This window comes from Danio rerio, chromosome 7 (assembly GCF_049306965.1).
Source record: "Danio rerio strain Tuebingen ecotype United States chromosome 7, GRCz12tu, whole genome shotgun sequence".
Classification (NCBI taxonomy): Eukaryota; Metazoa; Chordata; class Actinopteri; order Cypriniformes; family Danionidae; genus Danio; species Danio rerio.
In genome coordinates, this window is record NC_133182.1 from 60372043 (window position 1) to 60660400 (window position 288358).

General features: G+C 35.8%; 4 protein-coding genes and 1 long non-coding RNA gene across 26 annotated transcripts in view; 2 read left to right on the forward strand and 3 right to left on the reverse strand.

The window, feature by feature from the left end:
* Positions 1-26209, reverse strand: part of m1ap (meiosis 1 associated protein) — a 63834-nt gene extending 37625 nt beyond the window's left edge. For 2 of the 12 annotated variants that reach the window (XM_073905935.1, XM_073905932.1), the window contains exons 1-4: positions 26043-26172; positions 23546-23804; positions 23011-23193; positions 18310-18493 (exon numbers count right to left, since the gene is read on the reverse strand). In XM_073905935.1, the coding sequence (XP_073762036.1) occupies positions 18310-18493; positions 23011-23193; positions 23546-23797 (619 nt within the window). In that variant the 5' untranslated portion in view covers positions 23798-23804; positions 26043-26172. Of the gene's footprint in view, positions 1-18309; positions 18494-23010; positions 23194-23545; positions 23805-25725 lie in introns of all 12 variants that reach the window. The other 10 variants (XM_073905939.1, XM_073905937.1, XM_073905936.1 and 7 more) reach the window with 8 other exon arrangements.
* The window catches only part of LOC141375156 (uncharacterized), a 53171-nt gene extending 23311 nt beyond the window's left edge, over positions 1-29860 (forward strand). For 2 of the 7 annotated variants that reach the window (XR_012382757.1, XM_073907391.1), the window contains exons 2-3: positions 27257-27316; positions 27389-29860. Coding sequence is in view for 1 of the 7 variants with exons in the window: in XM_073907391.1 (XP_073763492.1) it covers positions 27257-27268 (12 nt within the window). In the remaining 6 variants the exon portion in view is untranslated. Of the gene's footprint in view, positions 1-25499; positions 26148-27256; positions 27317-27388 lie in introns of those variants that run through there. The other 5 variants (XR_012382756.1, XR_012382758.1, XR_012382759.1 and 2 more) reach the window with 5 other exon arrangements.
* Positions 29861-49557: 19697 nt separating this feature from the next.
* Positions 49558-186846, forward strand: sema4f (sema domain, immunoglobulin domain (Ig), transmembrane domain (TM) and short cytoplasmic domain, (semaphorin) 4F). Of its 2 annotated transcripts, none has more exons than XM_005166554.6 (14): positions 49558-50241; positions 133518-133648; positions 157149-157208; positions 157891-157989; positions 159061-159172; positions 159469-159588; positions 168112-168266; positions 168701-168882; positions 168992-169133; positions 172033-172255; positions 172375-172484; positions 172621-172766; positions 172856-172911; positions 184270-186846. In XM_005166554.6, the coding sequence occupies exons 1-14, from the start codon at positions 50154-50156 to the stop codon at positions 185037-185039; spliced, it is 2394 nt and encodes a 797-aa protein (XP_005166611.1). In that variant the 5' UTR covers positions 49558-50153; the 3' UTR covers positions 185040-186846. The 2 variants fall into 2 exon arrangements, with proteins under 2 accessions (XP_005166611.1, XP_683785.5); XM_678693.10 differs by having other exon boundaries at positions 133521-133648.
* Positions 126459-130641, reverse strand: LOC141375157 (uncharacterized). The gene is made up of 2 exons (XR_012382761.1): positions 126953-130641; positions 126459-126608 (listed from the first exon to the last, which is right to left on the reverse strand). It is a non-coding gene; the product is annotated as an uncharacterized lncRNA (long non-coding RNA).
* A 33686-nt stretch (positions 186847-220532) lies between the features above and the next one.
* Positions 220533-231123, reverse strand: slx1b (SLX1 homolog B, structure-specific endonuclease subunit). Of its 4 annotated transcripts, XM_073905916.1 has the most exons (6): positions 231064-231123; positions 230775-230847; positions 230183-230234; positions 229679-229999; positions 229362-229568; positions 220533-220839 (listed from the first exon to the last, which is right to left on the reverse strand). In XM_073905916.1, exons 3-6 carry the CDS (start codon positions 230228-230230, stop codon positions 220810-220812), a joined length of 606 nt encoding a protein of 201 aa, XP_073762017.1. In that variant the 5' UTR covers positions 230231-230234; positions 230775-230847; positions 231064-231123; the 3' UTR covers positions 220533-220809. The 4 variants fall into 4 exon arrangements, with proteins under 4 accessions (XP_073762017.1, XP_073762019.1, NP_001314786.1 ...); XM_073905918.1 differs by lacking the exon at positions 229362-229568; NM_001327857.1 differs by having other exon boundaries at positions 230775-231110.
* Between the last annotated feature and the right edge of the window lie 57235 nt (positions 231124-288358).

A 288358-nucleotide genomic window follows, 5' to 3' on the forward strand; every position in this document is an offset into this window, starting at 1 on the left:
ACACTAACCCCCTGAGTGGTTTAAAAAAATAAACATGTTATAAAACAAATAAATTGTGGATAAGATAAACTTGTTCTAATAATTACCAACAATTAACTTTACAATAAATAAAATAATATGGCAGTTATATATATATAATAAACAAACAATGTTTGTTTAGCAACATTGCCAAAGAAACAACCTAATAAATAAAGATTAAACACTTCAATAACTCTATAAAAAATAAATTTGGTTTCTTTCTCACAACTGGTGCATAATCTAAATTTAAATATTCAGATACACCTATTTGGTGCTTTTTCTCTATGCATTAATTTGCACAGAGTTTAGAGGTTTTTAGCTAAGAACACCAGTCTATCCACCATTGCAGGCTTGAGACTTGAACGTTGGCAGGTGATTATGTTGCCACTTGCACTGAAAACCCGTTTGGATGGGGAACTTGTTTGCTGGAATACAGAGATATTTGCGGGCAAGCTTGGCGAGGTGTGGGAAGCTTACTTTGTGTGTTTTCCACCATGCAAGTGGATCCTCCTCTTTGTCTATAGAAGGTGTCAGTAAGTAGCTGTTTAATTCTGCTTCCACAGCATCCTTAATGGCTACAGAGAAAACACTCTTTGCTGTTGCTCCACTCTGTTTAAAGAAACTTCCCAAGGACTTCTTGGCTTTTTTTGCCTGGGATGTTTCAGCAACTTTGTGCTGTACTTCAGTGCTGCAGCTTCCAATCTCTTCCTGGCATTCCATCATCTCTGATGCAATTCTGGTTTTTACTTTGGGCTTGTTGTCTGCATTAATGTAGTCCATCTTGAATCGGGGGTCCAAACAAGATGCCACATCTAGCAGCTCCTGAGTAGCATCATCTTTATATTTCTCGTTTAAGTAGTACAACATCTCATTCTTCAAGGTCTTAGTCAGGTCAGTGTCTTCATCATGCGTTAATAGCATTGAAGTGTTGAAGAGGTGAAGAACTGGCTTCACATAGGAGACACTAACATAATCTTCTCCTGAGAGTGCATCTGTGAAATCCAGTAGTGGGCCCAGTGTCTTGCTGACAGATTCCAAGACATCTATATCTTGCCAGGTTTGAATCAGATGCCTTGCCTTCTTGTCCTCAGAAAGAACCCGAGTTAAAGCCTTCTGCTGCTCTAAAATCCTGCTGATCATCATCTGTCTGGAACCCCATCTTGTTTGGCATTCTGATATGAGGGAATGTACTGGTAAATTTAGGGCCTTCTGTGCTTTTTCTAGGGCACTTCTGGCCTTCCAGCTGTGAGAAAAGTGACTCACCAGCTTTTTACAGATACCTGTAGTACGATCAATGCGCCCATCCCTTTTCACTGCATTTTCTGGAAACATAAAAACAAAATTAAGAAACTGCATATTAATAATTCTAATAAATATGATAAAAAATTAATTTCTCATTAAATATCATACATAAATATTCACAAATATATACTTTCCACATGCTTTCTCTTTATATCATATTATTTTCTATAATATTATTAAATTTTTTTACAATATTATTATTTATTATTTACTTCTTTACCTTATCAAAACCCAAATATAGGGACATTAGTAAGTTTTGAGTCTTGTAAACAAATGGAGAATACAATTTATTTTATAAATAAATATTTGGGAAAAGTAGTTTCCAGAGAATTAAATTTGCCTTAGATTACAGAACAAAAAATATAATAAATAACCGAACTTAGAATTTTTTTATTATTTTAAGTCAAATCCGGCATAGCAAAAGCAACAGTAGTAAAATGCATGGGTATAATTTACCAATTGCAAGATGCAGCCGGTGGCCAAAGCACTGCAACCTGGTCCACTTGTTGAGGGCGGCTGCCTTTACCATGTTAGCAGCGTTGTCTGTTGTTATAGTGACGAGACGTTTCTCATCCAGGCCCCAAGCAGCCAATGCTTCTCTCATCCCCATTGCGATGTTCTCGCCTGTATGGTCATTGGGGAAAAGTGCTGTTTGCAAACAGCGACTTCTCAGCTGCAAGCCCTCATCCACAAAGTTTACAGTCAGACTTATGTAGGGCTCGGTTGTTCGGCTGGACCACAAATCTGTTGTTGCTGCGTAAAATTTTACTTGTGACAAAAGCTCAGTTTCCACTTGTGCCTTGCATTTGTCGTACAGCTCTGGTATGGCAATTTGAGAAAAATAAGTGCGTGACGGCATAACATATCGTTGGTCAAGCGACCGGATCATGTTTGCAAAGCCGTGTTTGGTAACCGTGTTTATTGTTACCATGTCTTTTGCGAGGTGAAATGTAATGGCATCAGTGATATCTTTCTGCCGTTTGGATCCCTTCTCATACGGCGTCACACTGGCAAAGGCATCCGAAATAGTTTTTTGCTTTGGACGACAATCTGACCTGGCTCTGCATTCGTCATACAGTGCTTTGTGATGCCGACTTAAATGGTCAAACGAATTAGTGGTGTTTCCGCGAGTTGTGGCCACAACTGCGAGGCATTCCCGACAAAGTACCTGTTTTTGGTCAGCATCATCCTTTTTGTATCCAAAATACTTCCATATAACCGATGTTGCGTTTCTTTTTCCAACCAAATCTTCCATTTTGGCGCCTTTCTCCCGTTCCGCGCTCATTTCGTCACGGTCACGCGGAGACTGCATGCATGAAGCATGTTACGCAATGTGTGCTGATCAATTCGTTTTAAATTCATTTATATCAGATAAATATAGAACCGTAGACAGTTTAGAAATCATATATTTTTTCTTTAATTATATTAATTTGTTTTTTCGCTCAGCCGAGCCTTCTTCGTTGCTGTGTGGAGGGAGCAGCAGCCTGTGTCAGTCACCTTTTACCTACACCCCGCCTCCTGAACGTCTCTCTCACTCACTCACGCGGGCATGCACTGCGGTCTCGTGAGGAAACGCAGCTTTTTGATCCAATGTTTTTCTTGTTCCCGAATACAAATAATTTTTCAAGTATTTGTTCAAAATAAGTATTGGTAAAAACACGCTATTCATGCCTTTTCGAATACCGTATTCGGGTTCGGCTCCGCCCATAATAAATATATATATATATATTTTTTTTTTGCTTTGCATCGCACCTCCTGCGATGTGAATATTGCGGATGCGCACATCGCGATTTCGATGCTGAAACGATGTATCGTGCAGCCCTAATCCTTATCCTTGGCTGCACTAACAGTTTAGCTTTCATGTTTTCTTCACATTAATGTTATAGTCTCTGCTCCTGCTGAAAGATGAATGCCACAGGATTGTTACAATTTTATTGTTAAAGGTTTGCTGCCTTTTTCTACTGTGGAGAAAGATTAGATTTACTGGATATGCATTTTTCAATGCCCATTGAAGGAACCAAAAACAGTTAAAATGAGTCCATGTGATATAAGTGGTTCAATCATAATTATATGAAGCTGCGAGAATACTCTTGTGTGCAAAGTAAACAAAAATAACTTTATACATTGATTTATCTATGGGAGGATCAGAAAGCTCTTGGATTAAATCCAAAATATCTTCATTTAAAGATAATTAATGACAGAATAAAAATTTTTGGGTGAACTAAACCTTCAAGCAGCATTAAGCCACACAAATACTTAAAATTGATCGACTTAAAACTGTTTGAACTTTATAAAAACTGTTTGCACTAATATATTGTGTTAACTACACTTTGTTCATTTTGTGCTTTTGCTCCTTTGTTTATTGGTCTTAGAGATAAGCCTGCTGTAAAAAGTGTCCTGAAAAAATAAATAAAACCAAAGTTTCTCAGAGATTATGAATTATTTAATCTTGTTAAAATATATTTCTTAAAATAAAAGTATCGAAAAAAGTATCGTTCGGAACCGGTATCGAATTCAGGGTATCGGTATCGGTATAGAAAATTTTGGAACAATACCCAGCCCTAACCCTAAATCGATCGCTCCACGGAAAATAGGCCTATGTGTTTAATTAATGCTTCATTCTAATTTTTATATCACAAGCCTGTCAACAATTTTAATATATGTCCTTAAAGATTAAATATGATGTCTTGAGTATCTGATTTTACCTTATGCTTGTGTGCTTTTATTTCCTCTCATTCGCGGTTCATGTGTGCGCGCTGCATAGGTTACTAAAGCATATAAAAAATTTGTTTACACATGATATTGCATTTATTTGCATACATGTTACATAAGCTATAAAATTAGAGACAATTATAGCTTATAAAACATGCAGTTATGATTATGCAAAAATCAAGAAAATCTTTAGATTTGTTTGATTCGTAGATTATGTAGGCTATTTTAAAAACTGATATTTTATAAAAACTATTAATAACTGTAATTTTCCCAATGGAAAAATTAACCAAGCTTGCAGTATTTCTTTTAGACATGTATGATTTAAAACTATTTTAGTCACATAATGCTTATGTAGATTGTTTTCTTTTTAATGAATGGGCTATTTGCACAGATGTGTTTTTCATCCACTAAAAAAGTCTTGCAAAATATTGACTATTTTTAAGTTTATGGGGTACCTTTTGCAGCATTGATAATATAGTCGGTTAAATAGACCAAAGCATTCATTTAATTTTTCAAGTGTAAAAATAGATAAAAATAAGCGACGTACATGAAGATCAGCAAGCACAGTTGAAAATGAAATGTAAATCAATTATTTTCTTGGTAACGTAAGTGTAATGTAAAAAGATGACAGGATATTTCTGTTTACATCATTGCTTTTTTTAATTATTATTTAGTTAAATAACAAAATATACTGTATGTAAATAGTGCTCTTCTGCCTAACCAGCTATACAGAGGTGAAGTTTGATTTATATTTGCACATTCATTTATTTTTTAACAGTGACAACCTGTTAAACGCTCCCACTCTAATAACATTACTTTGAATATTTGGTCTGAAATAGCATGTAGGAATAACTTCAAAACAACATTAGCAATTTTTAATTGATTGTGAACAAAGTTGTATTTTACAGTCATTGAGTGATTATATTATTTCACTATTGAGAACTTGCAAACAATACTTTTCTGAAATTGTATTACTAAGGAGAAAGTGGCATTATGCAAATATAAAACCAACTTTATATAATTATATATATTTAAAAAATATATAATTCCTGCACCCTGTTGACCTGTCAACAACTATGCTGGACAAAATGTGTGACTCCATAAAAATGGCACCAGTGACCAGCATGTATGAAATTTTGCACATTATGAGGATATTATGACAAGTTTTTCTAAAAACGCTGGATATAATACCATTTTAAAAAAAAAAAATTTTTTAATTTAGATAATTATTTTTAGGGGTTTTCATTTTTAATGACCGGACAGTGAAGATTTACAGACAGGAAAGTACAGGGAAACTCTGGTCGCCACGAGCACCTGGGTGCTATATGTCGACGCACAAACAACTCGGCTATAAGTGCCGACTCAAAGCGTTTTTAAGTTTGTAATTGTGGTATTATAAACATTAAGCTCATGCAGTTTTGAGGGCACTTTTTCTACTCGATTTGCATGCGCTTTCATCCTCACCATCCTTGGAGGGTGGGCTGTCAATGTCTGATGAGGATTTGAACCCGCTTCTCCCTCCAGGTTGATGAGTGTGGCGTCAAATCTACAAGCAGACTTTTTGCCGTGCTTCCCCAGGCTACTTCGGCCGTGACTCTGGAGATGGCTTATCCCCCAGTCTCATGGCCGAACCGACTAGAGGGGTGTGAAAACCTTTCTTCCTGGATGTGCAAAGTAGGCTTTCGCAGTGTGCTGCGTGCGCCTCCGCCCTCACCCTGCATGCCATGGCCACCTACCAGTGCTACCAAGCGCAGGTGCTGGCACAGAATTCGCCCCGGAATTAACGCCAGTGAGGGAGCAGTCAGAGCCAATGGGTGATGTAATCTATTGACAGGATCGGAAGACCGCTCCCTCCCACAGAGCCATCCACAACTCACCCCACCCCCGCCCCAGGGCGCAGCTAAGTTCGGTAAACGTATTGCGAAGCGTACCTGAGACAGGCCATCTGGAGAAGAGGGATCTTGCTCTTTCCCCGCTGAAGAGCGGGGCTCTTCATTTAACGGCGTGAAAAAAAACCCAATCAAAATTTTTCCCCTTCCCCTGATGTGACAGCCCGAACACTGCCAGTCTGGAACGCTATGTCTTCCAGTTGGCAGGTTCGGTGCATTTCGCCAAATACTCTCAGAGCGCGAGAGAACGATATCCCACTTTCAGTGCGAGATGAGAGCCCCGCACTCCCCCGGTGAGCCTAGTTACTCCATGCTGCCCCACCACTGGCAAGTCAGTGATCGTGGGGGTGGGACCAATTACAAGGGCTCTGCCTGCCTGGTTAGCGCGGGCCAGCCCGTTGCAATGGCTCATCTGTACGATCAGACTTGGCTATGCAATACAGTTTGCGAAACAGCCTCCCAGGTTCACCCCTGTGTTCGCCCCTGTCTTGCGAGAGCGGTCGATGAAACATGAAGTGTCCCGAATCCTGACTGGGCGCCGCGGACAGCCGCCGACTTGAAGCGAAGTTGTGTGTACCCTGATAGAAACTTACGTTTAGAATTCTAAAATGCATGGCGCTACGTGGCGCTTCTGGTGTGCGATCGCAGGCAACGTGAGGCAAAAGCGCTCGCACTTTCAGCTGCACCTAGTTAAGATCACATTCACAGGGAGCTTCTAAGACCTCAAGAAATACAAACGGCTGAAGTTTAGGGTAGACGCAATGAAAAGTAAACTAGTTTGGAAACCTACCTACAAACAAACTAAGTTACAAACAATAATTCCGACTAAAGCGATCATGTGGTAAATGCTGATTTTGTGTTGACCCTAATGAGCCTTGCATCTAAAAATAGAGCAAGGGTGTTCCTCTACTGACATCGCTTTGACTCACACGCTGAAAATGGCGGACGTGAAACGACAAACTGAGGATTCGGTGTTAGCCTGTCAATCAATATTGGTGGGCGGGGAGACCGCACTCTTACGTCAAGTTGCAGTCGGTCTAAAAAACTTTCCAATCGGTCCACCGTTTTTTTTTTTTTGTTAAATTGAAAAAAAAAGTACTGTGTGTGTTAATATCACCCCTATATGACGGCCTATAAACTATACTTACACACATATCTGTCCAAACAGCTTTAAAAGTAGATTTTTTTCCATAGGTGCCCTTTAAGGATCAGGTAGTGAGCCTGAAAGCGCTGCCTGCGGAGAAGGCAGACCCAGCCCTTTCATTATTGTGTCTTGTTCACGCTTTGCGAATTTATTTGGACTGCACTCAGAGCTTTAGATCCTCTGATCAGCTCTTTGTCTGTTATGGTGGTCGGCAGAAGGGAAGTGCGGTATCTAAACAGAGGTTGGCCCACTGGATAGTGGATGCCATCTCGCTTGCTTATCAGAGCCAGGGCAAGCCTTGTCTCCCGGGGGTGAGAGCGCACTCCACACGGAGCATCATATGCTCTTGGATGTTAGCAGGCAGCGCCTCTCTGGTACACATTTGCAGAGCTGCGGGCTGGGCAACACCAAATACATTTGCAAGGATTTACAATCTGCAACTGGAGCTGGTTTCCTTAAGGGTATTAGATAACCCTTGGTGATTGAGGAAACAATTCGATTAGCGTGTTGAAACACGCTTGCTGCGACAATCTCCCTAACATGGAGATCTGTGTGCTTTTTCAGCTTTGTCAGTTGAGTTCCCCGTTTGGCGAACCCTGCAGAGTACCTCCCAGGCCCCCAGCATCTGACTCAGTTGAGGAGTCAGGTGTTGACCTGTTACTTTGTTGGCATGCCCGCTGGTCAGCCTGCGTTCTGGGTATAGGTGCATGCTATGTGAGATCCCCTGTTGGCGATCCTGTAAGCTCACTCAACCAAGGTTTAGTGCCCCCTTTTTTAGGGCGGCCTCGTGTCTTCCCTCAGTGTCCTCCCTATCGGGACTGAATGCTTTCCCAACGTACTGTCATATCAAAAACCCTATTTTACTGGGTCATTGCGACACCCCCGAAAAATACAGCTATATCTGAACAGGTAAGTAAGGTGAGTAAGGGCCAGGGGACATGTTGGGAGACTGCGTCTCGGGGTGTTGTAGGTGCGCTCGTTCACCCTTCGCCAGGGACGCGATAAGGTTCTTTGGTTGTGGCGTTTTCCATAGATTACCCCATAGTGGAAGTTTCCACATAGCATTGGAGTTTCCCATCCGAAGGGAAATGCTGGGGTTACTAAAGTACTCTTTCAGATGATTGGTTTCTGACCAATTGGTCCCCCCCCACCCCCAACACCCTTAAGCAACAGTTGTGTACTAGAGCTGCACAATTAATCGTTAAAAGATCGTTAAAAGCAGAGAAGAAAAGGCGGCCGGTCGAGTCTTTTCATTGTTTCACATACGTTGATCAGTGACATTGACACCTCCAAATGATGTTGAATAAAGTAAAGAGTAAAGAAGCAAAGAACTTTTATTGTCATTGTAGTTGTACAACGAAATTTGTTTGGTAACTCACAGAGACCAGCAGCAATATAAAAAGAGAGAAAACAAACAATAGACATAATACTAAAATATAAGATGCAAGATAAAATATACTAAATGTAATAAGTCACATAAAACCAACAATAGACATAATACTAAAAATATAAGATGTAAGATAAAATATACTAAATGTAATAAGTCACAGTATTTACATTATGGTATGGCAAATGAGTGCAAACATGAATATCCATAAAGTGTCTTTGTGCATTAGCAGCAGAACATCAGGAAGGTAGGGATTGAGGGAGGGGGGATGACTGTTAATGTGTACAAAGAGGAGGGGTGGCACAGGCTACAGCTCTGGGGAAGAAGCTGCTCTTTAGCCTGTTTGTGCGGGTCTTAATTGAATGAGTCACATACTGTATTTATAAGGTACAGTTCACCTAAAAATGTCATTTTTGTCTTCATATAATGATGTTTTCGCGGCCGGGAAATCACACGTGACGTGAGCTGCTGACTGTGAGCAGAATAGGCGCGCACACGCGCGCTCTACTAAATGATAGACGCGCACGCGTGTACTTTAGGGAACAGAACCTGCACATGTTGCGAGTAACAGGTAATACAGTTGTAAATAATATTCAGTTTGTGACACAGAGTAATCGTTTGGGAGCCGTGCGGGAAGTATTAACAGTAGGCCTACTTACTGTAGCAGTCAAAATGAAACCGAAAGGTTGCACACCATTTAAATGGTCATATCGCATTTCTGAGTTATGATTACGACAAGCATTTGATATGTTTTTTCTTTCATAGCGAACTCACAGTTGTGCATAAAAATAAATGTTTACAATGTCAGTATTAATAAAATTGTGAATAAAATTTTACCAGTGAATAAAATTGTCTAATATGACAGATTGCAAGCATATATCTCAAACAAAAAAATTAAACATCAGAACTATTATAAGTAGAATAGAATTATTTATAGAAACCAGTAGACCTACACATAATATTATTATCGATGTTGTGCCATATGTTTGTTTTTACCATACCTTTATTTTACATATACAGAATCGTGAGAGAATCATGATCTTTATTTTAAGCAAAAAAATCGTGATTCTCATTTTAGCCTGAATCGTGCAGCTCTATTGTGTACCTTTGTAAAAGTGTAAAGATGTTGTGTAATGATACTGTTCTATGCCTTTTGTGGTACAATTAAAATGAAGGTACACCATTGTTCTCATAAAAAAGTACATAAGGGTTGGACAACTAATTTATTGCAATATCTATGAAAATAAAAATTACTGGAAAGGCAAATACATTTTATGAATAATTTCCATATTAAAACATAATTCATCATTTAAAAGCAAATGTTTAAAAAACTCAAAAGCATTCATTATTACATTGTTCATATCTCATTACAATACTTTTGCATAATTCTATTTCTATTTTAAAATTTAGTCAATTAAATTAACCTTTAAATTATTTTAAAGGTATTGTGTGAGAATTGAGGAAAAAATGTTTTATATTGTACACGGGACAATGTATTTCTGTAACATTTTTCTGAAAAGTTTTGTGAAATATTTAGCAACAATAGAGCTTTTGATTGATTTTAAAGTATTTTTTATTTTTTCTTGTAAATGGAAAAAAGCATTTGCACAACAAAAACTTTTTTTAAACATTGTTTAAAAATGCATATATATATATATATATATATATATATATATATATTAACACATTTTGGATATACAGTAGCAAAATGCCTTTAAATAGTTCTTGAAGGAACACTGTTAAGGTACAAAGTGTCTTGTCACTGTAATGGTACCTTCAGAGATCAGATTTGTACCTTTGATGAAAGTACAATTTGGTATCTGCAGGTTTTAAAAAACAAAGGTACATTTTGGTTTCCCATTGTAAAAATCATGTCCTTAAAGGTACAAACTGCCATGGTACAAATTTGTTTCTTTGTTTTAAGGTACAATTCTGTCCCATAAAAAGGTACTACCCCAGTGACAAGGGTTTGTACCTTCTTTGGTACAACATTGTACCATTTTTTCTGAGAGTGTACTGCATCTTTAACAAGTACACTCAATACCCTTCAATGCTGCAACCCATCACTGGGAAACATTTATACACATTCATTTACACTGATAAACTATGGACAATTTATTTTATTTTATTCACCTATAGTGCATGTCTTTGGACTGTGGGGGAAACCGGAGCACCTGAAAGAAACTCAAGCCAACACAGGGACAACATGCAAACTCCACACAGAAACGTGAACTGACCCAGTTGGGACTCAAACTAGCGACCTTCTTGCTGTGAGGTGACAGTTAAAACCACTGAACCACTGTAATGTGCATTTTACTTATAATAAACAAAAAAACTGCTAAAAAACTCTTAGAAGATTATTGGCCAGAAATTATCATGCCTCCTAATCCTTTTTTGAAACTTGGGTTATGATTAGCATGAGAATCTAGAAGTCTTTAAAAGTGTAAATAATTAAATAATTCTGAAAGCATGAAATAGCTTTAGATCCCCCCCAACCCCTAACCCCCATCCCCCGCCTGTCCACCACCTGGGAGCAGACAAACTGGCTTAACTGACCGTTTGCTAGCTTCCACAGTTTACCAAACTCAGATAATCTGCAGTACATAGAGCCACCTAGAAATTATAACATAGAGACTGTGTTTGTTCCCTGTAACAATAAAAATAAAAAACTCCCAAACCCTTTTAAATGTAACAAAGTAATTGATGTGCATCAAATAAAAATAAAGATAATCAAAAGATGAAACTCGGATTATTGAACATTAAAACACTCTCCTCTAAATCTCTTTTGGTAATGATTTGATAACAGATCTAAAGTTGTAAATCTAACTGAACCCAGCCATTACATGACCTAAAAAAAGATTCTGTTCCTTGGTAAGCGATTAAAGAGCAAAATCCCCACAAACTCTTCTTACGTAAGCAAAATCCCAGTGAGCGTGTACCTAATTGAGTCACTCCTACTACAAACTGTAAAAAAGGCTACAAATGGACATTGGTTCTGTTTTGCATGATGATAGGCAAAGAGATTTAAGCAGTTTTCAAAATGAAAACAAAATCCTCTATACATGGTCAGTTCGACTGCATTTTTAAGACCTCTGAAAAACAAATTTGAAATAGTTTAATACAAATTAGGGTTAGGTACCGAAACTCAGGGCCATTTTAGCACCGGTACCTTTGTATGTACCAGATCAAATCAGTATTTGAATTTCGGTGCCTAATTTCGGTGCCACTGGTGCTTCGACAAGCATCAAAGTGTGCATCAAAGGCACACATAGGTACGTGTTCTCACACCATCTCTAAACACTTAATTGTAAACAACTTTGAGGAATACAGACAGGCAATGTCAGGCATTTGTTCTTATTGCTTAGGGAACGGACGCACACAACGCACGCAGTACAGCGCATTCGGTGAGCGAGAGCGACTATCTTCAGATCAAAACGCATGATTGCGTTCATCAAATTTGCTTAAACAAAGCGCTCTAAAGCTTATTTTACAAGCAAGGATTCAGACACAGCGAATTGAAGCAGATGCTTTACAAAACTTGTGTGTAAGGGGAAACACGTCAAACTTAATGACACACTTGAGGGCTCAAAGGCAGAGGAATGCACTGTCTCTGACATAATCTGGCACTTTCAATACACGTACATGGACACCAATGCTCCAATTTAATGTGATTAAGACAATAATCTGATTTAGAGTCTAGACTGTAAACAGGGATTTTTGATAACCTTAAAAGGACCACAGACACCTGCGTAGTGAAATGCAGAGTTTTTTTTCTTTCCATTTAACCTGCTGTATCAAATTCCATTAAGAGAGCACATATTTTTGTGTCAAAAAAGCGAGATCTCAACTCATGTAGTTTTGCCCACATTCATTTTTGATTTCTATCTTCAACACATGATTTATTTACAACACATTTTAAACATAATAGTTTAACTAATTTGGCCAAATTTCTAATATCTACTTTTTTATCTTCCCCATAGTGACTGTCAGTGTATAACATTTTACTAGTTATTTTGCAAGACAGTTGTATTCAGAGAAAGTCCTTTTAAGTATTTTATAGTCTTTTATTCAGATTAAAGTGTCATTTAAAGACTTAATCAGTTAACTACGAAAGTTAAAAAATTAGTCAAATTATTTTGTAACTGATTTGTTGTGTATATCAAAAATATACAGTAAATATTTCTTAAGAAGGCTAATAATACTGACCTTAATTATTTAAAAAAAAAGGAGGCCAAAATAAATTGACTTCACCTGTAGGCCTATCTGTTAAAGTTTACAGGAGCAACAATGTGCCTCAATGTACTTGAATGATAGAAATGCGTTAGCCTACACCAGTACAAAGTTACTTGTCAAATAAATAAACAAGGAAGATTATTTTGAGTTTAAGTTATTTAATTATCTTGTTCTACAAAGTGATGCATGAAAAAAATGACTTTGAACAATTTTTTAAAGTATTTTGTGATATATGGTAAAATGTGCCCCCTAAAAGTACAAGTGGCAGTTGAACTGAAGAGGAGTTCAGTATTTTAATGAAAGCCTTTCCACAGGTTAGTAGTAAGCTAATATAATTTCATAATTCACATCTTAAATTCATGCTAACCAACAAATGATCAAAGGAAATTTATTAATGTAATTGAAATATATAGAATATGAATAGATGTTTACTTTAAACTTAAATTATATTGTTCTAATAAAATTATTTTTTAAAAGATTTTGTCAAATAAAAGATTTTTCTAGAGTCATCCACCATAAATTTGTGGCTAAAAAGTATTGGTTTTGGCACCGGTATCATTTAAAAAGCATCGATTTAGCACCGGTATCGAAATAATCCCGAACGATACCCAACCCTAATACTAATTAAGGCCTTATTTTTATATTATTGAATTAAAGATTTTTAAGGATCCGTGGACACCCTATGAAGTGAAACAACCCATCTCAGGACCTAATCACTGTTGTAATCATACTTTATATCTAATATTTTCATATGGTATTGGTATTGATAATGTTGAAGTTGTGCAACAGAGTGATGTTCAGAATTCAGATAGGGAATAGGGAAAATAGGGCAAAAAATGGTCTAGGGAAGAACTGTCTAAACTGGTTAAAATCCTCCAAATCAACAACGTCTATGCTGGTTCCTTTACTGACCAAACTCATTTATTTATTCATTATCCATCAGCTTAGTCTCTGTTTCAGAGGTCACCACAGCGGAATGAACTGCCAATTAATTCAGCATATGTCTTACACAGCGGATGCCCTTCTACCCACAGCCCATTAATTTATTTTCTTTTTGGCTTAGCCCCTTTATTTATCTGGAGTCGCCACAGCGGAATGACCTGCTAACTTATCCAGCATATGTTTTAAGCAACGGATGCCATTCCAGCTGCAACCCATCTCTGGGAAACACCCATACACACTCATTCACACACAGTCATACACCACAGCCACTTTAGTTTATTCAAATTGCCTATAGTGCATGTCTTTGGACTGTTGGGACAACCGGAGCACACAGAGGAAACCCATGCGAACAGTAAACACATGCAAACTCCTCACAGACGTGCCAACTGGCCCAGCCAAGAACCAACAACCTTCTTGCTGTGGGGGACAGTGCTAACACTGAGCCACAGTGCCGGCCCATTGACCAAATTATTAAAACAATTTTGAATTCATCCCTAATTTTAGTACCTTTCAAGGTAGGTTTTGTGCCTGAAACCTTTAAACTAGCTTCCATTAGGCCTCATAAAAAACACACCTTAATCCCAAAGAATTAGTAAATTATAGACCCATTTCAATGCTGCCTTTTTATCAAAGATACAAGGAAAAAAATCATATCCACTCAATTATATTCCTTTACATACAGAGAAACAATACTTGTGTGTAATTCCAATCTGGATTTAGAGCATTTTAGAACCGAAACAGCACTCCTAAGAGTTACATATATGACTTGATAAAACTTGATGCTTGTCGTCAACTTTGCATTATTTAAGATTATTCAACATTATGACATTATTTGGATCTGTTGTTGTAAAGCTTGTTTCCTCTTTAATATTAAGATATTTCCATTTGAAATCTAAATACCACTATCGCCCCTCATTGCTGGTAAAATATCCTTCCTTTCAGTAAAGCCTGATATTGCTGTGCCAGTTTAAAGCAAAAGCTAAACTAAACTGTGACTAATTTAACACTCCCTCACCTAAGCTGGCTGAGAGTGAGATAAAGAAAATGAAAGCACGCTGGCTGAGGAAAAATCACATGCTCAAGGCATAATCTTTAAAGTAAAGGCTTGTGTTAAAATGTATTTTAAATTGATATATATTTATTTATATTTATTATATTTTTATACAACAATTGACCCTTAAATTGTATGTATATATATATATATATTGTATGTATATGTATATATATATATATAGAAGTCTAAATTATTACCCCCCTCCTGTTTATTTTCCCCAACTTCTGTTTATTGAACTATTGAACAGTAGATTTTTTTCAACACATTTCTAAACAGAATAGTTTTAATAACTTATCTCTAATAACTGATTTATTTTATATTTGCCATGATGACAGAAAATAATATTTCACTAGATATTTTTCAAGACACTTCTATACAGCTTAAAGTGACATTTAAAGACTTAACTAGGTTAACTGGGTTAACTAGACAGGTTAGGGTAATTAGACAAGTTATTGTATAACGATGGTTTGTTCTGTAGACCATCGAAAAAATATACAGCTTAAGGAGGCTTATAATTTTGTCCTTAAAATGGCTTTTTAAAAATTTAAAACGGCTTTTATTTTAGCCGAAATAAAACAAATAAGACTTTCCCCAGAATTAAAACTATTATCAGACATAATGTGAAAATTTCCTTGCTGTCTGTTAAACATTACTTGGGAAATATTTGAAAAATCAAGGGGGGCTAATAATTCTGACTTCAACTGTATATATATTTTATATAATAATATAATTTTTTTTTTTTTTACTTTTAGCAATTGCACCTCACTCGCAAGTGAATCTTAAGTTATTTTATGTAATAGCTAAGTATGTTCTCAATAGGCTAAAAACTGAAAATACTCTCCCCTCATTCACATACCTACCTGGGTGGCCCTAATGCACCCCATGATGCAGGCATTTGTCTTCTCAGGTGTGGATCCCTGCATTAGAAATGATAGAGATTCTCCCATATTTTTTATTCTATCCTGCCTTCATCTGGTTAAACTATTTCATCGTATTTCTCTTGGAAGCTGAAGTGTATCCCTAATTTTCACTTCCCATTGTTGACAGGTATGATTCCGTGAGCGTTTTTTCAGTTATTTCAGTGACCTCCCAATTTTACATTTTCACAAACAATGCATAAATGTTTTTTTTATTTTTTATTTTTTAATCAAAAACACAATCAAAATAAATGTTTCTAACATATTATTGTAGCCCAGTTTAGGATGGTTAAAGTGTTATTAGATTTTAGCCTTAAATACATACACACTTAATTGTTTATACTCAACTGAAAACAGCACAAATGTCAGGGATGTGCCTGGGAACTTCTCCAGGCCCCCAAAACACCCCCAGAGGCTTAAAAAGGAGGGGAGTGGTTTCCTAATTTTAGGCAAAGATTTAATTTCATGGTATTTATAAATATGCAGACATAAACTTGCCCCATCTTTCCCTACATTTGAATCATCTTCCCCAGTGCTCCCTTGATTTCTAAATTACTACCTATCAGATCACACTGAGATTTGAATATGTGGCTCTGTTTTTGAATTGATGTCTGGTTTGCTCTTTCACTCTGGGAATCTAATTTCACTCAGTCTGTGGTATGAAATCCTAAGACTGTAGCCCACAAAACCTTAATTAAAGTAATTATGCAGCAAACATAACAGGGCTCAGAGTTTTGGCAAAAACATGAACACAGTCTCAGTATTTCTTTCATTTCTAATACTAACAGTCCACATGAAGCGGAAGCTGTGACTGTTTTTTCACCATAATGTGTAGCAGTTCCTAGAGGAATGGAATATTAAATGAGAAAACAGTGGGCCTAGCTTGCCTGTCTACTGCGAGCTGATTGGATGTAGTAAAGTGGGCATTTCATTCGTAAAGATCAGGAAATGGTTTAAAAAGAGTTATTACAACCAAACGGCTCCCTCCTCACAATTTCTGTTTGCTTTCATAACTGATAACCACACTCAACACCTAAAACATACGTAATCTGACAAGTTAACTGAAAAAAGGAAGTGCATTTTCAGATTAAAAAAAAAAATTACAAGGGCAAACTTAAACTTTTTTATTCTCTTAATGACATGCAAAGATAAATTGTTCACCACAAAATAGCAATGTGAGCTAACAAAATCAAATGGTTAGTTTTATTTTCAGTAATACAAATTAGAGCTGTAACAATGAATCGATTAAATCGATACAAATCGATTACTAAAAGCGGTGGCAATGAATTTCATAATGAATTTGTTGTGTCGCGCAACACAGGGATGTTTGATTAATAAAAAAAAATACTTTAGTTCAGTGCTGAGCAGAGTGAACTCGGTCTCTCTCGTGCACTGATACAGCACCTCAGGTACAGGGATGAAGAGTAAGGGAATTCAACAGCAGGGTAAATCACTAAAGAATCCATTCCCTTATGAAGTGAGGAATCTGTTTACTCGTTATCCAGCTTGACAAGAAGGACAAGTTAGCGTTAGCTCGTTTACCCTTAGAGCGGCAACTGAAATATTCAAACTGAGCTTTGGCGTGTTGGCTGGCACTGAGAAAGATGTGTCATATTTATGTCACAGTTTTGCAGCGTTTTAACCGCCTAATGCTTATTTGATATTTTAGACATGTAAATACACACAAGTTCTAGTAAAAAAAAACATTTAGAGTTTGTAAAATACACAAGGAAGTCTAACAATTCATTCCTATATAATTTATAGATGTGTTCTGCTTTTATGAATGAGGCAAACATGCGGCCTGAGTAAAGAATGGCGACGCCCATTTGATGTTATAGATCACGATCACTTACAAGTTTATGTGAAATGGAATATCAGGTAGTTGATGACATGATGGACAAGCGTGTGAATATTTTGTATTAAAATGGAAAAGCATAACAAAAAAAGGAATTCATCTGTCATACAGTGCTATTATGTCTGCAGTGTGTCACGTGACAAATATGACATGTCGCCATGGACAAATTAAGTATGAATGTTCTAAAATAATGGTCGCCTAAAAGAACTGCTGGTTCTAGATAGAATCTTTTAAACTCACCGGTGAAAGGGTTAATAACAGTAGTAAAGCAGCGGTGGTAGTTACTTTGCACTGCAAGACTAAAGACGTTTTATTTACTCACTTTTTTGTATCATTCATTTTTCCATCTGTTGTCATATATAGCTACACTGCAAAAAGCTTTTCTTACTTAGTAATTTCATTTCGTTTCCAGTCCAAATATCTAAAAAATCTTAAATCCAGACTAGACAAGAAAAATGGCATGAGAAAACTAAGTGATGCTTAAAACTTCAGTTTGAGATCTTATTAAGATTATTTTTTTACCCCATTGGCAAATAATTTTGCTTGTTTTAAGCAAACAATTACTTAATGTTGAGGTGTTTTTTAACAGCTCAGGCATGAGCTTTTTTGAATAAAGCGTTGGAAATGAATGCTTTTCTTGCTTTTTATTTTTATCTGATTTATTATATGACAGATGAATCGATTATTAAAACAATTGTTAGTTGCAGCCCTATTACAAATGTCTGTTGCTTTAAAAGTATATCTCTATAAACTGGAAGACGTTGGAAAAATAATGACCATATCTGATCTGTATAAAGTTCAAAGTTCACCTACTTTTTTTAGTGACTAGAAATATATTTGTTTTTAATAAACTTACCTTCCTGGTTATCTTCAGAAGATGGTGTCTCAAGGCTACAAGCTGGAGATCTGTCACAGAGACTCTGCTGTAATGCAATTTGAATCACAAGAAGCCTACGCAGGCTCATCAGATCTGAGTTTTCCAGGCCTTGCTCCAGCTGTCTGATGACTGTCTTTCCTGACTGACAGGTTAATACAGTCACCTAAAAAAGTAAATTGATCAAGTTAAAGTTCAATTCTAAACTGCATTCAGGCTTGTCTACATTTGTTTCTCTGTGTATCACAATTCATGCCAAAAATTTGGTGACTTTTCCAAAGAATGCTGACACACAATTATTAATTCTATAGAAAATGAGACCGTTGAACAATATTAAAGATGCAAATGAAATCAGTCATCAAATCTGTGCCATGGAAACAAATTGTACAAATCATTGCTACTATTGAATATTTAAACAGAGAGAGACACAAAGCGTGTGCTACATTCAACCACATGAAAGCTGCGTTATCTTTGTGATCTTATGACAGACATCTGTGACATGAGTACACTAGCTCTGTTGTAACTATGTTACTGCTAAGTGAGACCAAACCCCATATATACCACAAAATCCCATTTACGGCACAAAAAATATTCTGTATAATCTGATTAAATGCACTTGTCCTCTGCTCTGCTTCCTGTGGGGGGGCATTAGTGCTGGGTTTTAATGGAGACTGCTGAGAAGAGAGTTGCTGCTGAGGGTCATGTGGTCTGTGTTAGTTCAATAGCACAATGCTGGCAGTGCAGGGAAAATGAGCTTTGGATTCATTCGTACTCCAAGATAATCTGAATGTGAATGCCTGTTCTTTGTAAAGGACCAATACAGCTAAGACAATATCTTTGCTTGTAATGTGAGGTTTAAACCAAGCAATGGGTTGAAGTACTCTAAAATAAAGTCAGAGGCAGAAGCATAGATTGAAAGACAGTGATCTAAAGGCTGAGTAAGCACAGCAATTGTTCACAGAGTTACATGAAATTAAGATATATCTTAATTATATATATTTTAATATATATTAAAATAAATACGCTCAACATCATAACATTATTTCAAGAAGATTATTTACTAGTGTCATATGGTTATTTGTAGTTTTTCACAAATAAAGTTTTCGATTTTTTTTCTATTACATAAAAATATTTCAAACTATATTTTTTTCATAAAACTCTTTAATAATTAAGTACATTTGACCAAAAACACAACTTTCTGAAATGTGCTTTATTTTTCAGAAATTTTGTGTTTTATGGTTTAAAAATAATTAACTTTTTATGAAAATATATCACAATAATACACAACGTTTCTGTGGGGTTCCTATGTTAACTTGATGACAGTTTTATTAAATTGAAATGGGAAAGTGATCATGACTCTTACTGCAGCTCTGGAGATCTGAAGAAGTTCACGTAAAGTGTCTTATTTCCACCCTATTCTGTAAAAATTTGAGACTTCTGATTCATTAGACATGTAAATAACTAGAAATATTGTTAAAATAATATAATACTAAATTCTAGCTTACAAAATAGGGCTGAGGCAGCATTGTTTTTTATAAAAATAACTGGAAGTCTGAAAGCCTTTAACATCTAAATTACCTAAAAGGCGCATGCTCTTACAATAAAACAGTACTAATGGAAAGTTCAGATTCTTTTTCTGACTTAGACTTGATGAAAGAGATAAACAAATCTTTTTTTTCCCACTAGTTTCGTTCTATTTGCAAAAATTAAAAAATTTTTTTCCAAAACAACATCGATCACTTTACAAAGAAGCCATAACTAGAATGCTACAAGAAAGAGAAAATAATCATACAATGTTTACAAGGGTCTTTGTCTATGATTAGCTCAGCTCACCTCTTCTTACATGTCTTCAAGTTAAAGTCATTTGTTCACGTGATACAGAGTGTCCCATATACAACACAGGCTCATTCTGAAAACGTACCGCAATATACTTTTCTGGAGAGTCCTAAACACATCCCAGGAGGTACATTTTTTGCAGTTTTGTATTACACCAGGCATGTCCAAACTTGCGACATGCAAATTCCACACAGAAATGCCAACGGACCCAGGCGAGGCTCGAACCAGCGACCTTCTTGCTGTAAGGCGACAGCACTAACTACTGCGCCATTGTGTCGCCCCTACCTTTCAAGTCTTCAAGTCTTATTATTTTATAGATAAACATAAAAACCACTGCCTCCATGCCTTTTTTGTGCCTTTTTTTCACAAGGTACATATATGCAGGAATCCTAAAGGTAAAGCCCAAACTAATTGCGTGGATCATGCACGCCTTTGTTAATATTACAAAGAGAATAAATATATTTACCTGATTCAAACACTTTGGACAATGTTTGAACAAAATTTAAAAACTCGTAAAAACGTGATTAAGACTTTTTAATACCTTTTAAGGGCCTTCATATTTCATAATTGCTTTATCAACTTTTAATACTTTTTTAAGACCCTGTGGACACCCTGTTTCAGTTCATTCATGGCAATTTGCATTTGTATGTTATTACTATTAGCAGTATTATTTAGTATATGCATATTTATGTTTGTTTTAATAAAAACAAGTTTAGATGTGCCCACCTGTCGGGTTTTGGAGATGTGCATCACAATATGGGGCATAAGAATAGGATGTGTGTCTGGATATGTCTACGTTTTTGGACCATACTTTGTTATTATTGTTTATTTATTCATTTGCTAAAAATTAGAAGTGAATTTAGAAATAGTTTTGAAACAAAACTTTGCGCTTAACAAACTAAATTAAATATGTAGGCTAATAAAAGTAAAGGAATAAAGAGTAAAAGTAAAAAGAAATTAAAGAGGCCGAATGGAGGAGGTTCGTTATTTATCCCTGTAATGCAGATGCTCTGTTTAACTGTTTTCTTGCTATTGAAGCATTCAGTTTTTCCACTTACAAAGTCTGCCATGTAAATAGTGAATGCTCCATGGTGCAACGCAACTGACTCTTAAAGAGAATGGGAGATGAGACAGATTGCTTTAATGCACATTATGCGCAAAACACTGGGTACTTTAACTCAACTCATGAAGGCCCTGTTCACACTGTCAGGTCTTGATGCCTAATTCTGATTTGGTGCTTATATATAAAACATCGCGCATGCGTAAAATTGGGTTCTAGCGCCACGCCACGCTAGCCACGAATAGTCTTGCCTTTAGCTCTGCAAAATATATGAAGTTCGCCCAACTTTAAAATGATTTTAGGGCGGAGGGAAAGAGCCGTCATCACAGCTTGCGCCTATGGTTTATATATGGTGTTTTCCACCATTCAGAGGAATTTGTGGGTATGAGAGAGATCTCAGGTCTAATGGGTGCAAATTGTGGCGACTGACCCCTTTGCTCCTCCATGTTTCCTCTGTTGTTGTTGTTTACCACTTCAGTGTCTCAACATATGCTCTTTCTTCCACGTCATTAAACCACGGAGAAGTACCATGCAAGTTTATCAACGTACAAAACCGAATGCCTCAATAAATCTGGTCTGCATGTTTACATGATAGTCTCATTGTCACATATCCGATTTATATATCTGATTTATTTCTACATATGAAGGAGCCCTGAAACCAATCTCTGAATATCAGAATGCATGAATTTTTTTTCGTGTTTACACGGTCATAGAACAAATCCGATCTGTGTTACATATGATCAAAATATCGGGTTTGGGTCACATTTAACTGGCAGTGTAAACAGGGGCTTAGAGAATAAGCACAACATATAAATGCCCTTTATGCTCTTGCTCCATGTGCTTTAGACTTTTCGCCTTGATTATTGAAATGACTCATCATTCTCGAGTCAATCAAAATGAAACAGTTATTTAAGAACAACCTATTACTAAAAGAGGTGGTTAGTGAGTGGTTAGGCAGTTAATGTAGAAGATGAACACTAATTCACATAAACAATGCATATTTAAACAAACTTGTTTGCAATATAACTTTTACATTACTCTGTATCTAAAATTTCATTTAAACAAAATTCAGTGACACACCACATAGTACAGTGTCTTAATTTATGACTTGATTGAATGATGTCTTTGTTATCACTTTACAAAAACCATCCGCTGGTTTTGTAAAAGTGCGTCATGCTTTCGGGTACAATTGTTCTATCATGCTGTATGGCGAGACTCAACAAATGGTAATAATAATGGTTTACAAAGTAATGTAATACTTTTGAAAATCACTATTGCAATATCATCATGCCTAATATCAGATACCAGAAAGCAATTCATTTTTGATCAATCAAATATTGGTTGTCTGGGATGCAGCAAGTCCAGAGACTTGATGTACATCATCCTTTTTTATAGAAAATTCACTTTAATATGTGAAATGAATATAAAGTGATAATAAACAAGTGTTTTCTCTATTTGAATAAGCAGAAGCTTGGACCCGGAAATAGTATTCCATACATTATGACATAACGAACGGATAGAGCACTAAATAAGTCAGGTTTTCTATGCATTTATGTATTGAATAGCTTTGCTATTTTTGTACAATGGGTGGTAGAATGAAATAAGTATTTGAACATATCTAATACTTTACAATTTATAATCAAAAAATTGATCCAAAATATTATTGGGGTAAAATGTGACCAAATGTTGTGACCCATATATATTACAAATTGAAAAGTCTTTTACATTATTTCCTTCACAAATAAAGGATCGAAAGCTGTTTTAATTGTAGTACTAGAAGTTCTCACCTCCACACAGTTGCTGTTGATGTCCCTATGAGATGTATGGCACATGTATTGTTTAAGCTGCTGCAAGCTGTCCAGCACTGCCTGTGTAAGCAGTGTGCCCCGTTGCCGAACACAGCCTTCCTGAGGCAGAGAACGAAGCTCCTCCACACAGGACAGCAGACGTGTCAAATTCCCTTTAACTTGCTGGTGAAGACAATGGGAAAAAAGGTTAATTTGGAACATTAAAAAACAGATACAGTTGAAGTTAAAATTATTAGCCCTCCTGTTAATTTTTATTTTAAATCATAATTTTTCAAATTAAATATTACAAAGCAATGATTTTCACAGTATTCCAATAGTTTTTTTTAGAAGTTATTATAAATTAATTGATATTATTAAAATTAACCATAATGTTTAGAAATATATATAAAAAAAATCATCTTTACATTAAACAGAAATAAAATATTCAGGGGGGCTAATAATTCTGACTTCGACTGTAAATTTGTATTTGTCATGTATAATGCATGAATATAAATACACATATACTCTTCCTCACCACAAAAGGTAGGAGGCACTCCAGTTGTACACTTATAGCAAAAACACTCAGTAGTGGTAGACGAACAGGCCCTGCCAGACTGCTGGTCAAAAAAAAGAAATTTTCCAGGGCCTGACACAGAACAGTGCACGTCTCTGACCACCAGGGTGGGGATGCATCTACAATCAACACACGAGAAGGTTGTCTGGTAAAGGATGATGAACTGCATGCTTGGAGAATTGAGGAGGAGCAGGATCTATTTCTGGCACTCATGATTCTCCTATAAATTGGAACATGAATAAAGACAAAATTGTAAACTAACTAAAATCTCATTTAAAAATATTACTGAAAAAACACAACAGGCATTTGATATTTATTTACTTAATTCACAATTTCTTTAAATTTCTTTCTTTTTTTTTTGAGGAAAAATAATTTCACACCACATGCTTTTTTAGTAACCTAAATTAAAACTAACATGTACATAAAACAATATGGATGTGGGTGGAGTGGTTGATGCCAGTAATACAATGTCTAATGTAATACTTGAACTATAACGTGAATACTTAAACAGGGATACATTTCCCAAAACCATCGTTAGCCTACTAGGGTCGCAAGTTCTGTTGTTACAAACATAGTTTGTTGATTTGGCATTCCCCAAATCTATTGTTCCAACAAACATTCTCAAACTGCGTCACAAACTTTTACACTTGCAACCTCTAGAGCAGTAATTAGAAACAGTTCCTGGCTGTGTTCTATTCTGTTATCCGCCTATATGCCCTATTCCTTTCGAACGTTCCAACATTTAAACTTGAAATGATAAAAAAAAAAGTCATCTCTCTTAGTTGTAATTTGCTTTTAAAGTATTTTTTTACAGGTCAGTTTTATCGATCTTCATGTTTACAATTGCACTCCCTTCACAGAGCACTTTGAAAACATTTATGTCATTTTGAAAAGCAGCCGTGGCTCATGACGAAAGCTAAAGATGACCTATTATTTAAAAGCAGAATTTACATTACGTCTCCAAAGCTTGTGAAAACAAAACATATACATAAATTAAAACTATAAACGTATGCTATATATATATTTATATACATATATTTATATATATATATATATATATATATATATATATATATATATATATAGCATACGTTAATGGTTTTGATTTATGGTAGGTTATTTATTAAGAAATGTGTCTGTAGCCTACTATTTATGACATGGGCCTAGTGGTTAGAACATTTAATAACAATAAAATAATAATAATCATAATAATTATTGTTATTATTACTTTTCTTAATAAATAGCCTACTACTGTATATTACAACTATTAACAATTTATATGATTTATATGAGATCAGAATACGTGCATAGAACATGGAATATTCTCAATAATATTTGTACAGGAAACATAGGACCTATATGTGCCGTTTACATATACTTTAGTTAAAATAGAAAACAAGTGCATATTTTTATCAAAACTAATATTGGATTTTTTTATGCATATTTGTGTAAAACAATATAATTGTATACAAAAAAATAATGGGCATCTTCTTTAAAGAAGAAGATACTTCGCCCCGTTTAGAGCGTCATTATGGAGGTTTTACCTTAAAACTAACTTAGTTCAAACGATGGATTTGTGAAAGAGAAACTATGGGTTTGGAGAAACACTAGTCACTATGATAGTTCAGCTATGAGTTATGTCGTTGTTTGGGAAACACACCCCAGGACAGAATGTATTGTAATATTACCACAATAATGGAACATTATAGAGTTAATCACAGTCAATATGAACAAAATGTTCCTCTGAGGAAAAAAAAGAAGAAGACTGAAAAATAGACTCCATTCCTTTTTTCAAAAGCAATGAAACAAAGAGCGATATTGTTGGCTATATCAGGGCAGATGGGGCAAATTGGTTAAATAAGGCACCAGCTCTTTGCAATCTAAGGACTCATCAATGGGATCCCACTTGAAAAGAGAGCTCTTTGAGAGCTCTAATGTTGAGCCTCGGGCCGTTCTCGGCGCTTAAGCACGACACATGCGACAAAAGAGACTTTGTCCGCTCTAAAAACAGCTCCATAGACTCGCTACCCCGAGATGAGCCGTAGATAGTGCTGATGAGAAAGCTAAAGGATGAAGACGGAAAAAAGGAGCAGGTGTTTTTTTAGTTTTCCGTACAGTTCAGTGTTGACAAAGGTACTCACGAGCTGTCAGTCGACAAACTTCAGAAGGGGTTTCGTTTGTTTTCAATCCCAGTGCGGAAGTACAATAAAAATAACTATAGGGATATTATTTGAGAAATATGTATATTTATTTTTTAACTTCATGTATATTTAGATAATGCGACCTAAATTTTGCGCGAGCATGATTACCGCGAAATTCCAGATGGATCACGTCAGTTACAACAGTTACGTTATTACATAATTTTCTATAACGTTACATAAAGTGGTTAATTATCCTCAAATGAATAACATTATATACCTTCAGTTTTCTACAGTCAATGAAGGAACTAACGTTACACCTGAAATATTTCCTCCGATGACTTTCAAACCCGGACACCCTTCCAAACTCTGGCTCCTTTGTAAACAAATCATTTGAGTCGAATCTTGGGCATGATATGAATCAGGTATGAATCGATTCTCGAATGAATCGTTGTTTTTAAACGTGTCGTTGAATTCAGTAGTGAGTGAAGGTTTATAATATAATATAATATAATATAATATAATATAATATAATATAATATAATATAATATAATATAATATAATATAATATAATATAATATAATATAATATAATATAATATAATATAATATAATACATTCTAATGTAATGTAATATAAAATAAAATACAATAAAATAATATAATATAATATAATATAATACAATATAATATAATGCAATATAATATAATATAATATAATATAATATAATATAATATAATATAATATAATATAATATAATATAATATAATATAATACAAATATAATATAATATAATATAATATAATATAATATAATGTAATATAATATAATATAATATAATATAATATAATATAATATAATATAATATAATATAATATAATATAATATAATAATATAATATAATGGCGACGTGGTGGTGCAGTAGGTAGGGCTGTGACCCCACAGCAAGAAGGTCGCTGGTTTGAGCCTCGGCTGGGTCAGTTGGCGTTTCTGTGTGGAGTTTGCATGTTTTCTCTGCGTTCGGGTGCTCTGGTTTTCCCTACAGTCCAAAGACATGCGGTACAGGTAAATTGGGTAAGCTAAATTGTCCAAAGTGTATGAGTGTGAAGGGGAGTGTTTGGATGTTTCCCAGAGAAGGGTTGCGCCTGGAAGGGCATCCCTTGGGTAAAAACATGTGCTGGATAGGTTGGCAGATCATTCCGATGTGGCAACCCAGGATTGATAAAGGGACTAATCCGAAAAGAAAATAAATGAATATATAAAATAATATAATATAATATAATATAATATAATATAATATAATATAATATAATATAATATAATATAATATAATATAATATAATATAATATAATATAATATAATACAATATAATATAATGTAATGCAATATAATATAATATAATATAATATAATATAATATAATATAATATAATATAATATAATATAATATAATATAATATAATATAATATAATATACAACTATAAAGCATAGAGTGTGTACATTAACAAATTTTAATTCTTTTTTTTTTTACAGAATACAATTTAAAAATTCTTCAACTCTCCAGGTGCAGTTTCACAACTATCATGTAATGGGGTAAGTAAAATTATGAAATCTAATCTGTGCTATTCACTTTCCTGCATGGATAAAATTTGTGATTTTGCACAGGTTGCAGACTCACTTACTGGAGCCTGAAGAGGCTTTAGCTGAAGGCTGTGTTGTGAAATCAGTACTGACACATGAAGACGAATCATCTCTGCATTATAGGCAGAAGTCAGCGTGAAGCTCCCACATCTGTTCATTGGAGATAACGGAAAGCAAGCAGAGGCTTCAATCCCTTCAGTGACGTTGTTGCCAAAATTGCCAAAATGGAAATTCAAGCTTTGGAATGCTTGGGGGGAATTCATCTCAAAATAGTGTGTCTGTTATGAAGGAAATGGGAAGTGAAGACAGGCCATTTAAACAAGAAGTTTAAGATGTTTTGCATTGTGAAACTTAATTTGACACTATAATACCAGAAACAATTTAACGTCTCAGTAAGCATTCCAGCTGAACACCACTAAAGTCAAACTTAAGATTCCCATGGCTTTAAGGTTTTAATGGTTGCAGCTGGAAGCATATCTGTCAGTAAAACCATATAACTGCTAGTTCAGTCCACTGTGGCAACCCCTGATAAAGAAGGGAATAATAAGCCGAAAAAAACTGAGTGGGTGTGTTTAATGTTTAGAGATGATATTACCAACACTGTCAATCATAAATGTGAATATGTTTCATATTAAAAGTAAATTCATACAATGAAAATCTATCACATTTAAAAGTAAATGGGGTCGGATCCAAACGCAGCATGTATTAGGATGGTTAGACAGGCAAGGTACAAAAAAGGGACAGATGGTTCCATGAGGGTAATTAGTAAACAGGCAAAGAGTCAAGGCATGCATAACAAACAAACATATAAAACAAACTAGGGTCAAAACACAGTATGACAATCCAGGAAATGCACTGAAATGTTTACTACAGGGAAACAAGACAGCATGGAAATCAGTGTATGTGGTGTATAAATAGTTCACGAATTGGTCCTGATGAGTGTGTAATTTAGGAGGAGACCTGAAACTGGTGTGTTACTGTGGGGCATGATAAGATATGTTGTTCCGGAGAATGGCCAATATTATCTGGATGCAGCCTTTATGATGCAAGCTAGGCTTGCATCACTCAGTGATGCAATGTCAGACACAATGCACTTAATGGAGTAAGTGACGTCACTGTGACAGGTAGGGTTAGGGGTGGAATTAGGTGAGTGCATTAAAAAGCATTGGATGCAGCTCAGATTGCACTCCACCAGGTCTGCATCCAGACCCCTCTCAGAATGGCAGGGAGTGTTCTCTAATGATCTGCAAGGGCTACATCACTACTGATCATAGCAGCATGAAATTAATCTTATTGTTTTATTTAATTTTTTTAAAGGGTGATCCCAATTGCCACTGGCTTAAATTCCTTTTTTTAATTATCTGTTATAAAGTTTATATCTTTTAATATGTTCATGTGGTAACACTTTATCATGGTTCAAGAAGGTCTAAATCAGGGGTGGACAAACTCGGTCCTGGAGGGCCGGTGTCCTGCACAGTTTAGCTCCAACTCAAATCAAACACACCTGGTTAGATTTCTGGTGATCTTAAAGACACTGATTAGCATGTTCAGGTGTGTTTGACTAGTGTTGGAACAAAACTCTGCAGGGACACTGGCCCTCGAGGATCAGGTTTGCCCATCCCTAGTCTAAATAATTGAAATCACTTCAATTTCACTTTATTAGTAAAAAAAAAAAAATTTTGGGTCACAGTACTTAAGTGAAAGTCTTGTGCCTCGGCTTACTACCTACATTTGTTCACAAGTAAAGCATTCATCATATATTGCTGTTTGACAAAATGATAAAATGAATTAGATAAGATTTATGTAAGCCATAAAAGCCATATGACAAATCGTATTTTGTGGGAGACATGAAAACGACATTTCAAATACAACTTTTTTCATAATCTTCTGAACATATTGAGAATTAGACCACCACTTGCTTCCTTGTCCTGTGTGTTTGTTCTCAGAATACATACTGTTTCATTCTCACTGCTTCAGGCAAGTTGATTTCTATTTCAGTTGCAGCTGGGATCAGAACATGAATGTCGCATTTATGAGTGCAAAGTGTTTCATTTATTCATCTCTTTTGTTGCCATTATTTGTAGCACATGGCTGTACTTGCAGCAACATGCTGTTGTTTTATGTGAACACACACTTAATAAGTGCTCTCATTGGTCAATATTTTCTTCATCTAATAAATCCCTTGCGCCTCAGAAAGCAATGGCGTTTGAAGGTGTCAGACGAGGAGTACAGACACTCTTGATTCTGGAGGTCATTAATAATATAATAACACTAATACTTAAACAGTAAGGCATTTTATAATGACCAAAACAGCATATTAGATTTTTTACAGTGTGCTCAGCCTGACGGTTTATCCATTCATACACATTTTCATCATCACATGATCTATTTTAACAAAATCACATGACCTTTTTAATGCGCATGCTGGATCGTTAAAAGTGTTTCCATCGCAGTTTATGCGCATCTTTTCTTATCGAATAAAAGTTTATCCTACTCAGTTATGGGTTTTTAGGTTTTTTATGCGCATTTTCAAAATGTATGCGCATCATGCCTATTCCATCAATCGTTTTTTTATGCGCATATGCAAAATGCGCATAAAAATAGGTGGATGGAAACATAGCTACTGTGGTCACACTGCACTTTTTGCCCCATAGACTTCCATGTATACACATTTGAATGCGTCAGACCGGAAATGCAAGCTCGTGCGACAAGTTTCTTAGTTCACTGTGTTCAAGTTCAAGTTTGGTAAACTTTGACCTGTGAAATTGCATCACATGGCTGCATATGACCTATCGAAGATTAAAACATGATCTCTCATGTTGACATTCGCTCGACATTCGCTCGCTTTTGTAATGTTCAATCATCTTGTTTAATCTTGCCCCTTTTCGCTGTTTTATTCAACAGCATTTTGTATACTTAAACTCTAGTGTGACCACGGCATTAGTTTGTTTGTGCCATGTCCTCTCGTTGATTGTCTAATCCCACCCACCTTGTTATTCCATTTTTAGCTTATTCTGTTTTCCTGTTTGTCTTCATTTGTTCTTGATTAACGTTTCCTTAAGTCTGCTACCCTGTGCCAGGGTAAAGTGTAGATTGGATACAGCTGCGGATATGCACATCAATATAGCATCATTTTATTAACACTTTATAACAATAATTACTATTCTAACATTACTGTGATGATTGGGTTTGGGGTTGGGGTTAATGAAATACAATTTATTGGGTAATTTAATAAATGACAAATAATACTCAGTACAACTAATATTTTACATTACTGTGACAGCTGGGTTTAGGGGTGGAGAAGGGGTAGACATTAATAAAAATACAATAAATGGGAAATTTATTTAATTATATGAATAATTTTAGTTAATTTCTGGCCACAACCTTATCTGATCTAGCAACAACCCTGTGCCAGTTCATTGTCAATGCTCTAGGGTTCTTTTTCCTGTCATGTCCTTTAAGTCCTGTACTGCCAACCTAGTTTTTCTTTTTGTTATGTTTTTCTCCTGAGGGTTTTTATTGCTTTTTAATTTTTTGATTTTTAATAAAGACGGCCTAAAAAATATCATCTGAGCACAGGTGTCCAGAATAAAATAAATAAATAAAAAAGAGGCAAAATATTTTTCATCTTAAAAGGTAGATTATATAGTGTCCTTATGTTAATTTGGGTTAATTCTATGTTAATATAGTGTGCAAGAGTTCATTCTGTAAAATATATATATATATATATATATATATATATATATATATATATATATATATATATATATATATATATATATATATATATATATATATATATATATATATATATATATATATATATATATATATATTGTTTTGTTTCAATTTGTTTTGTAAATTGGCCTACTCATCTGCACATGGGCTTAAAATGTATATACTTAGGGGTACCACAAAAAAATGTTAGGCCCTATGAAAAATTTTAGGTTGGAGTGTGAATGAGAATAGCAGTGGTGTGTAGTAGTGGTGATGGTTTCCCCTTATTATCCTATTCATGAGTCTACCATGCGGCCTAATTAAGTCTTTAGAAAATGGAGGTAGTAATGGGTAAAATGGAAAAAGGAAAACCTTCAACAGCTTTTCCTTTAAAAAAGTTGTTCTTTTTGATTAAAGCTTTTGGGACATGTCTTAAATACACAGTCTAAATGAAAAAGCAGCTAAAAAGCCATACTGCATTTATATTTTATCCAAAAAAATTAGAAGGCTACAGTTTTCTGTGTGTTTCTTTTTCAGTCACCCCTTGTTCATACCCCTCAAAAATCATCAAGTGCTATTGAGAATCAAGGCTCTTCTATTGCAATTGGTGCAAGAATTTTTAAAATCCTAATCCATTCCTGTTGTCATGGAAATAGTCCTCTCAGAGCTTTTGAAAATTCTTGCATGAAAGATGATTATGAGGGGGTTGGATTGGAGTCATAGTCTTGCAGAAGAAGAAAAAAAAGTGGTGAAAAAAAATCAGATGATTGAAGCTTTATTTCTAAAATGCTGAATTAGCATGTTTGCATTTAGAATATAAAAGCCCATTTCTTAAACATTTTGAATATATTTAGCTGGATGGCACTTTTTAAGTAGATTTGAAAGGCGAAGAGTTTAAATAAAAAATATTATAATTATATTATATTATAATGTGCTTGCTGGGTTTTATTTACAAAGCAATTATTTTGTTTGTTTATTTATTTGTTTTATTTAATTTTTACTATTAATTATTTATTCAGTGATACCTTTTTATCCATACAGTAAATTCCAGTTGGGTCCAGTGTGGATTGTCATAATACATTTTACTGTCCAGCAAAATAAAGTCAGACAGGTTTGTATAATGTTGGAGAGTAAATAACACAAATTGATATTTTGCATGAACTCTGCTTTTAAGTCAAATATTATTTACTTACACTTATTATCATACAGTATGTTGCCTTACATCACAGAATATTGTTGAAAAGTGTGGGATTTTCCTGGTAACTAGGCATATTTAAAAATGCCCAAAAACAAACAACATAGAACAGCACCCCTGTGGCAGAAAGTGTCACGGTTGAAACAAGAAGTGGTCCAGCCATGACAAAAACATGAAATAAATTGCTTTAATTAACTAAAACACATTGCCCATTTTTCACAGACAGATAAACTGTATGAAGATCATCATCAGTTCTCTTATATTGTGCTTTTCTTAAATTGAATTAGTTTTTGTTAAACGTTATCATCCAACAGCAATGGGATCAAACTGTAGAATCTATTTATTAAGTGTGTTGCTTTAATGCTCACAATAATTCATAGCCTTTTTTCCATGTCCGAAGAGGAGTCTACTTGCCTCTTTCAAGAGGAAATAATAAAAAGTGGGCTAAGGAACCTGACCTCTGAAGTCCTTCTTTTTTTCCAAACTGTGATCTTGATTGAAGTTGGGTAAATGAGAACAGCAGAGCATGGCCAATGAGTAATTTCTGTATTGAAATAGGGGATTTCATTTCTTGAATTCACTGCAGGTACAAAATATGATACAAAGTACAATTGAAATGGGCATTATGCAAACTAGAGATATAGAATCCATTCAAAAAAATTCTAAGTGCCTTTCACATGTGAGTAGTTCAGGCTCTGAATACAAAAGGAAATCTCTCTCACTTCCACTGTTCTTCTTGCTTCCTCCCCCCTGCCCACTCTGGTATTAAACTGCAGTAAACTCCTCCAAGAGTCTCAGCACTGGTTTCTTCAGTTACAGTCCTGGTTTTTCACAGGACAGGAAGCAGGTAGTGGAGATGTGTGGCCCCAGGTCAGAAAGAACAGGAACAGGATGTCAAACCCTCAAAGACTGACTTTTCAGTCTGTAAAAACGCGTACTGTACTGTCAGGAAGGAAAGTTAAAGTCTCCAACTCATACAAGAAGGGTTGTCTACAGGTTCAAACAAGTAATCTCATTTGGCAATTCATTTGACAAAGACCCAAAAAGTATTAGGTGAACTTTTATTACATAGGGAGCAAATTAAATCTGAAAAGTATAAAAACACTGACTGAAAGAAGAAGGAGTGCTCAGCGTGCTTCTTAATATTTCTTTGAATTTTGTCTTGGGGAACTTTAATCACCTGTTAATAGACATAGTTGGCAAAACTATACGTATGTTAATTTTCTTATATTTTTACAATAATAATTAAATAATAATGACAACCAGACTCACTAGAGGGCACTAGCTATATAAATACTTTACCAGCTATTAAGTCAGATTTTTTGTTTTGTATACTGCACACTGAATCTGAAATTTTCATCTGTAATGTTTGCATGTTAAAAAATAAATTCAACCTCATGTTGTGTCATTCATATAGACAAACAGCCTTCGAAACTTCATCATAAAAATTTAAAACACGTTAGGCTTTTTACCGTTTTTCAATTCATAAAAAGCACTTTGAGAGGTGTTTTGACAGTTCAGAGCCACGGTACAAGTAAAATGCAAAAATACAAGGGCAAAATACAAAATGCTGTCGCTTGAGTCATAAATAATTTTATGACAAACACAGTGCATGATATAAGACAGAATGTGATAGACAGTTGAGAACCGCTTTGCTGAATGTAGTGACTGATGCACATTTCACCTGCTGCTGTTTTGGTGTGTGTGCCTATACATTTGACGTACTGCCCATAGAAATTATAATAAAACCATTGTCCACTTTTAGTTCGTTGCTTCGATACGTCAACGTGGCCAGCATCTATTATAATTTTTATGGGTACATTAAAGAGAGGAGAATAAAGTATCACTGCTTGAATTGACTCCAAAATGTTTTGAATTTTTTTGAAATGGATTAATTGATAGGCATTGGAATTAGTATGTAAGGCACGTGAAAAAATTTTCATATGAATATGAAAAAGACACACAAAAATGTCGGACTTCAGTGTGCAAAGACCCTAAAAGTGCATTCCTAAGTGTTTTCCCAAGTTTCCTGCATGGTCCTGTGGTACACCTTTCTGTGTTTTGTATTTTTGTGTTTTGGCTATTGTTGGCTATTATATAACAATATTGACAGGACAATTAACAGTTTATAACAGAGGTGGTCAATAGTTTGTATTGGCTACAAGTGGGTATCACCACATAATAATTTATATTAAACATGTTGGATTTATATTATTTTTGAATGTACACAGCAACCTTTTGACCAAGGAAAAATAGTACTTAATAATCGGGATCTCTTTGATTGATCAAAGGTTTAGTTTATGTTAATGCAACCTGCATTTTTAACATGTATTCTGCAATATATAACACTCTTAAAGATACCTTTACCTTATTTTTAAATGCTGAAACCAGCAGATAATACATTTTCTTTCATATTATAAAACTACATTGATTAGGTATATACTTTTTTATCCTTTATATCGTATATTTACACTTGGTCTGCAAGTAAACCTGACTTTGAAAGATTCATCATTTATACAAACATCTATGGTCTAATGACAAAAACAGATGGGCCCCAGTGAGGATCTGGACTATTGAAAAACAGTCATAAAACATTTGATGATTTCTTTAGAGAAATGAACTCGTTAAAAAATTGAAGTCATGCCCACAATTCGATTTTGTTCAGTCACTGTAATAAAATTGGAAAGAGAGAGAGAGAGAGAGAGAGAGGGAGAGAGAGAGAATCTGCCAGTTGGTACTAAGCATTCTAATGCAGTGTCACATCTCACCATTCTGCCAGCAAGCTGTGAGGCCTTATGGTTCTTTTAGAGAGATGCATGCCGGTACTGGATGTGTCTGGTCAGGCTTGGCTGCACACATGACGGAGGCAGTTGAGCTTAATCTCCTTCCTCCTCCTCCAGTGACTCTCACTGAGACGTCTCCCTGCAAGTGTCTGTCAACTTTACCTGCCCCACATATATTTAGAGAAGGCTTTTTAATATTGCAGTGCATTTCTCCATGATGTTTCAAATGCATTATTCAATGGCTGCTAAATTTAAATGGAACCAAATATCTTTTAGGTATCAGACTGACGGTTAATTCTGAATTAAATTTCAATCAGATTATTGTGATTTTATGAAGGCAGTAAACAGATACAGTATTAGCATGTGGTTATTTTCTTGTGTAATGCTATTGCTTTTTTTATAGATAATAAAGAGTGCACTGTATTAAATGTCATCACTATTTACAGATTTATTCATTTGATATAATGCACGTACCTGATTTTTCCAGTTTTTGTCACATGACCCTTTACAAATCATGTTTATACTGTATACTGTGTTTTTAGGATCATTCAGAATAATTAAGTAAATTATTAATAAACTATTGAAATCAATGTTTATAGATCCTATTGGTCAGGTGCATAGTAATGGTTATGTTAATAAAAGCTTTATTAACTCAACTTATCTAATCTAAAGTGAAACCCATTCATGCTTCGTAAATCCCTCATAAATGACAATTAAAGGCTCAGTATCACATGAACAAAACATCTTTGCAACCCTGTCTAAAAATAAAATTACTGTAAAATTACTGTTAAAATTACAACAACAATAAAATATTTAATCAATATTTTATAAGCATAAATAGTCCTCAATTTAGATTAGGTCACAAAACTGGATGAAGTTAAGTTAATAAAGAATTTATTAACATACAAATTAACTATTAGTATATGCCTGAATAATAAGAATTGTAAATGTTAATTTTAATAGTTTATTATTCATTTACTAACTAATTCTGAATGATCTTTAAAAACCACCAACTATTCTTAAATAACTGGTTTGTAAATAATGCAATACTTAATGTAGAATTGAAAAATGAATTATTAACAAAGTATGAAAATACAATTATTAAGCGCATTAGATTTGTGTAAAAGTCAAGAATACAGCATTTGTAGCTGCAGTTATAAACTGCTTAATAAAGTTTATTAAGGTAAAGTTAATGCTTAACAAATGATGAATTCACTAATGCTTAATAAATGATTCATAGTGTGTTATTATAAAGTGTTATCCACTTTTTTAACATTACATTGGTTATTATGTGCAATTATACACACTGGGTATAGAGGAGAACTGATTGGTCAGTATACCATTGCCAGTGATAATACAATTAGCTATCTATGTGAGTATCTGCCATCCAAAGAGCTTAGCTTCACTTCACCCATAGGGTCAGCAAGTGCATCTCTCTTCTTCTTGCTGTGTCTCTTTTTCTCAGATTTTGTCCCCACATGCTTTAAAGCATGAGATGTCTCAGGTGAATCTTACTGCCACATTATTTAATCATAAGAGTACACTCTAACATTAAAGCAGAGCAACACTTGAATCATTTTCAAAAGTGAGGAGAGCATATAGGCACAAACATTATGAAATGTAAATTTGATGCTTTAATTCTATCATGTTCCCCAGTTCAGTATACGTAAATATAAATGTAACAAGACAAACAGAAGGAGGTTTGGATTAAATTTAGCCTACTCATGGCAGAAACGACAAGAAGCCATTGCATCGTTTGGATCTCTAAGCCCAAATGGCAAGGAGCCAGTCTCGTTCATGACATCACAAATTCACAGCAGTGCTCAAGCCTTTGTGTCGCTTTTAACTATATGCCTCCATGGCTTCATTGTCCGCGGTGATTATTTCAGTTCCCCCTGTAGGCTTTGCCTTTTTACCATTGAATACTGCACGATGAAACCTGCTGACTTGATCAAAAATGTATTTTCTTTTTTTCTATCTATTTTTAGATGGTTTAATTGGGGTCACATGCATTTTTTGGACCTCAAATTGTAAACACTATGAATAATTTTTAAGTACTATTAATAATAATAATAATAATAATAATAATAATAATAATAATAATAATAATAATAATAATAATAATAATAACTAAAAACCTTTTTAGTTAACTAATTATCTACAAAATGAGCCTTCTTCCTGGTAAATGAAAAAAATGAAATATTTAAGAAGATTTTATTTAATCTTCTTTTGATTTTACAAAGGAAAGTGATATACATACTGTTCATTTAAGGTGAAAGACCTTAAACACAACTGCAAATAATACAGTTTCCTGGCCAAATCTTTCAATAAATGTCAGCCTCATGTTGTGGATGTAATATTTACATATTACAAATATAATATTTAGGCGTCTTGGTTGCTCAGTGGTTAGCCCTGTCACCTCACAGCAGATGGTTTCTGGTTTAAGCTCCGGCTGAGTCAGTTGGCATTTCGATGTGGAGTTGTATGTTCTCTCCGTGGTAGCGTGGGTTTCCTCCAGGTGCTCCAATTTCCCCCAAGTCCAAAGACATGCACTTTAGGAGAACTGAATAAGCTACTTTGGCCATATATGAGTGTGAATTTAAGAGTGTATGGGTGTTTGCCCGTGCTGGGTTGTGGCTGGAAAAGCATCTGGGCATAAAGCATATGCTGGATAGCTTGGTGGTTCATTCTGCTGTGGATACCCCTAAAAAGTTAAGGGACTAAGCTAAATAAATAAATGAAATATAATATTTATACCATTCATTTTCTTTTCCACTTAGTCTCTTTATTAATCAGGGGTCACCAATTTATCCAGCATATGTTTTATGCAGCGGATGCCCTTCCATGCTGCAACCCAGTTTGGGAAACATCCATACACAATCATTTAAACGCATATACTACGGTCAATTTTAGCTAATTTAATTCACCTACTGCGCATGTGTTTGGACTATGGGGGAAACCGGAGCACCTGGAGGTAAACCCACGCCAACACAGGGAGAACATGCAAACTCCACACAGAAATGCCAACTAACCCAGCCGGGGCTCAAATCAGCGACCTGCTTGCTGTGAGGCAATCATGCTACCCATTGCGCCACCATGACATCTGATATTTATACCAATCATGCATTTTTATTTTTATTGTCTAATTGTTTAATCTGTGTGACTGTTTGAGGAGGTTTTGAAGGAAATATGTTATAATGTAACCAGCAGTCAGTACAAAACGTAATGAAATTCCTTAAACCCCTAAAACTATTAATATACTTCTTGTATTGATAACTGACTCTCATTATTTATTGTTATTTATCAGGTATGTTTATTTTAATGTATTTTTATATTTTTTTCTGAATTAATCATTTGGCCGCCACAACATGAATTGCCTGAATTGGTTAATAAATGCTTTGGAGCAACAGTGAAGCTAGTATTACTAAAGACATTAAAGAAATGCATTGAAAGAGCAGGCTTTTATTAACTCATCACTCACAGCAGCACAGTAACACTTCAGGTTTCATTCATGTCAGGGATTATGTACGTTTTGTTTTTAAATAAAGAAAGCTGTCTGAATTAAAGAGGTATAAACAAAACGTAAGGTAGTGTTATTGTGCTACAAATTTGAACAACATTGAAATAATTTTAACAGCACTTTTAAACAAGTGACCAGTACGTTTTTTAATTATTTTAATCTAACTTTCTTGAAATCATAATCCAGGATTGACTAGTCTTAATCCAACAAAATGATCACTTCTGTCTGGATAGCCTAGACATGACCTAGACTGTTTTGGGTCCGGTCTCATCTAGGTCTTATTTCTATCCCTGTTAAGCAGCAAGGCAGTGTAGGAATACATCAATCACATATGCACAAGCTATTATGATCAGCACAAAATCACAGAAATGGAAATGGAAAAAATAAAGTGACAAGAATGATCATATAAAAACACAAATCTTCTAAAATGTTATTTTTCATTTATTGTGGTTATTGTTAATAATATTTCCTTTGGCAATCATCCTGTGTCTATATCTCTTCATTGTTCTAATAGGGATTAGTGATCCCTGCTGAGAAAGATCTTAGTAAGCTGCATGATCACAAGCGAGACACTTTTACCAGATTTACAGTGGAAAATCTGTCTGTTAGTCTGATCATAACAGCTTTACTAAATGTTATCTTTGACCTTAATATCCTGTTTTCCATAACATACATTGTTTTCATCTCTATGTTCTATTTGGGTTTTGAAACAGAAACACAAAGAATGTCTTTAATATTAAAAGCTGGAGTTGATTAATTATGTCTTTTCTATATGACAAATGATTTGAAATAATGTTTCCTATTTGAAACATAACAAACAAACATAAAAGGTCCTGCATAAGGTGGCATGGTGCTCTGTGGTTAGCCTCACAGTAGGATGGTCTCTGGTTCGAGTCCCTACTAGGTCAGTTGGCATTTCTGTGTTGAGTTTGCATGTTCTCCCCATGCTGGCAGGGGTTTCTTCCGGGTTCTCCGGTTCCCCACAGTCCAAACACATGCACTACAGGTGAATTAAATAAGCTAAATTGGCCGTAGTGTATGTGTGTGTGTGTGTGTGTGTGTGTGTGTGTGTGTGTGTGTGTGTGTGTGTGTGTGTGTGTGTGCGTGTGTGTGCGTGTGTGCGTGTAAGAATGTATGGGTGTTTCCCAGTGCTGGGTTGCAGCTGGAAGGGCATCCAGAATAGTTGGCGATTTATTCCTCTGTGGCGACCTCTGACATAGAAACTAATCTTAAGGAAAGTAAATGAATGAATGAATGAATGAATGTCCTGTGTGAATTATTTAATATTATTTTGACTTATACAATTCACTTTCACGATGTGTGTCTACTGTCTATTTGCGTGAAAAGAAAAAGGCTCAGAAAAAACTGATTGAAGTATAAAAACTCAATGACTAATAAGAGAGTTTAAAAGCAAAGTAAAAGGTTAAGCTCAAATACAGCTTTGACTCTTAAGCCCAAAATGAAAAAAAAAAAAAAACATAAACAGAACTAAAGTCAAAAGACTTTCATTCAAATAGTGTGTATAGAATGTGATATGGTTACAAAAATTTGTAATTGTTATTTTAAAACGTTAACTGAATTAATAAACTCAAATATGATTACTGTTGGGTAGTGCTGTCACCTCGGAGCAAGAAGGTCGCTGGGTCACTGGTTCGAGTCTCGGCTCAGTTGGCGTTTCTGTGTGGAGTTTGCATGTTCTCCCTGCTTTTGCGTGGGTTTCCTCCGGGTGCTCTAGTTTACCCCACAGTCCAAAGACATGTGGTATAGGTGAATTGGGTAGGCTAAGTTGTCCGTAGTGTATAAGTGTGTGTGAATGTGGGTGTGGATGTTTTCCAGATATGGGTTGCGGCTGGAAGGGCATCCCTGCGTAAAAAAAAAAAACTAGCTGGCGATAAAGGTACCAAGACGACAAGAAAATGAAAGAATGAATGAATGATTACTGTGTAAAACAATCTAAAAAATCTCACATAATTAACCCCTTCCTGTTTTTTGTTAAATACTTTGATTTGACATTTAGGTCAAGTTAATGGCAAAAGAGGATTATTAGACCTTTCTTTGCATGTAAACATACAATATAGGAAATTGTTGATATGAAAACTGGATATCCTTAATACAGAGCTATAATCTGGCCCCACATCAATTCATATTTTGATTTGACTATTCATTACTTTGTGTGCCATATATTTTGATACCAAAAATGGGGAATTTGTCTTCAACATAATGATAAAAAAGACAGCTTGATCTAAAATTTTGTACTACCAAAGTGTTAGTCTTTCATATTGTCATTTCTTTGCAATTCATCTATCATATCTCTTGCATTACGGACAGTTTTAACATATGTTGTGCTCATAGAATCAAGACATCAGAATCTAGCTCATGTGCTTGAGTTTAACCCATTTTACTGAGTGGCAGTAGCTCTTCCAGTCTCACTCACACCCAGACAGTATGATGCCACATCTACGCAACACCTGATGCCTCCACTCTGTGCTCTGTGTATTTGCAAAGCCTTTTGTGTGATTCTGCCATCTTGGCTCTATAGGGGGTGGCCTGCAGTATTGGCTAAGAGCCAACATGGTGGCAGATGGACTGTCTGCTCCTGGCCTCAGGGTCCTAGAGCCTCTTACTTTTAACACAGCCAAGGGCCAAGAACTCATGTTAAACAACTCCCAGTTTACAGTATTTACATTTAGTTGCCATGGGAAACAAGAGGTCAGCATTGGTAAAGTAGAAACAAAAAGACTTTTTCAGCCATTCATTTTCTTGTCGGTCGGCTTAGTCCCTTTATTAATCCGGGGTCGCCACAGCAGAATGAACCGCAATTTATCCAGCACGTTTTTACGCAGCGGATGCCCTTTCAGCCCAACCCATCTCAGCGAAACATCCACACACACACACACACTACGGACAATTTAGCCTACCCAAATCACCTGTACCACATGTCTTTGGACTGTGGGGGAAGACGGAACATCCGGAGGAAACCCACGCGAACACGGGGAGAACATGCAAACTCCATACAGAAATGACAACTGACCCAGCCGAGGCTCGAACCAATGTGCTCACCACTGTGCCAGCGCATTGCCCAAAATGTACTCTTCTAATTTTAAATTTAAATAGTAGTTCTTGTTATAAATGATGTATCAGTGCACTATTATTTTCTAAAAATGTATTTGTCCTTGTAAGATTTAATCAAACACCGTAAAAACCTCTCACCCTAAAGACATTATTCACTTCCTGGTCACATGGAACTCAGTGAGTGTCTTGTTTCTTCTCTGAATTAATCCATTCATCAGTAATTCCCTAATAAGCAGTCATGCATTAATCTATTACATACATTATACATCATTAGCACACTACCAGCAAAACATCATGCATAAACTAGTAGTTTATTGGATATGATTTGCAGAACTTTTCTGAGTCCTAGTTGGGCAACATTTGACCTATAATGAGAGAGAAACATCACGAAAGCTGCTTCAGGGAAATATTCTTTTTTTTTTTTTTTTTTTTTTTTTTTTTTACAGCATGCTGTCATCTTCTGTTTGTAGCATTGGGAAGTATATTTGTGGAAACATCCAAAAAAAAGCCATCTGTGCAAATCCCTTCCTTAGGAGAAAAGACAACAAATTTTATTTATTTATTTTTATACAATATATAATTATATATTCACTGGTTTTTACCACAGTCCAAAGACATGTGGTACAGATGAATTGGGTAGGCTAAATAGTTCATATTGTATGAGTGTGAATGAGGGTGTGTGGATATTTCCCAGAAATGGGTTGCGGCTGAAAGGGCATCCGCTGTGCGAAAACAAGTTGGATAAGTTGGTGGTTCATTCCGCTGTGGCAACCTCGGATTAATAAAGGGATTAAGCTGAAAATAAAATGAATAAATTCATGAATAATTATATATTTATAACCCCTATTTATTTTATGCTCACTTGTTTATTGGCTCTTTTTGTCACATTTAGATTTTATGCAAAATATATCACCTTTCATAACATTGATTCTCTATATAGTTATAATTACATTATTGCAGCCTATCAGAAGACCAGGTTTCTGAGAGTATATTCATCAATCCTATATGTTTAATGCTCAATTCATGTTCAAGTGTTGTCAAACATTCATCTCTCTTTTCTTTAACAAAATGTTTATTTATATTAATTTACTCTCATTATTTTGATATTCTACTGTAAGTCTTACATAAAAAAAGCTGCATACAAAATTCTCATCTTCACATTAATTATTGTAGGTCACCCTTTCTTCTTTAGGGTATGAATACTAGTCATGAATATTCCACCTTGTTTAGTGAGGGCATGTTTATTAGTTCCTGAGAGACATGTAAGACCCTTATGTTTGCTCAGTAATAATCAGACAGTAATTTGCTGGAGGATGATTTGATATTTTGTGTGGCAGTTGAGGCGTGAGATTACCACAATCCCCTTATTGCATCTCCTGCTGTGGATTTTGTACTGCAAATTGTGGTTAAAAATACATCTCCTATTTTTTTCTAAATATAGTAATATTATGACTTTATTGTTTTCCTTTTTAAAGCTGGCAAATTGTTTCTTGCTATTCTAGATGAATCTAATCATCTACACATATATACATTTCTGTCAGGGTTCTGATCTGACAGTACTGTCTGTTCTGTCAGTGTTTTATGTTTCCATGTTTTTCCTGTGTTTGTCCACATGACACCTATTTTGTGGCTTTTTCAAGATTTATGATAAGTCTTTTGTGTCTCCAGAATGTGTCAGTAACATTTCAGCTCAGAATACCCATTAGATTATTTATTATACCTTTCAGATTTATGGGTAATTTGGAAGATTAAAATGAATTAGTAGAAATGCAAAAAAGTGCACAGCATAGGAACAGAAAGCACGGAAAACGAAAAAAAAAATCTTTATTTATTTATTTATTTTTTTGAGTGCATGTGGAAATGAGTGCATGTGTTCTATAACATTTTTTTGTCTGTCTACCTCTCTGTCTTATTAGTTTTAATGGAAAGTTAATTTTTATAATTGAGAAAATTGTGCTTTTATAATGTGCTTATTAAATTAAACCATGTCCTCTCAGAACAAAAACATAGCACAGTACACCAATGATTAAATTCAACTATAGGAAAAGTGATGAAGTTGTGCTGGCACAGAATGGCTTGACATTTCATTGCTTTGTTTGTGTGCATGCGGGTGTAGATGGTCCAAGGTTGCCTTTTTTTACTGTTTGTTCATGCTTATCGAGTAGTTGTAGTTATCAATTTATGTTGCATATTAAATGTATGTACATAGGCAATATATGAGGAAATAATCTGGATCCTTAATTTTACGACCGAATAGTTATATACTACTCAAAATAAATTAAACATGGCTTTTGAATATTTACTATTATTATTTTTTGTTTACACTTTATTGTCCCCAATGGAAAAATTTGTCTTGAACTCTAGGCCCACATTTGCATACACTGAACAAAACAGACATAAGAAACAAATAATATAAACAGAAATATTACATATTTAAAAGTCTAATTTATGCAATTAAAAAGATTTCTTTAAACATTTGTATCTGAACACGACCAGATACAAATCGACCAGAAGGCAGTAGCTCATACCCATGAAATAAAGTGAGCGAGGAGTCAGCTAATATTTAATTAGCTTCATCCCAAACTGATTACTTATAGAGATAATGTAAGAAGCAATATTCTGTTTTCCCTATGATTCTAATGGCTGTCTTCACAAACTCTTCAAGCTTAGCTTCAGATTGAACTGTAATGTGTTTCCATACCACACAGTAAATCCATAGTGTATTTCAATCACAGCTTTGTAAAAACTTTGTAAACTTTTTGCCATAAAAAATGCAATCGCTGGTGCACACAAGAACAAATACTGTTTGCATGTGGACCCCAATCAAGCTATATATGTAAACAGATATTTATAAGAGCACACTTATTTAATGGGCTCTTTGTTAGTAAACATAGGTGAATGATTTCCAATTGACTCAGTTTGGTTGACAATAATAAAAAGATGTTCACGTTGGAAGAAAAATTAAATATATGGATGACCAACTTTTTAGAAATGAAATAAAACTGCCTTGTATAGGACACTTCATAATGGATGACATAATAAACTAAACTTCATATACTAGATCGCTAACTTACAAGTGTGTTAGCATTTCTATTGAGTGCGCTCTTTCACTGCTCATAGCATGTGTTACCTGCCTTCCATAAAAGAACATATGAAAATAAACATAGCTCCAGTTTAACACTATAATGTACCAAGCAGTTTTTTGCCTCTGTATAATTAAATATAATTTACAAATGCAATAATGACTGCCCCAACATATGGTATAAATGCCTTGTGATTCATTTAGTATATGACATTATTATCTCTCTCACAATTCCATATATGCCAGTGGGTGGGACTCATTATGCCAGTGGGTGGTGGTACTCAGTGGGTCAGTTATTCAATTATCAATAAAATGTTTGATTTATTTACACCTTTTTCTATATTATTTACTCTATCGTTTATAATTTTTTCTAGTTTTTTTCTAGTTCTGACAGTGAAATTGCTCTGAATAAACAGATTGAGGGGTTTAGAGTGATTTTGGAATTTTAATTAGCGCATTAATAGGGGTCCCCTGAGTTTTGCTTAGTGACCTAAGCCACTAGGTTCTGCTATGGATATTACTCTTCAAATTAGTCTTACTCATGCTTCAATCCCTTCAAAAATTACTATCTGTGACAAGCCAGGGCCTCACGCACATTATATTTAATTTATAGCACTGGAAACTTGACATTGCAGCCCAATCATATTCGAAACCAAAGTGCAAAAAAAATTTAACATTGCCTTAACGCAAAATGGATGCAGAGTAAGATCTCATAGCACATCACATTTCACACTAGAAAAAGTGCAGTTGTGTTGTTTACAATGTAACCTAACCTATTACAGTAGCTTTTGGCTTACGACTAACATTTACTTTACACTATACAACAAATCGGGTGACGTGGTATTACAGTGGGTAGCGATGTCACCTAACAGCAAGAAGGTTGCTGGTTCTAGCCTTAGCTAAGTCAGTTGGCATGTCTGTGTGGAGTTTGCATGTTCTTCCCTTGTTCGGGTGGGTTTTCTTCGGGTGCTCCGGTTTCCCCCACTCTGAAGACGCTATTGGGTGAGCTAAAATTGTCTAAAGTGTATGAGAGTGTGTGTGTGTGTGTGTGTGTGTGTGTGTGTGTGTGTGTGTGTGTGTGTGTGTGTGTGTGTGTGTGTGTGTGTGTGTGTGTGAATGAGAGTGTACGATGTTTCCCAGTGATTGGTTGCAACTGGAAGAGCATCTGCTACGTAAAACATATGCTGGATAAGTTGGCGGTTCATTCCGCTATGGCGACCCAAGATTAATAAAGGAATTAAGCTGAAAAGAAAATGAATGAATGCACAACAAATCGATTTTTAAACATTTCTAAAACAAACCACTCTAATGTGGAATCTGTAAAAAATAAAGGACAGCTTTTTTCTAATTTTTCTGTCACTGCTAAAAAAATGTATGTAACATTTTGAGTAAACATGACCAGATGCAAACCCACTCTTTATGCATGACTCATTAAATCAATAACTCTAATGTTTTGTGTAAAATGCTGATAAATTCAAGAATGAAATACTACTCATGTGTATTGCTTGAAGATGCACCAAAACTAACTCTTCTGTGTTCTTTTTGTTGCCACTTTTCTATAATAATGTGTTTCTAATATAATTAATACATTTAGATAATTCTAAAAAGTTATATTACCAAATATTTACTCTTTTTTTTTGTTTGCATCTGCTGCTCTCCTCTTGACACTGTCAGTGAATCCTTTTCTATTCAAGCATGGGGGATGGAAAATATCCATACATGTAACACCCACACCATCCCCCTCAGCGAGCACCAGCACAGAGCTAGAAGTCATCTTACAAGTCCATACTCAAAAGCAATAACCAGATTGGTTATTTGGAGAAGTGGACCAGAGATAGATATCACTAGAGATTAACAAATATCACTAGAGATAATATCACATCACATGTGTCCTACTGACCTATATGGCTGCTGTTATAGTGTTGAGAAGACCAGAGGGTGAATGACAGGGCCGCAAACTGCCCTCCAGTTCTGCTGCTAATGATTCAACACACTGCCTTTAGTCAGTCAATGAACAGTGTTGGAGTAATGAGGTAGAGAAAGGTGAGGAGATATTGGAGGTGAAAGTTGAGGACTGGGGGAGGAGCAGAGGTGGCCATTGTATATTCCTTCATACTCTGTACACGAGTGAAATGGGAAAAAATTTATTTTTAAATGTTTGTACAACATGCCAGTGATTTGGCCTGATGCATGCTGTCCTGGCTTATGCCAGTCAAAACCATTTTAGATTACTTTTAGTTACAGATAACTTTTTCACTTTCAAAATGGATTTAATTCAAGTTGAGCTTAATTAAAAGCATTCATTACCTATTATGTATATATATATATATATATATATATATATATATATATATATATATATATATATATATATATATATATATATATATATATATATATATATATATATATATATATTTTTTTTTTTAAACTAAGAAACACAGCAAGACACGTACAATGAATGTAAACTAATAAGGTTAATCTCGGGAAGATTCAAATAGGAAGTTTCCATACTAAAATCATTCATGGTTTGGGACATCTATTGACTGTGTGACAATGTTTTACTTTTATTAATGAAAAGGTAGGATGAGTAAAAATAAATAATAAAGGTATGTTTTCAATTATAATTTGAATTCTGTTAATCTGTCATCCTATAAATAACCCATTAGCAATTGCTGCATTGTGATGTCAATGACCTCAGTGCATTAATACATTACCCAGTAGTTCAACAATAATGAGACATGTACACATGATGAAAGCGGCTTTACATATTTGTATAGCTATGACTATCCAGATGAACATTTGGGGTCTAGTAATGCAGGCAGGTTAATAATTATGACTTCAACTGTACATTAAATTTGAAAATAAATTATATCTTTAATATCAATCTTGCTTCTACACAAACACATCAATATTGATACATCCTGTATATTGACATACATTTTAATATCATGAAAAAATAAATATCCTCTTAGGTTAAAAGATTACTGGTATGAATACACATTTGATCTCCTTTAAGTAGGAAATATAAGGCATGCACACACATTCTTACTACTTCAACTTTCTCCATTAAGATATTATGTTGTGGATGTGACCCTTTAGAAATATCCCAATCGGAGTTCTCTGTAGGAGTCTCTATGTAAACCTCAATGGTTCATTCTTTATGCTCAGGGGGCAGCAAGACCTCACTTCAAGGGTTCAGGCCCCACGCTGTGCGTTACTTTCTCAGCTCAGGGGAAGAATGATAATGTCCTCCACCAGATAAGTTCCATGACAATTCCTTTAACGTCTTTTCAATATGTCATAGCTGATTGGTCTTTCTATAAATGACCTTTCTATAAAAGATCTTAGAAGCTGAACAGAGATCAGTAGTTGTATATAGTCTGTGATGATGAAGGCAGGAAAAGCTGATATGGGAACAATTATTAAAACCACACACCGCTGGGCCTCAAGCAATTCACTTATGTCTGCTTCTATCTTTTTGTTTGGTCTTGAGTGGAATTCATCATGTCCAGCTATTTTACGAGCATAAGTCATTACACAAAGAACATTGGAAAAGTAGCAAAATACAAAATGTATCAGAATCTTTTGGATTATTTCGTTATTTCTGTAATTCTAGATATTTGTGCTGCTTTATCACTAAAATTGCATAACTGAATGATGTCATTACTGACCTGGTTTTGTTAAAAAATATGACAAAAATATGAAAAGTGAACAAAGAAGATATACTTGAAATGGTTATTGATAATGACAAACATTCCCAAATGTTTCCTTAAATTTGAGAACAAACTATTTTACCAAATGTCTTCTGTAGGCATACAACAGAATACTCTGTCCAGAGGGGGGCGTCAATAATAAAGCTAATAAGAAGTGTGTAAATAATGCCGACACGATCAAGCGACAAGCACCTCCTCTTGTTTGTTTTCGGTCGGTAAATTGATTTGTTAGCGTTAATTATAGGGTCAGGATGCTTCTGAAAATAAATTTTCACAGCACAACTTTATCTATTCAAACACCAACTTGTTCCATCGTCACCTTTGACCGCTCAACGCTTGTTATATTCTTTATCCTGCTGCCCTGTGAAATCCAGAGAGTGCTGAAGCCCTCAGATGTCGTTGTTCCCGCATGGATTACAGAAAGGCAGATGGACAGCAGGTCGTGGCCTGCGCAAACCCCCTCCCCCGTGCTTTTGTCGGGAATAAGAATGTTTAAAGCACTCCCTCTATGCGCGTCTCCTTCTTCACGCACGTTGTTATCGCAACAATATTTTACATAAATTAAAATAATAGAAATAGCATAGTATTTGACATGTGACACCTAAAATGAAGTGCGCTATTTAAAAATGAATGTGCTAAAATTAGGCTAAACTTTATGATTACGCACAGCATCTTGGCCAAGAAAATCTCATTTATACCGTTTTTGTTATTGTACAGTCCCAGTCCTCAAATGATGGAGCAAGCTATTTATCAAGAATTAGACTAGGATAAATTAAATTTAATAGGCTATCGCGGTTTAGATTTAATATTATTACTTTTTAAGTATTGATAAGTTTTTTTTTTTTTGCTACTTTAAATAATTTAATACCACTATTAAATACAAATTTGGAATAAATTGTACTGATAATTAATTTTTTTTGATAAGCCTATCATTTGACACCAGATTGCTGTGAACATAAATATGTGTACTGATATGTAGACTGGTTATGTCTCAAAGTTAGAAACATTAATGGAAATTATTGTTACAAATGCAACATTCATTCCATTCCTCATCTGAGCTAGACGCTTTACCTGTTGTTGTGACGTAGAACACGGGGCGGGGCACGCCAGGATTTGACTGGATTCTGGTTGCCTGATGGAGATTACTGAGACGGCAGGAAAACATTCGCGCTTTTGCTTTTCTTTCTCTAAGTGGTACGTTTGGCGTTCTACTGTATATATCTGATAACCCTAAACTGGACCTTTTGCATATCGTTTAATCGGACGGGAATATAAAGTGGTCATACGGGACAATTGAATTTGTGTTCAGCCAGTGCACCGGCTTCAGGATTTGAACCACAGGGTACACGCGCTTCTTTAGCCTCAATCTTGCGAATGACTTGCACATTGGATTTAACTTCAGGAAAGTTTAACATCTTTTCGGAAGTACGTCGATATTGTATCTCCCACATTGTGCGATGTGTTGAATCGCACGGGTGAATATTTTCAAGAATTAAAAAACAACAACGTGGAGCTTTTAAATTTCTGTTCTATGTGGATTACAAGAATATGCTGACATTAATTTAGTAAACACATTCATATGATCTTGCGTATCTTCACTGCGCTTAGTCAAATATACAACCTTTTTTGTTATGATGACCTGGAGCTGAGACTGGAAATAAAGGACTCTCGAACTAGCAGAAGAGCGGTTCGGGCTGTTGGAACATGAATTCAGTTACTGGTCTATTTGTTTTAAGTGTGTTGCTGTGTTCAACGTTATCGTCCTGGAGCGCAACTGTCAACAGTAATGGAGGTGAGTTCGGCTCAGATTATTCAGACAATTATAGGCCAATAGCTCCTAGAATTTCTTCTTTGTTTGAAATGTTTGAAACTCAAATAAAATGCCCTGGTAAAATAATGTTTTTTTCTAATATAAACAGAAAAAGCAATTAAAGCGTTGTTTGAAAGTTTTGATTGTCGTAGCTTTTTAATAGTCCAATGCAACGACAGGAAATGTCCTTGAACGTAGTAATTAGGAGGTTGGTGACAACCTGTGCGCTCACACTGTGAAGTTACATGGATAAAATAAACATCAATGCGGGATACTTTTGTGACAGCTGTGTTAATGTTGTTTGTTGTTTAAATATGCATATATTTGTTTAGCTTTAAGATTTGTAGCGACTGTGTTCTACAATAGCTTACATTTCTGGGGCCAGTAGCGTAATTTCAGGGGCAGTCTTGTTTACCACCCAAACCTTGTTATTCTCCCCAGGATGTGTTAATGTAAATGTTTGCTTGCTTATTTACTTTTGTTCTTTTAAATACTTTCTCAGTGCAGTTTGCTTCTTGTGCAGAAAGTGAGACCAGTGTATTTATATATGGGCCACCATGAAACAGCAGTTGACTGTTTGATTCATATTGGAAACTAGACAATGATTTGCTCTTTCCAAAAACATGCTGGTGCTGAAAAAAGTGAAATACCACTGTGATAGTAGGTTAATGGAAAAGCAAACAGAAAACACTTAATCACTCTTAAAGGAGGGACCGGGTATTTTACCCAAAACGGAAAATCCTGTCAGACTCAGCCTACACTTGTAACTGGTGGAACGGTTCACAAATCATTTCACTGTTCTGTGGTCATGGTTTTCGGTTTGATTTTGATATACATTTTAAAATAAAAGTCCATATTGTATACTATAAGACCATGCATCAACATTGCCTCAAAATCTACCATTCACATATTTTTTTGTGAAAAGTCTCTGGGTCATTTAATCTTAAAACTTGAAGATTGAGGTAACTCAATCTTTTTCATATTTTGATTATTTAAGTCTGTGAAAAAGGGTAAATGTTAATTTTAACTGTTAGCCTTAAGCAAATAGTAGCTGAGGAAAAAATATTAACTATGTCAAATATAAAAGAGTAAAGCTGTATATCTATTGCTAGTGCTGTAGCTTATTGAGGTAAAAAAAAAAAGGATTGTTTGCAAATTCTGAACAGGAAAATCATATTAGCAGCTAATGACTATTAAAGTACAATATTTAATTGACTATTTACATTCAACTATTTACAGTCAACACTAGATTACAGTCGGGTAAACAGTAAGGGTAGTTACAATGAGCTAATGTGTGAATATAAAACCAACTTTACCTTAATCCACAGGTGTCAAACTCAGTTCCAAAAGGCTTTCTCTGCACAGTTTAGTTCCAACCCTAATTAAACACACCTGATCAAACTAATTGAGTCATTCAGGCTTGTTTGAAACCTACAGGTAAGTGTGTTGGAGCAGGGTTGGAACTAAATTGTTCTGGGCTTCGGCCCTCCAGGAATTGAGTTTGACACCCCTGCCTTATTCTATAACTTTAACACAGACTCATTTTTATAGGATTGCACCTTTGCCACTTAGTTTTCACTTAGTTGCACTAATTACCGATTATAATAGTCATAATGATTGTTATTATTGATGAATCAATGAATGAGTAAAATAAAATCAACTTATTTGTCTTTGAACCATGCAACATGTAGAACTTTTAACTCACTGTTCTTGTCGCTGGTTCGAGCCTCCGCTGGGTCAGTTGGTGTTTCTGTGTTGATTTTGCTTGTCCTCCTTGTGTTCGCGTGGGTTCCTCCCTGTGCTCCGGTTTTCCCCACAGTCCAAAGACATACGGTACAGGTGAATTGGGTAGGCTAAGTTATCTGTAGTGTGTGTGTATGTTCTTGTGTGTGTGGATTTTTCCCTGAGATGGGTTGCGGCTGGAAGGGCATCCGCTGCGTAAAAACATGCTGGATAAGTTAGCGGTTCATTCCGCTGTGGCGACCCCGGGTTAATAAAGGGACTAAGCCGACAAGAAAATGAATGAATGAATGAATGAATTTGCTATATAAAGACTTGCAGGGTAAGGAAATAGTATAGAAGGAAGTTATTGCAGGTCTTTGTTGCAGATGAAATGGTATAGTAAAATTTTTTTTCTACGGTATTTAGATGTTTAAGATAAATTTAGCACTTACCTAGAGCATAGCAACTACTAAAATGTTTACAATTGAATCAATACACTCTATGACATTTTTAATGAGACATTGAGATGTGTCAAGCACTTTATGAGCAGATTCTTGTTGACTTTGTCGTTATTATAAAAAGAGCCTAAAATGGACCTAAGAATAAAATGCTTTGAAATTTAAAATGGAGTGCACAGGCGATACAGCAGTAAAAACATAAAAAAATGTATAAGTAGACGGGTTTAACAAGGTGAATCTTGTGCCTTGTTTTCAGAAATTGTACTTCCACCTACACATGATCAAGACTTTAACATTCTTCTCAGAGCTCACTCCTACGGAGTTATATGGGCTCCCATACATCAGCAAAAAAAGACATTTTGTGCTGCATTTCTTACAAAGGGGCAATGCGTTAAATGTCAAATCTAACGTAAGCAGGCTCATGAGAGCAGTATTAATATTGTGGTATAACAGTTTTACTGTCCTAAGTTTGTAACAGAAGACTGGAGTTTTTGTATCCTGGATTTTGTCAAATTCTTGACCTTTAGCTTAGTTTCCCAATTCATAAAGCATTTTCGTTGACACAAGGTGCATGATTTGTCTGATTCTGTTTTCTGTTTTCGCAAGCATAGCAGGCCTTTTACTTTAGCAAGTTCACATAACAACTGTTTATCTGTTCCTTAGTGCTGTGTTTGGCGTTTTTAGGTGCAAAGATGCATTCTGTATAAATGTCTCCTAAATTTGCGCACGCGGTGAGTATTTTGCAGTGAAAACAATGAAAATGTATGCACAACAGTAAACTCCGACTGAATTCTCGTGTCCGCCATCAGCTGTGGCAAAAGTCATTATAACGACACAGATCACAGTGCCCTATTCATGCCAGAGTCCAGCGGAAAAAACAACAACTGATTGACAGGTGGTCATTTGTTTGTAACTTTATTTATTTATGGTTTGGTTATGGGTAAAGCAAAGACCACATGGGTGAGGTAGTGAAAATGGTAGGCTACAATTAAATAATTTGTTATGAATTAATTGATATTAAACAACCACCCCCACCCCCCGCCTATGACGACGATGGCATTGCCCATCGCGATGTTTCGCATTAGACACGATGCCAAATTGTTCAACATCGCCTGACCCCATTTCATATAAGATGTTACAGCAGGCTGTTATACACATCATTGATCTGCAGTTATAATCAAATTCTGTTCAAAGAAAGGTAATGAACATTTATACACATGTATTTATGTGTATAAAGCATATGTTTTGTGAAAAGTGCTTCTTATATGGTATGTGAACGACCTGTACAGCTTTACTGTAGATATTTCCTTGAGTGAGAATGACATCGTCTGAAACTTTCTGTTGTACATCGCGCCCACCAAAAGGGTGGAAATGCAAGCCTGATAAAGGTGCCTCATACTGTACTGTACCACTCAGTGGAAACGGGCCATAAAAAAAGACTCCGTTGGGCCTTTTACACAGATCTTCCAACTAGCTATGGTATAATTTCAATGACAAATGTCGTGAGTGAAAATTACAAGTCAAGATAGCATTCATGCAATATGAGCATGCGAATCTCATTGCTAGCGTGCTGATTTCCTCTGTTTGTGCACAAAACTTCTTGCACGCCCTCAAATATGCACTGCTCAAGCGCAGATTTTCTTGTGCGCTTTTAAATAAATGCTGCTGAAGTGCGATTTAGTGCGTTTATGTAACAAGTATGTCTCCAACATTTATTATTGCTATGAACGTTTCCAATAGACCTACAGAGCGGCATTGATGTGTCCTGAAGGGAAATGGCTATAAACTCCAGAAAGATAAAGGGCTCTATTTTCACGGTCCATGCGCAGAGCGCAAAACGCAGGGCGCAAAGCTTTCAGGGCATGTCAGAATGCATTTTTGCTAATTTAAGGATGGGAAAATCCGCTTTGCGCCGTGGCGCATGGTCTAAAAGGGTTGAGTTTATTTTCTTAACTAGTTATAGGTGTGTTTTGAGAATAAACCAATTAGAGTCTCATCTCACATCCCCTTTAAGAGCCAGCTGCGTCGCGCCAAGAGCGCATTCGCTATTTACATGACATAAAGTAAGTCTAAGTGGAAAAACTGAGCATTTCACAAGCAAACACCAGATTTTTAAACAGAAAACTGTTAAACAGAGCATCTGCTGCTTGAGAATGAGAGATAATCGATCTACTTTCACTTTCGCTCTCGTGGATAGGGAAACCTTTACGCACAGACATCAATTTGTCTATAAATAATTAATTTCGTTTGTTAAGCGCAAATATTTGTTTTAAAAACTATTTCTAAATTCAGTTCTAATTTCCAGCAAACAAATAAATGAACAATAATACCGAAGTGCGAAAACGAAGTTCAAAAACCTGACTTATATTCTAAAACACATGCTGTGCCCCATATGGTCTAAAACCTGCAGATCTAAAATCTAAGCTTGTTTTTAATAAAACAAATATAAATTAGGATATAATAAATGATACTGCTAATAATAATAACATTATACAAAAGCAAATTGTTATGAATGAACTGAAAAAGCCTCCCGAGATGAAGAAGACATAAAAGCTGTGATTTTTCGTATTTATGTAGGCTAGAAAATAATATGTTTTGTAATATTTTAATCCTTTATATTTATATCCTATATCTATTCTTATTATATCCTATATATATATCCTTAATATTTAATTTTTTTCATATATAAAGATATTTGCCTATTTGGTCTAATGAAAAATCTATTTTAGTTTCTCAAAATAGCAACGCACCAGCAGTGCGCCTCAGAACGCCTTCCTTTTTAGACCAGAATGCCTATGGGCACACATATGAGTGCAAATGCATTTGCTTTTTTTTAAACAGCGTAGTGCAACACCTCAAAACGACTCTTGCGCCAAGCTAAAACTAGTAAAAGACTAGTTTGCGCCACATTGCTAGTAGACCACATTGCGCCGGGTGTATGATAGGGCCCAAAGTCATTGTATGCAAAACCAAAGACCTATATCTATAAAGTATAATTATGGAAACTGTATTCATCTTAACTGAAAGCTGTGTCATGTTTGCTGACCTTACACATCACACACGTCAGTCAGTCAGTCAGTCAGTCAGCCAGCCAGCATGTCATTTTAAAGCAGGGGTGTTCAAAATCGGTCATGGAGGGCCGGTGTCCTGCTGAGTTTAGCTCCAACTTGGTTTAAGGGCCTACTCGCACTATGCCATCTGTACCGTGCCCAGGCCCGTTTTTCCGGATCGTTTGAGATGTGTGATTGCGCTAAATCGGGCTCAAGCATGGTTCACTTGGCCGGCCCTGGCCCGGTTGGAAGAGGTGGGCCTGAGCGGTACGCTTGTGTGTGAGTGCAAAATGCGCCAAAGCCCGAAACCGAAAGTGAGACGGGACTTTTAAGGGACTGTTTCATATGGATTTGTTACTCTTTCTTACTGTTCAGTGAACGCAAACTGCCATAGTTTATTAAAGACACAAACTCCTCACTGCACGACAGCTGCGCGCCTTCAGCAGACCTCCTCATTTCTGCAGCACGAGAACATTATGATTGTTTATGAGCGGCAAAAGTAGCGGATCTGTTCGACGAAATATCTGACTGCGTGTCACCGCATCCCTAAGGACTGTTTGGCAAAATATTTGACTGCATGTCACTGCATATGAAACGACTGAAACGATATTAACTAGAGAAATCTCCACTGTGCTGCTGAGTGAGAGCGCTTCTCACTTAACAGCGCAACAGCGATGACGTAAGCGTGCCGAGGCCCATTTGTGGTGTGAGTGTGGGCCGTCGGGGGAGACGGGAGGGGGGACAAGCGTGCTTTGGCCCGGTTCGAGGCAACTGTACCTAGTGTGAGTACGGCCTTAAAGTGTTAAACAAATAATGCAATTTAAAAAATAGTAAAAAAGTACTAAAAAAAAGTAACGTTGCAGTGGCGGAATGAATTTTGGTGTGGCGCCCTGCCATGGAAGAATGAATGTAGCTGAAACCATGCATTACCATTTTGCATCAGTTCTTGCTTGATCTGGTAAGTAAACACAAGACATTGCTGGAATCATATACTGTTTGAGATCCTGGACAGTTTGAATTAGAAATGTTTAATGATCTGTGTTGATAGGTGGCAGTGGACTATTTAACACTGTTGTGGTGTTTACAATTAAAGTACACAAAAAACAGCAATGCTAATGCTTTTTAAAGAAATATAGAATGTCTCTTTAAAGGAACACTACACTTAAAAAAAAAACACTCCACTTGTGTTGAACAATTTTTGAAAAGGTCTTCCAACATTGACTTGACAAAGATTGCAAATGGTGTAGTGACAGCATTTGAGCATTTGTGTTGCCCAGTTGTCATTGCAAAACAGCTAGAAAAGACAATATCAAATTTTACTTTTGTCAGTCATGTTGCTTCTTATATCTAGGTATTTAAAGCAGATATGTCAAAACACTGTCCTGGGGACATATTTCTCCAAAGCAAAGTTTTTGAAATTGTTCCAGAGTAATAGCTGATTTGGGAAGACCAATGCCTTGCAATACTGTAGCTACTAGGTGTTTACTTTAAGCTTATGATTGCCACACCTGGAAATGTGATGGCCTGTTTCTGTGGTGGAGTGTGGCATATAAAGCACACACACTATGCTCCCTCTGGGGGAGGTGAGATGGTCCCTACTGTGGCAACCCTTGATAGAATAGCTGTGTAAAGACTGCTGCAGCCACAATAAAACTCACACTGCAGGGTGGTAGGAAACAGCTCTCTGTGTCTCATTAAATGTTTCATGCGCTTATTTTAATGAGTGTCTATCTGTTTTTTTTTCAGCCCGGATCTGTGTGCTACAAATGTGTGCAATATGTTCCCATCTGTATGTCTTTGTATTGATAATTTTAACAAAATAAAAAAAAACTAAAGCACTTTAAAAATGCTCACTCATGCTGCAATTTGTCATGAGTAAAAATACAGTAAACAGTAATGTCAGTACAGTCCTCCGTGTCTCACAATAGAACACACTGCTCTTATTGGCCAGTGTGACTGACTCATGAATATATGATGGTAAGCCTGCATGAATGATAGAGGAGGTGCTTTGGGTCAGTCAGACTGGACGTCTAAAGCTGCTGAGCTCTGCACTGATTGGAAAGTATTGATCTGAGTGAAATGATGACACAGTTCAAGGAATATTTGTGTATTGATCTGTTCTTACATGTTGTGTAGGTTTGGTGCCATCTTTGGCACATATACTATACATACATACATACACAGTTGAGGGCTCTCCTGTAAAATGCTTATTCATTTTAAAATTATTACTGTAATATTTATTGGAGCAAGTAAAATTTTACAGTATTTTTCCATGGGTATCGCGAAAAACAAAGGAAAATAAAAATTTGTTAGTCATTAAAACTGAAATGATTTTTATATATTAATGAAATTGAATAGGAGGCTAATAATTTAATTATGTAAATTGTACTATTTGTATATATGTGTAACCCCGTAGATCATTTATTTATTTATTTATTTATCCTGGGGAGACATAAAAACTTTAAATACACTGTAAAGGAGGGACTACATGGGTCCACTTATGGCCCGTTTCCAATGACTGGAAACTGAAAGCATGTCTGAACAATTATTTTTTGTCTGAAAAATTATCTTTTTGAAATGAATTTTGTCTGGTATAATTTGTTGGTTATTTAAGTGTCATTTTGTTTGTAAATTATCTACAAAATAAACAAGAATATTTGAGGTGAAGTTCAAAACAGGTCTGTTAAATAAAATATTAGTATAAATAAAATGACAGTGAAATTTTCACAGTTTCAGAGAAGCCTATATTAGGCTAAATAATTTTCTGGCTGTCAGCTTCACTTTTGTTAATTTAATCAACTACTTTGACCACAATGATCCAGGCTTTACAAACTATTATCGGAAGGAAGAGAGAACATAAACTCTTTTGGTCTTTTGGTATCTGCGGACACTTTCAAAACAGCAGTACAAAGGGAAGAAATCAGTGCGTTGAGGATCTGTCCAATGTATAATTGAGCCTTTTCTAATTTAAACTTTCAGGTAGGCCTACTTTCTATGTGACGAGCAGGTAATAACCCTGTTGTGAATGTGATCTGCTGGTCTAACAGACACAGCGTAACATGATGTAGAAACAGCAATAAACTCCATGTTACGGGTCAAAATAAACCCATTTAATGCAGAGCTAAATGCATTTCTCCACTGATTATAAAAACTAACAGGAACAAATAGTCTTAGGGAGTTTTTCGTGTTGAACTGAACATTAGGGCTGCTCGATTATGGGAAAAATCATAATCACTATTATTTTGGTCATAATTGTAATCACGATTATTCAAAACGATTATCAGTTGAAGTCAAAATTATTCGCCCTTCTGTGAATTTATTTTTATATACAAATATTTCCCAAATGATGTTTAACAGAGCAATATTTTACAGTATTTCCTATTATATTTTTTTCTTCTGGAGAAAGGCTTATTTTATTTCAGCAAGAAAAAAATCAGGTTTGAATATTTTGAAACCTATTATAATAGCTCAATATTATTAGCCCCCTTAAGCAATCTATATTTTGATTGTCTGCAGAAGAAACTACTCTTATATAATGAATTGCCTTGTTTACTGTAATTACGCCTTTAAATGTTAATTTAAGCTGAATGCTAGTATCTTGAAAAATATCTAGTAAAATATTATGTGCTGTCATCATAGCTAAAAGAAATCAATTATTAGAAATCAGATAGATATAAGAAATCAGTCATAAATCAGAAATCATAGATAAAAGAAATCAGTTATTAGAAATGAGTTATTAAATCTGTTGTTTAAACTGTGTTTTAAGCATCTTCACTGTAAGAAAAACTTTAACTACAAAAGTCCTTCAGTCAAGAACAGTGAGTGGATTTTGTCCTTTTGTTGTTTGATTAATAATAAAAACAGCAGCAGTAATATTTGCACGCTGTCACTTTAAGAATAGTGCGGCTCTGATATGGTTTCTCTTTCATGTGTCTATTGATTCTCAACTTGTTTGTTTATTACACAAATGAGGGTTAACAGGAATAATCACCGAACACCTCGCTCTGGCGCAAATGTGCATGTATTTGACCATTAAAGCGTTCACATTAAGATGGCGTTAGATGCGTGTGTGCTCTGCTGTCCGAGGCTAAGTGCGGCGAGCGCGCTCAAACACACACACACACACCCACACACACACACACACACGCAAACACACACACACACACACACACACACACACACTCACTCACACACACACACACACACACACACACACACACACACACACACACTACCTGTCCGAGGCTAAGCGCAGCGCGCACACACACAACAGCACGTGCTCTTTTGCGCTTTTAAAAATATGAATGATGCGCATCCCATGCTGCAAAAGTCACTTTAGTCACTTTCATGTGGAACTGGAAAGGAGGCGGTATATGATGGAGTAATCGTTTATCTCGATTAATGGCTTTTCATAATCATTAGAAGCCAAAATCAAAATTAATAATTAATTGCACAGCCCTACTGAACATGAATTTAATCATGTAAATATTCATCTGTACTTCACATTAAACTATAGAATGGCTTACCAACATTTGGGATATAGTCAAGCGGCAACCTCCCGCTCTCCCTCAGGAAGCCAATACGGAAGTAACTAAAACTGCAATTCATCCGAAATTCTGCTAGTCCTGGCCGCTCCTGGCTCCAAAACAGAGCAAATTTCAATTGAGCCCACTGTTAGAATGGCCAACTTTACAGCAGAAAAAAAGGTGTTTACAGCCTGGTACAAAAAACGATTTTGGTTAATACAGCTAATATTACCCTTCATGACAACTGTGAGGGGGGTGAATTTTTTTATAACTCATCCGTTTCCTTTATATTAAGTTATATTAAGTTTGCATAATTAAGGGAGTGGCCACTTGAGTGACAGTTAGGTCTCGCTGGTCGCCGTCACATCACCTCAGCTGAATCCTGCAGATTAGCCACTGAACTCGGCATATTTATCGTATTTCTGTGTTGTTTTATGTGGCTTTACACAGTCAACTGCCTTTTGGACTTGTTTCCCTCAATTATTAGATGGCATGGCATGCTGAGGGCACTTAATTGTGCTCACAAACCATTCACGTGGCCTCCGTTTCCCATGTGAGTAAAGTTATATACTTATATACCATCTCTGTACATGTATTTGTTTTATTTAAGATCATTTATCGTTTATATTTATATTTAGAGCTGTAATGCACTCCAGAATCTGTCAGATTGATTAGCTGTAGGCTCTAGAACAGTCATCTGAAGCGTTGTCATACTGTGTCATGCTGGATTTCATCAATAGTCTTACAGTAACTGACACAGACTATATCTGAAGTGTTTGTAAGTAATTCGCGTTTTCCTCCTGTTGAAAAACGTCATAAGAACAATGTTTAGTGGCTCAATGTATTACAGCAGTGTTTTTAAAAGTCTAAACACTTTATTGATATAGTGTACAACCAAGCACAAGTGGTCAGAATACAAACGAGTCACAGGTGATAAAGTATTAAGGAATTTACCCAAAGTAAAGTGTGTCTGAACCAGGTCCAAGCTAAATGCTAGCAGGTGTCTGTAGCTCCGCTCACTCTCCGCCTCTTTGCCCTTGTTTGGTATCCCGCCGTGGGTGTGATGACGCGTGACCAAAATGGAGACGGTTGGCCGTGCCTACTTGTGGCTTCTTTTGCGCTCTTCAGAAACATATGGGTGACGTCACGGATACTACGTCCATATATTTTACAGTCTATGGATATAGTAGGCCTACATGACACATTTCCAATGCCTTGTAATAGGCTTCCTTCGTTGTTGTTTTTTGGCTTGTAAATTGCATATAATATAGCGCACGCGCAAGATTGCATTTGTATCGGTGCCAGCTGGCCGATACCCGATCAAGCGAAGATATGCATTATCGAACCAATATCCGATCCAAGTATCGGGATCGGTGCATCCCTAATCTTGCTCAAAGTAAAGCTGTACGGGTCGTACACATGTCATATGAAAAGCACAAAACAGATGCATTATACTTGTGTATAATTGTTCATCACAAACTTTTCTATGACCATGATTTGATTATAACTGCAGATCAGTGACAGTGCAAAATAGGCTACTGTAATGTCTGCTAATATATAAAATAAATATATGCACACATACAGACCCTTACAGTCCCAATATACTATCCATTACAGATAGGCCACAGTCAGAGCAAACCTCTCATGTGTCTTTAATCTTCACCAGCACTTGTAGCCTCTGTTAGAAAGTAATTCCATCATTCTGAGTTCAGAAGTCTAAAAGGCGATGATCATAGTTCAACATGGCAGTTTGTTTATGTTTAAGGTTGGTGAATGAATCATCCGCTCCTTCATTTTTTAGGGCTTCTCCTTTGTTTTTTCGAGCTTTCGAGCTTGTCCATTTCTGAAAGGATCAGGTGTTAGAAGCACTTTAATAATCCTGTGCATGTTATAATCATCAGCAATACGTTTGTTATTTCAAATATAGACGTGCGGCAGGCTCTTTGAAGAAAGTGAAACCGCTCGCACTTTTAGACGAGCTCGTAAAACAAAAACAGGACACAGCAGATTTTGTTTTTCTTGGCTTTGTGGCTGTACATCAAGACAACGACAAGGTTTATTTGAGCTTGGGTCAACCATGGCTTGTTGGTATATGCATATAGTATTACAAAGTAATGTCTCGACTGTGTATTTAAAAATGCCAGCTTCTTTGTTTTCAGTCTCCTGCTTGTGTAAGTGCAAGTGACGCTTCTCTGTAAACCAATAGCTTTCACCGGTGTATATAGCTCCGCTTTTTGGTACCCTTTTGCCATGGTAGGTACCCTTTGCAAAGGGTGCCCAAAAAGTAGTATGGTACGGTTCGCTTTTAGTTACCTTTTGACTTTGGTAATGGCCATAAAAGCGCACCGAATCGCACCGCACTGTACCGTATCGTACCACTCAGTAGAAATGGGCCATTAGATCACCTGCTAAACATCTTAACAACCACATAATACTATCATCAATAACATTGTGTCATTGCAGGATCTTTGCTTCTGTTTTTCATCCTTCTTGTTTGGGGCAGAATGGTAGGTTTCTTGTGCACTCCAGGTTTTGCTCAAAGCATGACTATGACAGCAAGGAAACCCATTCAAACCCTTAATGGCAGGATGCAGCCTTGTGAGAACAAAGGAAGACTGGAGTACTCTCTACACATATACAAAGAAACACACACACACCAACTTGTGAAGGACCCTCTCTGTTTCAGTCAGAAAATGCCTGACCAATGGAAATCACTGATTGTACTGGATGGAAAGGTGGAGGATTTAAAACCCATGCCTTGTTAGGTCTCCCTTTTCTCTTTCATCCTTTTCTTTATTGCTGGCCTGTAATTGGCCACTGGAGGTTGTAATTAAAACAGGATGGCTTGTGAAATACTGAGGAAGGTTAAGTCAAATAGAGGTTTTGCCCAACTGGTCTTGTTGTGGGTTGCCTGTTTTTTTTTTTTGCTGCTCTAGGATCAACCCCTCCAATGCTGAGATCTGATTTGAGTGCAAAGAAAACTACCAAAGACTTGCTTGTCATGTGAAGAAGTGGATGTTGGGAAGTTCAGATTGGTGATTGTAATATACGTAGGATGTAGGTATATGGGGAAAAGATTCGAAATTTGAAATGATTTTTTTTTGCATATGCTTAGAATGGCTGCGCAACAAATGCTAGCCCCAACCCCCAACCCCCCTCTTACATCAAGCTAAAAGGCTGAAGCATCTCTTTCAAGCAAGCAGAAATAAATCTCAGACAAAGAAATTATTTTGATGCATGTCCCTCTGGAGAGATGCTTTCACAAATTGAAATGATTTGGAATTAAGCCAAGCAGGGCTGGGAAAGAGTGTTACAGGACTGTGCATGTGTTTGCTTCCTCTCACTTTGTGTGTGTGTGTGTGTGTGTGTGTGTGTGTGTGTGTGTGTGTGTGTGTGTGTGTGTATCTGTGTGTGCAGGGTAATTCAAGTGTTGTGTTTTTGCAATGTAAAAGGGGTTCTGAGTTGGGAATGATCGAGAGATCTATTGAAAGGGGATGAAACTCTAAAAGAGCACACAGCCTTTGATCTCATACTCTGATGTTGCTGAGGAAAAAATATTAACCAGGCTGAAAGCTTTTTGATATGATGAGAGAGACTGGAGAAACAGAGCACAGAGGATTGTATTAAAGGTAGTCTGTTTAGTGAGTCAGCACCCTGAGATCATCTATTCTATTTTGTGAATCACACAAAACCTTTCAGAACATTTGACCCCAAAATTTTCAATAGATTTTGCCTCTGTTTAAATGTACATTTTCTTTTACTGTTTGGTTTTAACTTATTTTCTATTTACAAAAGATTGATGTAACTTGCCATTTAACCACTATTGTATAATGCATAGCTGGAGAAACTTCCTAGGTTGTGTTTCCAGAACTTTGTTGCATATTTGTCAGGTCAGAAAACTCTTTCATTGTCTTATAATATTCATTTACTTTTATCTAATTATCCCAACAACTCCCAAATGATTCCTTCAGTGATTACTTTGTTCCCAAACCCCTCCTTAGTGCAGTGCTATTCTGCGCTGATTGGAACCAATGACCCAGACTACGTTCAACGGGAGACCGAGAGAAACGCTCACTCTATGAAGTAGCAAACAGTGTGAGAGCCTAATGGAGGAGTGTATTAAAGCAATGCAGTTAAACATTAACATTTTACTCTACTCTTAACCCGAACCCCAAGTAATAATGACACACATTCAGTATTAATCCACAGAGTGGCAAAAGTTTTGCTATTTTGAAAATTTACCGCGCTTGAGGTGGCCAGCTGATGGTGGCTATAACAAAGGCAAACGGCAGAAGAGTGCAAGTTCCGGAAAGAATTTAAATTGGTAAAGGAAGAAGCATGTGTCATGTTTTCAGCTTTTGGACACAATATGTGAATAGACCCATAAAGATTTAACCTGAGAGATACAGTACAACCACTGATCTATAATAGATACGTGATTACAAGCCATGCGGGGCGATTACAACTTCTAACACAAAATTAAACATATTTTGCAAACTACACAAAACGAGGAAACAATTTTAATTCATGTTCTGATGTTGAGGAAGAAGATACTGGTTCATTTGAACTGTAGCAGTTACTGACAAAGTCCCTGATAAAGTCTGACAAAGTTCCATACATAGTCTCTGCTGCTCCATTCATTAACAGCAAATGGCCGGCGAGTCCTGCGTTGCAGCGTAGGTTATTGTATTAATAATCAAAAAAAGGACAGGAAAAAAACACAGCACTAGGTTGGCTGTACTGTGGAACTGCTGTGAAAATTATCTTTACCCTATTATTCCAAGCAGCCGAATCTCCATCTGTCAGTGATCGTCATCTTTATGTCATGATCAGTTTAGGGATTTCCCCGCTCTCCGCTAGTATCTGAAGAGAAAGCGCGTTTACATTTGACCAGATTTGGAACTATATATTTGGTCATGTACCATATAAACGTTGACGCGTTTAAGCAAAAGATCAGAACCCAACTCATTTGAGTCGACCATTTAGTTAAAGAATTAGTAGTTTTAAACACGGTGCACTTTCGGATTTAAACCTTAACGCAATGTTTTTATTCACTTAGGCCTGTGTTATACACTTAATAGAAGCTCATTTTTAAAAACCCATAATAGGGGCTCTTTAAAGTATTTTAAAAACCATCAGCACAATATCAACTTCATATAAATGCCACAGGGTTGTTTGTTTAAATGCTTAAAATTAGTTCATTTTCTTGATTGATTGATTGATTGATTGCAGGATTGATGGATTGATGGATTGATTGATTGATTGATTGATTGATTGATTGATTGATTCATTCATTCATTCATTCATTCATTCATTCATTCTATTTATCATGTTCAGTGAGACAATTCTAGCCAGTGTTGGGCTAAACAAGTAAACTCATGGTTTGCTTGCAGCACTCTGAAATGTTTTTTTTCCTCTTTTTTTAAACTCTTAATGACTGGATAATGTAAGTGTGATATACTGCATGTGCATTCCTATTTTTGAACCCACATGCTCCATTTAAAATAACGAAACCAAGCGTTTGAAAGACGCTATATGTGAAAGTCCCCTTTTGTTGACTCACAATATCAGACCTGGACATTGTAGGCAGTTCAGTTTAAATTAATTAAACTGTTGGCGTTTGAGTTAAAATTAAATAAATACTTCTCAATAGCCGATCAGAAAATGCCCAGGTCTGTTTTAACAGCAGGTTGAGAGCTGTAGTTTCAATCTATAAAGTTGTGATGAATGTTATTGGAAATATGGTTTAAGGAAACACAGAAAAGCTGAACTATGTTGGTAACAGTCGAACTTGTCACAATTAATCAATGGAAGGGAAGGGGAATTAGAGTAACACACCACAAAGAATACAATTTTGTATCTTTGATTCTGCATTAATGATTTATTGGTGTCACTAAACAATACATTGTTTTCCTTACTGATTATTTGAAAAATTTAGCTAGTCTCAAAGGTTAAGGATTCTGTAATTTGTGTGTTAAAATGCAAGAAAAACATCTCTGTCAGGTTTGGTCTGTCAATAGACTTGATTGAAAATATTAGTATTACAACTAATCTCATTTTTCTGTCTTTCATATTCTACAGAAATGCAGACATTTGTTTGATTATTTAATAAAGTTAAACAGGACTTAAAAGCAAAAAAGTTGCCCACTAATGTTCAGAATTAGGGTATCTTCCGTCTGTTTTCAAACAAAAAAAGCAAAATAAGAAAAAGAGAAATTTTTTTGTCTTTTTTTCTGCTCACAAAAACTGAAAAAAAAAAAAAGATTTTGGCTTGATTTTGTTTTTTTTTTAATTTAGGGTAAGAAAATGGATAGACGACTTCAAAATTCATTATACACATGTAGATGGTGCTGAAACGCTCTTTTTACTCTCATTGGTCAACCAAATCTGAGCTTGTGACATCGCCCTCAAAATAAGAGCCCTCTGTGGACCAGCACCCAGCTTTTATTTGTTATTATTATTTAATTATATGTATATAAACTAAGTTTACATATTCTGTCATTTGATCAGCTAGCAAGCATACATTCATTTATTACATATTTGTCATTAAAATAAGGTCATAGTTCGCTGCCAAATGTCCTGCAGCTATGCACCTGATGCTGAGCAAAAATAGCCATTTCCCAGCGAACCTGGTTTGGATGATTATTTCCAAGCAATGCCTATATAATAATAATGGTGATAATATTAATGATAATAATGATAATAATAATAATACTGATGATAATAATAATAATAATACCAATCATAATAAATGCCTATAGTTTGCTACCAATTGTCTTGCTGCTGTGCACTTGATGCTGAGCAAAGACAGCCATTTGCGAGCAGCACCTGTTTCCGAGCTACTGTAGGCCTAAATAATATATATATTTATACAGTTGAAGTAAGAATTATTAGTCACAAACTCAGATTTTGTTGACCAATCAGATGAGCACCGTCTACATGGGTATAATCAATTTTTAAGTCATTTATCTATATTCCTACCCTAAATTAAAAAGACGAAAATCGAGCCAAAATCTCTTTTTTTTTTTTTTTTTTTGTGAGCTGTTTTCTTCATTTTCCTTTTTTTGTTTGAAAATAGGTATGGATTGGATGGAAGATATGCTGAGCAAATGTGCCAGGTTTAAACATTGTAAAGCTCAAGACTGGGAGGGATGTACAAACTCCTCTGAACATGCTTGTGAAGAAGATGCACATGAACAAAAGGTGTAAAGCACAAAAAAATTAAAGACGTACAACAGAGAGTTAACAATATTGAAGTAATATTTTTTTCTGTTACAACATTGTCAAAAATCGTTTGGATCTTTTAAATCTGAATTATTAGCCCTCCGGTAATTCTTTTAAAACATTTTCCCATGCTGTTTAATTGAGAGAACACTTTAATGACTAATTTCTAATAACTAATTTATTTAGTCTTTGCTATGATGGCAGTATTATTGTCACAGGAGAGCTTATCAATTTGCCCTCAACTGTATACTGTTTAGGACCGAAGTTGTTTGTAATGCCTTGTTTTTGTTTAAAATGTTCAGCTTCAATGTGGCAGTGGACAAATGCAGCTTTGTTTTACATTATACTCTCTCATTATTATTAATGTTCAGAGGTACCAGGCAACCATGCCTGACAACAGTCAGCTGAGATTTGTTCTGTGCTTGTTTGTTTGTGTTATAAATACAGCCTCTGAAAAATAGCTCTGCTTGTTTTTTATTAGTTTACATACAATTCATGTTTGAGAAGGAGAAAATGAGCATTAAGTTAGTTTTAAGTTTTTAAAGAACATTTAAATAGAAGAAAACATTGATTGGTCTTAATAGTGAATCATGGAATGTAGCTTTTAGTGTGTTTTATCAAGCAGTGGTTTTTATATGTTTTTTTTTTGTATTTTGTTATTCTAAATAAGATCATGCATCACATTTTTGCTAAGTTCAACAAAATATAAATGCAACACTTGCTTAAACTCAAATATATATATAAAAAAAGTTATATTTCTTTCAAATGCAGTTCACGCAAAATCTGTGATCTCCATTGCTGAGATAATTGCTAATAAGTCAGCATGATTGTTGTACAGGTGTTCCTAAAGGACTGGTTGCACCTTGTCACTTCATGTGTTTTTTCTCATTGGATGGCTGATCTTGAAAAGGACAGGTGTAAATGCCCTCTAAAATGAGCAAAAAGCTGATTACTGAAACCACTTAAGGAGGTGGTCTCAGACGTATTCTGGACAAAACTGGACAGGTCTAAATGCATCTGGTTTTTAAAACCACATTAACTTGTGAGAGCATGTTTATGGGCCATACATTAGAGCGCCAATGCAACACTCAATTAAGTTTTGAACTACAAAACCTTCTGTAGCCTACATATAAAATTATTCAAATGCCAAATAATATGTATAGTTTACGTTTCAGTAAAAAAAGTTATTAAAATAAATATTATTGTATCTGATGTTGGTACATTGGTTGCATCAAAATCTTGTCCGCACATTACTCCCGGTTAACTAAAAATCCATCCATACATCCATACACACTCACACACATACACTACGGACAATTTTTTAGCTTTCCCAATTCACCTATACCCAATGTCTTTGGACTTATGAGGGGAAACCGGAGCACCCGGAGTAAACCCATGTGAACACGGGGAGAACATGCAAACTCCATACAGATATGCCAATTGACCCAGCCGAGGCTCCAATAAGCGACCTTGCTGTGAGGTGATCGTGCTATCCACTGTGACACCCTCTTAGGGTTGGGCAATGTTGACCAATTTGGCATCATACATTGTCTAATGTGAAACATCGCGATGGTCGATGGCATCGTCGTCATAGGCGGAGGTGAACTAATTATTTATGAATAATTAATTAATACTTAACAAATTAATTATTTGTAGCCTACCATTTTTACTACTTGACCCGCATGGTCTTTGTCCAAATCATAAATAAATATATGTTGTACACAAATTACCACCTGCCAATAACTTTTTTCGCGGGAGGTTGGCCTGTAAAAAATGCACAACCAATAGTATCTGAGGTTTTCACTAAAATGACTAAGTACAAGTGTGAAAGTGAAAGACTGAAGCAGTGTACTGATGCTGTGACTCATAATAGATTCAAAAGACCAAAGAGTAGTTAGAGACAAGATTAAGATAATTAAATATCACGTTTAACAACTATAGTGAAACGCCATCCAGTGGTGCATCCTTGATAAACTGTCCGACGTGCACTTCTCTCTGGAGCTCAGACGAGTGTGTGTGTGGCTGTGTGTGGTCACGTGATGTTTGTTTTTAACGGACAGAGGGCTGTTCAGAAATGCTAGGTAAAACACGGTGAGGATGTATATCATTTTCGTTCTAAAATGGCATTTTAAAACTAAGACGTATTAGTGTAAACAAGGCCTAAGTGTGTATTTTTCGTGAGTGGCGGGGCGGGGCGGAGGATCGGCGATGCCGGCTCAGCATCGTGTATTCTATTGGCCATCAGCGATGAACGATGGTATCATTTATCGGCCCTATCCTACACCCCTAAATATAATAGTATATAGTAAATTGATTGAATATATGTAATGTAAACACAACCTCAACAAATATCATGAGAAAATATTACTGCCAAGTTTCACAACTAACCCTGGACTTCTTTTTTTACCATTTGTGATGACGAATAAATGTACAGGCAATTGTTTTCACTTCTGTGTTGAAAGACCCAAAAAAAAAAAAATTATAAATATATATATATATATATATATATATATATATATATATATATATATATATATATATATATATATATATATATATATATATGTATGTATGTATGTATGTATATATATATATATATATATATATATATATATGTATGTATGTATGTGTATATATATATTTTTTCCTGTTCTGCCTGTGCGTGACACATTTGTAAATAGATGCTATTGTGTAAATTGCCCTTGTACTGTGAACAAAGAAATGTAATTGCCCTGAAGAGTTTATTCATCAAGTCATGTCATTATGACACGCACAATGGCTATGGCAATGACATTTGAAGGTGAAATACAGTACATATTGACGGGAATTAAGCCTGATGAAAGAAGAGGGAGAGAAAAAGGAAAAGAGAGAGGTGAGATGTCGGTCTGTGGTTAATACGTTTATCTTAACTATGTTTGTGCTGTTGGATGTGTGCAATTGTTTTGTCCAAGGACACTACCTGGAAACATCAGTGCACTGCTGATAAATGTATTCCCTACTATTCTACTGTTAAATGAGGTGTGTGTGTGTGCGTGCGTGTGTGTGTGTGTGTGTGTGTGTGTGTGTGTGTGTGTGAGTGCGTGCGTGCGTGCGTGCGTGCGTGCGTGCGTGCGTGCGTGCGTACGTGCGTGTGTGTGTGTGTTACACTGAAAGAGCATCTATTCATGTCCCACAATAACAGAGAGACATGCACTGATGCTAAGTCTTCTCCCTTCAGTCTTGCAGTTAGAGAACAAGAGTATAAAGAAACTTACACTGGACAGTGGAAAGCAGTATCCTAACAAACTGCAGGCACCCCTTTTAATAATTATTTTTTAAACAGTGTGTTTTAAAGAAATTTTCATTTTGAGATTTGATAAATTTCAAAAAGTTCTCTGTAGTTACGTTGTGTAATAAAATTGACAGAAAATTAAAAATTAAATGAAAAATTAAAATAAAAAGCTATTTACTAGTCCAATATTGCTAGGGACTATAGTCTTATTCTGGTGTAATAGTCAAGAAACTGCTGCTGTTTTATGTCTACACACGGTACTGGTGGTCTTAGAGGGTGCCTTGAAACCATGGAGACATGAGAGACAGACATGCACTCCTTCAGTCTTGGATAACTAAAGAGATTTTGCTTTATTATTTCATGTGTTAAACCAACTAACCAACCTTTTCATTTACAGTTAATAAAAGTGCTTATAAACAATTCATTGTTAAAACGCATAATATAATAGGGATGCACTGAAATGAAAACTATTGGCCAAAAAAGGAAACCAAGGCTGAAATCCAAAACACTGAAATAAATGAGGCAGATTATTAGCACCATTCTGTTTATGGCGGTGACTGTTTACTAACCTTACTAAAATCAAAGCATTGCTTTTGCATAAAGTAATATTAAAGTTTGAAATAATAAATCAATTACAAATTATGAAAATATTTATTTGGCACATTGCAACAATGGCTTATCACTTCTGGGGATTGAAAGTTATTACAGTAAAAAGTAACAATTTTATTTTCACCCAATGAATGCATTGAGTAATATCCACTGATTTTTATATATGCTAGCCAATCAAATCAACTTAAACAATCAAAAAAAAAAAAAACAACAACAAATATTTGTTTAGGCCGAACTACAAAACCAAAGGTAAAACAATTTTAGTGTCAGTTTTGCTTAAGTTTTATTATGTATAATTATCATGATCACTAAATTGTTTAAACATTGTTTTTATTAACTATAGGCCTAAATTATGCTGACGATCAAAAACAATGTGATGTGATATCACAGACAATTGTCTTCTGAGTGCACATGAAAATACATAAATTACACTCATAGTGCAGGAGAAGGTTACAGTCCTTTATGATCTATTATTTGTAAAATAAAGAGCTGAAGGTTAAGTAAACATCATGGCAGGACACACACACACACACACACACACACATACACACACACACACACACACACACATTTGATTCATTTTATTTGGAGTGACTAATACTATTAGAACAACACAGCAACCAAATAATCGTAAGGAGCCCATAATGTTTTACAGTACAAGCAGCATGCAACCATTGATGATCTTTTGCATGGCACTATTAAACACTCAATCCATTCTGCGCGTAGTATTAAGTAAATGGATTAAGGATGGAGATGGCATCGTCTTCTCCACACATAAAGACTGCCTATTATTGCAGATACAGAACAATACTTTGCAATTTGTTTAGAGTCTTTTTTACTGAGACCGGCAATTTGTTGTCCCCTCACACACAGTTTATGGATTAAAATATCACAGTTTCACGGTATTGTGATTACTGCTTTAAAATTTATTCTTTTAAATGTCTGGGTAAAAAATAACAACTTTTTTTCAAACTTTTTCAACTTTTGTCCGAAATTATGTCCTTCCATACTATGTAGTGCGCTAAAAACAGTATGTAAGCTGAGTAGTATGTCTGAATTCATTGAATTCGAAAAAGAGTAGTGGATGCTACGCTATCCCATGATGCATCATGAGAAAATTCATGAATGGGAGTAGGTCATGTGATGACAAGATGGCATCCATAGTATGTCCGAGCTCCATTCACACTACTCACTTTCTACTGTATAAAATGTAATTTTCTGTCAATCGAGTAGTACATTTAAATGCAAATGTAGTACCTACTGAGTAGTAGACGATTTTGGACACCGATATATTTTTTTTGAGAAACATTTAAAATATTTTGGAACAGTAAAAACATGTCAGACTAAATAACTCAAATGAAGACTTCTGCTATCTTCATTAGTTTCTAAAACACATATTTCTTTACTATTTAAAATGGCATCTTTAGATGTCTTATCTGCTGGAGATATTGTTGTCCTAAAAAAACTAAAAAAATATATATATAAAAAGAAAAGTCTTTCATGTACCGTAAGAACGGTATAACAGAAATTTTTGGCAGTTTGAAAACCTTGAAAAGTATTATTGTTCCATGCCTAATATATATATCATATATTTCATTCATTCACTGTCATTTTTTAAAAAAGCACCCGGTCCGTTTTATTTGTATATATATTACTGGAACATATTAACTCTACAGGTACCTGATAGTTAGCTGTGGAGCTAATGTTAATCATATACCCTCTAGTAAACGCATAAAAATCGTCATCATAATTTGCATGCCACAAATTCATGCATCCCCCTTAATAGGTGCTGGCGCGCCCCTGATGATTCGTGCCCCACAGTTGAAAAAAATCCTTGATTAGAGTATTAGTGCTCTACTAGTATTTTAATTTCTGCCGAACATTTTTTTGATGTTCTCCAACAGATTCTCCTGTAACCCCCTAAATAACCCTTTAAAGGAACCATCAAAAGAGCCCCTCTGGGTCTTTGATAGCAAATCCATATAACAGAAACTTGATAAAGCTTATGGGTTTTAATTCATGCATGCTATTAGGGTTAGAGAGTGAATGTAAACAGAGGTAAAGTAAATACATAAAGTGAAACTTAATAAAAGAGAAACTATAAATTTAAATCATGCCACCCTCTTACAAACAAAAAAGCGATGACATCAGCGTCATTAATCTTGTCATAAAAAGACTCTGGGTGTGTCCTGGTTTCACACACACAATACAAAAACAAACCTCTTTTCAAACTTCAAACCACACTTGCTATTATTTTCTCACTTTCATTTTATATTCCTTTTTTATAGCTTTTTCCCCATTTTTTTAATTTATGGTGAAACTCAGACTGTAACTGGATGGATTATTTCATTACTCCATTAAATGAACAGGTGTTAATGTAATACCATCTTTGGCAAGCACATGTATATAATAATCTGTTCAATATTCATTTGTTCTTTCAAAATCTGTGAATATTTTTCCAACATGAGTTGAATCCCGTCTTGCTGTGTGTTTCTGTGTGTTTCTGTGTGTGTGTGTGTGTGTGTGTGTGTGTGTGTGTGTGTGTGTGTGTGTGTGTGTGTGTGTGTGTGTGTGTGTGTGTGTGTGTGTGTGTGTGTGTGTGTGTGTGTTGTATAACAGCAAAATAGGCTGATCATGAATATGCATCTCTTCATGTGGACCGGAGATTAAAACAGGTCTAAAGAGCACTATTAATGTTGAGAATTTACAATATAATTAGAGATCACTATGTGCTGTAAGTCCTTGGTATTTGTCTGAGCCTTACACATAATTTTGTGCCAACCGATAACTATTATAAACAATGTTTACCAAGCACACCCAGCTAACACAAGCCAATTGAGAAAACCGATCATGTGATGGCACACATCGGAGGAGTAGTTTGTGTTTTAACAGCACATGCTGCTTCTTTCAGTGATGTTTTAAAATGTGTACATATGTGACCGGAACTCTCCCCTGCTTTACCCTCTCATTGACTTTCCCTTTGGCCACAGCACTGCCTGATCAGATCACTCTATTTCCGGAGCAGTGAGGGGTCTGCAGGTCTTATTGCCTCGTATGATATACTCATAATGGCTGGGCAGAGGCTGAATTCCCCCTTGTTCTCTACACACACTGGGCTAGTCTTAGTACCCAAGGGAAGCCAGAATTACTGCCAGCTCACTGCTAATGTCCATATACTTTTGTGTACAAACAGAAATAACTATAAGCCCTAGGAGCCATATAGCATAAACCACAAATACTTTGTTTATTTTTTATGTATTTTATTATTAGATGCACACTACTATCTAAACATTTGGGCTTTTTCCCGAGCTCACCGGCCACTTTATTAGGTATACCTTAATAGTAATGGGTTGGTCCCGCTTTTGCTTTCAGAACGTCCTTAATCCTTTGTGGCATAGATTCAACAAGGTACTGGAAATATTCCTCAGAGATTTTGGTCATTAACATAATAGCATTGTGCTGTTGCTGCAGATTTGTCAGCTGCACATCTATGATGTGAATCTCCTGTTTCACCTCATCCCAAAAGTGCTCTATTGAATTGAGATCTGTTGACTGTGGTGGCCATGTGAGTACAGTGATCTCATTGTCATGTTCAAGAAACCAGTCTGAGATGATTTGCCCTTAATATTGCTGGAACAGGATACACTGTGGTAATGAAGGGATGGACATGGTTAGCAACAGTACTCAGTTAGGCTGTGGCATGGACACAATGCTCAATTGGTACTAAAGGGTCCAAAGTGTGCCAAGAAAATATCTCAGTCCTGGAGGGCCAGTGTCCCTGCAGGGTTTAGCTCCAACTTGCCTTAACACACCTGCCTGGATGTTTCAAGTATACCTAGTAAAAGCTTGATTAGCTTGTTCAGATTTGTTTGATTAGGGCTGGAGCTAAAATCTGCAGGACACGGGCCCTCCAGGAACAAGTTTGGTGACCCCTGCCCTACACCATTACCCCACCACCAGCGGCCTGAACTGTTGATACAAGGCAGGAATGATCCATGCTTTCATGTTGTTGATGCCAAATTCTGACCCGACCATCTGAATGTGGCAGCAGAAATCGAGACTCATCAGACTAGGCAATGTTGTAATCTTCTATTATCCAATTTCGGTGAGGTGTTGAAAATTGTAGCCTTAGTTTCCTGTTTTTAGCCGACAGGAGTGGCACCTGGTGTGGTCTTCTGTTGCTGTGTCTGCTTCAAGGTTCGACATGTTTTGCATTCAGATATGCTCTTCTGCATACTTCAGTTGTAATGAGTGGCTATTTGAGTTACTGTTGTCTTTTTATCAGCTGGAACCAGTCTGGCCATTCTCATTTGACGTCTGGCATCAAGAAGGCATTTGTGCCCACAGAACTGCGACTCACTGGATATTTTCTTTTTTTCCTACCATTTTTCTGTAAACACTAGAGATAGTTGTGTGTAAAAATCCCAGTAGATCAGCAGTTTTTTAAAATGCTAAGTCTAAAACCCTCAGGTGCCGATCTGGCAATAACAACCATGTCATAGTCATGAAAATCACCTTACTTCCCTATTCAAATGCTGAATCAGTTCCATTTAATATAAATGTCTGATCTGCAATGAAGCTGTTAACTTAGTTACAATAGCAGGAATCACCTGGTAAGTAATCGGAGGAAATGAAACTGAGGGATTGAAACCGAAACTCCTATGGGTGAGTTGGAGAAGGAGATCATGAGGGCACTGGATTACCAGGACCACATGTGCAAATCCCACATACAGCCATTGAGTTATTAAAAAATATGTTTGGAAGGAGGGATATTGTCATCAATGTCCACATGTCAAAGTTGCTTAATTTGACTCCTGTGAAGAGATTGTCAGACATAAAGGCTGTGAAAAGTTTATATGATGAATGTGAAATTCAGATTCGCAATTTGGAATTTCTGGTGTTCCATGTGACAGTTATGCCAGTCTGTTGTGTCCAGTTTTATTCCAATTAATGCCAGAGGACATTGCCTTAGCCTATACTTGTCTGCTGGACTTTGATGATGAATGGAGAGTGCTTGAACTTGCAAAGATGGGAGAGAGAGAGCGCGCTGAAGCTTACTAAATCAGAAAGCTCAAAAAAGGTCAGGCCATTAAACAATAGACCTTTTACTCGTAATGAAACGACTCATGAGCCAAGGTATAAAAAATGGACAATCCTTCTGCAACTGCATTGCACACAGCTACTTACATTTCTAAAACTTGTGTGTATTGTGAGAATTAGAATCATAAGCCTAAGAATGAAAGAAATGCTTTACATGTTTTGAACAGAGTGGGCGCTGTGTTTACAGGCGCAAGCTTGCTTTACCTGCACATCAGTGGCGAGCAAGAGGTGGAGCAGCAGAGTAAAATGATGGGGGTGAGGTGCGCCAAACAAACCCAAACTGTGGGCAAATACTGCAAAAAAATGTTTACACTAACAGAACAACGAGTATGATGCACATAAACCATCAGTACAGTGAAAAACACCTGTCACAGATGTTATAATATGCAAAAACTTAAATAAGACAAACCATGCGGACTGGATGATTTGCAGCTCTGCTTGCTCTTCTTATCTCTTCTTAAGTGTATCACACTAATGCTTATGCTAATTAATTGTACAAGTAATATTAATTATTCCCCTTTATAATCATGTTCCACTCCTGTCTCTAACCTACTATATAATTTGTAATTTTATAGTCATTATTTTATGCTAGTGGTCAGTCCCCTGCATCAAATGGTCTACTGACCACCTCTGTACATTGCTCTCTGGTTTAGGAAAGGCTTTCCTCTCCACACCAGCCATCTCAGTCCCCAGTCAAAGAGTTTTTTTTCATCAGCAGGGGACATTGTAAAAGTGTAAAGACCACAGCTAATGCCAGAAAACAGAGATATGTTGATATTTCTTTTTAAAAATGTAAAATCCCAGAACAGACACCGTTTTAGTCTGTTTATAATAATGAGTTATTTTAGTTTGTATTATTATTTTTTTTTCATTGGAATTTGTTTTTAAATACTTGAAATGAAATGAAATAAAAAGGGCTCTTGTTCAACTTAAATTTGTGTAAAATAAATTTGTTAAAAAATTGTATTGTGAATCGTATTAAATTGTGAGTCAGGTGAATCATTACATCCCTAGTGGAGAGTGATCAGTGCCAGCACAAAAAGACAAGCTAAAAAAGGAATATTGTTTTGCTTGTTTAGGATTCAAACACATGGCAAAATTCTGTAGAATAAAATGAATTTCTTGTGTCTAATGTGGACATAAGGATCATTTGTCCAATTGTGAGCAAAGGAAGAGGAAGTCTGATTTCAATTATGACAGTGCGGAAAATAGCACTAATCAATCTGATGCTGTAGTGTCATCTGTGTCAAGCACTGTCAAACCAAGGGCTGATGAGCAACCTAAAGGGTCTGGCAAGTAAAAAAACTGGTATGCTTCTTGCTGGATGAAGGCAGTCAAAGAATTTTTGTGCAGGATAATGTATTGAAGACAACTAGAATTACCAGTTCTACACAGAGCAAAGCTAAAGCTTCACACCTTTGGAGCTGAATGTCCTGAAATTGCAGAATGTTACACTGTGAATTTAATGCAATAAAGTGTATGGAATACGTATCAGAAAATAGAAATCACAGCACTAGGAACTCCAAGTCCTCAAGAGCATGTGCAAAGAAAGCTTGAAGCTAAAGGTCTGCAGCTTGCAGATTTCTTCTTTGAGCATACTGACGGTCCTGAGCTTTCAGTGTTAATAAGAGCACACTGGTAGGTGGTGTCAGGAAATGTTTAGAGAATACACTATTTTCTTGTGTTAATTTACTGGTAAATGGTGAATGGACTCCGTAAACAGTGGTGAACTGATGACCTTTATGGCCAAGCACAGTAATTTTTGTTAAGCACGTGAACACAAATCAGTGGTGTTTAAGAAAACACTCAACAGCGCTTAAATGTTAGCGGGAAACAGCTTTTACATTTTTCATACAGATCGGGACTAAAATTCAGTATTGCGACAACACTAGCTAGAAGATGTCTATGCAAAGTAATTCATTTTGACAATGTAAAAACATTCAAGAGGGTAATTCAATGAATCTATTGGAAATTCATTGTAGAGAGTTCTGCTGGGTGGGGAGGATATTGGGAAAGACTGGTTAGATCCATAAAAATTGCCTGAAAAGAGTTCAGGCATTCATCAGGCAAAGAACTTTAAAGACCTGACAACTATACTGACCAAAGCGAAAGCAGCTCTGAATTCAAGATCGCTTGCATTCATATATAGTGAAACTGATGAACCTCAACCATTAACACCTTCACATTGCTTAATTGGGTTAAAAAGAAAAACCTCTTTGTCACCCAAACCTGGGGTCTTAGAATCTGCTCCCCCTAAGCAGGATCAGGATCAAGCTGTTCGTTGGTGGAAGTACAGACCAAGACTCTTAATCACCCTTTGGAATTTTTAGTATAAGGAATATTTATGGGACTTGAGGTCACTACACAAGGGTGAACTCATAAAGAGTACAGTGTGTAGGGAAGATGATGCTGACAGTAGTTATTGACGAAAGTTGTCCATTGGGTAGGAGGATGTTGTAACATATGTTGCAAGATAATTATATGCATAGAAGTACATACAGTACATACTAAGAAATGGTATAAATAATCCAGTGTTGTCACATGGTATGTTTTTGGTGGTTTTAATGGTGGTTTTTTTTCAAAACTCCATTCCATTGAAGGAAGGGGAGAACAGACCTTGGGAGAAATCAGGCTGAGTCATGGTGACCAGTTCTCTGGTTAAACATAAAGGGGCAGAGCTTCAGTCTAAATTATCGAAGGGCTTAAGAAAGATGAGCATCCATCGTGGAGGAGGTGCAGATTCAAGTAGGTCAGGTTGGGGTGTTTAGACTTGCTAACAGGATAAGCAATGAGATTCATTTGTCACTGAGGTCTTTGCAGGAGACTGTCTTCTGCTTATGACTCATCAATGACAACTATCTGCTCTGGATAGGGTCTGGATTCAAGATTGTCAGCCTCAGGATGAGGAGAAACAGACAAATGCCTAGTTCAGACTGCGTGATTTTAGCCCCGATTTTGGCTCGCCGACAGGTTTTGAGAAATCGCCGACAAATGCCTGAAATCACAGGCAAATCGGTGCTCATGCACGTTAGTGACAATCACAGTTTGAACTATCAAAGACGCGATCTGAGAGAATCGCAGATGAGTCGTCGATGCCTGTGAGAAATTTGGCATGCTAAATATCTGGAGCTGTCGACGATTCAAATCATGGTGTGTGAAATGAGTTTTGACTGAAAATAACATCTGCGATCGCCTACAGCCAATGAGAGAGCAGCATTCACTTGTGTGTGTGTGTGTGTGTGTGTATACCTGCTGCAAGCCAGCAGGAGGTTGGGGGAGAAGTTAAAAGCGCTTATTTTCGGTTTATTTGGACCCACGAAATGGAGGAAAAACTAGTGGAGGTTTGACAGGACTCAGGAGCACCCATGTCTGTTTGACGTTTCATACAGAAAGAAATTAGTTTATTATCAACTTAACTTGAGGAGAAATGGCTAATTCCCTTTAAACCCAGGTGAGCAAATATATAAATTTTTTACCCCATTAAAGGCTTCTTTCTCATTATGTAGTTAATAACAAAATATATACTACGTGTTTTTGGCTGTGAGACGTAGTTTGGACAAAGTTGTCGGCGATTCTTTCTATTGTAAAGTCATGCAATGTGAAAGTCCCTGTCCCCGATCCATCTTGCAGTGTAAACAAAGCAGCGACGAAATGCTAGCCCAGATCGTCAAGCAGTGTGAAAACATCTGTGACATGACTATTTTGAAAATCATGCAGTCTGAACTCGGCATAACATGAGCACAGATGCTGAAGATCTTTTTAGGAATTGTTCCTGGCTTCTATCACCATGATTAATTCACCCTTACTTTGATTTCAGAGCAGGGGTGCCCAACGCTGTGCCTGGAGATTTATGTTCTTGGAGAGTTTAGCTGCAACTCCGATCAAACAAACTTGTTTTTAATTATCAAGTGCTACTTCAGGTCATACTTGATCGAATCTCCAGGAACAGGGTTGAGCGCCCCTGCTTTAGAGAATAGGACATGACGGGAGGATCTCACTCACATACTGGGGAGCTAAGCCATTTAGGAAGTCAATATAATTTTAAAATGAACATTTGTTTAATTGAGAGACAATGCAATGCTATTACAAACCAGACTATTATTATCATAATTTTTTAATTTTAGAAAGAACTCTAGCTGAAGAGGACAGCCACCTAGTGAGGTATTTAAAGCTTTAATGAGCTCTTCTGCATTAGATATTGATGGCTTTTATTGTAGTTTGGCAAAATTATTAAGACAAAAACCACAGATTTGCAGATACTTGAAATGTGGCCTTAAAATGACAGATTGTTTTCAATTATTATTCACAAATTTTTGACTGATGAAGAGGACATCTATCAAGAATTGGGCAGTGTTCAAAACAAGTTGTGTGAGATTTGCTCCAATAAGTAGGACCTCAATTTTTTTTAGAAAGTTAGTCATCCAATTAATAAATCAGCCATACACTATGTTAGTTTTGTGAATTCATTGAAATTATCAGTTTTTGAGGTGATTTGGGTAACATCAGCTTAAGAATGGAAAATAGCTCCATGTTTTTGTGATAATGAATTAAGTTATAAATTATATTGCCAAGTGCTATTATTTATAATGTAAAAAATAAGGATCTATGATCTGAGGCTTGATGTAGCTCATAGTGGACATTTGATGTACTGTATGTGATGCTTATGGGTGGTTCAGTGGTTAGCACTGTCAGTGTAATCACCACCCTAGTACAAAATGCACTGAGAATCCACAACATAGAGTGAATCCACCCTCTAAAACTTGTGTTTGTATATGTGTGTAGTTGAATATTTAAGGAGTTATGTTTAGTGTTTAGAGAAAACTGGTCTATCAGCTCTTATGTGTAAAGCTTAGAGAATGTAAATCAGCTTCTGCTCGTGGAGCTTTTTGTTTTGATTATAAAGCATGAAAAGCCTGCAGATGAGTTACTGAACCTGTTTGACCAGTTTTACGGTAAACATAACACCAGAAAAAGGTGATCAAATGTTTGCACATAATTGTAGGTGCATTTTGTATTTTGCTCTACGTTAGAGCTCCTTTGCAAATGGAAAAAATCATTTAATCAATTCTGATGTTTTAATATTTTTCAAAAGTTATCTTTTATGGTGTTAACTATGGTGATTCTGGAAAATCATTAAAATTACCCTTAGAAGACTTGATCATAAACATCATTAAATAATTACATCATCTAATTTTATCACATTATGCCAAACCCAAAATACTTTTTACTTTTATTTATGGGACCTGAGAGATTGTTCTACCAAAATCATGCTTCATATTTATATTTCATTAAAACATAAAGTAATTAATCAAACAATTTCCTCTGAAAGACATGATAATTTAATATTAATTGTGCCATTCTCTTTTACATTGGTCAGCAAACATTCGTAGAGCACATCAAAAATAATAATCAGCAGCTCTGTTTTCTTGATGAACAAGCATGAATGTGCCTTTTTCTCACTGGTCTCATAAGTCATTTTGAGCAAAAGTAATTAGGTTTAAGGTTTGATACTAGTTGTGGTGCAACATTTTATAGACCTTTTATTTTTTTTTTTTTGTATTCAAGCTGTCCGAGTTTGACTTGATGTACTTTTAGCCCAGTTTGGATGACTGCCTCCAAGCACACTCCCTCTTCCCACTTCTTTTTGTAAACAGATAGCAATGTGGCTAAAAAAGTTTTTATTTATTTACTTTTTTTTTTTTTGACTTTGAACAACAAAAAACAATGCTTGTGCAATAGGAAAAGCAGACTGCTGTAGACTTGACTTCAATAGATCATAATTATGATCGCCTCACAGCAAAAAGGTCACTGGTTCAAGTCTCGGCTGGGTCAGTTGGCATTTTGTGTGGAGTTTGCATGTTCTCTCCATGTTTGTGTGAGTTTGCTTCGGGTGCTCCGGTTTCCCCCACAATACAAACATGTGGTATCGGTGAATTGGGTAAGCTAAATTGGCTGAAGTGTATGTGTGTGAATGCAAGAGTGTATGGGTGTTTGCCAGTGTTGCAGTTGGAAGCGCATCCTCTGCGTCATACATATGCTGGATAAGTTGGCGGTTCTTTCCGCTGTGGCGACCCCAGATCAATAAAGGGACTAAGCTGAAAAGAAAATGAATGAATATATAAATATATATATATATATATATATATATATATATATATATATATATATATATATATATAAATATATATTTTTTTATATATATATATTTTTAAATATCCATTTTAAAGAAAACACTTAGCTAGTTTCATATTGATGTAATTAATAATTAATTTAGTTATTGAATAAAATGACTGTTAGTGAATGTTAATCTTTTTTACACACAAAAAATGTATATTATAATAACTGATCAAAGTAATGACATTTCGTCTGTGCATAGATAAATGTCACTTTATTTGCTTTCATCCTTTTTTTTTGCCTGTTTACTGGATTACTTATTTATTTACTGTTTGCTCCTGTTTTGAAAACTCCATTTCCGTTGCCCTCATCATTACAATACTATGAATGTAATATTGATATATACAAAAAAATATTTATTAAGGATAAATGACTTCTGTCACAGTTCTGGAAGGAGGAACCAAAATGCAGAATGAGGTAAAAGGGGTTTTATTAACTGACAGGGGTAAGAATAGACATCACTTTACAGATAATGACTGTGGGAAGTGTGGGTAAGTTCCAAATTGTGTGCATGGCAGCAATTGATGGCAACAGGCTTGGAGGCTGAGCTGGGAGAGACCGGCCCAGACAGAAGGTAATGGAGGCCTTGGACCAGGCACAGCAGAGTATTGTTGGTTCATGTCTCAGACAGGCAGCGGGATTCAGCAGCTAGGCTCACAAGTGGCTGGGCATGACAGCATGGGAAAACACAAAGACAAGATGAACACCAAGAAAAATTAAAATCAAAACAAACTAAAGAATGTCATCGGCAAAAAATGGCATTAAAATCAAAACACTCAATAACTTGAAAAGACTAAAGATAAAATAAAGCAAAACTACTAAACAACTCAAACTTCACTACAATAAAAATTACTGTGAGATATGGTAAAGGATGATTTCTATAGATTGAGTGTTGCTTATACTCAGTCGGACTTCAGACAACAGGGCTCTCACCCAAGCCTTCCTGTTAGTCTTCAGTGCTCATTTGTGTGTGGCAGTTACCCAGCTGTGCTTCAGCAGTGTTGTTGTATTTGGGAAGCCCTGTTTTTGTGCTGACAGCCAGTCAGGAAGGAAAAGGTATGTCCACTAGCTTCCCACCCACTAACCTAGTGTGCCAGAGCTATTGGGGGAAATGCATTCTAACCTTTTGCTCTGCTTTACCACTGTGCACTAGTACACTGTTTGTTCTCTACAACATGCTAACACTGATGTTGTAGGAAAATCGTTTCTAATTTACCACATTGTCACCTAACGAAATGGTAAAGAAATATGGTTTATTTACCAAACATCATGGTCATCTTTCATTAGTCAGTTGAACAAACAAAACACACCAAACTCAATTCTGATGGATGAGTTTTTGTAACAACAACAGGCTTGACACTTGAGACTAAAACAATCATAAGCAAAATTAAGTTTATCTGCTCCATTAAGCACTGGTTAAAAACATGTGTGCAAGTGTGGGTCTATACTGTTTGTTTATTAAATTTACATTTAGCAAAAACAAGCCTTGAGCTACTTTAGCTGTTTCCTTGAAAACAAGTGCAACCCTTTGAACTTCCGTGAATCAAGCATCCTACAGTTCAATTACTCTTGGAAACAACAAAAACGATATTCTGTTTACCTGCTGACAAACACAAATCTGCTTGGATTAGCTGTGGGTTATATACCAATTAAAAGTGGAGCCTGCAGAATTGTGCAGAAAGTGAAATACATTGACTGCACCTTACTGCTACTGATGTTATGCAGATAATATAGGAACTGTTATGTGTTCAGGCTATTTAGCTAATGGAATAGTAAGTGCTTTCATTCCTAAGTGTGGTTTGCAGTGCGGAAGCCCATCTTTTTCCTTTTTGCATTTAGCTGTGGCAGGCAAATGGAAGGTGTAACTACTGGAAAAACAAGGAGATCAGGGATGCAGTCGACCTGGGTCAGTGTGTGTGTGTTCAATTAGGGATGTACATCTGTGCTGGGCTTTGTCAGCATTTTGCTCCATGTGTGTCTGTGTGAATATAAGTGTGTGGTAAGATAATGGCTTGTGTCAGATAGGATTGATAACAGAATGGGCTGTATAACATCACTGCATGCAGATTGTGAACTTGTGTAGTGTGTTGCTGTACTGAATGTATAGTATTGGATTTGTAGTATTACTGGGGGAGGGTGAAGACTATACTGCAGTCCACAATGTCATGTCAGTGCCCGCAGGCCAGCACTAACAATACATTTACTGACTTTATTGGCTTTTTGCCCACTGAGAATATCATATAATGCTTGCTGTTGGTTATAATTACTGTAATTAAATATCTCAAAAATATATATTCACAACACAAATGAGAAGCTCTGGAAAAGTAAACACGCATACACACTTGTACTGTATATATGGTTTACAGGGACTTTCGGGCGTAATGTAATAAGTTCTGTCAAAAAGCAAAATGCCCTATCCCACCCCTACCCCTTAAACCAACCCTCACAGTAAACCTGTGGCAAATTTTGAATGTCAAAAGAATGATTTTAAAGCAGCTTGAATTACAGGGACACGAGGCATATCCCTGTAAACCTAACATTGGCTCTTTCTGAAATTGTGGCCCTATAAACATTTCTGGAAATTCTGTAGCCAGAAGTTCGTATGGCTGCATTTAATCTTTAAAGCAATTCTACGGGCAATATGATGGCGCTTCTTTTCACACTTGCCAGCTGACCATTATGGACGGCTTTCCCACTGTTACCAGTTTGTCCAGTAGCTCGCCATGTATGTCGGCAGACTTGAAACGCCGAGAGGAGTTGACCGCGACGACATGGTTTGAGTCTGGTAAAGAATGGTTCCAGAAAGCAGGAAAGAAAAAAAATTAATTCAAAAAATTATATAAACAAGTAAATAACAGTGTGAGAATGTGGTCAAATCTGAAAACATGGTAAAAATTAGACGAGGGCTTTTCTTTTTCTGGTTTGCTTTTTAAAACTGTCAGTTGGGTTTAGGGAAGTAGGTGGGCGGGTCAATCTATGCTTTTGAAAACACTGTTGGGTAAGGGAAGGAAGAGGGTGGTTCAGTCATTCAGTCAGTCAACAGCGGCCTCTAGTGGATTTATGCGAGAAGAGCAGGCACGAATGGCTCTTGCGAGAGAAATTTGAGATCTGAAAAAGCATACACAGCGGCCTGTGACTCACTATAACTGATTTAGCTTGTACATTTAATAATGTTTTAATATAATATTACGGTGATGCAATGGGTAGCACCATCGCCTCACAGCAGAAAGGTCAGTGGTTTGAGTCCCGACTAAGTCTGTTGGCATTTCTGTGTAGAGTTTGCATGTTCTCCCCTTGTTCGCATGGGTTACCTACGGGTGCTCCGATTTTCCCCACAATTCCACTGTTCCAGACATGCAATACATTGTAATTAAATAAGCTAAATTTTCCGTAGTATATGTGTGTAATTTCAAGAGTGTTTCCCAGTGTTTATGTTGCAGCTGAAAGGGCATCTGTGTAAAAACATATGCTGGAAAGTTGGCGGTTCATTCCACTGTAGCGTTCCCTGATTAATAAAGGGACTAAGTCGAAAAGAAAATGAATGAATGTATTAATTAGATTATAAACCTTACCATTTTGCAAGTGAGTGCATATTCTTAATTGCTGTATTTACATTTTATGTATTGTTTCGTCTGGTGCAAACAGCCAAATTGCCTATCACTGCAAATCACTGTGTGCAGTGCCATTTCTTTAAAAGATGACATTTAATTTTCGGTGCTCTGCTTCTCCTCCTTATGGTGCTTATGTATTTCCATCGTGTTACACTTGAACAATTGTTTGAATGCCTAGGTCTGTTTACCTGAATGTATACTGATTATAATACACTATCTTTGCTGTTTAAGGAACCTCATGAAATTACAACAACCCCTCCACTGGAAGTTTGTTTTGTGGCCTTAGACACTCTCCATGCATAGAGCCCATTGTTAACATTGTTATCAATATTTGCACAGTCCTTTTTACACAAAAGTTAATATTTTATTTGCTGTAAAGAGAGTTTTTAAAGACATTTTCTATTTTTTCTCCTTTAAAGAAGTTATTTATTTTGTAAAGTTTTATTATTTGAAAGTTTTATCATTTCAGTGATTTTTATTGCAACCCAAAGCTGGACTTATGTTTAGCATGCTGTTTAAAATGGATATGGTAAGTAAAAATACATAGTGGAGTATGAATTTTGGCCCCAGTGCTGCTAGAGGGTGCATATTTACAACAAACAAAGGTGTAGATCATGTGAATTCGTGGGAGCGACCTTCATTGCATACTACAGGGCTTCTGCAGAAATCACATGTTCATGCATGATCTATAGTATTTAAAACTGGAGCACCTGGAGAAAAACCCAAATGGACATGGGGGAACAAGCAATTTTCACACAGAAATGCCTACTGGCCCAGCCAGGACTTTTACCAACCTTGCTGTGAGGCGACAGTGCCTACCATCGAGTCACCATGCCGCCTTCACTACATACCCACTACTATGCATGCCTTTTTTTCTATAATGGTCTAAACATAATTATGAAAGCTTTCAATATTCGAGTTGTTATAACGTCAAAATCTGTATATCATTGATAAAAGGCAGTTTTTAAAATTGTATAGTCTGCTGTGTAAAAAAAGAAAGTATGATTTGACGTCTAATTAAATTTACTTGATATGAAAGCATTTTTGTTTTTTTTGTTAAAGATTACGAGTGGTTAGGGGTAATTCACCCCATAATTAAAATTTCTGGTTTTCTGATTTTCTTTCATATAAGATATTTTAAAACGTATAACTTTAAATTATTGTTTGATTATTACACGTGTAGATAAGTGTCTGCAATTTAGGATTAAGATAAAATAAATAATTAATAATTAATGAGTCTTTACATAGCTGCAAATGTATAATTTAATTAAGGTATGATTTGTGCTTTTCTGCCTTCTGAATTGATTTGATATACAGTACAGAACTTCATTAACTCAGTATCTGAATAACAGTATTTCATAAAATGGCAATTAAAGCTGAAAAACACTAATCTTATTCACCCCCCTCCCCCTGCATTAGTCAACACACTTTTGGCTGGTCACACTCTATAAAAACTGTTGTGTTGACAGATAAAAGGCAAATGACGTGTAGTCAAAGTAGCTCTCATTTTATTATGACCATGCAATAAACTCATCTTCCAGCAGCTGTGCATATTAAAGGCCATTAACAAGATATGTGGAAGCTATTTATGTTGAATTACCCATTTAAAAGTCCTCATGAAAGGCTGGGATTAATGCTATTTTAAGCCCGAGTTAAATATTGTTTTTGCAGACTTTTAATAACAAGCTCTCCCCAGCTCATTCTCTACATAATAAGTGTTTTTCCTCTTCTCTTCTCTTCTCTTCACTTCTCTTCTCTTCTCTTCTCTTCTCTTCTCTTCTCTTCTCTTCTCTTCTCTTCTCTTCTCTTCTCTTCTCTTCTCTTCTCTTCTCTTCTCTTCTCTTCTCCATCCAAAGCCATGCCTCCAGAAAACACGAGTGTGCACACCTTAAAGATGACAGCAGAACCCTCTTTTATGTGTTAATCTAAAGCTAAAGCTTGGCCGGCGGCATGCAAGAATTACACTCATTACTAAGCCATACATACATGCTATTTCTGACCGAATATTCAGAGTAGCGGTGAACAATATAGGAAGCAGGTCACACAGGTCGTCCTTTCTCAAAAATGAATCAATGTAAATATAAAACCAACTTCACCTCAGTAAAGCAGGCTAGGCGGAATAGCGCTATTTACTTATGTTATTTTGTTAAACTAAATAAAATCTACATTATTGATGCTGTAAAAGGTCCCTTATGAAACTGAAAATAGTCCCATCAATCCATTGCCGGAAGATTTTAGTGGTTGAACAACACTTCTCTGCATAAAACCCATTTATAACAACACAGTTGTTTTGTAAAATACAACATTACCTGTCTTAAAGAATTACTTCAGCCATTGTGTCATAATTTCTCCAGCGAGCAAAACTAACTCTAATATTGATTTGGGATTTTAAAAAGTATTGATTCAGCATGTTTTTACCTCTCTCTCTCTCTCTCTCTCTCTCATAAATGCGCAGAACGTGTATGCACAAATGTCGAATCTGCGTAAAAACAGGTGAGCAGTAGCTCAAATCTGCATTTGCTGACAGACAGTTTGAGCTACTTATCGCAATTATGGGAGATGTCGGCCCGACAGTATTTTAATGGGATGAACATTTTTAGTCTTATGCCATAGCCAGAATATAAGAATACATATAAACACATTTACTTTTATCATTACTATTGGAATGTGAAGAGACTTTCAACCAGCACAACAAAAGGTGTTTTTGAAGACAATCACCTTCTGCACCTTTAATGCTTTTGTCCTTTTTGTGATCAAAGGGAAAATTGTTTTGTACATTGAGAGAGGCATAAACATTTGTTTCTAATATTTAGTTTTATGTTTGTGGAAAGTATTTTTTTTCTAAGATTTGTTTCATTTTGGTTTCACATTTGCAAAAAAAAAAGAAAAAAAAAGTGAAAATAAATAGAGTGGATTATTAATTTTGTTGTAGAAAAATTTACAAGAAAAAAAAATATAGAGGGTGAAGTTTTTAGAGACGTGGTGGAGTTTCATTAAAGTGAGAATTAAGTTTGATTTTGTTATTTATAAGAATGTCAAGAATATTGATATGGATTTCTAAAAATGGTGCTCTGTTGGAGTGCTCTGTCTATGGAGAACTAATATTTACAAAACGGCTTGAGTAAAATGTACTTTTGTTTTTTTAATTTTAATTAAACAAAGTTTAATTTTAAACAAGTTTTAAACAACACATAACAGGAATATATATATATATATATATATATATATATATATATATATATATATATATATATATATATATATATATATATATAAAATTAACAGGTACATGTATATTATATATAAAATAAATGAGTAGAAGTAAATAAAATTATAATTACAAAAAGAGATAAATAATAAGTAATAATGATCAAATAAATAAATATATAAAGATAATAATAATTATTAATAATTAAAGATAATATAATTATTATGGTAATAATAAGAAGAAATATAAACATAAGAATATAAAGATAAGAAATACTCTTGCTTTAAGTTTGTCCATTGGCTGACAGTCTGAGTTTATGGCAGGCTGACACATATTTGGCTGTTGTTGGGATCATTGAGGAATTTTCACCTAAAATATACCGTAAATTGTAATTATTCTGAATTTGAAAATGTCACAAATTTGGAAAACTTGCTATATTGTTTGGAAATTTTGTACTCTAATGTGATGATAGTGATCAAAGTGGTGTAGGAAATCTGTCTTTCTCTCTCAATTCAGTTTAATTCCATTCAGTTTAATAATTGCTTTATTGGCATGACAAATGTTACAAATGTATTGCCAGGGCTATCAAAGTTTACATTAAAAAAAAGAACATGGATATATAATTAAAAAAAACATATTAAACAGTAAATTGTAGTAGTAAAAAATAAAAAAAAGGTTTCTCTCTCTCATTTGTGGTAGGGTGCTTGACAGGGCAGGCTTTCCTCAGCGCACAGTTTCACAGCACTGGCTTCTCCCTCCCATGGTTTTAGATGCCTAATGCTCAGATCTTAGACATACCATTTCATATTTGTGAATGTGTTGTTGATAACAGAATGAGTGTGACTGTTTGAAATAGATTTTTTTGTTGTTATTTACGCTTTTAATGGAAGTATTCCTGAGTTTAGGTAGGTAAATCCTCTGAGAACTGGTGTGTGTAAAATAGAGTAGCATCCCATACAATAACAGGAAGGACAAAATACTTCCTGTCAAACAGGCTTGTGAGGAATGGGTTGAGAATCACACCTCCTGATACCTGCATTTTAATGTCCACCCAAACATCTTCGTCTTATAATGCCAAACATTGCATTTACGAAAGAACAAAAAAACGTGTACCAGAAAACATTCAAGTCGGGTACGTTTATTGCCTTGTCTGAATTTTAAAGTCATAAACACAGAGTGTCTGTGTCTTTCATTTGCATGAATTAGTCACTGTAAATAGACTTTTGCATATATGGGTGTGTGTGCTTTTTATTTCTTTTCAGTGTGTTTGCATATTAGGTGTGTTTTGTATTTGTGAGGTCGTCAAAATAGTGAGCAAAGGAAGGAGAGTTAGCAAAGCTGCTGTTCATTATTTATAAAAAAAAAAAAAAATTATATATATATACATGGATCAGCTGTGAGATCGCTGCTGCTGCCCGCCGCTTATTAGTATCACTCAATTGTGAAGAGCGCAGCGTGCAAGAGCCAATCGCAACCGTTTTTGTTGAGGATGTGACCAATCAAACCGGTCGTTAAATACATTGCACACCCCTCTCCCCCGCATCTCTCGCGCGCACATGCCTCTACTCAGATACGTCGCTCACTCCACCCCTGACACCCCTCAACGGGCCTGACACACACACAGACACACACACAACGCGCTGCAGACGTTTTGGCCCCAACAGTCTTCCATACTGGAGCGACTCCTCTCAGATTCAACACGCATGATCACGTTCATGAAATTTACTTAAACTAAGCGTCCTAAAGTATTACTGTATTTCACAAGGGTTCTGACACAACAACTCGAAGCAAACGATTTCGTTGCGTTTAATGAGGAAGCACGCTAAACTTGGAGGGCTCATGCTGAAAGGCAGAGTAATGCCCTGTCTTTGACAGCTCGCGACTTCACCAGAGACTTTGAGTACATTCACATAAGACACCAATACTTCGATTTCAATATGTTTAAGATTATACTCTTATTAAAATTGTACCGTGTAGCCTAAGCAGTGATTTTATCACCTTAAAGGAACACCGAGTCACAAAATGCGGAGGACTTTCTTTCTGTTCGCCATGCGTTATCAACTTACAACAGAAGTCGAAAGTTAAAAATGAAACACCCGATATTGGATGAAACTTTGGAGAGCCTGGTGATGCGACATTAATTGTTTTATACTGAAACTTGCCTTCTAAAAGTGCTACCTTGGTCTTATCCACATTCTTGCATGTTAAACACACGTCCACTACAACAGGAAGTAAAAAAAAACCTGTAACTGCGTTAATTTTTTTAAACGCGTTAATTATTTAAAATTAATCGCATGCGTTAACGCACTAATTTTGACAGCGCTTATATATATATATATATACATACATACATACACTAGGGCTGGAAGATATGGCAAAAAAAAAAATCTAGGTTATTTATAAATATTGACACATTCTCGATTTCGATTCCGATTTTTAAATTTTTTTTTTAAATTGTGTAACTAGTCAACTTAAGAGATTACAACAACATGACTGAAGTAACATTCTCTTTATGAGTAACTTGAAAAACCATCTGGTTAAGAAACATTGTATTTTTAATGCCCTAACCCTAACCCATACATAAATTGGTCAACAAGTTGTAAATAAATGTAAAACAAATTCACGAGTTCAATAGCGTTGCAGAAGATTTGAATAAAAATATATGTGTAAATATTGCAGTTGCAGGAATACAGATGTATTTTTTTGCACGTTTTGTTGAGCCTAGAAAAGATTGGCTTTCAGCTCAGCTTTGACTTTGTCTTCTGATTGAATGACAGGTTGTAATGCTGCTGCCTTTTTCTTAAAAAGATACAGTGGAAGTAATGGACTGAACGTGGAAACTGTAGAGCCTAATTTAACACAATGTGTGAAGTTGTGGACGTATATCAGGAGCAAATACAAGCACCAGATGTGTGTCTAATATAAAATAATATGTTTAATCTTTTTTTCTTTTCCCCCCTTTTAAATACCGATCATTTCATGTGCTTTGCAACACTCTTTGTATTATTCTGCCTGATCTGTCTGGTTTTCAACTAGGTCCGCTAAATGGCGTCATGGGGGCGGGTACTTTCATTTTCACTGCTACAGGCCCTCACCTCTGCTCGTGTTCAAACCAAAACATCAGCGCGGTTCGAACTAAGATCGACGCGGTTTTTTACATGGCAGGTTTTTACATCTTTCATACATGTTGAGATCCAGTTTATTGACTTGATGAGGGAATATGTCTTGACAATCCACACAGACGTGACACAGACTATTGCAACAAGTAAAATCCTACATGACTTCACGCTTTAACAGACAGTCAAGCAGGTCGCACACCAGTAGCGCTGCGACACGGTGTGCACATGACAGTTTAAACTATCACACACCAGACGCGCACATTCGCATGATATTTAACATGAAACTTATCAGATTGCGCTCTGTGCCGTGGCTGAAATATGAACTACGTCCTGAATCGTGGCTGGGCGGCACCGGTGGGTGCATAGAAACCTTTTTAGAATTCTAAAATCAATGGTGCTGCATGGTGCTGCGTGGCACGTTGCCAAGCGGCACTTTCTGGTGTGCAACATGCTTCATTTAGAGTAAACCAAAGCACATTGGTGCCATTATAATGTATCAAATATTTTGTTTTAAAAATCGTGATTTATCGATTTAATATAAAATTAAATCGTCAAAACCTAAATTCCAATTAATTGAAAAAATAAAAAAATCGTCCAGCCCTAATATAAAAATAATTTTTTTTTTCTTTTCAGCTAAGTCGGCTTAGTTCCTAATAATCTGGAGTCATCACAACGGAATGAACCACCAACTTATCCAGCATATGTTCTACGCAGCGGATGCGCTTCCAGCTGCAACCCAGCACTAGGAAACATCCATACACACTCATTCACACACGTACACTACCGACAATTTTAGCTTACACAATAAACCTATAACAAATGTTTTTGGACTTGTGGGGGAAACCGGAGCACCCGGAGGAAACCCACGCATACACAAGGAGAACATGCAAACTCCACACAAAAATGCCAACAGGCCCAGTAAGGACTCGAACCAGCAACCTTCTTACTGTGAGGTGATTGTGCTACCCACTATACCAGTGATTTTAAAGAAGTATTTTCAGCTTTATTACTCTAGTCTTCAGAGTCGCATGATTCTTTAGAAATAATTTACTATTGTTCTTGTTATTATTGTTTACAACAAAAAAGAAGTTATTTAAAATTGTAATAAATACTTAACAAATATTTTACATTTATTAAATGCAGACTTCATGAAAACTGTATGCCAAAGCTGAGTGGCCTTCTCTGAATGTAAGATGGTACACCCACTAGATGTTCTGGTGCCTTTATACCTATGTTTCCGTCTTCATAGGTCAAAAAGCCAGTATGCCCCATGTTCAAGTGAATCTTATCATTTGAGTGTTACCTGGGTTCGAACTGAAATGGCGAGCCTTTAGTCATGCTGCCCCCTCATCCTGGAATACTCTTCAGTCTGAACTAAAAATGTCTAAGCTCATTCCAATCAAATCATTTCGCTCTATCCTTAATAACAAACAACAGTCTATTTCTCAATGTATGTGTTTTTAAAATATTGTAACGTGCTATAGCCGACAACATTTTTTTTATATTATCTTTTCTTATTATTTATTTATTATTAATACTTTTCATTAGTCATGTGTAGCGGACGTCTTGGCCAGGTCACTCTTGTAAATGAGATCTTAATCATTTTTTTATCTGGTTAAATATATATTTATAAATTATATATCTTTAAACACACACACACACACACACACACACACACACACACACACACACACACACACACACACACACACACACACACACACACACACACACACACACACACACACACACACACACACACACACACACACACACATTTCTATGTCTCACAGAGATATGAAGTTTTCCCATGTAAATTATTAGACACAATTGAATTTGAATTTTTTGAATTCTTTAAATCATGTGACATTAACACCCACCAACCCACCAAATATGGGTAGGATTTAGCTGTGGCAGGCAGCCACTCCCACTAGCCACTTTGGCTGGTTGAAAACAATTTTTAAATTGTAGCTGTTTTAAAATATGTGTGCAACAATACAGATGGCCCAATGGCCCTAGAGAATCATGAAGTAGCACAACTGACAAAAGCAACTGTGTTCTCACGGCCAAAAGATAACAGGTGAATAGACTAAAACCAACTGAGAGGATGATCATCATGAGAGGATATCTAATATATTATGATATTAATATTAAATGCTGTTTTTATGCCGAAAAAGGTGCGCTCATTTGTTGGAAACAAAAATGGACACTTCATTATCACTTCAAGGAATCAACAAAATAAGTCATTTAACATTTTATTCAACAATTACAATCTTATTTTTGTGAAAAAGGTAGTAAATATATTTTGTCACAAAATGTAAAAATATAGAAACAGATAAACACTAAACCCCTGAGTGGTTTATAAAAAAAACATGTTGTAATACATTAAAAAAAAAAAAAAAAAAAAAAAAAAATATATATATATATATATATATATATATATATATATATATATATATATATATATATATATATATATATATATATATATATATAAATTGCAACTAATCAGCTGGAAGCCCTCATCCACAAAGTGTACAGTCAACAAAGTGTACAGTCCACAAAGTGTCAGTGTTCCCAGTACTAGGAAAAGTAAAAAATATATTTATTTATTTATTTATTTATTTATTTTTGATGTGGCTAGAAAGAAAAAAAGTAAATCCTTAGTGTTGAGCCCTGAAAAATCATGTGAAATAAGAACTAATTGCAATGCAACATCATGAAACCACAACCTACATTGAGCAAAGTCATACACAACACACAAAAAAGTTAAATGAATAAGGAGGCATGTGGACATTTTTGCATGTAAAATATATCCCCTCCCTCCCCAAAATTCAATTCAATTCAATTCAGCTTTATTTGTATAGCGCTGTTACAATGTAGATTGTGTCAAAGCAGCTTCACATAAATGGTCATAGTAACTGAAACAGTGTAGTTCAGTTTTTAGTGTTTAAGTTCAGTTCAGTTTAGCTCAGTTCAGTGTGATTTAAAATCATTACTGAGAGTTCAAACTCTAAAGAGCAAATTCATCGATGCGTAGCTCTACCAATCCTGAACCATGCAAGCCAGTGGCGACAGCGGAGAGGGAAAAAAACTTCACCTGATAGGAGAGTTCATTTAAGCTAGTATAGTCATTTTATTTCAGCCAGGTTTCATTGAGACTGAGTGCATTAAGATTGTTATCTGTTATTATTTCATTTATGATAAGTGCTTTTGGTGCAAGTGACCTGATGTTTAGGAGACCAAGCTTTACGAAATTTGTATTTTCACTTTTTACCAATTTTTCTGGTTTGATTCTTAATAGATTTTTTCTGGAGCGCACAGTACGTTTATTTCTTGATCTAATAATACGAGGACACAGTCTCTATGAAGTTAGCCAGATATGCATACTGATGTTTAAGTGGAATGAACAAGAGTCTATGTGCTTATAATGTGAATTTTGTGAAATTTTTCTACTGAACCCTTAATTTCCTCGGCGGTAGGTAGGAAGTGGCCCAGAAACGATGATCTGCGTGGCAGGCGAGGTGCGTCGAACCATCTCGATCAGGCTCCTGAAGTCCTTCTTCAGGATCTCCGACTGCTGGAGCCCGGTGTCGTTCGTCTCCACGTGGAGGACAACGGCACCAGGGCTCTCGGCAGCACCCAGGATAGTTGGAATCTGTGTAGAAATATTTCTTACACGGGCACCAGGAAAGCAGAAAGTACGTACTTTTTTACCTTTGGAGGAGGTGGCATGGACGCGACGAACGATCGAGTCACCGATGATGGCCATATCAGGACCCTTCTCGCGGCGAGGGGAGAAGCGATTCTCCGTGGAGATCTCGAACACGGGAGGAGGAGACGTTCTGCCCTGGGATCTGGCAAGCACCTTACGCGGCTGCACCCAGTCGCCGTGGTAGTCGGGTGTTGGCGTGAACGACACCTGGCCGAGCCACGCCCCGGGTATACTGGGCCTGGACAGAGAAGGACTGAGGTAGAGGGAGTGATGTGTTTGTAATTTCCACTCACCTTTGATGATGAGGCGGCCTTAGCGTTAGGCAAAACAAGCAGAGCCCGTTGTTCCCGCAGCCGCGTCCGCCTCACCTTAAACGTGCGGATCTGGGACTCCACTTCTTCCAGCTCCAGCTCCAACGCCTTCATCAATGCTTCTCCTGCACACAAGGACAGAAACACAAGCAACATTGTACAGGGTAAAGAGCAAGGCCAGTAAGTCCTTAAGGTACGGTAAAAGAAGGCGGTAGCTTTAGCTGACCAGCGGCGCTAGCAGGCTAAAGCTACAAACAACAGGCGGATGCTCGAGGGACAGAACGTTTTAAAGCAGTTTTGTTTGTATAAATGTATTAAGGGTTTGTTCACCCTAAGTAGGACAGACAAATACTTTGCGAATGAGGAAGTATTTTATGATTAGATGTAAATTGCGAGTAAATAGCAAGTCCAAACTTTAAGCACACGCGGTAGGCGACCGAACGGAGACAGTGACGTCAGTGACGTCACTCAAGCATGCCACAAAATGTGGCTTGTGTAAATGGAGAGTGGCTAGTAATGTTGAAAAGTTACTAGTCACAGTGGCTGGTGATAAAAATAAGGTAATGTCAAGCCCTGAAGTAGAGGTTGGAATTTTCTAACAGAATATTTTCAAATGATATGCAATTGTTTCCTTAAAGTTAATTTTTAAACGGAAGTGTAATTGAGGAACATTTAAAATAAAGCATATGTTTATACCTTCTCATAGAATTTAGTCAAAAAGTATATTTCCTATGTTCTTGTTATGTAATTGGCATTTTTTTTGTTTGTGTGTTGATTTGTATGTTCAAAGGATTTGTCATTTGACATTTCTCACTTTCAATGAAATGCAATTTAAATGGCTTACAACTCTGCAATAAACAGAGTAAAATACTGAAAACAAAGCATCCAGAGATCTTATGAACATCTTAGAACTATTTATCAATGTTCGACTAACACTCTGCATTAGTAATGTAATGGATGGCAAATCTCACGATTCAGATTACACTAGGATTTTTGAGTCACTGAAAAGCTAACTGAAAGGAGTAAAAACTGAATCTCTCTTAATCAAAAGCACATTTAAATGCAGCACATCGAAGGATAAATAAACATATACATCATCATTTATAATTTGTTGGGGAGATGTTTAAATTGAGATTCCGATCTTTTAATAAATTATCATGAAGCTATAGGCTACACTGGATGCATTTATGTAAAAGTAAAACAGAAAACATCGATAAAGGGGTGATCCAGAGTGTGTTTTTAAGGCTTGGTTGTGTATTTGTAAAAAAAAAAAAATCATGTTATTTTTTTTTCATATGTCTTACTTTAATTATATACTGCCACTCAGCTAACAGGAAAATGACTAGTTCCTCAGAAAGGCCCGCACTCAAGAGGCTCTGATTGTTTTTTAGGTAACATAATGTGCTGTGATTTGTTGATTGACTTCACATTACCAGGAAAAGCATCACCGCCCACAAGCACACACTTTTGGGCTGTGTAAATACTGTCAGTCAGATTAGCTGTTAGCCATATCAATTTAAGCCTGAATCAGACAGAAAATGACACAGAGGACACAGCTGAGTTGTCTTCCACATATATTCGGGTTATAAGCATGTGTAAGTAATATGAAACGTTCACATATCTTTTGGGAGTTTGTTATTTGAGATGTGGAATGCAGGGAAATCGTTCACACAGAGAGACACTGCAGTGAAGATTGTGTCTGTATTCAGGGGTTTAATGGATAAATATGAACTTGTAGCTAAATTGTTTACATCCTTTTTTATGTTCTCATGACAAAATATCGTTAACGCTTGACACTATGCATGTAATAGATCATTTTAACAAATAAAAATACTTACAGGCACTGATCTGGGAGAGATTCTGGAAGATGTCCCTTGTCAAATGCTTGAGCTATAAATTTTTTATACTTTCTGGAACATAATTCAATTTAAACTGTAACCACTTCTCTATTTGTGTCGTGTCCTTCGGAAGCCCAAATACAGAAACAGAAGCTCTGTGGAAATAGCAGCATTTGGCCTAGGGCTGCACGATTAATCGGAAAAAGATTACATTCATCTCGATTTGACCATTGCACACGATCTTTATTCAGCTTTTTATTCAGCAATTAAATTTTCAAGGTCAAGATAGAAGCTTAAAGGCGGTCACACAAGCCTTTACAGCAACATAGACACCTTCAAATAACGTTAAAAGTGTCACATACTTTATTTATAAGGTAAAATTCACCCAGAAATGTAATTTCAGGCTAAATGTAAAGATGTATTCGCGGCCGCAAAATCACAGAGGTGACCGTGGGCTGTTTGAACATGCGCATGCATGCCAGTCACACCTGCTTCAGTGAACAGAACCTGCATAGACTGTGAATAACAGGCAAAAAAGTTGTAAATAACGTTCAGTTTGTTGCACAGAGTGATCGTTTTAGAGTGGCGCTGAAAGAATGATTTCCAGTTTGGCTTGAACTCAATCCCACAGTCACAATAAATGTTTACTGTTTTATACACTAGACCTACACATTGGCCTAATATTATTGTTGTTGTTTTACCATATGTTTGAGAATTAACAATAATAATAGCCTACCAATATTAACCTTTATTTTACATCTACCACATTTTGAGAAAATCGTGATTCACCTTTTAGCCAGAATCGTGCAGCTCTAGTTTGGACCCTATTTTTGCTTCCTCTGTTATAACTTTACAGCACCTCTGGCCACGCCCCTTTGTTGCATGTGGTGCATATGCAAAACCTAAAGCCCTTGTGATGTGACATACCTGGATGTTTTTTTTTTTTTTTTGTAGTTTTCAAACTTAATTTGCTGTAGGCTTTGCTCAAGTAACTCTGTAAAATCCAATGTCTCCCTTTGAATTGAACTTTGAGCATATTACATTCAGATATGTAGTTTATGTTCACACAGCTACATTACACATCAACTAAAGTTTAAAATGTGATGTTATAGTGGACCTCCTTTTTGGTGTTGTTGAAACTTCTTTCGTCATCATTATATTTCACTGGAAAGGCAAGATGCTTTCATGCATGTGATTTGGATATTGCGGGAGGTGATCTCTCTGCGATCAATACAAATTTACGATTAATCTACAAGTTAAGTAAAAAAAGTGAATTATCTGCAGGTCAGGTGCATTCCAAACCATGGGTTGTGATTCATACAGACCCCCTACTCTCTATCAAGCTAGAATGTTGTACAAGCAAGCAGTTCTCAAAGTAAGATTTGCGTTCAGTTAGTGGATTTTTTGCATGGAAACACCAATGGATATTTATAGTGTCAAAGATCATAAAGCTGAAATAAGTAAGTGATATAATAAATAAATAAGTGTGATAAAAGTTTGCATTGTAAGAGAACAGCTGGGCAGGAAAGGCATTTAAATCTGTGCTATATTCGAAGGATTAGAAGGCCCAGCCACCATAAAGAAACTATTTCACACATATCAACTGAGGGAATTAATCTGTTAAGTGGAAGAAAGGAAGTTTATTTGGCTGTTTGTGGTTTTTGGAAGGGAAGTTTTTTTAATTCTTTTTCCTGCTCAACATTTCAACTGTGACCATTATTTTCACTGCTCAAAATCTCTTTTGATGACAATGGAAAAGCAGTAATTGTGAACTGAAGATGTACTTACATATTCAGATTTATATCATATCAAGGAGCTGATAATCAAAGTAGGACATTTTGGACACTTTTGCTACAAGTTGTAGCAAGCATCACATGTAATGCAACTGTAAAGAGATGCAAACCTATATTTCTTGCGATTAGGGCTGTAACGATACACCAAACCCACGATTCGGTTCGTATCATGATTTTTGACCCACGATTCGGTTCGTATCACGATTTTTTTTTCGTGTGGGGTGGGAAAAAAAAAAGATTTTTAAAACAATTTTTTATTAAATAACATTTGAAAAATCTTTATAAACTAAACATCAAAGAACAATATTAACTATGCAAATTATTAACAATATAAATAGCCATATATAAAATAAATAAATAGCCAAAGCTCTATCACTTTTGTTTTCTTTGTAACAAAACACTGTTAAAAAACCAAATAGAACTAAACTCCATTGTGTAGATGGTTCACGCATGTTGAAAATTCTTTTCAATCAAGTTCTCTTACATAGAAAAAGTAAATTAAATGGCTACTAGGGATGCTCATTTCGGTTAATTTTGCTAACCGACAACCGCCGCTCATTAATCGGTTATTAACGGTTAACTGATCAGATTACTATTAATTTTATATTAAACTAATTGACGTATCTATTTTGTGTCTGACACATTAAATTTTGCATTTTAAAATAGGCTACTGATTTATTTTTAAATGCTAGCACATTAATAACAGAACAGAACAACAGAGCATCTTCACGCACCTGCAATGTTTAGCACAGAAGAGCAGAATAATCTAAATAAAATGAATAAAATAAAAAGGACTGCCCTAAATTATTTTCATTTAAATAATTAATTTATATTACAAAACTAAAATACTGACTGATTCTTTTTAATAACCGGCATAGGCTGTTTTTTTCCAATCATGTTTTTTCTTCTGCCAAATAAAAATAGCAGACTTCCTCAAATTGCCCGCTCCATGGAAAATATGCATTTTTTTAATGCCCCGTTGTTATTATTATAATAACAAAACCTTTTACATTTTTAATAGAAATCATTATTTTAAAGAATATGTCCTGGTGGTTTCCTCTCTCTCCCTCGCGGTTCAAGTGCGCGTGCTGCGTGATGAAAAGACAACAACAACGCGCACATATGTCGACTTTTTGTAAACAATTTTGTTGTTTAAATATGCTATTGCATTAATGTGCATACATGCTTTATAAGCCGAAAACAAGGCGCACCTCACTGCCTTTATGTTGACAAGGAAAAAAGAAGAGAGGAAGCGCGGTCCTCTTATGAAACGACTGAATCAGCTGGGTATTGATTGTGCAAAAGTGTTGCTGTCTGTGTTGTTACAATTGTAATATTTAATACTATTGTGATATTCAAAATTTGTACATTCATACAGCTCTGGATAACTTAAAACAGCGATTAGACCTTCAGAGCGGCATTAATACGTCCTGAAGTAAAGCGAAACGGCTATAAACTTCAGCAAGATAGAGTGATTATATGCAGAGCCATATGCCTTTATCTTTATATAAAGTATAACTATAGAAACTGTGTTCATCTTAACTGAAAGCTTCGTCCTGTTTCCTGACCTCACGCATCGCGCACCTGTCAGTCAGCACGTAACGTTAGGCGTTAAACAGAAAGCGCACAGCACGGTTAGAGAAAAGTTTCCTCTGCAGAGGAGTCGGGGCATCTGGTAAACGCCCATCCCTCTCTGCGCAGCCACTTTAACAACAATGCTTTGACAGCATTGGCAATGTTTCTGCCGTTGTCTGTTGTCAAGCGGGGTTAAGTTGGGTTTGTTTTTGATATTCCTGACACATTCAGACGGTCCCTTACTAAGAGCACCGTGCGAGCTCTCCCGGTTAAACGCATATTGCGAGGGCTTAAATGAAGCAGTGCTTGTAATGTCGAGCAAAAGAAAAGTGTTTTCTCACGTTCTTCTTCAACTAGCTCAACTTTTGCAGGCACGCGTGACGTTATTGGAAAGGTAGTCACGGGGTGTGTCGCGATTCTCCCATATCACACCGCGACACAGGATCGTAGATCTGAGTGTCGCGATTTCGATTTCATATCGCGTATCGTTACAGCCCTACTTGCGATATTGAGTATAACTTCACCAGATGAAATGAGTAGGTCTATTTGAAAAGAATTCATTATTGTACTTGCAATGGGGTGATTTTAAAAAAAAAAGAAACTGCACAAAATATTATAAACCAAACACAAAAATTGATGAGTACAGTGAAGCAATAATTCTGTACAAATAAAATGCTTTATGGACATCTAGCAATATTCAGAAAGATCAAATTAATAATCAAAGGTAAAATAATTATTTTTTCATAAATACAATTAATCTTTCTTAAAGCCTGGATACCTTAAACTGACTGTAAAAAATGCTCACAGTCGCAGGCCCTAAAAACACACATAAATAATAAACGTTTTGGTAACTTTATGGTTAAACATTGCAATGACAAATCAAAAGTGTTTTCAAGTAAAGCTCTTGGTCAATATTATTACCAGTTCAATGTTGCAGATTCTGTAATGTGACTATTGCAGATGGGCATATTGAGATATCGATATATTGTGCATCCCTAACCGCAGGGTTTGTATTTGGGTCTTTATCTAGCTTGTAAAATATATATATATTTTTAAATATTACTGCCTCTAAAAATATATGTTTTACAAGACTTTTGAATTAATTTTAAGTTATTTTTGTACCAAAATATTAACAGTTTGAATACAATAATTTTGCCTTTAATTCTTTTTTTTTATACAACATTTGTTGACAAACTATTTTTAAAAGACTAAGTTGATATGAAGCCTGTATGATTTTGGTATCATTAGATACTGAAAGTGATTACTTTGATGAAAAAAAAAGATGACAAAAACCTTTGCAAAAAAAGATAAAAAGTAACCAAGATTGTTTTTTGCATATTGCTCTTTGTTCTCTCTTTGAGAGAATCAGAGAGCGCATTCATAGATTTCAGCTACATGACTGGTGCAGCAGCCCTGTCAAGTATACAGGGCTGTAAACGATATAGGCATAGTGACCCACAAGCCAAAACTGGCTCCTGATGGTCTTTTTTTCTGGCCCTTTAAGTAGCCTAGGCTATTTCTTGAATTGTTTATTTTGTTCAGTCTGAGAACTGTTGTACAGTTAGGAAGTGATGCGTGTCTGTCCCATGAGTAGTATTGCAGAGCACTCATTCTTGCCAGTAGCCTCTCCTATGAGACATGATGATGACTTTGATGATAGATATCTACTTTTAATTAAAAACAGGTTTTTGTCTTGAATGTCATTAAAACGTAAGTAATCGTGCATCCCTTGGCTATACTAATGTGTGCTTTCTGTTTTGACAATATACACCCTAATTAATTTCTCTTGTATATAAGTTTGGGTGTAAAATTAGGTATCATTTCTTAGATTTATTTCACATGATATAAACTGCACTAATGTTTGTTTCTCTCTAAGCGAAGGACAGGGAAGTATGTTTGGAAATGTCTGGAAAGCCATTGTTAAGGGGTTAGATAATATGTGCACATGGGAGAGGAATGAAAGGGCAGATTGGGCCCTGAGTAATATGACTATAGGTCAGTATCTGATGACAAGGCCGATCTGTGACGCTATAGTGTGCATGCTCACCACCTGTGTTTTTTCCTTACACAAAGACTTTTTTGTTTTAGTCTTAAACAAATGGCCCCTATTATTTTGCATCATATGATGTTAAACCTCTTTTCATGAGCCAACTTATAAACAACTCAGAACTGTTCAGCATCAGCTGATCAAACTAATGCAGGCCTCAAATAGGTCAGATGCAACACTTTGCCTATCCCTATCATTATGTATGCTTTTTTAATAGTTTAACTAAAATGTAATATTGAATTGTTATGCAATCAAAAATTACTTTTATACAGTGTTTGGACACAGGCTATAATTGGTAAAATCCACTTTATTATGCATATCCTTAAAATAAATAGTTTACTAGAACAACGACTTGTTTTTGAGTTAAAGTAACCATGAAACAAAGCATATATTTGACTAATGAATTATATATAATAACTAATGACTTATGAATTATGTATATCAATAACAATTATACTCTCACATAACGTCATTCACTGCGTCATACATATAGGTGTTCTAACCTGATTGGTTAAAACACAGATAGACTAGGAAAATTTCCACGTGGGGTTCATGCGTACAATTCTGAACAATATCTTAAGCATAGACGTCAGAAATCCACTAGACTGTTTAGAGCTGACTCCAGATCTGTGAAACGGATTGACAATCAAATAGAACACACACACACTTAAAGTATAATAATAATAATTATTATTATTATTATTGTTTCTTATTCAAGGCTGTGTACTCTTAGCCGTCTTTATCAACACTATATAAAACCCGGTATAATCTACATTCAGGCAGTTATAATATCATTACTACACAAAGTCTGTCTAGAATAAAAAGTAGAATCACTTTAAAAGAATTAACCGTAAAAACAGCAAAATAACTTTAGACATTTTTGATAGTATTAACTCATAGAAATAACAATAAAAAACAGTTGCTTCCAGTCCTCAGCCCTCAGTTCCACTCAAGGTCTCCATGATCTCTGACCTAGTTTGTTGGCTCCTGAAAAAGTTAAACAGACAGGCAAATGCACTGAACATTCTTACATAAAGTGGTGTGTTTTACTTATTCGTTTGTTAAAATAATTTCAAAGTTAAATACTCATTCAAAAAATCTAATTATTTAATAAAAGTAATGAGAAACAAGATGATGAGAAAAGATGAAAAAAAAAGATGATGGATTGAAAGGTATAAAACCGAATCGTTCACCCAAAACAAACCATCAAGATCCTGGCTTAACAGCCATATTTATTACAGAAATTAAAACACAGACATGTTAATGCCATTTAAATTTCAAAACAATCAATGCCAATAAGAAAAAATGATTTCCAAGTTTGATTCTAAGTGGATCACAAAAAAAAGCCAAAATACAGGCATTGCAAATATGGAAAAAAGAAAATTATAATAACAATAAAGTATTGAATACAAACAATTGTACTCATTGTAAAGTTGTATTGCTGTGAGTTGAGAACATTAATTATAAAGTAGAAACATTTTTGCTTAGTCCTTAGTTCAGTCTGTTCACATTACAATGTGGGGACAATGTGGATCTTTTCTTTTGAATGATGTGAGCTGAGACTGCAACGCAATCTCACGGCAATTCGTAACTTTTGGATTTAGTGACTACGGACAACGACATTTAGGCATGTTTAGTAAGGTTTGTTGCTAAGAAACGTGCACACACACACACACACACACACACACACACACACACACACACACACACACACACACACACACGGCACGTAGGACAGGGCAGCCGGAGAGACTCCTTTCAGATTCAAAACGCGTAATCACGTTCATCAAATTTGCTTAAACTAAGCATTCTAAAGTATGGCTGTATTTCACAAAGATTCTGACACGACAACGCAAAGTGTACGCTTAACAAAACTTGCGTTTAATGGGGAAACACATTAAACCTAATGAAACAATGGAGGGCGCATGCTGAAAGGCAGAAAAATGCGATGTCAGATGTCTTTGACAGCTCGCGACTTTATCTGGAACTTTCTGAATACATTTACATGGACCCCAATACTCTACTTTTAATATGATTAAGATAATACTGTTATTAAGAGTCTACCATGTAAGCAGTGATAAGACAAGGAAGATAAGGAAGCACTTTTTGACGGCAAGTTTCAGTATAAAACAATTAATGTCGCATAACCAGGCTCTCTCATTTCATGCAATGTTTCATTTGTAACTTTCGACTTCTGTTTTAATGGAATTTGATACCGCATGGCGAATTTGATACCTCTGCATTTCGTGACTCGGTGGTCCTTTAAGGTAATCAAAAATCGCTGCTCACATTGTAGACTCTTAATTAAAGTATTATCTCAATCATATTAAAATCGGAGTATTGGTGTCTATGTAAATGTACTCAGAAAGTGTCAGATGAAGTCACGAGCTGTCAAAGACAGCGCATTCCAATGCCTTTTAGCATGCGCCCTCTGATGTTTCATTAAGTTTGACGTGTTTTCTTCTTAAACGCAAAGAAAGCCTATGCTTCGCGCTGTTGTGTCAGAATCCTTGTGAAATACAGCCATACTTTAGAACGCTTAGTTTAAGCAAATTTGATGAACCCAATCATGCGTTTTGTTTTCGAAGAGAGTTGCTCCATCTGCCTTGTCCTGCGCACGTTGTGTATGTGTGTGTGTGTGTGTGTGTGTGTGTGTGTGTGTGTGTGTGTGTGTGTGTGTGTGTGTGTCTGTCTGTGTCTGTCTGTGTGTGTGTCTGCCTGTGTGTGAGTCTGTGTCAGGCCCATGCACAGACTTTTACAGGGGCAGGTGCTTAACACGATCACAAAGTGAAGAGCAAGTGCCTCCTGAGAGGTGCACCTCAGCCAATGAGGGCAGAGGGCAGTGGCTCTAGCCACTGGGCCACCCCCTTGTACATGGCCCTAGTCCGTGTGTCTATGTGTGTGTGTGTGTGCGCGTGCGTTTCTTAGCAACAAACCTGCCTAAACGTTGTTGTCCGTAGTCACTAAAAGTTACAAATTGTCGTAAGATTGCGTTGCACTCTCAGCTCACATCATTCAAAAGAAAAGGTCCACATTGTCCCCCGATAATGTCAACAGACTGGACTGTCTTAGAAACTGGATGAAAAAAAAGGAGGAATAAGCATAATTGTTTCTACTTTATAATTAATGTTCTCAACTCAGAGCATTACAACTTTACAATGAGTACAATTATTTGTAATCAATACTTTATTGTTATTATAATTTTCCATTTCCCATATCTGCATGTTTTCCATATCAATGTTTTCTTTATTGGTATTGATTGTTTTAAAATTCAAATGGCATTAACATACCTGTGTTTTAATTTCTGTAATAAGTATGGCTGTCAAGCCAGGATCTTGATGGTTTATTGCAGGTATGTTATTTACATGAAGAAATCTGTGTTACAAGTTAAACAAAAATTCTAATAAACAATTATATTGAATTTAAATAGTTGTTGTCTTGCGTTTACATAAATTTTACATTTGAATAGACAAAATTACAAGTTTGAGTCTTTTAAATGTGATTAATCGTGATTAATTGTGATTAATTGTGATAAATTAAAAAAAAAGTGTGATTAATTAGTTAATTTTTTTTAATCTATTGACAACACTAATATATATTATATATGGAGTGGAGGCGAAGGACCACACAACCACATGACGAAAATCCTTTAACGCACAGAAAGCTGTTGATTATACAGCTTATTCCATGGTCATTTGCTAAGGTACGCCTAAGTTTAAACTAGTTTTGCTCTTTTCAGTGCCATATTTTTCCGAATTTTTGTCAGTTTTGACAAGTTACATTTTCTAGTCCTTCCACTGAATTAGCAGTGACAGACAGGCAGATCATGTGCATGCTGTTTATACCTGCTAATGTTAAGATGTAATTTCATAATTTTGATCACAGACAAATAAGAGATTTCCAGTTACATGTAGGGTTGTGAAGGTGAGGAAATTTCCCCACCGGTTAATCGACATGTGACAACACCGGTAATACCGGTATCACCGTGGGAGTGGGCGTTTCTTCATTTCTTCTTTTTTTCTGCTTTTAAATAGCTTATAAATGCAAGCGTATAATACGTTCACTTTCAGTTTTGCGGGAGTTGCCAATTCGGCGTCAATTGTTTGAATGGACAAAAAGGAAACTACAAAAAAAAATCCCTGTTATTAAACAAAACATAACTTTTATTAACATAACGAATAAAACACAACAATGCTACAAGCTGAAAAACTGTGGAAGTTGGAACCATACAAATAACCATGAACGCCTGTTATATATTAACAGCTTAGTCCTTATGAACAATCCGTTTATAAAATACATTATTAACGAACCTATAGGCTATTGAAGAATAAACCGAATATGAAATATGATCCTTGCATAATGATCTCAACTAAACAAGCGAGCACTCATTTTATATTTAAACTGTATAAAAAAGTTTTAAGAATTGGATCATTATGTAAAAAATCTAAAGACTACAGGCTAAATAAAAGCACCTCGTCAGAGCTAAATATCACCGCACATGTGTCAGTTTACAGCTTCTGGAAAGATCAGACATCATATGCAGATCACACAATCTCAATAAACAACATGTAAATGTATAAATATTTTGATAAGTATTGTTATGGAATATTTATAACTATATGATCTTGCTTTTTGGTTTTATCAATACAGCTTTGATCTCTCTTACAAGCGCCAGTTACAGCCGCAGCATAAGGGCGTCTCACACTGTCAGTGGCGGAACACAGCACTGGCAAGACGTTTTATTTTTATTTTATTTGTTGCAGATTTGCGCGTTGTTGCTTTTAAAAAATACCTTTTATTTTTTAAATCTCTCAAGTTAATGTTGTCTATCGAGTAACTATTGAGTCCCTCGGATTGGAGTTCAGTGCGCAGTAAGACTATTGACCAACCGCCCTGTAAGTTTAAACACTGCAGGACCTACAGCTCTGGTGTGGTATGACGTACAGGTTTTAAATGACAGCGAGACATGCTATGTTTAGTTTTTATTGTAAAATATACATTATAACCCAGTACACAGTAAAATAATATGTTTTGAATGGCTTGTCTATTGACGGCGTATATAGCTGTTAATTAAATAGGCTGAGCACATTTTCATTAATATTAAAACACATTAATACAAATTAGACACCCTTAAATTTTTTTCGTTTAGGTATATTTTTATCAAACGAAAAATGCAATAAATTGTTAATTTTAGTTTTCATTTTATTAGAATTAATAGGCCTATAATTTATAGGCTACACAACTCATATCTTTGGCTCCAATTGCGTTTTTACAGATATCCTACCAATAGACTTTTTTTTTTTGGCTCAAAGACATTTATGTCTATTAATTTCAGTTGTGCATTTTGACAGATTTCGTAAAGGCTTCAGCTATTCTACCTGTCAGCTGCACTCAGGCACGTGCACACATAGGGCTCAACCTGTGCAGTGCACATGCCCTTTTTAGTCTTGGATAGTGCCCTTCCAAAATGATCAATAGTTCATTTTGATCAGTAGGCGCGTGACAACACCGCTTTTGAGTACGCGCGCGACAACACAGCTGATCAGTACGCGCGTGACAACACAGCTGATCAGTACGCGCGTGACAACACAGCTGATCAGTACGCGCGTGACAACACAGCTGATCAGTACGCGCGTGATAACACCGCCCTTCAGTACGCGCGCATCCACTCTGCAGATCTGCAGCACCAATCCCCCCCCCCCGTGCAGAACGGTCTCTGCACGGGCCTGGCTGCACCTGACCTAAGTTTTGCAACTTGACTTGTGTTGCGGCTCGATGTCTGAATGAGAGAGAGAGAGAGAGAGAGAGAGAAATCAGTCCTCAGATTCAATGTGTGGCCGCACGTCTCAGTTACTTTATTGCAATTTTTAATATTGGCTCATCTAAATAAACTTTTCATAGGCTATATTAAAAACCAAAATATTGCCAGACAGAAGAAGCAACTTTCGGTTTTTGAAGAGAGCATCCTCAGTTAAAGATGCGCTCTTGTCGGCCTATTCTTTATGGATTTTTTTGACATTAAACACATAATCAACTGGAAAAAAGAACAGCTGAACTTCGGAAAAAGTGCTCACGTTGCCACAATGTTTCTCTGCAGTTGGATTGTCAATGGCGCGGCATTGCTAAATCACTCGTTTTAATAAAAAAATAAGATATTTATTATTAAACATTGTAAGATGATGGTCGCGTGATCTTTTTTAAAACGAGAGTATGCGTTGCGTATTTATGGCCATTGATCTATCCGCGACCCACCCATAGTTAAAAATGAAGGTGCGTGTATAAATTGGTTATGTTTCCAGATACTGCCAACTTTGTCAGGCAAAGATTGCAGATTGCCTCATTAACGTCTTCAGGTTCTCTTATGCATTTGGTTTGAGCCCAAAATATTGCCAAACAGGCGCTTTTGCATTGCGTTTTGACAATAAATCGTCCGCCATCCTCTTTCTGTAAATTCGACTCCTCTTTTCTCCTCACGTGGTGAATGAAATATGAAGCACTGTAGCTATGTTTAGATTTTAATTATAAAGCATGCTCTCGTTTTAAGTCAATTATTTATAATTATATTTTCCATTTATTTCAAATAAATGTTTAAAAAAAAAAACGAATACTAAAAAAAAAAAACAAATGTGGGGACGGTGTCACGGTGGAAAAGTGATGTCACTGGTGTTGCTTCTTAACACCGGTATCACCGTCAACACAGTCTATCGTGGCAAGCCTAGTTACATGTGTTTCTTTTGTCTACTTTCTACCACTATTTCTTTGATGAAGGAAGATCTGTTCGTATTTTTGCTCAACATTACCTTTAACACTGCAAAAGCTTGGCTAGCTATAGCAGAATTTCCGCAATTTACATTTCATAAAAAAAAAATACAAATCTTAGCAAAAGTGTTATATCAGTTAAATATGCCTTAGGAATATGCTACTTTATGCATTGTTTAGTAGCAATTTATCATGCAGTTTAAATTCCTTTGCTTGCAAATCTGGTGATAACTGGAGAATCTCTGCTTGGTTGTAGAAAAAAGATACTGAGATACATGAGATACTGTATAGGGGAGACAGGTTTATTTCTTAAATAGATTAAAAAAGCAAAACAAACAAACAAACAAACAAACAAACAAACTGATCAATATTTAGATAAATAAACAAGTTGGACTGGAAAACACACAAAACACCTCAAACTCAAGGTCAAAAAGCTGTGCACTCCCAGTCAGATTTTGGGCCCTTACACTTTCTCATTCTCATACACTATGGCCAGTTTATTCATCTAATTCACTTTTAGCGCATGTCTTTTGACTGTGGGGGAAACCAGATCGCTTGAAGGAAACCCACGCAAACACGGGAACAAAGAAATGCCACCTAGCCCAGTTGAGATTCAAACCAGTGCCTTTTATGCTGAGAGGCAACAGTGCTAACCACTGATCCACTGTGCCCCAAACAAAATTGGAAGATATTCGTATTTTGTATATTCATAATTGGAAAATATTCCTAAAGGTTAATTTAAAGGCCTAATGAGGTTAACTAGGCAAGTTAAGTTAATTACATTAGTCGTTTGACAACAGTGGCTTGTTCTAAAATAGTTACCTTAAAAAAGTTCTTTTTTTCCCCTTTTTCCAGAAAAAAACAATATTATAGTGTGATAATACTATATGTGGTACTATAGTATTGTACTATAATAGTGTACCGTATGTGATATAGTACAATGTGATAGTTGCGCTATTAAACTTATCGCTTGTGAAATATTTGAAAGAGAACAAAAATTTCACAGGAGAGTTAATAATGTTCCTTTCAACTGTACATCTAATTCGAAACCTAAATAAGTATTACTGTCTTTCCAAACCCATGCTTTTTTTCCAAAAGTCACTATTTTCAGTTTTACACTTGGGGCTCTATTTTGACGGTCCATGCGCAGAGCGCAAAACGCAGGGCGCAAACGCTTTCAGGGCGTGTCAGAACGCATTTTTGCTAATTGAAGGACGGGAAAAAGCGCTTTGCGCCATGGCGCATGGTCTAAAATGGTTGAGTTTTTTTTTTCTTAATGAGTTATAGGTGTGTTTTGAGAGTAAACCAATTAGAGTCTCATCTCCCATTCCCTTTAAGAGCCAGCTGCGTCGCTCCATAAGCACATTCGCTATTTACAGGATGCAAAGTAATCTAAGTGGAAAAACTGAGCATTTCACTAGCAAACAGTTAACAGTTTTTTTTTTTTTTACAGAAAACTGTTAAACAGGGCATCTACTGCGTGAGAATGAGAGATAATGGATCTACTTTCACTTTTGCTCTTGGATAAGGAAACCTTTACGCACAGACATTAATTAGTCTATAAATAATTAATTGCGTTTGTTAAGCGCAAATATTCGTTTCAAAACTATTTCTAAGTTCAGTTCTAATTTTCAGCAAACTAATAAATGAACAATAATAACAAAGTGTGCTCAAAAACCTGAGTTATATCCTAAAACACATGCTGTGCCCCATATGGTCTAAAACCTGACAGGTGGGCAAATCTAAGCTCGTTTTAATAAAACAAATATAAATATGGATATAATAAGTAATACTACTACTAATAATAACATTATACCAAAGCAAATTGTTATGAATGAACTGAAAAAGCTTCCTGAGATGAAGAAGACATAAAAGCAGTGATTTTTTTTGTATTTATGCTGGCTAGAAAATAATGTTTTTTGTAATATTTTAATCCTTTATATTTATATCCTATATCTATTCTTATTATATCCTATATATATCCTTAATATTAAATTTTTTTCAAAGGTAAAGATATTTGCCTATTGCTCTCTTGTGTGTATTAAGCAGTGTGTAAGCGAGGCGCAACTCTGCGCTGGTTTTTCTAATGAAAAATCTATTTTATTTTCTCAAAATAGCAATGCGCCAGCAGTGTGCCTCAGAATGCCTTCCTTTTTAGACCAGAACGCCTATGGGCGCACATGTGAGCACTAATGCATTTGCTATTTAAACAGCGTAGCGCAACGACTCAAAACGACTCTTGCGCCAAGCTGAAACTAGCAAAAGACTATTGCGCCGCGCCTTGCGCCACATTGCGCCGGGTGTATTATAGGGCCCTTGACTTCTCTCCACCAAGCTGCTATCCAGAAGTACTAGCTTGATCTTGACCTCCTGTGGAGTTAAAAGGCAAAGAATTTTACTCACATTTACTGCATTTTGCTGCAGCCAGCAGAAGCCTCTTGCACAGCTTTGGTAATGTCTCTGAGCTTTTTGTCTTTGAGTGTGAAACTCTAATGAGGGACAGGGATGAGATTCCCAGTAGAGGCTTTCTGCTGGGATAGTGGAGCCAATCAGATTTGTGTGAACCCAGATGAGAGGGACATGGCAAAAAAGGGGAACAAGTGCTGCTGGAGCGGTCTAACAGGAGGGAAGGGGAGAAAACAAAATTAAACAAAATCCAATCTGGCACTGGAGCCTAGAACAACAATGAGACAAGTCAGGAGAATGACCACATTGTACAGTGGACATAAACAACTGACAAGACATACAATTAACATGAGAGAAATAAAAAGAGAGATAAATGAGGAGAAATCTGATGGCTGGTGTGAATTGTGACACAATAAGGATCAAAGATGCAGTATGTAAGTTTGACACCCAGTGGTTGAACTAGGTATTGCACTCCTGGTTCACAACACACGCAAGTGCAGGTTGCCAGATTGAAGACATCAACAGCAGTGTGCCTGACTATGAAGCCTAAAGGCCGATTACTTTCCATATAACTGAAAGCAGCAGCCTATAGTTTACCTCAGATCTTGAAATCAAATAAAGCAACTTGTGGTGTTGAAATATAATTGGCTAAACTGGTATTCGGCGGGTTAAAGAGACCAAAGCAAAGACAGATATTCTGCCACTTAATGCACATTTTTAAAGCAGACTTTCTTACTTCAGCATTGTTTTTAAGAAAAACAAAAATGTTCACATAGCATGTTTCTTAAATATCTGCAAACATATTATGGTGTTTTTATTAAAAGTCAAAAACCTACGTACAGCACCTTTAAAGCCTTTCGCAGATTGTGGAAATTCAGCCATGATTTGGTCATTTGAGACAAATTTGTGCAATCCTAAAAGATTCCTGAAATCCTAAGCTAAAATCTGTTGTCTTTGATAGTTGGTTTGACCAACGCTATCTCACAGCAAATTGTAACTTTGATTTAGTGGCTAATTCGTATGAATTCATGCAATCTTATTTGAACATTTTAGTATGATTTGCTCATGCTCCAATAACGGTTGCGTTCTGTGCCACGGCTCCTTTAAAAAATCAAACTTTTTTATATGAATCAGCTCAAATAAATTTGTACGAATTAGGCACTAAACTGACAAAACGTAAATAAGTATGTTTCCTTGAGAAATCAGGCTAGTTTGACATGTTTACAATAGCCATTTATGGTCACTTTACTTTTGATGTGAGGTATCATTTCAGAATGCAGGTTACTAAATGTGTCATGGATGGATGACGTCAAACTCCAGGTGAATTTTCTTCATTATCTTTCTTTGGTTCATCTTTGTAGTTGTTCTAACTATCATTATGAGAACTGAGATCTTACAATGTGTCATATTAATGCAATCTGACATGTTACAATCATTAAGGATTATTGAATGGAAGAAACAATGAGAGGGTGAGTTGAGATAGTAAAGAGCATTTCAAACTGTCAAAACAATGTCATGTGCAAAGAAAAAACTAAATATAGAAACAACAAACACAAGTACAACAAGCAGGTGATCAAACCAGAACCATGCATATAATGATAATGATAATTTTTTTTTTTTAAAAGATTTTCCTCACCACAAACTGCTCTGACATAGGTACCAATTTATGTCAAACAACCAAATATTCCAACTATAAATTTATCAAAAGATGCACAAGTAAGGCTCTTGTAGAGTGAACAAAAATATAAAGATTTTCCCAGGTTAATTTTAGTTCTGACGTTTCTCATTTTTTCTCATTGACTTTGAAACACACTGACATAAAATGCTCACTTAAAATTAGCTATAATGGAAACAATTATTTATTTAGCAATACATTTTTTTGAAATCTCTCCTTTGCATGACTCTAATCTGTGATGATTTGTCCATTTGATGACCCAGTATGTTGTGAATTGGTCTACTTTATGTAAAAATTAAAGGTCTGTCAATTTTGCTGTGTCCCTATGCACATACTTAAACTACGTCCTGAAAGTATATACTTTTTTGTGAAGAAAAAGCACATACTTTTTTGTGTGCAACAAAAGTATGCAAGTTTTGCGACATACTACTTGCTAATTAACTGAGCGTTATGTTGCTTAGTTATGTCCCCTGTCAATCTTCTGGATGCATCATCCACATTTATTTTATATTAAATTACCTACCTAACTGGAGACACAGCAGCAGGTTCCGGTTAGTTTGCTAGCTTTTCAGAGAAATCTATTCTGTAAGTTTGTTTACACTTTTTTTTACCCAAGTGTGTAGTTTATTCATTCTAATATTAGTGGTTAGAGTACAGATGGTTCTAAACTTACATGCTAATTCTATTGTCATTTACTATTTAGGATGGATAGTATGCAAATTTGGATGCAGAACCTTACTAGATTACAGCTTTTCAAATGTTAAAACAAATAGCCATGTCATATTTGTTACCCCAATGCCTGAATAATACTGATAAAGCACTGGCTGATTTTAAAAAGCGTAAAAACACCCTTAAGTGTTTTTATATATTATGTGTGTATTATGACCTGTAGTAAGCCAAAGTGAGATCCACCTTTCAGAGGGATTCCCAAAGAATATCATGTGTTTTCCTTTGGCGTTACCTTGCTTGGGCGTTACCATATGACCTGTTGCAGTGTCTTTGTATTGAGCATCACTAACTGTAAATTTGTCAAATTAACTCCAATTTTAAAAAAGTGTGAAAATAAAGTCCGTATAAAGTGTGTATATGGATCAGTGCCTCTTTAAGGCAATCTTATTAAAAAATGAACTAGACCTCACCTCAGATTTTTAAGCGAGGACAAATATAGCAGATGCAGATGATTAAATTCTCCCATTGCCTGAAGCTTCAATGCTCAGCAGGCAGCTGCAGCTGTTCTGGTCTATGTTGAATTTAATCTGTCAAGTGAATGACATTGCTTGCATCATGTTATTATAACCAGTTACCATTTTAAGAAATGCGATGAGTTAATATACACATACAAGTTTACAGTATGTCTGCCAGTTAAGTTAGCACTTTATAGGTGTCTCCATACAGTCTCGCTAAAAGAAAACCTGTTACATTTTTGGAAAATTGTACCTAACAGGCTGGGTTTTTCTGTTTCGATTGGTCATACACACACATACACACACTTTGCTATTTGTTGTTAGTTTGTGTGTGTGTTCTTACGAATCCACATCTTACAGAAATACATCTTTCATTATGTCTCATAACAAAAGTGCATGCTTAGTAAGTACATTCCTCTCTTGTTTTAAAATATGAAGATTCAGACATGTGTAGTAGTTTTGTCAATCAGACCTGGTGCTGTCTGTCTGAGCCACTCTGGCTGAATTGTGGCCATCCTAAACCCATATTTTCTGGAGAGCACAGCATGTGCTTTAAAGATGTTTTGTACCACATACACAGAGGCAAACCAAAATAAATAAGTTGCAGATGTGGCTGCTTTTATTTGAATCACAAGCCTCCTTATAGGTCTGTCTGTGTGTGGTGCTGTGTTTAATGGTCTGAACAAAGATTTATTTGAGTTTGATGTGTATTATTCAGAAGTTGGTGTCACTAAGATTGTTTTAGGAAAGAAATTTATATTTTTTATTTAGCAAAGATTCATTTAAATGGATCGAAAATTGTAAAATAATGTCAAAAGTTTTCAGTTTAAAATAGCTAAATGCTTTTTATCTGAAATTCCTGCTCATTAAAAAAGTTGACAAAAAATGTGTCTTAGTATATACAGAAAAATATTAAGCGGCACAAATGCTGCTAATAACAATAATAAACATGTTCTTGTGCTCCAATTGCATATATAAATTACATTCTAAAATACATAAAAATATAAGACAGCTATCTTAAATTATATTATTTCACAATACATTAATTTACTGATGTTTGTTCTTACCAGAGAACAGAGACCAAGTAAGATGATGCGTGCGTGTGTGTTTGTGTGTGTGTGTGTGTGTGTGTGTGCGTGTGTGTTCGTGTGTGTGCGTGTGTGTGTGTGCGTGTGTGCGCGTGCGTGCGTGCGTGTGTGTGTGTGTGTGTGTGTGTGTGTGTGTGTGTGTGTGTGAAATCTGTTATGTCTGTCTGACTGACTCACTTTCCAGGGTTATCACTGAAACATGACATTGTTATGTCCCATTTCGAGGTCTCCAGACATATGCCTGATTATTTTAACACACCATGGGTGGAAAATAAATGAGATTTTATCTACCGTGTAGAATATTTTTTTAAATATAAAACTGCTACATTGTGTTATTGCTGAAAAGTCAGTTACCCAAAAACTGCCTTTTGAAACCGTAATGGTGAAACAGAGGCTGTCCTGTGTGTGTTGAGTCTTCAGTTCTCTCCATACAAATGTTTGGAATGAAAATGGAAGTCATTAAATAGTTCATGTTAATATCTATCGATCACAGATTATGGACGTTTGAAAAATATGAGAATAGTCTGAGATGTTTTTAGTTCTTTAAAGGAGAATATTTACTCTGGTCTCTTTGTTATCCATTTAACCACATTGAGAGTAGTAGTAGATCTTGTTGATATGACATACTGCACAGTTAAAACCAGAAGTTTTCATACACTGTATAAAAAGGCACATAACCATTTAAAAAAAGTCAGATGTTAAAGTGACTAAACTTTTTCTCGTTTAGGTAAGTTAGGATTATCAAATTTGTTTCTGTTATGTTTAATAGCAGAATAATGAGAGAGATATTTTTTGAGAAATTGTTATTACAAATGACAAAAATATAGAACAGCGGAGAACCTTCCCAGGAGTGGCTGACCAAAATTACTCCAACAGTTCAGCGACAACTCATCAAAGAGGTGGGAAAAGACCCCCCCCCCAAAAAAAAAACATCGAAAGAACTGTAGGCCTCACTTGCCTCAGTCAAGGTGAGTGTTCATGACTCCACCATAAAAAAAGAGACTGGGCAAAATGTTTTGCATGGCAAAGTTTTAGGATGAAAGCCACTGCTGAGCAAAAACAATGTAAAAACTTGATGATCCCCAAGGCTTTTAGAAAAATACTCAGTGTACTAACTAGACAAAAGTTGAACTTTTGGGAAGGTCTGTTCTCTGTTGCATAAAAGTGACATAAAAATGTAGTGGTGGAAGTACAGTATGATGGTCTTAAGCTGTGGTCACACCTGATGTGGCAAGCATGGATAAATCGTGATATTTGCGTGTAAATAGGCGCATAAACATTTTTTGTGTAATCACTTCATTTGTGCATCAAATTCACTTTACAACAGATTCAGATTCGCGTGATGGGCAGATATTCTGTCTATCCGGTGACTCTCGCTTCGTTGCTAAATGGCTTACATGGATTTTTTTTGAGAGAATAGCTGTGTTTATGTGCTTTCTGAAGGCTCGAAAAACGCGTTAGGTGTGTCAATCGCACAAAACACCCAACCCGTGCAGCTTAATTCGCATGAACGCATAATTCGTGCCACTACATTCGTGCGTATCATGACGCAGGATGTCTATTTGCGTCTTTGCTTTGACTTAACATATAAATCAGTACCGTTTGATGCTTCTTCCGTGCCCGGCGTGATCACAGCATTAAATTGTTTTGCTGCTTCAGGACCTGAAACACTTGTTATAAATGGAACCATGAATTCTGCTGTGTATCAAAATTTGATCCAAAGCACACCAGCAAATCCACTTCTGAGTGGCTAAGGGAAAACAAAATTAAGACTTTAGAGTGGTACAGTCAAAGTCCTGACCTGAATCCATTTGAGATGCTGTTGCATGACACAGTTATGGCTGGATTAAAGCAATATTGCAAAGATGAGTGGGCTAAAATTCTTCCACTGCACTTTAACAGACTTATTATTGAAATAATTGAAATTGATTGACTGCAGCTGTTGCTACTAAGATTAGCCCAACCAGTTATTAGGTTTATGGAAAAATACTTCTTTCACACTGGGCTATGTAGTTTTGGATTTGATTGCTCCTTAATAATACAAAACTGCATGATGTGTTTGCATTAAGAGTATACCAGTTGCTGAGAATTCATACTCAATTCTGTTGTAAGATGCAATCTAGATAAAAATATAACCAGACACTTTGACACACAATAATAGGCAAATGCTTCAACACCTTTGATCAGTTTATATATTATATATATGTTATTAATTTTCATCTGAAGATCTGTATGTAATACTGTTACTAAATGTGTAATATTGTGATAATATTGAGCTCAACTAAATGAGTTCATGATTAAAAAATATTAAATTAAATTGGTAGCAACAAATAATGAGTAGGTGTATCTAATTTTTTAGTGTAAGTGCAAGTTAGAGTTTAAACACTATCAGGTCTGTATGTAAGAACACAAAGTATGAACACTAAGAATTTGCTTCCCTATTCTCCTGGGGCCTCATGTACGAAGACTTGCATGGAAATCATACTAAAACATTCAGAAAAAAATCAGATGTATGAAACACTGCGTACGCCGAATCCCACACATATTCTTTGTACATCCCAGGGGTCGGCAACCCAAAATGTTGAAAGAGCCATATTGGACCAAAAAAAACAAAAACAAATATGTCTGGAGCCGCAAAAAATTAAAAGCCTTATTTAAGCCTTATAATGATTGCAACACATGCTGTATGTATTTATATTAGCTATATTAGCCTACTATAAAAATGACTTTGTTGGCTACAAATACATACTGAGCCTTCATGATTAAATGTTCATTTCCCTGCAGTGCATCCTGTAGAGAATGACACGCCACGTGACTACTCTGTTGTACAATGCCGTCTCAAGTTTAACTTAATTACAGTATATTAATGAATTATGTTTATTGTTCAAGTTTAACTTCATTACAATATTAATGAATTGTTTAATGATCAAGTTTACATTCATTACAATATTAATGCATTATGATTAATTATCAAGTTTAACTTCATTACAATATTAATGCATTATGTTTAATTATCAAGTTTAACTTCATTACAATATTAATGCATTATGTTTAATGATCAAGTTTAGCTTCATTACAATATTAATGCATTATGATTAATTATCAAGTTTAACTTCATTACAATATTAATGCATTATGTTTAATTATCAAGTTTAACTTCATTACAATATTAATGCATTATGTTTAATGATCAAGTTTAAATTCATTACAATATTAATGCATTATGTTTATCGATCAAGTTTAACTTCATTACAATATTAATGCATTATGTTTAATTATCAAGTTTAACTTCATTACAATATTAATGAATTATGTTTAATGATCAAGTTTAACTTCATTACAATATTAATGAATTATGTTTAATTATCAAGTTTAACTTCATTACAATATTAATGAATTATATTTAATGATCAAGTTTAACTTCATTACAATATTAATGAATTATGTTTAATTATCAAGTTTAACTTCATTACAATATTAATGAATTATGTTTAATGATCAAGTTTAACTTCATTACAATATTAATGCATTGTTTAATTATCAAGTTTAACTTCATTACAATATTAATGAATTATGTTTAATGATCAAGTTTAACTTCATTACAATATTATTGCATTATGTTTTGCTTTGATGAAATTAAAGAAATGCAATAAAGAAATAAGATTTTTTTTATTTTCAGGATTTCAAAAAACAACATCAAAATTAACGTGCACAACGTGCCCCTTATCTGGGCAACAAACAGTGCAATAAAACGCAGTCTGCCATTTCCATTTCAAGATCAGCTCGAGTCATTCCTGGGAATGTGCTCAGCCAACACAATCTCACGGCAATTCGTAACTTTTTCATTTAGTGGCTAATTCGTATGAATTCGTACAATCTAATTCGTACAATTTAGTACGATTTGCTTTTCCCCCAATGACGGTTGGGGTTAGGGGTTTGCACATCAACGATCGCACCTTGTAAATAATTACCGTTAATTGAGTGATCGGGATGGGCTTCTTAGAATTCTCTCAGGGAGGGAAAATGAGAAAGCGTGCCCCGCTGTACATCTTTGGCAAAGACAGCTTGCGCTCCATGGCGCATCACACAGCCGCCGGTTTGTTTACAACAGCTACCTGCCTGGCATCCCGCCCTGCTGATAGAAACGTGTGTCGCAGGCTATGACGCAAATCTTCGTTGACAGAAATGTTGAAATTAAATATTCTACACACTTTTACTGCATTGGAAAACGTTAAGATTGTTTGTCCTCCTATAGAAACCATATTAAAACAAAAAATATATTTTCCTCCCTCATCGTTTTCCATTTTCAAACATTTTTTGAAAAAGTTCCAGGGAGCCACTAGGGCAGCGCTAAAGAGCCGCATGCGGCTCTAGAGCCGCGGGTTGCCGACCCCTGGTACATCCGAATGAACGTGAAACTTAGCGCAACATGCACGAGCGCAAAACTCCTCCCTGCCTTCTCCCCCGTATGAATATGCTAATGACTCTACTTTGGCTAAACCCAACGAAAAAGCAAGCAAAAAGAGAAACTTTGAACAGAATGTGAATTGGAGGTGCTACTTTCGGAGGTAGACCAGAGAAAAACAGTGTTATTTGCAAGTTTGTCCTCCGGAATTAACAACAAAACAAAAAAATCAAGTGGGGAGAGTTTAGCTGATGTAGTTAACACTGTTGGGTCTGAACATTACACAGTGTGGATTTAAAAAATAGATAGTGAGATGTATAGGTGCAAAATGTTGTAGTACCCTTAACACTCTGAGTGCCGCAGCTAGAAAACGCATGTCATCATGTTTTGACACGTTCGAGCATGAACTCGGTTCGAATCCAGCGTCTGATGAAGTATTTCTTCTTTTTTTCCCACGCTACATATCAGATTTTGCCTACCATTAATCACGTGGAAGACAAGTAGGAATCATTAATAAGTTTGTGCATAATATTTTATTTGCACATTTATTGAATGGAAATGTTTCTGATTCACGTATGCAAATTCATCTTTAGATAGTGATTTTATAGCATTGTGCGTGCAGTAGATAGCTCCGATCACATTGGGAAAACAGGCGATCACTGCAAATTGCGCTTTAATGTTTAGCTGGTCAACTGCATGGTATGGAAACCTTATATACCTGCTAGATGAACCCCTCATATACAGCTGCCATTACACGGCTCAGACACTTTGTAGAGTGCAATTTAACAAAACTGCCTCTAGGAGTCGCCAATGGAAATAAAACAGGCACGCACAAAAATGTGCATACGCCAGCCATGAAGCTGGCGTGGAGCTGCGCACATTCTCACGTTCATTTCATGGTTAGTAAATCCAAACGTGAGCGATTCTGAGCGTGAAACCTGGCGTACACAAAGTTTTTGTGCGTACGCAGCGTTGTTACATGAGGCCCCTGATGTTGTTCCACTCCATCATCTACAGTATGTTTAACCAATAAATGGAAAGAGACTGGCAGGTAAACAGACACACAAACTGGCAGTAGGAGTTACTGCAGACTGTGTTTGGTGGTACCAGCATTTAGTGAGATTAAAAGCCCATGACAGTCTTAAGTACTAAGAACAGCTTTAAAACTGACCTGATGACCCAATGACACACTATGCTTATAAATCCAGCTTTAATACAGATGTCCTTTCTAACCAGGTCACAGTTGACTTCAGAATTTGCCTGTTTGTGATATATTTGTGTTTAAACTTGTGAAAATGTTGATGAGGGTTTATTAATTTCAAATTTTTATAATTTGCATTAGTGCAATTATGTGACACTACCACAAGGGCATCAATCAGTATCACAGTTAAGATATTAAGTATCAGCTCAACTAATTCAAATAAAACATATTAAATCACTGAGCCAAATCTGAATGGATCATGATCATAGTGGATCATATTTTGGCTTTGATTTATATTTTTTAAAAGGATGAAAGCTGGGTTACTTGCACAAATGGTTAAAGTAGTTGGTAGTCAGAGAATAAGGTGCACACATGTTTTACCCAAGATGATTCATAAGTTTGAAAAAAGATTTCTCAGTACTTATCATATAATTATCAAGATTGTGCTAGTTTTTGATGTTCAAGAGCTTTGGTCCCACTCTGTTTGATAATCCTCTTGAGCAGGAGTGAATTTAGGGCAAGTGCGATTAGTGACGGCCCCTACACGCATATGATATTCTCCAAATAGACTGCTATGGAGAGAAATAAGAAAACAACGCAAAGATTATCATAACAAACATAAAGCAATGGATTGTTACCTTTGGGGCATGTGCAAAGACCAAGGGCCAAGGAGGGGTATTTGGAGTTCTTTATTAAGTAGCAACTTACTAAAACAATAATTAAAAATAAAACATATTAAGGTAAACTGTAATCTAAAATATGCAAGTTACAATTTTTCAATTGTAAAGTCAGTCATTTGAATTTTAACCACATATGCTATATGAGTTCAAAAAATAAGTTTCTGGCCTGATGAAGGTCAGGTAACACAGCCAACCACTTCAAAATATGTATCAATAATAAACTGTAAATTTGTCTTCTTTATGTTTCTTCTTAATGCCACACTCATTTAGACTTGCTCTAGTCCTGTTTTTCTCCAACCTTTAAGTCTGTTAATCTCAGCTCTTGGGAGGGAGCTGCTAACTGAAGACCACTTCAAAGAGTTTCACCAAAAGCCAAAGCGATGAGCTTTTGAAGACTCCAGCACTAAGCCAAAGAAACACAGTTAATCTTAGCTTTAGTATAGATTATTGCAGGTTTAGTTGCAGCACAGTGTGGCTGTGTGTGACACCAACACAAACACAAAGTGTCATGGTGTTAATTTGTTTCTTTTAATGACAGCAGTAAATAATGAACTGTACAATAATACAAGCTAAAAATTAACATTAATTTGTATGTCTTTTTTTCACAAAGGGCTCTATTTTAACAATCCGTGCGCAAAGTGCAAAGCAAAGGGCGCAAAAGCAATAAGGGCATATCGGAAACCACTTTTGCTATTTTAGGGATGGAAAAATCCACTTTGCACCGTGGCGCATAGTCTAAAAGGGTAGAGCTTATTTTCTTAATAAGTTATAGGTGTGTTTTAAGAATAAACCAATCAGAGTCTCATCTCCCATTCCCTTTAAGATTCAGTTGCGTTGTGCCATAGCACAATTGCTATTTACATAACGGACTTTGTTAGTGAAAAAACTGAGCGTTTTACTTGCAAGAAAACAGTTAAACAGAGCATCTACAGCGTGAGAATGAGAGATGAGCCTTCTCATTATTTACATTCAATTTCACTCTCGTGAAGAGCAAAACTTTTTGTACACACAGACATTAATTAACCTATACATAATTAATTTTGTTTGTTAAGGGCAAAGATTTGTTTTAAAACTATTTCTAAATTCAGTTCTAATTTCCAGCAAAAGAATAAATAAACAATAATAACGAAGTACACATGCTATGCCCCATATGGTCTTAAACCTTACAGGTGGACAAATCTAGGCTTGTTTTTGATAGGGCCTAAAGTGTGCAACTTTTACATTACTTTAAATTTAAGTAATTAATTACAAAATGACAAACTATGTAATTTGGAAACATTGCAAATGATGGAAGAATTCAACATGTCTCAATCAACAAAAAGTTTAGAGCGCACATTTAATGCTTAAGAACTTAAAATACACACTTATAAATCTATTACTTCTTTACTAAAAGGAAACAGGCCTATAAACTACTATTTATAGCAATAAACATATTACAGGAAGTTATATTATTAAAAATTATTGTTTAAATATATTATTTAGGTTTTATTTATCTAATAAATCCAGCCAGCTTTTATTGAACTTGCAATAATGTTGAAAACACATAACTTTCAGTTGTTAAATGTAAAAAGTACCTAAATACATGCAAGACCATTCCAATATTTGCCTCCAACTATTGACATCAGATTTCTCAATGACAGAGAGAGAGGGGTTTGCACTCGCGATATCTTTACTGCTTTATTTATTTAACCTAAGAAATGTAATGTAAGAACGTCACTGTGCTTCTCACAATCTGTTCTCTTGCTCAGAACTGATATAAATTTGCGAGAGACTCTTGGGGCGTCTGGCAGAGGTCATAAGGTTGGATGAGACAGTAGATAGGGGCGATCACACCACTCGTGTCATAGCAGCTCAAAACGATGGAAATACAATGGCAACAAAGAGAGTATCACTCACACAAGTCGCGCCAATAGACTTTATTAACAGGTCATACCGCATCTGTAAATATTTTAGCTGCTATTAACTTGACTTCAAGGGGGGCGGAAAAAGCCACTGGGAGTGTGGTGCGCCCCACTAATATAATGATAGGGGAAACACTAAACTTATTTTTATATACAACTTTTTTGGTTTTCCTTGGATTGCAGATGTAGAAACTGTTATTGTAAAAGCTTATGTGTATTATGCTGTGGTATAAATTGTCCTTGAGGTCTAATTTCTTATATTTTCACTCATGATCATAAATAATAATAATAATAATAAATGATCAAATCAAATCTTTATAAGTGTAATAAAATTTTACAACTATATTGGTTAATTCGGATACAAATAAAATTAAACTTTTTAGAGTAAAATTTTGATACAACATTTTGCAATAATTTTAAGGTTGTGGACTGTAAACCAGCATGTTTGTTCGCATTTGCATTTTTAATCGATTCTATGTGTAAGCGTAGTGTTTTTAACGCTTGCAAATGAAGGTTAATGAGAAACTGGACTATAAAAGGATTAGTGTAAAAACAATATCTTTTTAAGAATGTATTTGATCATGTTTGTTGATTATAGGCCGTACCAACATTTGCACATAGCAAAATGAATGTGAATATATTTGTAGAATGTGCCAAATGAAAATGAGTCAAAATGTTTACAAGTGAACTTAATCTCAACTAAACACAGACTGAATCTTTTATTATTACATATTATGATCTCAAACACCCAGTTCATCTGCTGGAGGACCATTCTTACTAGAAAAGAAATCACTTCCTGGCAGTTTTTTTTTACTGCAAGCAGAAGATGCAGTTTACTTGTTTGTAGTTATTTCTGCACATAAAATAAACAAATATAATATTAGGTATTTCAACAAGCAGCATTGAAAGTACTGTGGTGAATGGCATGTTACACATAACTAGTCCAAAGGAAGCATTTGAATAATATAAAGATCACTTGAAGACAATGCAGCCTAGTTAGCCTCTAGAGTGTAACATGACTGCATGGGTTGTGCATTCAGGATGCACATCCCAGGATGTTGGATCAGTCAATGACTTCTGCCATCAATCACCACACACACAATGTGCTTTAGTGTAACAATGTGAGGTGGTAATGTCAAACCCAAAGCAAATGTCTCTCTTAAGTCTGTTGCATGATCTGTATAACTGATATAAGTCAGTCTGTTTGTATGTTTGTGATGCAGCTAGTGAAAATATTTTGTGATTGTTATTTTTTTAATAAATTGAATTGTGAATGTATTTGTTTTTGACCTAACTCTGTTGAATGCAAATGAAAAATTCATAACAAGAGGACACAATACAACGTGACCTTCTTTTGTTAAACTCTGCAACATACACGCACACACCAGCAGCCACACTGTATGTGCAGCTGGTAAGCATCTATCTTCCAGCTGTGTTTTGAGCATGGCTATAAGTTGGGGGTGGGGTTGGGGGTTTTGTGGTGGATTGAATGAGCAGTATTGATAGAGACCTAACTCATTTTGTAAAGGGTGATTAATGTACTAAAAATATAAAAAGAAAATTGCATGAACTTCACTCACTGTAATTCTGTGTCTTAACAATATCACTTTTTTATTAGATTATGCTGATCAACTTGAAACTCATGTCCAAACCAGACGTTTAAGTGCTGCAGCAGATGTGTACAGTATTCAGTGATGTTCTGAATGATATAAACACATTTTATTTGGGCATTACTTTTTCTAAATAAGTAGTCTTATTACTGAATTTAAAATTCATCACCACATAAAATATTCCCGGGACTTTTTTAGCGTTTTATTGTAATAAACAGCAATATTTAACTAATGAAGAGTTCAGACGCAAAAAACCTCTGAGTGCCATCTGAGATTTCCATCAAAAATTTGCATTATTCTTAGCCTCCTTTGTTTGTGCTGAGTTATTTCACTTTGAAGACCATGAAAAGAACTTATTCTTTGTCATAAAAGTGAAATGACTTAAACTCAGCTGATCTAACTAACCAAGGTGTTCAAGAGTAGTGTTTAACACCTTAATTAGTTGGATCAAATTTGAACCAGGGGTGGAGCAAAACTGGTCAGAACTGTGGCCCTTCAGGAATTGAGTTTTGAGACCTATGGAGCATGAATTCAAGTGCGTGCCGTTTAATTTAAAAGGATGGTGGAAACATCCACAAAAACCTCCCATCCCTTTCCCAACATCCTTTCACCTCCTCAATATTATCATTAATAGTATTACTTTTCCTTTTGTTACCATTATTATTATTATTACTGTTCTGACTTGTCCCCCTGTTATCTCCTCATTATTATTATTACAAGTATTTCTACCATTGTCATTATTCAGCTTTGCTGTAGATGTTGTAGTTGTAGTAGTAGTAGTGGAAGTTGTAGTAGTAGTCCTTGTAGTACTATCGATTGTAGTTGTACTTGGAATTGTTGAAATAGTGGTAGTAGTAGTTTCTGTAGTGGTAGATGTCGTTGGTATAGTGGTATCAGAAGTAGTAGAGATGTAGTAGTAGTAGTAGTAGTAGTAGTCTTTGTGGGTGTAGTAGTATCAGAAGTAGTAGATGTTGTTGGTGTAGATGTTGTAGTAGCAGTAATTGATGTGGTAGTATCAGAAGTAGTAGTAGACATTGTTGTAGTATTATCTGTTGTCGTAGACGTTGTAGTATCAGTTGTAGTAGATGTTGTTGTAGTAGTATCAGTTGTAGTAAACGCTATAGTAGTATCAGTAGTAATAGTAGTCATTGTTGCAGTAGTATCAGTAGAAGAACAGTAGACAACGTAGTAGTAGTAGTCGTGGATGTGGCTGAAGTAGCAGCAGTGGTGGTTGTTATATTAGTAACTTTCTGTAGTAGTTGGTGTAGTACTCGTGATTTATTATTGTTGTTGTCAGATCTTATTACTGTTGTCTTTTCTTTTCACTGTCATTCTTACTATTATACATTACAAGCATTGTTGTCACTCCTTACCACTGACTGGTTTCTTTCTATCTTTTTTATTTATATGTATGATGCTTGCTTCATTTATTGATTTTTATTGTCCCTTATGTATGTACTCTGACCTGTCTACCAAGTTATCTTTACCTGCACACACACGCACAAATACAAACACACACACATACACGCACCTGCCAGTACCTGACTGTATTGTTGCTGTTTTTGTTTTTTGTTGTTTTTGTTTGTTGATGTTTCATTTTCTTTGTATTTGTATGATCTTAATTTGTGTACCTTTTTGCATATTCCTAAAAAAATTTAAATAAATAATTCCCACCGGTATGGCATGGGAGAACCACCCATTAGATTGAAAGCATTTTATCTTTACTTTTTTATAGAAATATATTTATTTTTGCTTGATTTATTATAAAAAACTTCGTTTTTCCACCAGAAAATGTGAAAGAAATACAGATTGTAAGTTGTATATACTGCCAAATAAACATACAGAATGTTAGGATGAACAGCAACTCCGCTTTGCATTTTGTCTCGCACATCACATATCGTGAAAATATCCAACATATATATCTGTCCTTTGGTTTAATTGTTGTATTAAGTAAATGTGACAGCATTCTTTTAAGTTTTAAGTGAGCCCTTTATTCTTCTATGGTGTAGTTTGTTTCGACTATAATAACTGACAGCATTTCAGCAGATTAAACAGCCCGCCTGGTGGAAAAGAAAGGAGTAAGCACAGTCACTGAGAGGATGTGGCAGCTGTTTAAAAAATGTGGAGCAGTTGAATCCCGTGTTGCCTGAATTTAAATTACAGTAAAATAAAGACAATATGTTGTAGTGCATTGTTTTCTGGAAGAGTAAGAACATAGTATTTTATGAGCTGAAAAGCAGAATACAAATGTATTTATTAAGTTAGATGAAGTTTCGGGTTATGTTTTAGTTTTGATAATGTCCTAAATTATGTGCCAAATTATGAAGTGAATTATTAGTACAGTTACCATTAGCTAATCAGGGAGCAGTTTCAATGAAAGGATGCTTTATCTGGAAGAGGGATCAGTTTTAATGATAAAATATACAACGTTGGCCACAGCTCAATCTTAAAACTAATCTTTTGCAATCGAGGGGGGAATATTGTTTCTCTCGGCAGTGTTGCAAGTGTTTGCAGTCAAGTCAATTTAACATTGGTATTTTTTATAGCCTCTCCCCCTCGAGGCCACCTGCCATTACAGATTATGTCAAAAACACTTGTGTGGTCAAATGAGGCCTCATTTTTAGGTCTTTCTCTAAAGAATTTAAACATAGCACAATTAGCACAACACATCGATGTCAAGTGTTACACAGAGAAATTGCATCAAAAATGCATAGATGCAACTGTTTTGACATTTATTTTCACATAAAATCCAGAAGGAAACATTTTCAGTTAAAACAAATATATTAAGCAGCACAACAGCTTTACTTTGGTAATCAGAAGAAATAATTTGTCAGAAGCAAATCAGAATAGTAATTATAGAATGGAATACATACAGCTGTGTCATCACATGTATATTTTCTGTAGTATATATGTACAGTAAAATACAATCAAAAATATTTGAGTGTTAAAACAAGCTCTTACATGGCATGGCATACAGTTTTTTTGGGGGGTGGGGGTGGGGGGGGAGTTAAGATGCACTGCCATACAATGAAGCCCATGTATAGTTATTTAGGGTTCAATGTAGTTTTCTATAGAACTTTTAGTGTCTTTTAGTGCACTGTTTGCACTAATAAATATTTTTTGAAGAAATGTGCCCTAAAATGTTTTTTCAATGGCATCACTGTGAAAACTTTTTTGGAACTTTTGTTTTCAGGAGTGCAGTTGGGAAAAGCAGCATTAAAATACTTTTTATTCTGAGATGATAACACATCTTTTTGCCTCCATGGCAAAATGTTCTTCAAAAGTGATTCATCAGTGATTCACTAAACCTTTTCATAGAAAAGCAGAGTAGCATATCTAAAACCAGCTGTAAAAAGGGCACTATTTGACAGGTGGTGTATTTTAAATTAGATACAGAATTTAGTACTTAAAGGGGTTCCCTTGTGAATATTAATTACACTTATTGTGCTATTTAGAACCACTTTGTTTAGAGTGTTGCCTGTTTGTGTTTTTTTTTTTTTTTTGTTACTTAAAATGTTCTGTTTGTTAAGAGTAAACTACTTGGTTGTTAGCTACATATTCTGTGTTGAATGGTGAAAAATCTAAAGGGATTTGACAATGATGGATCATATACAACCCTCTACCACCAGACTCTTGACAAACAATAAGACTCAAAGTCTTATTCATACCTTGTCATAAAAATGTTCAAGGTTACAGAAGTAACCCTACGTTCCCCGAGGAGGGGAACGGAAGTGCTATACTCCGTACTTGGATTTTAACATCAAATCCACTTATAGCACTGGAGTTCCCCAACCGAAGGGGAACCAAAGCTATACAAATGAAAGTTATGTTCTATTTAAACTCATAAAAAGTATTATATGTTGTTTAAGTGAAGCAATATGTGCCTTTCTTGTGACTGAGAAAATATTAGATTTGCTTATAGAGAGAGAACAAGTGTACATTTATTCTATTTTAATTATTCTATTAAGGTTTAATGATCAGTTTCAATGTGTAATATAAGCTTCATTTACCTAACAACGCTGTTGTCATTTTTGTGTTGTAACATTACATTTACTGCAAAAATTGAAGTTTGTCCATTTTTTTAAAATAAACCACTGACCCTAAAGCAAATTTTTCTGAATTAAAAAAAAAAAAAAAAAAAAAAACTGAATGATGGACCATATACACCATTATGTTTATTTTTTTCAGTTAAGAAAAAAATAGTTTTTTTCAGTTTTGTTTTTAGCTAAGAATATTAGCTCTTTAAACAGTTTTGCTAAATGTAATTGTATTTCTTGGAACACATAAGCAAATGCATAAAAACAGTGCTTTAAACACTTTAGCTCTAATAAAATGAATTTTGCTGCTCTCTCTTCTTCAGTAGTGTTTTGCTCCTTGATTGACAGATTTAGTTTTAGAGTACATTATTCAACAGTAGAGAACCCCCGTCCTAAAATGGCAATTCCCATAATCCCTCAGCAGCCAGAGCCAATCACAGTGGATTTATGTAGACTACATCACACTCTGTGTGGTTGTACAGCAGCAGAGAAGGAAATGAAGGAAATCAGTGTGATTTTAGGAGTTTGTCCATGATAATTCTGTAAAAGAGAAAGAAAATATGTTACAGAGTGATAAGTAGAGACCAAATTCACCCATACTCTCTTCTCCTTTTTTTAACATAACATCCCCCCCCCTCGTCATCTATGATTAATGTGCTGAGACTGAATGAATGATTAATGATGGTGACAGCAGTTGGATTTGGCTGCTGTATCAGCCTATGACAATGCAGGACTGAAACCTTAGTGACAAGATCAATTCGTCTAAAGAGTAAGAAATGTAACATTTGTTTTTTTCTTTTCCTGCTGAACATTTCTAAATGTGTTACATCTTTTCAGTGTTTTTGAAAGATTTAAATGTTTTTGTTTCATTTATTGCCACCATCATTCTCTTTACATTGTTATCTAATCAAATGATGAAGGCTTATAATAAAATTTGTATTATTCATTAGAGACTTTAAACCCTTTATTGTTCTTTGAGGTGTACAACTGATTGAACTGTTGAAAAGCAGGTTTGGTTATTTAATTTTCAGGCATTCCTCTGATATCATCAAATAGCACTAGACCTTGGAGATTTTATGTGTTTAGTGGGACTTCCAAAAAAATAAAATAAAAAAAGCCATAATTGTATTTATTTTAAAGGATTATCTGAATGATGATTATATTAAAACAGCTTCTTGTTATGGCTAGTTTCAAATGTGCTTGTTAGGTGTTGTTTGGGTAAAATAAGAGTTTGTTACTATTTTTTAATTTAAAATCTGTCACATAGTGAGAATGCTGTCTGTAAGGCAGTTTGAGGTAATGGGAAAATAATTCAGGTAATAAATAACATAAATAATAGTTCTAGAAAAAATAATAAATAATATTCTTTAAATAAATATTTGATAATGGCCATACCATTAAAGTTTTTATTTTTTTGTTTTGTTTTATCAGTTTAAATGTTTAGCAGTTTATTAGTCACCTAAGTCATGTTTAATAGGTTTCTCAGGACATCTACACACACTACCGCTAGATGGCGGCCTTTAACTTGGTTATTTCTCTTGTCCACATACATTTTTTTTCCTGTCATTTATTTGACTCTTTTTTTTTTTTCCTCAACGTGATAAATTAACTACAAGTCAGTCAGTAATTCAAACTGTTTTAAGCCATTCAATCATTTTAAGGTCTTAATATTAAGTCCAATTGAAGTGAGTAGCCTATATACCAGGGGTTTACAATGTCTACAAAAAGGTCAATGTTCTGGAACAATTAATATTAAATAACTTGTTTTTAATAAACATCTATAACAGGATTCAGTCATGTTCTGTCCAAACTCAGTCCTGGAGGGCAAGCTGCAGATTTTGCAACCAACTTGCCTCAAAACACCTGCAAGAATGTTTCTAGAAAGAGCTTGATTAGCTAGCCCAGGTTTGTCTGATTGGCGTTAGAAATAAACTGCAGGACATCGGCTCTCCAGGACAGAGTTTGGAGACCCCTGACATTCATTACAAGTCAACACTATTTATTTTTCTTTAAATAAAGTTGTATTTGCATTCAAAACACATTAATTACAATGCAAAATGTGGCAAAACCACTAATATAAGTGTATTTTGGTTTGAAACACAACAAAAGGTAGACCAATAGTAACTGGATGCAATCATGGAAATCCACAATTTAAATCCCTTCACTATTGTCTTGCAATACGAAATCCGGTAGGATTGAATATCGTCACAATCTGGACCAAAGTCCAGACTTTGAGAAGCTCTGCTATACTTTAGCATTCCTCCCTGAAAAAAATATAATACATCACTAAAAGTGCTTATCAATATCTCTTTCCTTTTGGCTAAACTTAAGAAACTTAAATGTAAATCTACAAAACTTTCAGGTATTAAATTTCAGGTGCTAGGCTGTAGCACTGAATATATAAAGACATAAGGACAGATGACTTAATAATATGCATCCTGAGGCTTTATTTATAATGTACATGGATGTAAAAATGTGAAAGGGCGATGACCCCTGAGCACTGCTAGTTCAGCTTTCATAGTGTCCTCAAATTGGTTCAAAGTGGCTGCCATGTTATCTTCCATGTCTGGTCGGCCTGACTGTGGTTGTTAACTAAAGTTTTTTTCTTTATAGGAGAAGATGATGGTGATGGGAAAAAGATATGTATAAACATAAAGAAACTGCCCCAAATGTAAATTAATAAGATACATTTCAGTAAAACGAGGGCTACATGTGCCAGTGTGCGTCTAGGCTCATGAAAGCATCATGAGAACCTCACATACAGCTTTTCTGTTTCACATCAAAACCATGTTTAATGTCATCTCTTGAGTTCATGCACTAAACAGGTGGGATACAGGATATTGCCAGTTTAGGTGTTGATTAAATACAGAACCTTACTATTGGTACTAAACAGATCAGACTAATGCGTGCTATGATAATTTTTTTGGTATGGTTTTGATTCATTCTTTTCTTTTTTCTCAGCAGAATTTCCAAGACTGAGTGGATTTGGCAATTTAAGCACCTTCCTGTTGCACAGTGAGTCTGGGATGCTCTACCTTGGTGCACGTGATGCAGTCATTGTCGTGGATACTGCTAAACTTTCAAAGAAAATGGTGGGCTTTCTTTTCTTTTGCAGTGAATATGACAATTTATTTCATTTGTAATAATGTAGTAATTGTCGCACATTTTACTTGTAAGAGCAGTTTGTCAAGGTTTTAATCAGCAGAGTAATAGCACAGTTTTGCTTAAAATATTGGAATGCACACAACATTATGGGCTCTTTTTTGACGATCCATGCGCAAAGTGCGAAGCGCAGGGCGCAAAAGCAATAAGGGCATTTCTGAATTTACTTTTGCTATTTTAACGATGGAAAAATTCGCTTTGCGCTCTGGTGCATGGGCTAAAAGGGTAGAGCTTATTTTCTTTTTGAGTTATAGGTGTGTTTTGAAAATAAACCAATCAGAGTCTCATCTCCCTTTCCCGTTAAGAGTCAGTTGTGTCGTGCCATAGCGCATTTGCTATTTACATGACAGACTTTTTAAGTGGAAAAACTGATCATTTTACTTGCAAGAAAACAGTTAAACAGAGCATCTACAATGGGATATTAGGAGATGAGCACCCTCATTATTTACCTTCTCTTTCACTCTCGTGGATAGGGAAACTTGTATGCACAGACATTCGTTAGCCTATACATAAATATTTTGTTTGTTAAGTGCAAAGATTTGTTTCAAAACTATTTCTAAATTCAGTTCTAATTTCCAGCAAACAAATAAAAGAACAATAATAACAAAGTGTGTTCAAAAAACCTGACAGGTGGGCAAATCTAAGCTTGTTTTTAATAAAACAAATATACCTATGCATATAATAAATAATACTGCTAATAATAATAACATTATACAAAAGATAATTGTTATGAATAAACTGAGAAAGCCCCCCCAAGATGATTAAGGCATGAAATTAGGTTTTTATAATTATATAGGCTAAAACTAATATGTTTTGTAATATTTTAATCCTTTATATTTATGTCCTATTAATATCCTTATTACATCCTATATATATATATATATATATATATATATATATATATATATATATATATATATATATATATATATATATATATATATATATATATCCTTAAAATTTAAATACTTTTTTATATGTAAAGATATTTGTATTAAGCAATGTGTAAGTGAGGCGCACAATTGACACGCTCTGCGCTGAACTTTAGACTGGCCTTGTTCTGCTCTAGTGAACAATCTATTATAGTTTCTCAAAATAGCAATGCGCCTCAACACGCCTCCTTTTTTCGACCAGAATGCCTATGGGCGTTCATATGAGAGCAAATGCATTTAAACAGCGTGGTGCAAAACGTCAAAACGACTCTTGCGCTAAGCTAAAGCTAGCAAACAATAATTGAGTTGCGCCTTGTGCTGCATTGCGCCGGGTGTATGATAGGGCCCTATGTGTGACATATCAGAGCTCAAAAGAGAAAAAATTGTTGGTGCACATCTCTCTGGCACATCTGTGACCAAGACAGCAAGAAATGTCAGCATGCCAACAACGTAGGAGTAATCTAGCAGGAGTAACTGTGGACAAAAGAGGAAGTTGTTTGAAAGGGTTCACGGGGTGCTTACTCGGATTGTATTAAAATAAATAAATAAATAAAACTACAGCTACCCAACTCACTGAAGAATTAAATGTGCACCTCAACGCTTCTGTTTCCAGCAATTGTTTTCATTGGGAGCTCCACAGGGTCAATACACATTCCAAAACCTTCCACAAAGCCAAACCAATGTAAAACGTTGGTTTCAATGGTGCCAGCAGTGAAAATCTTGTAGACATTGTGAACATTGTGAATCATGTATTGTTCTCTGATGAAACTACCTTCACTGTCTTTCCCACATCCGGGAGCGTTACAGTGTGGAAAAAGCCCAAAAGAAGAGTACCACCTAGACCAGGGGTGCCCAAACTCGCTCCTGGAGGGCCAGTGTCCTGCAGATTTAGCTCCAACTTGCCTCGACAGACCTGCATGGATGTTTGTAGAAAGCCTAGTAAGAGCTTGATTAGCTAGCCCAGATGTGTCTGATTGGGGTTTGAACTAAATTTTGCAGAACCCTGGTGAACCAGGATCGAGTTTGGGCACCCCCGACTTAGAGTGTTGCATGCCCAGGGTGAAGCATGGGCGCAAAAGTTGTAAGGGCATGCAAGAATCCACTTTTGTTATTTTAAGGAAAGAAAAATCTGGTTTGCGCCGTGTCGCATGGTCCAATGGCTTGTTTCCACTGACTGGTACAGTACAGTACGGTTTGGGTATGTACGGGTCACCTTTATCAGGCTTGCGCTTCCACCTTTTGGTGGGCGTGGTGTATGACAGAAATTTTAAGTCATTCTCGCTCTAGGAAATGTCTACAATAAAGCTGCAAGGGTCGCTCACATATTTTATGAAAAGCACTTCTCACAAAACAGACGCTTTACACACATAAATACTTTTGTTTAAATGTTTTTACTAACTTTTCTATGAACAGGATTTGATTATAACTGCAGATCAATGACAGTGCGAAATAGCCTACTGTAACGTCTGTAATTATATTAAACCTCTTACCTGTGTCTGTAATCTTCAGCAGCATGTGTAACCTCTGTTAGAGTAATTCCATCATTCTCATTTCACATTAGTCCAAAAGGTGATGATAAAAATTAAAACAAGGCAGTTTGTTCACGTTTGCTAAAGAAATAATGTGCTCCTTTTTTTCGGCTTCTCCTTTTTTTCACACTTCACTCTCGCATTTGTCAGATTCTGACAGAATTGGGTTGCAAAAGCACATTAATAATCAAGCGCACATTATTATCATCAGCTCAAGAACTTTGTTATTTCAGATATAGATACGTGGTGAGCGCAAGCAAGAAAGCGAAAGCGCTCGCTCTTCAGACTGGCTCGAGTAAAACTACGAGGTACAGGGTAGATTCTGCTCTACTCCATGGCTTTATGGCTGTTCATCAAGACGACGACAAGGTTTGTTTGAGCCCAGATCGACCATGGCTTGTTATTATATGTATATATAATTCCGCTATAATCGCTCGGCCTGTATTTTAAACATGGCAGGTTTTTTGTTTTCAATCTGGCTTGTTACGTAAGTGAGTGACGTATCGCTGTAAACCAATAGCCTTCAGCTGAGCTTCTAGCTCCGCCTTTTGGTACTCTTTCTCATGTTTGGTGCCGAAAAAGTGGTACGGTACAGTTTGGTTTTGTAAATTTTTTGACAGTGGAAACGGCCATAAAAGCGTACCAAACTGAACCGTACCATACCGTACCACTCAGTAGAATTAGGCCATAACAGGGTTGAGCTTATTCTCTTAATGAGTTATAGATGTGTTTTGAGAATAAACCAATCAAAATCTCTCATTACCTTTAAGATTAAGTTGCGTCACGCCATAGCGCATTTGCTATTTACATGACGAACTTTGTAAGTGGAAAAACTGAATGCTTCACTCGCGAGAAAACAGTTAAACAGAGCATCTACAGTGCAAGAATAAGAGATGAGCCTCCTCATTCTTTACTTTCACTTTCTCTCTCGTGAATAGGGAAACATGTTGTAAGCAGTGTTGTGCAAGTTACTTCCAAATTGTAATACATTACAGATTACTTAGTACTGTTATTTAAAAGTAATCCCTTACATTACAATATTGCTGTCTCAGAATTGTAATATGTTTCATTACTCTTAGATTACTTTTTAGTTACTTTTACCAAAATAACTACAGAATAAGAACTTAACATTATAAAATTCTAGAATGTTCTATAATGAGCATTTTACATAAAGTAGAAAGTGATTTGATGTAGCAGAATGACTGTGACCTCTCCAGGCTTCTAACAATATAGTACAGTATATAATTGGCAATGTGAAGGCTCAAGACAATGCAAGAAAGGATGACAGCCAGAATCACAAATGATCTGTTAAAAGTATGGTAGAGGTAAAGTGAATATCTGGCAATATCTGTGAATGGCTTGGCTATATTCATATTAGACACAACAGGCCGATATGTAAACTCCAATGCCATGACAAAATGCAGATTTTATTTCTTTTCTATTCTATTGTTGCCATTATTGTATTTACTTTACATTTCAAGTGGTTCACAACACAAAACTGTCATGCATAAAGTGAGCATGATGAATATCTTTTTCAGTATAATGTTTGTGCACCGATTTCCTCTGTTTGTGGACAAAACTGCTTGCGAGCTCTCACATACTCTGCTCGCGCACAAATTCTCACGATCTCTCAAATATGCACTGCTCACGCACAAGTTTTCTTGCGTGCTCTCAGTACACTGCTCTCTCAGTGAGATTATATGCAGACTCACAATTTGTGTCTTGTGTTCCCTCTTTCTTTCAAGCTTTTTGATATGATTTATATTAGTACACTATTTATTAACAATAACCAAAATATTAAAATAGACTTATTTTTTATCTAATAAACCATAACATTTTTGGGTGTATGTTATATGATAGGATATTTCCAGTTTTAAACACTTAAAGATACAGAGAATAGATGTTGGATGTAAAGAATACATTTTATTTGAAAAACATTTATTAAACATCCAAAAGGTGCACCATACTAATCAAATAAAAAACATTTAGACACAAATAAAAACTAACACAAGCAGAAATGTAACTAACAGAAAGACTTGATAAGCTATTATAGCCTACTGTACTATTCACTCTTTAAATAAATTTCATTATAAATCACATTTTGTCATGGCAAATAAAATAAAGTGAACTAGTGTCTGTTGTCCTCCACATTGTTGATGAGATTGTGGATGACATTTTCCCTGTCATCATCTTCATTTTGAAAAGAAGGGCCACTGAACACACATTGTCATTAAGTACTTCAATTACTCTGTTGTGGTAATACTGTAGTTGCAATGGTAACACAACAAGTGTAATATAAACAAATGATCCAGTGCTGTAGTTTTTTTTTTTACAATATAGGGTATATTGTACTTCAATTCATCACACTTTACTGTAGTAAAACTACACTTTATATTTCATTTTATGAGTTCACTATTCTTAATACGACAGTATGCTTAAGCATTCAGTGTAAATAATAGCCTAATATATAGTGAATACCTTACACTCAAAGCACTAGTATTTAATATCAAATTTATCCTAACCTGTAGGTAAATAGTGTAGCAATATATAAACCATATAAACATTCCTGGGATAACAATTAAATAGGAGGATCTCTGGAAAGCAACAGCACGAAAGGAAGAGGAAACACAAGGCACAGATTATAAGTCTGCATCATTTGAGGGAGCGAGAGCAGGTCATTAGCACTTTAGCAGCCCAGCCAGTGTTGAGTGAACGCCGGGAGTTTTGTCCACAGTGGAAACCGGCACGTTCACTCGCTCGTATTACATAAATGAGCTTACTGCATTTGTCAGTGCAATAAAGCCATACAGTAGGTGAGAGTTCAAAGTGGCCATTACCGCCGGAGCATATACTGCCGCCGTTTGAAATTGCTGCCGCTCTGTTTTTAGTGTATGACTGCAGTTTGTGAATAAGCAGCCAGGGGGCACAAAGGAACGGGATGCGAACAAACAGAAATAGCCTATACAGCAGCTTTACATATGCTACTGTGCTTGTAAATGAGATTAAACAATAGGTCAAAGCATTATAATTCCTTCATTTATCATAGAAAATTTGTTAACACACTTTATTGTAAACTTTTTAAGTGCAAAAAGGACTCGTTTTGGAAAATAGAATTATAGAAATAAAAGACAACTTAAATGAAAGCACAAACATTCAGTACAAAGAAGTAGTCTTAAATAAATAAATAAAGCAGTCTTTTAGCCTAAATATAGAGAGATATTCAGTGTTTGCTATTTTGATAGGACTAAGACAAGAAATTTTTTATTTCTGTTTTGATTTATGTTTTTATTTACATTTTCATTGTTGATTATATTTTACCATCTCATTTTATGTCTCAATTATTGTACATTATAATAAACGAATAATGAAAAATAAATGAATAATGAAAATAGGCCTAAATAATTACTATTTAATTACTATTACTATAATTAATAACACTGAGAAACGGTCAGGCGCATGGTTTAAAGAGCTTAAGTTGAATGCTGCTTCATCAAAAGCATAAAAATAAATTGACCTACCTCAAGCAGATCACTAAAAGTATAATAAAAATAATTTTGCCGCAGGACATCATTTAAGTCTCGCAGGTTTATAATAATTTAGTTTCAGTTCAGTTTTTTTCAAAACGTCAATGTTCTCCTTTAAAGTATAACTGTTGTTTTGTTTTTTTTTTTTTTTTTACTTAATGGCTACTCAGTATATATATATATATATATATATATATATATATATATATATATATATATATATATATATATATATATATATATATATATATATATATTTATGTTGTAGCGAGGCAGAGGGAAAACACAAACAAAGTAGCGTTGGTTACAAACAAGTCCCCGGAGGGTGCTTTATTTACAAGGTGAAAACAGTGCAAATACGGTGCTCTTCTTGGTAGTGGTGCTTGAGTGCTCCGGGGAGAAGGTGAAGGATGGTGAGAGTTCGGGTGCTGGATCGGTCACAAGCTGGAGTCCGCTGTGGGAGAGACAGAGAGACACAAGCGCTAGCGCAGGGAGTCATGTGTAAATGAAGCTCATCTTCCTCCTGTGTGGGGCTGGCTTTTATGTCTCTCCGGCTGATGAGGTCCAGCTTTGAGCGATCCGGTGCTGATGAGGTGCCAGCTGGGGTGAATATGGGACCAGGGCGACGTGGCATCAGTATGCTTGCTACAATATATATATATATATATATATATATATATATATATATATATATATATATATAGAGAGAGAGAGAGAGAGAGAGAGAGAGAGAGAGAGAGAGAGAGAGAGAGAGAGAGAGAGAGAGAGACTATATTCTTAATAAACTTCACAGCCACAAATATAAAAAAACATAACTTGTATTAAAACTGGGCGAGGATTAGAAAGCATACGATGCTTGTTATATAATTTAAAATTTTATTCCTCTTGTCTAATTCCTGCATGCACATTTTTCACTCGCTACTCTGCCAGAGCACCTTCTCTGGAGAGCACCTTCAATAACAATCTAAACATTTGTTTAAAGATGGACCGCAAGATGTGCTCAAAAGAGTGGCTAGATGTGGTGAACAACGATGGCAAAGCTAAGTGTGATTATTGTAATAAACTAATAAGTTATAAAGCAGAGTGTCCCGAACAACTTGACTAAGCATCCGCGGTTGGCTCATTCTTCACGAATATAGTATTAAAAGAATGGTGTGTTAAGTTCATTGTGCATCCCGCGGGTGCAACCAACAAGAGTTGTGCATTTTCTAAAATGTTAGAAAATACTGCAAATCAAGCTGTCATTATCTCCCCACTGTTGAAAATGTTCGTTATTCAAAAAAAGAACAAATATCAGCTCGCAGTAGTTGCTTTCTAAATTTATTTTAGGCCTGCATTCAGCTGACAGTGCACGTTTTAATCTTGCAATTCTGATAATTTTTAGAGATAATGTCTGTTTTTATTAAATTTTCTGTAATTTATTTCTCATTTGCTAATTATTTTATTAATTTGTTGATGTTAATATATTAAACACGCTATTTATTTATGCATATCTAAAATCCTTTGGCATTTAAATTTGCTTTGAACTTGAAAGAGAGAAAGAATCTGATTTGACCTGTCAGAGTGAGCACATTGCTCCTGAAAAGCATTTATTTTTTTATTTCAGTCTTTACTTTAACCTATCAAAAAGAAAAGTGTCATAATAAATACAATTATTATTATTAAAAATGGAATTATGTTTTGTTTATCGCATATAGTTAACTAAGTGATGTGGGTATATGGTGTGCTTCAATCCGGCTACCGCAAGTGAGGCAAGCATTGTAATTGATAGTTTTTCCAAGTGGTGAAATAAATACATTTAAATTTTTATTAAGTGTTGTTCACATTAAATCATAATAATAATACAAAAATATTTCTATAAAAAGTATTTTGTGACACCCACATCCGTCATTAAAACGCAGGTTTATGTTTTAAATAATAACTCAGAATCCATGCGTTAATTTTAGTCCGATAAAGACGTCTATGGAATACTATATGTAAAAACGAAACTATTAAAATCAACGTACTATGTTTGTAATGACGGGTCCTTAGTTGGCTAACAATGATTTTGGGAAACACATCTAATTAAATTTTTCCATACTATAGGCTAGCCTTTGTCGTGCAACAGTACAATTTTGCTTTTGACCTATCAAGTCAAAGCACCATGCATGCCGGCATTATGGGTATGGATATTTACTATTAGCTAAATATTATTATTCTGATTATTATAATTATTATAATTATACATTAGTGGACATAATGCTTTTATAAACAAGCATATTTTTTTTTCATTCTCCACATGCCTGTGAAAGAGAAAATGAACAGACAAAATAAACAGACAGATAAATAATATGCAGCTCACTTTGAGTGCGGATATGCCCAAATATTTAATTAATTTATTTAAACATGAGAGTGTTTTACATGAAGTGACAGTTGATCAAATATTTGTAACATAGCCTGTAATAAATAATAAATAGCCTACTGATAAAGGAAGTTCAGGTGATCACAAGTTCACAATCAGGTGATGTGGTCCACTGGCACGATAATCTTAATATTATTTTGCTGTTTTTCATATGCGCACGTTAAGGATTTGAAGTAATAACATTGCTATGATGGTCAAAGAAATCAAAACATTATTTTCACCCCAACGCAATTTAATAGGGCACTAAAGGCTAAAGAACTTCATTCTTATATTTGCTTTTTGAAGCCTGTGGCTATACTTCTCACCATGTACCTTTTCTAAAACATACAGTAGAGCATGTTTATTACTAAGGAAACTAATTCAAAATTATATTTTAATTGAACAAATCACATAAGGTACGCATACAGAATAGTCTGTTTAGTATTGTGAAGAGGCGAAGCTGAATATCTGTGGTTAAAGTTCCACCCAGCGGTCAAAAGCTGCTATCGCACCAATTACCACCATCGCCGCGGTATGAATGGCGACGAAACACATTGAAGTATTGACATCTGTATGCACTTACGTCCATGCACTGTCTTCTGTCATTTTCATCTATTTGCCGCTTTTTCGCTAAGCGTCGGCACTTAACCTTACTGTGAACCGGGCTAAGCCAATAGCCCCGGACCTTGAGCTCAGAAGCTGAAATCATTCTGCGTTCAAAGTAAAAAGGTCCCATAGACAGAGGGAGATTAATGACAACACGTGCATATATTCACTAGCCACGAACAGGAAATAGAACTGCTGTATTTTTTACATTTGTTAATGTCTTGCTGGAGAAGAGTTTGTTGTAAGGCACGTGTTACTGAACATGTACCCAGTAAAATATTACTGAAAATGTATTAGTAATGCCTTACTCTACTGCCTTACAGGAAAATATAATACATTACTGTAATACATTACTTTTGTAACGAATTACTCCCAACACTGGTTGTAAGCACATACATCCATTAGCCTATACATAATTAATTTAGTTTGTTAAGCGCAAAGATTTGTTTCGAAACTATTTCTAAATTCAGTTCTAATTTCCATCAAATGAATAGATCAACAATATTAACGAAGTGTGGTCCAAAAACTATTATATCCAAATATGCCCCATATGGTCTAAAACCTGACAGGTGGGCAAATCTAAGCTTGTTTTTAATAAAACAAATCTAAATATGCATATAATAAATAGTACTACTACTAATAATAACATTATACAAAAGCAAATTGTTATGAATAAACTGAAAAAGCCCTCCTGAGATCAAGAAGGCAAGTATGTTTTTTATATTTATGTAGGCTAGAAAACAATAATATTTGTAATATTTTAATTCTTTAATTCTTTTTTATTTATAAAGTTATTTGCATATTGCTGTACACCCTATATGTATTAAGCAATGTGTAAGTGAGGCGCACAAATAACGTGCTCTGCGTTGAGCTATAGACATGCTTTGATCTGGTCTATTGAACAGACCATTTTAGTTCCTCAAAATAGCAATGCACCAGTAATGCGCCTTTATACGCCTCCTTTTTTAGACCAGAATGCCTATGGCCGCACATAAAAGCACAAATGCATTTGCTATTTAAACAGTGTAGTCAAACATAAAAACAACTCTTGTGCCAAGCTTTAACTAGCAAACTACATTTTGCGTCGAGCCTTGCGTCTCATTGCGCCGGGTGTATGATATGGCCTTAAATTTTTATACAGTACATAAATAAAGGACTAATACTAAAGCCCAAAAATAAATTCACTTACTCACACACATGGACATGCAGACATGCGGTTGCATAGAGCTTTTTATATATAGGTTGTTTTAGTTAGATTAACAAGGATGTTATAGTGGTAAAGCGTAATTTATTTAAATGTATGTAAAATAATATAATTTGCTAAATAGCAAACTATTAAAAATATATCAGACAACAACAAAAATAAATACAAAAACAGATTTTATGTATTTTAGAATGTTAAAATATATAAAACTCTTGTTGAATATATGTGGAAATTGCACTGTAATTCAGATTTTTTTTTTCTCCAACCTGCAAATACCAAAAGGTTTCTGGATATTGACTCATATTTTTAGGATAGAATTTTGCTATCCTTAGAATATGAGCCAATATCCAGAAACCTTTTATATCAAACTTTAGTCAGAATTTCAGTGATTTTTTTTTTTTTTAAATCAACAGAATGTTTTTATAATCCAAATTATAGCCTAGTTGTGTTTTTTTTTTGTAGTAAATAGGAAAGAATATTCAAAAAAAATACAGCACATATTAAAAAAAAAAAAAAAAAAAAAAGGTTATCACATAAACATATTATTCCATGGTTTGTTGAAATTCTTGATTTCCATGGCTATAGGGTGTGCATTAAATTCATTGAAATGCACAGGTAGTTCCAGTCATTTTTGTCCACAGTTCAAAATAAATGACCTTCTCCCAAACATTAGTAATACCCAAAGCAACTGCTATAAATGACAGTTTCCACAGCCTTCTTTCTCTAGAGAGTGAATGCACATGTTCAACAGCTGCTAAACACTGCCTGCTCTCCACTGATGAACTCATTAATAAGAGTGGATGCGCGAACTGGAGAGATTTCAAAGTTGTTGTTTATAATCTCGGGTTTTGTATTAGAGGCAAAAAAAAAAAAAAAAAGTAAAACATAATATTCTCACACTAGTCCTGGTATGTCTAAATGTTTCTTTTGTTAAACAATACTAATTTGAAAGCAAATGACGTTTCTGAAATACATGGCTGCATTCTGTTCATACTGGAGCTCTCACCACAGCAGAGAGCAAGTGTTTTTCATAATACAGCTTTCTGTAAGTTTTATTTCATTCAAATAATCTTTAATATGTTTTTAATAATTGTATTCTATTCAAAGCAACAATAATAAATCAAAACAATGAGGCTCAAAAAGTTTGGTTGATTTTGCATGTGCTGACTGATTGATGGCAACATGGTGGCGCAGAAGATAGTGCTGTCACCTCACAGCAAGAAGGTTGCTGATTCGAGCCTCGGCTGGGTCAGTTGGTGTTTCTGTATGGAGTTTGCATGTTCTGTATGGAGTTTGCATGTTCCCCTTGCGTTCCCGTGGGTTTCCTCCAAGTGCACAGGTTTCCCCCACAGACCGAAGACATGTGGTACAGCTGAATTGGGTAGGCTAAAATTGTCCGTAGTGTATGAGTGTGAATGAGTGTGTATGGATGTTTCCCAAAGATGGGTTGCTGCTGGAAGGGCATCCGCTGCGTAAAACATATGCTGGATAAGTTGGTGGTTCATTCCGCTGTGGCGACCCCAGATTAATAAAGAGACTAAGCAGATAAGAAAATCAATAAATGAATGAATGAATGAATGAATTATAAATAATTTTGCATTATAAATTCTTTTGTATAATAATTATATCATTGTTTTATTATTAGACAGCTACTTTTATTGCTTTCGATGTTCTTTGAACCGAACCATATAGCCTAGAGATATTAAAACTTTGAAACAGAATAAAGAGTGTACACCAGTGTTAAGTTACTTTTAAAAAATAATTGATGACAAATTACTGATTACTACTCGAAAATTCTAATCTGATTACATTATTAATTACATAGTGTAAAAGTAATCTAATTACTAATTACTTTACTTTGAAGATACTTTTAAAATATAAAAATATGTACCTAAAAATTACAAAATATACTGCAGCTCATTTAATATTTTATATTCAATGAAACACATTACAATTGATCACAGCAGCTCGACATATTCAAAAGAACTAAAGAGATAGTTTGCCCAAAACTTAAAATTCTCTCATCATTCACTTTTTCCAAACCTATTTGTGTTTTCTTTTTTTTTCACAAAAAAAAAAAAAAAAAAAACTGGAAACCTATAACCACTGACATCCACAGTATGAAAAAGCACTGCAGTGTTTAGGTGTTCTGTGTTTGTCTGTGGTAATTAGTCTATCGAAATGTGTATATTCCTTCCAAAGTATGAAACTGATAGGTCAGTACTTGTCAAGTGACACACGATTTTCATTGGTGCACATGGGAAATGCAAGCGCAGAAGATGCAATATGTGGACACTAGGGATGCTCATTATAATCGATTAACCATTAACCAAAAGTGTGCGTTTGTAACTGATTAATGGTATCGGTTAAACAATTAAAAAATGTTATTTTATATATTTGAAGTTTGGCTGCATAAGGGCGCGATAGAATGCACTTTTTTTTGCGTTAAGAGGGGCATGTTTTTAATGGTTTACTAACGGCCGCAAGTGTTTTGCACGCAGCTCAACGCAGAGCAGGAGTGTGTGTGTGTGTGTGTGTGTGTGTGTTGTCAAGACAACTACAGAGAACTTTTAAAGAGCATGGTCTCCGCTACATTCATTCTTCCATGGTGGGGCGCACACCAAAATGCATTCCTCCACGGCTACATTACAGCATCCAATTCAAAACATTCAGTCAATGTTATTGTTTTTTATAGCGGATTATAAATGCACCAAAACGTATTAAAAGCTAAGTTTTATCTTTAACGACTTTATCTTGCTGGAGTTTATAGCCATTTCACTTCAGGATGCATTCATGCCCTTCTGTAGGTCTATTAGAGACATTCATAAATATTACTAGAAAATCTAATAAATGTTTGAGACATACTCACTACATAAACGCACTAAATCACACTTCAGCAGCATTTATTTGAGAGCGCACAAGAAGATCTGCGCTTGAGCAGTGTATAGCAGTGTATATTTGATTGTGCAAGAGGTTTTGTGCACATACAGAAGAAATCGGCGCGTTTGCTGACATCGGCCCCTTGTTTAACTGCAACACATATTTGTTCACTCGCGGGACGGTAACGTGTAACTACAAGTACCTACAGATATATTTGCCAAAGAAGCAAAATGGAAGAAGAATATTGCTGTTTGCATAGTCGTATACAGACGAGTTGATGCCAAACCAGCGCTGATGCTAATTGCCTCCTGGTTCTGCATCATAAACACAACAAATAGACTTTAGCTTTCATATTACAGATTATAAAGCATGTATGCAAATTAATGCAATATCATATTTAAACAATAAAATGTCAACATATGCACGTTGTCAGTAAAAGTCTTTTCATTACCGCAAAGCGCACACTTAAACCGCGAGTGAGAGAGGAAACCAAACATCAAGACATAATCTTTAAAATAATGATTTCTATTAAAAATGTTAAAAGGTTTTGTGATTTAAAAAAACATTTTCCGTGGAGCGAGTGATTTGAGGAAGTCTGCTATTTTTATTTATTAAAAATTTTATTTATTTATTAAAAAAATAACAGCCTATGTCGATTCTTAAAAAGAATCAGTCAGTGTTTTCATTTTGTAATCTAAATTAATCATTGAGGGGAAAAAATTTTTGGGTGGGCCTATTTATTTATTTTATTTATTTTTTCTGTTCTTCTATGCTATTGGAAACACTGCAGGTGCTTGAAGATGCTCTGTTATGTTCTGTTATTAATATGCTAGCATGTTAAAATAAATCAGTATTTTAAAATGCAATATTTATTATGTCAAACAAAAAATAAACACGTTAATAAAAAAAATAACAATAATAATTTAATATTAATCTGACCAGTTAACTGTTAATATCCAATTAAAGAGCGACGGTTGTCGGTAAGCAAAATTAACCGAAATGAGCATCCCTAGTGAACACACTACTGCGTTCCTCTGCATCGCGGTGCTCCAATGAAACAATTATTTTGGCACCCCTAGTTATCAAAGTACATTAAAACAACTCTTTCCTATCAGTCCTTACTTCATATTCACATCTAGTAGTTCAGAGTTTGTCACGGGGGCATCAATGAAATCTTGCTGAATGAAAGTGAGGTCTTGTGTTTATAAATTTATATGTTTACACATATATTAGTAGTGGGCCGTTAATGGCGTTAATGTGCTGCGTTAACACAAGACTCTTATCGTGCATTAAAAAAATATCGCCGTTAATCTATTCTCAAAGTTGGGGTGGAAGCTGGGTCTATTCTATGCAAGCTATGATGACTTTCATCTTGATATTTTAGCGCGGATGGATACCTGACCAATGAGCCGGCTGACTAAAAAGTGCCCTTCTGAATCAAATTAGCAAGATGCCTGACTTTAACTGCAGTTCGGCAGTTTTATTTTAACTTATGAACATTTAATTCATGCCCTCATGACATACTGGGGTATTAGACGCAAATAAGGAGTAAGGATTGGTGAGAGTGTTATGGAATTTATTAACTCACACCAAATGGAACGAAAAAACACTTCCGCATTTTGTTTGTGTGTGTGTGCGGTCCTTTACTGACAGCCACGTGTAAATCTTGTCGCAAAATATAGTGAAAGGCCCTAAAGACCGCAGACTTTACTTCAATAATGCCTCCAATATATGCATACTCTACATGTTTTAATTACAAATGTTTAGTTCAGTTATGTTGGTAAGTATTTAGTTGGACTAAGGTCATCAAAAATTGCTGTTTCTAGCCTATATAGGCCTACAGTTCTAAATTCATGTTTAACTGAATAAACAGTTACTAAACACAAGTTTAGTATCTTATTTAGTATCTTATTGAACATAATTTATTTTTATCTCCAATTATCAGAGTAGAACCGTTTCTCAAGCAGTTTGTGATGCATTTTTCGAAACCGGAGTTGAGCCCCTGGTCTAATCCGCCACCTGGCTTGAGAAACCCACTCTCAAAGACTTATCATTTAGGAAGCACACATATTCTGAAATAGGGGTGTCAAAATTTATTGTTTCTTTGGTGCACTGCGATGCAGACACAGACAATTTGGTATCGGTTCAGTAATAATCATAACCGGTTATTATGTATGCGCTATGTCGCTGTACTTACTAGGCAAGCGAGGTGAATTTACAATGCTCCAACTACTTAAAGAGCCCCATTATACATGAAATAGGGTCATATTTTGGTTGTCAGGGTCTCCAACAACAGTCTAATGTGCATGCAAGGTCAAAAACACTTTCATTGTCTTGTAATCTGTATTTATTTTTACCTAATTATCCCAGCGACTCCTCATATGAATCGTTCAGTGATTCATTTGTTCTCAAAAAATCTGTGCTGATTGGACCGATGACAGCCTGCTGCGATTGGTCGACACTGACTGCCTTCAGCGCGAGACAGAGTGAAATGCCCAGCAGCTAATCAACAATATAAAAGTAGTCAGAGTGCATACACGCTTCATAGTGTTTGGCGTGGATTTTGGCTGGAAGTGGGTGAATGTAAATACACACGATAGACTTGAAAATAACAACGATTAACGATTTTATTGAGCAAAAACTTTAAGAACTGGCGAGGAGATCTCCTATCTTGTCACACTTTACCTGCTCTTTTCACACACACACACACACACACACACACACACACACACACACACACACACACACACACACACACACACACACACACACACATTATCCTCCTCCTCAGAGGACACAGCGCACACACACACACACACACACATTACCTTCCTCGGAGGAGGACACAGCACATTTATGCAGGTTTGATGCTAAGAAACACGCATACACGCGCACACACACACACACAAACACACACACACACACACACGCATACACAGCGTGCAGGACAGAGCAGCCGGAGCGACTCCATTCTAATTCAATATGCATGATCGCGTTCATCAAATTTGCTTAAATGTTCTAAAGTATGGCTGTATTTCACAAGGATTCTGACACAACGCGAAGCAGACACTTGCGTGTAAGGGCGAAACACGTCAAACTTAATGACACATTTGAGGGCACATGCTGAAAGGCAGAAGAATGCGCTGACTGACAGCTCGCAACATCGTATGTCACTTTCTGAGTACATTTACATGGACACCAGTACTCCGATTTAAATACGATTAAGATAATAGTCTTATTAAAAGTCTACCATGTAAGCAGCAATTTACCTTACTTACCTTAAAGAACCACCGACTCACAAAATGCGGATGTTTTTCTTTCCGTTTGCCATACGGTATCAAATTCCATTAAAACAAAAGTCGAAAGTTAAAAATGAAACACCCGAAATTGCATGAAGCGCTGAAGGAAACGCTAGAGAGCCTGGTAATGCATTATTAATTGTTTTATACTCAAACTTGCCTTTAAAAAGTGCTTCCTTGGTCTTATCCATATTTCTTTGCATGTTAAAAACACATCGACCACAACAGGAAATAAAAAAACCTGCAACTGCGTTAATTGCGTAATTTTGTATATATATATGTATATATATATATATATATATATATATATATATATATATATATATATATATATATATATATATATATATATATATATATATATATATATATATATATATATATATATGTATTAGCGATATCAAAATTAGTGCATTAACGAACGCATGCAATTAATTTAAAATAATTGACGCGTTAAAAAAATTTAACGCAGGTTTTTTTACTTCCTGTTGTGGTGGACGTGTGTTTAACATGCAAGAATGTGGATAAGACCAAGGAAGCACCTTTTGAAGGCAAGTTTCAGTATAAAACAATTTATGTCGCATCACTAGGCTCTCCAAAGTTTCATCCAGTTTCGAGTGTTTCGTTTTTAACTTTCGACTTCTGTTGTAAGTTGATACCGCATGACGAACAGAAAGAAAATCCTCTGCATTTCGTGACTCTGTGTTCCTTTAAGGTAATAAAATCACTGCTTTGGTTACACGGTAGAATTTTAACAAGAGTATAATCTTAATTGTATTAAAACCAGAGTATTGGTGTCTTATGTGAATGTACTCAAAGTCTCTGGTAAAGGCGCGAGCTGTCAAAGACAGGGCATTACTCTGCCTTTCAGCATGAGCCCTCCAAGTTTAGCGTGCTTCCTCATTAAACGCAACGAAAGCGTATGCTTCGCGTTGTTGTGTCAGAATCCTTGTGAAATACAGTAATACTTTAGGACGCTTGGTTTAAGTAAATTTGATGAACGTGATCATGCGTGTTGAATCTGAGGGGAGTCGCACCAGTATGGAAGGCCGTTGGGGCCAAAACAACTGCAGCGCGTTGTGTGTGTGTCTGTGTCAGGCCCGTTGAGGGGTGTCAGGGGTGGAGTGAGCGACGTATCTGAGTAGGGGCGTGTGCGCGCGAGAGATGCGGGGGAGAGGGGTGTGCAATGTATTTAACGACCAGTTTGCGAGAAATTATCATTCGTTTGCGGGCATTTGGGAGTCTCTGTGCACTTGCGGGATACTCCTAGTCTTAGCAACTGGATGAATATAAAGGAGGATTAAGCTAAATTGTTTCTAATTTATAACTAATGTTCTCAACTCACAGCAATAAAACTTTACAATAAGTGCAACAGTTTGTATTCTATAGTTTATTATTATAATTTTTCATTTTCCATATCTGCAATTCCTGTATTTTGGCATTTTTTTTTTGCAGTCCAATTAGAATTCAACATGGAAATCAATGTTTTCTTTATTGGCATTGATTGTTTTGAAATTTAAATGCCATTACCATGCCTGTGTTTTAATTTCTTTAATAAATATGGCTGTCAAGCCAGGATCTTGATGGTTTATTGTGAGTATGTTGTTTACATAAAGAAATCTGTATTACAAGTTAAACAAAAATTCTATTAAACAATTATGTTTTGAATTTTAATTCTAATAAACAATTATATTTTGAATTTAAATAGTTTTTGTCTTGCGTTTACATTAATTTTACATTTGAATAGCCAAAATGACAAGTTTCAGTATTTTAAATGCGATTAATTGCAATTAATCACGATTAATTTTTTTAAAAAGGTGCGATTAATTAGTTATTTTTTTTAATCAATTGACAGCACTAATATATATATATATATATATATATATATATATATATATATATATATATATATATATATATATATATATATATATATATATTTGAAATAGTATAAAACGGCTTTACAAAACTGTTCTTTGCATTATTACAGCATTAATAATAATTTCTGAATTACTGCAATGTTAAGTCTGGAATATTGCTGACTAAAACCCATAGTTTAAAACACATTTGTGGAGTTACTGGATAGTTTAGGATAGGGCTGGGCTGATAAAATGGTATCGGTATTTATTGACTGAACACAATTGTCAAAAACGCAAAAAAAAAAAAGTTTCATATAGAATGAAGTTTCGGTATGAAGTGCTTAAGATTTATTAACATGTGTCCGCTTAGCGTGCACCTTGGAAGTAATGCCTATAAGGTTAGAGGTTATTTTTAATCAGGTGTAAGGCTTGCTTGCACAAACACAGATGCCAGGGGGAGCGCACCATCAAAAATTGTGAAGGAAGACATGCCACACGCACTTTTCACACGCTTTAAGATGCGATTTGTTAACGGACTGTGGTTGGGTTTCGTCATCGCCGCCTCAGGTCAGAATAACACATGAGAAAATGAGTGCCATGACAAGCTGCAGTGAGGAGATTGTAAACAAAAAAAGAAAAGATGCAAGGATGTATGCCAAAGTGGCTTTTTGGTTTCTTTTCTTGTGCATCCCAGCCACTAGCACCACCTGTGAAAGATTTATTAGCATATGGGTAATGTAGTATTCACCTTCACAATTTGTAATGTTCAGTATGTATTTGAATAATGATGGTTAGTTCCTTTACTTGAAAGCTCAGATTTGATTATCATAATTTGTTTTGTTTACAGAGTTTGAAGTTTACCGTATCATTATTGTTGACAACTTAAAGATGTTGATCTAAGTTTGCTTTGATTGTTCAGTGTTTACAGTTTACTGTTGCACACACTTTGTAACATTTTATTCATCAAGTTTAAGAGTCTCTTTAACACGTGTTTATTAAAAATGCATTAAAATAAAAATTCATTATAAAATGCTTATTTTATTATAAGACATAAGAGTTGGTAATTTTTTATTTTTTTTTAGACTATTAAAACTATTTGCCCTAGAAATGTTGATAAATTAAAGTGGTTAAATAAATTACCTTTACTAATATTCTTAAATGGATTGCACATATGTATTCAATAATTATTGATACCGAATGATACAAACCATTATATCATGATCTTATTTATTTATCTATGTATTTATTTATTTATTTATTTATTTATTGTATAGCCCAGCCCTAGTTTAAAAATAATAATGATGGAATTTTATAATTTGCATTCAAGCACGAGAACTTTTATCAATTAGAATTTTATTGAATAATTTTTACAGTAAATGCTGTGTAATTTTTAAATTTACATTTGCAAAACACAACATCACTGTTTATTTTACTTTAATTTTTGCTGTACTGTATTTATCTGTGCTTGTAATTTTGTTTATTACATTTAATGCAATATGATTCACTCCCCTACAGAAATATCCCAATCAATCAAAATTGCTTAAATTGGTACAACATTAATATATGGACCAATTCTCACTTTTAACTAGTTGCTTATTAGCATGCATGTTATTATGATATTGGCTGCTTTATAGTAATTAATAAGTAAATTTTCTGCATTGAACTTATTCTGATCCCTATCCTAAACTACCTTGATAATATTTAATTAATTAGGAAGCAAATTTAGAGTTGAATTGATTATTGAAACAAAAGTCATAATTAATTGTTTGTAGTGTTGTCATATTTCAAATACCTCAAGTAAAATGAAGCCATTTTTTGAAAATTATTTTATTAATGACAGTGCACTTGTCTTTTTTGTAAAATTATTTTAGTTTAAGATTGAGTGTAAAATAAAATTTCCATGTGATGTACAGCTATTTAAGAAACAAAAATGCCATATTGTAAAGAAAAAGAGTGTAAAATATGTCAGTAAAAGGCTAAATGTAAATCTTTTCATCATATACTTTAATTAAACCTTTCAAAGCTTGAAAATGTTGTTTTATAAAAATGGACAAAAAGTGTTTCTATGGCCTTATTGAGTATGTGGTGGTTTTCAAAAGTAACTAACTAGTACTTTTTAAAAGAGTACTTTGCACTTTTAGCTAATACTACTATTATTTACTAAAATTTATATTATTTTAACAATGTAATGGTATTTTTACTTTACAAGCACATTTAGTGCAGGTTTATTATATTATTAATATATGATTAATAAATATTATTAGTACTATTATTATTAATGTTTTTTATTTGTATAAATTCCTATGCAAGGTTTTTATGGGTTCCTGAGAATACATTTCAGGTGTTCAATACATAGCGTGTCAGTCTTGAAAATAAAAATAGATGCTGGAAAATGCTTAAAAGTCCTTGATTTTCATTAGGCTGTGCCTGTCTAAACCCTGTCATATGTACATGCAACATATATTTGTTGAAGTCATTAGAAGTCATGTTTTGATCTTCAAATGGGTCACGCAGTCACATGATGCGATTTCACAGATCTTAGTCCACAAAGCTTGAACCTTGCAATTCAGCGAACTGTGAAACTTGTTGCACGAGTTTCCAGTCTTGACACATTTGCATGCTTGGAAATATATGAATGGAAATATATGGGCTGAAAAGTCTAGTGTGACTGCAGCTTTACAAATGTAAACCTGTTGCCACAGCAGCTGAATCATTAGTTGAATGTTAAGTCAGGCTTGGCTCCTCAATATTGCAGGTGTGCCTTATATACCCCTAATTGCAAGAGTGGTGACACAGGCAGATTGCACTCACTAATTACATAGACATTTCATTGGCCTGTTTTTAATACAATTCAGAGTGGTTGCTCTGACAAATCTCCCAACTTTTCCCTCCATCAGGTAAAGAGGGTTGCATTTATAACCAATATGTTTGGTGCATTCCAAACTAGATATATCACCCTTCGAAGGGTGCTTTGGAATTAAAAAAATTACTGTCATATTGAAGTGCAATTCTAAACCGAACAATCAAAACTGGCCACTTCGAAGGGCTAACTGGAATGAAGGAAAAATAAAACTGAAGGACACTTTTTACACATTTGAGGAGGGAAGCTGTGTGGTGTTACACACTGCACTCCATTTGAAAGGGCCCATCCCTATGCTCTAATATCTTAAAACGGACTCTAAAAAGGGATTATGGCACAATGCAGGAGTGTTAAACTAAACTAACCTCTCCAGGACACCAGCCCTCCAGGACTGAGCTTGGACACCCCTGGCATATGGCCTGTTTCCACTGAGTGGTATGGTTCGGTTGGGTACGCTTTTATGGTCGTTTCCACTGTCAAAAAGTATACCGCACCAAACCGTACCGTACCACTTTTTCGGCAGCCTTTCAAAAGGGTACCAAACGGAAGAAAGGGTACCAAAAGGTGGAGCTACACATGCAGCTGAACGCTGATTGGTTACAGAGATACATCACAAGCTCGTGAAGCTACACAGAACGTAAACAAAGGAACCGCCATGTTTTTTTTTAAATACAAAGCCGAGACATTACATAGAAAAACTATATGCATGTAATAACGAGCCATGACCCAGGCTCAAACAAACCTTGTCGTTGTTTCGAAGAAAAGACACAAAGCCAAGAAGAAAAATCTGCCGTGTCCTGTTGTTGTTTTACGAGCTCGACTAAAAGTATGAGCGGTATTCGCTTTCTCCTGGGAGCTCGCGATAGCCTCTATATTTGATATAATGAACTTCTTGAGCTGATGATAATAGCGTGTGTGTGATTATTGAAGTGTCCCTGTCATCTGATCCATTCAGAAAAAAAGGTAAAGTGCGAGAATGAAGTGGGAGTAAAACGCAGAAAAAAAAGAGAAGCCGTCAAAACACAGGAGCAAAATTGTTTTTGCAACCTGAATCATGAACAAACTGCCATGTTTATCTTCGTCTTTTGGATTATTATGAACTGAGAATGACAAAATTACTCTCTAACAGAGCTTACATGTGCTGGTAAAGATTACAGACTCAGATGAGAGGTTTGTGCTGTCTATGGGTTATATTGCGTGTGTTTTTGAACTCAAATAAGTACTAAATGTTAGCTGTGTGTAATTTTTTGTAATTAATAATATATCAGAGACTGTAAGGGGCTGTATGTGTTCATATATGTTGCATTTATGTATTTATTTTATATAATTACAGACGTTACTGTAGCCTATTTCGCACTGTCATTCATCTGCAGCTATAATCAAATCATGTTCATAGAAAAGTTAGTAATAAACATTTATAAGCAAGTATTTACGTGTATAAAGTATCTGTTTTGTGAGAAGTGCTGCTCATTATGATATGTGAACGACCTGTACAGCTTTACTGTAGACATTTATTAGAGCGAGCATGACGTCAACTTAAACTGTCATACACCACGCCCACCAAAAGGGTACCCTTTGTGGTGGAAACGCAAGCCTGATAAAGGTGACCCGTACCGATTCGAACCGTACCGTACTGTAGCAGTCAGTGGAAACGAGGCAATAGAGAGTAGCCCTTCACAATGGAATGGAAAAAAAAAAAAACAACATGGAATCTGCAGACCCCTCCCCCAAGAACCACCTAGCTATAAAGATTGATAATTGGCTATACTCATCAGAAGACAATACTTTGTTCGCTGTTAACCATACTGAGCATTGGGCTTTTATTTGTATATCTATTGTCTTTGTATTAACTAATTTATTGTGCTGATTGGTTGGTTCTTGTCTCTAGGCAAAGGTTTTAGAGGTTTTTGTGGTTCAAATGTTTTATTTGTATTTTATTTTCAGTCTTTTGAAAACATAATCTTAAACATTTTAAAAAGACAGTGTACAGAGAAACAGTAAAATAGTATTGTATTTAAGCCTCTAATCATCTTGAAGTGTATGATTTTTACCAAACAGATGATTAAAACAAAATCTGCATTTAAGAAAACGAAGCATCTGTGTAAGCTGTGCTAAATTTCCCAATGTAGAATCAACCTTTATGGCAAGTAAAATTAATTTTGAGATTTATGTAAGGTAACTGCAGCTTATGTCATTGGTTCCTGGCCTTTTAATTTGAACATCATATAGATATTTAAATAAAAAAACAATCATATGTTGTCAGTTTCTAACCCTCTGCTTGCCAAACACATTTTACATCTTCATGGCTGACATGGTTTCTTTTTAACATTCTTTTTATTTCTCATGTGTGTATGTAGATTGAGTGGAGTGTTCCAGAGGACAGGAGAAAATCTTGTGTTGCTAAAGGAAAAACAGAGGTAAACTGTTGTGTGTGTGGTTAATGTGGGGGGGACATACAGAACTCAATAGCAAGCAAACATAAAGTGTGTGTGTGTGTGTGTGTGTGTGTGTGTGTGTGTGTGTGTGTGTGTGTGTGTGTGTATATATATATATATATATATATATATATATATATATATATGTTAGTATATATTTTTACTTATTCATTTATTCTAGCCTGAAACCTTAAAATTTGAATAAAACAAATGAAAAACAATGAATCAATACAGGCTCGCTTACATATTTAAAGATATGCCAAATGGTGTAAGATAAAAAAAATGGTTTTATCACAATTCCAGCCAGGCCTATCGTCAGGATATATTTTTGTAAGATATATTTGTGCTCCTTTATGCTTTATGAATTGACCCACTGTGAAATGTCAGACATTACTCATTTACTGTACTGATTAGACACAGCCAAGCAGTGTTTGGTTTTCCAATCATTGTTAATAATGCAGAAACACTCTTATTGTGCTCAGCAATTGTTTTAATGTCACACATGACATACAGTATTTATACATAATGTGAAGAGCTTTAGTAAAAAAAAAAAAAAACTATTAGTTTTCAGTGTCTTTTTAATTAATAGAAAATGAAAAAGAGCATTTAATTATATATTATTTGTCTTGCAGTATGTCATGCTTTACTCTGCTGCCCCTTACAGGATGACTGCAGGAATTATGTTCGTTTGCTGGAGTTTTTGGACGATGGCCGCATATATGCCTGTGGAACATTTGCTTTTGACCCTCAGTGTGCTTTTATTGTAAGTGTACTTTCAAGTGTTACATACTATTAAGTACCTAGTTTAAAAAGAAGTTTTAAAAGAAATGTGTCACGTTTTGACACATGTACACATGCACTGAAAAAAATTATTGGATTTACAAATTATTTTAAGGTAAATGTATTTGGGCTGAATTTAAACAAACAAATTAGGTTGAACATTACTAAATTTAATTTGTTTGTTTATATTCACCCCATATAAATAGTTTGCAACTGTTTTGCAGAAACCATTATTTCAGTGTTTATGTTGCTGCGAGTGGAATGTGGCAGATAAAATTCAGTTAAAAAAATAGTTTTACCTTACATTTATAATTTTTTTTTTTGCATACTCTTCACTTGTTCTAAACCTGTTTCAGTTTATGTCTTCATTTGAACACAAAAGAAGATTTTAAAGAAAGCTGAAGTCATCTAACCTTTGACATCCATAGAAGGAAAAACCTATACTTTGGTAATGTTTACTGGTAATGTTTTTAGCTTTTTTTAAAATGTCATCTTTTTACAACTGAAGAAATTCAAACAAGTTTGGAACAAGAAAGGGTAAGTAACATATGATTCACACAAGGCATCAGCATTCATGCTTCCCATTCACTTTGAATGGGTGACCTCAAGCGCTGCTGAACTGAATTGTAGATCCTTGCTGTAGAAGTTAGGAATTTCTCAACATTTCAAGCGTCAATGGAAGCTTCAGCCAATAAGGATGCTTTATGCAAATTCTCAGACAGTAGCCGATTGCGGACTAATTTCATTGGCTGTGATGCTATGACGATCGCATTATCCCCAACTTCAGACATGCCCTCCGTCAAGCGTTGACTCTAAAGCCCCATGTGAATTGATCATAAATGATGACAGATTTTTTTTTTTACTTTCCCTTTACCTCTTAACTTTTTTGATTAGTTTAGAGATTAAAGAAATATTTATTAGATTGCCTCCTTCAGTATACAGGTGTATATACCCCTCTCTCTCTCTCCTTCATACATTTGTTTTTTGCTCAAATTTACAGTATGTACTAGTTTGTAACTACTACGTTTTTCCTGTCTTGTCTTACTTGTTACAGAACATCTCTACATTCTCTCTGGAGAAACAGGATGATGGTTTTATAAAGATGGAGACCGGGAAGGGGAAATGCCCCTTTGAGCCTAGCCAGCCTTACACTGCAGTCATGGCAGGTATGAAACTGTAGACATACTGTATCATCTGTTGTTTATGTATTCTGTAAAGCTAACCTTAGATGCTAAAAAAAATTATTCTAAACAAAGAAAGCATTTTTCATTTTGCTTAAATTTTTTGTTTTTCCCCTGAACCTAAAGCTGACATTGGCTGGTCCTCACTAAATAGGCTATTTACAGTGACATTTTTGCAGAAACATTTGGTTGCCTAGATGTGATAGCATGAATTATAGATGTGGCATTAGTATTAGTAAAACAACATATTAATTTTTTTTTCCTTTTCTCTCTTTTTTCAGGAGGTATTCTGTACACTGCTGTCACTAGTAATTTTCTTGGCACAATGTATGACATTTCCAGAGCAACAGGCATCGAGCAGGAACGCATCCGAACTGAGCAATCAATCAACTGGCTTAGTGGTAAGATACTAATTGGTCTGTCCATCCATCTCTCCTTGTTGCATGTGATTAGTTGCACAATAACAGGTTACTGCAATTAAATAATTTTTCTGCTAAAGTTACTTTTCATTTTTAAGTAACTTGATTACAGTTACTAATAATGTATTTTAACAGAGTTCAATTTTACACATGGAAAAGGTGGGAGACGGGAAGAATTTAATTACAAAAATAAACAAAACATTCATGTGGTGGCAGTCCCTCACTACAAAAAAAGTTGCAACATAAATGTCCCAGGCCAGGTTCTGTCTTGTCTTCCACTATTGTTACTCCTTGTTTTATCCTTTTAGAGTTTCTCCATTAAAATTGACACTGTTGTGGTCCACAAGTGAGGCTTGGTAATATTTTTCCAACAAGCATTTATCAATACATGAAATACTTTTTATAAACACTTAACACCTTAACATAGCTACATCACACAATTAGCCAAATAGTAGCTTTTCTGGCCAAAACACATTCTCTTTCCTTTGGCTTATTCCATGGTTGTATTAGGGGTTGTTACAGCTGAAAGAAACCCCTTTTCTGGCCACATTTTTTTTTACATAAAAACAAACATTTCATTTTAAAACACGTAATACTTCAATACTATCAAAACACAGTGAACCCGATTTAAAGTTAAGTTATTTGATCAAAACATTAGCAGTAGTTTTCTGTCCAGAAGGATCACGCAATCAGTCATAACAGACAGACAGTCAAAATGCTAACCATTAACTTCATTAAAAAACGGATTTGCTTGCTATATTTTAGTAATAAAATAAAATAAAAATAAAATTAGGTCAGCCTTTGCTGGTAAAGGGAGCATTTAAATGTGATGTAACAATAGGCAGTCGGATGGTACATGCTGAGTTTATTGTTATAGAAGGAACTGGTGAACCTCTGCTAGGGAGAGATACAGCCATGGAGCTTGGAGTACTCAAAATTGGGACAGATATTGCAGCGGTAACAGACCTTAAACAATCACTCCAGTCACAATACCCAGAAGTGTTTCAGGGAGTTGGTAAGCTGAAAACTAAGCAAATCTGTCTGTACATTGATCAAACAGTCCAGCCTGTAGCCCAACCCTTAAGAAGAATACCATTTAATCTGAGGGGTCCTGTGGAGGATAAAATCAAAGAACTCTTAGAGATGGACATTATAGAAGAAGTAAATGGACCCACTCCATGGGTCAATCCTGTTGTAATTGTGCCAAAAGCTAATTCTGAAATCAGACTTTGTCTTGACATGCGGCAGGCCAATCGAGTAATCATCAGAGAATGATACCCTATTCCTACAGTAGATGAACTTCTACAAAGTATGAACGGATCAATGATTTTCAGCAAATTGGATCTGAAATGGGGTTACCATCAGTTAGAGCTGACACCAGAATCTCGCCAGATCACAACTTTTGCAGTTCATAATGGAGTGTACAGATATAAGCATCTCATTTTTGGAGTATCATTTGCAAGTGAGCAATATCAACATGAGATAGCTGCTGCACTTACTGGAATAGAGGGAGTTGAAAACATCTCTGATGATATAATTGTGCATGCTCCGGACCAAAAAAGACACAGCCAACGCCTACATGCCGTCATGAAGGCGGGAGGGAGGCCCTTGCTCTTGTATGGGCTTGTGAAAGGCTTCACCCGTATATCTATGGGAGACAGTTTGACTTGCTCACAGACCATAAACCGTTAGAGTCAATATATGGTCCACGTTCTAAGCCATGTGCCCGCATAGAGCGGTGGGTTTTACGTCTCCAACCATATGACTTTAAGATTGCCTGTTTCAGGAAAAGAGAATATTGCTGACCCTTTGTCACGACTTTTAGGGAGCACAGCAATGAGAGAGAAACACTCACATGACTCTGATGAGTATGTGAGATTTGTAGCCATTAGTGCCACTCCAAGAGCCCTAACCACAAGGGAAGTGGAAGAGGCTTCAGAAAAAGATGCAGAACTGACAGAAGTGCGAAGAGCTATTGAAAGTCTTATGCAGCCATAGCTAATGAGCTGTGCACAATAGGCTATCTGGTTTTACGTGGAACACGTATTGTACTTCCAAAAACATTACAAGCACGAGCACTAGCACTTGCCCATGAGGGACATCTAGGTATAGTTGGAACTAAGCAGCATCTCAGAACCAAAGTATGGTGGCCTGGCATGGACAGAGCTGCTGAGAAACATTGTAAATCGTGTCATGGCTGTCAAATTGTCTCTCGTCCTGATGCTCCAGAGCCACTACGACCTTTACCATTACCTGATGGACCGTGGCAAGATTTAGCAGTGGATCTGCTGGGGCCCTTGCCTTCGAAACATTCAATTCTGGTTGTTGTGGATTATTATAGCAGGTATTATGAGTATGATATAATGACCTCCACCACAACTTCAAATGTGATTGACAGCCTAGAGGGCATATTTAGCCGACATGGACTTCCCTTAACACTCAAATCAGACAATGGACCTCAGTTCAGGTCAGACGAATTCAAAGCTTTCTGTGAATGGAATGGAACAGGGAATGGAATTAAACATCTGAAAACAACACCTAAATAGGCCCAGGCTAACGGTGAAGTTGAGCGTCAGAATTCCTCTATCATGAAATGTATTCGAATTGCGCAGTCTAAGGGACTGGACTGGCAAAAGGAACTCAGGAGGTATGTTACAGTATACAGAGGAATTGTACACAACACAACAGGAAAAAGTCCAGCTGAACTCTTGTTAAAAAGGAAAATAAGAGGCAAGCTACCTAAACTCACATCTGTGGATACAGATCTCGAAGTTCATGATTATGATGCTGAGAAAAAAGGAAAATACAAACTGTACGCAGATGAACACCGCAAAGCACAACAATCAGGTGTAGAGGTTGCGGATCAAGTTTTGATCAGACAGGACAAGACTGATAAATTTACCACACCATTCAGTGCAACACCTCACACAGTAATCAGAAGAGCTGGAAACCAAATAACTGTCGAATCACCAACTGGAGCTCAATATAGCCACAATACAACATTTGTGAAGAGATATGTGGAGAAAGAAACAGAAGACAGCCAGGGTAACAAAAAAGCAGAAGATGCCAGCTGTTCTGGGGACACAAATCAAAAGAAACTGCTAGAGGGATCAGTTAGACCTGTATCCACAACAGAGTGTGAACAAAATGCCTCATATGAGAAGCCCAAAAGGGAACGAAGTTTACCAAAAAAATTTACAGACTTTGTCATCAGTTGAATTCTTGAACTGATAAAAACAAAGTGCTGTTTTGATGTTCAAAATGCAGTAACTTTAAAGCAAGTTAGAGAATGTGGTGTTTGCTAGTCAAATGTTTAAATATGTTGTTTTTAGGTAAGTTTAAGACAATTTAGATTGATAGTCTTTATCCAACTTTGGGGGGGGATGTCATGTACTATAATTGCATCTGTGTCTTTAAGACGGGAAACAGGTGGCATGATGGGAAGTTTTGTAATGTTACGGAGTTTATAGACACAAGAGAAGTAAAGAGTGGTGTTAAAATGTTAACCTGCGTGTGGCTGATTTAATTCAGAAGTATGTGCGATTTATGAATGAACATTTGATGATAAGACACACATACATAACAGTAATCATTAATTAATGTTATCAAATTAGGTATAGATTTCTTAGGGAACTCTAAATAAATCAAAACATCATCAGTATATAGCGAAATTTTATGCTGTTGAACCTTTAAAGAAATACCTTGGGTATTTGTATCCTCTCTTAGTTTTACTGCTAAGGGTTCCATTGCTAAGGCAAAAAGTAAAGGGCTAAACAGACAATCTTGTCTTGTACCTCTTTCAATAGTTACTAGATCTAAGACTATTAGTAATTAAAGCAGAAAGACACAAATTTTTTACATATATATATATATGTATATGTATATGTGTGTGTGTGTATACATATATATATATATATATATATATATATATATATATATATATATATATATATATATATATATATATATATTTATATATATATATATATACATATATATATATATATATATATATATATATATATATATATATATATATATATATATATATATATATATATTTATATATATATACATACATATATATATATATATATATATATATATATATATATATATATATATATATATATATAGCCCCTTTCACACAGTGATACCGGTAAATATCCGGAAAATTTACGGAACGACTTTACCGGTATGTTCAAAAAAGCGCTGTTCACACAGGCGAGGACGTTACGGAAATTTTCCGGAAAAGAGCATTCACACATCCATTCCAAAATACCGGTAAATTCTGACATCATTCACCACAAATGAGCTTTAAACGGCTGCGCTTGTATTTGTAAACATTTGACTAAATTACAAACTCTTTTGATGATCAATATTGTAAACAACTTTCACTGGATCATATTCGCATGTTGAGATGTTCATAATATGTGCGTGTGCTGCCGCTCACAGGCTGTTTCATGGGCACACGCAAAGCTTGAAGGTAAACAAACAACGGCTTATCATAAGCATCTTATCGATGATTATTTGCACAGTTGGCATTAAGAAGAACATATAAACGTGATCTGACTAACTTCTAGCAGCTAAATGTGTCTGGAAAAATATTCAAAGGCTTTTATTCTCACAAACCGCGCGGACGTAAATGCGTCTGACTGTTGTGATTGGCTAAAGCAGACGTCTCACGTCAGCACGTTCTAGACGTGCACGAGCTTATTCCGGAAATCTTACTTCTGCGTTCACACAGCGCAGCATTCCGGCAAATTGCCGGTAATGTTACAACTTCTCTTTCCGGAAAATAGCCAGAACAAATTTACCGGTATTTTCAAAAAGGACCTGTTCACACATACAACCTTTCCGGAAAATTGCCGGTAATTTTCCGGAAAGGTCTGTATGTGTGAAAGGGGCTTTATATATATATATATATATATATATATATATATATATATATATATATATATGTATATACACACACACACACACACACACACACACACACATGATTTGAATCACACGCGAAAGAAAGTAGTTCCTAATAAAAAAGGGTTTTTGAGACTCTCAATAGCCCCTTTCACACATACAGACCTTTCCGGAAAATTACCGGCAATTTTCCGGAAAGGTTGTATGTGTGAACAGGTCCTTTTTGAAAATACCGGTAAATTCGTTCTGGCTATTTTCCGGAAAGAGAAGTTGTAACATTACCGGCAATTTGCCGGAATGCTGCGCTGTGTGAACGCAGAAGGAATATTTCCGGAATAAGCGCGTGCACGTCTAGAACGTGCTGACGTAAGACTTCTGCTTTAGCCAATCACAACAGTCAGACGCATTTACGTCCGCGCGGTTTGTGAGAATAAAAGCCTTTGAATATTTTTCCAGACGCATTTAGCTGCTAGAAGTTAGTCAGATAACGTTTATATGTTCTCCTTAATGCCAACTGTGCAAATAATCATCGATAAGATGCTTATGATAAGCCGTTGTTTGTTTACCTTCAAGCTTTGCGTGTGCCCATGAAACAGCCTGTGAGCGCCAGCACACGCACATATTATGAACATCTCATGCGAATATGATCCTGTGAAAGTTGTTTACAATATTGATCATCAAAAGAGTTTGTAATTTAGTCAAATGTTTACAAATACAAGCGCAGCCGTTTAAAGCTCATTTGTAGTGAATGATGTCAGAATTTACCGGTATTTTGGAATGGATGTGTGAATGCTCTTTTCCGGAAAAATTCCGTAACGTCCTCGCCTGTGTGAACAGCACTTTTTTTAATATACCGGTAAAGTCGTTCCGTAAATTTTCCGGATATTTACCGGTATCACTGTGTGAAAGGGGCTAATGTTTGACTTTGTTTTTATATACACAATTTTGCCATCAAACTATATATATATTAAGGGTGGAGCCGAACCCGAATACGGTATTCGGAAAGGCACGAATAGCGTGTTTTTACGAATACTTATTTCGAACAAATACTTGAAAAATTATTTGTATTCGGGAAAAAGAAAAACACTATATCAAAAAGCAGCGTTTCCTCCTGAGACCACAGTGCATGCCCGCGTGAGTGAGTGAGAGAAAGAGAGAGAAAGAGAGAGAGAGAGAGAGAGAGAGAGAGAGAGAGAGAGAGAGAGAGAGAGAGAGAGAGCGAGAGCGAGAGCGAGAGAGACGCTCACTCGGAGGGCGGGGCGGAGGTGTCTGGCACAATCTTTTCCACAGATACAGACAGAGAAGGCTCGGCTGAGCGAAAAAAATACTTGTCTGCATCACTATTTTTGTTAAATAGATTTTTGTACCTTAATTGGGTTCCAGATGCAGTTTATAAACTTGTAGCGGAGTTTGATCGGGATCGGAAAGTTTGCAATCGGGTGCTCTGTTTACGCAACGTTAGCTCTGTTAGCGCGGTAATTTAGACAATAGTCTGTTGACAGAGTAACATTAACGTTCGTTTATAAAGGTTAAAATGATGCTTGTGCTGTTTTGTCGAATGGTATGCACTTATGGGAGTTATATGGTACGTCTAAATTACTGTCTTTTGCAGACGGCAAGATATATGCTATAGGCTAGTTAAGCTTAGCATAGCTTCCCGTCACTTTTTATTAACTAGAATCTCCTCAAATACATTTGGGCACCCGAATAGAAAAATAGTGAGACTGCTGCTGAGCTATTTCTTGGTCCTTCACCAGTAAAAAAATAAAACTTCATGTTCTTTGTGGAAGAATTTTACAGTCAGTGGAGCTGCAGATAAAACAAACTGATACTAAAACGTTATAATGTGTGCAAAAGTGAAATCAGCAGAGATATTAAACATCTGTCAACATCTCCTATGCATAATCATTCATTTCTTTTCACCTAAGTTCCTTTATCAATCTGGGGTTGCCACAGTGGAATGAACCACCAATTTATCCAGAATATGATTTATGCAGTGGCTGCCCTTCCAGCTGCTACCCAGCACTGAGAAACATCCATACACTCTCTTTCACACACATACAATAGGGACAATTTAGCTTACCCAATTCACCTGTATTGCATGTGTTTGGACTGTGGGGGGAAACCGGAGCACCCGGAGGAAACCCACGCCAACATGGGGAGAACCCAGTCATGGCTTGAACCAGCAACCTTCTTGCTGTGAGGTGACAGCGGTACTCACTGTGCCACTGCGCAACCTTCTATGTAATGTATTATCACATGCACTAAAAGCATCCTCTCCTGATACTGTCTTTGAACCCCCCACAAGCATCAATCCCCTCAATCAGCACAGCTATGTTCTGCTAAATCCTCCACAAGCACCAAACCATCAACACAGCCACATTCTGCCCCAGCAAGTCAGTTTCAAACATAAAAAAAAAAAAAACTTTGTGTCTGTTTTGTGGCAGGCAGATGACAATAGCAGGGCTGTATCTTTTAGTATTATATAGAATACTTTTGCTCTGCCAGATCTCCCGGGCAGGGTTTTATTTAGATTTATTTAGTTAATTTTAGTTTTTGGAATTCTGTCCATTGGGAAGAAGTTCTTTCAGAAGAAGAACAGTTTTTTTGAAGTATTATTTGTTTTTATTCTGTCTATTCAGTGTCCTTCAACAAGAACGGTGGTGGTGGGGTTCATAATATTCACAATGGTATTTTATTAGTTGTTGGTTTAACCATGGATGAGATAATGGCTTCTATGTTATTTTCTTTTCAATGACATTTCTTATCACATGTTCAAAAACAACAACCAATATTGCATATCTATAATTTATATAATGGGTATAATTAAACAATTCTTTCACTATAATGTAAATTAGAAGTGTAATAGAAAAAATATATATTTTTGCGCCATTTTGAATTTTACTCGAATACAAATACAAATACTTTTCCCCCCTCAACAAATACAAATACCGGCTGCTCCGCACATCCCTAATATATATATATATATTTAGAGAGAGAGAGAGAGAGAGAGAGAGAGAGAGAGAGAGAGAGAGAGAGAGAGAGAGAGAGAGAGAGAGAGAGAGAGAGAGAGAGAGAGAGAGAGAGAGAGAGAGAGAGAGAGAGAGAGAGAGAGAGAGAGAGAGAGAGAGAGAGAGAGAGAGAGAGAGAGAGAGAGAGAGAGAGAGAGAGAGAGAGAGAATGTGTTCAAGAGTAGTTAATTATGAGCAGTGAATAATGTAGACCAGTGAACTTCTCAGGAGCTGCTTTACATTTCAAATGTAACCAGAGTCTACACATATACAGTATAGTAATGAAATTTTTAAAGAAATTTGCATTTGTTTGTTAAATTATGCATGCTTAAAGAATGATAAATTGAGTAAAAAAAAATATAATATATGATATGAAATTTGCTTCCATATCAAATATGATTGCATTTCAGGCAGAGTAATTAAAAAAAGTTAAACTACAATTTTAATTATGTTATTAGTAATTATTAATTAACTACTTTTTTGAAGTGACTTACACAACACTGCAAGAGACTTACATTTACAAATTAAATCGCTTTTAAATTAAACTTCTACCTTTTTCTGTTTCTGAACACAGATCCCGAGTTTATTAGTTCTGCATTCATTCAAGAGGATGCAAAGAACAATCCTACTGGTGAAGATGACAAAATTTACTTCTTCTTTACTGAGGTGGCTAAAGAATATGACCTCTACACCAAAGTCAAAGTGCCCAGAGTAGCCAGAGTCTGCAAGGTAGGAATAAAACCTACTAGGTTTTCTTGTCTAGTCGCTTTATGCTTTTACTTTTGATATCTCAGTGTTATTCTGGATCAGAGATGAAATGCTATGTAATTTTTCTGTTCTACTTGAGTTCACGTTTCTTCAACCAGGAACCTCTTCTGTTCCTCAAGTGTCAATCTCAGTTCCTGGTTGGTCACAGCTCTGTACAGTTTAGCTTTAACCATAATGAAACACACCTGATCAATCAACTAAGTCCTTCAGGCTTGTTTGAAACCAACAGATAAGTTTGTTAAAGCAGGGCTGAAACTAATCTTTGTAGGGCTGCGGCCCTCCAGGAACTGAGTTTGACACATCTGCTCTGTTCTTTGTCATTGGTATGTGTTTCATCACCCACTTACAGTATAGACTGTATTTATCTGATCTTTTTTGATGTCTCTGTTTCCTAGTCTGATGTAGGTGGTATGAAGACTCTGCAGAGACGATGGACGACATTTCTGAAGGCACAGCTGGTGTGTGAAGATCGAGCAAGTGGACAGCGATTTAACATTCTGACTGATGTATTCACTGTACAGCACCAACCTGGAGACCCCAGCAGCACACACTTCTATGGCATATTCACCTCACAGTGGTACATGCGTTAACTCTGACCTTGTTTCTGAATCATTTCAGTTACCTTTGCTCCATGATTGATTTCTTTTTATTGTGCGTTTTATGTTATTTAAATGTGTTGTGTGTAGGGAAAGAGAGGAGCTGTCAGCCGTGTGTGTGTACAGTCTAGAGGAGATTACTAAGGTGATGAACGGACCCTTTAAAGAGCTAAAAAAAAGCTGTGAGAACTGGATTAACCCAGAGCCCATACCAACACCACGACCAGGACAGGTAGACCCCTCATTACCATATCATTTATTAATGTGCAATATATTTAGAAGTACATTATACTCTGCAGTTTTTTACATAGTAGGTTACATACAATCACTGGCCACTTTATTAGGTACACCTTACCAGTAGAAGGTTGGACCCCCTTTTGCCTTCAGAACTACCTTAATCCTTCATGGCATATATACAACAAGGTACTGGAAATGTTCCTCAGAGATTTTCTTCCATATTGACATGATCGCATCACACAGTTGCTGCAGATTTGACAGCTGCACATCCATGATGCGAATAACCCATTCCACCACATCACAAAAGTGCTCTATTGGATTGAGACCTGGTGACTGTGGAGGCCATTTGAGTACAGTGAACTCATTGTCATGTTCAAATAACCAGTCTGAGATGATTTGTGCTTTGTAACATGTGCGTTATCCTGACGCATTTTCCTGCTGGAAGAAGCCAACAGAAGATAGGTACACTGTGGTCATAAAGAGATGGACATGGCCAGCAACAATACTCAGGAAGGCTGTGGTGTTGACACAATGCTCAATTGGTACTAATGGGCTCAAAGTGTGCCAAGAAAATATCCCCCACACCACCACCACCACCACCACCACCAGCCTCAACCGTTGATACAAGGCAGGATGCATCCATGCTTTCATATTGTTGATGCCAGATTCTGACCATGCCATCTGAATGTCGCAGCAGAATTGGAGACTCATCAGACCAGGCAACGTTTTTCCAATGTTTTATTATCCAATTTTGGTGAACCTGTGCAAATTGTAGCCTCAGTTTCCTGTTCTTAGCTGACAGGAGTAGCACCTAGCATGGTCTTCTGCTGCTGTAGCCCATCCACCTCAAAGTTGTTACGTGTTGTGCATACAGAGATGCTCTTCTGCATACCTCGGTTCTAACGAGTGGTTATTTAAGTTACTGTTGCCTTTTTATAAGCTGAAACCAGCCTGGCCATTCTCTGTAAACCCTAGAGATGGTTGTGCGTGAAAATTGCAGTAGATCAGCAGTTGAAGTTCAAACTTAAATCCCTTAAGTAAAGTTCCCTTAAATCACCTTTCTTCCCCATGCTGATGCTGTTTGAACTGTAGCAGATCATCTTGACCCAGTCTACATGCCTAAATTCATTGAGTTGCTGCCATGTGATTGGCTGATTAGAAATTTGTGTTAAAGAGCAGTTGCACACGTGTACCTAATAAAGTGGCCGGAGAGTGTACATTTACATCTACTGTACAGTATTGAGCTAATCTATACTATAATATGCTGTTCCACACCTTGCAATATAATATAATATTACACAATACTGAAAGTATGTACCAGTAATTCACCATGCTGTTCTATACATTATATGGATGTTTTATTATATGCATAATAAAAATCTATATTTTACAGTGAAACTCAATATTACAGTTTGTTCAACAGTTCTTTCTAGTTATTGATTTTGATTGGGTGAAAGTTGTGCTATATTATATTAATCCCAGCACTGATCCAGCCTGTTCGTCTGTGTAGTTAATACATTTAGTATAGTTTGACTGTGGCTGATTGACAACATAATGCATTTTTGAAACTTTAGATGAGAATGTAGTTGTTTAGATTTCAGATATGTTGCTTGATAATGGAAATTGCCTGTTTGAAATTAGTTTAAATGATATGAAACTTCTGTGCACCTGTGGCCATTTAACATCTCCACATGTCCACCAAAGCCAAAGTATTTTTTCCAGTTGTTTTAAATGATAGCACTATGTTTTTTGTTTTTTAATATATTGTTTTTATACAATGCCAGCAGCATGACAGGGCACTAAATTTGTGAGTGTTTTTGAAAGAGAGCTGGATGTGTATCATTATTGCTGTGATTGTGTGGGGCACTCGCCTGTGAATCACATCAGTTGTGATACATTCATATCGCAGTGCTGTACACCTTATTTTTACATGGCACTTTACTGTATCATACAATATTAGATAATACAACAAACAGCAAGATGGATGCTATATTCCAGTGCTATCTCTTGGCAAGTGGTAACTTTTTGATTCAGTGGCTAATTCATATGAATTTGTACGATCTCATTTGTACAGTTTAGTACAATTTGCTTATCTCCCAATGACGGTTGGGTTTACTGGTGGGGTGCGGTGCCACACCCGATTTCCACATGACTGAACTGACAAAACATAAAATAGTTATGTTTACTCATGAGATCAAGCTGTATATTCTATATAGAAGTATGTATTTCGTTACTTTCATTCAATTGCTATATTAAAGCCTATAATACATCATACAACATACATTGTACAGTGCATACAGTACAACATCATTCTGCTGTATAAATTACAACATTGTAAAGAAAAGTGCTGGCTTATGCTGTATCATGTCATTTTATACTGGACCATATCCTGCATGCATTGTATTGTAACAACACAAATACATATAGTACAATGAATCAAAACTATGTAGTGCTTTACTAAACTACAGAAAATGTATGCAGTCTTATGGTTGGAGTGCACTGCACAGTTTTCCCCCAGCTTTTTACAGATTTTGAGCAACTGAATGTTTGTTTTGCTAATTCAAGTAGTGTAGATGACAAATATGGTAATGGAAGGAGTACCTAACTACAACAAAGTAACTATGTAACATTTAAGGCCAACATTTCTTATGACTTACTGTACATGGCAGTGTACCCACCCAGAAGCGTTTCCAAATCTGTTCAGGTTTGTAGTGCGTTCTAGTCTTTACATGCTTCTAATTAACTGATGCTGCCTGCATATAATATAAAAAACAGCATATCTGTTAAAATTCTAAAGAAGCCCCTTAACTTTGCAGTTGCTAGTATTGTGTTGAACTCACTGTTTTTGACTTTAACCTGATGTTATATTTCCTGTCTGCTTTGGTCATTCTCAGTGTTTGAATAGTGATCAGAGGGAGCTGGGATTTGAGTCTTCACTGAAGCTGCCAGATAAAGTACTTACTTTCATGCGAGATCACCCTCTTATGGAGAACAGTGTGGTAGCAGTGCCTTTGATGATCAGATATGGTATCACATATACTAAACTGGCTGTTACCTTAACACCGGCATTCAGTGGCCAGAAGCAACACATCACAACTGTTTTGCACCTTGGAACAGGTACGAAAGATTAAACTGGAAAAAAATAGCTGCTTGAATTCATAAAAGTGTGGATGTTGTATAATAATGTGTAGTTCTTATACATGTATACTTAAAGTGTGTGTGTGTCTGTTTTACAGATCATGGAGAGCTACACAAAGTCGCTGTAGTTGGTCCAAATGCAACTCTTATTGAAGAAATAACCCTGTTCTCTGCTCAGGAGCCTGTGAATAATATATTGCTATACAAAGTAATCAGTTACATTATTTAAATAGTTATTCTTGTTTATATTTGGGATATCACGAAGTACTGTATCATCTCTCCCCTCTAAATCATAAAATAACAACTAGTGAACATATGCTAATTGTCCTCACTCTTTGTTGTAGGGTGAGGCTGTTGTGGGCTCTCCTCACTCTCTAGTGAAGTTACCTATCTTGGGTTGCTCCTTGTACTCTTCTTGTGAGGTGTGTGCGCGAGCCGGGGGCCTTGGCTGCATTTGGAGGCATAATAGGCCAGCTTGTGCTATGGCAAAGTATTTCAGACATAAACACTCACTCACATAAGCAAAAGTCTTCTTTTGTTAATCTTTTTTATACATTATAATTGTCATTTATGTTTAAGGCCTGGTGAAGTGGTGGAAGCAGAAGATTTGGTAAGGCAATGCAACAAACGTGAAGGTAAGACAGTGTTGCCTAAAATCTACTTAACATATGCTGTCAAATATTACAGTGACAAACCTCAGTGAGAAATACCTGGCCCACCCAATCAGGAGGCCGACTTTGTCCCCACATCAGATAACAACAGTTTTTTTGTAATGCATTTCAAAACTGAGAAAGCAGCATACATACGATGTGACCGTGAGGTTTAAAAACATGTTTTGGCTAGCCAGGCTCTTTTACAATCTTGATTAAAGTATTCTGCTTTGATAATTTTAACCATTCTAGCTGCATTAGATGAAAGAGAACTTAATTTGGCATAAAGTGCAGATTTCTGTGTGCATCTCATGTCTTGGCGCGCATTACCAAACGCACTTCCCTTTTAATTCATTTCTTGCAGTCATAATTCACACAATTGAAAGTCTTAAAGAATGTAAACAGTTCAGCAGCACTGAGTAGGATAATCGAGAGATGTATCGGGCCCGCTTAAACATTATAGCATTTTTCTCATGGAAAGAGCACATATTAAGTTTACTATCTGTTAATGACGCACAGAAACTGACAAATCACAGGCAGTTTCAGTCGTGAAGTTTGTGCAAAGTGCAACATACAAAATTCAAACACATGTGCAAAGCAATATCAAATATCAGTATAGATATTTTGATACATATCCACACATGATCTTCGCTTTGCCTTTCTCGCACACTCTCTTCTCTTGACACGCATAAACAATATTGACCTGTATAAACAATATCGAGATGCTAGTAACTGAATTAATATCAATATCACTTATTCGATTAATTAAATAAGATTGCTGTTAAAAGTACTCACAGGCCTGTGTGTTCTCATTCATCATATTCATTAACTCACCGACTAACAGAAGGACCCAGCGCAGTGAGCGCACCAATCCATGACATAAAACCACAGAAATTCTCTGTTAATTAAGGCAGAAAAATTTAAAGAAAAAAGAAAATGTATTTTATAACATCCTCGTTTAGGTGGTCGCCGTCAAACATTCAGCCCAAATGCTCCGGTAAGACCAGAAACATGAATTCTTCCCTATAGCCTATATGATACTTAATAGGTGATTCCCCTTTATTTAAGGATATTTAGGGAAAGTTTTAAGTATTTCAGAGCAAGTAATAAAATATAGCCTATGTTTCGTTGCGCTCAGCAGCTATTAACTAATAAATCTTTTCATGTATTTAAGAAAAAAAAAACATAGCCTAGCCTATAAGGTTGCCTAGTTTCTGCTTTCACTCACCGAAAAAATGCTCTGTTTAATTAATTAATACTTAATTAATATCATCATATCTAAATACTTAATAAATAATTTTTCAAACCTTCTTCGGTGTTTATTGTTTTTAGAAAATATCTAAAAAATTTTTTGTCTTTCAGATAGGTCTTTGTAAAATGAAAGTTTAATATGGCTTTAAAACGGTTTGCTGTATGTAAGTTATTGTATATACCTAAATTGGTTTAGCTTGTATTTGTTTTATATTGGTTTATTTATTTAATGTGATTTTATTATATCCAACAATTATTTAAATTATTTCTACATAGCTTAGGCTATTTTATGACACTTGTTTTGAGCCTACAAAAGTGGACACGAAATTTGTAAAGTTTCATGTCTTTCTGTTGTATTCATATTGTGTATTATCTCCAAAATAAATATCAAAAAGAAAAAAGCTGTGCAGCATCAACAGAGCTGTGCGCTCTTTCCCTCGGTCTCACACACACACACAGGCATCTAAATTTGCACAAACACACCTTTTAAACTTGACAAAAGCTCTTGAAAACCTGTACTTGCTGCTGTGTCTTTAATATATGGTAAAGATTTATATGCGTTATTGAAACATCAAGGAGGACGCAGCATAGGAAAAAGTCACTTATAAATGAAAACTTTACTATTTTATGCAACAGCCTTACATTTAAAAGGGAAGCATAAGGGCAATCATAAGCAAAGAGACCCCTAGCCTATAATGCTAGATGTTTTCTTTCCCTTATTTATTTATTTTTTTGGCACATACTCGTTTGCGATCAGAAAACTGTCCTCACTCCGCCTTTCCTTTCACTCCGCCTCGAAACCCCAGTTGGCCCGTTTTGGCCCAAGGTATTCAGCAGAACGAAAAAGGCCTGGCCGCTTGCCCCAAGAAAGCCCTGATTTGGCCCGATTAGGCCCCAGAAGTGACAGTAGAATTGCGACTGGCCTTGGCTCGCCCTGGCTCGCTCGCTTTAGGCGCGATAGTGGAAACGCAGCTATAGAGCGCTATGGTAAAGCATGCTAAATGCCATATGTGCAGCGATTAAAACTTGTTATATGTTTTATATGCGGAATAAATGCTGAAAACTGTTTTTGATAGGCTATAAATGGTAATTAGCTATCTACATCTAACAAGTAGGCTAATAAGCAAATATCTACTATTCAAAAATTTGTTATAAAAATGCTAATGTCCATATTGGCTCTTGTGTATTAAATAATAATTAACAATTATATTAAGATTTTGTTAAAAATCACAAAATATAGAAAATGGTATGAAATGTTGATATTTTTATTAGGTATCATCTCAAAGTTGGACATTCCAGCATTGTGAAAACACTAGTTACAGTTATTGTAAAGACTATTATATGCAATAAAAGCAATATGGGTAATTCTATTGCAAGTATAGTTAACATTTCAAAGTTTTAAAATTAAGGAATAATACTCTTTAAAATCTTTTAAAAAGCATATTAAATTGTTATTTTTGAGCTTTTGCCTAACATAAATGATTAAATGTTTTACTTTTAGAGAAATAAAGTTTTTTAAAATATTTTTTATATTATAGCAATAAATATTCTTATATATATATATATATATATGTAACGTAAAATTATATATCATATATCAAAATATTTAAATGTAAAATGAATGAAATGCAAGACAAAAATTACTTAAAAAATGTTTATTAGAATTTTTTGTTTAACTTGTTACACATATTTCTTAATGTAAACAACACACCCACAATAAACCATCAAGATCCTGGCTTGACAGCCATATTTATTACAGAAATAAACACACAGGCATGTTAATGCCATTTGAATTTCAAAACATTTAATGCCATTAAAGAAAAAAAAACTATTTCCAAGCTGGATTCTAAGTGGACTGCAAAAAAAATGCCAAAACATAGGCATTGCAAATATAGAAAATTTTAAATTTTAATAGCAATAAAGTATTGAATACAAACAATTGTACTCATTGTAAAGTTGTATTGCTGTGAGTTGAGTTGTCCTTCTTTACATTCAGCCAGTTGCTAAAACAGTCCAGTCTGTTGAAATTATCGGTGGACAATGTGGACCTTTTCTTTTGAATGATGTGAACTGAGAGTGCAACGCAATCTCATGGCAATTCGTAACTTTTTGATTTAGTGTGCACACACACAGACTCAGACTAGAGCTTGCACGATTCTGGCCAAAATGAGAATCGCGATTTTTTTTGCTTAAAATAAAGATCATGATTTTCTCACGAATCTGTAGATGTAAAATAACGCTTAATATGAGATTATTGTTTTTTCTCAAACATATGGTAAAACAACAATGTTAATATTAGGTCTACTGGTTTCTATAAATAATTCTATTCTACTTAAAATAATTCTAATTGACAACATTTTTTGACCATTTAATTCACTGGTAAAATCAACATTATAGTAGTTATTCTGACACTGTAAACATTTATTCTTATGCACAACTGTGTGTTCGCTATGAAAGAAAAAACAAATTAAATGCTTGTTGCAATCATAACTCTAAAATGCGTTGTGATTATTTAAATGATGTGCACGCTTTCGGTTTTATTTTCACTGCTAAGTTACTCAAAGCATATGCAGGTTCTGTTCACTGAAGTAGACGCGCACGTCTGTCATTAAGTAGGGCGTGCACCCGCACAGTCAGCAGCTCATGTCACGTGTGATTTCCCGGCAGCGAATAAAGCATTATATGAAGAAAAAAATGACATTTTTAGGTGAATTATACCTTATAAATACAGTATGTGACTCTTTTAACATCATTTGGAGGTGTCTATGTTGCTGAGCAATGTGTTTGAAACAATGAAAAAACTGCGCAGCTGCCTTTGCTTCTCTCCTGAACTTGAAAATATGATTGACAGAATCGTAGAAACGCTGGATTAAGATCATCTAGGGGATCAAATCGAGATTGCAATCTTTTTTCGGTTAATTGTGCAGCTCTAACACAGACACACATATTCACACTCGCACACACAAGGACAGGACAGGGCAGTCGGAGCGACTCCCTTCAGATTTAACACGCATTGCGTTCATCAAATTTACTTAAACTAAGCATTCTGAAGTATGGCTGTATTCCACAAGGATTCTGACACAACAACGCAAAGAAGACACTTGCATTTAAGGGAGTCAAACTTCAACATCAAACTTAATAAAACATTGGTGGGCACATGCTGAAAGGGAGTGGAATGCGCTGTCTTTGACAGCTCGCGACTTCATTTGGCACTGCATTTACATGGACACCAATACTCCGCTTTTAATATGATTAAGATAATACTCTTATTGAGAGTCTACCATGCAAGCAGCGATTTGTGATTACCTTAAAGGACCACTAAGTCACAAAATGTGGAGGTTTTTCTTTCTGCGGTATCAAATTCCATTAAAACAGAAATTGAAAGATTAAAAATGAAACACCTGGAATTAGATAAAACTCTGGAGGAAATGCTGGATAGCCTGGTAATGCGGCATTAATTATTTTATACTGAAACTTGCCTTCAAAAAGTGCATATATATATACACACACATATATATATATATATATATATATATATATATATATATATATATATATATATATATATATATATATATATATATATATATATATATATATATATTAAGTACAAGTATATACCTAATATATATATATATATATATATATATATATATATATATATATATATTCATTCATTCATTCATTCATTCATTTTGTTGTCGGCTTAGTCCCTTTATTAATCCGGGGTCGCCACAGCGGAATGAACCGCCATCTTATCCAGCAAGTTTTTTACACAGCGGATGCCCTTTCAGCCGCAACCCATCTCTGGGAAACATCCACACACATATACACACACACACTCAAACACTACTGACAATTTAGCCTACCCAATTCACCTGTATCGCATGTCTTTGGACTGTGGGGGAAACCGGAGCTTCGTACATATATATATATATATATGTGTGTGTGTGTGTATGTGTATATATGTATGTATGTATGTATGTATGTATATATATATATATATATATATATATATATATATATATACATACATACATATATATACATACATATATATATATATATATATATATATATATATATATATATATATATAGAGAGAGAGAGAGAGAGAGAGAGAGAGGGAGATTTTTTTTGATTTTACAAATCCTTTTATTAACAAGCAATTATTTAACAATTGATTTACAGCTCAAATCAATTCATTTATAAAAAACAGCTCTTCATTAATGACAGAACACAAGCCATCATCGCAACACCATTCAATTTTAAACACATTAATTGCTTTCATCATTTTATAGTAATTAAAATCAACAATAATTCTTGATTTTACTAGGTTTTTAAAAACTACTACAATGTTTTTACCATTCCTCTTTTCTATTTTATTTTTTCTTGTAATATAAATAGCTGATTTTGCTTGACCAAAAATAAAATTCAATAATTGACATTTATATTTGTTTTGTCTTTTATATTTAAAACCTAATATAAAACATTGTTTCGTAAATAAAAAACCAAGTAAAGAAACTAAAACATTTAAAAAAACATCAAACAGAGGAGCAAGTCTTTTACAATACATAAAACAGTGAAAAATTGTTTCCCTTTCTAAACAAAACGGACATTGATCACTCACACTAGAATTTATTTTAGTCACAAATGCATTAACAGCTATAGCACCGTGTAAAATTCTCCACTGCAAATCCCCCGATCTTTTATTCAATGGTGGTTTATACAATATTCCCCATTCTGGTTTTTCTTCTTCTGCTAAACACAGTTTATCTCTCCACACAGTGTCAGATCTCTCTTTTAAAGTATACTTATTATTTAGTTTCACAATATTTTTATAAAGCACTTTCCCTTTAACTGTACTAAAATCAACATTCCCATTTTCCTTAAAACATAACAATGGACTATTAATCCCAGAATTTTCAATCTTAGGTGTAAGTGTAATGTCTGGGAAACAATCTTGATCATTAGGGAAAATAATACCTTGACTGTAACCTTCAATTAAAAATTTTTCTTTTTCATTTAAAAAACTTTTCAAAACATTCAAAAATTTTGTAACAAACCTCACCGATCTAATTCCCATATATAAAGCAACATTTTCTGCATCTCTTAGTCCAAAACCCGCCTTGTCAACAATGTCTCTTAGTTTGGTCATTTTGTTGGAAATAAGCAATTCTTTTAGTCCTGGGGTATCATCTTTTGTTACATCAAGGCGACTGCCAAGAAGTACTGGTTCTTCAAGCAGCCAGAAAAGAGATGTTGTTGAATCTGCCCGCGAATGTTTAAAAAGTCCCCATACTTTAAAAATACTTTTGTAGAAAGAAGGTATTCCAGTCAGATCTAGATGCACATTATCTGTCAAAAAAAGTGACGCATGAAGATTCAAGCCATTTATTCCACGTAGGATGCATTGAGCTAAAGGCCTCCACACGAGATTTTCAGGCCCATACAACAACTTCTGAACGAATTGTAGTCTATATGTGGCTCCCCTGCTCACAAGATTCACCAACCCTTGGCCACCTTCATCTCTTGGTAGAAACAGAACACTTTGAGGTGTCCAGTGCAAATTGTCCCAAAAGAAGTTGACCAGTTCTCCTTAAATTTTTGGTAAGAGTCCAGCAGGTGGATCAACACAAGCAAGTTTATGCCACATAGAGGAACTCACCAAATTGTTAATAATGAGTGTTCGTCCTCTGTAAGAAAGTTGTGGAAGCAACCATTTCCACTTCTGTAAACGACTTTGAATTTTTTCAGTCAATCCGTTCCAGTTTTGTTGAACAAAGTCACTTTCACCTAGGTAAACTCCAAGGTATTTTAAAAAACCCCTCTTCCATTTTAATCCTCCAGGTAATAAGGGAGGGTCTCTTTTCCAGTCACCTATGAGAAGTGCTTCACTTTTTTCCCAATTAACTTTGTCAGAAGAAATCTTTTTAAAATTGTTAATAATACATTCCAGTCTTCTTACATCATCAGTGTTAGTTATAAAACAATAACATCTGCATATGCTGAAAGTTGCACTTGAGCATTACAGTGGGGTATAGAAAAACCTTTTAATTCCGCTCTTATTCTGTGTAGAAGAGGTTCAATGGCAATGGAATATAACATTCCTGACATAGCACAACCCTGTCTAACACCTCTCTGTACATCAAAAGGAGCGCTTAAACCACCATTGATTTTGAGTACACTTTGAATGTTACTATACATTACCTCAATCATTTTTATAAAATGAGTACTAAAACCAAAAACCTTTAAAACTTTTTTCAAATACTCATGTTCAACATGATCAAAAGCTTTCTCTTGATCTAATGAGATCAATCCACAATTAATACCAAATAATTTAGCAACTTCTAACGCATCCCTAATTAAAAAAATATTATCAAAAATTGATCTATTTGGTATAGAGTAATTTTGATTAGGCTGTATAATTTGGTCCAGTACTTTACTTAGTCTTACAGCTAAAGCCTTTAATATAATTTTATAATCTGAACACAAAAGTCTCCAGTTACCTAATTTTTGAAGATCTCCTTTTTTGGGTAAAAGAGTAATAACTGCTCTTCTACAACTCAAAGGCAATGATCCTTTATTTAAACTGTCATTTAAAACTAAAAACAAATCTTCACCAATCACTGGCCATAAAACTTTATAAAAATCAACAGGAATTCCATCAATGCCAGGCAATTTGCCATTTTCCATGCTCATCATTACTGTATATAATTCATCTTGTGATATAGGCAGCTCAAGCATTGCATTGGATTCATCATCAACTTTAGAGAGATTTTCAAAAAAACTGAGTTTTCAACATCCCTCTGTAATACTTCACATTTATATAAAGATGAATGAAAATTAACTGCATATTTGTGAATCTTACTAGAATCTGTAATATCTTCTCCTGTTTCAAACTTTAGTGAATGTATTAATCGGCTTTTTCCATTCATTTTTTCCAAATTGAAGAAAAATTTTGAAGGTGCATCCATTTCTGAAATATTTTGAAACCGAGAACAAATTAAAGCACCCTTTGCTTTTACATTCAATAAATCTGCAAGTAAATCTTTTTTAGTTTTACTTTCTTCAAAATCAGTGCTATTATTTGTAGAAGCTGTTGTATTTAAAAGTTCTGTTAAATTTTTTTCTAACTCTTTCATTGCTCGCATTGTTTCTTTAGTAACATTAAAAGTGTACTCTTTACATAACTGTTTAATTTGTATTTTCCCGCAATCCCACCATTGTTGCAGTGAATACATTTGTTTTTGTTTTTTAAAATTTTCCCAAAAAACAGAAAAAAATTCTTTAAAATTTTCATCATTTAAAAGTGATGTATTAAAGTGCCAGTATGCACTTTTTACTTTCACAGAATTGACAAAAATCTTACAAATAACCGAACAGTGGTCAGAAAACCCAACAGGAATTATACGACAATCTTTGACATCATTTATTTGAAACTTAAACATATAGAACCTGTCAAGTCTTGCCATAGAAATTTGGTTATCTTTGCTATGTACCCAAGTATATTGTCTATCATTTAAATGTACATTTCTCCACACATCACATAAATCACAAACTTGTACTAAATTCTTCATTTCTTTCTGTGAAGCATTATGTGGTTCTAAATGATTTCTATCCATTTTATCATTTTCTGTGCAATTAAAATCTCCACCTAAAAACAATAAATCCTCTGAATCTACATTATTGATAACATTACAAAACTTCTTTAAAAAAAATTATTCTTTCAGCTCCTTTATTAGGAGCATAAATATTTAAAAACACCATTGTTGCATGTTCAAACTTGACTTTGACTTTCAAAAAACGGCCTTTAACTATTTCTTCTGTTTCAACAGACAGTGGAGACACTGTCTTAGAAAACAAAACAGCTACTCCTCCACTGTTGTAAGCCAAATGGCTCATAAAAATCTGACCATCCCAATCTTTCGTCCAGTTTATTTCATTAAGATTGTCACTATGTGATTCTTGAATAAACGTGACATCTAGGCGTTTCATTTTTATGAATTCAAATAAACACATTCTTTTCTGACTGTCTCTAGCACCATTTAAATTGAGAGTTCCAATGTTAAACACTCTCATAGTAAATGATGTTTTAAAAATAAAAGAAACAATTAGAAATACTGCAACCTTAACCAAGAACAATTTACACCAAATCTGGTTTTTCATCATTAAGGAGGTTTTTTTTCTTTACTTTAACCACTAATTTCCTTAGACAATAAACCTCTGTGTCTATGAATGCAACTTCTCTAGTCAGAATCTTTACATCTTTCACGAAAGCAGAAACATCTTCAAAATAATCCTCAGCCTCCACGTTTGGTAAAAATTTTGTTTCCCTCAGAAATGTCTTGATTCCCTCAGCCGTATATCTTTGTGTTTGACTTTCACTTTCATTTTGCGATGAAAAGGAATAAACTGAAGAACTGGAATCAGAAGAATCAGCATCATTATCTGATATCATATAATCAGCCTTAATCTTGTCTTTTTTTGCTTGTTTGATCATTTTGTTTTCACTGACTTTTTTTCTTTTATGGGGAACTTTAAAGATTTGCTCCGGTTCAATTTTCATTTCCACTATCCCTTCACCTGTACTTTCCTTAGCTGTTCCAGCTGTGGAAAAAGTTGCCTTTTGGCTACTTGTGTCATCCTTAGAATTAATTGAGGTTTGAACAGCAGACGAGCCTGCTACTACCTCTGCCATAGTAGGAGCCACTGCACCTCCCCCGCCTCTCTCCTCAGAGACCGCAGCATCAGCCGCAGGTGCAGCGGCATCTAACGCGACAGACGCAGCCGCAGAAGACTCGCCTTGTACGTCTCCCTGACCTGTCTCACCTCCACTTGTACACGATCGAATTAAATGCCCAATTTTTCCGCACCTGAAGCACTTCATTATGCTCTCGGATGTTGCGTAAATGGTGTAATTGAACCCATCTACTTTAACATTAAACGATAGGTTTAATTCGTCATTGTTGTCTTTCAGAATCATATAAACTTGTCTTCTAAAAGACATCACATGTTTAAGCATGGGTGATTTACACCCAAGAGCTATTTTCCTGATCGGTGAAACTAATTTGCCAAAAGAAGATAATTCTTTTGCAATGCATGCATCGGAAACAAACGGAGGTATGTTTGACACAATAATTTTCCTGGATGGACTACTAAGAGGAAGTACAGGTATGAGTTCATCATTTATCACCACTCCTTTTTGCACAATCTCATTAGTTTTTTCTATCGTGTTCAAAAACAAAACAACCGCATTGTTCATCCTAGAAGCTGAAACCACCGATGAACATCCCACTACTTCGCCAACCGCTAGAATACAATCCTCCACACTGGCCTTACACATGATTTTAATTCCATGACGCCGAGTCAAACTTTCACAAACTGCGTCTCCTGACGACGCCATACCTCCCGGCAACAAAACACGCCGGGAGTAAACTCACTACACTCACAAACACTAACCAACAGCACACGTATACAAACAACAAACAAAGAAAGAAAAGTTAGAAAGAGAACCATTCAAACTCATCGCACTTTCCCAACACTCGCTCACCACACACTCGCTCAGGCACATGCGCACACGCAAAGAGAGAGAGAGAGAGAGAGAGAGAGAGAGAGAGAGAAAGAGAGAGAGAGAGAGAGAGAGAGAGAGAGAGAAATTGTTAATTGCCATGGCTATGATATATTATGTCACTACAAAGATTGTCTTTTTTTGGTCACCCAGCTATTAAGTTCGATTTGATTTGAACTGGAGCTCCTGGTAACACAATCACTGCTGTTACACAAAAGGGCAACAGAGAAGGGCAACATAATCACTGCTGTGACACAAAAGGGCAACACAGAAGACAATTCCAATATTAAGCACTACAAATAATACGTTTTTGCCCAATATATAATCTAAATCAAAGTCATGAATTGAGTTTTGAACAAAAACATGAATAATCTCATGAACTGGGATGTGTAGTTTGAGGCTAATTATAGAAAGTATATTCTTATTTGTGCATAATTAATAATAATAGTTGTAATTGTATTTTTATTCATTTATGTATTTTATTATAATAATGAAGGGGTCTTTGGGGTTTTATTTTTTAGGTCTCTGCTCTCCGCCCGTTATTGAAATGCGTGTTGTAGAGGGTCTGCGAGTTCTCCTTTCCTGTGTGCAATTGTCACCTCGTCCCTGCCACTGGGATCATCCACCTGGGAGTCACACCCGCCACCACAATTATGATCTGGAGGTGCAGATTACAAACAAGAGTCTGGGCATCTATGTGTGCCTATGTGATGAAGCGGGCAGAGACCAGCCACCCTGTCGCAAAGCTGTGTATCAGCTGACACTTGACAACCCCAGAGTGGAGGGTAACAAAGCCATTGCAGGTAGCCGACATTTTATGGCCTCGCACATATTTCTTTTTGTTATAGGTTTCATGCTGGGTGGCATCCTTTTGTTTCTAATTTACAAACGGCAAGGTGGCATGACAGTAGGTGGAAACTCATCATCCACACTGGAAAAGGGACGGGACCTTCTTCATTCTACAGACACCCCTCAGTCTCCAAGCAGTGCTAGTCTACTGTCTGAGGCTGTTCCAATAACAGAGAAAAGGAATGGGACACTGAATGGCCACGGACACAGTATGCACCCAGGTGGTCACAATGGCAGGCACATTTATACCAATTCCAGTGGGCTAAAACTGCAGGAATCAGCTGTGAACTTGGCAGATGAGCTGGATGGTAGGGAAAGAGCGGGGCCAGATGGAGAGGAGGAAGGACTGGAGGAGGGGCTTAGTGAGATGGAGGAGGCGTTTTCTAAGATGCCTTGTCTACAAGGAGCACCACTTGCACAATGTGAAGAAAGCTCTATCTGAAGAGACACGCATGATTTAAGGCTAGACTCCTAAAGTCTCAGAAACAGGTGTAGGGCTGGAGGAGAAGACAATCACAGAAACTGATACCAATAGAGATATGTAGGTTCAGTCATGCTCCTTTTCATCACCACCCAGTTCATTTATTCCTGTGTACATAACATGCTGTGTAGAGTTGTTTGTCTTTTCTGTATGTGTTTGGTCATGAGGAGCATACTCATTAATATCTTTTAACATGTTTGTGCTCAAAGCAATTAACACACATGTGACCTTTCAGTCGGTGCATCCATCTGTGTGTAGTCAAGTAGTTTAAGCATATTTTTCTTCTTTTAATTAAAATATAAAAGGGGGAAACAACAGGCTAGAACAGCTCAAAAATCAAGAAGAATCTTGTTGATCCTGGCCTGATGTGTTTGCTTTGTGATTTGTTGCCAAAAACGGTTCCTCTGTGATGAATGAATGATGGAAGCCTGATTTTCGCCCGAGAGATAAAGTGATCCGAGTACTTCTAATGTAGATACTGTGGCCTAGTTACTGACAGGGAAAAGAGCGTAAAGGTGACCCCAGACTGTCTGGGCCTCTTAGTGTTGGATATTTAAAGAGTATGCCAAGATAAATCAAACTTCAGTCCTGACCTATCATGCCCAAGACCAATTGGGTTAAGAAAATGAGTGACTACCCTTTTTAGTTTCTGTTTGTTCAAGAGAGAATTGGAGAACCTGAGATTTAGACAATTTGTTTAGACATTGCAAATTAAAAAAAAAAAAAAAAACAGAACAATCCCAGAGCGAGGTAATCATTCTTCGCTCACATGTTTTGCGGTGTCAAACCACTGGCATCCTAAGATGTACCATGTTTTGTTCATAATTCTCTGCACAGACAAAACACCACAAGATGACCAATGTTATCTTGTTATTTTGTTATACATTCTTGTTGAAACTACAAGGTAGTTGTCAAAAGTCAAGAATGAAGTACATTTTTGGTTGATTTAACTTTTCTTTTATGGACAGAAAATGTGCCTAGTTTGAAGGTATATTTATCCCAAATGTAGTGCATGGGACAAAGTAGCCATGATTAAGCAGTTACAGATTTGTAATAAAGTGATGAAGGTCTACGGCTTAATGTAAAGCACTCCTAGAAAAAGAGTGTTTATGTAGCCATAATAATGTCTGTTTATGGAGCTTGTAAATATCTGTGATTATTAAACTAAATGGAAGAAAAATCCATTTTAAGCATGGTTTTATTCCATCTTTTCACTAGGGTGGCGGAAGGGATTCTTCCTAAGTGCCATTTCCTGCCATTTTCCATTTTAATAACTTGTTTCGACATGTGTTCTCCAATTATTTATATTTATTTTGTTGTTGTTTGTTTGTTAGTTTTGTTGTAAAAAAAACTATATTTGTAATATTATTCCATGCCAAGTTAAGGTCTCTGCAATTCTTTACAAATAAAAAAGGTACATACAATCCCATAAAATTCTCACTTCAAAAATTCTGAGGGGTATTGCACAAAAGTTGAATCAAGAAAGAAAAGATAACAGACTTGACCTAGTTTAATCAGCTCCTTCTGGTTTAGTCTGTTGTGTGTTTGCTGATGCAGCATGAAAATGAGCTGCTATGTCAAGGCCAATGTAGATAGCCAGGACAGTGTATATGCAGGAACCTTAAAGATAATTTCAATACCTTTTTAAGACTTTTTAGAGGCCTTCTCAGAATATTTTAAGACCTCATCGCCACTTCAAGTTCTAATCAGTTTCAAACCTTTAACTTAATAAACAGTTGTTAATAAACAGTTTAAGTAAAAAAAAAAATCAATGGAGCACAACCATGCAACAGAGCTCAAATAAGCTCGGAAGAAACAAAGCTTGAAAGAATAAATTATGTTGTTGTTTTCAGCTTCAGGCTTCAGCCACTGTTTAAACTCGTCTTTTTTCCAACCAGTACACAAACTAATATTTTCCCATATATATATATATATATATATATATATATATATATATATATATATATTGTATATTGAGTATGTCGTTGGTAATATGAGGAAAACACAGGCACACACACACACACACACACACACACACACACACACACACACACACACACACATATCTCTTTATATCAAACTTTCAAAACTAGTCAAAAATTTAAGACCTCATAAAAACATGATTAAGACATTTTAATGTCATTTAAAACCTTAATTTTCTCATAATTGATTTATCAACTTTTGATACTTTTTAAGACCCCGCTGACACCCTAAAGGATAAGTGCACATTTGTGACTTTCTTTAGCATACCATGAGAGACAATTATGCGAATATGAATAAAACATGATGTGAGCCAATCAGCTGAGTCATAAAATGCCAGTCTTGCTTACCAATCTAGTAACTTCGGCTGATCTGGGAACTCCAATTCTTTCATGCAGAGATTTAATGGAAACAAATAAGGAGGCATTTTAAAAAAAGAATACATTTTGCCTTAAATGTGACCAGTGGACATTCATGCTACGCTACTTTTGTTTGGGAAGATTATGCCAAACATTCACCCAATATGTTTAATCTGTTTGTTTTATTTTATCTAGCTTATTGAATCTATATGATAATTTATATATTGCTTTTATTTAGTTTTTTTTCTTCCTAACAATATATGTATATACATGTATGTATGTTTATACAGAGCTTAGCATAAATGAGTACACTTCTTTTAAAAATGAATATTTTTATCCATTTTTCAGTGAATATAGACAATAAATTTTGGTGTATTTAAACAAAAGAGTTTTATTATACAGTTATATTTATTAAAATAAGAGTTTAGTCACCAAACATCTTTAGGAATGGAAGAATTAAAAAATTAATTAGAATGAGTTATTGCAAAAGAGATATTTCTCTCGATTGTTCCTGTTTATTGAGATTTAATGAATATTTTACCCTAACATATTAACTTTGTTGTACTAATTTTTGGACAGATCTTAAGTTTATTGTAAAGCTTCTATAGAAAATATAAATGTAAAAGAGATATCTGTTAGGGGTGTACTAGTTTATGCTGAACACTTTACATACATATTTAATATAAAACAACCTATATGTGAACTTTTACAATTTCTGCTAATAAAATTAAATATACATATTTTGAATTCTAATAGTTGGAAAACATTTGTAAATGGCCAATATGTAAAATACATATAGTAGCATTGACCAAGAAACTAACAAATTATTCACTAGAATTAATCCTAGCTCTCGAGCAGGCTAGCTCTGTAGTAACTTAATTTAGCCTGCTTTAATGCGACCGAGTCAAGCCAGGATAGTTTAAAAATCCCAGCTTCACATTTTGCTTTTGTGCAATACCTCTGTGGGGTTATCAAGTTTATGTCTAAAGACAAGATCAAAACAAAGCTTCACAATGTTCTATAATTGTAAAAATGTTTTTTATGTTAATATTCTTGAAAAATAACCAGGGATCTGTTAGTGTTTCAATCAATGTGTTGTTTATTCTGAATTAAGAAATATGTTAATGTATGTACAGATATGTTGTATTCTAAGTTTCTATTTTTATAATTTATATTTTACGAAGATAAATGTATGTTTGTTTTTTTAAACATTTATTGAAGTTGTCTTTACTTGAATGACTGTATGTTTGAATGCCTTGTAATGATCTTTGGAATAAAAAAAAGAAAACTACCTCTCAAAACCTACCTCTCTGTCTCTCTCTCTCTCTCTCTCTCTCTCTCTCTCTCTCTCTCTCTCTCTCTCTCTCTCTCTCTCACACACACTACACACACACACACAACCAGTCAAAGGTTTGGGGGCAGTGCAATTTTTAAATGTTTTAAAATAAGTTTAGTCTGCTAATCAAGGCTGCATTTATTTCATCAGGATACTCCTGCAACTTTCGGGAGACTTGGGATGTCTGAGTGCGTATGAGAAAGTATTGCACATTTATTGCACAGTTGGAGAATATTTAACTGTTCATGAGGTAGATGGCCTGAGGAAAGAAACTTTTCCTGTGTCTGGCTGTTTTTGTGCCTGGTGCTCTGTAGAGCAGACCAGACAATACTAGTTCGAACAGGAAGTGTGCTAGGTGCCAGGCATCCATAGTGATTTTGCGAGCCCTTTTACTCACTCTGGAAGAGTACAGTTCTTGCAGTGTAGGAAGCATAGTGCCAGTCATTCGTTCAGCAGTCTGGACTATTCACTGTAGTCTGCGGAGGTCGGCTTTGGCAGCTGATCCGAACCAGACGGTGATTGAAGTGCAGAGGATGGATTGGATGACAGCTGAGTAGAAATGTACAAGCAGCTCCTGTGGCAGGCTTCCTCAGCTGACTATTGAAGCACAGTCTCTGCTGGGCTCTCTTTACAATAGCGTCTATGTGAATGTCTCACTTCAGATCCTGAAAGATGGTGGTGCCCAGGAATCTGAATGACTCTATTGCAACCACAGTGCTATTCATGATGGTGAGTGGGGGAAGTACAGGGGGGTTTCTCCTAAAGTCCACAATCATCTTCACTGTTTTGAGTGTGTTCAGCTCCAGGTTGTTGTATCTGCAACATAAAGCCAGCTGCTCCACCTCCTGTTTGTATGCAGACTTGTCGCTATTCTGGATGAGGCCGATAACAGTAGTGTCATCTGAAAGCTTAAGGAGCTTGATGGAGGGATCTTTTGTGGTGCAGTCGTTGTTGTACAGGGAGAAGAGCAGTGGGGAGACAACACATCCCTGGGGGGCACTAGTGCTGATGGTGCAGCTGTCGGATGGGATTTTGCCCATTTTGACTAGCTTTGGTCCATCTGTCAGAAAGCTGTTGATCCATTGACAGACAGAGCTAGAAACAGAGAGCTGGGTCAGTTTGTACTCGAGCAGTGATGGGACAATGGTGTTAAAGACAGAACTGAAGTCCACAAACAGAATCCTTGTGTAGTTCCCTGGTTTGTCCAGATGTTGTAGGGTTTAATACTGATGTTGACTGCATCATCCACAGACCAATTTGCTCTATAGGCAAACTGTGGGGGTTCCAGTGATGTCCTTCAGATATGCTAGTGCAACCATCCCAACAAGGGAAGTATTCAAACACAAAACAAGTTCTTTACTGGACAAAATAAAGTATTTATTTTGGGCCACAATAATCAAGCAAAACACTCAAACACTCAATTCACTTAAATACTAGTTTCACTTTATTTTCATACAATAATCTCAGATATTAAAAAATCCACAGAAGGGTAGCAGCATTTTAAAATGTTCACAATATTCATTTTGTAAAGATTATTAGCAGACTGCATAGACATGATTGGTTAAGGCAACAAAAATGACCACCACTAGGCATTTAACAAGAGGGTATCAATTGTTATTGTGCAACACATCATCATTACACATCAACCCAGAGTTGTAATACACCACACAGTAAATCTCATAAATATAAATGCATAAATAACATCAATAAAAAGACACCACACAGCAATCAAAACATAAGCTTCTATCAATACCACTCCAGCTAAATATCAAGCCGTCGTCATTTAACATTTCATCTAAGGAGCGTGTTCCTAGCCTGCGCTCATCCGTCACACGCACACTCACCCACACAGACACAGACGGATGGAGTACAAGCGCCGGGAGAAATAAAACTCACTCAAACTTCCGGTGAATAAAATGCAGACACAATATTGACCTCGCAACAGTATAACACTGTGCTGCTGGCCCGCTTACCTGCTACCGGACGTGGGATATAGCGATGGGAAAGTCCACAGTGGCCGCCGGCCAAACTTTAGTCCGGGGAAACCCCAGCACTACCAATTACCCCTTCCAGTCATTCGCTTATGCACAACATCATGCCCACGTTCCGGAACGGTAGCCTTGGCTGCACCTGCAATCAAAAACCAAGAATCTCCCCCTGACCAAGAAAATGCATCCCCTTTAAAGACTTGGATTCATTAAAAATTGAACTCAGCTGTTGTTCTTCTGGAAACGTCATAGACGCAAATGACACCTGTACGCACCGTCCTGATTTAGGGAGCACCGCTTACACTAGCACCAGTCTATCAAATAACTTCATGGCCACAGATTTTAAGGCAACAGGTCATTAGTCATTAAGTCCTGTGATCTTTGGCTTCTTCGGGATTGGGATAAAGTGGGAGCGCTAAAAGCAGGACCAAACTTTTTGCTGTTTCAGTGATCTGTTGAAGATCTGTGAAAAAATGGGAGCCAGATGGTCAGCGCAGGTTCTCAGACAGACTGCTGAAACACCGCCTGGGCCTGGTGCTTTTCTTCTCTTACGTTTACTGAAGATCTGACGCACATCATCCTTACTGATCAGAAGTGCAGATTCAAAATGCATACAGTATACAATAAGGGTTCATAATTTCACAGGTTGTAAACCTTTTATTCATTAAACACCCCATAAAAACCCAGGCACTGAATAAGAGTACTGATGAACTTACACAGGTGCATGTACATTTGCAGGTTGAATTAGGTTGTCACCACCCTTGCATAATTGTTTATATGTATACAATACTTGAAAAAAAGTACACCGTAAACGTAATATACTTACACGGTTCTTTGCGTGATGAATGCTACCCCCCTATCACACAAACATTTTGTTTTGTTTCGTTGCATTTTAAAGAAAAGTACTTCGTTATTTCATTGTACTTACGCAGTACTTTTCATGCTGAATGAAGGGGGTAACAGCCAGATCTGTTACCCCCTTATTACCCAAGCATTACAGATTGTTCCCTTATACCTACGCAAACATTATTTATACTTAAACTATACGTACAGAAAAGTACACTGTTATTTCACTGTACTTAAGCGGTACTTTGCGGGTTGTAAAAGAAAGCGTTACCTACTTTTGTTAGGACACTTTTGACACCCTGATGCTGCTAATTCACCATGCATTTGTCTGCGTGACTTGACCTTTGTTCCCCAGTTCACAATGTCTTCAAAAGTGTTTTGTGGAGGACTAGCACCAGCCATGATCGCTTTCTGAACGTGGGGCCCTGCATGTTCAACTAGTAATCCCAAAAGAATTGGATTGTTGCATGTAACATCATCTATGCCAGAATAATCTTCAAAAAGTTCAAACAAATTTTCTGCATATTTTTCAAACGATTCTGCAATATTCTGTTTCCAGTTGTAAATCAACTCCCATTCAACAGGGCTTTTACCACACATGTCACAAAGGCAGAGTTTTAGTCTGTTCAAGATCTCACTCTTAGACTCATTAGGGTGTATTGGCAGTATAATTGTGCCTTCAATTAAAATTGTGGGGCCTTATAGAGCAGAACATTTGGAATTGAAGTGAAAACAATTTGCCAAATGTCTTTTGGTTTGAGTTGAAATGCATATTTGTGTCTAACAACTCGCCTCCACCATGTTTGGAAGAGCCCTTCAAGAGGGAAAGGTCCAATCTCTGCTTTAAACAAGTTACATTCATGTACTGTTAAAGCACGTTGAATGCTTGTCTCTGTGCCGTTTTGGTGTTTCATAACTTTTAAACTTGAAACAGGCATCTTTTGCAGAGATGTCTCATCAGCTTCCTCTGATTCTGAAGTCATAGGCGTGTTAGCTTTTGTATTTCTGCCAGGCATTAGTTTTTGCATAATCAATTTGTTTTTCAAATCTTCAAATATGTCCATGTATTTCTTAGATCTTTTAGCCAAGGCTAATTGATCTTCTAGTAGTTTGTCTAGCTGTGATTGGAGATGTTTTTTCCTGTGACTTACCTTTTTTAGGTTATTGCGTAGGCTAGAGGCATTCAGGTAATTTAAAGCCTCAATGATTTCTTTGTGTTTACATTTCTTTTGTTTGATGCCCACTGTTTTCCACCATATGGAAATGTCCTCACTAGTATCGTCCAAATTGAGGCCTTTTCTAGTGAGTTTGTACAGTACAGGCTCAACATTTTCAGTCCATAATGTAAACAAATCATATTCATTATAAGTATTCCACTCCATATTGGAGGAAATTTACTTGGATTTCACAGTGAGATGATTATCTGGATCATTCTGATACTTCTAATTCTGATACTTCTAGTTTTACACAAGTCATGCAAATGGAGACTTTCCCTACCATGCCATGAAGCAATAAAAACAGACTTACCCACTCTGTGGTTAGAAGTTCAGCTTTAATCCACTCAGAAGAGTTCTTCTCAGAGAATCCCCTGAGAAGATTTCCAGGATAAGCAAAGTAGATGTTGATACTAAAAGTATCTTGTGATTAAAACTCGCCAAAATTATTATAATTATAATTTATATGACGTCGGGTTCTCCAAATTGTAAAGCTTGAAGCTCACGCTGCTATTCTGAACCAATAATCGGAAACAGAAAGCAGTTGAAGGATGGCGTGTTTAAATCCATTATTTATCTGACTCCATTGCAATTTATCTGACTCCATTAAAGTTGTTATCATCATTGATAAAGAGAAAGAATCTCTAAGTCTTAAAGCATGCAAAGTTGTTTATTAAGTTACATGTTTAAATATACAGACAGTAAAATGAAAAAACTAACATACTGTATAAAGAAATTAGCTGTAACAAATGCCCTGCTGAGCAACAAAGACAGTGAAACTGCCTTTGTTAGCATATGAGGCTACGCACTGGTGTGCGGGAGATGCAGAGTTAAAGCCATTCTCCCAGATCAACAGTTACCTTTCCTTATTATACCCTGAGCAAAGCATTGTCAAACACGAGTGAAAACCAACCCCCAAAACCAGCTGAACATGAGAGCAAAGTTGAGGAAATAAAGTGGGGGAGAAGAACATTAACATACTCTCTTCAGGCCATGACTCAACAATAGTAAATATGTTGTAGTTTGAAATACAATTAATCAATGTCTCTGAAGTCATGACAACAAACATGAAAAAGTAACATGAAGGAAGATCACGAGCAGATTAATTGTGTATGGAGAAAGGCACATGGTTACTGTAAGCAAATGAGTGATGTGTATTGTAACTGTAAGGAACTCTGCCACATCAGGACGACCCATCCCATGCTTGGAATGTCTCAGTAGTCCTTCATTAGTATAGAAGGAATAGTATATAATATTTTCTCAGCTTACAAAAACATTATGGTTTGTTCCTTTGCAGTTTAAAGAAAAGTACACGTTATTGTACTGTACTCACTGTACTTACGCGGTACTTTTCATGCTGAATATCTGGTTGTTACCACCTTAATACCCAAGCATTACAGTTTGTTCCCTTATACCTACGCAAACGTTATTTATACTTACACTTTACATACAGAAAAGTACACCGTTATTTCACTGTACTTACACGGTACTTTGCGGGTTGTAAAAGAAAGCGTTACCATCTTTTATTTTACGGTAGTCACCACGCAGTTTCTTGCAGTTTTAGGCGACACTGCTCGGCTGTCCGCTGAAAATCTTCCACAGCCATTCTCTCCAAAACATGCTGGAAAACCTTCTTGTTCCTCACCATGCCATCAAGTTCTAATTGCACCTTCACGTCGCTGAAGGTTTGCACATCTTGAGTTGACCACGTGTTTTGAAAAATGGTCGTTTCTTGTTTTTGTCGCACACACAAGTGACGATTCTCTGTAACCAATCAGCCTTCAGCTGCGCGTGTAGCTCCACCTTTTGGTACCCTTTCTCGTCTATGGTACCCTTTCGAAAGGGTGCAAAAAAGTGGTATGGTACCACTCAGTGGAAACGGGCCGTTTATGTAGTATACAACATAATTAATGTTTTCTCAAATTGAGTTCTCATATTACGTTTCCTCCAGGTGCTCCGGTTTCCCTCACAGTTCAAATACATGTGGTATAGTTGAAATGGGTAAGCTAAATTGTCCGTAGTGTATGTGTGTGAATGAAAGTGCATGGGTGTTTCCCAGTGATGAGCTGCAGCTGGAAGGGCATGCGCTGCGTAAAACATATGCTGAATTAGTTGCCGGTTCATATAAATACAGGGACTAAGACAAAAGGCAAGGCAAGTTTATTTATATAGCACATTTTATACACAGTGGCAATTCAAAGTGCTTTACATAAACTAGAATAAAAAAGACAAGTTTAGGAACATAAAATGCAGACAATAAAAATGATTAAAAACAGATAAAAACAAATTAAAATGAGTTAAAATAAGTTATAAAAGAATGAAAAAGAAAAACATAATAGTGCAATCTGTCGGACGTAGCACAGTGCTCATACAGTAAAGGCACAGCTAAACAGATGAGTTTTCAGTCTCGATTTCAATGTGCCTAATGTTGGAGCACATCTGATAATTTCTGGAAGCTGATTTCAGCAGCGAGGGGCGTAGTTGGCTGAAGGCAGATTCACCCTGTTTTGACTGGACTCTTAGAGTTTCTAGTTTATTTGATCCTAGAGATCTGAGTGATCTTTTGGGTTTGTATTCAGTGATCATATCTATAATGTATTGAGGTCCTAGGCCATTTAGTGATTTATAGAAAAGCAGGGCTGGACTGGGGCAAAAAAAATCGGCCCTGGCATTTTGGGCCTGAGCGGCCCACTACATTCAATCAAAATGCTATCTATCTATGCACATCCAATATGTTTATCAACTCCTATTTTATAAAAAACAAAAGCCATTTATATGAAATCAATAAATAAATAAACATTTTAATCTCAATTTAATTTCTGTATACTGTCCATAAAGATATTTGTTGAGTTCTAAAAAATACACTACCCATTCATTTATTTATTTTCCTTCGCCTTAGTCCCTTATTTATCAGGGGTTGCCACAGCGGAATGAGATGTGGCAATGTGCAGTCAATGTGCAGAATCAGTGTATGTTACATAAACTAACATATTAACTTATCTTTTCACTCAGCCAAAACAGTCTTTTTGGGAAGGCCAGTGAGGAGGCCATTACAGTAATCCACCTTGCTGCTGATAAGTCTTCACTGGAAACAAAGCATCTAATTCTTGCAATATTTTTGAGATGATAAGATGCTGATTTAGTTACTGCTTTGACATGACTGTTGAAACTCAGATCTGACCCCAGAGTCACACCAAGATTCTTGACCTTATTTTTTGTTGTTTGACCTTTAAAGCCAAGGTACGCATTCACCTTGAGAACCTAATCTCTGTTCCCAAATGCAGTGACTTCAGTTTTCTCTTTTTTTAACTGAAGAAAATTTTGGCTCATCCAATTGTAAATTTCATCAATGCACTGGCAGAGAGTGTCAATAGGGCAGTAGTCATTAGGCAGTAAGGCTAGGTAGATCTGAGTGTCATCAGCATGCAAAGGTTGAACAGGAGAGGTGCCAGAATCGAGCCTTGTGGGACTCCGCATGTCATAGGTGTCCACCTTGACCTATGGTCACCTATACTGACATAGTAACCTCTCCCTTTAAGGTAAGATCTGAACCATTTGAGGACTGTCCCAGACAGCCCAACCCAGTTTTCCAGCCTATCCAGAAGTATGCTGTGATCAACAGTCTCTAATGCAGCACTAAGATCGAGCAGTACCAGCATTGTTATTTTACCTGAATTTTACCTGTTATTTTACTAGAACATAATGTCTGATTTCTTAAGTTGTGGTTGAGCTTCTTTGATGTCGACACAACTTGGCTGATTGGATGAGCTGATTGCCGTGCTGATATTATTGATCTTATCAGTAAAGAAATGAGCAAACTCATTACATTTGCTTTTAGAGAGTAGCTCACTGGGAATCTTACTGGGGGTGGGGTGGGGTTTGTTAGTGTCTCTACTGTTGCAAAGAGTGTACGAGCATTATTTAAATAGTTTTTTATAACGTTTAAAAAGAAAGTCTGCCTAGCAGTTTTTAGTTCTACATTAAAAGCATAAAGACTGTCTTTATAGATATTATAATGGACCTCTAGTTTCGTCTTTCTCCACATACGCTTAGCTTTTCTGCATTGTCTTTTCTTCATTTGAACTGCTCCTGAGTTTTTCCAAGGGACTCTCTCTTTGCCAGTTCTCTTCCTGAATTTAACAGGAGCAATGTCATCTATGACAATCTTAATTTTAGAGTTAAACAAATCAAGGAGAAAATCAACAGATATGATTGGTGTTAGCGATATGGCCTTCATAAACTGCTCACTAGTGTTCTCATTTATGCATCTCTTTCTGACAGAGACAGATCTCTCTTAATTAGCTGGAGTGATCAATATATCAAAGAAAATACAGAAATGATCAGACATCCTTAACAACAGTAGATGAAATGTTTAAACCCTTAGGTATAAGTAGATTAAAGGTGTGTCCACGATTGTGTGTGGGTCCTTGAACATGCTGAGTCAGATCAAAAGTGTCAAAAACAGTGATCAGTTCTTTTACAGCATTGATTTCTGGATTATCAATGTGAATATTAAAATCCCCAACAATACTAAAATTGTCAAATTCAGAGGTTACTATTGACAACAGCTTTGTAAAATCATCAATAAAAGCTGGTGAATATTTTGGAGGGCTGTAGATAATGATCAGTAAGATACGTGGAGCACCTTTCAGTGCTATACTCAGATATTCAAAGGACAAATAGTCACCAAATGACACTTGTTTACACTCATATACATCTTGAAACAGGGCAGCGATGCCTCCACTTCTCCTATTAACTCTGCAAACATTAAAAAAGTCAAAGTTTAAAGGAGCTGTTTCATTCAGAACTGCTGCGCTACAACTGTCATCTAGCCAAGTTTCATTTAGAAGCATAAAATCGAGGCAATTTGTGTTGATAAAATCCTTGAGTAAAAGTCACTTATTATTGAGTGATCGAATGTTTAAAAGTGCTAACTTAACAGTTTTAGCGTTTTTTTACTACAGAGGTCTCAGATATACATTTAATAGACACCAGATTTGAATGATTTGCTATACGGTCTGAAAAAGTCTTTGGTTTTTTGTCACGTAATAAGACACATCTGCGTAGAGAAAACTACAGACACATTGGGTTCCTGCTTATTCTGTAAACATCTGATAAAGATACTGTTATCTAAGCAGGCACTCGAGACGCATCAATGGCAGATTTTAAGTTCACCAGCTAAAGATGGTGAACTTAAAGGCCTCTCCTAGGTGTAGGGCGAGGTGGGCTCAGAGATGGGTGTGAGGCTTGCTGATTTTTGGTTGCTAACTGGGGGCTAGCAGCAATGGAGTGTGAGAGTTTAGTTTCCGCAAACACCAGTTCCTCCATTTTTTTTTGAAAAATCCAAGAGAGGCGAGCAAGGTGACAATGAGAGCGTGTCCGGTGACAGAGGCTGTGGGTCTGGGGTTTCTGGCTTTTCTTAGTTATAAAGTTCACTGTTCTCTTTGAAGATATATCCATTTCTTCGGTAGGCTGTTGTAGTGATCAGCGGTAAAGCCAGGAACTTGTGGAAATTAATTTCCAATATAAATAAATGCTGCAGAGTTATCACTAAACTCTGACCCTTTTCTTAAGCTCATCAGAAAGTGGCAATTGAGACAGTGACCATCTGTCTTTTGTTTATCTGAAAGACAAAGGTGTTAAGAGCCCAGAACTTGCTTCTTGATCCAATCTACTTTTGACATCGTCTCAAACACCGATGACACCTCCCAGTGATCAACTCACAGGATCATCCAATCACAATGCTGGATTTGAAAGGTGACATCCTTCAATACCGCCTTCCAGAGAAAGTATTAAAGACATTGTCTTAAACAAAGACTGTCTGTTAAGTGTGGGTCCTAAAGAGTGTGTGCATAAGAGTGTGTCGGTTAAGGGTGTGTTAAGAAGAGTGTGTGGTAAAAAGTGTGGTCAAAGTGTGGTTTATGGTGGTTTGCGGGGTTCTGTCCTAGACATCAGAACTTTTGCTGCGTGTTCCAGCAAGGATTTGGTAATTGGATTCACGGTGCTTTTTCGTCTGAAACCATCGCATCAAGACCACCACCTCCAAAAATCTGCGTGTCCCAGATTTCCAGCAACTCTACCTTCAAAGAAAAAGCATCGGCGTGTTCCCGACATCGAACCACCACCTCCAGAAATCTCCAATTTCTGCGTGTTCCAGAAGATACAGATTTCTACGCTCAAGGATAAAGGCATCGGCGTGTCCCCGACATCAGACCACCACCTCCAGAAATCTCCAATTTCTGCGTGTTCCAGAATATACAGATTTCTACGCTCAAGGATAAAGACGTCGGCGTGTTCCCGACTTCAAACCACCACTTCTAGAAATCTCCAGTCTGCGTGTTCCAGAAACTACAGATTTCTTCCATTCAAAGCTCAAGAGAGCCAAGTCTGCTCGTTTCATGCTTCAAGATCTGCAGAAAGATCCAACTTCTTCCATCCACTGCATCAAAGGCAGAAACGTAAATATTCCACTTTCCAACCCTTTAAATTAGACCTTGGCATAGTGTGTTTCAGTATAAAATATTCTAATTAATTAGATGTTTATAAATGATATTCTTTATTAACAAAAACTTCCTCTGTTTTTTGTTATTGTAAAATAAGGTTTACCTTACCTTAACTTAATCACCTTCATCACTCGCCTATGCACTTCATTTATTGTACATTTAGTAATTGTAGTTACCCTTGATTACTATTTTGTTAATAAATACACATTTATTACAATTGTGTCTTCCTTGTGTTGATAATACAGAAAAAGGCTCTACAAGTCAAACGATCTCATTATCCTTCAGATTTGGCAAGATAATATACTCCTCATTTCTATAATTTAACTAACAATATTTTATTGTTAATTATTTTGACAGTGGAAAGCTGTCTGGTGCCCCGTTTAAAAGGAGTTATTTATCTGTTATTTCTACATTAATTGGTGCCCCCACATTAGGCTAAAATATCAATATTAATGTCAATACCTAAATATTGATTTTAATATTTGATAAATCCAATTATCACTACACTGTTTTCCATATCAAACTGACGTGGGGGAGATTGCAGCCCTGATCAAACTTACGAAGTCTGAACTTACAAGAAGAGGATGCAGGACTGAACTGTGTGTAACGTTAGGCTACTTAATATTGAGAAAAAGCCCCAATCAGATAGGCGAATGTCGGTTGCCCCGCCTCCGTTTTCAGATGTCTCCGTTTTCCCCCATCCACACTGAGATGGAGCAGCAGCGTTTTAGAATGAAAACGACCTCTTCAGCGTTTCCAAAATGCTCCATTTTCAGAGCTTGAAATAGTGTGGACGGATGGCGTAATGGAAGCAAAACCTATGTGTTTTAAAATGAAAACGCGTTAGTGTAAACGGCCTCAGATGTGGGAAAGACAGTAAAGGTGGATGCATCAGAGTACAATAAATGTTTCACATTGTCCACAGCCCAAGATTTTGGCTGCTGCACCATTGAAACTGTTTTTTTTTATTGGCATGAGTGGGCCAAAGTTTGGCTATAGCATTTGGCCATGTATATTGACCCTGTGAAGCTCCCAACCAACAGTTTAGGTGGAAACAGGAGAATTGAGGTGCACATATAATTCTGCAGTGAGTTGATCAGCTGTGTTTTATATTTTTTGGATACAATCATTGTTATCACCTGAACATCCCTTTCAGACAGCTTTGCAATTGCAGCAATTGTGTTCAGTTACCCCTGTTTGATGTGGTTCTTCTTCTTGGTGATGTCATAGAGATTGTATGATTGATATTAGAATTAACCAATAGGATAAGAGGGGGCGGGAAGAAGAATGTTCGCAAACCACAGGATATAGAAAAAGACCAGTGGCCTCATGCATCAACGCTGCGTACTCACGAAAACTTTGCGTACGCCAGGTTTCATGCTCAGAATCGCTCACGTTTGAATTTACTAACGATGATCTGAACGTGGGAATGTGCGCAGTTCCACGCCAGCTTTATGGCTGGCGTACGCACATTTTTTGTGCGTGTCTGTTTTATTTCCATTGGCGACTCCTAGAGGCAGTTGTGTTAAATTGCTCTCTACGAAGTGTCTGAGCCTTGCAATGGCAGCTGTATGAGACAGGTTCATTTAGCAGGTATATAAGGTTTCCATACCATACAGTTGACCAGCCAAATATTAAAGCGCAAATTGCGGCGGTCGCCTGTTTTCCCAATGTGATCTGAGCTATCTACTGCACGCACATTGCTATAAAGACATTATCTGAAGATGAATTTGCATGCGTGAATCAGAAACATTTTCATTCAATAATTGTGCAAATACAATATGATGCACAGACTTATTAATGATTCCTACTTGTCTTTCTTGTGAAAAATAGTTGGCAAAATCTGATATGTAGCGGAGGGGGAAAAAAAAGAATGACTTCATCACACGCTGTATTCGAACCGAGTTCATGCTCGAATGTGTCTAAACATGAGGACATGCGTTTTTCGAGCTGCGCCACTGAGACTGTCAAGGATATTGCAACATTTTACATCTATAAATCACACTATTTCTTTTTAATTCACTCAGTTCGATGTTCAGACCCAACTGTGTTAACCGCATCAGCTAAACTCTCCCACTCAATTTTTTTCTTTTGTTGTTAATTCCGGAGGAGAAATTTGCAAATAACACTGTTTTTCTCTGGTCTACCTCCGAAAGCAGCACCTCCAATTCACATTCTGTTCAAAGTTTCTCTTTTTGCTTGCTTTTGCCATTGCTTTTTCGTTTGGTTTTGCCAAATTAGAGTCATTAGCATATTCATACGGGGGAAGAGGCAGGGAGGGGTTTTGTGCTCGTGCATGTTGCGCTCAGTTTCACGTTCATTCAGATGTACAAAAGAATATGCGAGAGATTCGGCTTATGCAGTGTTTCATACATTTGAATTTTTTTCTGCGTACCCACATTTACAGCTTTGTGCGTACGCAATGTTTTAGTATGATTTCCACGCAAGTCTTAGTACATGAGGCCCCAGAACTTGTGGATGTTAATAAATAAGTGCTTAACCATAGAATTGGACTAAGAAGACTTATTTAACATGGTGTCAGAAGTTGTGGAAAGATAGGAGATGGCGAAATTTACTCCACCCCAGAACTTCACCTTCGACAGCCCTAAAGAGTGGGCCGCATGGAGACAATAGCCGCATTTCCACTATCAGGCCAGTGCGAGCCAGGGCTTATATCGGGCCAGGCCGGGCCAATCGCCCGGGAGGTTGAGCAGTGAGGCCGAAATCATGTCGCGTTTCCACTGTGGGGCTAGTAGCTTGCAGCGCGTCAGCAAACCCCGCCCACAGAACATCCCCTGAATCGAACGTCACTCAAACCGCCCACTTCAGCGAGAATCATGCAGATAAAGCACATCATCACGAAATTATTAAAATTAGGACAACCAAAACAAACAAATGACACGTTACTGTACAGCAGTACAACGCATGTCTATACACACATGCCTGTGTGTTTTCATTCATCATATTCATTTACTCGCCGACCGACTGGCATCGAAATCCAGTGGTCTTGCCACCAACGGAGGGACACAGCGCAGAGAGCGCACACATCCATAATATAACACCACATATATAAAATTCTCTGTTAATAACTCGATATAAAATGTATTTTATAACATCCTCTAGACAGACGCTGTCCAACATTCATCCCAAATGCTCCGGAGAGAACTGAAACATGATTTTTTTTTCCCTATAGGCTTTACGACACTTAATAGGTGATTCCCTTTATTTAAAGACGTTGCTTATTATATCTTAAGTAAAGGAAAGTGTTCAGTGTTTCAGCACATAAGAGCAGCAAGTAATAAAATATTGCCTATATTTCGTTGCGCTCAGCAGCAATGCACTAATAAAGCTCTTTATGTATTTTATATTTCCTTTTTTAATTTTAGCATGTTATATAAAAACACACACACTTGTTTGAGGACACAGAACACATTTTGAACTTGCAGTTTTCCCCGTCAAAAAAGTGCTGCGCAGCTGCAGACAGAAAAAAAAGGTCGCCTATTTCTGCGTTCACTCACCCCGAAAATGCTCTGTTTGCATGATTTGATTAATATCATCGTATCCAAATACTTTATAAATAATATTTAAAACATTTTCCGGTGTTTATTTATTTATTTATTTTTAGAAAATCTTTTTTTCAAAGAGGCTTTTGAAAAATGAAAGTTAAATATAAATTTGAAACAGTTTGATATAGTACCTAATTGTTATAGTTATAGCTTTTGTTAGTTTTATATTGGTTTATTTATTTAATGTGATTTTATTATAGGCCTATCTGATATTTGTAATTCGTTAAATTATTTAAATATAGCTTAGGCTATTTTATCTAGATATGACACTATTGTTTTGAGCCTACAAAAGCGGACATGAAATTTGTAAAGTTTAATGTCTTTCTGTTGTATTCATATAGTGTATTATCTCCAAAATAAACTAAAACAATAAAAAGAAAAGAAAAAAGCCGCTCGCGGCATCAACAGAGCTATAAATGGAGCGCTCTTTTCCTCGGTCTCACACAAGCACAGGCATCTAAACGCGCAAAGACACTTATTAAACTTGACAAAACCTCTTGAAAACCTTTACTGTCTGCTGTGTCTTTAATATGGTGTAAAGATTAGTATGTGTTATTGAAACATCAAAGAGATGCAGCAAAGAAGTGACTTATTAAAACTATCATTTTATGCAATAACCTTACATTTAAAAGAGAAACATAAGGGCGATCATATGCAAAAAAGACCTCAGCCTATAATTTGTTCCAGATGTTTTCTTTCTCTTATTTATTTGTTTGTTTATGTGTTTGGCGCATGTACTGTGCGATCGGAAAACTGTGCCCGCCTCTCCTTTCACTCCGCCCCGAAGCCCCGGCTGGCCCTCTTTGGTCTAAGGTATTCGGCGGGCCGAAAAAGGCCAGCCGCTGGCCCCAAGAAAGCCCCGCTTTGGCCCGATTAGGCCCCGGAAGTGACAGTGGAAACGCCACTGGCCTTGGCTCGCCCTGGCTCGCTCGCTTTAGGCGCGATAGTGGAAACGCGGCTAATGCTTCACTAGGTACAGGATAGCCACGAAGCTAACGGAGGAATCTGGTGAGGTGCAAGTGAGTACCCTCATCTATGCCATGGGACCAGAGGCAGAAAATGTCTTTAACTCGTTCACGTTTGTAAGAGACGAACAGAAAAATTACTTCTACATAGTTCTGGATAAGTACAACGAATACTTCATCCCGAAAAATAATGTAATCCACAAAAGGGCATGTTTTTACCAACGAGTACAAAGGCCGGGGGAAAAGGCAGAAATGTTCATACGTGCACTCTATGAGTTAGCAGAGAGTTGTGACTTTGGCCCACAGAAAACGGAAAATATCAGAGATAAGCTTGTTGTCGGCATCAGAGATAAGGAGCTGTCAAAGAGGTTACAGTTATTGACCGACCTTACCTTAGATGCAGCCGTACTGACAGTGAGACAGGCGGAAGACATAGCTCAGCAGATAAGCCAGCAGGAGGAAGGTGCATCGAGCAGTGTTCAAGAGGTTTTACATAGACGACCTGAAAAACAGAGGTACTGGGATGACAAGAGACCCGTAAGAGGAAGGAACGACAGAAAGTTCAGCGGCAATAAATGCGGAAAGTGTGGGAAAATGAAACACAGAGACAGAGTGAAATGTCCCGCAGCAGAATCGGAGTGTAGAAAGTGTAAAAAGAAGGGACACTGGGAACGCATGTGTTATGCAAGAGCCGTAAACAAGATTAGAAATGAGACACACGACAGCCGAATGATGAGGATGATACATATTACCTGGGTACGGTAAATAAAACCGGGATGGAGGATATGGAGAACTGGATAGTGAAGTTGAATGTAAAAGGCTCAGGAATTAAATTTAAGATCGATACAGGAGCCGACATAAGTCATTAATAAAGATACCTTCAACTCACTTGAGGAGAAAGTGAGATTAAGAAACACGCTGGCGAGATATGACAGTCCAGGAGGAAGGATTACATGCTTGCGGCAATTTGAAACAACAACAGAATACAAAGATAGAAAGTTTAACCTCGTAATCCATGTCATGAAAGGCGAAACAGTAAATAACCTTCTGAGCAGAAAACAAGCTGTTGAAATGGGTCTGGTGAAGAGAATAGAAAATATCAGCGCCATATTTGGGGAAAAAGGAACAATGAAAACGGAGCCAGTCAAAATAAACCTAAAAGAACATGCAGAGCCTTATGCAGTTTACACTGCAAGAAGGGTGCCTCTACCATTGCTCCAGAAAGTTAAAGCAGAACTTCAACGGATGGAGGAGAATGGAGTGATTGAGAAAATAACATATCCGACGGACTGGTGCGCTCCTATGGTGCCAGTAATGAAACCTAACAGAAAAGTGTGCATCTGTGTAGATTTGAAAAAACTGAATGAAAACATTAAAAGGCAAAGATATATATTACGCATGACAGATGAAGTCCTGGCCAAGCTCGCAGGGTCCAAAGTGTTTTCATCACTGGATGCCACAAGTGGGTTTTGGCAGATACCCCTGCATACTGAAAGCAGCCTCCTCACAACTTTTATAACACCGTTCACGAGATAAAGTCAAGGAGAGAACGATGAACGTCTGAGGCTTGTTCTGGAGCGGATAGAACGAGCAGGACTCAAACTCAACAAGGAGAAATGTGTCTTTCGACAAAAAGAGATGCATTTCTTGGGACACATAATAGACAACAGAGGAGTCAGGCCTGACCCAGGGAAAGTAAGGGCTATAGCAGAGCTATCAGCACCACGGAACGTGAACGAGTTAAAACGCATCCTCGGAATGATAAACTATATGGGACGCTTTATCTCTGATTTGGCAACAGTAGGTAATCCGTTGTTTGAATCATTAAAAGGGAATGCAGTTTGGACATGGGACCAACCTCAGCAAAAAGAGTTTCAAAAACTGAAAGAAAGTCTGATGACGTCACCGGTTCTAGCATACTATGATCCGAGGAAAGCCACAGCAGTATCAGCGGATGCCAGTAGCTACGGACTGGGAGGACAACTGGAAGCCTGTGGCATACTGTTCGAGGAGGTTAAACGATGCTGAAACCAGGTACGCACAAAATGAAAAAGAGTCCCTGGCTGGGGTCTGGGCTTGTGAGAGATTCGAGAAATATCTCATAGGCCTGTTAGGATTTCGTCTTATAACGGATCACAAAACCTTCGTGCCTTTGATTAATAAGAAGGATCTGGACACGGTGCCTATACGTTGTCAGAGACTTTTAATGAGACTGATGAGGTTCACACTAACTGCTGAATACGCACCTGGGAAGACGTTAGTAGTGGCAGACGCGCTGTCATGAACCCCTATAAACAGTGATGTGCGGAGCAGCACAGCGGAGGAGGTGACCTGTCACGTAGAAGCGATTTTAGCCAGCCTCCCTGCATCCCAGTCAAAGTTAAGTTGCATCGAAGCCGGGACTAAAAGAGATGAACAATTACAGTAAGTTCATAAAGCAGGGATGGCCAGAACACGTGAGAAATGTACCAGAATGTGTCAGAGACTTTTGTGCAGTAAAATATGCGCTATCTATAAGCCAAGGGCTAATAACACTGGGCAAACGGATCTGCATTCCACGAGAACTAACAAGGGACGTGCTGGAACGTATTTACGAAGGACATCAAGGGCTAACCAAGTGCAGGGAAAGGGCAAATGTGTCCGTATGGTGGCCAGGCATATCGTTGGAAATAAAGAACAGGGTTGAAATGTGCACATTCTGCCGAGAAAACAGAAAAACGCAAAAAAGAAAGAGCCGGTAAAGTCGATTCCGTTACCTGACAGACCGTGGCAGCAGATAGCTATAGAAATTTGTGAGAAGAAAGGCCAAATGTATCTGATTGTTTCAGATTATTATTCACGCTTTATTGAGTTTCTCCATCTGCCACTGACAACCACGGCTCAGGTGATAAACAGACTGAAAGCAACTTTCGTTATTCCCGAACAGATCGTTAGCGATAATGGTCTACAATTTACTAGTGACTTATGGACAGAATTTAGGGATAGGTATGACTTTGAACATGTCACATCCAGCCCGTATAACCCACAATCAAACGGGCATGCAGAGCAAGCTGTCCAAACAGCCAAACGCATCCTTGCTCAGGATGATCTGCTCCTCGCTTTGATGAGTTACCGCTCAACCCCTCATTCGAGTACGGGAGTAAGCCCTGCAGAATTGTTAATGGGTAGAAAAATCTGCACCACATTGCCTACTCTTAACAAAAATCTGCTGCCAAGATGGCCTAACAGGATGCAGGTGAGAGAGAAAGACAACAACAAGTCTGCTAAAGCGCAACAAACCTTTTACTTCAATCGGAGAAAGGCATGTGCGAATTGCCACCCTTAAAACCGGGCGACCCGGTTCTGATGAAGCTGGATGGTGAAAAGCTTTGGAAAGGACCTGTACAAATCAAATCAAGGGAAATCACTCCACGATCTTACCTGGTAAAAACTCCAAAAGGAGAGGGCGTGAAAAGACGGAACCGTAAACACCTTCAAGCAGTGCCAGTTGACTATCCAAGTGCTGAAATAACGATGCAGACACAACAACTAAATGAGGAAGAGCGCACACAGGAGGCTGGCCAACAAGAGCCGCAAATGACAATTCAAAAACAGGGAGAAACTGTGACTAGATCAGGAAGAGTTATAAAACCAGTTGTTAAACTAGACTTATAGTTAAAGAAGAGAACTAGGGTCTTGATGTTAATGTTGTGTTGTTGAATGTTTGAATTTTAGTAAATAGAAATAGTTTAAAGAGGTATAAATGTTTTATGCTAAATGGTAGTTAATTCTTTGAAAAAAAAAGTGTGTTTTGTTAATAGAAAGTAAAAGGGGGAGGTGTCATAGAGATTGTATGATTGATATTAGAATTAACCAATAGGATAAGAGGGGGCAGGAAGAAGAATGTTCGCGAACCACAGGATATAGAAAAAGACCAGAACTTGTGGATGTTAATAAATAAGTGCTTAACCATAGAATTGGACTGAGAAGACTTATTTGACAGGTGGTTTGCTGACATTACTCTGGATATTGTGGATTTTGATACATTATAAAGACCTGCTGTCTTAGTCACAGATGTGCCAGGGAGATGCACACCAACAATTTATCCTCTTTTGAACTCTAATATGTCACCATATTACATAATGTTGTGTGCATTGCAATATTTTAAGCAAAACTGTGCTATTACTCTAACAATTACACTCTTCACACTCTAAGCTGCAGTCACACTAGAGTTTGAGCATGCAAAATTTTGTCGTACATTGCTGTGAAAAGGGGAGGGATTCAACAAAATGATTAGAAATTAAAAAAGTGAGGGATTGGTCTGTTTTTTTATTTTTTATTTAGAGAGGTCATGTTTTGATCCTCGATTGGTCTCACGCAATCAAGTGATGCGATTTCGCAGGTTTGAACTTTGCAATGCAGAGAACAGCGAAACTTGACGCATGTACTTGCATTTTCAGTCTGATGCATTTGCGTGCATATGAATAGAAGTCTATGGGGAGAAAAGTCCAGTGTGACGGCAGCTTTACTAGTGGAATGTGCAATCAATGAAGATTGGACACCAGCTGCTCAAATTTAGTCATAAACCTCCAACACTATATTGGCAAGTGTTTTAGTTTCATTGATTTAAACTGCAAGATTTATAGAGTAACAATACTAATAATAGTCAGTGTTAGGAGTAATGCGTTACAAAAGTAATGTATTACAGTAATGTATTACATTTTCCTGTAACGCAGTAGTGTAAGGCATAACTAATACATTTTCAGTAATATTTTACTCGGTACATGTTCAGTAACGCGTGCGTTACAATAAACTTTTCGCCCGCAAGACATTAACGAATTAAAAAACCGCAGTTTCTATTTCCTGTTCGTGGCAAGAGAATATATGCGCGTGCTTTCATTTATCTGCCTCTGGCTATGGGACCTTTTTACTTTGAACGCGGAATGATTTCAGCTTCTGAGCTCAAGGTCCGGGCCTATTTGGCTCAGCCCGGTTCGTAGTACGCACAGCGGAAAGCGGCAAATAGATGAAAATGGCAGAAGACAGTGCATTCGCGAGATGGACGTATGTGCATATGCCGTTATTTCACTGACAAATGTCGTAAGCTCATTCATGTAATACGAGCGAGTGAACGTGCCGGTTTCCTCTGTGGACAAAACTCCTCGCGTTCACTCAACACTGGCTGGGCTGCTCACGTGCTAACGACCTGCTCTCACTCCATCAGATGATACACTCTCAATCTGTGCCTTGTGTTTCTTTTTTCTTTCGTGCTGTTGCTCTTTCAATTCAATTCAATTCAGCTTTATTTGTATAGCGCTTTTACAATGTAGACTGTGTCAAAGCAGCTTCACATAAATGGTCATAGTAACTGAAACAGTGTGGTTCAGGTTTTAGTGTTTAAGTTCAGTTCAGTTCAGTTTAGCTCAGTTCAGTGTGATTTAATCATTACTGAGAGTTCAAACACTGAAGAGCCAATTCATCGATGCATAGCTCTACCAATCCTGAACCATGCGAGGCAGTGGCGACAGCAGAGAGGGAAAAAAAACTTCACCTGATGGAGTGAAGAAAAAAAAAACCTTGAGAGAACCAGACTCAGTTGGGCACGACCATTTTAATTTCTCCGCTGGCCAAAAGTCTTGTGCAGAGCTTGATTCGCCGTGATTTAGGCTGGAAGATGGCCTCAGCGAAGACTCGTCTGTCCCTGGAGCGTCGCTGGAATCAGACTCATGTTCTCCACTCCCCACGACCATCAGCGCAGCAGCAGCTCAGGATATGGCCTGGTCCCGGATATGGAATCCTTGGGATCATCACGTCGCTGGTCTTGGATCTAATCAGTGACTCCGCATAATCTGAGGACCTCGGGATGAGTATCCCCAGGTGAAAATAGAGAATAAAGAAAATAATTAGCGTAGCTGCTGTTCATAGTGTATATAAGCAAGATGCAGAAGCCAGTGTTGAACCCGCTAGGTGATGCATTGAGTGTATGCTTTACTAAACAGATAGGTCTTTAATCTAGTTTTGAACTGGGAGAGTGTGTCTGAGCCTCGGACGTTATCAGGAAGGCTATTCCAGAGTGTAGGAGCCTTGAAAGAGAAGGCTCGACCTCCTTTACTTGATTTTGCTATTCTAGGTACTACCAGAAGCCCTGAATTTTGAGATCTTAAAGAGCGAGTTGAATTGTAGCGAGACAGAAGGTTGGTTAGATAAACAGGAGCCAGATTATTTAGAGCTTTATAGGTGAGAAGTAATATTATAAATTCAATACGAAACTTAACAGGCAGCCAGTGTAAGGAGGATAAAATAGGGGTTATATGATCATATTTTCTAGACCTTGTCAGAACTTTGGCTGCTGCATTTTGTACTAATTGAAGTTTGTTAATAGAGGATGCTGGGCAGCCAGCAAATAGAGCATTACAGTAATCCAGTCTCGAAGTCATAAAAGCATGGACTAGCTTTTCTGCATCTGAGATGGATAGCATATTTCGTAATTTAGCGATATTTCTCAGATGAAAGAAGGCAGTTTTTGTGACATGGGATATATGGTTTTTAAAAGTTAGATTGCTGTCTAATATGACACCCAGATCTTTTATAGTAGAGCTAAAACTAACTTTGTATCCCTCTAATTGTAAATTGAGTTGCGAGATCTGCTGTGTGCAAGATTTAGGCCCAATAAGTAATAATTCTGTTTTGTCTGAGTTTAAGAGAAGAAAATTGTTGGTCATCCAGTCTTTGATACACTCAGTTAGTTTAGAAAGTTCAGACGTCTCGTCAGGTTTAGTTGAAATATATAATTGAGTATCATTTGCATAGCAGTGAAAGCTGATCCCATTGATGAGCTCTTCAGAGATCCTCATATTTAATCGTTATCCCAATAATGTTTATATGGTTTATATATTGCTACACTATTTACTTACAGGTTAGGATAAATTCTATAATAAATACTAGTGTTTTTGAGAGTAAGGTATACTGCCTATGTTTTAGGCTAGTATTTACAATGAATGCTTAAGCATACTGTCGTATTAAGAATAGTGAACTCACAAAATGAAATATAAAGTGTAGTTTTACTGCAGTAAAGTGGTGAATTGTAGTACAATATACCCCATATTGTAAAAAAAAACTACAGCACTGTATCAGTTGTTTATATTACACTTGCTGTGTTACCATAGCAACTATAGTATTATCACAACAGAGTAAATTAAGTACTTAATGACAATATGTGTGTTCAGGGGCCCTGTGGAACAGCTTCTTCTCAAAATGAAGATGATGGCAGGGAAAATGTCCTCCACAATCTCATCAACAATGTGGAAGACAACAGACACTAGTTCACTTGATTTTAGTTGCCATAAAAAATGTGATTGATAATGAGATTTTTTTGAAGAGTGAATTGTTTAGTAGGCTATAATACCTTATCAAATGTTTCTATTAGTTACATTTCTGCTTGCGTTAGTTTTTATTTTTGTCTAAATGTTTTTTATTTGATTAGTATGGTGCACCTTTTGGATGTTTAATAAATGTTTTGTGTTTAAAGGGTGTTTAAAACTGGAAATATCTCATCATATAACATACAGCCAAAAATGTTATGGTTTATTAGATTAAAAATTATATGTCTATTTTAGTATTTTGGTTATTGTTAATAAATAGTGTACTAATATAAATCATATCAAAAAGCTCGAAAGGAAGAGGGAACACAAGACACAAAGTTTGAGTCTGCATATAATCTCACTGAGAGAGCAGTGTACTGAGAGCACGCAAAAAAATTGTGCGTGAGCTGTGCATATTTGAGAGATTGTGAGAATTTGTGCGCGAGCAGCGTATGTGAGAGCTCACAAGCAGTTTTGTCCACAAACAGGAAATCGGTGCACAGACTTTATACTGAGAAAGCTGTTCATCATGCTCACTTTGTGCAGGACGGTTTTGTGTTGTAAACCACTGAATGTAAGGTAAATACAATAATGGCAACAATAAGACAAGAAACAAAATCTGCATTTTGTCATAGCATTGGAGTTTACATATCGGCCTGTTGTGTCTAATATGAATATAGCCAAGCCATTCACAGATATTGCCAGGTAATCACTTTACCTCTACCATACTTTTAACAGATCATTTGTGATTCTAGCCGTCATCCTTTCTTGAATTGTCTTGAGCCTTCACATTTCCAATTATATACTATATTGTTAGTAGCCTGGAGAGGTTACAGTCATTCTGATACATCAAATTACTTTCTACTAGATGTAAAATGCTCATTATAGAACATTATAGAATTTTATAATGTTAAGTTCTAATTCTGTAGTTATTTTGGTGAAAGTAACTAAAAAGTAATATAAGAGTAATGTAACATATTACAATTCTGAGACAGTAATATTGTAAGGTAAGGGATTACATTTAAATAACAGTAATACGTAATCTGTAATGTATTACAGTTTGGAAGTAACTTGCACAACACTGATAATAGTAGAAGTAGATTTAATATTTATCAATAATTACTTGCAATAGTAATAGGGTACAGAAATTATGCCATAAATTGTTAAACAACAATGCAAAAATTCAGATTAATACATTTTAAAAAAGTCAAGAACAGAATGATTTTATTTTATCTTTATTCCAATATATTCAGCAGATATATTTGTCCACAATCACTTTATCCAACCAAATTTTAAATCCAATTCTTCTATGTGTTTTATTTCTCAACAGTTCAATTGTATTCAAAGCAACACAAAACAGAAATGCTGACAAATACTGAGATTAAGCATCAGGGAATCAAGCCTTTATTCATGGCAGAGTTACACTAGTTTTAATTGTTTATAGATTCATTCTAATGGCCATATGTTGCCTCACAATATTTAAAACTGGTTCCAACAATTTATTATTTAAAGGTGCCATATACTGGATAGGTTTCATAAATTTAATTGTCCTCTGATATCAACATAAAGGTATGCGACTTGGGTAAGTAAAAATTAAATAAAATTTAATCCAGAAATCGTTTTATATGCTGAATTTTTAACTCCATAAAATACCCAAAATGAGATCATGTTTGGATTGCTCGTGAATATCAATGAGCTCTGCTCTGACACACACGATTTACCTAAATGGAGTGAGCCATCTAATATAAACCCAGAGGGACGTTAACGTTTTGCTTATAAGATCTGATGTGGAAAGGCTAAATAGGGTATATGCAGAGTTTCTTACCGTACTTATAAACTCACCGGTAAGGGGTTAATATGACTTGTTTCCATTTTATTTGGTTCTTTTTACAGAATCAATGTTTAAACGTAATTGAAATTCAATCAATTAAATAAACTTTGCCATTCATTTATTTGCTCAAGCGTAAAACGAGACAAAAATCCATTTACTCGCAAACGCCCGTCAGGATTGGCAGGCTTGCACAGAAGCTCCATTGAATATACTGGGTTAAAATAAATGTTCATATTTTAAAGACATAGCGGGAAAAAAGTAATTTAGTGCAGTGCTTTTTGTACAATCTGAGACCCACTTTATAATGGATTTCACTCAGCCAGTGGAGATCACTGATATTTAAAGAAAACAGACTTTAAATGCGCCAATTTTGTAAAGGCATACAGTTCACCTGAAGGGCTTATCCCAGGTTACAGACAAATTTAAAGTCCTTCCGCATATACCCTTTTATAATTAAACTCAATAAAAAGAAAAATAGATATTTATTGTATTGTATTGTATTTTAAGCTATAATGTCAAAGAAAACACAGCCATGAATTAATATAAACCTTTGCACAAACACATGATATTTATTAAAGTGTATTTCTTTCACTTAAGAAAAATTATAGTTGAGTGACACAAGATTCACCAGTCTACACTGAAAATAAACTCATCAAATTTTAGAATAAACACAATAAAGAAACAAATGATATTACCTTACACCTCTTCGGGGTGAAGCTGAATAAATTTAGAATCCATATTATACATTTTGCATTTTGAAGAGTATGTGACTCATGCTGCTGTTGTTCAGTAAAGCACAGTAAACATGTAACGTTTCCTTAATAATACTGGGTTGCTAGACAGTATGACACTGTCAAATAAGTCATACAGAAAAAAACAAAAAATATAAGCAGGAAACCTTACAAAGGTCTGTCTAACTTCTGTTCATATACAGACCCACAAGTTGTGATCATAAAGGGGAAAAAAACACTTAAAACACTCTTTCATTACCATCAGTCATGTTCAAAAACAGCAATACAACAACAAAGAAACATCTCAATGCAAACCCCAACAAACAGTTTAAAGTTAATTTGACAGTTGAAATGCAGTAGATGCTATTCGGTTCTCACTTCAGTTGACACGTGAAATGCAGTAGATGCTGTTCAGTTCTCACTTTAGTTGACACGATGAATATGGCAGGCACATTTTTCCAGGGGTTTCAGTACGGCATGCACTAAATTCCAGGGGTTTCATTACCACGACGTAAAATGGGCGTGGCTCGGTCGGTGTTTGGGAAACGCCCCCTTAAAAAAAAAAAAAAAAACAATACTGAGAGGTCACCGATCATGCGCAGTACAGGTTCTTTTTTAGCGCGGCCATTTCAAACAGGATGATTATGGATAAAGAACCTACCGCGGTGGATGACGAGGGAAAAAAAACAATCATACAGGTTATTTTTTTGTTTTTATAATCTTTTATTTTAAAGATTTCATTAGCAAAACCGGCTGACCTCGTTTTACTCCGTTTTTCTGTCTCTGGGCTTTTGTACTTCCATTTTAAACCAAATAATAATGGTTGTGGTAAGATTAACCGTGTTTTTGTAGTTTAAAATATGGTATTCAGTCATGTTTAAACAAATAAATACCACATTTTCTGTAATAAATCGTGGTTAATTTTTCTTTCTCGATCTTATTTAATTAACATAACTCATATTTATTTTCTATTTTTATTTAAAGTCATCATACACAAAACAACTGGGATCAGGACAGGTATCTGATGTTAACTAATATAAAAGTGATCATACATAAAACACCTGTGATCAGGACAGGTATTTGATGTTAATATATATATAAAAGTGATCATACATGAAACCCCTGAGATCAGGACAGGTATTTGATGTTAATTTATATAAAAGTGATCATACATGAAACCCCTGGGATCAGGACAGGTATTTGATGTTAATATATATAAAAGTGATCATACATGAAACCCCTGGGATCAGGACAGGTATCTGATGTTAACTAATATAAAAGTGATCATATATGAAACCCCTGGGATCAGGACAGGTATTTGATGTTAATATATATAAAAGGGATCATACATGAAACCCCTGGGATCAGGACAGGTATCTGATGTTAACTAATATAAAAGTGATCATACATGAAACCCCTGGGATCAGGACAGGTATTTGATGTTAATATATATAAAAGTGATCATACATGAAACCCCTGGGATCAGGACAGGTATCTGATGTTAACTAATATAAAAGTGATCATACATGAAACCCCTGGGATCAGGACAGGTATTTGATGTTACTGTATATAATATAAAAGTGATCATACATGAAACACCTGGGATCAGGACAGGTATCTGATGTTACTGTATATAATATAAAAGTGATCATACATGAAACCCCTGGGATCAGGACAGGTATCTGATGTTACTGTATATAATATAAAAGTGATCATACATGAAACACCTGGGATCAGGACAGGTATCTGATGTTAATGTATATAATATAAAAGTGATCATACATGAATCCCCTGGGATCAGGACAGGTATCTGATGTTAATGTATATAAAAGTGATCATACATGAAACACCTGGGATCAGGACAGGTATCTGATGTTAATGTATATAATATAAAAGTGATCATACATAAATCCCCTGGGATCAGGACAGGTATCTGATGTTAATGTATATAATATAAAAGTGATCATACATGAATCCCCTGGGATCAGGACAGGTATCTGATGTTAATGTATATAATATAAAAGTGATCATACATGAAACCCCTGGGATCAGGACAGGTATCTGATGTTAACTAATATAAAAGTAATTATACATGAAACCCCTGGCATCAGGACAGGTATCTGATGCTACTGTATTTGATATATAAAGTATTTGACACAAAAGCCGTGGGATCGGGACCGGTATCTTAAGTTATAACAGTATTAATGTAATCTGAGAGGTATCTTAAGTTAATTTGTTTAATATAACATACACTTACTTCACATGAAAAACCTGCGATCAGGACAGCTATTTTGTACTGCATATAAAAGACATTGGACACGAAACCCCTGCGAATACGTACAGGTATCTGAATCAAACGGCTGTTTTCACAATCTGCGCATGATCCGTGACCTATGCAAATTCACAGATAGGCCACGCCCACCCGATTACGTAGTAGCGGTTACGCTGTACTGAAACCCCTGGAAAAAAGTGCCTGCCCATTCACTTCTTGCCATCTCAACAGGTTTAAACAACGCTGTCTGATAAAAGCATGATGAACAACCAACCACAGTGTGCGTCTTCCTTGACTGTCAGTGACCACTTCCTTCTCTCTCTTGCTTTTCTTCTCTCTCACGCCCAGCCCGGCCTTCTTTCAAGGAACAAACGTCATCCAAAATAAAAGTATTACTGAGATTGCTGACTTACTCCAAACTTTGATTACAATTTTATTTATGACATCGTCACAAACAATCTTCCATTTTTCAAAATAAAAAAGTCCTACATGCAAAGTAAGTTAAATATTATATGAAATAAACTTAAAAATAAGCGAGTAAGATAATCATTGTCTTACTGGGAAATGTTGAGGCTTGTCAAACACAAACATTGGCGTGCATATTAGTGATCCTGTTTGCAATACAGTTTGTGTTTTGGCTAGTGATATGATGCGTGGCTGCTTGTCAGGTCCAGATGATGCAAAACCTGACCTAAAGTGCATGTTTGGAGGCATGCCCCCAGACATTAAACCTTTTGTTGTTTTTAACCAGGTTAACAAGTTCTTAAACTTCAGGTGGTGTTTAGACAATTTTCAATCGGGGTTCAGAGCACATCACAGTACAGAGAGCGCTCTTATAAAGATAATCAATGATATACGCCTAAATACAGATTCAGGTAAAATAACATTGCTGGTATTGTTGGATCTCAGTGCTGCATTTGACACTGTCGATCACAGCATACTTCTGGATAGGCTGGAAAACTGGGTTGGGCTGTCTGGCACGGTCCTCAAATGGTTTCGATCTTACCTTGAAGGTAGAGGTTACCATGTCAGTATAGGTGACCATAGGTCGAGGTGGACACCCATGACATGTGGAGTCCCACAAGGCTCGATTCTGGCACCTCTCCTGTTCAACCTTTACATGCTCCCTCTAAGCCAAATAATGAGAAAGAACCAAATCTCCTACCACAGCTGTGCTGATGACACTCAGGCCCCGTTTACACTAATGCGTTTTAGTTTGAAAACGCATAAGTTTTGCTACGGTTACGCCATCCGTCCACACTACGCCGGAGTTCTCGAGCGCCGAAAACGGAGCGTTTCGAAAACGCTGGAGAGGCCGTTTTCATTCTGAAACGCAGCTGCTCCGTCTCAGTGTGGATGATGGAAAACGGAGACATTTGAAAACGGAGGCGGGGCTGCAGACATTCGCCTCTCTGATTGGGGCTTTTCCTGAATATTAAGTAGCCTAACACGCACAGTTCAGTCCTGCATCTTCTCCGTGTAAGTTAAAACTTCGCAAGTTTGATCATGGCTGCAGTCTCTTCTTCTCAGTTTGATATGGAAAACAGACTATACCGAGGACACGGGTAAATCTTCAAAGGGAACAGTGTACTTTATAACTTCATTCACATCACCCTGGCTACGTTGTTTTACTTTCTCAACAATAAAATGTAAACATGATATAAGGAACTGCCTATTTTCATTTTAATATTAACAACTAAACAGACAGCAAAAATGTTGAGGCGCCGTGCTGCAAATATGAGCGTCATTATCACTGTGTGCATATTTATAACAAAACGGAGCCGATAACAACTGCCTCCTTTCAATTTCAGTGAAAATACGAAACACACCCTCTCTTTGCTGAATATCAGTTTTAATCGATAATGGCCATTATAAAAGTATAACATACAATAAGTTTATACATTATAGGAAATAAAGGCAAGCGATCAGTCAATATACAGAATGTACGTGCTTACATTAATCATTAACTTATCTTTGCGCTTAGCCAAAACACGTTACCTGAGAACAAGTAATAGATTCCAATGTCCAATGAATATGTCGTTAAATAAAGACAACAAGATAAAAGAAATATTCCGTTTAATAAATATAGTGAGGTTAGATCCAGCGGGAGATGCTTGATGAGAAGTCAGACTAGCACAGCTCTCATCTGGGTAGATTGGCTGAGAGTGTGTGTGTGGTCACGTGATGTGCGTTTTCAGCGTTTTGGTGTGGACGGAGAGCTGTTCAGAAACGCTGGATGAAACGCGAGTGTGGACGCGGATCGTTTTCATTTTAAAACGCCGTTTTAAAACTAAAACGCACTAGTGTAAACGGGGCCTCAGATCTACCTAGCCTTACTGCCTAATGACTACAGCCCCATTGACACCCTCTGCCAATGCATTGATGAAATGAGCAATTGGATGTGCCAAAACTTTCTTCAGTTAAACAAAGAGAAAACTGAAGTCATTGCGTTTGGGAACAGAGATGAGGTTCTCAAGGTAAATGCGTACCTTGGCTCTAAAGGTCAAACGACAAAAAAAAAGGTCAAGAATCTTGGTGTGATTCTGGGGTCAGATCTGATTTTTAATCAGCATACTATCATCTCAAAAACATAGCAAGAATCAGATGCTTTGTTTCTAGTGAAGACTTAGAGAAACTTGTTCATGCTTTTATCAGCAGCAGGGTGGATTACTGTAACAGCCTCCTCACTGGTCTTCCTAAAAAGACAGTCAGACAGTTGCAGCTCATCCAGAACGCTGCAGCCAGAATTCTAACCAGAACCAGAAAATCAGAGCACATCACACCTGTCCTCAGGTCTTTACACTGGCTGCCAGTTACATTCAGAATAGATTTTAAAGTGTTATTACTGGTCTATAAATCACTAAATGGCCTAGGACCTAAATACATCACAGACATGCTCACTGAATACAAACCTAACAGATCACTCAGATCATTAGGATCATATAAACTAGAAGTTCCAAGAGTTCAGTCAAAGCAGGGTGAATCGGCTTTTAGCCACTATGCCCCTCGCTGCTGGAATCAGCTTCCAGAAATGATCAGATGTGCTCCAACATAAGGCACATTCAAATCAAGACTGAAAACACATCTGTTTAGCTGTGCCTTTACTGAATGAGCACTGTGCTGCGTCTGACAGATTGCACTATCATGTTTTTCTCTTCTTCTTCATTCTTTTATATCACATTTTACCTGTTTTTATGTTTTGTTTTGTTTTTACGCATTTTTATTATTTGTTTTTATTTTTATTTTACTTGTTTCTTTTATTCTTGTTTATGTAAAGCACTTTGAATTGCCATTGTGTATGAAATGTGCTATATAAATAAACTTGCCTTGCCTTGCCTTTTGCCTTCCTTAGCACTGACAGATCCAAAAGTGATGTAAATAGGGTCTCAACAACTGTGCCTTTGTCTTTTTGTTCGTTCAAGCCAAAGAACTATTTTTGTTAATTATATTTGGGCAGGTGGAACTTGTCTGGCTAGTGTCTAGACAGGTTATTTCAACTATCTGCCACATCTGCATGACTTGTTTAGCCAAATCCACCTTAACACTGCCCCTTCTAAAACATATAATACACAGGACAACACTGACTAGATTAGTTTCTTATGCTTTGTTCACACTGCAGCCAAATGTGACTAGAATCAGATTTTTTTGCCCACATGTGACTCAGGTAATGACAGTGTGAACAGCCCAACCTGCATGAAATCAGATCTTTTCAGTTCAGATCTATGCCACTTTCATACGTTCACACTTCAAGGCTTAGTGCTCAAATCTGAATTTTTCACAGATCTGATTTTTTTTGCATGGCTGTTCACATAGCTCTTATAAATGTGGCCAATATCAGATTTGCATTGTGAACAGATCATAGTCCTAAACTGACCCACATGCGCAAAAGTGTATTAAGGAGAGCACAAAATGTCTAATTATGCACAAGTGTGTGCTGTATGAGTAAGCACTTTGTCAGATCATGCTTATATGATTATTACCCTCAACATTTAGTTCATTCTGCGGAGGCTCAATAACCCTTGATGAGTTCACTACAGCGGTGGTCAGAATGACGCACTGTGGTTGTCATAAATCACAAATGATTAGTGTTTTCTATCACAAGTGACTTATTTCAGTGTATTCAGTGTAATGGTGAAATACACATTAGTAGTAGCAGGACAACCTCTTACAGTTCATGAAATACTATTTATATTAAGCAATAAGCAAAATCTTACAACATGCTTACTTCATACAGTATTCGTATTGTGTGCATAATTAGACATTTTGTGCTGTACAAATCTATACTTGCGCATACGGGTCAGGTAAGGAATATGATCTGTTCACATTGCAAATCTGATATTGGCCACATTTCTAACAACAATATGAACAGCTATGCAAGAAAATTAGTTCTGAGAAAAAAAATCAGATTTGAGCACTAAGCCTCGCAGTGTGAACGTAGCCTTATAGACTATTGCAGACTCAAGTTGACTCTTGAAGAACAACAACTAACACATTCTTAATAAAGAATTCTGCTTAAAAGAGTGTCCTGGCTTACGTTCAGAAATTTAATGCAGTATACCCACATTTTCTTTAAAGGGCACTTTTAGTAAATATGACCATACAGGATTTTACATACAAGATGGTTAATTTAAAAAAATTTGGTTAGAAATTCTTTAAAAACGTTCCAGTCATTATTGTTAACATCTCATTCTGAATCCTTGACAAATTGAATAATTTCTTAATGCAGATGTCCCAACCTGAATGAGCTGTTGTTTTTAACAGTCTAATTCATACAGTAGAAACAGCTGTCTCAAATGGTCTTCACAACTGTAGCTCATCTGTCCAATGATTCTGTAAAAAAAAAAAAATGCTGTAAATATATTATAAAAATATTACAAAAAAAAAAAAAAAAAAAAAAACATTTTCACTGTTGCTGCATGGGTTTCATCGCATTCTAAAATGATCATTTTAACCACAAAACCTGCCCATTAGAACCTTTACAGATTTATTTTTAGAGCATCCATACGAATGTTATTGGACACCTGTTTTGACCAAGCGGCAACCTCCCGCTCTTCCTCGGGAAGCCAATAGGGAAGTAACTAAAACTGCAATTCATCCAAAATTCCGCTAGTTCTGGCCGCTCCTGGCTCCATAATAGAGCAAATTTTAATTGAGCCCACTGTTAGAATGGCCAACTTTACAGCAGAAAAAAAAAGGTGTTGAACAAACACTCATAACAACTGTGAGGGGGGTGAATATTTTTTATAACTCATCCGTTTCCTTTATATTAAGTTATATTAAGTTTGCATAATTAAGAGCGTGGCCACTTGAGTGACAGCTAGGTCTCGCTGATCACTGTCACATCACCTAAGCTGACTTCGGCAGATTAACCACTGATTTTGACATATTCATCGTATTTCTGGGTTGTTTTATGTGGCTTTACACAGTCTACTGTTTTGGACTTGTTTCCAACAATTATCAGATAGCATGGCATAATGTGTCACTTAATTGTGCTCACAAACCATTCACATGGCCTCCGTTTCCCATGCGAGTAAAGTTATATACTTATATACCATCTTTATACATGTATTTGTTTTATTTAAGATTATCTATCGTTTTTATTTATATTTAGAGCTGTATTGCACTCCAGAATCTGACAGATTGATTAGATGTGGACTGTAGAACAGTCATCTGAAGCATTGTCATACAGTGTTATGCTGAATTTCATCAATAGTCCTGCATTTACTAATACAGACTATATCTAAGGGGTTTGAAAGTAATTCGCGTTTTCCTCCTGTTGAAAAATGTCATAAGAACAATGCTTAATGGCTCAATGTATTACTACAGTGTTTTTAAAAGTCTAACCACTTTATTGATATAGTGTACAGCCAAGCACATGTGGTCAGAACACAAACGAGTTGCATTAGAAAGTATTAAGCATTCTCTCAAAGTAAAGTCTGTCTAGACCAGGTCTAAGCAAAATGCCAGTAGGTGTCTGTAGCTCCGCTCACTCTCCTCCTCTTTGCCCTTGTTTGGTATCCCGCCGTGGGTCCGATGACTCACAAATAAAATGGCGACGGTTGGCCGTGTCTACTTGTGGCTTCTTTTGCGCTCTTCAGAAACCTATGGGTGAGGCATGGATGCTACGTCCATATATTTTACAGTCTATGGTTTTGACACATGTCCATCTGTGCGACAAACAGGATGGCCCCCATCCCCAGTGGAAGTTACACCCTGTTAGTAATGCAATGCAAAGTAAACAAACTGGTGAGGTGGTTTTGACTTTACAGTCCCACACACATAGTAAGTTTAATATAAACTTTGATACACCTATAAAATAAGGGATGATAATCATTGTTATTGCAATCTCAAAATGCAGCCTGAGACTTGCATATTATCAATCCCATGTGCAACAAATTAATCTGTGTTGACAGTTCAGTGCTGATTTCCTGTAGGCGGGAACTTGTCATGTCCATAGGAGTCGAGGCTATGTATTGGCAAGGGCCTCACGATACAATATATCAAGATATATAAATAATACGCGATACAATAAATATTGTGATATATTGCAATAGTTTGTATTAGTGTGTCATGTTATATTGACAACTTGATGAAGTCAGCAGACATTTTAAAATTCCAATTCCAAATTACTTTCTATCCATTTCAATTCATTAGAACTGCACAGTGTTATCGAACAGAGAACTCACTTAACTGTATTAAAATGCATATTGTTATTTAACATTGAACTAAAATGAATATGCCACTTAAGTCACATTTGAATTAAATAAACTATTTATAAGCAAGTAGGGATGCTCAAAATAATCGATTAACAGTTAACCGTAAAAATATTATTTTATATATTTTTAGTTTGGCTGCATAAGGGGCCGATCGAATGCGCTTTTTTGCTTTAAGAGGGGCATCTTTTGAATGGTTTCTAACGCCCGCAAGTGTTTTGCACACAGCTTATCCCAGAGCAGCAGTTTGTGTTGTCAAGACAACTAGAGAGAACTTTTAAAGAGCATGGTTTCCGCTACATTCATTGTTCCATGGCGGGGACCAAAATACATTACTCATTTAAAACATTCATTCATTGTTGTTTTTTTTATAGCGGATTATAAATCGCACCATAACGTATTAAAAGGTAAGTGGATTATAACAGCGCAAACTTTTCAGTAACCGTATAGTGCTGTGTCCTATATGTTTAACCCTTTGGGATTACGTGCTTACTGACTGGCTGACTGACTGAGAGGTGCATGATGCGTGAGGCCAGCAAACATGACGTAGCTTTCAGTTAAGATGAACACAGTTTCCATAATTATACTTTATTTATAGATAAAGGTATATGGCTCTGCATTTAATCACTCTATCTTGCTGGAGTTTATAGCCGTTTCACTTTACTTCAGGACGCATTAATGCAGCTCTGAAAGTCTAATAGCCGTTTCAAGTTATCCAGAGCTGTATGAATGTACAAATCTTGAATATCACAATATTATTAAATATTACAATTCTAACAACACAGACAGCAAGCAACACTTTTGCACAATCGATACCCAGCTGATTCAGTCGTTACATAAGAGGACCGCGCTTCTTTTTTTCTTGTCAACATAAAAGGAGTGTGGTGCGCCTCACGTTATTGGAATCGAAAAGCATGTTAGCTGTGGTCGGGCTCCTTCAACTGCTAGACATAGGCCTACTTGTTAACTTGCAGGATGATAACGTATAACCCGTGCCTACAGACATATTTGCCAAAGAAGCAAAAATGGAAAAGAATATTGTTGTTTGATACAGACGTGTTGATGCCAAACCTGCCCTGGGGGCTGTTCCAGAAAGCAGGTTATGTGACATACACGGGTAAGTTTGAGAGTAAGTAGGTGGATAACCTCAACTTTGGTTCCAAAATCAGAGGTAACTTCTGGGTATGTTAAGTAGCCATAGCAACTTACTCTCTGAAGATAACCTGCTCCGGAGCAGGTTATGTTCAGAGAGTAAGTTGCTATGTTTCAGAGTTTGTCTGTTTCAGAGAGTTTACTGAGCATTGCGTGCTCTTTTGATGAGAATATTTATGGATGTGGACACACAGATACAAGTTTTTTCGTTGTGAGAGGGTTATAAGTGTATAGTTTTTTTCATAACCAAATTCATAATGTTAATGTATTTAACAAACCTTTTTGAAATCAAATGTGACAAAGCGCAGGTCTGCACTTACCATGAAAAACATTCAGTGCAGCTCTTTGTATTCGCGTCAGGGCATTTTAGGCAACTGTACAATGTGGCAGTATGACCACCTGTACAGTACGCCTGGCACTGAACTGTTTATTACACTTTTGTACAGTTCCTTGGTCATAAATCACTGCGTATCATTACACAGATGATTCAGAGCACGGGAATAGCGTAGTGGACAATGCGTTGATAAAGAACAACGGAGCGCACAACGGAGCGAGTTCGAATCTCACTTACAGATCTTGTGTTTTTTCTCTCCTTCTGCACCCCTCACATTTTTCTGTATAATATCATAAGTGGCAGCTTTGTCTTTTGTAGGAAAATATATCTTTAATTTAAGATGTAGGACGTCGTTCTTATTTATACATTCACGCACACACACCTACATTTTTTAATATAATATTTTTTTCAGGGTTTCTAAATGCTATTGTGTGCATTAATTGCAGCCGATTTTAAAGCTCCATCAGTCACTAAAGGACACTGATAATATAAAATTTGTCCAAAGTATAAGTGTGCAGGTACAACTTTTCTATCCTTAATCTTTTGGTGTTTTAACTATTAAACTCATTACTGCTTCCACTTACCAGCTCATCACACACCCCACCTCATCACTATGTTGAGGCTAAATGGCTGATTTTCAGGAAGTAATGATTCAAGTGTATAACACAAATATAGTAGAAAAAAAAACTATAAAGCAAATGTTGCTTAACACAATGTTTATTTTTATTATATTTGTATTATAAAATAGAATCATTACTGGGCACTACATTGTTACTTGCTGGAGGACAAAAGATACCCTTTTCTGCCTTATACGATGACACGTACCTGCAGCCTGACCCAGAGGAAATCTCAGTGACCCAAGCAGACAAAACAGATGGAAGAGTGCTAAAAAATATATAATTAGTCAAAAAACTATGTTTATTCAAATAGTTTGATCTGTTGATTTCTTAATTTCCTGAAATAAAATGAATGATTTTGTACACTGCTTTATACACGCACCTTTCAACGTGTAACATATTTTTCATATACATTTCTCATCTTTATCTTTGAAGATGGACCTTATACTACTACTTTAGAATTTAAATATGCAGATAAAAGATTTTGTGATCCAAGAGTAATATTCAAATATGGAAAAGTGCAGAAAATTCTTACACTGCTTGTTAGTTTAGGCAGAAGGAACTTCGTCTGCATGCAAAATAAAAAGAACCTAAAGCTATCTGACAACAATCACTTACAACAGTGACAGAGTGTGTGGTTTAAGTCAAAAACTCAACCACTGAAAAGCCTTTATTATAGGACACAGCAGTTAGACAGGCCTCTTTCTATTAGCTGCATGCCAGAAAGAATATTCTAGAGTGTTAAATAAAGAGCTCCAGTAATTAAATATTACCTTTTATGATAATGTTTCTGTGTTTAATGACTTTGAACAGAGTTCTAGCTCCAGAAAGATTACAATTTCTATAAGCCTTATAAGTCAACACACATATTGTGGCCTTAAGAAATTAATGGCAAGAAAAATAAATGCATGAATGGTTACACAACATACTCAAAAAGGATGTTAAAGAGTAGTTTAATTTATCATTACAATAAAATGGAGGGTGGCATATGTAATTTAATGAACTAATAAATTTTCTTATTATTTATTTTTTATTTTCTTATCTATTTCTTATTCTATATTTCTTTCCTTCGTTGAAGCAGAAGTGTAATCTCTGTGTTTAAAACCTCCAGCTTCGCCTCTGTAAAGTGCGTTGCCCTTTTTTTCTCACCGTGACTTTCTATGGTGACTCGTGAATTCGGCGATCTACTGAAAATGCCTTCAGGTGTGTGCCGTGCACGCGCATTAACCCGCGGTTATCTTCAGGAGGTTGATTTAACTAACTCTTGTCACCTGTTTTGGAACCAACATACTCGCGGTAAGCAGGTTTTGGGTAAATCAACCGAGAGTTTAGGTTTTAGCAGATGGTAAGTTAACCCAGCTTTCTGGAATACCCCCCTGATTATGACCTGGATCTGCGTCATAAACACAACATATAGGCTTTACCTTTCATTTTACAGCTTATAAAGCATGTATGCACATTAATGCAATATCATATTTTAACAACAAAACTGTTTACAAAAAGTCAACATATTTACGCGTTGTCATTTTGTCTTTTCATCACAGCAGCGTGCACTTGAACTGTGAGAAAGAGAGGAAACCGTACAGCAAGACATAATCTTTAAAATAGTGATTTCTATTAAAAATGTAAAAAGGTTTTGTGATATGATAACAGCGGGGCATTAAATAAATTAATATTTTCCGTGGAGGGGGCAATTTGAGGAAGTCTGCGATTTTTATTTGACGGAAGAAAAAAAACTTTAATTGGAAAAAAAAAAAACAGCCTATGCCAGTTCTTAAAAAGAATCAGTCAGTGTTTTCATTTTGTAATATAAATTAATTATTTAAGTGAAAATAATTCAGGGCAGTCCTATTTATTGTATTCATTTTCATTTAGTTTAATCTGTTCTTCTGTGCTAAATATTGCAGGTGCGTGAAAATGCTCTGTTGTTATGTTCTGTTATTAATTTGCTAGCATGTTAAAATAAATCAGTATTTTAAAATGCAATATTTATTGTGTCAGACACAAAATAGACACATCAATTTTATTAAAATAAAATTAATAGTAATATGACCAGTTAACCGTTAATAACCGATTAATGAGCGGCGGTTGTAGGTTAGCAAAATTAACCGAAATGAGCACCCCTAAAAGCAAGTTAAAAAAAATTAAAATGTATCATCAAGTAAACATAAAACTGGAACACAGTGCTCTAATATGCAGTAAACTAGGCTATTAGAAACTGACATTGCGACTGACAGCATCGTGAACATTTTGCTGTGAAAACTGGTCGCACATGGGTAAATTGATGGCTGGCACGAAACATTTTACATGCAACATGCCAGCCAGCTGTGCTGGCAAGGTCATGTTTGACGCGGTGTCTGTTACAATGACAGGTCCTTGCAATTGATGTCCCATTCTTCCTATGCAGTTTTCAGTAACTCTGCAATGTTAGTTAAGGCAAACAAAAGCTTGTTGATAATGTTATCCAGTGTAGTTTGCAATGAATCAAGAGGGTTCGGTTGTGGTCGCAGTTCTGCTAATTCATCTGCGTGGTTTCTTGTTAAGTGATAACGCAAGTTTGTAGTGTTTCCCGAAAATTTTGTTGATAGTGAGTTAGCGACATCTACTGGAGCAAAGGAGGAGGTTGTTTGGCACAACATGAATCGATACTTGAGGTTGGACTACTGATATTTATCGTGAAATACATTATCGCGATAGTTAGATATTTCGATATTTTTGCAAAGCCCTAGTATGAGTATGACAAAGTCCATGCAAATTTTTAAGGGTTTGCCCTATGATTCACACAACAGTCTGGTTTGTGTTCTAATTGGCTTGTTTTCACCGGGGTATTACACTAACAGAAGGCTCACGGTACGGCCATTATCATGTACTGAAGTCTTATTATTTGACTATGCCAAGGTATGGCCAGATTTATATTAAATAGGTTGACACTTTGTGCATTGCTGATCAAAAGCACTACCTACTGCGTCACCTCTGACTGCACTATACTTTTTAAAATTACTTTTATTTTTAATGAATAATCTATCAAATGACTATCTTTTATTGATTAGGGCTGTCTAGTAATAACTACTGTGGGAGTGATGGTTTATTCCTTGTAATGTGATTATCTACTAAAGAACATGTAAACAGGTGTATAGGTTTCATAAGAGGTGGGATGATACCGGAAAGTAAATACTATAACTTTTTCCACTCCATAACGGGTAAGAAGGCACTTGTCAGATGGCGTATTGCAGTTGTATGTCAAACTCAAACATGAATACATTTTATGTAAAGCTCTTTGAATTACCAAAGATGAAGGACTTTTTCCTCAGTATAACATTAATGAACATTTATAGATAAGATCATGGTCTTGGGTGATTTTATATAATCAGTTATATTTATAAACGTATGTTTATGAACTAAGGCAATAGGAACTATCACGATAACATACAATACAAAAAAATGGTAATATTAATATCATGAAATACACAAATAATACCTGTGACACCTGAAAAAGCATTGAGGCCTTGTAAAGTGAAATGATTGGTCTTGCAAGAAACTCTCACAACATTTTTAGCTGTCTGTGGCTTTAGACAAACAATCTTAAGTGATCTCAAGCTCAGAAGTGCATCATTCATTTGAGCAGGTTCTTGATGAACAAGTTTACCAAGTTAAACTGAACCACACACAGATCTAAAGTTGTTCAATAAAAACTCATTTTCTGGCAAGCCCATCACTTCCATATGAACGAAGTCAGTAGGTCATAACCTCCTAGGGCTTGAGTGTCCACATAGGTGGACAGCACATTTTAGCTCTTAAGTGGCTTTTTAAAATACTTTAAAATGTTTTATATTTTGTTACAGACATACAATGTCATCCTGCAACTGTTTTGCAGCATATAAAAAAAGTCCCAAACTGTATTTTTAACTGTCCAAAATGGGGGGGAAATCTCTGAAAGTCAAGTTCAACAAAAAAATCCATGTTAAACATGCTTTAAAAAACATTCAGGAAAAAATGTCCACATAAGGTATATGGAAAAAAAAATTATCTCTAAGAGTACATCACATCAAAAGATGATACTTAGATTTTTATTCTAATTAGGTTCCAATTAGCCCAAATAGCAAAAAGAAATAAAAAATGCATGTAAAAAACACCTTGGGCCTTAAGAGGATAATTCATTACACTGAACTGAGCAAACCGAGTTAGACTGAAGAACTAATGAGCAATGAGTCCATGCATAAAAAAGAACATGAACAAGGTGTTGAAATATATGTTTTTAGGCTGTCTCAATGTTTGTGGAAAAAAAGTGACTTGAAGGCTATGCTTTTGAGTTCAATGGATAATGTGTAATGTACCGGTACTCTTTTTTGCACAGACTTATGGCTTTACATCACAAGGCCTTAGAATATCTTCAAGAGCCATGCGTATTTTGCATGCATTTTCACCCCCAATGGTAGGAGGAAAAAACGTCATTAATGTCAAATTAAGTAAATTCAAAGCAAATCTTCAATTGATTAAACTAATTATTGATGTTTTACGGTGCATGTCAGAGCTGACCTGGGATGAAGGGATGTTCATTTCTTCCAAGTCTGCATTTTTATACAGTATCAAACTTCCCCACAGCACTGAATGATGGCATCCAGGGCACTTTCCCTCAACAGGAATTAGGTGGAAGGGGTCTGCCTTCAAAAAGTGTCCAGCCAAGCAAATGAGGTGACAAACCATTTGACAGGAAGGGTGGAAACAAGACAATCTATCCACAGTCTGAAACAATTCAAAAAAAAAAAAAAAGTAATTCCAATAGGGATGAGTCTCAACTATTTTATGACAGCAATTTTTCCTCAAAACTACAGTAAAACTAAACTAAAACCTACCTTAATAAATTCCCCACACAACACACAGAGCTCCACCTGTCTTTCCTCTTGCTCTTTGCTCACATGTTGTGGTTTTCTCTTTGCACGAACACAGCCAAACGTTAGAGGAATGTGCAGTGGAGGCTGTAAATCAGGGGCGAAATCCATTCGATACTCCTGCTTTAGCCAGCGCACAGTGATAGGGAGTCGACTCCATGGTGCCACTCGCAACATGTTTGACACCACACGCCAGTGAAATTGCAAACCTGACTCTTTACGGCTGCGACGGGAAACGTGGGACAAACGACGAGAGATGTGAGGATGTTGCCAAGCCCATTCAAACTAGGAAAGAAAAGATTTATTAGTCTGCCAAAGTACATTTATTAGTCAGCCAAAGTAATTTTTACTTTTTAAAAATTAGCTCGAAAATTAAGAATCTAAATAAAAAAATATTAATAGTAAAACAATGGTAATATCTTAATGGTAAAACAAAATTAAAAATACAAAACAGAAAAGGGTATTTACCCGAAGAGCTGCAATATCAGATGGAAAGCCATGGATGATAAGAACCATTTCCCTTAAATTTAAAAAAAAAAAATATAAACAAATAAATAAAAATTCAAACAACAAAACACCACAAGCGGGGCATTCCAAAAAGCAGGTTACCTCGTTTGCAGGTGAAATTTAAAGAAATGAAAGTCAGTACTGTATGCTTTCCATTCAAAAACAGAAACTTTCCAACTATGGCCATGAACAGCTCATGCGTGTTATATATTTCTTAAAAAAAATATTTATTTCTACTACTATTTAATGTTTTTGTTAATATTTTTAATAGTTTTGAATTTATCTGTTTAAGTTAACAAAGTATATGTTGACAACGTCAGTAAAAAAAAAAAAAAAAAAACTGCTGATAGTTTGGCTTTGGACTTGTGGAGCTGCGCATGGATGGATTTGCTCTTCAGTGTTTGGACTTTCAGCAGTAAAAAATTAAACCACACTGACACAGTTTCAGTTTACTAGAACTTCTATGTTAAAACTGCTTTGACACTATCTACATTGTAAAAGCGTTATAGAAATAACAGTTAACTTAATTGAATATTATCAGCTGATGTCTCACCAAGGTCCCCTGCCACTGGTTCTCTTGGCTCCTCCTCGGTGTCGCCCGGCGTTGTGTTGTCCGATACGGCGCTCTGGATTCACAGTGAAGCCAATATATATTCGACCCTTAAATTTCGGGTTTGTACAGTACAACATATACACACCATAGAAACTCTCCACCTCCACAACCATCCTGTTTAAAACAACTTTTTTTTACAAAGAACCTTTAAATTGTTCCTCATCTTAAGTGATACTACTGATCAAAACTTCTGGCTTAAAATAAATATGACATTTTATTAAATACTAACGTTAAAACAAAAATCCACTGTTGCGTTTGGTGTGGTCATGTGGTTCTTTCTTTTCAAATGAAAGCTGCCCCGGTATTGCATGTGCAAATAATTTGATATGGATGTCGCATATTAAGATTTAAAGTATTAGATAAAATATTTTACAGCCATCAGTGTTATTAACAAATAAAACATTGACGCTGTATTTATTAGTTTAATTATTTTTTTCTAATTCTTTAACATTTCGATCAAGCAAATTCAAAGAAGCCAACACTACCAAGGACCCCAAATGCTCTCTGTTTTGATTGGTCAAAACGTCGTACTTTGATAGGGATTGGCCATTATTGTGGTCTAGAGGCGTGACTTAAAACAAAAAGCTTGGGTGACACCAAAGAGCTTAGAAACGCCTATTCTATGCCCTTTTAAAAAATAAACAAGGGCTGCTGCCATAAACATTATAACATATCTGGACGCATAGACGTTAAATAAATAGATAGCTAGACCAACGCCTCATGGTCCATTTCGGTTCGTTGCCCCGACAAGTCAACGCGACTGGCATCTTTAAACAGACGCAGCTGAACGGACGAGCTACTGTTTTTTTTTTCGGAAATAAACTAAATCAACGCTTATATTTATTAACTGATTATAATTTCATGATGTGAAAAAACTCTACTTACCTAGAAGTAAGAAAACTCAAACTTGTCATGTATATTTTATGGTATAAAAAGAGATGTATTATCAATAAATGTATCCTTTATCACTAATAGTGCTGTCTCTTGTTTTGTTTCACCGTTTTATAATAGTGATCATAAAAAGTTCATATAAAGTAATGAATCACACATTATTATAATGATATAATTTTATACAATAAAATAGACTGAAAAGAATAATTAGTAATAGCATATAAATATGAAATAGTATGTGTGTGCTTATGGATAAAATTGTAATTCAAGTGTGAATAATACTAATACATCATTGCTACTCCAATGGCTTAAAGAACCATGTATAAAAGGTAATTTATTCCATTGGCAGTGACTGTACTAAACCAGATTCTCAGTTGAGTGATGTTTTGCAAGTTAGTGTGCCCATAGTTGTGAAAATACAAAGATCATGCCTCATTATTATTGTTGTTATTAATACTACGTTAGAGGGTCTGTGTGGGTTATGTGTTTTAAAGATATGTGAGTGTATGTATGTTGTATTTAACGTTCTGGCAGTGTCAAGAATTAATTTAAACTCAGAACTTCTGTGCAGACAATGAAGTAAATAAAAAGTAAATTATTATAAATGTGGTGGAAATATAACAAATAAAAATATATATATGCAGATTATTTTATACAGCAGAATATAGGTGTAAGAGTTGAAATATTGCAAATATTCTGATATCTTTGACAATTCAAAACATGAGCTGAAAACAGAGACTGGTAACTTCACAACCCAGCAAGGGGGAATGCGGGAAAAAAACAGTTCCTGCTGCATTTGCATCTGAGTATGCTGAAACTCAGCTTCATCCCCCAATCTCACGCATATGGTCATTTCAATGTTTGAATGTTCTAGATTAACCAAACTGACTTTAACTATCATGTTTGATATCAATTGAAATGTCTCAGTGCGATTGGTACAATGGTCTCATTCTCTCAGAAATAGACATAATCAGAACAATAAATATATAACTTCAGGCATCTTTTGAACCACTGTGAGGGGTGTGACTTTTACACTAAGTGTGAATGCCTTTTGTTATTCACACCCCCTTCCTTGAGGGAATTCTTGGATTATTTAAGGTAGGGTATAAGAAAGTCTCAGCGCGATTTTGCCTACCCAGATCAGCCCATAACATGGAGCCTAGGCTCCACGTTATGTAAAATTTACACGTTATGTAAAAAGTCTAAATCTTAGATTTATCTTTGATAATTTGATGTTTTGTATTGATCGTTTATGAATTGACTGATTGAATTTGGCATAATACATTTACCTGACTAATAAATTATGTTTTGAATTATTCAAACCTCGTGTTATTATCACTGATAAATGTTGTTGTCCATAGCACTACAAGCCACTGTACAGGTTAGTAACGGACTAAAACATGTTAGACGGAGCAGCGTGGCACGCTATACAATGTTGATAGAGATCCGACTAACAAATTGGCATTTATTCATGTATACTTGGACTGTAAAAGGCCAACTATTTAGAACAACAAAATATTGTTGAAACTACTTTAAATGTGGATATTTAGGCCTTCATCTACAATAGTATAATCCTGCGCGATTATTATTAAAATACTTTGTCTTGAATTAGTAGATAACAGATCTATGGGGACCACATAAAAAATCTCCTAAATTGAGTAAGTAGTGTTCTGCCTTTCTAGGAGAATGGTTAATCGCCTCTGTTTAATGACCAAGACTGACAAGCTTGTATTAAGAGATTGTATACCCGGCCGGTGCAAGACTCGGGATGCTATAGGAATCTGAGTAAATGAGAATAAGGTATAATAACAAATCAAAAGAATATTCAATCATAATCTAAAATAGTGTGAAAGGAAACAAAATAATCTTCTCAATGTTTTATAATTGGAGTCAGATTAAACGAGGATAAATAAATTAATATTCTAAACCACCTCATACTAAAATTGGAGTCAGATATGAGTTAAGTTTAATATAGATCAACATTGTGCACTGGAAAGACCGAACATGCAGTGAACCTTCATCCACCAGTGGATACCGTCATTGGACCAACTGGCTGGACCCTACAATAGGTAATAACAATAATTTTTGTGTAGCGAGTAATAATACAATAAAATAAATACAAAATGTAGGTAGAAAATTGGATAATAATAATAATTATATAACGTGTCATATAATAATATGATAATATATCAATCAATCAATCTATTAGTTACTAAACGTAAACCCTTCAAACACAAAGTGTTCAGTTTGGTAATGTGGTGCATCATTATTTTGTGGAAGACAGACATACAATGCCAACAGTTGATTTAATTTACTTAATACAAGTTCACTTACAGGCGAGGCAGTGGCGCAGTAGGTAGTGCTGTCCCCTCACAGCAAGAAGGTAGCTGGGTCGCTGATTCGAAGCTCGGCTCAGTTGGTGTTTCTGTGTGGAGTTTGCATATCCTTCGCGTGGGTTTCCTCCGGGTGCTCTGGTTTCCCCCACAGTCCAAAGACATGCGGTACAGGTGAATTAGGTAAGCTAAATTGTCCGTAGTATATGAGTGTGTGTGTGTGTGTGTAAATGAGTGCGTAGATATTTCCCAGAGATGGGTTGCGGCTGGAAGGGCATCTGCTGTGTAAAAACTTGCTGAATAAGTTGGCGGTTCATTCCGCTGTGGCGACCCCAGATTAATAAAGGGACTAAGCCGACAAGAAAATGAATGAATGAATGAAGATCACTTACAAAGAAAATCTAATAATTTATTTTTGAAAGCAACCTCACTGTTATAGCATTTTACACAAATGTATAGCTTTCCAGTTTTCATTACTGAAGCTTTGCAGTCAGGTTTTTTTTGGCCTCTACTCCCATATAAAAACAATACTAAAGTAATTTATAGCAAATACTATTATATTTTTGAGCAATACTGTAATTGAATTAATCTGTTTTGATGATGCTATAGTTGCTATAGTTGCTATGGTAGCACTTACATTTCCACAACAGAATACATTGAACTAAAATACACTACAGTTTACTGTAGTAAAAAAAAAAATGTATACCACAGTATTTATTACAGTTTATCAGATCACTATAGTATAATGTAGTGTTCATTAACAAAGGGTTGTCAATACAATAATGTATATAGTGCAATATACTTGCTATATAAAAAAAAACACTATAGTATTTAGTATAAACTACTAATTATACAGTATGTGGGCTATATATAAAAGGATTTTTTCAATGTTATACATGTTAATCACATTTTAAAAAGAGAACATTCTCTTGAAAATGTAAAAAACCCTCCCACTGCTTCCTTAATTCTACATTTTTATTTATTCATTAGGAAAGCTTCAATTTTCAAATAAATTCCAATTTCCAACAGCCAATATTACTGTTTAATATCTTTGCAGAAATGATAAGGTTTGTTATGGTTGTTATAAGTGTAATAAAAGTGAAAATAAACAGTAACGTTAGTTAATTGTGGTACAGATCGAATCTGTTCTACGACTGTGTAAACATGAAAAAAAAATGCATGCAATTGGATATTCAGAGATCGGTGAACTTTGCATATTTCACAGACCTAACAGCAAGACAACATCTTTCATCGTGTCTAGTGTGGCGTGGATGCTAAAACCCACGGTTATGTAACCATGACATTGTTAATTGTATGGCAAGTGTAAAAACATGAGTCGGATATGGGTCAATTAAAAGAACGTGTAAATGGACAGGCAAAAAAGTCAAATTAGACAACCAAAATCCAATGTCTGATAGACGTCATGTTGGTAACGTCCACACAACATCAAGCTGTAACATCATTAGACGTTGATATTTGGTTGGTTTTAGGTTGGATGTTGGCCTGACCTTGAGTTCTGACTGCAACATGATTTTCATCATCAAACAAAATGCAGCATCCCCATGACGTTAGGGTACAACGTCATTCTAACGCCATATTGACGTCTTGTGCCTGCTGGGTGTTTAAGGCCATTTCGGTCATCATACAGTAAACATCCATTATCTTCTCATCAATGACATGCATCTAAACAGTCTCTGGGTCATTGCGCGTAAAGATTTTTGATACCTTCTTGTACACTTTTAATGCTTTCAAACTGTTTGCTGTAATTATAAATCACCCATGTATTGGGGTAGTTTATTATGATGCAATTTACCTTCTGTGTGCGATCTGATTGGACAGGAATCACAGGACTGATTTTTTAATCCCTGTAGACAAGAAAAAATAAAGTAGTGACTGCAGGTTGAAGGAAAGTAGTGGAGTAAAAGTACCAATTACTGCACTAAAAATGTACTCAATGAAGAGTTAAAGTACACATTTCTAAAACTAATTTGTAATTTACAGATTCAGAGGAAAATTACTCAATTACAGTAATTTGAGTATTTGTAATTAGTTACATAACACAACTGCATATAGGCAAGAAATCAGAATTGGGCATCAAGACCTGACAGTGTAAACAGGGCCTATGTGCACGCAGGCTGATAGATCACCTAATCTGCTCCTTAAATCGTTTGTGCATGCATGTCTTGCAAATGTTGAGGCTCGTATATATGAGCGATTGGGCACAATCCAATTGTGGTTTATTTATGACCTAAAACAACTCCTCAAGTGCACACAGTATTGTTATTCAAGGCTGTTCTAGTATGTCTGCTCAAGTTGCTTAGCGCAAGTCATTAGAGGATTCGGATTTCTTTTGTAGTGATAATTGGATTTATCAAATATTAAAATCAATATTTAGGTATTGATATTAATATTGATATTTTAGCCTAACGTGGGGGCACCAATTAATGTAGAAATAACAGATAAATAACTCCTTTTAAACGGGGCACCAGACAGCTTTCCACTGTCAAAATAATTAAGAATAAAATATTGTTAGTTAAATTATACAAATGAGGAGTTTATTATCTGGCCAAATCTGAAGGATAATGAGATCGTTTGACTTGTAGAGCCTTTGCAAGTTGCAAGTGAAAATCTGTGTCTCTGACCGAGTTTGCATTACTGCTTAATTTGAGCTCTCTGCTGGCTGGGAAATGCTTATTCTGAGGTCTAATACAGCAAGTGATAAAAACAGCTTTAGCCACTAAAAAGCATCATTATTTTTGTTTTAGACAACATTTCATGCAGTAATGAACATGTTAAAGCAATTGCAAGTGAAAATCTGTGTCTCTGACAGAGTTTGCATTGATGCTTAGTTTGACCTCTCTGCTGGCTGGGAAAAGCTTATGCTGTGGTCTAAAACAGCAAGTGATAAAAACAGCTTTAGCCACTAAAAAGCATCATTATTTTTGTTTTAGACAACATTTCATGCAGTAATGAACATGTTAAAGCAATTGCAAGTGAAAATCTGTGTCTCTGACAGAGTTTGCATTGATGCTTAGTTTGACCTCTCTGCTGGCTGGGAAAAGCTTATGCTGTGGTCTAAAACAGCAAGTGATAAAATCAGCTTCATCCACTAAAAAGCATCATTCTTTTTGTTTTAGACAACATTTCATGCAATGTTGAACATGTTGAAGCAAGTTGCAAGTGAAAATCTGTGTCTCTGACCGAGTTTGCATTACTGCTTATTTGACCTCTGCTGGCTGAGAAAAGCTCATTTTCAACGTCCAATACAGAATGTGATAAAACTAGATCCAGCCACTAAAATGCATCATTCTTTTTGTTTTAGACAACATTTCATGCACTGTTAAACATGTTAAAGCAAGTTGCAAGTGAAAATCTATGTCTCTGACTGAGTTTGCATTACTGCTTATTTGACCTCTGCTGGCTGAGAAAAGCTCATTTTCAACGTCCAATACAGAATGTGATAAAACTAGATCCAGCCACTAAAATGCATCATTCTTTTTGTTTTAGACAACATTTCATCCACTGTTAAACATGTTTAAGCAAGTTGCAAGTGAAAATCTATGTCTCTGACTGAGTTTGCATTACTGCTTATTTTGACCTCTGCTGGCTGAGAAAAGCTCATTTTCAACGTTCAATTCAAAAAGTGATAAAAACAGATCCAGCCACTAAAAAGCATTTTCTTTTTGTTTAAGATAACATTTCATGCACTGTTAAACATGTTAAAGCAAGTTGCAAGTGAAAATCTATGTCTCTGACTGAGTTTGCATTACTGCTTATTTTGACCTCTGCTGGCTGAGAAAAGCTCATTTTCAACGTCCAACACAGAATGTGATAAAACCAGATCCAGCCACTAAAATGCATCATTCTTTTTGTTTTAGACAACATTTCATGCACTGTTAAACATGTTTAAGCAAGTTGCAAGTGAAAATCTATGTCTCTGACTGAGTTTGCATTACTGCTTATTTTGACCTCTGCTGGCTGAGAAAAGCTCATTTTCAACGTCCAATACAGAATGTGATAAAAACAGATCCAGCCACTAAAATGCATCATTATTTTTGTTTTAGACAACATTTCATGCACTGTTAAACATGTTTAGGCAAGTTGCAAGTGAAAATCTATGTCTCTGATTGAGTTTGCATTACTGCTTATTTTGACCTCTGCTGGCTGAGAAAAGCTCATTTTCAGCGTCCAATACAGAATGTGATAAAACCAGATCCAGCCTAAAATGCATAATTCTTTTTGTTTTAGACAGCATTTCATGCACTGTTAAACATGTTAAAGCTAGTTGCAAGTGAAAATCTATGTATCTGACTGAGTTTGCATTACTGCTTATTTTGACCTCTGCTGGCTGAGAAAAGCTCATTTTCAACGTCCAAAACAAAATGTGATAAAACCAGATCCAGCCACTAAAACGCATCATTCTTTTTGTTAAGACAACATTTCATGCACTGTTAAACATGTTAAAGCAAGTTGCAAGTGAAAATCTATGTCTCTGACTGAGTTTGCATTACTGCTTATTTTGACCTCTGCTGGCTGAGAAAAGCTCATTTTCAACATCCAATACAGAATGTGATAAAACCAGATCCAGCCACTAAAATGCATCATTCTTTTTGTTTTAGACAACATTTCATCCACTGTTAAACATGTTTAAGCAAGTTGCAAGTGAAAATCTATGTCTCTGACTGAGTTTGCATTACTGCTTATTTTGACCTCTGCTGGCTGAGAAAAGCTCATTTTCAATGTCCAATACAGAATGTAATAAAACCAGATCCAGCCACTAAAATGCATCATTCTTTTTGTTTTAGACAACATTTCATGCCCTGTTAAACATGTTTAAGCAAGTTGCAAGTGAAAATCTATGTCTCTGACTGAGTTTGCATTCCTGCTAATTTTGACCTCTGCTGGCTGAGAAAAGCTTATTTTCAACGTCCAATACAGAATGTGATAAAACCAGATCCAGCCACTAAAATGCATCATTCTTTTTGTTTTAGACAACATTTCATGCACTGTTAAACATGTTAAAGCAAGTTGCAAGTGAAAATCTATGTCTCTGACTGAGTTTGCATTACTGCTTGTTTTGACCTCTGCTGGCTGAGAAAAGCTCATTTTCAACGTCCAATACAGAATGTGATAAAATCAGATCCAGCTACTAAAATGCATCATTCTTTTTGTTTTAGACAACATTTCATGCACTGTTAAACATGTTTAAGCAAGTTGCAAGTGAAAATCTATGTCTCTGACTGAGTTTGCATTACTGCTTATTTTGACCTCTGCTGGCTGACAAAAGCTCATTTTCAACGTCCAATACAGAATGTGATAAAACCAGATCCAGCCACTAAAATGCATCATTCTTTTTGTTTTAGACAACATTTCATCCACTGTTAAACATGTTTAGGCAAGTTGCAAGTGAAAATCTATGTCTCTGACTGAGTTTGCACTACTGCTTATTTTGACCTCTGCTGGCTGAGAAAAGCTCATTTTCAGCGTCCAATACAGAATGTGATAAAACCAGATCCAGCCTAAAATGCATAATTCTTTTTGTTTTAGACAGCATTTCATGCACTGTTAAACATGTTAAAGCTAGTTGCAAGTGAAAATCTATGTATCTGACTGAGTTTGCATTACTGCTTATTTTGACCTCTGCTGGCTGAGAAAAGCTCATTTTCAACGTTCAAAACAAAATGTGATAAAACCAGATCCAGCCACTAAAACGCATCATTCTTTTTGTTAAGACAACATTTCATGCACTGTTAAACATGTTAAAGCAAGTTGCAAGTGAAAATCTATGTCTCTGACTGAGTTTGCATTACTGCTTATTTTGACCTCTGCTGGCTGAGAAAAGCTCATTTTCAATGTCCAATACAGAACGTAATAAAACCAGATCCAGCCACTAAAATGCATCATTCTTTTTGTTTTAGACAACATTTCATGCCCTGTTAAACATGTTTAAGCAAGTTGCAAGTGAAAATCTATGTCTCTGACTGAGTTTGCATTCCTGCTAATTTTGACCTCTGCTGGCTGAGAAAAGCTCATTTTCAACGTCCAATACAGAATGTGATAAAACCAGATCCAGCCACTAAAATCCATCATTCTTTTTGTTTTAGACAACATTTCATGCACTGTTAAACATGTTAAAGCAAGTTGCAAGTGAAAATCTATGTCTCTGACTGAGTTTGCATTACTGCTTGTTTTGACCTCTGCTGGCTGAGAAAAGCTCATTTTCAACGTCCAATACAGAATGTGATAAAACCAGATCCAGCTACTAAAATGCATCATTCTTTTTGTTTTAGACAACATTTCATGCACTGTTAAACATGTTTAAGCAAGTTGCAAGTGAAAATCTATGTCTCTGACTGAGTTTGCATTACTGCTTATTTTGACCTCTGCTGGCTGACAAAAGCTCATTTTCAACGTCCAATACAGAATGTGATAAAACCAGATCCAGCCACTAAAATGCATCATTCTTTTTGTTTTAGACAACATTTCATCCACTGTTAAACATGTTTAAGCAAGTTGCAAGTGAAAATCTATGTCTCTGACTGAGTTTGCATTACTGCTTATTTTGACCTCTGCTGGCTGAGAAAAGCTCATTTTCATCGTCCAATACAGAATGTGATAAAACCTGATCCAGCCACTAAAATGCATCATTCTTTTTGTTTTAGACATTTCATGCACTGTTAAACATGTTAAAGCAAGTTGCAAGTGAAAATCTATGCATCTGACTGAGTTTGCATTACTGCTTATTTTGACCTCTGCTGGCTGAGAAAAGCTCATTTTCAACGTCCAATACAGAATGTGATAAAACCAGATCCAGCCACTAAAATGCATCATTCTTTTTGTTTTAGACAACATTTCATGCACTGTTTCACATGTTAAAGCAAGTTGCAAGTGAAAATCTATGTCTCTGACTGAGTTTGCATTACTGCTTATTTTGACCTCTGCTGGCTGAGAAAAGCTAATTTTCATCGTCCAATACAGAATGTGATAAAACCAGATCCAGCCACTTGAATGCATCATTCTTTTTGTTTTAGACAACATTTCATGCACTGTTAAACATGTTAAAGCAAGTTGCAAGTGAAAATCTATGTCTCTGACTGAGTTTGCATTACTGCTTATTTTGACCTCTGCTGGCTAAGAAAAGCTCATTTTCAACGTCCAATACAGAATGTGATAAAACCAGATCCAGCCACTAAAATGCATCATTCTTTTTGTTTTAGACAACATTTCATGCACTGTTAAACATGTTAAAGCAAGTTGCAAGTGAAAATCTATGTCTCTGACTGAGTTTGCATTACTGCTTATTTTGACCTCTGCTGGCTGAGAAAAGCTCATTTTCAATGTCCAATACAGAATGTGATAAAACCAGATCCAGCCACTAAAATGCATCATTCTTTTGTTTTAGACAACATTTTATGCACTGTTAAACATCTTAAAGCAAGTTGCAAGTGAAAATCAATGTCTCTGAATGAGTTTGCATTACTGCTTTTTTTTACCTCTGCTGGCTGAGAAAAGCTCATTTTCAGCGTTCAATTCAGAAAGTTATAAAAAACAGATCCCGCCACTAAAAAGCATTTTCTTTTTGTTTTAGACAACATTTCATGCACTGTTAAATATGTTTAAGAAAGTTGCAAGTGAAAATCTATGTCTCTGACTGAGTTTGCATTACTGCTTATTTTGACCTCTGCTGGCTGAGAAAAGCTCATTTTCAACGTCCAATACAGAATGTTATAAAACCAGATCCAGCCACTAAAATGCATCATTCTTTTAGTTTTAGACAACATTTCATGCACTGTTAAACATGTTTAAGCAAGATGCAAGTGAAAATCTATGTCTCTGACTGAGTTTGCATTACTGCTTATTTTGACCTCTGCTGGCTGAGAAAAGCTCATTTTCAACGTCCAATACAGAATGTGATGAAACCAGTTCCAGCCACTAAAATGCATCATTCTTTTTGTTTTAGACAACATTTCTGCACTGTTAAACATGTTAAAGCAAGTTGCAAGTGAAAATCTATGTCTCTGACTGAGTTTGCATCACTGCTTATTTTGACCTCTGCTGGCTGAGAAAAGCTCATTTTCAACGTTCAATTCAGAAAGTGATAAAAACAGATCCAGCAACTATAAAGCATTTTCTTTTTGTTTTAGATAACTTTTCATGCACTGTTAAACATGTTAAAGCAAGTTGCAAGTGAAAATCTATGTCTCTGACTGAGTTTGCATTCCTGCTTATTTTGACCTCTGCTGGCTGAGAAAAGCTCATTTTCAACGTCCAATACAGAATGTGATAAAACCAGATCCAGCCACTAAAATGCATCATTCTTTTTGTTTTAGACAACATTTCATGCACTGTTAAACATGTTAAAGCAAGTTGCAAGTGAAAATCTATGTCTCTGACTGAGTTTGCATTACTGCTTATTTTGACCTCTGCTGGCTGACAAAAGCTCATTTTCAACGTCCAATACAGAATGTGATAAAACCAGATCCAGCCACTAAAATGCATCATTCTTTTTGTTTTAGACAACATTTCATCCACTGTTAAACATGTTTAAGCAAGTTGCAAGTGAAAATCTATGTCTCTGACTGAGTTTGCATTACTGCTTATTTTGACCTCTGCTGGCTGAGAAAAGCTCATTTTCAACGTCCAATACAGAATGTGATAAAACCAGATCCAGCCACTAAAATGCATCATTCTTTTTGTTGTAGACAACATTTTATGCACTGTTAAACATGTTAAAGCAAGTTGCAAGTGAAAATCTATGTCTCTGACTGAGTTTGCATTACTGCTTATTTTGACCTCTGCTGGCTAAGAAAAGCTCATTTTCATCGTCCAATACAGAATGTGATAAAACCAGATCCAGCCACTAAAATGCATCATTCTTTTAGTTTTAGACAACATTTCATGCACTGTTAAACATGTTAAAGCAAGTTGCAAGTGAAAATCTATGTCTCTGACTGAGTTTGCATTGCTGCTTATTTTGACCTCTGCTGGCTGAGAAAAGCTCATTTTCAACGTCCAATACAGAATGTGATAAAACCTTATCCAGCCACTAAAATGCATCATTCTTTTTGTTTTAGACATTTCATGCACTGTTAAACATGTTAAAGCAAGTTGCAAGTGAAAATCTATGCATCTGACTGAGTTTGCATTACTGCTTATTTTGACCTCTGCTGGCTGAGAAAAGCTCATTTTCAACGTCCAATACAGAATGTGATAAAACCAGATCCAGCCACTAAAATGCATCATTCTTTTTGTTTTAGACAACATTTCATGCACTGTTAAACATGTTAAAGCAAGTTGCAAGAGAAAATCTATGTCTCTGACTGAGTTTGCATTACTGCTTATTTTGACCTCTGCTGGCTGAGAAAAGCTCATTTTCAACGTCCAATACAGAATGTGATAAAACCAGATCCAGCCACTAAAATGCATCATTCTTTTGTTTTAGACAACATTTTATGCACTGTTAAACATCTTAAAGCAAGTTGCAAGTGAAAATCTATGTCTCTGAATGAGTTTGCATTACTGCTTTTTTGACCTCTGCTGGCTGAGAAAAGCTCATTTTCAGCGTTCAATTCAGAAAGTTATAAAAAACAGATCCAGCCACTAAAAAGCATTTTCTTTTTGTTTTAGACAACATTTCATGCACTGTTAAATATGTTTAAGAAAGTTGCAAGTGAAAATCTATGTCTCTGACTGAGTTTGCATTACTGCTTATTTTGACCTCTGCTGGCTGAGAAAAGCTCATTTTCAACGTCCAATACAGAATGTTATAAAACCAGATCCAGCCACTAAAATGCATCATTCTTTTTGTTTTAGACAACATTTCATGCACTGTTAAACATGTTTAAGCAAGATGCAAGTGAAAATCTATGTCTCTGACTGAGTTTGCATTACTGCTTATTTTGACCTCTGCTGGCTGAGAAAAGCTCATTTTCAACGTTCAATTTAGAAAGTGATAAAAACAGATCCAGCAACTAAAAAGCATTTTCTTTTTGTTTTAGATAACTTTTCATGCACTGTTAAACATGTTAAAGCAAGTTGCAAGTGAAAATCTATGTCTCTGACTGAGTTTGCATTCCTGCTTATTTTGACCTCTGCTGGCTGAGAAAAGCTCATTTTCAACGTCCAATACAGAATGTGATAAAACCAGATCCAGCCACTAAAATGCATCATTCTTTTTGTTTTAGACAACATTTCATGCACTGTTAAACATGTTAAAGCAAGTTGCAAGTGAAAATCTATGTCTCTGACTGAGTTTGCATTACTGCTTGTTTTGACCTCTGCTGGCAGAGAAAAGCTCATTTTCAACGTCCAATACAGAATGTGATAAAACCAGATCCAGCTACTAAAATGCATCATTCTTTTTGTTTTAGACAACATTTCATGCACTGTTAAACATGTTTAAGCAAGTTGCAAGTGAAAATCTATGTCTCTGACTGAGTTTGCATTACTGCTTATTTTGACCTCTGCTGGCTGACAAAAGCTCATTTTCAACGTCCAATACAGAATGTGATAAAACCAGATCCAGCCACTAAAATGCATCATTCTTTTTGTTTTAGACAACATTTCATCCACTGTTAAACATGTTTAAGCAAGTTGCAAGTGAAAATCTATGTCTCTGACTGAGTTTGCATTACTGCTTATTTTGACCTCTGCTCGCTGAGAAAAGCTCATTTTCAACGTCCAATACAGAATGTGATAAAACCAGATCCAGCCACTAAAATGCATCATTCTTTTTGTTTTAGACAACATTTTATGCACTGTTAAACATGTTAAAGCAAGTTGCAAGTGAAAATCTATGTCTCTGACTGAGTTTGCATTACTGCTTATTTTGACCTCTGCTGGCTGAGAAAAGCTCATTTTCAACGTCCAACACAGAATGTGATAAAACCAGATCCAGCCACTAAAATGCATCATTCTTTTGGTTTTAGACAACATTTCATGCACTGTTAAACATGTTTAAGCAAGTTGCAAGTGAAAATCTATGTCTCTGACTGAGTTTGCATTACTGTGATTTGACCTCTCTGCTGGATGAGATAAGCTCATTTTTAACGTCCAATTCAGAATGTAATAAAACCAGATCCAGCTATAAAATGCATAATTCTTTTTTGTTGTAGACAACATTTCATGCACTGTTAAACATGTTAAAGCAAGTTGCAAGAGAAAATCTATGTCCCTGAGTTAGTTTGCATTACTGTGATTTGACCTCTCTGCTGGCTGAGATAAGCTCATTTTCAAAGTCCATTTCAGAAAATGATAAAAACAGATCCAGCCATAACATGGATCATTCTTTTTTGTTTTAGACAACATTTCATGCACTGTTAAACATGTTAAAGCAAGTTGCAAGTGAAAATCTATGTCTCTGACTGAGTTTGCATTACTGTGATTTGACCTCTCTGCTGGCTGAGATTAGCTCATTTTCAACGTCCAATTCAGAATGTAATAAAACCAGATCCAGCTATAAAATGCATCATTCTTTTTTGTTTTAGACAACATTTCATGCACTGTTAAACGTGTTAAAGCAAGTTGCAAGTGAAAATCTATGTCTCTGACTGAGTTTGCATTACTGTGATTTGACCTCTCTGCTGGCTGAGATAAGCTCATTTTCAACGTCCAATTCAGAATGTAATAAAACCAGATCCAGCTATAAAATGCATCATTCTTTTTTGTTTTAGACAACATTTCATGCACTGTTAAACATGTTAAAGCAAGTTGCAAGTGAAAATCTATGTCTCTGACTGAGTTTGCATTACTGTGATTTGACCTCTCTGCTGTCTGAAATAAGCTCATTTTCAACGTCCAATTCAGAATGTAATAAAACCAGATCCAGCTATAAAATGCATCATTCTTTTTTTGTTTTAGACAACATTTCATGCACTGTTAAACATGTTAAAGCAAGTTGCAAGAGAAAATCTATGTCCCTGACTGAGTTTGCATTACTGTGATTTGACCTCTCTGCTGGCTGAGATAAGCTCATTTTCAACGTCCATTTCAGAAAATGATAAAAACAGATCCAGCCATAACATGGATCATTCTTTTTTGTTTTAGACAACATTTCATGCACTGTTAAACATGTTAAAGCAAGTTGCAAGTGAAAATCTATGTCTCTGACTGAGTTTGCATTACTGTGATTTGACCTCTCTGCTGGCTGAGATAAGCTCATTTTCAACGTCCAATTCAGAATGTAATAAAACCAGATCCAGCTATAAAATGCATCATTCTTTTTTGTTTTAGACAACATTTCATGCACTGTTAAACATGTTAAAGCAAGTTGCAAGTGAAAATCTATGTCTCTGACTGAGTTTGCATTACTGTGATTTGACCTCTCTGCTGGCTGAGATAAGCTCATTTTCAACGTCCAATTCAGAATGTAATAAAACCAGATCCAGCTATAAAATGCATCATTCTTTTTTGTTTTAGACAACATTTCATGCACTGTTAAACATGTTAAAGCAAGTTGCAAGAGAAAATCTATGTCCCTGACTGAGTTTGCATTACTGTGATTTGACCTCTCTGCTGGCTGAGATAAGCTCATTTTCAACGTCCATTTCAGAAAATGATAAAAACAGATCCAGCCATAACATGGATCATTCTTTTTTGTTTTAGACAACATTTCATGCACTGTTAAACATGTTAAAGCAAGTTGCAAGTGAAAATCTATGTCTCTGACTGAGTTTGCATTACTGTGATTTGACCCCTGCTGGCTGAGATAAGCTCATTTTCAACGTCCATTTCAGAATGTAATAAAACCAGATCCAGCTATAAAATGCATAATTCTTTTTTGTTTTAGACAACATTTCATGCACTGTTAAACATGTTAAAGCAAGTTGCAAGTGAAAATCTATGTCTCTGACTGAGTTTGCATTACTGTGATTTGACCTCTCTGCTGGCTGAGATAAGCTCATTTTCAACGTCCAATTTAGAATGTAATAAAACCAGATCCAGCTATAAAATGCATCATTCTTTTTTGTTTTAGACAACATTTCATGCACTGTTAAACATGTTAAAGCAAGTTGCAAGTGAAAATCTTTGTCTCTGACTGAGTTTGCATTACTGTGATTTGACCTCTCTGCTGGCTGAGATAAGCTCATTTTCAACGTCCAATTTAGAATGTAATAAAACCAGATCCAGCTATAAAATGCATCATTCTTTTTTGTTTTAGACAACATTTCATGCACTGTTAAACATGTTAAAGCAAGTTGCAAGTGAAAATCTATGTCTCTGACTGAGTTTGCATTACTGTGATTTGACCTCTCTGCTGGCTGAGATAAGCTCATTTTCAACGTCCAATTCAGAATGTAATAAAACCAGATCCAGCTATAAAATGCATCATTCTTTTTTGTTTTAGACAACATTTCATGCACTGTTAAACATGTTAAAGCAAGTTGCAAGAGAAAACATATGTCCCTGACTGAGTTTGCATTACTGTGATTTGACCTCTCTGCTGGCTGAGATAAGCTCATTTTCAACGTCCAATTCAGAATGTAATAAAACCAGATCCAGCTATAAAATGCATCATTCTTTTTTGTTTTAGACAACATTTCATGCACTGTTAAACATGTTAAAGCAAGTTGCAAGTGAAAATCTATGTCTCTGACTGAGTTTGCATTACTGTGATTTGACCTCTCTGCTGGCTGAGATAAGCTCATTTTCAACGTCCAATTTAGAATGTAATAAAACCAGATCCAGACATAAAATGCATCATTCTTTTTTGTTTTAGACAACATTTCATGCACTGTTAAACATGTTAAAGCAAGTTGCAAGTGAAAATCTATGTCTCTGACTGAGTTTGCATTACTGTGATTTGACCTCTCTGCTGGCTGAGATAAGCTCATTTTCAACGTCCAATTTAGAATGTAATAAAACCAGATCCAGCTATAAAATGCATCATTCTTTTTTGTTTTAGACAACATTTCATGCACTGTTAAACATGTTAAAGCAAGTTGCAAGTGAAAATTTATGTCTCTGACTGAGTTTGCATTACTGTGATTTGACCTCTCTGCTGGCTGAGATAAGCTCATTTTCAACGTCCAATTCAGAAAGTGATAAAAACAGATCCAGCCATAAAATGCATCATTCTTTTTTGTTTTAGACAACATTTCATGCACTGTTAAACATGTTAAAGCAAGTTGCAAGTGAAAATCTATGTCTCTGACTGAGTTTGCATTACTGTGATTTGACCTCTCTGCTGGCTGAGATAAGCTCATTTTCAACGTCCAATTCAGAATGTAATAAAACCAGATCCAGCTATAAAATGCATCATTCTTTTTTGTTTTAGACAACATTTCATGCACTGTTAAACATGTTAAAGCAAGTTGCAAGTGAAAATCTATGTCTCTGACTGAGTTTGCATTACTGTGATTTGACCTCTCTGCTGGCTGAGATAAGCTCATTTTCAACGTCCAATTTAGAATGTAATAAAACCAGATCCAGACATAAAATGCATCATTCTTTTTTTGTTTTAGACAACATTTCATGCACTGTTAAACATGTTAAAGCAAGTTGCAAGTGAAAATCTATGTCTCTGACTGAGTTTGCATTACTGTGATTTGACCTCTCTGCTGGCTGAGATAAGCTCATTTTCAACGTCCAATTCAGAATGTAATAAAACCAGATCCAGCCATAAAATGGATCATTCTTTTTTGTTTTAGACAACATTTCCTGCACTGTTAAACATGTTAAAGCAAGTTGCAAGTGAAAATCTATGTCTCTGACTGAGTTTGCATTACTGTGATTTGACCTCTCTGCTGGCTGAGATAAGCTCATTTTCAACGTCCAATTTAGAATGTAATAAAACCAGATCCAGCTATAAAATGCATCATTCTTTTTTGTTTTAGACAACATTTCATGCACTGTTAAACATGTTAAAGCAAGTTGCAAGTGAAAATCTTTGTCTCTGACTGAGTTTGCATTACTGTGATTTGACCTCTCTGCTGGCTGAGATAAGCTCATTTTCAACGTCCAATTTAGAATGTAATAAAACCAGATCCAGCTATAAAATGCATCATTCTTTTTTGTTTTAGACAACATTTCATGCACTGTTAAACATGTTAAAGCAAGTTGCAAGTGAAAATCTATGTCTCTGACTGAGTTTGCATTACTGTGATTTGACCTCTCTGCTGGCTGAGATAAGCTCATTTTCAACGTCCAATTCAGAATGTAATAAAACCAGATCCAGCTATAAAATGCATCATTCTTTTTTGTTTTAGACAACATTTCATGCACTGTTAAACATGTTAAAGCAAGTTGCAAGAGAAAACATATGTCCCTGACTGAGTTTGCATTACTGTGATTTGACCTCTCTGCTGGCTGAGATAAGCTCATTTTCAACGTCCAATTCAGAATGTAATAAAACCAGATCCAGCTATAAAATGCATCATTCTTTTTTGTTTTAGACAACATTTCATGCACTGTTAAACATGTTAAAGCAAGTTGCAAGTGAAAATCTATGTCTCTGACTGAGTTTGCATTACTGTGATTTGACCTCTCTGCTGGCTGAGATAAGCTCATTTTCAACGTCCAATTTAGAATGTAATAAAACCAGATCCAGACATAAAATGCATCATTCTTTTTTGTTTTAGACAACATTTCATGCACTGTTAAACATGTTAAAGCAAGTTGCAAGTGAAAATCTATGTCTCTGACTGAGTTTGCATTACTGTGATTTGACCTCTCTGCTGGCTGAGATAAGCTCATTTTCAACGTCCAATTTAGAATGTAATAAAACCAGATCCAGCTATAAAATGCATCATTCTTTTTTGTTTTAGACAACATTTCATGCACTGTTAAACATGTTAAAGCAAGTTGCAAGAGAAAACATATGTCCCTGACTGAGTTTTCATTACTGTGATTTGACCTCTCTGCTGGCTGAGATAAGCTCATTTTCAACGTCCAATTCAGAATGTAATAAAACCAGATCCAGCCATAAAATGCATCATTCTTTTTTGTTTTAGACAACATTTCATGCACTGTTAAACATGTTAAAGCAAGTTGCAAGTGAAAATTTATGTCTCTGACTGAGTTTGCATTACTGTGATTTGACCTCTCTGCTGGCTGAGATAAGCTCATTTTCAACGTCCAATTCAGAAAGTGATAAAAACAGATCCAGCCATAAAATGCATCATTCTTTTTTGTTTTAGACAACATTTCATGCACTGTTAAACATGTTAAAGCAAGTTGCAAGTGAAAATCTATGTCTCTGACTGAGTTTGCATTACTGTGATTTGACCTCTCTGCTGGCTGAGATAAGCTCATTTTCAACGTCCAATTCAGAATGTAATAAAACCAGATCCAGCTATAAAATGCATCATTCTTTTTTGTTTTAGACAACATTTCATGCACTGTTAAACATGTTAAAGCAAGTTGCAAGTGAAAATCTATGTCTCTGACTGAGTTTGCATTACTGTGATTTGACCTCTCTGCTGGCTGAGATAAGCTCATTTTCAACGTCCAATTTAGAATGTAATAAAACCAGATCCAGACATAAAATGCATCATTCTTTTTTTGTTTTAGACAACATTTCATGCACTGTTAAACATGTTAAAGCAAGTTGCAAGTGAAAATCTATGTCTCTGACTGAGTTTGCATTACTGTGATTTGACCTCTCTGCTGGCTGAGATAAGCTCATTTTCAACGTCCAATTCAGAATGTAATAAAACCAGATCCAGCCATAAAATGGATCATTCTTTTTTGTTTTAGACAACATTTCCTGCACTGTTAAACATGTTAAAGCAAGTTGCAAGTGAAAATCTATGTCTCTGACTGAGTTTGCATTACTGTGATTTGACCTCTCTGCTGGCTGAGATAAGCTCATTTTCAACGTCCAATTTAGAATGTAATAAAACCAGATCCAGCTATAAAATGCATCATTCTTTTTTGTTTTAGACAACATTTCATGCACTGTTAAACATGTTAAAGCAAGTTGCAAGTGAAAATCTATGTCTCTGACTGAGTTTCCATTACTGTGATTTGACCTCTCTGCTGGCTGAGATAAGCTCATTTTCAACGTCCAATTCAGAATGTAATAAAACCAGATCCAGCTATAAAATGCATCATTCTTTTTTGTTTTAGACAACATTTCATGCACTGTTAAACATGTTAAAGCAAGTTGCAAGAGAAAACATATGTCCCTGACTGAGTTTGCATTACTGTGATTTGACCTCTCTGCTGGCTGAGATAAGCTCATTTTCAACGTCCAATTCAGAATGTAATAAAACCAGATCCAGCTATAAAATGCATCATTCTTTTTTGTTTTAGACAACATTTCATGCACTGTTAAACATGTTAAAGCAAGTTGCAAGTGAAAATCTATGTCTCTGACTGAGTTTGCATTACTGTGATTTGACCTCTCTGCTGGCTGAGATAAGCTCATTTTCAACGTCCAATTTAGAATGTAATAAAACCAGATCCAGACATAAAATGCATCATTCTTTTTTGTTTTAGACAACATTTCATGCACTGTTAAACATGTTAAAGCAAGTTGCAAGTGAAAATCTATGTCTCTGACTGAGTTTGCATTACTGTGATTTGACCTCTCTGCTGGCTGAGATAAGCTCATTTTCAACGTCCAATTTAGAATGTAATAAAACCAGATCCAGCTATAAAATGCATCATTCTTTTTTGTTTTAGACAACATTTCATGCACTGTTAAACATGTTAAAGCAAGTTGCAAGTGAAAATCTATGTCTCTGACTGAGTTTGCATTACTGTGATTTGACCTCTCTGCTGGCTGAGATAAGCTCATTTTCAACGTCCAATTTAGAATGTAATAAAACCAGATCCAGCTATAAAATGCATCATTCTTTTTTGTTTTAGACAACATTTCATGCACTGTTAAACATGTTAAAGCAAGTTGCAAGTGAAAATCTATGTCTCTGACTGAGTTTGCATTACTGTGATTTGACCTCTCTGCTGGCTGAGATAAGCTCATTTTCAACGTCCAATTTAGAATGTAATAAAACCAGATCCAGCTATAAAATGCATCATTCTTTTTTGTTTTAGACAACATTTCATGCACTGTTAAACATGTTAAAGCAAGTTGCAAGAGAAAACATATGTCCCTGACTGAGTTTTCATTACTGTGATTTGACCTCTCTGCTGGCTGAGATAAGCTCATTTTCAACGTCCAATTCAGAATGTAATAAAACCAGATCCAGCCATAAAATGCATCATTCTTTTTTGTTTTAGACAACATTTCATGCACTGTTAAACATGTTAAAGCAAGTTGCAAGTGAAAATTTATGTCTCTGACTGAGTTTGCATTACTGTGATTTGACCTCTCTGCTGGCTGAGATAAGCTCATTTTCAACGTCCAATTCAGAAAGTGATAAAAACAGATCCAGCCATAAAATGCATCATTCTTTTTTGTTTTAGACAACATTTCATGCACTGTTAAACATGTTAAAGCAAGTTGCAAGTGAAAATCTATGTCTCTGACTGAGTTTGCATTACTGTGATTTGACCTCTCTGCTGGCTGAGATAAGCTCATTTTCAACGTCCAATTCAGAATGTAATAAAACCAGATCCAGCTATAAAATGCATCATTCTTTTTTGTTTTAGACAACATTTCATGCACTGTTAAACATGTTAAAGCAAGTTGCAAGTGAAAATCTATGTCTCTGACTGAGTTTGCATTACTGTGATTTGACCTCTCTGCTGGCTGAGATAAGCTCATTTTCAACGTCCAATTTAGAATGTAATAAAACCAGATCCAGACATAAAATGCATCATTCTTTTTTGTTTTAGACAACATTTCATGCACTGTTAAACATGTTAAAGCAAGTTGCAAGTGAAAATCTATGTCTCTGACTGAGTTTGCATTACTGTGATTTGACCTCTCTGCTGGCTGAGATAAGCTCATTTTCAACGTCCAATTCAGAATGTAATAAAACCAGATCCAGCCATAAAATGGATCATTCTTTTTTGTTTTAGACAACATTTCCTGCACTGTTAAACATGTTAAAGCAAGTTGCAAGTGAAAATCTATGTCTCTGACTGAGTTTGCATTACTGTGATTTGACCTCTCTGCTGGCTGAGATAAGCTCATTTTCAACGTCCAATTCAGAATGTAATAAAACCAGATCCAGCTATAAAATGCATCATTCTTTTTTGTTTTAGACAACATTTCATGCACTGTTAAACATGTTAAAGCAAGTTGCAAGTGAAAATCTATGTCTCTGACTGAGTTTGCATTACTGTGATTTGACCTCTCTGCTGGCTGAGATAAGCTCATTTTCAACGTCCAATTCAGAATGTAATAAAACCAGATCCAGCTATAAAATGCATCATTCTTTTTTGTTTTAGACAACATTTCACGCACTGTTAAACATGTTAAAGCAAGTTGCAAGTGAAAATCTATGTCTCTGACTGAGTTTGCATTACTGTGATTTGACCTCTCTGCTGGCTGAGATAAGCTCATTTTCAACGTCCATTTCAAAAAGTGATAAAAACAGATCCAGCCATAAAATGGATCATTCTTTTTTGTTTTAGACAACATTTCATGCACTGTTAAACATGTTAAAGCAAGTTGCAAGTGAAAATATATGTCTCTGACTGAGTTTGCATTACTGTGATTTGACCTCTCTGCTGGCTGAGATAAGCTCATTTTCAACGTCCAATTCAGAATGTAATAAAACCAGATCCAGACATAAAATGCATCATTCTTTTTTGTTTTAGACAACATTTCATGCACTGTTAAACATGTTAAAGCAAGTTGCAAGTGAAAATCTATGTCTCTGACTGAGTTTGCATTACTGTGATTTGACCTCTCTGCTGGCTGAGATAAGCTCATTTTCAACGTCCAATTTAGAATGTAATAAAACCAGATCCAGCTATAAAATGCATCATTCTTTTTTGTTATAGACAACATTTCATGCACTGTTAAACATGTTAAAGCAAGTTGCAAGTGAAAATCTATGTCTCTGACTGAGTTTGCATTACTGTGATTTGACCTCTCTGCTGGCTGAGATAAGCTCATTTTCAACGTCCAATTCAGAATGTAATAAAACCAGATCCAGCTATAAAATGCATCATTCTTTTTTGTTTTAGACAACATTTCATGCACTGTTAAACATGTTAAAGCAAGTTGCAAGTGAAAATCTATGTCTCTGACTGAGTTTGCATTACTGTGATTTGACCTCTCTGCTGGCTGAGATAAGCTCATTTTCAACGTCCAATTCAGAATGTAATAAAACCAGATCCAGCCATAAAATGGATCATTCTTTTTTGTTTTAGACAACATTTCCTGCACTGTTAAACATGTTAAAGCAAGTTGCAAGTGAAAATCTATGTCTCTGACTGAGTTTGCATTACTGTGATTTGACCTCTCTGCTGGCTGAGATAAGCTCATTTTCAACGTCCAATTCAGAATGTAATAAAACCAGATCCAGCTATAAAATGCATCATTCTTTTTTGTTTTAGACAACATTTCATGCACTGTTAAACATGTTAAAGCAAGTTGCAAGTGAAAATCTATGTCTCTGACTGAGTTTGCATTACTGTGATTTGACCTCTCTGCTGGCTGAGATAAGCTCATTTTCAACGTCCATTTCAGAAAATGATAAAAACAGATCCAGCCATAACATGGATCATTCTTTTTTGTTTTAGACAACATTTCATGCACTGTTAAACATGTTAAAGCAAGTTGCAAGTGAAAATCTATGTCTCTGACTGAGTTTGCATTACTGTGATTTGACCTCTCTGCTGGCTGAGATAAGCTCATTTTCAACGTCCAATTCAGAATGTAATAAAACCAGATCCAGCTATAAAATGCATCATTCTTTTTTGTTTTAGACAACATTTCATGCACTGTTAAACATGTTAAAGCAAGTTGCAAGTGAAAATCTATGTCTCTGACTGAGTTTGCATTACTGTGATTTGACCTCTCTGCTGGCTGAGATAAGCTCATTTTCAACGTCCATTTCAAAAAGTGATAAAAACAGATCCAGCCATAAAATGGATCATTCTTTTTTGTTTTAGACAACATTTCATGCACTGTTAAACATGTTAAAGCAAGTTGCAAGTGAAAATCTATGTCTCTGACTGAGTTTGCATTACTGTGATTTGACCTCTCTGCTGGCTGAGATAAGCTCATTTTCAACGTCCAATTCAGAAAGTGATAAAAATAGATCCAGCCATAAAATGGATCATTCTTTTTTGTTTTAGACAACATTTCCTGAACTGTTAAACATGTTAAAGCAAGTTGCAAGTGAAAATCTATGTCTCTGACTGAGTTTGCATTACTGTGATTTGACCTCTCTGCTGGCTGAGATAAGCTCATTTTCAACGTCCAATTCAGAATGTAATAAAACCAGATCCAGCTATAAAATGCATCATTCTTTTTTGTTTTAGACAACATTTCATGCACTGTTAAACATGTTAAAGCAAGTTGCAAGTAAAAATCTATGTCTCTGACTGAGTTTGCATTACTGTGATTTGACCTCTCTGCTGGCTGAGATAAGCTCATTTTCAACGTCCAATTCAGAATGTAATAAAACCAGATCCAGCTATAAAATGCATCATTCTTTTTTGTTTTAGACAACATTTCATGCACTGTTAAACATGTTAAAGCAAGTTGCAAGAGAAAACATATGTCCCTGACTGAGTTTGCATTACTGTGATTTGACCTCTCTGCTGGCTGAGATAAGCTCATTTTCAACGTCCAATTCAGAATGTAATAAAACCAGATCCAGCCATAAAATGCATCATTCTTTTTTGTTTTAGACAACATTTCATGCACTGTTAAACATGTTAAAGCAAGTTGCAAGTGAAAATATATGTCTCTGACTGAGTTTGCATTACTGTGATTTGACCTCTCTGCTGGCTGAGATAAGCTCATTTTCAACGTCCAATTCAGAAAGTGATAAAAACAGATCCAGCCATAAAATGCATCATTCTTTTTTGTTTTAGACAACATTTCATGCACTGTTAAACATGTTAAAGCAAGTTGCAAGTGAAAATCTATGTCTCTGACTGAGTTTGCATTACTGTGATTTGACCTCTCTGCTGGCTGAGATAAGTTCATTTTCAACGTCCATTTCAGAAAGTGATAAAAACAGATCCAGCCATAAAATGCATCATTCTTTTTTGTTTTAGACAACATTTCATGCACTGTTAAACATGTTAAAGCAAGTTGCAAGTAAAAATCTATGTCTCTGACTGAGTTTGCATTACTGTGATTTGACCTCTCTGCTGGCTGAGATAAGCTCATTTTCAACGTCCAATTCAGAATGTAATAAAACCAGATCCAGCTATAAAATGCATCATTCTTTTTTGTTTTAGACAACATTTCATGCACTGTTAAACATGTTAAAGCAAGTTGCAAGAGAAAATCTATGTCCCTGACTGAGTTTGCATTACTGTGATTTGACCTCTCTGCTGGCTGAGATAAGCTCATTTTCAACGTCCATTTCAGAAAATGATAAAAACAGATCCAGCCATAACATGGATCATTCTTTTTTGTTTTAGACAACATTTCATGCACTGTTAAACATGTTAAAGCAAGTTGCAAGTGAAAATCTATGTCTCTGACTGAGTTTGCATTACTGTGATTTGACCTCTCTGCTGGCTGAGATAAGCTCATTTTCAACGTCCAATTCAGAATGTAATAAAACCAGATCCAGCTATAAAATGCATCATTCTTTTTTGTTTTAGACAACATTTCATGCACTGTTAAACATGTTAAAGCAAGTTGCAAGTGAAAATCTATGTCTCTGACTGAGTTTGCATTACTGTGATTTGACCTCTCTGCTGGCTGAGATAAGCTCATTTTCAACGTCCAATTCAGAATGTAATAAAACCAGATCCAGCCATAAAATGCATCATTCTTTTTTGTTTTAGACAACATTTCATGCACTGTTAAACATGTTAAAGCAAGTTGCAAGTGAAAATCTATGTCTCTGACTGAGTTTGCATTACTGTGATTTGACCTCTCTGCTGGCTGAGATAAGCTCATTTTCAACGTCCAATTCAGAATGTAATAAAACCAGATCCAGCTATAAAATGCATCATTCTTTTTTGTTTTAGACAACATTTCATGCACTGTTAAACATGTTAAAGCAAGTTGCAAGTGAAAATCTATGTCTCTGACTGAGTTTGCATTACTGTGATTTGACCTCTCTGCTGGCTGAGATAAGCTCATTTTCAACGTCCAATTCAGAATGTAATAAAACCAGATCCAGCTATAAAATGCATCATTCTTTTTTGTTTTAGACAACATTTCATGCACTGTTAAACATGTTAAAGCAAGTTGCAAGAGAAAACATATGTCCCTGACTGAGTTTGCATTACTGTGATTTGACCTCTCTGCTGGCTGAGATAAGCTCATTTTCAACGTCCAATTCAGAATGTAATAAAACCAGATCCAGCCATAAAATGCATCATTCTTTTTTGTTTTAGACAACATTTCATGCACTGTTAAACATGTTAAAGCAAGTTGCAAGTGAAAATATATGTCTCTGACTGAGTTTGCATTACTGTGATTTGACCTCTCTGCTGGCTGAGATAAGCTCATTTTCAACGTCCAATTCAGAAAGTGATAAAAACAGATCCAGCCATAAAATGCATCATTCTTTTTTGTTTTAGACAACATTTCATGCACTGTTAAACATGTTAAAGCAAGTTGCAAGTGAAAATCTATGTCTCTGACTGAGTTTGCATTACTGTGATTTGACCTCTCTGCTGGCTGAGATAAGCTCATTTTCAACGTCCATTTCAGAAAGTGATAAAAACAGATCCAGCCATAAAATGCATCATTCTTTTTTGTTTTAGACAACATTTCATGCACTGTTAAACATGTTAAAGCAAGTTGCAAGTAAAAATCTATGTCTCTGACTGAGTTTGCATTACTGTGATTGGACCTCTCTGCTGGCTGAGATAAGCTCATTTTCAACGTCCAATTCAGAATGTAATAAAACCAGATCCAGCTATAAAATGCATCATTCTTTTTTGTTTTAGACAACATTTCATGCACTGTTAAACATGTTAAAGCAAGTTGCAAGAGAAAATCTATGTCCCTGACTGAGTTTGCATTACTGTGATTTGACCTCTCTGCTGGCTGAGATAAGCTCATTTTCAACGTCCATTTCAGAAAATGATAAAAACAGATCCAGCCATAACATGGATCATTCTTTTTTGTTTTAGACAACATTTCATGCACTGTTAAACATGTTAAAGCAAGTTGCAAGTGAAAATCTATGTCTCTGACTGAGTTTGCATTACTGTGATTTGACCTCTCTGCTGGCTGAGATAAGCTCATTTTCAACGTCCAATTCAGAATGTAATAAAACCAGATCCAGCTATAAAATGCATCATTCTTTTTTGTTTTAGACAACATTTCATGCACTGTTAAACATGTTAAAGCAAGTTGCAAGTGAAAATCTATGTCTCTGACTGAGTTTGCATTACTGTGATTTGACCTCTCTGCTGGCTGAGATAAGCTCATTTTCAACGTCCAATTCAGAATGTAATAAAACCAGATCCAGCCATAAAATGCATCATTCTTTTTTGTTTTAGACAACATTTCATGCACTGTTAAACATGTTAAAGCAAGTTGCAAGTGAAAATCTATGTCTCTGACTGAGTTTGCATTACTGTGATTTGACCTCTCTGCTGGCTGAGATAAGCTCATTTTCAACGTCCAATTCAGAATGTATAAAAACCAGATCCAGCTATAAAATGCATCATTCTTTTTTGTTTTAGACAACATTTCATGCACTGTTAAACATGTTAAAGCAAGTTGCAAGTGAAAATCTATGTCTCTGACTGAGTTTGCATTACTGTGATTTGACCTCTCTGCTGGCTGAGATAAGCTCATTTTCAACGTCCAATTCAGAATGTAATAAAACCAGATCCAGCTATAAAATGCATCATTCTCTTTTGTTTTAGACAACATTTCATGCACTGTTAAACATGTTAAAGCAAGTTGCAAGAGAAAATCTATGTCCCTGACTGAGTTTGCATTACTGTGATTTGACCTCTCTGCTGGCTGAGATAAGCTCATTTTCAACGTCCATTTCAGAAAATGATAAAAACAGATCCAGCCATAACATGGATCATTCTTTTTTGTTTTAGACAACATTTCATGCACTGTTAAACATGTTAAAGCAAGTTGCAAGTGAAAATCTATGTCTCTGACTGAGTTTGCATTACTGTGATTTGACCTCTCTGCTGGCTGAGATAAGCTCATTTTCAATGTCCAATTCAGAATGTAATAAAACCAGATCCAGCTATAAAATGCATCATTCTTTTTTGTTTTAGACAACATTTCATGCACTGTTAAACATGTTAAAGCAAGTTGCAAGTGAAAATCTATGTCTCTGACTGAGTTTGCATTACTGTGATTTGACCTCTCTGCTGGCTGAGATAAGCTCATTTTCATCGTCCAATTCAAAAGTGATAAAAACAGATCCAGACATAAAATGCATCATTCTTTTTTGTTTTAGACAACATTTCATGCACTGTTAAACATGTTAAAGGAAGTTGCAAGTGAAAATCTATGTCTCTGACTGAGTTTGCATTACTGTGATTTGACCTCTCTGCTGGCTGAGATAAGCTCATTTTCAACGTCCAATTCAGAATGTAATAAAACCAGATCCAGCTATAAAATGCATCATTCTTTTTTGTTTTAGACAACATTTCATGCACTGTTAAACATGTTAAAGCAAGTTGCAAGAGAAAACATATGTCCCTGACTGAGTTTGCATTACTGTGATTTGACCTCTCTGCTGGCTGAGATAAGCTCATTTTCAACGTCCAGTCAGAATGTAATAAAACCAGATCCAGCCATAAAATGCATCATTCTTTTTTGTTTTAGACAACATTTCATGCACTGTTAAACATGTTAAAGCAAGTTGCAAGTGAAAATATATGTCTCTGACTTAGTTTGCATTACTGTGATTTGACCTCTCTGCTGGCTGAGATAAGCTCATTTTCAACGTCCAATTCAGAAAGTGATAAAAACAGATCCAGCCATAAAATGCATCATTCTTTTTTGTTTTAGACAACATTTCATGCACTGTTAAACATGTTAAAGCAAGTTGCAAGTGAAAATCTATGTCTCTGACTGAGTTTGCATTACTGTGATTTGACCTCTCTGCTGGCTGAGATAAGCTCATTTTCAATGTCCAATTCAGAATGTAATAAAACCAGATCCAGCTATAAAATGCATCATCCTTTTTTGTTTTAGACAACATTTCATGCACTGTTAAACATGTTAAAGCAAGTTGCAAGTGAAAATCTATGTCTCTGACTGAGTTTGCATTACTGTGATTTGACCTCTCTGCTGGCTGAGATAAGCTCATTTTCAACGTCCAATTTAGAATGTAATAAAACCAGATCCAGACATAAAATGCATCATTCTTTTTTGTTTTAGACAACATTTCATGCACTGTTAAACATGTTAAAGCAAGTTGCAAGTGAAAATATATGTCTCTGACTGAGTTTGCATTACTGTGATTTGACCTCTCTGGTGGCTGAGATAAGCTCATTTTCAACGTCCAATTCAGAGTGTAATGAAACCAGATCCAGCTATAAAATGCATCATTCTTTTTTGTTTTAGACAACATTTCATGCACTGTTAAACATGTTAAAGCAAGTTGCAAGTGAAAATATATGTCTCTGACTGAGTTTGCATTACTGTGATTTGACCTCTCTGCTGGCTGAGATAAGCTCATTTTCAATGTCCATTTCAGAATGTAATAAAACCAGATCCAGCTATAAAATGCATCATTCTTTTTTGTTTTAGACAACATTTCATGCACTGTTAAACATGTTAAAGCAAGTTGCAAGTGAAAATCTATGTCTCTGACTGAGTTTGCATTACTGTGATTTGACCTCTCTGCTGGCTGAGATAAGCTCATTTTCATCGTCCAATTCAAAAGTGATAAAAACAGATCCAGACATAAAATGCATCATTCTTTTTTGTTTTAGACAACATTTCATGCACTGTTAAACATGTTAAAGGAAGTTGCAAGTGAAAATCTATGTCTCTGACTGAGTTTGCATTACTGTGATTTGACCTCTCTGCTGGCTGAGATAAGCTCATTTTCAACGTCCAATTCAGAATGTAATAAAACCAGATCCAGCTATAAAATGCATCATTCTTTTTTGTTTTAGACAACATTTCATGCACTGTTAAACATGTTAAAGCAAGTTGCAAGAGAAAACATATGTCCCTGACTGAGTTTGCATTACTGTGATTTGACCTCTCTGCTGGCTGAGATAAGCTCATTTTCAACGTCCAGTCAGAATGTAATAAAACCAGATCCAGCCATAAAATGCATCATTCTTTTTTGTTTTAGACAACATTTCATGCACTGTTAAACATGTTAAAGCAAGTTGCAAGTGAAAATATATGTCTCTGACTGAGTTTGCATTACTGTGATTTGACCTCTCTGCTGGCTGAGATAAGCTCATTTTCAACGTCCAATTCAGAAAGTGATAAAAACAGATCCAGCCATAAAATGCATCATTCTTTTTTGTTTTAGACAACATTTCATGCACTGTTAAACATGTTAAAGCAAGTTGCAAGTGAAAATCTATGTCTCTGACTGAGTTTGCATTACTGTGATTTGACCTCTCTGCTGGCTGAGATAAGCTCATTTTCAATGTCCAATTCAGAATGTAATAAAACCAGATCCAGCTATAAAATGCATCATCCTTTTTTGTTTTAGACAACATTTCATGCACTGTTAAACATGTTAAAGCAAGTTGCAAGTGAAAATCTATGTCTCTGACTGAGTTTGCATTACTGTGATTTGACCTCTCTGCTGGCTGAGATAAGCTCATTTTCAACGTCCAATTTAGAATGTAATAAAACCAGATCCAGACATAAAATGCATCATTCTTTTTTGTTTTAGACAACATTTCATGCACTGTTAAACATGTTAAAGCAAGTTGCAAGTGAAAATATATGTCTCTGACTGAGTTTGCATTACTGTGATTTGACCTCTCTGCTGGCTGAGATAAGCTCATTTTCAACGTCCAATTCAGAGTGTAATGAAACCAGATCCAGCTATAAAATGCATCATTCTTTTTTGTTTTAGACAACATTTCATGCACTGTTAAACATGTTAAAGCAAGTTGCAAGTGAAAATATATGTCTCTGACTGAGTTTGCATTACTGTGATTTGACCTCTCTGCTGGCTGAGATAAGCTCAATTTCAACGTCCAATTCAGAGTGTAATGAAACCAGATCCAGCTATAAAATGCATCATTCTTTTTTGTTTTAGACAACATTTCATGCACTGTTAAACATGTTAAAGCAAGTTGCAAGTGAAAATCTATGTCTCTGACTGAGTTTGCATTACTGTGATTTGACCTCTCTGCTGGCTGAGATAAGCTCATTTTCAATGTCCAATTCAGAATGTAATAAAACCAGATCCAGCTATAAAATGCATCATCCTTTTTTGTTTTAGACAACATTTCATGCACTGTTAAACATGTTAAAGCAAGTTGCAAGTGAAAATCTATGTCTCTGACTGAGTTTGCATTACTGTGATTTGACCTCTCTGCTGGCTGAGATAAGCTCATTTTCAACGTCCAATTTAGAATGTAATAAAACCAGATCCAGACATAAAATGCATCATTCTTTTTTGTTTTAGACAACATTTCATGCACTGTTAAACATGTTAAAGCAAGTTGCAAGTGAAAATCTATGTCTCTGACTGAGTTTGCATTACTGTGATTTGACCTCTCTGCTGGCTGAGATAAGCTCATTTTCAACGTCCAATTTAGAATGTAATAAAACCAGATCCAGCTATAAAATGCATCATTCTTTTTTGTTTTAGACAACATTTCATGCACTGTTAAACATGTTAAAAGCAAGTTGTAAGTGAAAATATATGTCTCTGACTGAGTTTGCATTACTGTGATTTGACCTCTCTGCTGGCTGAGATAAGCTCATTTTCAACGTCCAATTCAGAATGTAATAAAACCAGATCCAGCTATAAAATGCATCATTCTTTTTTGTTTTAGACAACATTTCATGCACTGGTAAACATGTTAAAGCAAGTTGCAAGTGAAAATCTATGTCTCTGACTGAGTTTGCATTACTGTGATTTGACCTCTCTGCTGGCTGAGATAAGCTCATTTTCAACGTCCAATTCAGAATGTAATAAAACCAGATCCAGCTATAAAATGCATCATTCTTTTTTGTTTTAGACAACATTTCATGCACTGTTAAACATGTTAAAGCAAGTTGCAAGAGAAAATCTATGTCCCTGACTGAGTTTGCATTACTGTGATTTGACCTCTCTGCTGGCTGAGATAAGCTCATTTTCAAAGTCCATTTCAGAAAATGATAAAAACAGATCCAGCCATAACATGGATCATTCTTTTTTGTTTTAGACAACATTTCATGCACTGTTAAACATGTTAAAGCAAGTAGCAAGTGAAAATCTATGTCTCTGACTGAGTTTGCATTACTGTGATTTGACCTCTCTGCTGGCTGAGATAAGCTCATTTTCAATGTCCAATTCAGAATGTAATAAAACCAGATCCAGCTATAAAATGCATCATTCTTTTTTGTTTTAGACAACATTTCATGCACTGTTAAACATGTTAAAGCAAGTTGCAAGTGAAAATCTATGTCTCTGACTGAGTTTGCATTACTGTGATTTGACCTCTCTGCTGGCTGAGATAAGCTCATTTTCAATGTCCAATTCAGAATGTAATAAAACCAGATCCAGCTATAAAATGCATCATCCTTTTTTGTTTTAGACAACATTTCATGCACTGTTAAACATGTTAAAGCAAGTTGCAAGTGAAAATCTATGTCTCTGACTGAGTTTGCATTACTGTGATTTGACCTCTCTGCTGGCTGAGATAAGCTCATTTTCAACGTCCATTTCAGAAAATGATAAAAACAGATCCAGCCATAACATGGATCATTCTTTTTTGTTTTAGACAACATTTCATGCACTGTTAAACATGTTAAAGCAAGTTGCAAGTGAAAATCTATGTCTCTGACTGAGTTTGCATTACTGTGATTTGACCTCTCTGCTGGCTGAGATAAGCTCATTTTCAATGTCCAATTCAGAATGTAATAAAACCAGATCCAGCTATAAAATGCATCATTCTTTTTTGTTTTAGACAACATTTCATGCACTGTTAAACATGTTAAAGCAAGATGCAAGTGAAAATCTATGTCTCTGACTGAGTTTGCATTACTGTGATTTGACCTCTCTGCTGGCTGAGATAAGCTCATTTTCAACGTCCAATTTAGAATGTAATAAAACCAGATCCAGACATAAAATGCATCATTCTTTTTTGTTTTAGACAACATTTCATGCACTGTTAAACATGTTAAAGCAAGTTGCAAGTGAAAATCTATGTCTCTGACTGAGTTTGCATTACTGTGATTTGACCTCTCTGCTGGCTGAGATAAGCTCATTTTCAATGTCCAATTCAGAATGTAATAAAACCAGATCCAGCTATAAAATGCATCATCCTTTTTTGTTTTAGACAACATTTCATGCACTGTTAAACATGTTAAAGCAAGTTGCAAGTGAAAATCTATGTCTCTGACTGAGTTTGCATTACTGTGATTTGACCTCTCTGCTGGCTGAGATAAGCTCATTTTCAACGTCCAATTTAGAATGTAATAAAACCAGATCCAGACATAAAATGCATCATTCTTTTTTGTTTTAGACAACATTTCATGCACTGTTAAACATGTTAAAGCAAGTTGCAAGTGAAAATATATGTCTCTGACTGAGTTTGCATTACTGTGATTTGACCTCTCTGGTGGCTGAGATAAGCTCATTTTCAACGTCCAATTCAGAGTGTAATGAAACCAGATCCAGCTATAAAATGCATCATTCTTTTTTGTTTTAGACAACATTTCATGCACTGTTAAACATGTTAAAGCAAGTTGCAAGTGAAAATATATGTCTCTGACTGAGTTTGCATTACTGTGATTTGACCTCTCTGCTGGCTGAGATAAGCTCATTTTCAATGTCCATTTCAGAATGTAATAAAACCAGATCCAGCTATAAAATGCATCATTCTTTTTTGTTTTAGACAACATTTCATGCACTGTTAAACATGTTAAAGCAAGTTGCAAGTGAAAATCTATGTCTCTGACTGAGTTTGCATTACTGTGATTTGACCTCTCTGCTGGCTGAGATAAGCTCATTTTCATCGTCCAATTCAAAAGTGATAAAAACAGATCCAGACATAAAATGCATCATTCTTTTTTGTTTTAGACAACATTTCATGCACTGTTAAACATGTTAAAGGAAGTTGCAAGTGAAAATCTATGTCTCTGACTGAGTTTGCATTACTGTGATTTGACCTCTCTGCTGGCTGAGATAAGCTCATTTTCAACGTCCAATTCAGAATGTAATAAAACCAGATCCAGCTATAAAATGCATCATTCTTTTTTGTTTTAGACAACATTTCATGCACTGTTAAACATGTTAAAGCAAGTTGCAAGAGAAAACATATGTCCCTGACTGAGTTTGCATTACTGTGATTTGACCTCTCTGCTGGCTGAGATAAGCTCATTTTCAACGTCCAGTCAGAATGTAATAAAACCAGATCCAGCCATAAAATGCATCATTCTTTTTTGTTTTAGACAACATTTCATGCACTGTTAAACATGTTAAAGCAAGTTGCAAGTGAAAATATATGTCTCTGACTGAGTTTGCATTACTGTGATTTGACCTCTCTGCTGGCTGAGATAAGCTCATTTTCAACGTCCAATTCAGAAAGTGATAAAAACAGATCCAGCCATAAAATGCATCATTCTTTTTTGTTTTAGACAACATTTCATGCACTGTTAAACATGTTAAAGCAAGTTGCAAGTGAAAATCTATGTCTCTGACTGAGTTTGCATTACTGTGATTTGACCTCTCTGCTGGCTGAGATAAGCTCATTTTCAATGTCCAATTCAGAATGTAATAAAACCAGATCCAGCTATAAAATGCATCATCCTTTTTTGTTTTAGACAACATTTCATGCACTGTTAAACATGTTAAAGCAAGTTGCAAGTGAAAATCTATGTCTCTGACTGAGTTTGCATTACTGTGATTTGACCTCTCTGCTGGCTGAGATAAGCTCATTTTCAACGTCCAATTTAGAATGTAATAAAACCAGATCCAGACATAAAATGCATCATTCTTTTTTGTTTTAGACAACATTTCATGCACTGTTAAACATGTTAAAGCAAGTTGCAAGTGAAAATATATGTCTCTGACTGAGTTTGCATTACTGTGATTTGACCTCTCTGCTGGCTGAGATAAGCTCATTTTCAACGTCCAATTCAGAGTGTAATGAAACCAGATCCAGCTATAAAATGCATCATTCTTTTTTGTTTTAGACAACATTTCATGCACTGTTAAACATGTTAAAGCAAGTTGCAAGTGAAAATATATGTCTCTGACTGAGTTTGCATTACTGTGATTTGACCTCTCTGCTGGCTGAGATAAGCTCAATTTCAACGTCCAATTCAGAGTGTAATGAAACCAGATCCAGCTATAAAATGCATCATTCTTTTTTGTTTTAGACAACATTTCATGCACTGTTAAACATGTTAAAGCAAGTTGCAAGTGAAAATCTATGTCTCTGACTGAGTTTGCATTACTGTGATTTGACCTCTCTGCTGGCTGAGATAAGCTCATTTTCAATGTCCAATTCAGAATGTAATAAAACCAGATCCAGCTATAAAATGCATCATCCTTTTTTGTTTTAGACAACATTTCATGCACTGTTAAACATGTTAAAGCAAGTTGCAAGTGAAAATCTATGTCTCTGACTGAGTTTGCATTACTGTGATTTGACCTCTCTGCTGGCTGAGATAAGCTCATTTTCAACGTCCAATTTAGAATGTAATAAAACCAGATCCAGACATAAAATGCATCATTCTTTTTTGTTTTAGACAACATTTCATGCACTGTTAAACATGTTAAAGCAAGTTGCAAGTGAAAATCTATGTCTCTGACTGAGTTTGCATTACTGTGATTTGACCTCTCTGCTGGCTGAGATAAGCTCATTTTCAACGTCCAATTTAGAATGTAATAAAACCAGATCCAGCTATAAAATGCATCATTCTTTTTTGTTTTAGACAACATTTCATGCACTGTTAAACATGTTAAAAGCAAGTTGTAAGTGAAAATATATGTCTCTGACTGAGTTTGCATTACTGTGATTTGACCTCTCTGCTGGCTGAGATAAGCTCATTTTCAACGTCCAATTCAGAATGTAATAAAACCAGATCCAGCTATAAAATGCATCATTCTTTTTTGTTTTAGACAACATTTCATGCACTGGTAAACATGTTAAAGCAAGTTGCAAGTGAAAATCTATGTCTCTGACTGAGTTTGCATTACTGTGATTTGACCTCTCTGCTGGCTGAGATAAGCTCATTTTCAACGTCCAATTCAGAATGTAATAAAACCAGATCCAGCTATAAAATGCATCATTCTTTTTTGTTTTAGACAACATTTCATGCACTGTTAAACATGTTAAAGCAAGTTGCAAGAGAAAATCTATGTCCCTGACTGAGTTTGCATTACTGTGATTTGACCTCTCTGCTGGCTGAGATAAGCTCATTTTCAAAGTCCATTTCAGAAAATGATAAAAACAGATCCAGCCATAACATGGATCATTCTTTTTTGTTTTAGACAACATTTCATGCACTGTTAAACATGTTAAAGCAAGTAGCAAGTGAAAATCTATGTCTCTGACTGAGTTTGCATTACTGTGATTTGACCTCTCTGCTGGCTGAGATAAGCTCATTTTCAATGTCCAATTCAGAATGTAATAAAACCAGATCCAGCTATAAAATGCATCATTCTTTTTTGTTTTAGACAACATTTCATGCACTGTTAAACATGTTAAAGCAAGTTGCAAGTGAAAATCTATGTCTCTGACTGAGTTTGCATTACTGTGATTTGACCTCTCTGCTGGCTGAGATAAGCTCATTTTCAATGTCCAATTCAGAATGTAATAAAACCAGATCCAGCTATAAAATGCATCATCCTTTTTTGTTTTAGACAACATTTCATGCACTGTTAAACATGTTAAAGCAAGTTGCAAGTGAAAATCTATGTCTCTGACTGAGTTTGCATTACTGTGATTTGACCTCTCTGCTGGCTGAGATAAGCTCATTTTCAACGTCCATTTCAGAAAATGATAAAAACAGATCCAGCCATAACATGGATCATTCTTTTTTGTTTTAGACAACATTTCATGCACTGTTAAACATGTTAAAGCAAGTTGCAAGTGAAAATCTATGTCTCTGACTGAGTTTGCATTACTGTGATTTGACCTCTCTGCTGGCTGAGATAAGCTCATTTTCAATGTCCAATTCAGAATGTAATAAAACCAGATCCAGCTATAAAATGCATCATTCTTTTTTGTTTTAGACAACATTTCATGCACTGTTAAACATGTTAAAGCAAGATGCAAGTGAAAATCTATGTCTCTGACTGAGTTTGCATTACTGTGATTTGACCTCTCTGCTGGCTGAGATAAGCTCATTTTCATCGTCCAATTCAAAAGTGATAAAAACAGATCCAGACATAAAATGCATCATTCTTTTTTGTTTTAGACAACATTTCATGCACTGTTAAACATGTTAAAGGAAGTTGCAAGTGAAAATCTATGTCTCTGACTGAGTTTGCATTACTGTGATTTGACCTCTCTGCTGGCTGAGATAAGCTCATTTTCAACGTCCAATTCAGAATGTAATAAAACCAGATCCAGCTATAAAATGCATCATTCTTTTTTGTTTTAGACAACATTTCATGCACTGTTAAACATGTTAAAGCAAGTTGCAAGAGAAAACATATGTCCCTGACTGAGTTTGCATTACTGTGATTTGACCTCTCTGCTGGCTGAGATAAGCTCATTTTCAACGTCCAGTCAGAATGTAATAAAACCAGATCCAGCCATAAAATGCATCATTCTTTTTTGTTTTAGACAACATTTCATGCACTGTTAAACATGTTAAAGCAAGTTGCAAGTGAAAATATATGTCTCTGACTTAGTTTGCATTACTGTGATTTGACCTCTCTGCTGGCTGAGATAAGCTCATTTTCAACGTCCAATTCAGAAAGTGATAAAAACAGATCCAGCCATAAAATGCATCATTCTTTTTTGTTTTAGACAACATTTCATGCACTGTTAAACATGTTAAAGCAAGTTGCAAGTGAAAATCTATGTCTCTGACTGAGTTTGCATTACTGTGATTTGACCTCTCTGCTGGCTGAGATAAGCTCATTTTCAACGTCCAATTTAGAATGTAATAAAACCAGATCCAGCTATAAAATGCATCATTCTTTTTTGTTTTAGACAACATTTCATGCACTGTTAAACATGTTAAAAGCAAGTTGTAAGTGAAAATATATGTCTCTGACTGAGTTTGCATTACTGTGATTTGACCTCTCTGCTGGCTGAGATAAGCTCATTTTCAACGTCCAATTCAGAATGTAATAAAACCAGATCCAGCTATAAAATGCATCATTCTTTTTTGTTTTAGACAACATTTCATGCACTGGTAAACATGTTAAAGCAAGTTGCAAGTGAAAATCTATGTCTCTGACTGAGTTTGCATTACTGTGATTTGACCTCTCTGCTGGCTGAGATAAGCTCATTTTCAACGTCCAATTCAGAATGTAATAAAACCAGATCCAGCTATAAAATGCATCATTCTTTTTTGTTTTAGACAACATTTCATGCACTGTTAAACATGTTAAAGCAAGTTGCAAGAGAAAATCTATGTCCCTGACTGAGTTTGCATTACTGTGATTTGACCTCTCTGCTGGCTGAGATAAGCTCATTTTCAAAGTCCATTTCAGAAAATGATAAAAACAGATCCAGCCATAACATGGATCATTCTTTTTTGTTTTAGACAACATTTCATGCACTGTTAAACATGTTAAAGCAAGTAGCAAGTGAAAATCTATGTCTCTGACTGAGTTTGCATTACTGTGATTTGACCTCTCTGCTGGCTGAGATAAGCTCATTTTCAATGTCCAATTCAGAATGTAATAAAACCAGATCCAGCTATAAAATGCATCATTCTTTTTTGTTTTAGACAACATTTCATGCACTGTTAAACATGTTAAAGCAAGTTGCAAGTGAAAATCTATGTCTCTGACTGAGTTTGCATTACTGTGATTTGACCTCTCTGCTGGCTGAGATAAGCTCATTTTCAATGTCCAATTCAGAATGTAATAAAACCAGATCCAGCTATAAAATGCATCATCCTTTTTTGTTTTAGACAACATTTCATGCACTGTTAAACATGTTAAAGCAAGTTGCAAGTGAAAATCTATGTCTCTGACTGAGTTTGCATTACTGTGATTTGACCTCTCTGCTGGCTGAGATAAGCTCATTTTCAACGTCCATTTCAGAAAATGATAAAAACAGATCCAGCCATAACATGGATCATTCTTTTTTGTTTTAGACAACATTTCATGCACTGTTAAACATGTTAAAGCAAGTTGCAAGTGAAAATCTATGTCTCTGACTGAGTTTGCATTACTGTGATTTGACCTCTCTGCTGGCTGAGATAAGCTCATTTTCAACGTCCAATTCAGAATGTAATAAAACCAGATCCAGCTATAAAATGCATCATTCTTTTTTGTTTTAGACAACATTTCATGCACTGTTAAACATGTTAAAGCAAGTTGCAAGAGAAAACATATGTCCCTGACTGAGTTTGCATTACTGTGATTTGACCTCTCTGCTGGCTGAGATAAGCTCATTTTCAACGTCCAGTCAGAATGTAATAAAACCAGATCCAGCCATAAAATGCATCATTCTTTTTTGTTTTAGACAACATTTCATGCACTGTTAAACATGTTAAAGCAAGTTGCAAGTGAAAATATATGTCTCTGACTTAGTTTGCATTACTGTGATTTGACCTCTCTGCTGGCTGAGATAAGCTCATTTTCAACGTCCAATTCAGAAAGTGATAAAAACAGATCCAGCCATAAAATGCATCATTCTTTTTTGTTTTAGACAACATTTCATGCACTGTTAAACATGTTAAAGCAAGTTGCAAGTGAAAATCTATGTCTCTGACTGAGTTTGCATTACTGTGATTTGACCTCTCTGCTGGCTGAGATAAGCTCATTTTCAATGTCCAATTCAGAATGTAATAAAACCAGATCCAGCTATAAAATGCATCATCCTTTTTTGTTTTAGACAACATTTCATGCACTGTTAAACATGTTAAAGCAAGTTGCAAGTGAAAATCTATGTCTCTGACTGAGTTTGCATTACTGTGATTTGACCTCTCTGCTGGCTGAGATAAGCTCATTTTCAACGTCCAATTTAGAATGTAATAAAACCAGATCCAGACATAAAATGCATCATTCTTTTTTGTTTTAGACAACATTTCATGCACTGTTAAACATGTTAAAGCAAGTTGCAAGTTGAAAATATATGTCTCTGACTGAGTTTGCATTACTGTGATTTGACCTCTCTGGTGGCTGAGATAAGCTCATTTTCAACGTCCAATTCAGAGTGTAATGAAACCAGATCCAGCTATAAAATGCATCATTCTTTTTTGTTTTAGACAACATTTCATGCACTGTTAAACATGTTAAAGCAAGTTGCAAGTGAAAATATATGTCTCTGACTGAGTTTGCATTACTGTGATTTGACCTCTCTGCTGGCTGAGATAAGCTCATTTTCAATGTCCATTTCAGAATGTAATAAAACCAGATCCAGCTATAAAATGCATCATTCTTTTTTGTTTTAGACAACATTTCATGCACTGTTAAACATGTTAAAGCAAGTTGCAAGTGAAAATCTATGTCTCTGACTGAGTTTGCATTACTGTGATTTGACCTCTCTGCTGGCTGAGATAAGCTCATTTTCATCGTCCAATTCAAAAGTGATAAAAACAGATCCAGACATAAAATGCATCATTCTTTTTTGTTTTAGACAACATTTCATGCACTGTTAAACATGTTAAAGGAAGTTGCAAGTGAAAATCTATGTCTCTGACTGAGTTTGCATTACTGTGATTTGACCTCTCTGCTGGCTGAGATAAGCTCATTTTCAACGTCCAATTCAGAATGTAATAAAACCAGATCCAGCTATAAAATGCATCATTCTTTTTTGTTTTAGACAACATTTCATGCACTGTTAAACATGTTAAAGCAAGTTGCAAGAGAAAACATATGTCCCTGACTGAGTTTGCATTACTGTGATTTGACCTCTCTGCTGGCTGAGATAAGCTCATTTTCAACGTCCAGTCAGAATGTAATAAAACCAGATCCAGCCATAAAATGCATCATTCTTTTTTGTTTTAGACAACATTTCATGCACTGTTAAACATGTTAAAGCAAGTTGCAAGTGAAAATATATGTCTCTGACTGAGTTTGCATTACTGTGATTTGACCTCTCTGCTGGCTGAGATAAGCTCATTTTCAACGTCCAATTCAGAAAGTGATAAAAACAGATCCAGCCATAAAATGCATCATTCTTTTTTGTTTTAGACAACATTTCATGCACTGTTAAACATGTTAAAGCAAGTTGCAAGTGAAAATCTATGTCTCTGACTGAGTTTGCATTACTGTGATTTGACCTCTCTGCTGGCTGAGATAAGCTCATTTTCAATGTCCAATTCAGAATGTAATAAAACCAGATCCAGCTATAAAATGCATCATCCTTTTTTGTTTTAGACAACATTTCATGCACTGTTAAACATGTTAAAGCAAGTTGCAAGTGAAAATCTATGTCTCTGACTGAGTTTGCATTACTGTGATTTGACCTCTCTGCTGGCTGAGATAAGCTCATTTTCAACGTCCAATTTAGAATGTAATAAAACCAGATCCAGACATAAAATGCATCATTCTTTTTTGTTTTAGACAACATTTCATGCACTGTTAAACATGTTAAAGCAAGTTGCAAGTGAAAATCTATGTCTCTGACTGAGTTTGCATTACTGTGATTTGACCTCTCTGCTGGCTGAGATAAGCTCATTTTCAACGTCCAATTTAGAATGTAATAAAACCAGATCCAGCTATAAAATGCATCATTCTTTTTTGTTTTAGACAACATTTCATGCACTGTTAAACATGTTAAAAGCAAGTTGTAAGTGAAAATATATGTCTCTGACTGAGTTTGCATTACTGTGATTTGACCTCTCTGCTGGCTGAGATAAGCTCATTTTCAACGTCCAATTCAGAATGTAATAAAACCAGATCCAGCTATAAAATGCATCATTCTTTTTTGTTTTAGACAACATTTCATGCACTGTTAAACATGTTAAAGCAAGTTGCAAGAGAAAATCTATGTCCCTGACTGAGTTTGCATTACTGTGATTTGACCTCTCTGCTGGCTGAGATAAGCTCATTTTCAAAGTCCATTTCAGAAAATGATAAAAACAGATCCAGCCATAACATGGATCATTCTTTTTTGTTTTAGACAACATTTCATGCACTGTTAAACATGTTAAAGCAAGTTGCAAGTGAAAATCTATGTCTCTGACTGAGTTTGCATTACTGTGATTTGACCTCTCTGCTGGCTGAGATAAGCTCATTTTCAACGTCCAATTCAGAATGTAATAAAACTAGATCCAGCTATAAAATGCATCATTCTTTTTTGTTTTAGACAACATTTCATGCACTGTTAAACATGTTAAAGCAAGTTGCAAGTGAAAATCTATGTCTCTGACTGAGTTTGCATTACTGTGATTTGACCTCTCTGCTGGCTGAGATAAGCTCATTTTCAACGTCCAATTCAGAATGTAATAAAACCAGATCCAGCCATAAAATGCATCATTCTTTTTTGTTTTAGACAACATTTCATGCACTGTTAAACATGTTAAAGCAAGTTGCAAGTGAAAATCTATGTCTCTGACTGAGTTTGCATTACTGTGATTTGACCTCTCTGCTGGCTGAGATAAGCTCATTTTCAACGTCCAATTCAGAATGTATAAAAACCAGATCCAGCTATAAAATGCATCATTCTTTTTTGTTTTAGACAACATTTCATGCACTGTTAAACATGTTAAAGCAAGTTGCAAGTGAAAATCTATGTCTCTGACTGAGTTTGCATTACTGTGATTTGACCTCTCTGCTGGCTGAGATAAGCTCATTTTCAATGTCCAATTCAGAATGTAATAAAACCAGATCCAGCTATAAAATGCATCATTCTTTTTTGTTTTAGACAACATTTCATGCACTGTTAAACATGTTAAAGCAAGTTGCAAGTGAAAATCTATGTCTCTGACTGAGTTTGCATTACTGTGATTTGACCTCTCTGCTGGCTGAGATAAGCTCATTTTCATCGTCCAATTCAAAAGTGATAAAAACAGATCCAGACATAAAATGCATCATTCTTTTTTGTTTTAGACAACATTTCATGCACTGTTAAACATGTTAAAGGAAGTTGCAAGTGAAAATCTATGTCTCTGACTGAGTTTGCATTACTGTGATTTGACCTCTCTGCTGGCTGAGATAAGCTCATTTTCAACGTCCAATTTAGAATGTAATAAAACCAGATCCAGCTATAAAATGCATCATTCTTTTTTGTTTTAGACAACATTTCATGCACTGTTAAACATGTTAAAGCAAGTTGCAAGAGAAAACATATGTCCCTGACTGAGTTTGCATTACTGTGATTTGACCTCTCTGCTGGCTGAGATAAGCTCATTTTCAACGTCCAGTCAGAATGTAATAAAACCAGATCCAGCCATAAAATGCATCATTCTTTTTTGTTTTAGACAACATTTCATGCACTGTTAAACATGTTAAAGCAAGTTGCAAGTGAAAATATATGTCTCTGACTGAGTTTGCATTACTGTGATTTGACCTCTCTGCTGGCTGAGATAAGCTCATTTTCAACGTCCAATTCAGAAAGTGATAAAAACAGATCCAGCCATAAAATGCATCATTCTTTTTTGTTTTAGACAACATTTCATGCACTGTTAAACATGTTAAAGCAAGTTGCAAGTGAAAATCTATGTCTCTGACTGAGTTTGCATTACTGTGATTTGACCTCTCTGCTGGCTGAGATAAGCTCATTTTCAACGTCCAATTCAGAATGTAATAAAACCAGATCCAGCTATAAAATGCATCATTCTTTTTTGTTTTAGACAACATTTCATGCACTGTTAAACATGTTAAAGCAAGTTGCAAGAGAAAATCTATGTCCCTGACTGAGTTTGCATTACTGTGATTTGACCTCTCTGCTGGCTGAGATAAGCTCATTTTCAACGTCCATTTCAGAAAATGATAAAAACAGATCCAGCCATAACATGGATCATTCTTTTTTGTTTTAGACAACATTTCATGCACTGTTAAACATGTTAAAGCAAGTTGCAAGTGAAAATCTATGTCTCTGACTGAGTTTGCATTACTGTGATTTGACCTCTCTGCTGGCTGAGATAAGCTCATTTTCAATGTCCAATTCAGAATGTAATAAAACCAGATCCAGCTATAAAATGCATCATCCTTTTTTGTTTTAGACAACATTTCATGCACTGTTAAACATGTTAAAGCAAGTTGCAAGTGAAAATCTATGTCTCTGACTGAGTTTGCATTACTGTGATTTGACCTCTCTGCTGGCTGAGATAAGCTCATTTTCAACGTCCAATTTAGAATGTAATAAAACCAGATCCAGACATAAAATGCATCATTCTTTTTTGTTTTAGACAACATTTCATGCACTGTTAAACATGTTAAAGCAAGTTGCAAGTGAAAATATATGTCTCTGACTGAGTTTGCATTACTGTGATTTGACCTCTCTGCTGGCTGAGATAAGCTCATTTTCAACGTCCAATTTAGAGTGTAATGAAACCAGATCCAGCTATAAAATGCATCATTCTTTTTTGTTGTAGACAACATTTCATGCACTGTTAAACATGTTAAAGCAAGTTGCAAGTGAAAATATATGTCTCTGACTGAGTTTGCATTACTGTGATTTGACCTCTCTGCTGGCTGAGATAAGCTCATTTTCAACGTCCAATTCAGAGTGTAATGAAACCAGATCCAGCTATAAAATGCATCATTCTTTTTTGTTTTAGACAACATTTCATGCACTGTTAAACATGTTAAAGCAAGTTGCAAGTGAAAATCTATGTCTCTGACTGAGTTTGCATTACTGTGATTTGACCTCTCTGCTGGCTGAGATAAGCTCATTTTCAACGTCCAATTCAGAATGTAATAAAACCAGATCCAGCTATAAAATGCATCATTCTCTTTTGTTTTAGACAACATTTCATGCACTGTTAAACATGTTAAAGCAAGTTGCAAGTGAAAATCTATGTCTCTGACTGAGTTTGCATTACTGTGATTTGACCTCTCTGCTGGCTGAGATAAGCTCATTTTCAACGTCCAATTCAGAATGTAATAAAACCAGATCCAGCTATAAAATGCATCATTCTTTTTTGTTTTAGACAACATTTCATGCACTGTTAAACATGTTAAAGCAAGTTGCAAGAGAAAATCTAGGTCCCTGACTGAGTTTGCATTACTGTGATTTGACCTCTCTGCTGGCTGAGATAAGCTCATTTTCAACGTCCATTTCAGAAAATGATAAAAACAGATCCAGCCATAACATGGATCATTCTTTTTTGTTTTAGACAACATTTCATGCACTGTTAAACATGTTAAAGCAAGTTGCAAGTGAAAATCTATGTCTCTGACTGAGTTTGCATTACTGTGATTTGACCTCTCTGCTGGCTGAGATAAGCTCATTTTCAATGTCCAATTCAGAATGTAATAAAACCAGATCCAGCTATAAAATGCATCATCCTTTTTTGTTTTAGACAACATTTCATGCACTGTTAAACATGTTAAAGCAAGTTGCAAGTGAAAATCTATGTCTCTGACTGAGTTTGCATTACTGTGATTTGACCTCTCTGCTGGCTGAGATAAGCTCATTTTCAACGTCCAATTTAGAATGTAATAAAACCAGATCCAGACATAAAATGCATCATTCTTTTTTGTTTTAGACAACATTTCATGCACTGTTAAACATGTTAAAGCAAGTTGCAAGTGAAAATCTATGTCTCTGACTGAGTTTGCATTACTGTGATTTGACCTCTCTGCTGGCTGAGATAAGCTCATTTTCAACGTCCAATTTAGAATGTAATAAAACCAGATCCAGCTATAAAATGCATCATTCTTTTTTGTTTTAGACAACATTTCATGCACTGTTAAACATGTTAAAAGCAAGTTGTAAGTGAAAATATATGTCTCTGACTGAGTTTGCATTACTGTGATTTGACCTCTCTGCTGGCTGAGATAAGCTCATTTTCAACGTCCAATTCAGAATGTAATAAAACCAGATCCAGCTATAAAATGCATCATTCTTTTTTGTTTTAGACAACATTTCATGCACTGTTAAACATGTTAAAGCAAGTTGCAAGAGAAAATCTATGTCCCTGACTGAGTTTGCATTACTGTGATTTGACCTCTCTGCTGGCTGAGATAAGCTCATTTTCAAAGTCCATTTCAGAAAATGATAAAAACAGATCCAGCCATAACATGGATCATTCTTTTTTGTTTTAGACAACATTTCATGCACTGTTAAACATGTTAAAGCAAGTTGCAAGTGAAAATCTATGTCTCTGACTGAGTTTGCATTACTGTGATTTGACCTCTCTGCTGGCTGAGATAAGCTCATTTTCAACGTCCAATTCAGAATGTAATAAAACTAGATCCAGCTATAAAATGCATCATTCTTTTTTGTTTTAGACAACATTTCATGCACTGTTAAACATGTTAAAGCAAGTTGCAAGTGAAAATCTATGTCTCTGACTGAGTTTGCATTACTGTGATTTGACCTCTCTGCTGGCTGAGATAAGCTCATTTTCAACGTCCAATTCAGAATGTAATAAAACCAGATCCAGCCATAAAATGCATCATTCTTTTTTGTTTTAGACAACATTTCATGCACTGTTAAACATGTTAAAGCAAGTTGCAAGTGAAAATCTATGTCTCTGACTGAGTTTGCATTACTGTGATTTGACCTCTCTGCTGGCTGAGATAAGCTCATTTTCAACGTCCAATTCAGAATGTATAAAAACCAGATCCAGCTATAAAATGCATCATTCTTTTTTGTTTTAGACAACATTTCATGCACTGTTAAACATGTTAAAGCAAGTTGCAAGTGAAAATCTATGTCTCTGACTGAGTTTGCATTACTGTGATTTGACCTCTCTGCTGGCTGAGATAAGCTCATTTTCAATGTCCAATTCAGAATGTAATAAAACCAGATCCAGCTATAAAATGCATCATTCTTTTTTGTTTTAGACAACATTTCATGCACTGTTAAACATGTTAAAGCAAGTTGCAAGTGAAAATCTATGTCTCTGACTGAGTTTGCATTACTGTGATTTGACCTCTCTGCTGGCTGAGATAAGCTCATTTTCATCGTCCAATTCAAAAGTGATAAAAACAGATCCAGACATAAAATGCATCATTCTTTTTTGTTTTAGACAACATTTCATGCACTGTTAAACATGTTAAAGGAAGTTGCAAGTGAAAATCTATGTCCCTGACTGAGTTTGCATTACTGTGATTTGACCTCTCTGCTGGCTGAGATAAGCTCATTTTCAACGTCCAATTTAGAATGTAATAAAACCAGATCCAGCTATAAAATGCATCATTCTTTTTTGTTTTAGACAACATTTCATGCACTGTTAAACATGTTAAAGCAAGTTGCAAGAGAAAACATATGTCCCTGACTGAGTTTGCATTACTGTGATTTGACCTCTCTGCTGGCTGAGATAAGCTCATTTTCAACGTCCAGTCAGAATGTAATAAAACCAGATCCAGCCATAAAATGCATCATTCTTTTTTGTTTTAGACAACATTTCATGCACTGTTAAACATGTTAAAGCAAGTTGCAAGTGAAAATATATGTCTCTGACTGAGTTTGCATTACTGTGATTTGACCTCTCTGCTGGCTGAGATAAGCTCATTTTCAACGTCCAATTCAGAAAGTGATAAAAACAGATCCAGCCATAAAATGCATCATTCTTTTTTGTTTTAGACAACATTTCATGCACTGTTAAACATGTTAAAGCAAGTTGCAAGTGAAAATCTATGTCTCTGACTGAGTTTGCATTACTGTGATTTGACCTCTCTGCTGGCTGAGATAAGCTCATTTTCAACGTCCAATTCAGAATGTAATAAAACCAGATCCAGCTATAAAATGCATCATTCTTTTTTGTTTTAGACAACATTTCATGCACTGTTAAACATGTTAAAGCAAGTTGCAAGAGAAAATCTATGTCCCTGACTGAGTTTGCATTACTGTGATTTGACCTCTCTGCTGGCTGAGATAAGCTCATTTTCAACGTCCATTTCAGAAAATGATAAAAACAGATCCAGCCATAACATGGATCATTCTTTTTTGTTTTAGACAACATTTCATGCACTGTTAAACATGTTGAAGCAAGTTGCAAGTGAAAATCTATGTCTCTGACTGAGTTTGCATTACTGTGATTTGACCTCTCTGCTGGCTGAGATAAGCTCATTTTCAATGTCCAATTCAGAATGTAATAAAACCAGATCCAGCTATAAAATGCATCATCCTTTTTTGTTTTAGACAACATTTCATGCACTGTTAAACATGTTAAAGCAAGTTGCAAGTGAAAATCTATGTCTCTGACTGAGTTTGCATTACTGTGATTTGACCTCTCTGCTGGCTGAGATAAGCTCATTTTCAACGTCCAATTTAGAATGTAATAAAACCAGATCCAGACATAAAATGCATCATTCTTTTTTGTTTTAGACAACATTTCATGCACTGTTAAACATGTTAAAGCAAGTTGCAAGTGAAAATATATGTCTCTGACTGAGTTTGCATTACTGTGATTTGACCTCTCTGCTGGCTGAGATAAGCTCATTTTCAACGTCCAATTTAGAGTGTAATGAAACCAGATCCAGCTATAAAATGCATCATTCTTTTTTGTTGTAGACAACATTTCATGCACTGTTAAACATGTTAAAGCAAGTTGCAAGTGAAAATATATGTCTCTGACTGAGTTTGCATTACTGTGATTTGACCTCTCTGCTGGCTGAGATAAGCTCATTTTCAACGTCCAATTCAGAGTGTAATGAAACCAGATCCAGCTATAAAATGCATCATTCTTTTTTGTTTTAGACAACATTTCATGCACTGTTAAACATGTTAAAGCAAGTTGCAAGTGAAAATCTATGTCTCTGACTGAGTTTGCATTACTGTGATTTGACCTCTCTGCTGGCTGAGATAAGCTCATTTTCAACGTCCAATTCAGAATGTAATAAAACCAGATCCAGCTATAAAATGCATCATTCTCTTTTATTTTAGACAACATTTCATGCACTGTTAAACATGTTAAAGCAAGTTGCAAGTGAAAATCTATGTCTCTGACTGAGTTTGCATTACTGTGATTTGACCTCTCTGCTGGCTGAGATAAGCTCATTTTCAACGTCCAATTCAGAATGTAATAAAACCAGATCCAGCTATAAAATGCATCATTCTTTTTTGTTTTAGACAACATTTCATGCACTGTTAAACATGTTAAAGCAAGTTGCAAGAGAAAATCTAGGTCCCTGACTGAGTTTGCATTACTGTGATTTGACCTCTCTGCTGGCTGAGATAAGCTCATTTTCAACGTCCATTTCAGAAAATGATAAAAACAGATCCAGCCATAACATGGATCATTCTTTTTTGTTTTAGACAACATTTCATGCACTGTTAAACATGTTAAAGCAAGTTGCAAGTGAAAATCTATGTCTCTGACTGAGTTTGCATTACTGTGATTTGACCTCTCTGCTGGCTGAGATAAGCTCATTTTCAATGTCCAATTCAGAATGTAATAAAACCAGATCCAGCTATAAAATGCATCATCCTTTTTTGTTTTAGACAACATTTCATGCACTGTTAAACATGTTAAAGCAAGTTGCAAGTGAAAATCTATGTCTCTGACTGAGTTTGCATTACTGTGATTTGACCTCTCTGCTGGCTGAGATAAGCTCATTTTCAACGTCCAATTTAGAATGTAATAAAACCAGATCCAGCTATAAAATGCATCATTCTTTTTTGTTTTAGACAACATTTCATGCACTGTTAAACATGTTAAAAGCAAGTTGTAAGTGAAAATATATGTCTCTGACTGAGTTTGCATTACTGTGATTTGACCTATCTGCTGGCTGAGATAAGCTCATTTTCAACGTCCAATTCAGAATGTAATAAAACCAGATCCAGCTATAAAATGCATCATTCTTTTTTGTTTTAGACAACATTTCATGCACTGGTAAACATGTTAAAGCAAGTTGCAAGTGAAAATCTATGTCTCTGACTGAGTTTGCATTACTGTGATTTGACCTCTCTGCTGGCTGAGATAAGCTCATTTTCAACGTCCAATTCAGAATGTAATAAAACCAGATCCAGCTATAAAATGCATCATTCTTTTTTGTTTTAGACAACATTTCATGCACTGTTAAACATGTTAAAGCAAGTTGCAAGAGAAAATCTATGTCCCTGACTGAGTTTGCATTACTGTGATTTGACCTCTCTGCTGGCTGAGATAAGCTCATTTTCAAAGTCCATTTCAGAAAATGATAAAAACAGATCCAGCCATAACATGGATCATTCTTTTTTGTTTTAGACAACATTTCATGCACTGTTAAACATGTTAAAGCAAGTTGCAAGTGAAAATCTATGTCTCTGACTGAGTTTGCATTACTGTGATTTGACCTCTCTGCTGGCTGAGATAAGCTCATTTTCAACGTCCAATTCAGAATGTAATAAAACTAGATCCAGCTATAAAATGCATCATTCTTTTTTGTTTTAGACAACATTTCATGCACTGTTAAACATGTTAAAGCAAGTTGCAAGTGAAAATCTATGTCTCTGACTGAGTTTGCATTACTGTGATTTGACCTCTCTGCTGGCTGAGATAAGCTCATTTTCAACGTCCAATTCAGAATGTAATAAAACCAGATCCAGCCATAAAATGCATCATTCTTTTTTGTTTTAGACAACATTTCATGCACTGTTAAACATGTTAAAGCAAGTTGCAAGTGAAAATCTATGTCTCTGACTGAGTTTGCATTACTGTGATTTGACCTCTCTGCTGGCTGAGATAAGCTCATTTTCAACGTCCAATTCAGAATGTATAAAAACCAGATCCAGCTATAAAATGCATCATTCTTTTTTGTTTTAGACAACATTTCATGCACTGTTAAACATGTTAAAGCAAGTTGCAAGTGAAAATCTATGTCTCTGACTGAGTTTGCATTACTGTGATTTGACCTCTCTGCTGGCTGAGATAAGCTCATTTTCAATGTCCAATTCAGAATGTAATAAAACCAGATCCAGCTATAAAATGCATCATTCTTTTTTGTTTTAGACAACATTTCATGCACTGTTAAACATGTTAAAGCAAGTTGCAAGTGAAAATCTATGTCTCTGACTGAGTTTGCATTACTGTGATTTGACCTCTCTGCTGGCTGAGATAAGCTCATTTTCATCGTCCAATTCAAAAGTGATAAAAACAGATCCAGACATAAAATGCATCATTCTTTTTTGTTTTAGACAACATTTCATGCACTGTTAAACATGTTAAAGGAAGTTGCAAGTGAAAATCTATGTCTCTGACTGAGTTTGCATTACTGTGATTTGACCTCTCTGCTGGCTGAGATAAGCTCATTTTCAACGTCCAATTCAGAATGTAATAAAACCAGATCCAGCTATAAAATGCATCATTCTTTTTTGTTTTAGACAACATTTCATGCACTGTTAAACATGTTAAAGCAAGTTGCAAGAGAAAACATATGTCCCTGACTGAGTTTGCATTACTGTGATTTGACCTCTCTGCTGGCTGAGATAAGCTCATTTTCAACGTCCAGTCAGAATGTAATAAAACCAGATCCAGCCATAAAATGCATCATTCTTTTTTGTTTTAGACAACATTTCATGCACTGTTAAACATGTTAAAGCAAGTTGCAAGTGAAAATATATGTCTCTGACTGAGTTTGCATTACTGTGATTTGACCTCTCTGCTGGCTGAGATAAGCTCATTTTCAACGTCCAATTCAGAAAGTGATAAAAACAGATCCAGCCATAAAATGCATCATTCTTTTTTGTTTTAGACAACATTTCATGCACTGTTAAACATGTTAAAGCAAGTTGCAAGTGAAAATCTATGTCTCTGACTGAGTTTGCATTACTGTGATTTGACCTCTCTGCTGGCTGAGATAAGCTCATTTTCAACGTCCAATTCAGAATGTAATAAAACCAGATCCAGCTATAAAATGCATCATTCTTTTTTGTTTTAGACAACATTTCATGCACTGTTAAACATGTTAAAGCAAGTTGCAAGAGAAAATCTATGTCCCTGACTGAGTTTGCATTACTGTGATTTGACCTCTCTGCTGGCTGAGATAAGCTCATTTTCAACGTCCATTTCAGAAAATGATAAAAACAGATCCAGCCATAACATGGATCATTCTTTTTTGTTTTAGACAACATTTCATGCACTGTTAAACATGTTAAAGCAAGTTGCAAGTGAAAATCTATGTCTCTGACTGAGTTTGCATTACTGTGATTTGACCTCTCTGCTGGCTGAGATAAGCTCATTTTCAATGTCCAATTCAGAATGTAATAAAACCAGATCCAGCTATAAAATGCATCATCCTTTTTTGTTTTAGACAACATTTCATGCACTGTTAAACATGTTAAAGCAAGTTGCAAGTGAAAATCTATGTCTCTGACTGAGTTTGCATTACTGTGATTTGACCTCTCTGCTGGCTGAGATAAGCTCATTTTCAACGTCCAATTTAGAATGTAATAAAACCAGATCCAGACATAAAATGCATCATTCTTTTTTGTTTTAGACAACATTTCATGCACTGTTAAACATGTTAAAGCAAGTTGCAAGTGAAAATATATGTCTCTGACTGAGTTTGCATTACTGTGATTTGACCTCTCTGCTGGCTGAGATAAGCTCATTTTCAACGTCCATTTCAGAAAATGATAAAAACAGATCCAGCCATAACATGGATCATTCTTTTTTGTTTTAGACAACATTTCATGCACTGTTAAACATGTTAAAGCAAGTTGCAAGTGAAAATCTATGTCTCTGACTGAGTTTGCATTACTGTGATTTGACCTCTCTGCTGGCTGAGATAAGCTCATTTTCAACGTCCAATTCAGAATGTAATAAAACCAGATCCAGCTATAAAATGCATCATTCTTTTTTGTTTTAGACAACATTTCATGCACTGTTAAACATGTTAAAGCAAGTTGCAAGAGAAAATCTATGTCCCTGACTGAGTTTGCATTACTGTGATTTGACCTCTCTGCTGGCTGAGATAAGCTCATTTTCAAAGTCCATTTCAGAAAATGATAAAAACAGATCCAGCCATAACATGGATCATTCTTTTTTGTTTTAGACAACATTTCATGCACTGTTAAACATGTTAAAGCAAGTTGCAAGTGAAAATCTATGTCTCTGACTGAGTTTGCATTACTGTGATTTGACCTCTCTGCTGGCTGAGATAAGCTCATTTTCAACGTCCAATTCAGAATGTAATAAAACTAGATCCAGCTATAAAATGCATCATTCTTTTTTGTTTTAGACAACATTTCATGCACTGTTAAACATGTTAAAGCAAGTTGCAAGTGAAAATCTATGTCTCTGACTGAGTTTGCATTACTGTGATTTGACCTCTCTGCTGGCTGAGATAAGCTCATTTTCAACGTCCAATTCAGAATGTAATAAAACCAGATCCAGCCATAAAATGCATCATTCTTTTTTGTTTTAGACAACATTTCATGCACTGTTAAACATGTTAAAGCAAGTTGCAAGTGAAAATCTATGTCTCTGACTGAGTTTGCATTACTGTGATTTGACCTCTCTGCTGGCTGAGATAAGCTCATTTTCAACGTCCAATTCAGAATGTATAAAAACCAGATCCAGCTATAAAATGCATCATTCTTTTTTGTTTTAGACAACATTTCATGCACTGTTAAACATGTTAAAGCAAGTTGCAAGTGAAAATCTATGTCTCTGACTGAGTTTGCATTACTGTGATTTGACCTCTCTGCTGGCTGAGATAAGCTCATTTTCAATGTCCAATTCAGAATGTAATAAAACCAGATCCAGCTATAAAATGCATCATTCTTTTTTGTTTTAGACAACATTTCATGCACTGTTAAACATGTTAAAGCAAGTTGCAAGTGAAAATCTATGTCTCTGACTGAGTTTGCATTACTGTGATTTGACCTCTCTGCTGGCTGAGATAAGCTCATTTTCATCGTCCAATTCAAAAGTGATAAAAACAGATCCAGACATAAAATGCATCATTCTTTTTTGTTTTAGACAACATTTCATGCACTGTTAAACATGTTAAAGGAAGTTGCAAGTGAAAATCTATGTCTCTGACTGAGTTTGCATTACTGTGATTTGACCTCTCTGCTGGCTGAGATAAGCTCATTTTCAACGTCCAATTCAGAATGTAATAAAACCAGATCCAGCTATAAAATGCATCATTCTTTTTTGTTTTAGACAACATTTCATGCACTGTTAAACATGTTAAAGCAAGTTGCAAGTGAAAATATATGTCTCTGACTGAGTTTGCATTACTGTGATTTGACCTCTCTGCTGGCTGAGATAAGCTCATTTTCAACGTCCAATTCAGAAAGTGATAAAAACAGATCCAGCCATAAAATGCATCATTCTTTTTTGTTTTAGACAACATTTCATGCACTGTTAAACATGTTAAAGCAAGTTGCAAGTGAAAATCTATGTCTCTGACTGAGTTTGCATTACTGTGATTTGACCTCTCTGCTGGCTGAGATAAGCTCATTTTCAACGTCCAATTCAGAATGTAATAAAACCAGATCCAGCTATAAAATGCATCATTCTTTTTTGTTTTAGACAACATTTCATGCACTGTTAAACATGTTAAAGCAAGTTGCAAGAGAAAATCTATGTCCCTGACTGAGTTTGCATTACTGTGATTTGACCTCTCTGCTGGCTGAGATAAGCTCATTTTCAACGTCCATTTCAGAAAATGATAAAAACAGATCCAGCCATAACATGGATCATTCTTTTTTGTTTTAGACAACATTTCATGCACTGTTAAACATGTTAAAGCAAGTTGCAAGTGAAAATCTATGTCTCTGACTGAGTTTGCATTACTGTGATTTGACCTCTCTGCTGGCTGAGATAAGCTCATTTTCAATGTCCAATTCAGAATGTAATAAAACCAGATCCAGCTATAAAATGCATCATCCTTTTTTGTTTTAGACAACATTTCATGCACTGTTAAACATGTTAAAGCAAGTTGCAAGTGAAAATCTATGTCTCTGACTGAGTTTGCATTACTGTGATTTGACCTCTCTGCTGGCTGAGATAAGCTCATTTTCAACGTCCAATTTAGAATGTAATAAAACCAGATCCAGACATAAAATGCATCATTCTTTTTTGTTTTAGACAACATTTCATGCACTGTTAAACATGTTAAAGCAAGTTGCAAGTGAAAATATATGTCTCTGACTGAGTTTGCATTACTGTGATTTGACCTCTCTGCTGGCTGAGATAAGCTCATTTTCAACGTCCATTTCAGAAAATGATAAAAACAGATCCAGCCATAACATGGATCATTCTTTTTTGTTTTAGACAACATTTCATGCACTGTTAAACATGTTAAAGCAAGTTGCAAGTGAAAATCTATGTCTCTGACTGAGTTTGCATTACTGTGATTTGACCTCTCTGCTGGCTGAGATAAGCTCATTTTCAATGTCCAATTCAGAATGTAATAAAACCAGATCCAGCTATAAAATGCATCATCCTTTTTTGTTTTAGACAACATTTCATGCACTGTTAAACATGTTAAAGCAAGTTGCAAGTGAAAATCTATGTCTCTGACTGAGTTTGCATTACTGTGATTTGACCTCTCTGCTGGCTGAGATAAGCTCATTTTCAACGTCCAATTTAGAATGTAATAAAACCAGATCCAGACATAAAATGCATCATTCTTTTTTGTTTTAGACAACATTTCATGCACTGTTAAACATGTTAAAGCAAGTTGCAAGTGAAAATCTATGTCTCTGACTGAGTTTGCATTACTGTGATTTGACCTCTCTGCTGGCTGAGATAAGCTCATTTTCAACGTCCAATTTAGAATGTAATAAAACCAGATCCAGCTATAAAATGCATCATTCTTTTTTGTTTTAGACAACATTTCATGCACTGTTAAACATGTTAAAAGCAAGTTGTAAGTGAAAATATATGTCTCTGACTGAGTTTGCATTACTGTGATTTGACCTCTCTGCTGGCTGAGATAAGCTCATTTTCAACGTCCAATTCAGAATGTAATAAAACCAGATCCAGCTATAAAATGCATCATTCTTTTTTGTTTTAGACAACATTTCATGCACTGGTAAACATGTTAAAGCAAGTTGCAAGTGAAAATCTATGTCTCTGACTGAGTTTGCATTACTGTGATTTGACCTCTCTGCTGGCTGAGATAAGCTCATTTTCAACGTCCAATTCAGAATGTAATAAAACCAGATCCAGCTATAAAATGCATCATTCTTTTTTGTTTTAGACAACATTTCATGCACTGTTAAACATGTTAAAGCAAGTTGCAAGAGAAAATCTATGTCCCTGACTGAGTTTGCATTACTGTGATTTGACCTCTCTGCTGGCTGAGATAAGCTCATTTTCAACGTCCATTTCAGAAAATGATAAAAACAGATCCAGCCATAACATGGATCATTCTTTTTTGTTTTAGACAACATTTCATGCACTGTTAAACATGTTAAAGCAAGTTGCAAGTGAAAATCTATGTCTCTGACTGAGTTTGCATTACTGTGATTTGACCTCTCTGCTGGCTGAGATAAGCTCATTTTCAACGTCCAATTCAGAATGTAATAAAACCAGATCCAGCTATAAAATGCATCATTCTTTTTTGTTTTAGACAACATTTCATGCACTGTTAAACATGTTAAAGCAAGTTGCAAGTGAAAATCTATGTCTCTGACTGAGTTTGCATTACTGTGATTTGACCTCTCTGCTGGCTGAGATAAGCTCATTTTCAACGTCCAATTCAGAATGTAATAAAACCAGATCCAGCTATAAAATGCATCATTCTTTTTTGTTTTAGACAACATTTCATGCACTGTTAAACATGTTAAAGCAAGTTGCAAGTGAAAATCTATGTCTCTGACTGAGTTTGCATTACTGTGATTTGACCTCTCTGCTGGCTGAGATAAGCTCATTTTCAACGTCCAATTCAGAATGTAATAAAACCAGATCCAGCTATAAAATGCATCATTCTTTTTTGTTTTAGACAACATTTCATGCACTGTTAAACATGTTAAAGCAAGTTGCAA

Excerpts from the sequence above, each read along its gene's own strand:
- sema4f (XM_005166554.6), top strand. The coding sequence starts at position 50,154 with ATGAATTCAGTTACTGGTCTATTTGTTTTAAGTGTGTTGCTGTGTTCA. Across the intron at positions 157,990-159,060 it reads ACCCTCAGTGTGCTTTTATT|AACATCTCTACATTCTCTCT; the intron begins GTAAGTGTACTT and ends TACTTGTTACAG. Across the intron at positions 168,267-168,700 it reads GAGTAGCCAGAGTCTGCAAG|TCTGATGTAGGTGGTATGAA; the intron begins GTAGGAATAAAA and ends TCTGTTTCCTAG.
- slx1b (NM_001327857.1), bottom strand. The coding sequence starts at position 230,947 with ATGGTTGTGGAGGTGGAGAGTTTCTATGGTGTGTATATGTTGTACTGT. Across the intron at positions 230,235-230,774 it reads ACCAGTGGCAGGGGACCTTG|GGAAATGGTTCTTATCATCC; the intron begins GTGAGACATCAG and ends TTTAAATTTAAG. Across the intron at positions 220,840-229,361 it reads TGAACATCCCTTCATCCCAG|AATCATTGGACAGATGAGCT; the intron begins GTCAGCTCTGAC and ends TTTTTTTTACAG.